General features: G+C 49.8%; 1 protein-coding gene across 1 annotated transcript; it reads left to right on the top strand.

Annotated features, from left to right (window-relative positions):
* Positions 1–82,327: 82,327 nt before the first annotated feature.
* On the top strand, positions 82,328–286,699 carry PLXNA2 (plexin A2). The gene is made up of 32 exons (XM_028125850.2): positions 82,328–82,363; positions 106,453–107,723; positions 113,238–113,420; positions 176,395–176,529; positions 213,362–213,462; positions 216,958–217,081; positions 218,829–218,982; positions 219,611–219,707; positions 222,674–222,788; positions 231,025–231,225; positions 232,973–233,069; positions 236,593–236,783; positions 252,347–252,498; positions 258,659–258,776; positions 260,568–260,704; positions 261,643–261,810; positions 261,955–262,048; positions 266,347–266,586; positions 267,250–267,393; positions 267,672–267,906; positions 270,418–270,560; positions 271,231–271,499; positions 273,413–273,479; positions 273,694–273,840; positions 274,465–274,624; positions 275,006–275,109; positions 279,105–279,204; positions 280,199–280,389; positions 281,754–281,923; positions 284,442–284,654; positions 285,377–285,527; positions 286,274–286,699. The coding sequence occupies exons 2-32, from the start codon at positions 106,488–106,490 to the stop codon at positions 286,367–286,369; spliced, it is 5,733 nt and encodes a 1,910-aa protein (XP_027981651.1). The 5' UTR covers positions 82,328–82,363; positions 106,453–106,487; the 3' UTR covers positions 286,370–286,699.
* The last annotated feature ends 635 nt before the right edge of the window (positions 286,700–287,334 follow it).

Below are 287,334 nucleotides of genomic sequence, written 5' to 3'. Positions count from 1 at the left end.
AGATAAATATATATATTTATATACATATATAAACATATATATATATATATGTTTGGCGACAAGAGTAGAAAAATCAGGGAGGGGTCTGGGGTGGGTTCTAAACCTCTAAACAGTCTTACCTGGGGGAGACTGCAGAGGTGATATTTAAATGACCCCTGTTAAACCCAGTGAAGTACCATATGTAGCACTAAGGGAAAAACATCCCAAACTAAGAGAGAAATAAGAAAGGAGGAAAGGGAGGGAGGGATGGAGGAAGGAAGGAAGGAAGGAAGGAAGGAAGGAAGGAAGGAAGGAAGGAAGGAGAAGGGAAGGGAAGAAGGAAAGAAGGAAGGAAAGAGAGGAAGGAAGGAAGAAAGAAAAAAAATAAAAAAAAAGAAAAGAGAGAAAGAAAGAGAAAGGAGAGAGAGTGGGAGGTAAGAAGGGGGAAGGAAGAAAGAAAGAGAGACAGTGGGAGGGAGAAAGAAAGGGAGGGAGGAAGGAAGAAGGAACGGAAAGAAAGAGGGAGGGAGGGAGGGAAGAAAATAGCTTACTTGTGAGCAATTAGCTTATATTGGCATAGGTCAGACATTTATCATCCAACATTTGCTAAGAATCTATTGATCAAATACCAGAGTTGAAAAGATGACTAAGCGACAGTCCTTGCCTCAAAAATTTAATTTCTTCTAGACAATCAGGCAAGCAAAGAGAAAACAAAAAAACAGGGAGATACTGCTATGTCAGAAGCAAGCGCAAGGATTTTAGGCACTCCAAGAACAAACACTTGATCTTAAACCTGATCCGTGGCAATCAACTATGAATGGCATCCAAATGAAGGGAATCTCTGAATTAATCCTAAAAGACAAGTAGAAGGCAGCCAAATAAGGGAAAGCAGTTTCAGGGAGAACATTCCAGGGAAGAGGGGGCACATTTGAAAAGATTCTCAGGTAAGGAATGTGTGCTACAAGTCGGTCGGTATGGGATTAGGATGAGGAGGATGGTAAGAGGTAAGATTGGAAAGAACAGTCCATAATGGGCTTTGGGGGGAGGGCGACTTGCAAAAGACTTTGTATTTTATCTTGAAACAAGTGAAGAGAATTTTAAGCAAGGAAACAACATGGTCAGATTCACATTTTAGAATAGTCACTGTATCTAAATTATGAAGAATGAACTGAAGACGTGTAAAACTGGAGGGAGGGGTGAGAAAGAGCCAGAGGGCTCTCACATTAATCCAAGCAAAAAATATTAAAAGCATAAACTGAATCTGTGGGGCTGAGGGAGAGGTGGGCATCAATAAATCCCAGCCCCAATCAGTTAGTTAGGGAAAGCAGGTCCTTGGGAAGGGAGGAAGATGGGACTTGGAGCTCTTTGGACCAGAGTAGAGATACCATCTTCCTTATTTTCTTCCTTGGCCCATGCTACTCAAACAGGTTCCCTAAGAATCATGATACTGAGAGAGTAAAGTCAATGAGTGATCATGTTCCCTGCACCCAGTCAACATCATTCTCTAGAAGTCCGTGGTGTGGTATTGAAGGGGTCAATCTGGATCACCCAAGGCAACAGGGATCAATAACTTGTGTAGTCAAAAGTATCCAAAAGAATCAGTGGGCTGTACACATAGCAGACTTTGACCGGAGAGGGTAGAGCTTTCAGAGGGCTCTTTCTCTCCATCCCCACAGAGCTTACAAATTGTTTCACAGAGCATGGCCATGGGTCTTTGTGTTCATAGAAAATAATGTGCAAATAGAGTTATGGCACTATTTCACAAATCTTAGCCTACACATAATGATACTTGCTGTCTTAAACACTATATTAAAATGATGGCAGTGCTCAACACTGCATTCTTTCTAATTAATGATCCAAAGCAATATCAAGGAGGAGGAGCTCACACCTCCAAGCCCTGGTCCCTGTAAGGGCTGCCCAAGTCCCACTAGGAGCAAGATGGCTACGTCTGTTCTCTTCTTCCTGGAATGGAAAGGGGACTCCCACTGGTTTGAGGTTACAAATCTACCCAAACCCACTGAACTTATTGTAACAGGCAGGAGGAGAAAGGAAGGCAGCTGCACTACTGGAAAGTGGGAGAATGGGGGACATTCAAGGAAAGTACATTCAGCCCTTGTTTTCAACTCACTGTCTTTGTCTTGTGTTTTTATTTGCAGAAGACAACACTGAAGGGTGGTATATAAGACAGGTGGTCACTTCTAATAAAATGTAGTTCTCAACATCCTTTTCTCCACTTTCCCAATCTACACTTATATTTCGGAAAGAGGTCTACACTGCTTTAGGAAGAGTCCCTCCACCCTGTGAATAGTTCACAGAGCCTTCTCAAGCTTCCAGTGACTGGCTACTAGCTCAGGGGCTCAATGGAGAGTGTAGAACTCTGAGAGTAGATCAATAATGAGTTTCCAGCAACACCTAAGTTCTTGCCAGTCGGCCAAGCTGCCCTGTGACGCCCACCCTATCCCCGCCCTGCTCTATCCCTGCGCGGTGTTGCTTTGAAATCCTCTATGGTCAGGCAGGACTTCTTTGCCACACCATTTTCTTTCCTTTGGAAGAAGGTGGGCAAACATGGGGCAAGAATGGCAACTGTGAGCCATCTGAGCCCTTCTTTCACTCAGAACAAGCCTTTCATCTCATCTTCTGTTTTAGGGGAAGCAGCTAAAGTTCATGGAGTCTTGTTTTGTGTGGATGTTAAACATTCTACTCTGCACGATCCCAATGTTGCACTGTTGCCCTGGGCCTGGGCTTGGCATGTTACCAAAGAAAGGAGCCCCTCGGGATGGGGAACAAGGGCAAGGATTGCCCAACTGGACACTTCGAGCTGGTCTCCTGGGCAGGAGGATTTGAGTTCCTTACCTGGAGTAATTTGGAGTCCTTCCCTAGAGTCCCCTTTGCTTCCGGCTCTAGTCCAAAAGTACCTCCCCAGTACATTCTCAGTGATGTCGGAATTTGCGCTGTAACAGTCGCATTCTTTGAATAATAATACTGCTTTCCAATAGTCTGCTATTAAAATGTGAACCAACCTGATAAAGATTTTGGCTTCAGGCTGTAACCGGCCATCAACCTCTCAGGTTTTTACCTAGCAAAGCTGAGACGTATGGAACAAGACAAAAAGGGTAGGGTTACTTAGGTACCAGCTACCTACGTGAGGAGAGGGGATAGGACAGGTCTCATTTTACAATGAGAAAGGAGCATTAATAGAAAAGGTAGGTAGACAAATAAACCACAACAGCTCCTATATGTCTCGCTTAGCCATTTGTTCAAGGCCAGTTTTGGGCTCAGTCTCCACTGGGTTTTAGGCGCTAGAGAAATTTTGAGAGAAATTCAGAGCAAACGTTCATTCTCAAGTACAACAGAATCATATTTCTTTTTAACAAAGTGGAATGTAAAGTGGTGTTTTTATATCAATGTATCAATGTAGAAACATCTCTGTTTTTTACAAGGACCATATCAGCAATTCTGTCAGAATTTCGGTAAACATTAGTTTGCAGGTGCTTTAATTTTATCTTCTCTGCCGGCACATCCACCTACCCCAAACTGGGGGGGGGGGGGAAAGGTTTTCTGTCTAGTCATTAAAGATGTATACACAGTCACCTAAGAGAACTAGAGGAATCATTCTTCAAGGAAGCATGTTTTTTTATTCTTTGTAAAACAAATAATTGCCCCCAAGTGTATATGCCATTTAAAGTATTTTCTACGTTGGGCCTTCCAATACCCTTCTTAGAGAAACAAGATCTCAGGAGAATGTCACACTTTTACTGAATTTAAGGGAGTGTGTTTCATTGGGGGTGGGGAAGAAGAACCTCTTGGAAAAGAAGACTGCTAAACTTTGGAATATGTTACCAAGAACAATTTTGGGAACTCCTTCTGCAGAGACCCGCTGAAATGGGTTGGGCAAGGTTGCAGCCCTGCATGCCGAGAGGGGGCGGTGCCACACATGATCCCAGATGCTCTCTTCCAAGGCTCAAGTGTCACCATCTTAAATCCCGCTCTTCAGGATCCCTTGACAAAGCAAGAAAGCAGAACATCTTGTCCATCCTGTCCTGCCGGTGTGCTGAGAAATCTAATGAGATAAAAGCCCAGGTTTGCATAAGAAGTAAATCAGAGGACACCCATCTCCACGAATTCTGAACAGAGCCAATCTTGATAAAGTGTGACATCCATAACAAACAAAGCAAAAAGCAGATAAAGGATGAGGACCCTCAGCATTAATGCTGGAAAACCTTTGGCGATAAATAAGTAATATTATAATAAAAGATATTATAATGCATTGTCATTTGTAGGGAGAAATGTAATATAGTCTGAGGAGGAAGATAGATGGCTCAAGTTGTTTCTCTGACAGTGGAAGTAATAGCTATTGAATGTTATGTTTAGCATATCAGAAAATCAGTGTTAGCAGGCAAGACAGCCCTCAAGCCTTCCTGAAGTCCACATTCAGCCTTTTGACATCAGCCAGAAAAAGGCCTGGAATGCAGCTCACCCAGGATGGATGGCCTCAATTCAATACAAATCAGAAGAGACAGAGCTTCTCTTTGGCCCTCAGCCTGAAGTGGAAATGAACTTGGGGGTGACTGGGGAATATCTTTCTTCAACCCCCTCTTTACTTGCTATCCCCAAGGGGCTCCTGCCAGTTGTAGGAGCCAAGTTATAGAACTTGAATTCATGGAGTACTGGAAACTTTTTTGAGGATGATCGTGGCCAGTTCTCTTCACATTGAGCAGCCAAAGACAAATTCAGGTTTCCTTTAGAGGTGCCGAAAATCCTTCATCTTCTCACTCCACCAAAAATCATCATCATCATCATCATCATCATCTACATATGCCTCTACCACACTATGTGAAACATCCCCATTATTTCTTGTGTAAGTTATATCCCATCCACCCAAAGGAGAAGAGCAAGCCATGTGGATCTGTGAGAAATTGGAGGCTCACCTCCCCATATCCACTAACTGGAGCTGTGCAGCCTTGCTTGTTGTAGGGACAGAAAAGCCAGTAGGCAGAAATAATTCAACCAAGTGCTCACACAGGAGGGGTCTTCACTTGTGCCAAATGCATGCAAAAAGAACACTATTTTATTTATTTTCTTTTTAGTGTATTATTTGTCAGGAGAGCCCACTGACAAAATATCCTGGGGAAAAAATGTCATTTTTAAAGATACAAAAAAAATTAATACTGAACTAAAAACTAAGGGAATTTTACCCACATCCAAATGGATTATTTTTCATTCTGAAACAGACTGTGAGAAGGATCTGAGAAAGTATTAGGATAGGCTTTAGCCTCTGCTTCCTAGGGACTGTAACAGCACTACTAGAATCCAAGCTCTGCTACCTCTGACTCTGAAACCTGAAAGAATAGGGACCTGGGACTCTCATGCAACGGGACTTAGAAGAATAAAAGAGGATGACTGGAGGGAAAGCTATTATTTCCTGAAAAGACTCTACTTACCACAAAATTTTCTCCCTTTCTGTCTTACCCTCAAGATGGAAATGCCATCAGAAACCTCTGCCTCTCTCCCTCTACCACCACCATCAATCTCAGAGATGGACAGAAGTCCTTCACTCCAAGAGGATACTAGGAACCATCCCCTGTCCCTGTTGTATATAGATAAAGAAAAAATGTCCTCCAAGAAGAGCCCTGGGTAGAGCAGCTGAGCAGGAGGTAAAGGCAGTATGTGAGTGGGTGCTTGGGGAAGGATATACCAACCAGTGGTGGTAGGTTGACCAGTCCTTTCCTTCCTTGGGTCCTGGTCCATTAAACTTGTAGAGAATGGAGGCAGACATTGAGGATCTTCTATGCAGAAGGTTCTGCGTTAGGTGTTCTGTGGACTACAAAGGCAACTCATTTCCTGCTTTCAAGGAAGTGAAGAGCTAGCCACACACTCTTGAAAATAAGAACATGAGCAGGCAGTACAGCCTTTGTTTCCTCACAAGATCATAGAACTTAGCTCTGATGCCCATGGCCAACTTTCATTCAGTGTAATGAGGATGCACAGGAAAGGCAGCTTGGAATAGTGGTTAAGAATGTGAGCTTTGAAATCTTAGGTACTAGACTCTTCATTCTACTTTGACTACATACTAGTTCTGTGATGCTTGGCAAGTTCTCGTAAGCTCTCTGAACAGTGGATTCAATATATAAAAAATAGACAATCGTTGTTGCTACTTCCTGGAACAATTTAATGAGTTAATGGATATAAAACATTTAGCATAGCATATAGTAAATGCTCAACAAATGTTGGCTTAAAGGAAGTTGAAGGTATGTCAGACACTGGGCTTGAAGCTGGCTACCCAGATGGTTAATGTGTTGCTCTCCAGGAAGTTAGAGTCTAATAACTTACAGTCAAATAACTGTAGCAAGATAGCAAAAACACATACTGAGCAGCCTGTTTTCGTTAAAATGCTAGAAATGAAATAACTGCCTTTTTTCAGATTGTTACTTTTAAGTGGATTTTTGAGACTGGGAGATTTCCTCTTTCAAATGGGCACAAATGAGGTAATTTGGTTTAATGATAGGCCCCCAGACAGAATGGAGTCTATAATTCTAAACCATCCCATCCCAGTTGCACCTAAGGCTAAATGTGTGACCTGTGGAAGTTAATGATTTAATTGGTAAAAATATTTATTAAGTACCTATGAGTTAGGCACTATGGCAGTTGCTGGAAATATAGCAGTTATGGCTTAAGTTGTTATGGTCACCAATATCCATGTTTTCCTTTGCTTCCTAGGAATGAAATTAGACTACATTTCCCAGCCTCCCTTGCAGCTAGTGAGGTCATATGACTTGAGTTCTGGCCAAAGGAATGTGAGCAGAAGTGAGGTGCTCCACTTTCAGGTCTGACTCATAGAAACCTCCCACCAATGATCACTTTCTCATTCCACATCCACCAGCCAAATTGGAAGCTCTTCAGGGACCCAGAGGAAGATGCAGCCACATATGGAGACATACATCCTTGAGCCCTGGGCCCATGTTGGACTGTGATATGAATAAAAAATAGACTTTTATGCTAAGTCACTATGATTTGGAGGTTTATTTGTTAGAGTAATTAGCATTATTTCCCATATTTAATACAGCAATGAACAAGATTAACTTGTCCCTGGCCTTGTGGAGCTGACAGACGCATAAAAATGAAAAATTAAATAAGTAATTATAATGTAGGGTAATGAATGTTAGGGCAGTGAAAAGACAGAGAAATGGGATCACAGAGAAGGATGACTTACGCTAATGCAGGAGGTAGGGAAATCCTGTCATAAAAGGTGCTATTTATGGTGAGGCTTGAAAGATGGCATATTCATCAGCTAGGGCTACTATAAAAATGTACCACTCATTGGGTAGCTTAAACAACATAAATTTATTTATTCACAGTCTGGACCTGGAAGTTCCAGATCAAGGTGTCACTAGGGTTGGTTTAGTTCTGAGGCCTCTCTCCTGGGCTTGCAGATGGCTGCCTCCTTGCTGCATCCTCAGATGGTCTTTCTTCCACGTGTACATACGTCTACATCCTAATCTCCTCTTCTTATAAGGACACCAGTCATATTGGATTAGGACCCACTTGTATGATTTCATTTCACCAGAATTATCTCTTTAAAGACCCTATCTCCAAATATGGCCACATTCTGAGATTCTGGGGATGAGGGTTTCAACATATGAATTTTGGCAGGGAAACACCATGCAGCCCATAACAGATGGGTAAGGGTTGGCCGGTTGAAGGATTGGGGTGAGTTCATGTTCTGTATCTGGTCCAATGATGAGAGCTGGCACAGGTAAGGCAGAATGAGAAAGAAGCTCAAATTTCTGAAGAATAAGGTGCTAAAAGCTATTCAGGGAAGGATTCAGATCACAGCCCAACAGTAGTGCTTTGAGTACAGATTTGGAACTTAAGATAGTAAAAATCAAATTAGGGAGGGTAGGAAGCAGCAGCATACCTTGGCTGTCTGGAGATGGGAGAAGATTGACTGCAGCTGTGGTTAGTGGTCCTGGAACCTTCATGGGGCTACTCTGCTTTCTAACAAATCCCAGGAGGGTCTTTTAGAGTAAAGATTGGCCCCGGAAGTCAGATCACAAGAACCCTGGTCATGTGCAAAGACTGAAGATCAATGGGTGAAAGATCAATCTGAATAAATGATCTATTAATACATACAACAGGTTCTCAGCAATTAATCTCCAAGAGGATGACAGCCCGCCAGTTACAGTGAACTGCCAATGGTGATTGACATAATGGGATCATCTGCAGCTGCCAGGTTGCTGAGTTAGTGATATTCACATTTATTTTCCTGCTTGGATAAAGGAGCTTCTGGGACAGCTCTGGAGTTTGGGGCTGAAAACATACTGCTCAGGGGATCAAAATTTCATCTTCCAGAGAAGGTGTACATGAGCATATCCAGGACCAATGTCTGGTCTACTAGAAGAAAAGAGAGGAGCCTTTCTTCTCTCGCAAGTGATTAGCCAGACATTCATAATATGGAATTTGGTAGAGGGATTTGGAGACACCTGCTCAGAAACCACGGAAAATTACCGCATGTTTGAGGGCTACCATTGTGAAGGGGAAGAACTGCATATCCATGAGAAATATGTGCATTAGAGTATTATTTGTTCCTTTAGTTCAGTCAGAAGAATACTACAAGCCAACCTTGTGCTTCCAAAATACATGCCTCCACACTTTTGGTCTTCTCAATTTAGAATGTTGAATATCTGTCCAGTAAATCCCAATTTATTCTTCAAATCCCATCTCATCACCTTATAACCTCCACTAAAAGATCTTTTCCAGATACTTTCCATGCTACTCCCAAACCTATCCCAAATCCATTCACCTTTCTCCATCTCCACATCCACCATCTTAGTCCAAGTCACCATTATCACCACCCGCACTACTTCAAAATCTTCCTACCTGCCTTCCCTGTTTACAGCCTTGCCTTCCACAGTCTAGTCTCCATACAACAGCCAGAAGTATTTGAAGTATATATCCATGCATATTACTACAATTGCACTCAGAGTAAAATTCAGTCACACTTACCATGGCCCACATGGCCCTACATGAGCTGGCTCCTCACAGTTCTATGCCTTCATCTCTTGCCAAGCTCTCCCGAGCTCCTGCCGTACTGGGAAGAGGTCAGATCTGTCCATTCCATGGAGCCTCCCATTTGCTGTCCTTCCTCCCTAGAACCCTCTTATCCCAACCCCCACAGGTCAGATCTTCCCATAATTGGTTCCTCATCATTTGGATTTCCGCTCCTCAGAGAGGCCTATTTAGACCAACCCAAAAGTAGTTCCCACTCTCCCACCCCAGCCACGATCATATCATCCTATTTATACCCTTCACAGCACTCATCACAATCTGGAATTACATATATACATGTTCATATATACACACACACATATATATGCATACATACATATGTATGCATATATACATATGTAATATACATATATATACATATATAATATATTTTTCAGTTGTTCATTGCATGTATTTCCTCACCAGAAGGTAAGCTCCTTGAAGATAGAAAGCTGAATGAGGTGGTCAGGGGAGAAAGCAAGGTAAGACACAACGGATACTGCTCTGTCCTTAAAGGGAAAAAGCCACGCTTGGTTCTAGTATTATTTGCACTTCCTAGCTGGCAGGAGAGAACAAGACGTGCAGCAAGTGTTTAAGTATTGTTAGAATAAATGAATGAATGGCATAATCAATCGTTCATTCCTTTGAATTTCCATAGTATCCTCTTCCCATCTCTATAAAGACATTCACCACATTGTAGAGCAGGGATTTGTCAGACTCTCTTTCTCTCATCCTTGATTACGAGCTCCTTAAAGAGAGGATTGTGTCTCATGAAATAATGTGTGCTAAAGCAGAGAATGCAGCATTATCTGTGTAGTCAGTACTTCTCTAACTTTAATGGGTGCACGAGTCACCTAGGGGATCTTGTTAAAATGCAGTTTCTGATTCATATCAGAATCAGAGGGGGAGGACTCAAGAGTCTGCATTTCTAGCAGGCTTCTAAATGAAGTCAATGCTGCTGGTACTTGGCATATTTTGAGTGGAAAGGCATATATTGAGTGGATGCTTTAAAGCGTTGTGGTTTTTTCTCCCCTTTGTATTTGCTACAGAGACTTTTACAGCACGTGGATATAAAATACATGTTAAATTAGTATATGTTAAGTGAATGAATAAATGAACGAGTAAGTCCAATGGGCTCAAATTGAAAGAAATGCAACAGAGTCCTAAAGAGTCAAGTAATCTGCTCACTTAAGTCCTCACAAGTGGCCAGGTCTGGTCTAGAACCCTTGCCTCTAGTGCTTTCTACTTTCTACGGGGCTCAAGTTTCTCCTTCCAGCTCTCTCCTAAGATTGAAGTTTAGATGTTCAAGGACATTAAGGATGAGCTACTGAGTGCGGAATAGCTCCCTATCCAATAACAAATGTCAAAGAAAGCTGGAGGAGCCCCGAAGGGGAAGGGGGCCACTGCTTGGTAATTGCCCGGTGCATTCATACCCCTGCAGGCTGTCAGGGTTCTCATGGAACTGCCTGTGTTGGAGGAGCATCATTTAAGAAATGCTTCTATGCCAGGAAAGTAGACAGGAATTTCTTCTTGGCAGAATCTGTCACACTTAAGGACACATAAGCCAGATGCTGAGAGGGGTCTGACCAAGTGGTCTGACGGAGACCTGGAAGAGAAGATATGTAGTTTTTTCTTGTGTGGAGGGGAAGAAAAATGTCCATGACCTGGGATTGTGGGGGTGAGGAGCAGAACGTGGGAAGGCAAGGCTGCCTTCCTTCCAAGAAGCTTGCAAAGCAGGCACTGCACTTCTGGTTCAGCCCTTGCTCCAGATGAGGTCAGAAATCATCCCTCTTCCCCCAGGCAGATGGTTCCTTAATTCACAGCCCATCTGATGGCACTGGAGCTGGTTGGGACTCCTCACACAGAAGCACACAGTATGCACTTGGACGGACGATGGGATCCGCTCGAGGAGAATCCACGTCTGACAAGCAGGCAGCTGAACACAAAGAACAGCCCGGGAGACAGATGTGCACTGTTTCCCCAGCAGCAACATGGGAGAGAGTATGGAACACACAGAAGGAGCACATGTTGCCAAAACCTGACCCAACTTGGAAACTTTTTCCAAACTCTTTCCTTTCATCATTATTTACACCCAGGTTGGTCCTGAAAACCAGGGGGTTTTCCCTGGTCCTTCCAAACAGTCATTTAGAGCAGCATGGGGCCAAGCTTGCAGGGAAAGCTCGGGAACCAACAAGTTCGCCAGACTCTCAAGAATTGTATAGTCCCCTCCTTCCCAGATGACTCTAAGCACTTAGGGAATTTGAAAGATTTAAAGCATTGGCATGAAGAGAGGGTTCATCAGCTGTTTTGCATCTTGGGCTGGGAGCAGAAGTGAAAGACAAGTGCAAGCTGTCCATGGTGCATTTCGGTCAGAGAGGCAGACATACTTCCTGACTGTGCATAAGGTGAGATCTTGAGATGCAAGCTCCTTTTCTGCAGGACTGACTGACAACTTACTTTTCCATATGTGGTCCAGAAACAGCAGCAGCACCTGAGAGAGTGTTGAAAATACAGGATCCCAGGCCCCCTTCCCAGACTGAGATGTGCCTCTGACTGGGGTAATATCTCCAATCCCCGTCAAGGGCAAGGAAGATGGACTAATGAGGAATCACCTACCCTGGGATTTTCTCACCAAAACCCTTTCTCCCGCTGTCCTGGTTAGGGGTCCCTGATGACTGTACAAGAGCAGAACCTGCTTTATCCCAAGGACAGAGTAGTATTGAATCCTTAGGCACAGCAAGCAGCCAAGTGAGATAAGCTCAGATTTTCTCCATGAATCAAAGACAGACTCAAGAGCGGCTTCTTTCCTTTTAGGAAAGAGCAGGATCCATTGTGTCTTACCTTGCTTTCTCCCAACCACCTCCTGCAGCTCTATGTTCCCCAGACCATCCTTCTTCTTCCTCCCACTTCCTTGATTCAGGAAAGTTGCTGGCAGAGAAACCTGGCTCATCAGGGCAACAGGTCTCTGCGCGTCTGAAGGTTTGGTCAAGTGGCTTAGACCAGGAAGCCGTCCTCCCTGTCTTCATCTCTCCAGATGGCTTTTAGATTCCGGTCCACCCTTGCCATGTACTGCCCCACACTGCCCTCCTTCCTGACGCTTCTCCACAGCTCCCAGCTGCAGTGAGCGCATTCTTCTGTTCCTGTGAGAGCTCACCCTCCCTACCACTGTCTAGCTTTAAACCCTCTCTTGCCTGGCTGAACACCAGGCCTTCTCTCCTCAGGGAACCAGAAATGGCAGATGGCAGCTGGGTGTTTGAGACATCTTCACAGGTGAGTGAATATGCTCCAACTTGGAAACAGTCCCATTGGCTGCCCCTTTGTGGACTGAAAATATACACCCCTAGAGGCTATGTGGTGTAATAAGAACCTATCTGGCTGGAGAACCTGGCTGGAGTTCAAATCCCAGCACTGCTATTTAAAATTTGTGTGACCTTGAGCAATCGTCAGATGTACTTTTTTCTGTTGGATTCCTCAGCTGGCAACTGAGGATAATAATCCCCACTTCCTAGCATGGAACCTGGTGCATAACCCATCAGTTTTCCGAGGCTTCCTCTCCTTCCACAAAACCTCTCTTGGTTGACCGGGTGCTGGGTACCACATTATTTGCCTGTCCCTGGTTTTGGGTGTACAGACTACCTGTCACACCGTTCACCCTTCACTCCTTCGTTCCAAAGACAAATGATCAGGACATCGGGGGGCTCCTAGAACAGGCCTGTCCCAGTCTGTATAAAATCATTCAGGAAATGTTAACCCTTCACAGATGAAAGAATTCACTATGGCCACTGTCAGAAGCTTTGGGACAGCAAGGACTCCCAGGAGCACAGGGCATGCATCCACTTGTCCATGCCCAAGTGGTTCACTCAGGTGGCCTTATCCTGTGTTCAGTTTTTAGCCACTATCCAATGTCTTCATTGCTGTAAAACAAAACAAAACAAAACAAAAAACAAAAACCACACACACACACAAAACAAAAAAACATTTTTGAACAGATCAATTAAAATTTAATTATATTCTACAATTAATACAAAACAGTCATTGTGGCCCTTTAATTAAAGATTGGTTTTGGAAAAAATGAAAATTGTAAGAATAGTTACATAACAGTGTCTTTCCTCAGGGAAGCTTTGACTTGATGTTCTTAGGAGATACGAACCCCACATAACAGTTTTATTAGCTCTTACTAAAGCTTTGATACATGTACTTCAAAGGACTGGCCATCTTCCTTTTCATGTGAAGTGTAGGAATCTTCTCTGGCATCTGGGCTGCTTGGAACCACCGCTGCTTTCTGTAGGTCTCAGAACTGAGACCCTAGAAGAAACGGAAGTTTCTGACAACCGAAGTCTTCCTTAAGCCTATTTTCCTTTTCTTGATCTGCTCCCACAGAGTTACAGGAGGGAGAAAGGGGACAATGTGACCAGGGGCCCCCATAATCGGGGCCCTACACCATTTAGGGATTAGTAAAGGTGGCATGGCCCAGAGACCAGATCGTAATCCTGGAGTTGGAAGCAATCACGACCGTTCCCTGGCCCAGCCACCGATTCTGTAGTAGAATCTTCTCAAGCATCCTGGTCCTCATGGTCACCTAACCTCTGCTTTTAAGCCTCTCAGTATCAGGAGCTGGCTGATTCAGAAGTCTGCCTTACCTGCATATAGATACCACTATTTTTTTTTTTAAATCTTCTTTACACTGAGGCACTGTCCACTTCCTATCACCATTCATAGGCCCCAGTGCTGGCCTCTGGAACACCGCAGAATAATCCAATCCATCTTCTCCATGAGACTCTCTCACATGTCTAAACCCAGTTGTTATTATTTCCCAAAGTGTTCCCTTCCTAAATGCATCACCAACTTGCTCAATCAATCTTCTGTCGACAATGTCCAGACACTGTTCAGAGTGTTCTGGTTTCCATTGTTCTCTTTGTTAGTGTCCCTCCCAAGCACAGAGCCCAGACCTGACCACAGTGCTCTAAGGGACCTCTAACTAGGGGAAGAAAGGAGGACAGTTTGCTCTGTAGATAGAACCTCTCACTATTTATATATATATAAATGACAAGGTAGATAAAACTTATATATGTCTTTCTATTTTATATAGTGTATATTTATATAAATATACACTATACATATAAAGCCTGGTAAAGTATATGGTCAGCTGAAGCCCTCCCAGATATTTCTTAGATGAGCTACACTCAGACCCATTCCTCCTCATTCTCTATTTGTGAAATTAAGCTTTCTTTCAAACCTAAAACCCAGACTCCACTTTTATCTTTGTCAAATTTATCTTGTTAGTTTCAACCCATCTTTCCAGATATCAAGATCTTTTGAAACTTGCTTATATCATTTGTCATATTAGTTGACCTCTGCTTCATGTCATCACAAATTCGATAAGCACACGCTCAATATTTCATCTGAGTCATTGATAAATACTTGGAACATGACAGGGGTAGGCAAAGCCCTTTAAGTTGCTGCCTGGAGACCTCCTTCCCTATGGCTATCATTCTAGAGATCAACTCTCTTTTGAATGGTGTTGATCTCTCAGCTGCAAATGCACACACAGCCTGGATTTTCTAGGTCATCCTGGATGATAGCAGAAGGAACTCTGTCGCCGGCCTTAGTATATTCTTATTCTCTGTGTCTACATTACCTACCCTACCATCACCACCCCTGTCTGCCAGTCTAATAAAGATGTCAAAAAAGGAATAAGGTTATTTGGCATGACTTACTTTTAGGAAATCATAGCTGTTTCCAGGGATCACCTCTTTATTTCTTCTGTGATCACAGACCATCTGCTTAATAATATGCTCTAGCATTTTTCCAACAGTGAGCCATAGATCACTTGCCTATAGTTTTTATAATTCACATTTTCCCCTTTGTGAAACTGAGGATGGCATTTTCCTATTAATCCAATTCCTCAGATGATAGTGTCAAGATTGCCTAAGAGTATATAACTCTACATTAAATTCAGGGTCCAAAGAATTGGAAGATCTGCATTTTCAAAACATATTACTAAGCCAGACTGAAAGGCAGAGCCCAAGCCTCAAAGAATTCTCCTGAACACCTTAAGGATTTGCCATCAAGGCCCAAATAGCTGTTAGAAGATGGAGGAGAAGAGCAGGTCTTAGTCATGTATCATATGACCTCACGGATATGAGGAATTCTTAATCTCAGTGAACAAACCGAGGTTTGCTGGAGTGGTCGGGGGGGAGGGATGGGGTGACTGGGTGATGGACATTGGGGAGGGTATGTGCTATGGTGAGCACTGTGAATTGTGCAAGACTGTTGAATCACAGATCTGTACCTCTGAAACAAATAATACAATACATGTTAAAAAAAAGAAGAAGAAGAAGAAGATAGCAGGAGGGGAAGAATGAAGGGGGGGGAATCAGAGGGGGAGATGAACCATAAGAGACTATGGACTCTGAAAAACGAACTGAGGGTTCTAGAGGGGAGGGGGGTCGGGGGATGGGTTAGCCTGGTGTTGGGTATTAAGGAGGGCACGTTCTGCATGGAGCACTGGGTGTTATACACGAACAATGAATCATGGAACACTACATCAAAAACAAATGATGTAATGTATAGTGATTAACATAACAATAAAAATTATTTTTAAAAAGTAGGTCTTAGTTTCCTCATCTGTAAAATGATGGGATCTATTCTAGTTCTAAGTTTTAGTGATTTAAGAGGTTAGCTGCCAAGGGTAACCAGACAGATGACTGGATTTACCTACAAGGATCTGATTTCCCTCCCCCTCCTCTTTTGGAGGGTTTCAATAACTATGAAATATTTATGTGTCTTCTGGACACAAGCATGCACAGACAAATACACACACACACACATGCATACATACACACACACCAGCATCCACAATAATTAGGTGTTTTTCTTTCTGGTATGTGCATTTGATGAGAATAAAATCTGCTGTTTTAACATTATTTCTATGTTATAATGAATCTGCTTTAGGAACAGCTTGTTATAGGGTCATCTGTCAAGAATGTATTACTAATGCCATTTAAGACATTCTTTGTAATATGTTACTAGAGAACAACACTGGGTCTAGATAACATTTATCAAATATTAGAAACATTGTCAAATAACTTCTCACACAAGTAAGGTTTGAGGGGTTTGTGTGTATTAACATCCATGTATATTTCTAAGGAGAATAATGAAATCCAATGTGAACAGAAATATTTGTGATATTCTGTCAAATCCAACATACCCAATTTATGTTCCCTGAGACATTCCAGGAAATATCTATTTATCCAAACAGAACTGCAGTAAGCAAAACAGAGGGAGGCCAGAAAGACACACACACACACACACACACACACACACACACACACACAATCAGCAGCACCAAAAGGCTGCTACCAAAGAGGAAATTAAGAAAAGGGCTGTAAAATTTAGCCCAAAGGGCAAGGAAGAACCTTCCTAGAAATTACAAAGCAGATTATTGGGATATCTATTTTACCTCCACCTCCTTAGATCTAGGTGGAAAGATCTCAACATGTTTCTCAATCCTCAAGGCTGATAAGAATCACCTACGGGACATTTCTAACCTACACATGCCTAAGCCAAACCTTAGACCTACCTTCCTGGGAGGACTTAATTCCTAAGCATGTTAATTTTGGAAAATCTCTAATACAAAACTCCAGTAGATTGATAGGAATCCTGACTCCCTTTGCCATAGCTGCTGCTGCCTTTGATAAATACCCAAGGAATATTTAATGCACAAAAATACTTCATTGCACTGAAAGTCAGTATGATGGAGTGGTTGAGTATATAAGCCCTAAAGCCAAACTCTTTGGGTTCAGAAATGTCAACTACCTTCAAGGTAGTATATCTGTATATCTGTTTCCTCTGCTATGAAACAAGGCTGCTAATCGCACCTCCGTGGAGAGCAAATGAGTTAATACACATAAAGGACCGGTGTTTCGTTCTTGGTGAGCATTCAAAAGTGAAAATTATCTTAGGCAAATGTACTCTTAATTTCCAGGTTCTTGGTTTGCACAGGTAGCTGTGTTTTCTGCTGAAACTCTGGCCAGCTTGACCGTGCACTGCCTTGCATCTGATTTTTGTCCTGCCCCGTCCTGGTTCCTTTTTGCTTCCATCTCACTTCACTCAGATTGCCTACACATCTACACACAATACAGCATTTGCCATAAATTTTGCCTCAAGCTCCATTTTCCAGGGAACTACACAAAGACTCTAGGATTACCAAGGCAATAACCAGATAAACTGGCAAAGAATGTTTTTATGCTTTTGCACTGAAAACATAAATACCCATAGCCGGAATCAGAACAATTATCAAAGGTGAGGAGCTGCCTTGGACTTGAGGGTTAAAGTAGGTGCCGAATCAGGGAAATCCAAATCAAAACCTCAATGAGATACCACCTCACACCAGTCAGAATGGCTAAAATTAACAAGTCAGGAAACGACAGATGTTGGCGGGGATGTGGAGAAAGGGGAACCCTCCTACACTGCTGGTGGGAATGCAAGCTGGTGCAACCCCTCTGGAAAACAGTATGGAGGTTCCTCAAACAGTTGAAAATAGAGCTACCATACGATCCAGCAATTGCACTACTGAGTATTTACCCCAAAGATACAAATGTAGGGATCCGAAGGGGTACGTGCACCCCGATATTTATAGCAGCAATGTCCACAATAGCCAAACTGTGGAAAGAGCCAAGATGTCCATCGACAGATGAATGGATAAAGAAGAGTGGTATATATACACAATGGAATATTATGCAGCCATCAAAAGGAATGAGATCTTGCCATTTGCAACGACATGGATGGAACTGGAGGGTGTTATGTTGAGTGAAATAAGTCAATCAGAGAAAGACATGTATCATATGACCTCACTGATATGAGGAATTCTTAATCTCAGGAAACAAACTGAGGGTTTCTGGAGTCGGGGTGGGGTGGGAGGGATGGGGTGGCTGGGTGATAGACATTGGGGAGGGTATGTGCTATGGTGAGCGCTGTGAATTGTGCAAGACTGTTGAATCACAGATCTGTACCTCTGAAACAAATAATGCAATATATGTTAAGGAAAAAAAAAGAAGACAGCAGGAGGGGAAGGATGAAGGGGGGTAAATCGGGGGGGGAGACGAACCATGAGAGACGATGGACTCTGAAAAACAAACTGAGGGTTCTAGAGGGGAGGGGGTGAGGGGATGGGTTAGCCTGGTGATGGGTATTAAAGAGGGCACATTCTGCGTGGAGCACTGGGTGTTATGCACAAACAATGAATCATGGAACACTACATCCAAAACTAATGATGTAATGTACAGTGATTAACATAACAATAAAAAATTTAAAGAAAAAATAAAGTAGGTGCCGATCTAGAGAATAGTCCCCACCCCCATGCTCCTTCCCCCACATCCCCAGTGAAAACTGCCAGAGGAAAAGTTCCATTCAGGTTCAAAAAGACTTTTTCTCTGATGACAGCCCTGAGACGACGACCAGTGGGAATGGGGCTGGATTCAGGCAAGCCCCAGAGACCGTAGAGGGTCTATTGTCTACTTGGGAAGAGCTTGAGAAGCTCCATAATTTGAAGGCTGACCTCAATCCCCAGGTACCTCTAAGGTCATATGATCCAAGGTCTGTTTAGGAGAAAGAGAGAGCCCATGGAAAACTAGGACTCTGCGTAACTGAACCTCTTGATCCCCAAGGTCTCACTAAATGGATTCTCTCTACTGCCAACTCATTGCAGAGCAAGGTCTATTTGCACAGGTCCTGCTGGCATTCCTGAAACTGGCTCAGGAACTGGAGGGGCCTAAAGTCAAAAGTAGCGCTCTTCATGAGATGAACCTTGCTCCCTGAGGAAGGGAGCGATAGGAATAGGGGCTGACTTCTAGATAAAGTTTGTCCTGTGAAATCACTGGACCCTATAGAGAATGATTCTGTAACCCAAATCTTTTTCTAAGCATATTCATGATTAAACTTGTTAAGTATGTGGGGTTCCAAATAGAAATTGCGAGGAAAGGGCATGGTTCACAGAGTTAGTTGTCTCAGGTTAAAGCCCTCAGCCCTCTGGGTGGTAGCAGGAGAATGCAAAGCTCAGTAGCAAGAATCAGTTGTCTTTCAGCCTCCCCAGTCTGCCCCAGGCTGTGGTTTTCACCGCCTCTTCCTGCATGGCCTAGACCAGCTTACTCTGTTCTTGCCCACTCAGCAAGGATATGAGGGACCCGGTATCAAGGCCAAGAATTGCCCCAGCATCCAAAGTCCTTATTACTGACACCATGCACCCATGACCCTGCCTTTCCTTCATGGTTCCATCTCTGAGCTTTAACATACCCACTGCTTTCTAACATTTTGCCTGGGATTTGAAATTTTCTCTTTCCTGTACCTTTTGTATCTTCTCCATAGGATTGGATTTGGCCCTTAGCTTACCTTGCTGCTGTCTTCTGTCGGGTATAACCTGACTTTGGCTGACCTACCTGACCTGACAGCCTTCTCCTGACAGGTATCAGCACCTGAATTTCAGCTCCAACCCTATGCTCCCCAAACTCTCCACAGACACACACACACACACACACACACTCTCTCTCTCTCTCACACACACACACTCCAGAATGATAAATGACCCATTTTGTGACAGAGTTTTAAAAGAGACAAAAACCATCTAATTCTGTTCAGGAGTTTCCAAGCTCGATCAATGATCCCCATCATAGCATAGAGTCCAAATGAATCACAGAGACAGCCCAGCTATACTCAGTGCAGCTCAGCACATAAGTCCTTTGGTGAAAGAAGACCTAAGCAATGCTCCATGACCCTGCTGGTGTCAAGCTGATTTATCCTCAGCTCCTTCTACTCTGTTACCCAAACCTCAGGAGCCCGGAAGCCTCATTTGGCCATTGACAATAAAGAGAAAGAGAAGTGATGCTGGGAAGTGGATGAACTCAGAAAGGGGAAAACAAATCGAAGCTGTCTGCAGGTCTCCATCTGTGCTAGACCCACTCCCTACCCGTGCCTCAGCCCAACCACTGCTGTGGGTGGATTCTCACTGAGGAGGCAAAAAGTTGTTACCAGAGCCACCAAATTCACATTACTTAAGTGAGATTGAACTGTTTAAAATTTCAGTGTTGTCCGCCAAAAAAATAATAGGAAGTTGTATAGAGCAGAATGTGCTGACAGCAGTAATGTTTTGGTAATAATTCATGTGTAGTAGATGATGCTCTGGAAGTCAGCCCAGCAGGCTAATGTAGATTGGGGGATGCTCTCCTACTGATGGCCAAACAATTGATTAGCATTTCTGCTCCATCATGAAATCGGCTCACAAATGAAGTGGAGGTGGTTCCAAAGAGAGGGAAACTGAAGAGGAACAAGGGAATGAAGGAGGACGGAGGACGAACAGGCAAGTTTGGGTAGAGAGACCAAAGTAACACTTTCAAACTCAGTCTCCAATCTAAGCCAACCCCCTGATTTTCTGCTATAATTTCAAAAGAAAAAAGCAAATCATCTCATAAGGATGACACTTCCCTATTCATTCTGTCTTCCACTTGGAACCAGATCTCCCTCCTAAAGAAATTAGCCTCTCCTTTCCAGTTGTTCTGCTAATAAGATCCATACAACCAATTAATTCTTCTCTTGGTGCACATAGAACTGAGTGGCTATTATCTGCCTCGGTCCTCATTGGTAAATGCGCCATCAACTCTTGATGTCAATGAGTGGGCAACATGTCTCTCTGTTTCCCCAGGCTCCATTCACCCTGCCATCCAGGTGCCTTTAGGGTCTCCTATGTCCACGGGTCAGAAAGGAAAATTCACTTCTGAATTATGATCTATGGAACATAATTAGGCAAGAAAATATGCTGCCTACTGACTGTATAATGCATAACAAAGCAAAATGGGAATAAAATTTTAAATTGCATACATTAAGTTTCCAGGATTTAATGTGGATTATTAAAAGACTTCCAAGTAAATATCCTCAGTGTTTTGTGATTGAAGGATAGGAACCACAGAGAATTTCCTTAGGGCCTACCTGGTGCCAAGCAATTGAAATGGGAGTAGACCATTCTGTTGTGTGTTATAAGTGCACAAACATATGCTGGATTTGAAAAGTAAGTATAAAAAAATGAATGTAAAATATCTTTTGGTAATTTTTACATTGATTACTCATTGAAATGATATGTTAGAAATATTGGGTCAATAAAATATATAATTAAAATTATTTTTACCCTTTCTTTTGATTTTTTTTTTTTTAATGTGGCCTAAGTTCAAGCCTCTCCTTCCTCTAAGAACCTAAAGCTCCTGGTCTGCTGGCCTTCCTCTGAGAGGCAGTGTGGCAGGAAGACCCAGAGAACCAGGTCAACCTGGGTTTAAGCCCAGCTCTATTATTTATGAGCTATTTCTTCTTAAGTTACTTAATTGCTTTAGTCCTTAGTTTTTTCATCTATAAAAAGGCTTAATAATAATAATAATTTGCAAGATTGCTATGAGGATTAAATAAAAGGATATATGTAAAGCAGTTATTACCATGCCTGGGATATAGTAGATATTCAGTAAATTGGGATTGTTATTGCTATCTGTCAAAAGAAGTGGTTAAACAGATGATGGCTAATGGCTCCGTAAAGCTGTTATTGAATAATTTCATGCCACTTACCATGGGACGGTCATTCCAAATCAAATTATGGATACAGAGGAAGCTTTTTAACAATTGCTGGCTACACTGTTGATGTATTTTCTGCGTGGGCTTAAAATATTCTCTGGGATTGTTTTAGATCTTTTTTGAATAGAGATGTGAGAACATCCCATGATGTATTTTTGTGTGTGGATTTAAAATATTCTCTGGGATCATTTTAGATCTTTTTGAATAGAGATATGAGAACATTCTCAGATCAGGTTCCTTCTGCTCCCTCTTCCATGTCTTTACACTGCGACTTGTCCTAGGGGACCATCCACATCCAATCCTGAAAATAAGAATCTCCCACCAGCTGATCCATTGACCACATCACTCGTGGAGCCCAGGGCTTGGATTGTGTTAGGGAATCAGTGGTAAAGACCTCCATCCTCCCCTCCCTATAAGGACCTAGCTAGCTGAACCTTTGGGGGCAACACTCAAAAGATTGATGGCAGTAAATCTAGCCATGTAAATAAAGCTAAACAGAGGGCATCTTCTTTACCTGTTGACTTTTCATTAGCTTCCTTAGCTTCGGCTTCAGGACTTGATATGGTCTGCTCCACGCCTGCCTCACCAACTGTATTGTCATACATCATCCTCCCTCCTTCACATTCTGCTCCAGGCAAGTTGGTCTCCACTCAGCCCTCCAATACACCCAGGTGTTCCTTGCCTCAGAGCCTTTGTATGTGATGTCTCCTCTTCCCCCAGATTTTGCCCAACTAACTCCTCCTCATCCTTCGGCTCTCTGCTTTCATGTCACTTCTGCAGGGATATTTTTTCTTCTATTTTATTCTAACATCACCCCAATTTTTCCTTCTTGCCCCTTATGGTCCTGACCACACTTTTGTTCTTTCTTTCACTCTTGGGATCATAGCTCTCTTGTTTTTTTGCTGCATTCCCAGCACCTCATGCATAATATGTACACAACCATATTTGTTGAGTCAATGCACAAATAGATAAACAGACATTGGCTGTCCAAAGTGTAATTTATTACTTTTCTACCTTTCTACCACCTGTGTATTCTGATTCCTTTCCTTTCCCACGCCAGAGGCTCCTGTAGAGAACTTCCTCTCTTTGGTGATTCTTCAACAAGCCCTATACTCAACCCGCAGATTGAAATCAATGAATTATTCTATGGCCTGATGATGTAGCCAAGGGAAGAGTTCCACAGGATTCACTGATGCCCAAGAACACTGCAAATAACAATAACAATAGCTAATAGTTTTAACACTTGTAAAGTGCCCGCCAATGTATGATGAGTGTGACATATAATATCTCGTGTGTCTTACACAAGAGTTCTACAGGATAGGGACTCTAATTGTCCTCATTTTACAGACGAGCAAACTGAGACTAGATTAGGGAATTTGCCTGAGGCCATACAGCAGTTCATTGCCAAGAGGAGATTGGAAACAAGCAATGTGATTCCAACCCTCATGCACCTCATCTCTGAAGCTCACTATCTTAGCTTCAGAGACCAGCTTGGCCAGTTACCTCTTTTCTGACCTAAACTCCACTCTGCTTCCTGCCCAGTCCATCTAAACTCCCTTAAGGAGTAACATCTCGATGGCAATTTCCAAAAACAGCTCCAAATTCAGGCAGAAGTTATTTTTTTTCCTCAATGCTCTGTTCTGGTACAAGGATTGACCAGTCTCTCTCTGGTCTTCACGTCTAGCATTTTCTTAACCAGATTTTTATAACTCTTAAAAACAAACAAACAACAACAAAAAAAAACACCAGTCTCTCTTTGGTTTTCACATCTAGCATTTTATTAACTAGATTTCTATAACTCTTAAAAAAAAAACAAAAACAAAAAACACCCACCACCACCACCAACAAAAAAAGCCAAGATCACTGTGACTCTTGAACTTAATGGGGAAGGTGGGGGAGGAGGGAGAGGAAAAAAAAAATTATTTTGTCCCTTCTGTGTGTCAGCCACTCTTCAGTTGCACATGTCATCTCATCCAATTGCCTAATAGCCCATTCAGTGGTTATTAGTATCCTCCTAATATACAAGATCTTTATCTACAAGATAACATAGAGCCTCAGAGAAATTAAATAATTTGCACAAGGTCACACAGCTCCTGCATAGTAGACTGAAAATGTCATACCTATTTTTCTTTGATTCCAAAGTCATGCCTTTCCTTTTTTACATGTCATGTCCATAACCCCGAATCTTTCTGGTTTGTCTAATAAGGCTCCTCACATCCTATTTCTCAGTCTGGTTTCTTGTCCCTGTTCAGATGGAGGCTTTCCCCTCAGACATCTCCCTCTGGGCACTGGATTCTAGTTTCATCTCCCACCCCTCACAAAAGTCCATTTCTTCATTTCCCCCCTTTCTTTTCTAGGCAATGGTTTGCCCAGTGTAAATTGACGTTTATATGTATGTTTATTCGATTTACATTTGCAAAGCAACTATATTTGCATGTCTCTTTTCCACAGCCACATTTCACAGAACGTTAACCAAGGCAAAGTCCTGAGCACGGGCTAAGGGAGCATTTTATTTGGGAGCTGGTCTTGTTCGAATGCAAATACATTGTCACATACCATCACATGAGCAGAAAGTAGACCCTAAGGGCCTGGGACACAGGACAGCCCAGCTTTGATAGGATAAGGGAAAACCTTACACAAGGCCCTGATGGATGAGGGAGCACCACAGCTACTGGAGGTGGAAATGGAATGGAAACCCAAAGAGCTCTGGGGGCCCCAGGACACTGCAAGAGAGATGGCAGCCAAGTGAGGTAGGGAGCACATTGTTCAGAAAAATGAATAGTACTCTTCCATTTTTATTCAGTCTGGTCCTGAAAATACCATTACCATTAACTTATCTCTGGAAAACAAACAAAAGACCACTGGAGAAAGATATAACTGGAATGGGATCCTTCTAGGAGAGGCCACTGGTCACAGAAGATCTGGGCCACTCACTGACTCTCTTGGGCTGCACACAGGAGGACATCTGTGAAACATCAAGCATCCAGCACAGCAGACATAGTTTCTTGGGTTTCTCACATCACCTAGGCCTGGCACCTACCCTGGTCAGGCAAACACAAAAGAGGGATCTGCTCCTATTGGTGAGGGTTCTAGGGAGGATCTACTTTGTGGGATTTGCACCCTCCAAGCAGATACTACCTTTTAAGATTCTTCCTGGGAGTCACTGGACCCTCCCTGCCATAAGTAAAGCCTGCAGGCTTTAAGTTATAAACAAGACAATCAAACTGACTTATAAATGCTGCCATTTCAGTTTAGGTGCAAGTGCCATGTTTGAATGACAACTGCAAGAGATTTTTAGAGATAAATTTGAAAATATCGACGGGTTATATGTGCATATATGACCCAGGCATGAAGGCCTGGCTGTTCTTGATAAGAGCCATAACTATATCCAGTTTATAGTGCCAGCAAAAGGACCCTTTGGCCCTCTTCCTGGGGCTGCCTGATGTGAAAAGACACCCTCTGAGCCATCGCGGTTCAAACTGCTACCACCGCCAGAGAATGGATGTTATCTGTGTCCGCCCTTCACCTGTGCCTGCAGCCATTCCTCCCTCTGTGCCTTGGCTGGCTTCTACCCCCTTCTCTGCAGCTCTGCCTCTGGTTAAGCAGGAGCATGGCTAACTCTGAGACTATTCTCTTCCACCACCTGCAGAGCTACAAAACCCCAGGCCTTGCCTCCGGTGGGTCATGGTCTGTATGTGATTTGTGCTTCAAAGATTCCCTGAGGGATCAGAGCTGAAGTGAGTGTCCGGAAAAGAACATACTCTTGCTTCGCCTTTCCCCCAGCTCCATCCCACTTACCACTCCCCTTCCCCCATGAACATGCCTCCCAAGCTGTGGGAGATATCTATCTATATCCGTACCTATCTACCACACACAATGGAATACTATTCAGCCACGAGAAAGAGGGAATTCTGCCATTTACAACATGGATGGACCTTGAAAGCATTATGCTAAAGTGAAATAAGCTACACAGAGAAAGACAAATACTGTATGTTCTTACTTACATGTGAAATCTTAAAAAGTTGAACTCATAGGGGCGCCTGGGTGGCTCAGTCAGTTAAGCATCTGCCTTCGGCTCAGGTCATGATCCCAGGGTCCTGGGATTGAGTCCTGCATCAGGTTCCTGGCTCAACAGGGAGCCTGCTTCTCCCTCTCCTTCTGCTGCTCCCCCTGCTTGTGCTCGCTCTCTCCCTCTCTCTCTCTCCCTCTCTCTCTCTCTCCTGTCAAATAAATAAATAAAATCTTTAAAAAAAAGTTGAACTCATGGAAACTGAGAGTAAAATGGCAGTTACCAAGGCAATGCGTGGGGGGGGGGGCGTGAGAGAAAGGGGAAGATGTTGGTGAAAAGATACAAACTTCCACTTAGAAGATGAATGAGTTCTGGGGTTGGAATTTACAGCACTGTGATTATAGGTAAAAATATGGTACTATATACTTGAAAGTTGCTAAGAGAGTAGATCTTAAATGTTCTTACCACAGAAAAGAAATGGTAATTATGTGATGTGATGGAGGTGTTAGCTAACACTATGGTGGTAATGACATTGCAATATATAAGTGTATAAAATCAACACTTTGTACACTGTGAACTTCCACAATGTTTTATGTCAATTACAGCTCAATAAATCTGGAGAAAAATCATTTGATCAAGGATCCCCATCTCAGGCTCTGCTTCTAGGGAACACCCCTACTGGTATTGGCTCTCCTGCCCGGGACTGAGCAAAATTGTTCTGGAGCCCTAGCTTGGGCAACACCCAATTCCTCTCCAACTCCTACTCAGTCCTGCCTCCCTCCATCAGCGGCACACCCTGTGTGCAGGGTGGTGGGAGCTGTCCTCTCCTGGGCAGGGACACAACTGAGGACTCAGGAAGAGGCTGGCTTTCCTTTTACTGGGTCAGATCTGGGTCCTCTGCCAGATGAAGAGTCTTCTCCTGAGTTCACCTACGGAATTAGAAAACGAGGGGCGCCTGGGTGGCTCAGTCATTAAGAGTCTGCCTTCGGCTCGGGTCATGATCCCAGGGTCCTGGGATCGAGCCCCGCATCGGGCTCCCTGCTCAGCAGGGAGCCCGCTTCTCCCTCTCCCACTCCCCCTGCTTGTGTTCCCTCTCTCACTGTGTCTCTCTGTCAAATAAATAAATAAAATCTAAAAAATAAAATTAGAAAACGAGTTTTTGACCTGGCTAGACCAAGGCCGCTCCTCCTACCCTTGGAGACAGGGAGGGTCTGAGGGTGGGGAGCAGGTGGGGGTAACCAGAGTTCTCAAGTCTGCAAGAGAAAGGCCAAGCCTCTCATTTGTACCCAACCCCCAACATCTGTCCTGACATCTCTTTTATTTTATTTTATGTATTTGTGTATTTATTTAAAGAGAGAAAGAGAGAGAGCACGTGAGCGGGAGGGTGGGTGGTGCAGGAGAGGAGAGAGAGAGAATCTCAAGCAGGTTCCCTGCTCAGTGTGGAGCCCCACATGGGGCTCGATCCCACAACCCGGGGATCAAGACCTGAGCCAAAATCAAGATGCAAACCCTCAACCAACTGCGCCACCCAGGCACCCCAAGTCCTGACATCCCTTTTAATGATCCCTCCTTGCTGGCGGCTGGAACGAGGGTGGCCATTCTCCCGTGAGCCCGTGACGATTAACAGACTCTGGCAGGAAGTGGGGAAACCAGAGGCACATTTATTGAGGTACTAGGTGTTCAGGAAGTGACACCCCTTGCTTCCCCTCTCCAGTTTAGAATGAAAAAGACTCCAGAAACAGCTAGAGATCAAAATATCACCTCCACCTTTGATAAGCCGCGTGGGAAACAAGACCGCCGGGACGCGGTTTGCTAACCCTCCACACTTGAAGTCTGCGACTTCCCGCCCCAACAAGAGGCTGAGTTCGGTCTCTTCACCCAAATTCACTGAAGCAAGACACCACTGCGCTCCCCCAGGGAGGAGACAGGGAGGGGCGGGGGGGGGGGCCCTGCGCCACTCCGCGGGTGGTCTGCGTCCTGTCCATCCGGACTCAATGTCCCTGGGGAGTGGGGGATGCTCAGCCTGCTGTGATGTGAGGGACACTGCCACGGGACGGAGAACAGTCCCACCCCAAATGCCAGTAGCACCCCCGCTCCCCAGCGGGGGAGCCACAAGGCCGGCTGGGTGGAGACCCAAGGCAGCGAGCAGGAGGCTGCGTCCCCCCTCACCCACACCCACCCGGTCACCTGTAGACCCCAAGGCACAGGACAAGAAGCGGAACCCATCAGGGAGAGGCAAGGGCAGCTGGGCAGCCTGGGAGAATCCAGGAGCCACAGACCCCCGCGGAGGAAGGCACTGTTCCGCGCACCCCATCGAGCTCTGACTCCAGTATCCCAGCAGACGTCAGGCGGCCTGTGGCCTTTCCTGAGAGAGGGACGCGGCCGACGTGGCCATTTGTGCCGAGGGTGGCAGTCAGCTCCGGGGGAGTTCTCACCTCCCTTTCTTCCTTCCCTGCCTCTTTCCCTTTTCTTGACGACGCCGGTGGTTCTTCTCTGTGAGGCTAATTGCTAGCCTGTCATTGTGCCCAGTACTCCCCCAGCCCCACCCCGCACCCCTGTCAGCAACCTCCACTTAAGGACCAAAGGTGTCAGAGAGAGAATTTCTACTAATGCTACCCTCGCACACCCAACCCCTGCTCCTTTCCCGCTTCCAAAAAAAGGCTACTGTTCCCTTGGCCTTTAGGAGCCAGGGCCCCAAGCAAGTATTCCCAGAACCATTGCTCACTCATCGGATTCTGTACACAGTACTATGTCTGGCCGCATTAACGGGGTTATAAATATGTCTGGTAGGAGTCTGAAGTTTAGAATTGACTACTCAAATAAACATGCTTATTACTGAAGCCCTGAGAGGGATGCAATGACACGCAGAGAGCTCATGCACATCATTTTCACCTTCATTTCCTAATCTTATCTACTTTTATTTCATGCCACATGAAAAATGGATGGGGAGCTACTTGCTATTTTTGATGAGTTTTCTCTTTAAGTATTCTTCCCCCACCTGCTGCTTCAGTGAGAATCACACCAGTGTTCTCAGAGCCCCCCACGTCAGGCCAGGCCGGCCACAAAGATGAAACCAACACCAGTGGCCCAGGAGAAATGCGGGCTCCAGCCCTCCGTGGAAATAAGGAATGAGCGCTCAAGAGGGCAGCCACTGAGCCTAGGAAAGCTCTGTATGCTCAGCCGTCCCTGGCGTCTCAGTGATTGAATGAGACACTGGCAAATGAATGTTTGTAGATAAAAAGAATTATGAGAGCCAATTGGTTTTATATTTATTTACATGACTAGTTTAGAGAATCCTTCTGAAATGGTCCTCTACGCCTGGCCCTATTATGTGTTGTAATATGCACATTTCACGATATCAGACCCTCAGTTTTGTCCTGGAAATTTTAGTCAAACATTTTAAGATTATTTGCAACTCAAGACAAGATTGTGTAAATATTTCATAAAAGGGCCTAATAATAATCACAGTGACAGCTAACAACTATTGACCATTTAAAATGTGCCTGGCAGTATTCTGAGCTCTTTAGAGAAATTGATTCATTGAACGGTCACAGGAGTATGTCCATTATGCAGATGAGGAAATTGAGGCAGCAGATCAGAATAGTAATGTGCTAGTAAGTGACAGGCAAGGATTCAAACCCAGGCAGACTGGCTCTGGAGCCCTAACACTTAGCCAGGGCACTATGCCACTTCTTATGTTCAAGGTCATCAAGATTCTATTATAAACAGGCTTATTATATCAATAGAACCAAATAATGTGAGGGCCCTTTTAAAGTAAGTGGTCCAATTGTCTTTACCTCAAAGGTCTGTATTAATGGGTAAGTAACATCTATGCGTAAATCCAGCAAGGTGTAGGGAAGCCAATGAATTGTGGAGTGTGAGAGCAGCCTAAATTGTTTTTGTAAAACCCTTTGCTTTAAAAAAAAAAAAAGAAAGAAAGAAAGAAAAGAAAAGAAAAAAGAAATGTCCCTAGGCTGAATTCTGCCAGCTGCCTGCCAATATGGGAGCCCTGGTTTTAGTCCAAAATTTTGCAGACAGTAAAACTGTAGCCCAGAGAGGGAAAACGGTTTGCACAAGGTCACACACAGTGACAGAAGCAAGGCTAGATGGCAAGGCTCAGGGTCTTAACACCTTCCAGCCTATATGATGCCAAAATCCTTCTCCACCCCTACTTCCCTATCCCCTTCCCTCCGCCCGAGTACCCATCTCTCTTATGCACAAGCAGTAAGGCTTTTATTCTATTTGCAAAGTAAATAGAACTGAGATACAGATTACTCTCAAGCATCGAAGCTTTTATCCAATATAAACAGAATCAGGGTAACTTGTTCGTGCTCACTCCTCTCTTGCACATACCGCAGGCTCCGCGCCAGCCCTCGCCCAATTAGCAGAAGGCAAACAGAACTCAGGCATCCTGGCCAAGCTGGGGAACACTGCATACATCCAGTGCAAGCAGGGAAATGCCCTTAGAATGTCCTCCTTCCTTCTCTTTTCCCACTCACCCTCCAGGGGCATTCAAGCCTGGACGGTTACATCACAGAGAGGTCATCTGTGGACTGGAGGTCAGCAGGGAGACCTGGGTTCTCCCACTGCCTCCTTGAGTCTTGGTTAATTTATCTGCCGTGAGGTGACGATTAAATGGGTTAATAAAAAACAACGATCTGAAATATGGTACATTATTAAAGTCCCTAGTTGCTGCTTCTGAGAGTTCCCAAACTAGTACACACGCACACACACACAACTTCCTATATTCATACCTATGAAAAATCATGCACATGGTGGGGAAGTTACGTTTTTCCTAACCACAGAGCTGCCATTATTCAAAAGACTATTTTTTAGAACTAACTCATCCAAAGAATGATATCCGGGACTCTAGTAAATCCAGTGTGATTTTAACAGTAGCAAATCTTCATTTTCTGAGGGGGAATTGATTTGACCTTTGGTAACAGCCAAAAGTCTTTCTGAGCTCTGCAGGATAAAGTTGGAACACAAGCCTGAGACACGAGTCTTTGGCATGGGAAGTGGGGCGGGGCAATGAAAAGGACTCAAAATTTTGTGTCAGAAGATCTGGATTTAGGGATGCCTGGGCGGCACAGTTGGGTAAGCCTCCAACTCCTGATTTCCGCTCAGGTTGTGATATCAGGGTCCTGGGTTCAAGCCTCGCATGAGGCTCCGCAATCAGCAGGGAGTCTACTTGAGGATTCTGTCTCTCTCTGCCCCTCCCCCCACTTGTGCTTGCTTTCTCTCTCTCTCTTTCTATCTCAAAAAAATAAATAAATCTGAAAAAAATAAAGAAGATCTGGATTTATTCTCCACTCAGATACTTACTTATAAGCCCTGTGCCTGAGGTAGGTCCATAGCCTTTCTCAGCCTTGGTTTCCTATCTGTGAAATGGAAATGTTAGCTATTCCTTCATAAGATATTTATGAACATCGAAAGATAATATATGTGAGAGTATTCTCTAAGCCATAAAGTCAAACTGTCAATTTTAAGCAGTTTTTATTGTTGTAAAAGGTGTGGAGTGACAAATTAAATCTGAAGGCAGGGTTTTAAAGTCCTTGTAATGGGAGCAAGAATAATAGCATCACCGTAGAGTTCTCAAAGAGATACCTTAAGTGGCTAGTCTCATGTCCATATATTTCATTCACCCAGTCAGCCAACAAATGTCCTCTGAGTACCCAGAAGTGCCCACATCAGGGAAACCAAGTCAAATGCACGTAGCTCCTTTTCCTCTGAAAGTTTACCATAGAACGTGTCTGGAGATCTCACATTTACTTTTCATTTATTTCATTACCTTATAGTTAGATCCAGTAGAAAAAAAAATCATAGCGCAAATCAACTTTAGAAGCTTCCTGAGGCTCCCAAGTGTCTACAAAATGCTTTGAAAAGGAAAAGGTGTTCCCACAATGTGTGCCAAAGGAGTGAATGAACAAAGGAGCATGTGAACGAGGAGCACAGAGATGGTAGGATTAAGGGTGCAAGGGGAAAGTTTCAGGAAGGAAGCACAGGCGGAACCAGGTTAGGAGTGCCCCCCCACAGCTCCAGAGTAACCCCCTTAGCAAAAAGCACCCGCCTTCTTTCCTCCACATGTCCTCTAGTGCCGTAACCTCCCTGGTACAGAGTGGCCACCATAGCAGGTAGAAGAGCTAGAAGAGCCACCAGCATTTTCAATTTTCAATTTCTCCTTTTGACTCAGTCTATTTCTATTTTAGATTTTTCTGTATCATGGACAGCAATTTGCTGCAGCTTGGAGGAAGAGCATGCAGCAGGTCTGTATGACCTCAGTCTTGTCAATGTCCCCCTCCCACTCCATTTCCTCATGTATAAAATAAAGGACCAGAGCCAAGTGGCCACCAAGGTCCCCTTCTGCTCCAAAATTCATATAGGATGGCAGCCCAGTGACCTCAAAGAGTTAATTCATCTTGAAGAATATTTCAAAACTTGCATCAGCCTAGGTGAGGCAGAATATAAGGAGAATCACTCTTACTTCTTCCCAAGAAGACAAAGCTGCCCATCATTTGCCTTTAATCTGTTTTCGTAATTTTCTCCCTAAGAAAGTCACAGCTCCAATCAGCCCTCTAATCAATGGCTGCACCACTCCTGCACAAATGAGCTAGATTTATTAAAGGAGTCCTCTCTTCAATGGAAATGGGCTCCCTGCTGGGGCTGCAAATACAGGCTAAGATTGACTGCTCCCAGAATAGGTGAAAAGTAAAGACAATGAGAGCGGGCAAGTGATGGGCAAGAAGGCACCCAAGGCCTCTGTATGACCACCCCACCACCGTGACCATGAACCGATGGCCACCATGGCAGCCTGGACCTCTGCCTCTCATTTAGGCTGAATCTGGGCACAGAAACCAATAGTGACTCCCGAGCAAGCATCCTCTGTCACTTCCCTACACACCCTAGGTAAAGAAGCACACCCAAAAACAGAATAAAGGACTCTTCCAAATGGAAAACCTCACAGAAACGAGGAATTTCTAGGCTCTCAAAGCCAGAAAGATCTTTTGAGGATGATACACAGCCATGCACTGAAGGGGTATTCCGTTGAAGAACCTAAATATTTCTGAATCATGGATGGCCAGAGGCAGAGGAAATTAATATTTCAACCATGTAAGAAATTATTCATATTAGATAAAAATTAGATATTTACATATTCATATTTGGGGTCTGAGAGTTCTTTGTCGTTAGGAAGTGGACACCTTATGAAACTTTTGGTTATATACACAGAAGAAGCCGATGGAGACACTTGGGACAAGGAAAATTTCATCTGTTCTACAAAAGTCAAGCTCTGCCTTCATTCTAGATAGATTTTGATTTCTGGAAATTAGTACTATGTTTCAGGGGGCCAGTGATGGAGAAATCAATTTCTTATTTGTTTCCCCCTTGAAACCTCAGAGAAGTCTAAAAAGCCTGGGCCCCAGTAGAGGATATGAACAGACACTCATGTGGGGGGCAAGTACTTGACCCCAGTAACATGGAAGACAGAGAGGAGAGAGAGAGAGAGAGAGAGAGAGAGACCCCACACCCGCCTGAGCGCCAGGGTAAGAGTCCTGTGCTAGAAGCAATAGGTGCCAAGTTGCTTAGTATCCTGTTTTAAAATTTTCTATTTTTTGTTGTAATTTCCTTCTGCTACGCTCAAATCTCAGTTTTGCTCTACATGTCAGTCTGAGAGAGAGCAGTTTGGGGAAAGAAACCAGTTACAAGATGCTAAGGAGAATCGACACAGCCAAGACCCAGAGCCAGATAGATGTGTTGATGATGCGGCCCAACCAGGACAGGTCTGTGGACTTTGTAAACATTCTTCAGATAAGCCTCCCTTAAAAAATGTGGAGAGGACAACCTGGTAGGGGGCTTGACATTCTGCAGCTAGGCAGAAAAGGGGGACTGGTGCTGATTTTCAATAATAAAGAGAAGGCTGGCAAAGCTCTGAAGCTGGGAAACTCGGAGTCTTCTGGCCTGCAGAAGGAACAAAGGCCAGAGGGCCTCATTCAATGACTTGTCCAGAGTCACAAAGCGAATCAGTGACAGAAACATATTCAGAGAGAGACTTTGTGGTTCTTAATCCTGAGTTCTCTGTAACCCTAGAATCACCACACCTTTCCTGACCTACGAAGTGCAGCCAAGATTTACTTCCCATCCAGAGAAAGAGGGGGAATGGGGAGGGAGAGGGCAGAAGCGAGAGGGAAGGGGAGGGGATCCATTCCATATTTAGGAGAAATATGCTTTCTAGAGTAACACTGGTTGCTCACTTTTTTCTTGACCTGGTTCTGCTTTTTGAGACTTGCATCCTGTGGCAGTTGGGGAAGACCGTTGATGTCCTCATTTTTAAGAGGTGGGAAAAACTGCTCAGACAGGAGTGACTTGCCCCAAATTACTGGCAACTAACAGCCCAGGTGTGTTTGGAAGCAGAGAAAAAAACAGCAAAGACAAAATGTGGAGGGAAAATACAGGAGAAGAAGAGCCCCACTAAGCCCATAGCTCCACCCCAGGGAGTGGTTTGAAGATTAACCTGTGTACTTCTTCCCATCCTCTCTTCTCCACACAGCTTCCCTAACTCTGCCAGCTATCTTACTCTTTACCACCTTGAACCTCTAAAATAATTAGAGTGAGAAACTATAGCATCTTCCTGGTTTCCATTCCATTCTGTCTTATGCTGTCCTAACTTTGCTGCTGTAAATCTTGTCTCCCCAGCACTCCCAGCCTTCGGGGCAGGACCTGGGTCCCAGGGAAAGCACCACAGCACAGGCTTCTCTCTTACAAATCGCCTCGTGGAATTTGAAATAAGCAAATGGTGCTCATTAAATACTTGCTTGATTACTCTTAGAGAAAACTTGCAAAACGTCTCACGGTGCAGATTCTTAAATTATAGAAGGAAACATATAAAGTGGGGAAATGAAACTCAGTTTTCTAACCTGAAAGATGGAGAGGGAGAGTCAATGACGTTTGCCTTTCCTTCTTATCTGAGAGGTGTCATTTTGTGAACCAAATGTCGCTACTATATTGGCAGACCACAATTTGCATTGGACCTTCTCATCCCAAAGCTTTCTCTTTTTCGCTGACATATTCTCTGTCATCTCACATACCACCCTCACCACGTGGAGGGCTCCAGCCTGGACCAAGGCCTTGAAGGACTCCAGCAGTGACATGGGCAGGAATTGGCCTGGGCCTGGGAAAGGTGGCAGCTTTGTGCTGCCTTGATGTTTGCTTTATTTCAACTGAAACGCTGAGTCTGAAAGTGAGGAACGGGGGACCTGAGCACATTTGTGGTTGTGGATGTTGCCAGAACACAGAGTTCACTTTGCCTCTCGGGATGGGGCACAGTCAGAGCCTGGGCTAGGTGTGCGTGATAGATGCAGCTGGAAAACATGTCTCAGGCAGGTGAGGATGTGGAGGAACGTGTCAGTGGTTCACTCTCTCCAATAGCTTCTTTCCCAAATCTACCAGCTAGTTTCCCCTCTTTGTGTTAGTGTATCATTAAAATGTAACCCACAATATAAAGCGCCATCTCGGAGTCCTAAGGTGACTATGGGAGTCATAAAACCACTTTTGGAGAACTTGGATTTTAAGTTGTCTCCTCTCCTCTCCTCATTGCAAAACATTCTAGGGGGCGGGGAGGAAGAGGCAGGGACCCACTCAGACGGTCTTTATCAGCAGGGGACACGATGACCAAAGATTGGAGAGGAACAAGCATCTCCTGCCTAAAATACTCAAGACAAAGTCTTTTGTCTGCCATTAGGTAGCACTTAACCTTTTCCACTTGAAAAGCAGAGTCCAGACTTATTTTTTGTCAAGCCAGGTCACACAGCTCTAGAGCCCTACCAGAGAGGCACCGCGTGCAGCATCCATCCTTTCCATTCTGGCATATCTAATGCAGAGCTAAAGACAGACCCTACTCTGTTCCCTATCCTCTGACCTTCACTTCTGAAAGCCACTTGCTTTCAAGGTGAGCAAGTCTTGTCTTGGAACCAATTAAATATACATACCATAGTGACTGGAGTGTTCTTGAAAGGATGCACAAGGGGAGTACCAAGAAAGAGGAAGCATTTCAGAATGAATTATTGATCAAGATTTCTCTCATACACAAACCCACGAACAAGGTCTGGCATTCCCAGCCAGGGGCAGATTGCATCTGGTGCTGTCTTCACGGGGTTAAGAAAGATAACCTCTTTGCTCTAAACTCTATTTATTTGGCAGATGGGAAATGCATTTACATCTCTGTGTATCTCCTTTTGTTTGGTTTTCCAAGAAAGCCTGAATCAGCAGATTTCAGAAGAAAGCTAATACATCTGACAGGCTTAGAGAAATGATGTGTGCCATGTGAAAAAATTAATTGAAAAAAAAAAAACACTTTTCACTTATATAGCAGTTTTTATCCCAGTCTTTAAACAGGTTATGGGTATTAATTAAATGTTGTCATGCATCACTTGTCACCTTGGTTCTATTAACGCAAGTAGAAACATCACGTTTGATTGCTGTTAGGGGTGGAAACTGAGGCATTGTTGAACGATAGACAAAATAGTCCCTGAGGAAGTGAAGGGAACCTCTATACGGACCACTGCAATCTCACTCATCTCCTGAGAATGATGGAGACGAAAACCAGGTACAGGCCACACTCTTCCCGTCACCCTTGTTCCTCCTGGTTGCCATTTTCTACCAACCCAACCAACTGAGCTGTCTTCTTACAAGTCAACTTAGCGGTCATGACCAAGAGTATTCCTTATCTAGGGCTGTGGAACTAATTACCACGAATGTATAAGCTGAAACAACACACGTTACTGTCTCACAGTTTCTGTGAGTCGGGAATCCAAGCATGACTCAGCTGGGTCCTTGATTTAAGGTCTCGCATGGCAACAGTCACAGTGTTGGCCAGAGCTGGGTTCTCACCCGGAAGTCAGCTGAGGAAGAATCTGTTTCCCTGCTCACGTGTTTCTGGCAGGCTTCCATTCTGTGCTAGTTTGTGCTGGCGTTCCTAATGGCCACCCACAAGGCCTCTTCACATGGCCTTCCTCAACACGGCCCACTTATTCATTGTCAGCAAGGAGAACATCTAGAGTCCATATCAAGATGGAGTCTCATATAATGTAACATCATCACGTTATGTGCTTGGCCATTACACAGGGGGCAGCCCATCACTTTTGCTGTATTCTGCTGGTTCGTGGGAAATCACAGGTCCCACCCACACTCGAACTGAGGTAATTACACAAGGCTATGAGTCCGTCTGCCACACCCAGGAATCTGAAGTAGAAGCTCCTTCATACCTGTAAGCTTTGAGATGGGCTTTTGAGGGGGAAAAAAAAAAGTAAGGAGCTGGTCAGATTATTTGGTATTATTATCTATCTGGCAGGAAACAGGAGAACTCAGCAGAACATTGAACCCATACAAAAATGGGTATTTAATAAAGATCTCAGGGAAGCCCCAGTAGTTTAGCTCATTAATCGAGATATACAGGATTAATACACCTAACCAAAAGCCAGAATACTAAAATGACTGCCTTCAGATACCATTTTTTAGTTCAGGGCAAAAAAAAAAAAAAAAACAAGGATAAACAAGAGAAATTCAGTTCAATGCAATAAAGATTTAATTGAATGCCTACTCTTTGCTCACACTCTCCTAAAAGCTGGAGACGAGACCCAGAATGCTTTTGAGACTGGGGCAACATTTCTCAAAGTGTAGTCCTCATCTGGATCAAAGGCATGTGCCGGATGTGTGATGAAAGGCAAATTTCTGGGTGCCATCTCAGACCTTACTGAGTTAACGCTCTGGTTGTAGAACCCAGCAATCTGCATTTTAACAAGAACCCTGGGGAATCTCCTTCACATTGAGGTTTGAGAAAGGTGGATGCACTTTGGAAACTTTAACACACATACAACGACTCAACCGAGGTCTTGTTAGAATGCAGGTTCCAATTCAGTGGATCTGGAGTGGGGCCCAAGATTCTGCAATTCTAGCAAGCTCCCAGATGATGTCATTGTTGCTGGTCCTCTGAGCACACTTGGAATAGCAAGAGTGGAAGATAAGAAAGACTGGAAGATCCAAATAGCAAAATTTCTCCCCCTCTCCAAAGTGGCTGTGAATTACAGGATTTTAAGCAATTAAATATTTTAAGTGAAAATCTCTAAAAACTTCCCAAAGCCAGATGGGGATTGCCTTTTTCTGTGCACTAGGCATATTGTGAATTTGGGAGGAAAGTGGCATTTAGGCTTGTGGGGGTGGGAAGGGCTTAGGTCAGGAGAGCGAGTGATGCCCAGGGCGATATTGTGACATCAGTGGGTGGACATTTAGAGAGATAAGGGCATGGGGAGGAGACAGCAAGGGTTCGGGAGAGTGGCTGGGAAGCCTAGAGTCTGGTCAGAGCTAGCAAGAATAGCCCAGACAGAGCAGCACCCCTCTCTGGCAGGACCCAAAGGAGAGATGAAGCACAGAGCACAGGCTGCTACGGAATCAGCCAGGGGAAGGTAAAAATAAAAGACAAGAAGGAGAAGAAAGAGCTTTAACAATTATGGATCAGAATTAACCAAGCGTGCTGACCAAATGCACAAAAAATAATGGAGAGTGAATAAGATTTCCTGGAAGAAGCCAAAAGGTAGTAGGCAGCTGGTAAGGTAGATGGCCACCAATGTATTCTACGACCAGAAGCTGACAATGGTGTATCTCAAAGGCAAAGGTTTGATTTTGAGCCACACAACAGTTGCAGGGAAAATGCCTGGGAGGTCCAGGGTGGCTAATTAATATTTTAAACCTGAGTTAAGCTAACTCGACCACGGGAGTAGCACCATTTTGGAAGACCTGAAGCTGTGTGATCTGGAGGAAAGACCACAGAACTGGCAGTCAGGAGACTTGCCTTCTCCTGGTTCATTGACTCATTTATTACAAATTTATTAAGAGCCAACCAGATTGTAAGCCCTGTGCTAAGTTCTCGAAAACCTAAAACAACTATTAAAGTAATAAAAAAAAATCTCACAATAATAATGTTACTACTACTAATAATATTTAGTGATTAATTTGTGTTGAGTACCATCCTGAGTAGTTCATATTTATTGGATGTCTTAAATATGAGAACAATCTATTGAGGTGGTTAAGGCTTTTATATCCACTTTTCAGATGTGGGAACTGAGGTGAAGAAATAACAAGACAGACTATCTCTGCTCTCAGGGACCTTATAGTCTAACAAGTCATCCTCCCACTAATGAATTGACTTTTGGGGACTTTTCCTTCTGTTTCCTCTTCCATTGCCATGGCAATAATAGCTAAAAATGTTAAGAGCTTTCTCTGATCCATATTATCTCATTTAATCTTAGTGATCACTTTATGAGGTAATTATTATCATCATTCCCATTTTACAGAGGAAAAAACTAAGTTTCAGAGAAATATGTAATTTTCCCAAGAGGCCACATCTAGGATTCAAATGCAGTCAGCCTACCTCCAGCCTAAAACATGAGTACAAATAGCAGATGGGACTCCACCTCTGAGCTCACATTTCACTGGAACGTCCTCTGGCATACCTATGAGTTCCCCGAATTTTATATAGTTTATGACCCAGATATTTAGAATCTGAACCTGCTATGTGTGCTAACAAACTCTAAGGGACAGCCTGAAGAAAAAGTCACAACCTAAGGACAAGTTGTGACAGGGGAAAAAAATCTATTTGATGTCCATGGCAATGCGAATGAAGAGCAAATTCAAGGTCTCCTCCCCCTATGGGGACTCAGACCCAACACTGCATGGGGATGCTCTATTCAGCTTGCAGACCTCAAGGCGCAAGAAATAATTGACTCTTTGTGAGTGCAGGGATTTGTTTCAGCACAGATCCAGAATGCAACCTTTCCTGATCGAGTTGAACAGGAAAAGATTTAAATTGAGGTCCTGAACTCAAAGGAGAACACATTAATCATGCTCATTGCTGGAGTCAGAAACAAATTCATTTTTCCTGTAAGGAGTGTTATCAAGCAGGAAATCAAGTCCACAGATGAGGGAGGTGGTGAGGTGCCTGGGGGCAATGACAGAAGTGCTGGGCAGATCCTGGAGTAAGCACATCTCCAGACTCTGTAGAACTTCACACACACACACACACACACACACACACACACACACACACACACTAGTCTCCACGTGCAGAAGACTATGTGCAACCTTTTGGCTTGTATAATGGCTGACCCAGAGTGTAAAAGATGCTCCAAAATTTGAGACCTTCAACTTGTCCACAATCAAAATCATTCATTCATTCATTCAACAAAGCTCCAAGCCTAAGTGGTTTAGAAGGGAAACAAATCAACATTGGCCCTTCCTTTTTTTGCTTGTTGCTAGATATAGAAAATAATCAAAGGACCTGATAATGATACATAAGCTAATAGCTAAATAAGACAATTCTAGATGGGCACACATGTTATGAAGGGCACACACAGGATGGTCTGATTGGTAGAGGTCCAAGATGGGACTACCTTAGACCTGGTTGTCAGGGAAGATTTCTATTGTGAGGTGACGTTGGATCTGAAACCTAAAGGATGAACAGGAATCCATGTAACAGGCAGGGGGATGGCAGTGCTAGGAAGAAGGAAGAGAAAGCACAAAGGCCTCTGAAACAGAAAGAAGCAAGCTTGGCCTATGCAAGGACCCAACAGGAGGCCACCATGGTTGGTGTGTAATGGGAGGAGCGCACAGGATGAGATATGTGTGAGAAGCCGAGGTAGGACCAGATCCCACAGGGTTTGATGTACCACACTAAGGAGGTAGGTTTTATTTAAGAGCAAGTGAAGTTTTTGAGGCAGAAGAGTGATCTGATTTGCTTTACGAGAAAGATTGCTTGGCGACAGGGTAGAGAATGAATCGTAAGGGTTCCAGATGGTAGCAGGAAGACCAGCTAGAAGACTACGGCAGTTGTCCAAGCTGGAAATGATGGTGATTTGGATGAAGGTGGGGCCAGGGGGACTGGAAAAAGGCAGGTGGATTTAAGAGCTATTCTGGAGGTAGAACTGATAGGACCCACTAATGGGCTGGGTGTGGGGATGAGTAATGCCCTAAGGTTTCAATTTTTCTGTACTTGAAGTTTGTTTTTGTGAATTGGGTTCAGCTTCATATAACAGAGATGTTCCCGTGTGTGAAGCACAGTTAACCAGTCTAGAGTTTCTCCTGCTCTTCTCTCGTGCTGAGGACCCTGGGCAGAGACAGACCACAGGAGGGAGGAGAGAGAGCCAGGAACCTGCAGGATCTCTCACCTGGAGGAGCCCTCACCTGGACCCGAGGCCTCCTGGCACAATCAGCTTCTAGATAGCTTTGACAAGAGAGTAGCCCTTGGAGGAAGACAATGACACAAAGTGCTGGGCACAGAACGTTGGAAGATGGCCTTGCCAGCAATTGCAGATTGACCTTATCCCATCAATGAGGAATGAGCCATAGATCAGGATAAGCACACAAACCATGTGGTGTGTGTGTGTGTGTAAGTGTGTGTGTGAAGGAAAGCTGGGTTAAATTGGGAAAGACATGGAGAGCAGAGGCAGGCTTGCTATTGTCTTTAGAGAGAAAGGATGTTCCTTACCTGCCTTGAATTAACAAAGGAGAAAAAATAACCACATCTAGATCCTAGATGTTTAAACTTATCTCTGATTTGCCGCAAAAATAGAAGGGTGGGTGGTAAAAACGTGACTGAAACAGTCTTCAGGAACTCAGATTCCCTCAGAGCCCAGCACCTCCGCCCTTTGTCCACACAGGCCCTCATGGGGGATCCTGGTATGAGGAGGCCAGACTGTTGCCTCATGGGGGCCAGGTCATGGGGCAGAGGGGATCCTTGGAAATGTCCCCCTTCAGGCCCCTGTCAAAGCCAATTAGCCATAAAGAGAGGGGTAGGTAAGTCTCCAAAAACTTTGCTTTAAAACAAATATAGACACAGAGCTGGGCCTGAGTGATCTGCCTGGGAGAATCAGGGGAAATGAAGCTGACTCCTGGGGGCGGGGGGGAAGCAGCATTGCTGAAGGGGGAATGCGAGAGCATGTTTTGCTTGGCATGTGATGAAAGGAAAAGAACCAGCAAGGACTGGCGCTCCCCTGACCCTTTAAGGGGGAACTCCCTTCCCTCCAAGCGTTTAATATCTCCGTGTTTTGACAAGTTCTTTAACCCCTTGGGCCTTCATTGCTTTGTATGTAGAAAACATATAATAAAACCTCAATTGCCTAGAGACAGGGGCTGGAGCAAGTGATCTCTGGAGGTCATTTCAAAATCTTGGGCCCGTGGTTCTACACAGGAGACAGGTTCATGAAATGGTGAAGAATACAGTATGGGAAGGAAGCTTACACCCAACTCCTCCAGGTCCTGGCTGAGGAGCCTGGGACAAGTCATTTATCTCCTCTTTGCACAGTGCAGGTTATAATAGGGTTGTTATAAGGATTGAATGAGTTAATAGATGTAAATTGCTCAGAACAGCGCCTGGCACATGGTTATGACTCCATAAATATTAGATGTGTCTTCTCTGCAAACCAGCCTTCTGTACCGATCACCCTATTATTTGGGCTCCAAAGAATTCAACGCAAGGATCCTTAGACTGCCAGGATGATCCCAAGTTAACTTGTCTATTCTCTTGCTTCTATGGAAACTTGGTCTAAAGTACTCCAGAGAGGGGAGTTGGTGCCACATGATATCATTTGGGGAAGCACCCATGGTGTCTGGTTTCCATGGTTACCATTACAGCTGGTGGGCTTGCATGTGACCAGGGAGTCCCCTTTGACCAGGAGAACTTGTGGATACCACAGCCACTGTAAATGAGGCCAACCTCAAAAAATGAGGCATTTGGGCCTAAGGTCACAGGGAAGGGCTGTTTTCAAACATTAGAAAGCGACCCAAAGAGCCAATTCAAGCTCTCATCCCCTGATCAATGTTCCAGGGAGTCACAAAGCAGAATAACCTCTTCCCAAACTTGTTTTATTAGTAAGGTCAAAGATTCAGTAATTAACCATTAGTCTCACTGAAAAGAAGAGAGGCGACTTCACAAAGCACCGGGGACCCACGGTTCTCAGAGCCAGCCGTGGAGGCTGTCAGGAGAGGCTGGAAGAGAAATTGGTGACCCAGCTTGGGGAACAAGAGCATACCCAGAAGTCCTCCCTTCCCTAGGGCAACATTGAATGTTTCTCCAAAATAGGAATAATAAATGGCATGTGGTGGGTGGTTCCATTTTCTAACAAACTCAGACACCTTCAGGAGCAACTGCCCTCTTATTCTTTCCAGAAGAAAGAAGCATTGCAAATGTCTTTCCTTATATAATGGAAGAGAAATCTGTAGTCCAGAGAAGAACTTGTCAAGATAGAAAAGCAGTAGGAAGACTTGAAATAGATCTTCACTATTCTACTCCCAGCGACTCAGGCAGCCTTGTACCTGATATTTTAAGCAAGGACTAGAAGATGGCTTCCATAGGATCTTTTGGTTAGTCCCCTGGCCTGACCCAAAGGAGCGACAATGTTTTGGAAAGAATGGGGAAACCATTTCCTAATGGGCTTGCTGCCTCTCGTCCCTTCCCCTAAAATTCAATACTGTTGCCAGGGTGATGTTTCTAAAACTTTAATCTGCTTATGTCATTCCCCCGGTTAAATCCTTAAATGACTCCCCATTGACTTTAGGATAAAATCCAAAGGGCTTGGTAAGGCTCCTGCCTTCTTTCCTGGCTTCATCGCTTCCCTCCCCCAACACACACACGCTCCGGTCCATCCATCAGGATAGCCATACTCTCTCTTTTCTCTTTTCCTCCATGTGCTGAATGTATTGTTCATTGCCTGTGCATCCTTTTCATTCTCTTTTTAAAAAAGATTTATTTACTTATTTAATGGGGGGAATGGGAGAGAGGGGGAGGGAGAGAGAGAATCTCAAGCAGACACTTTGCTGAGCGCAGAGCCCAAGGCAGTGCTCCATCCCAGCACCCTGAGATCATGACCTGAGCTGAAATCGAGTCAGCTGCTTCATTGGCAGAGCCTCCGAGGGGGCCCCTGCCTGTCCATCCTTTTCAATTTCCCAACTTCAGATCCTTCATAGGCAGGTATCACCTCCTCCGGGATGCCTTCCCTCATCTTCAGGCTGGACAAGGCTCCTTTGTCAGTGCTTTTGCCGCAGGACACCAAAGAGACCCCTTAGCCAGGATGGTTCACCACCTTTGGAGCAATCCTATTGCCAGCCTGCCTGCAAGCTCCCCCTCGGGCAGAGGCTGGGTCGTATTCATGCCTTACCTCCAGCCTCAGGTACAATGCCTGGCACATGGTAGGTGCCTAATAGATAGTAAACCAATGTCTCTCTCTGGCCTAAAGTAGTCACCTTTCCTTTAGTAATATTGTATATAACTATTTACATGTCTATTTAATTACAGCCTAGAAAAAAACAGGGGAGGAGAATCAATTGTTGCTCAGAAAGTGATAATCACCTGCTTTGTTAGAGAAATAGAGTGGCATCAATAACCCAAAACAACAGAAGGTCCAGAAGCCATGTCTAGCTGGGTTAGGGGTGCATGACATTGTGGCGCGCGTGTGTGTGTGTGTGTGCGTGTGTGTGTAGAGAAGGGGCATGAGCAATTATGTGTGGAATTTCCTTTTATAATTTGACCTTTGTTTTTGTTGATTGTGTATATGTGCCTGTTTCCTGGGAACATACTTACTAAAGTGAATGAAAGGGGAGGAAATGGCAAGAAGTTGGAAGAGATGGGTCTGGTATTGCCAATTGCTCCAAGATACACCCTCCTCCAAACGCAAAACCCATAGCGAGACCCCAGGAATGCAGCAAGGATCTATCAGCGTTAGGGATCTCTTTATCATAAGAACCCCTTACCTTTATGTTGCACGCTAGAGTTTACAAAGCACTTTTACATTAAAGTACTCATGTGTTTCTGACACCATTCTCAAAGGTATGACGAATATTTTATCTTGCCTTGTTTTATCTTTAAATAATGTAATGAGCAACCACATGCCCACAGACAACACAAAAAATTAGAACCTTCACGAAAACTCGTACCTATCGTTGTTGTAGTCTCCTCTGGCTCCATGCGCTCCCCATCCCACACCCAGAGCCCCATGCTAAAGGAAACCATCTGCTTTCTTTTATGTGTATTTCTAAAAAGCATATTTTTGTTTAAGTCTTTACATAAAATGGGCATCACACTACAGAAATTATGTGTGCCTTACCTTTTAAAAACTTAGTATGATGGTTCTAAGTTTCATCCATATTATTGCCCAGAACTGTGGTTTATTCCTCTTGCCTGCCAGGTATTATTCTCTATATGACCGACTTTACCACAGGTCACTCCCTCACTTCTCAGTCAGTGGGTTTTTGAGTTATTTACACTTTTGCTCCTGAATAGTGTTGCTATGAGTATTCTCATACATATATCTTGATATCCATATACAGAAGTAACTCTTGGGTATTTATGCAGCATCACAGTTGCAAAGTGATAGAGAAAGTGAATGTTTAATTACAGAGTAATGTCAAGCTTTCTTATAAGGCGTTGTCATACCAAATTGTGTGCCAGCCAGTGGCGTGTAGGAATAGCAATCACTCTGTATCCCCTCCAACAGCAGGGTTAACCTAAATGATGAAGAGTGATTACGTATGAGTCTCACAGTTGCATCCTTTGAGCCAAATCAGGCTGCTTGTCTTACAGAATATTTTTCTAGTTGTTCTTTTTTTTTTTATTTTAATTTGAAAGTCTTTAGATGGAGACTACTGCATACTACAGATCCCACTATGCCTAGTGTCTGATACATGGGCCAGTTCACACATCTATGTTATCTCCTGGCCTCTGTAGGCATTTGAGTTAAGATCCCTGTGATTTATAAAGTCTATGAATTTAGACTTATGGAATAATAGTGAGCCCAAGCAAATGTGCTTTCTAAAAGAGTATCAGAAGAACTCACTTCTGCAGATTTTGACCAAGTACCCCCAAACCCAAAACTGGATAGTCTGTACAGAACAGAATGAGTTATAATCTAAGGAGTTAGTGGAATCAAGGTCAAGAGACAGGCATAAATGGGATGGTACTTGAAATAAAAACCGTGGAGAGCATGTGCTGCCTCAGCTCACCCACACACCCATTCTTAGACGTACATATCATTATCCCCATTTTATAGCCAGAGAAAATGAAGCATAGGGAAAGTCATTGGCTTCCATAGCTAATAAGTAGAGGAGAGCGGGGATCCAAATTTATGGCTGCAAATTGAATCCAGACCCATGTACAGTATACCGTAGCACACCACTTCCTAAGTAATGCAGGGTCTCTTCTCTGTTGGAGCACTAACCAGGTTTATGGGAAGCACCTAAATTTTTTAAAGATGTTTAAATTTTTTTTTTTATTTATTCGAGAGAGAGAGTGCACGTGTTGGGGGAGGGGGAGCAGAGGGAGAGAGAAAAGCAGACTCTGTGCTAACCATGGAGCTGAACACCGGGCTCAATCTCAGGACCCTGGGATCATGACCTGAGCTGAAACCAAGAGTCGGCTGCTTAACCAGCTGAGCCACGCAGGTGCCCCTGGGAAGCACGTAAATTTAATGCCCATTAGTGCTGGAAGGTGGTTATAGCACTTGCTCTTGCAGTTTTTATAGATAAGGAAATTGAGGCCTAGAGAAGTTAAGGGGCTTGCCCAAGATCGCCTGGGGAGTCTGGGAAGGCACTAAGATAGGAGGATGGTCTCCTCACACAAACACCAACTTCTTATTCCATACTGACTGAGCTTTGAGTTCCTGTCAAAGGCCCAAAGACAAGTCATTGCAAACTGATATAATTTACTCTTTCTGGATTGAACCGCATGTCTCCTTGCAACCAGACACAGAAGCTGATAGTCCTGGAAGGAGCAAGTGTAGGGAAGGAGAGAATGATTTTACCTATACTGATCTAGAAACTGAATACCTTCACAGATGTTGATGTTGGGCTGCACTTCGAATATAATTATCTTTTTTGGAAAGCTACTAAAACAAGAGACACATGCCAGAACTTAGAGATTCACTAATCCTTCTGGAAAGGAGAAACACATTAGGAAAGCAGTCTTTCAAAGAATAGTAACATCCTTTCTAGAAACAGTGACAGAGAATGGGAACCCCCTCCATCAAGTTTTAATGTGAGGCGTTTCTTCTCAAAGTAGGTTTGGAAGGTTGCAAGAATAAACTGATCCCTTTTAAGAATAAATTCAACTTTGAATTTTTCTAGTCCAGGTCTGCTTCCCTCAATGCTGGATCCTGGTGAAGGCTATCTTCTAGAGACCAGGAGAACCCTCCAACTTCAGGATAATGCCCCAGAGAAACTTCACTGGATCATTGACCAACAACGATTTTGATTCCATATCTGTTGAGAGAGACAGCATGTTCCCAAACGATGCAGATGTCATTAGCAGGAGTTGCTCTAAGCTTTGATGGAAGTCCAGGGACTTCTCTGCCCTGGACTACCCTCCACCACCACCCTGGGGAAGGTTTGGTATGAGATCACTTGCTTTCCTTCAGGCACAGAGCTAGGCACAGAAGATACAATGATGAATAGGATAGACATTGCCTTCAAAGATCTCACAGTCTAGTAGGGAAGTCATATATAGAAGCAAGCACAAATCAGAGTACCCTGTACAATGGTAGGACTATGCAACTAGACCAGAAGAAGAGGGGAGAGTGATTAGTACTCCCAGTGGTGGAGAAAAACACTCAGGAAAGGAGATGTAAGAGCTGAGTTTTAAGGATAGGTGTGATGCTCAGTTCCAGCCATTGGATCTCAAGCATGTTCCTGGAACTCTTTATCTTGGGTTATCTCTTAACCAGAAAGGCAGAGTAGTTATCTCCTGTGTGGCAGAAAATTAATACTTTCATTTGCAGAGCTGAGATTCAATGGTCCTAAAACTATTGAGTAAATGTATCCCCTTGAAATGCATCCCTGCTAAGCACAGTCCTTTTCCTACCGTACATGAAGGAGAGAGATCTCCACCCAAGTGTTCTCCGGCTCTCTGGATTTGTTTCATACCTGTGGAGACAGAGGATGACCTGATGACCCCCAGCAGTAGCATCCTGCCTCTTATCTTTCTCTCTATTATCCAGCAATAACAGCAACCTCTTATATTGTCTCAGAATCCACAAGTTCAAACCGGCATCTCTATCTCCTATGACCACCAGATGGCCAGATGTGACTACCTCTGCTTTCCTCTCCAGAGAAACTAGAGGTTACTTTGGTTCCAACACAGTGGAGGAGAAAGGATTATCATCTCCCACTCCCAGGCAATTTTAGCATCCCTAGTCCTCCTGCCCCCCTCCCTCCCATCGAAATCAAACAAAGCCAACCATTCCATCCTGATCTGTCCCTTTCCCCTGCACTATATCAAGCTAGCCACAGATGGTATACACGGATTGATGCTCCAAAACTCCCCAGTGCCCACTCTCTTCCATCAAGCTGGTTCCTAAATCTGTGGAGGCAGCAGACTTCAGAAGAGGAAGCAGTGTGATCACGCAGCATGAGCCTTGGCACAATGGAGTCTGGGCTGTGCCAGGGCCATGATGCCCGAGTGTCACCCACTCTGATGTAGCACTCAGAATGGCATCTGGTTGCCTCACTGTCCACGTAATGGGATCCTTGTGCTAAAAGCCAAGTTTCTCTCTTTAGTGTTCTCTGGGTAGTAGGTAAAGAAATTCACGATAAAGTAGGGAGAAAGGAAAAATGGAAATGATCAGGGAGAAGTAGTTGAAGGACTTGGAGGCAACACAAACTTGAATACCACCTTCTCTATCATTCATTTTCCCTGCATACAGCTTCCAGAGGGGGGTCTTGGGGAGGGCCAGCCAAGGAAGTAAAATGAAGGTTTTGGGGGATGGGGCGTCTTTTCTGCCTTGGGAGCTTTTGTGGTGCTCCCAGTAATCCTGCCCCAATTCTCCTAGATTCCATCCCAAAGCACTTAACCATAATACTCATCTGTTGATATTTATTATGTTTCAAGCACTGTGTTTTATGTTTTATTCTCATTTCTTCATTTCATCTTCCGGCAAAACTGAAGGCTAGTATTATTTTACCCCCATTTTTCAGAAAAGAAAACAGAGCTGTTAAAGAAGTTGCCAAGATCACACAGCTCTTAAATGGTGGAGCCACAATTCTAATTCAGGTCTGTAGGATTTCAAAGACTTCTTCCCTGAAAGATCTCATCAGCCCAAACTAGCTGTCATAACAGAGTAAAAAGGCATTACCTGAAGCTTTCTATCTGGGAGATATTTACATTTTAATAGCCTGTCTCTTAATGAGGCTTCAATGAGCAAAGAAATGAATTGCTTGTAATGCTATTTGGGGCCCTGTAATAGGTCACAGAGGAAATACATGAGGTCAGGGGTGTCTTGAATAATAGTGTGTAGACTGTTGTCTATCTCGACTCCATATAATGAAGCCAGGCCCATCTGAAAAAAGGTTGAAGCTACTGCTCTCCATTTATTCCATTAGAAACTGTGCTTACTAGGAGTTACAAGCAAGAGAAGCTTTGTTTGGATATAGTAAAGTCTTCTCAGTGAGGAAGCCTATGGAAGTTTGGTATACGTCTATTATATATACATGCATTTCCATGTACTTGAGCACACGCGCGCGCGCGCACACACACACACACACACACACACACACACACACACACGCCTCTCACCTCCCAGCCTGGGAGGGATTTAGTCATATCTAATCACAGAGAGATGAACAAGGTAATTTCCCAGGACAACTGGCCTCAACTTGGAACCATTAAGTTTGACTTGGAGTATTCCATTTCATTTCCCAGAATTTCCTAAAGACACACATGTAGTTGGCATTTTTTGTCCTTAAAACAACATTAGATAAGCAAGGCAAGAGACTTCCAACACATTCTTTGAAAAGAAAAACATTTTTCCCAGACTTGAATCAAGAATGAGTTGTCCAGCCAATAACACTGGGGGATTCAATTGCCCCCCTCCTCCAGACTTTCTGATCTTTCAACCCAAGTTTGATTTTCTGTCCTCCAGGACCAACCCTCCTAGGAAATTATCTTCCGACAGGCTACCAAACACAACCCCTTGAGAGCAAACAGCCAGTCCAAAGGTCTTTATTTGTCTTTGTCTCTTCCCTCTGGCTGTGGCAGAGATCATCTCCGGGAGAGGAAGACACAGGTGGTGCTGACCTGCTCCGCTCCTGGGACAGGCAGAGGCTGATTGCCAGTCCCCTCCTCTGGTGCTTGCACTCTCTTACCCCTTCCCTCCCAGAGTGCTCCTGTGGCTCCCTATCCGAAGTGGAGAGGAGAGAAGGACAGTGGCAAGAGGACAACGCCAGAAACGTTCCATCGACAGGGACCCTGCCCTACACCCATCAATAATGAAAGGAAATCTAAACAGGGCTTCAACACTTTCATTCCAGAGATATGAATGCAAGTAAGCTAGATGCATATGGGGTTAGCAATCCCAGGGTTACCTTTCCATTACTTTGCATCATTTTAGCACAGGGAGGAAGCCGTGAAAGTTCCAGTTCCATCCTATCAAAAGATGCACATTCCTTGACAAATGCTTTTGTAATTAGCAGTTAGTCACCCAAGGTACACATTGTCCTAGGGACATTTGTACCTAAGAAAGGATGCTCAAACTGGTCAATGCTTGACCTCAACGTAAAAGCCAACATCCCTATTATGGTTTCCTATAAGCCCTGTAGCACTTTGCCCTCTTCCCCAGCCTCTCTAACCTCATTTCTTATTGATTTGCCTTCTGGATTTCCCACTCACTCCTGTCCAGCCCAAATGGTCTGCTTACCAGATATCCTATTTTAGTCTTAGTCCTGGCTGTTCTTTCTGACCTGACCAATATTTCCCCCAGAAATTTCCCTGGCTCACTCCCTTACTACATCAAGTCATTGCTCAAATACCACCTTTCAACGAGCCTGCCCCCAGTTCCCTAATGCAAATTTTATCTGCCCCCCATCCAGTCCCCACCCCTGTACTCTCCCCAAACCCTCTCTACCCTGCACTCTCCTTTCTTCTCCCACAGCACTGGTCCTTTTATAACATACTCTCATTGTTTATTATGCTTATTGTTTATTTTCCTTTGTCTTCATGCCCTGCTGGAATGTTAACTTATGACCGTAGTGTCTTTTGAGTTCATTCATCACTGATGTATCCCGAATGTCCTGGAGGATGCCTTCTGCATAATAGATGCTCAAGAAATGTTGGTTGAGGGCACCTGGGTGGCTCAGTTGGTTAAGCCACTGCTTTCGGCTCAGGTCATGATCCTGGAGTCCCGGGATCGAGTCCCACATCGGGCTCCCTGCTCAGCAGGGAGTCTGCTTCTCCCTCTGACCCTCTTCCCTCTTGTGCTCTCTGTCTCTCATTCTCTCTCTCTCAAATAAATAAATAAAATCTTTAAAAAAAAAAAAGAAATGTTGGTTGAATTAATGCTGAGTGGAAGGATGTACTTCTCATGGAGAGATTTCAAATACTCTCTAGAACTAGACCCACCTCCACCCATATTCCAAGCAGCCAGGTCCGCCCCTGCAGGTGCATGGCTCCAGAGGAGAGCAAGCCCCCCATGCTTCCTGTGTTCCTCACAGCCTGAATCCCTAGTCCCCGCCCATCTATTTTCCTTTGCACATTTCACACTCTGCACCCAAACTTGAAATGCATCTTCCCACCTTTTAACCTCCTGATGCAGTTCCCATTGTAGGTTTCAGGTACAATAACCCTCAGTTTGCTTCTCTACTTGCCTGCAATTCAGACTTTTTTCCACACTCTAGGGCTCTAGCCTCCTGGGGCTGTGTGCCCCCTGGTTCTGCTTAGAGGTTAGGTTCCTCTGCCTGGCAACAGCCCACACACACACCCTGCTTGGCTCAGAGAGGAAACTTGGACCCTAATCAAGTAATGCTCTGGGATGTATCTTCATTCACTATTATCAGGAATGCCTGGACACATTTAAATTGGTAGCACCGAGCTCTTTTTTTTTTTTTAAGATTTTATTTATTTATTTGAGAGAGAATGAGAAATAGAGAGCGCGAGAGGGAAGAGAGTCAGAGGGAGAAGCAGACTCCCTGCTGAGCAGGGAACCCGATGTGGGACTCGATCCCGGGACTCCAGGATCATGACCCAAGCCGAAGGCAGTCGCTTAACCAACTGAGCCACCCAGGCACCCGGTAGCACCGAGCTCTTAGCGTTATCAAGAAACAAGTCTAGTAAAGAGTCCGATGCACAATTATGCCTCTTTGTGTTCTGAGTGTCAGAATTAACGTTGAATTTGTACATCAGTCTGACAGGCACAAAACATGTAAACCCCGAAGCCACAGTGATCACAAACCATCCCCAAAAACTGCACGTGTTTTACAGAAAATTTCTCCTGGTCTAACTCTATCTGACAGCAAAAATCAAATTGTACTTTAGTTTTCAACAGCTACTCAATCTCAAAGTGGGGCAGCCACTCTTAAGCTGTCAACAGCCATACTGCCAACTCTGTAGCATGGAAACTCTGAGCACGCCAGACTGCAGCGAGGCTGATGCGTTTATGTGGTGTACTCCGCAGACCCACTGCATCTGTGAAACTTCAGCATCCACATTAATCACAAACTCCTCCCAGTGGAACCTGCCACTCCCCATGCTGCAGGACCCACCTGCTTCAAACTTTACAGTTTCCCACAATATAAAACATAAAGTGATATATAATCAATATATAAATGATACCTACCATGCATATATCACTTTGCAGATTGCAGAGGACATTTACATCCATACCTGAATTTTACTCCCACATCAACACTGAAGAGTAGGTATTATTGTCCACATGTTAGTGAAGCAGGAACTGAAGTTCTGAAAGTGTAGCGATGTTGTGCAAGGCACACAGCTGGGACATGGTGAGTTAAGTTCGACCACAGGCCCTCAAGTGCACGGGCAAGGGCTCAGACTTCCCACCTCTGCTGCCTGACTTGGTCACTCAGTACTCAGTGCTCCTCACCGCCCCCCCCATGACTACTTCTGCAGATGAACTCTCTCCATGCTACCAACATACTTCTCTTCTTCCTAACTGCATAGCAGTGCTGCCCCATTTTTGGACACGCAATGCATTTATTGTAGTTCTGACACCAAACATTCTGTGTTCCACTGCCCTTCCTCCTCTGTGTTCTTGATCCACACCTTGACTATTGCACTCATTATATTGTTCCACAATTATTTGTGTGTGCATCTGTCTCCTCCCAAGGGCTCCTCCAGGATGGGGGGTGGTGGTGTCTTGGCTCTGTTACCCCAGATTTTAGCACAGTGCCTGATATGAAGGTTTTCAATAAAGATGTAAAATCTTTGAGATGTTGAATAAATGACAATTTTGCCCAAGAGACGCGGGAGGATCCCTCAGAGCCCACGTTCATTTCCCCTCTCCGCCCTGGCACATGTGCCCTATCACAGCCACACAGCCCCCTCCGGATTGCCCAGGAAGAAGCATCCTGTGCAGCCACAGACCACGTCGGCATCAAAAGTCCCAGCAATCCTCAGTACTGTTGCTCCAAGAGTCTTGGGGGAAACTCGACTCAGTGACGAGTTGATAGGGACAGAGACCCAGAAATGGAGGAGAGAAGATCTGCCAAGAGAACAGAGGGGAAGGGGGCTGCCAGGAGGAGCTTCAGCTATGTCTCCAGTCTTTACCTTGACGTGGCAGGTCCAGAAGACTCTGAGGCCCCTAGGAGGGAAGCAACAACTGAGTCAAGAAAAAGCTTATGCCTCAATCTGGAATTGTTTTTCTATAGCAGAACCTTGGGGTCCCTGAAAAGTGGCCCACTTATAGTTGGTTTTATCTCCATAAAGCTTTGTTGCAAATTCCTCTTCCAGCTGGGGCCTCTGTCCTGTATGTACACGCACACCATCTCCTGGGACAGAGCTCAAAGATCTATCACAATGACATGACCTGGAACCTTCGCAGCTCTCTGTACAAGTCAGTTAAACTCAACAAATTCAACTAACGTGTTAGGGTCTCCTCTGTGTCCAGCAACGTTCAGGACATACAAACCTGAAGAGACACGGCTCCTGCCTGATGGAGCTCTCATTGAGTAGATCAAGTAGAAGCCATATAAAAATTAGAGAAGCTATCACAAATAATAAACACATTGTGGGATTAAGGGAAGGGAGAAATGAATTCCTCTCGAGAACGAAAACCCCCGGTGGAGTTGGTGTGAATTAAGCTGGGCCTGGAAGGATGGCACTGGGGCTGGTTACTTCAGTGTCTATGCAGATCATGATCTCCATCGCAGGGAGGAGCTCAAACAGGACTTCCAGGCTCTCCCAAGAACAGTAAACATCAACCAGAAAGCCAAAAAGCAAAGACAACGGGTTCAGGGTCATCCCCATTTTGGAAGTGGGGAAGATGCTAGTCTGCTAAAGCATGCTAATTCACTCAGGAATGGTGTGGACTCGAGATATTAAATGAAAGCCTGAACATGAAGTGCTTAGCACAGAACCTAGAAGAAATCACTCCATAGCATCCTTCCTCGCCCTGCTTCCCGGCACCATCTTACACTCTTTCATATTCACTTTCCAACTTGCTCCCCATGCCAGGCCTGCTCCCAGTCTTGGTATCAAATCTAAACACAGGAACTTGAATAGGAAATTGTGGAAGGAGGCAACATTCCATGGGCAGAGGAGCACTCAGGAAATGTCAGGGGATGGGGAATACTTCCACACAGCTCCCAGGGAGCAAGTGAGAGAGGATAGTGGGAGGCAGATGTGGGGGTCAGAGCATTCAGGGCCATCAATGCCAAGCCGAGGAGTTTCAAGGGGATGGTGCCTGCAGGGTGGACCACTGAAGTCTTCTGAGGAGCGACGTGATCTAATCATGTCTCTGCTGGCTTTCCCAAGACCCATGTCTTTTGTTACCTCAGGAAGTAACCACTTGCCTGTACAGACGACGGTGTTCATCCTGTCCTTAAAAGATGGAGAAGATCTTTGCTGCCTCTGCGGTCTACGCTCTACATGGATGGCTGGAACTTGGTCTTTGTACAGCTATTTCTGAGGGCCTTCAATGCCAAGGACTCCACCAGACATGAAACACTGACAGGTGAGCCCCAGGTGAGCACTGATGTGACTGTGTCAGCTCTTGGTGAGGGACCAACAGGCCTGTCTGTGCCGACCCTTCTGCCAACAGTATTCAGGTCCCCACATGGCTCAGGCCAAGCAAATATGATACATCTCCTCTCATTCGTGGCACATGTTCTCCATCTTTACTGAAAGCCCCCCGCAAAAGAATGTGTTGCTTCTTCAGTAAGAGGCAGTGATTTTCATCACAAATTTATGGTATTAACCAAACCATGGGGAAGAGTTTCCACTGAGCCCTGCATATTCCTTTGTGTAGCCCAAACAGTAACATGTGTTCACTAGTGGGGAGCCATGAATAACCCATCCTTGGCAGGGAAGGGCATTCCAGTAAAAGCAAGTAAACTCTAATCATTCGAGGCAAGAGTGAATAGTGGTGTGGTCAGTCTTGCTCTTTGAAGAAAAAGGAAGTGCAACTGATATTACCTAGCAAGTACATTGAAATTCTCCAGCCTGAAATCTTGGGATTGGTAGGCCTGGGTGGAGCTGGGGCAGAATCTGTGAAGTAAAAGAAGTAAAGGCCTTTTTATTTTTTCTTCTGGTTTCTGGGTTATCAGGGACTAGAGAGTGTTACCATGGAAAAATAAATAATCTGATAGTTACAGAGAACATATTTTTTAAAACATAAAAATGGGACATATGGTTTGACAAGTATGAGTGTACTTTGGAAAAATATAAGAAAAAAAAAGCATATGAAATTGGAGCTGTTCCTGAAAAATCTTTAGCATGTGGTCACCTTCACACAGTGCCCATACTGAAGAGGAATGTAGTACGTACAATCCAGGATAAGCCAATTAACACAAATCACTAATTGCAACTATGGCTAACCTATGGTCTTCGTGTAAGAAGAATTCATTAGCACTGCTCAGCTGAGCTTCTTCTTGACTCTGAGCAGCTAAGCTAGTCACTCAGAGGTCTCGGTCTCCTGCAAGCAAGCAAAAGAGCCTTCATTTCTGCACGTCGGGAAGTAACACAACTCTGGCCAGTGTCGCCTTTGGTGAGCAGACTCGGAGGCTAATCAAGTTAAAGGGAAATTACACACTGTCCTCCAAGAGAGCTTACCCTGAGGGATTTATCCATCTCTTTTTTCGAACAGTTTAGACCAGGAGAAAGTAACGGCTTTCCTTACTACCTAAGAATTGCTTTATTCTCATCTGCAAGATGCATAGATGGTCTTGCTCATCCCAGTATACACACACACACACCTTCATCTCACAATTCCCTCTCCCCACCCCACCTCTCTCTCTCTCTCTCTCTCTCTCTCACACACACACACACACACACACACACACACACACACACACAGGATGTAAGAGCAGGCTCCATTTGGTTGTAGCTCCTGGGAGGGATGCAAAATGGAGCCAAATTTGCATAGTATGCCAGACAAGCCCTCCGGCCCCTGAAACTTCACACCTGTCTCCTGCCAGTACCCAAAGCGCCATCTGCTTCTCTGGAAAAGCCAGACACAAGGCCCCCTCTTTATGCCTTTGGTAGATGATGAGAAAATCTGGCATGGGGAGCCTTAATTGCTCAAAAATAACTCCATGGTACGTAACATACAGTTACATGAAGATCCGAAGAAAAAGCCTTGGCAGTCTTTTTACAAACATTCAGGATAATGGTTGGGGCATGCAAAAGGGAAACTATTTAAGGACTCAACCTAGTCCCAAATTATTTCCACTGCCAAGAGCTCTACAAGTGAGGAGTAGAAAGTCCCACGAGAAAAGCCATAGGAGGCATCGAGGCAGGATCCTATTTTTTCATCTACTCCATTCTGTGTTTGAGCTGCTCACCTAAAGATCTTTCTGCCACCTCACATAAACTAAAGTAAAGTTGACTCATTAACGCGCCTTTTAAAGTGCAGGTCTATCTCCAGTTGCAAAAGCAGAGCCGAGGGAAATTCCGTCTCCCGGACTTGTACAGCAGTGCCGGAGCAGACACCAGCCGCGTCCAACGGGGAGATCTGAGAGAAGCAGGGGCGTTTCAGCCTGGTTTAAGAGCAGGATGGGTGCGAGGCAGGAGGATACAGGTTTGCCAACAGTGGCGCTACTGACATTTGGGGCTGGAAAAATTCTTTGCAGAGGGTGTTGTTCTGTGCCTTATGGGCTGCTGTTGGACAGCACCCCTGACCTCTATCCACCGCATGCCAATAGCACCCCTCTCTCCCAGTGTGACAACCGGGCAACAAAACTCCTCCTTTTAAGAACTACGAAATGAGAGGATCTCTTGAGGTCTCCTCAAAGCCCACTCTTGGGGTGTGTGGCTGGCAGAGAGGGCTCAGAGAGCATCGCATCTATCACAAAGGATGATATTTGCTTGATGATGAGTCTGTCTCCCATTTGATTGTAGTTTTGCGAGGACAGGAACCATTTCCTTCTGAGCCCATGGCCCGAAGTGTTGAAGTGTTATGTGAAAGGACTGAATCAGGGACTGAATGAATGGTGGGCTAGATCCCAGGCTCCTTTCCCCATCCCGCATTCCCTATGCCAAGTGCTGAGTCCTTGTGTTGGTGGTGGGGACATGGTGGGGTGGGGGGATATCTTCAGAAAACTAATAAAATAAATGACTAAATAAATGGAACTTCTTGTCTAAAGAACACAGAGATAAGATAAATCATTTTGAGTCCTGGGAAAATTATCTCCACCATCCTGCCCTGGTTTCTCCGTTCAGCCAGAAAACACTTTAATTTATCTTGTGAAATTTTTCATCTGCTAGACGAACATTAAGTATTTCTTTCCTCTTTTTTTTTTTTTTTTAATATTCTTCTCTCTACAAAGGTGGGTTGGCTCTCAACTCATTGGAATAAAAGCTCCATTAGCCTCAGTGCACGAAAGGCTTGTGAAGTTGGCCTGGAATCAGGGCCGGCAGGAGGATAAAGAAACCTGACACTCATTCTTCACGTAATTAGAGTTGGTAAAATAAACTGTGTGCATTTCATTAAAGGAATGGATCCATCAGACCCTGGACAGGGCAGGAATCCTATGCTCACAGCATCAGTCTTTTGTCTCAAATTAAGCCTTAGCTGATAGAAAAAAAAAAAAAGGCTCCCGTGGAGTCATTGGGGAGCATTCCTGTATCCCGCTCCCTATCACTTCGTATCCTTTAGTCTCGGAGCCCACATAATTTCTCAGCTGGCTCAAACCCGGCCAACACTGCAGCTGTCCTCTTACACATGACACAGGTTCTCCGTCTCCCCCCAGAGTCCCTGATAGGATGCTTCCCTCCCTCAGTCGCATGATGTCATTGGCACATGTGTATCCAGGAACCCACCCTCACACTCCGTGCTTGGCAGTAGCCAGGATGAGGTTGCCCCGAGAAACCTGCATTTTTTACCAGTCCTATGACATGTAGCAACATGAGTGAGACCACTGATTGGAAATCAATAGAATAACCTGTGATCATGAAATAAATTCTCTTTGAAAAGTAAACAGCCCCTTCCTAAATTCAAGTTATTTAGTTACTAGGACCAAGTTCTGGTCCTTAGTTATATTAGCACCCTCTTCTAAAAAATCTAATCCCACCAAACCCAACCCAACTTTCAAAAAGCCAAGAAGTTCTTTGCAACTCCCGTCTGTATTCTTGGATTACCAGAAGCCACAGTCATAGCTAGGGATGGTCTTCCTCTAGGTCATAGCTCTCTCTCCTGCCCTCACTTCGGCTAACTTAAAATCAGGAGCCATCTCCTCAGATGGTCCTCTGCACCCTCCTTACCCAGCAAATGCTCCTTTTTCTCATATTTGATCTATAAAACAGAGAGGAAGGTAGGTGGCGAAATAAGGCAGGCTTACGTAACAGACAAGCAAGCTCTCCACTAACAGAGAAAGAACATCTCAAGCAAGAGGCAAGAAGAAGAGCCATAGGAACAGCACAGGGCTGCCAGAAAGTAAAGACAGTCTCTGGAGTAGACAGGCTGAGGAAGAGGTGACGGAAGTAGGAGTCGTTCTGTCTGGAGATACCAGCAAGCACCATGGCAGTTTCCCTTATGGAGTCCTGGCAGGGCGCTGGGTTACTGGTGCTGCGCGGTTGTGCCCAATCATGGCAGATGAGGAAGACAGCCAACGCTCCAGTATCAGCCAATGAGAGAGCTTCTCTGATGACGCGAGCTGTGAAACATGGGAGTCACCATTTCTGGGGGTCTTTAGGATGAGGAGAGGCAGGGGCGCCCGGGTGGCTCAGTCAGTTAAGCGTCTGCCTTCAGCTCAGGTCATGATCTCAGGGTCCTGGGATCGAGCCCCACCTTGGGCTCCCTGCTCCGCGAGAAGCCCGCTTCTCCCTCTCCCACTCCCCCTGCTTGTGTTCCCCCTCTCGCTGTCTCTCTCTGCCAAATAAATAAATAAAATCTTTAAACAAAAATTAAAAAAATAAAAGATTGGGAGAGGCAGTCATCTATCCAGGAAAATAATACTGTGCTGGCCTGGATGAATTCTTAGCAGTGTCCCTAATTCTAGAAAACTAAGGAACTCTAGGAATTATATTCAGGGCAGAATGCAGCTCCAGAGCAGGTTTGGGGTGGGGGACGGTGGTGCTAGCAGGAACCCGGCTCTGCCCAGGGGCTTAGCAGTTCAATCCAGCCTGGGTCCCCTCTGGTTTAAACATGTTCTGAGCAGCTGGCATATTTCCCCATAGTTCTGGTGGGTCTATTTTGTGGTGTTTTCTCCTTCATTATCCCACTGAGGGGGGAGTGTGTGTGTATGTGTACATGTGCATTTCCTTGGCCATTTGTGTCATGGGAAGTTTTCCAGAGACATTTCCATGAGTGTAGAAGCTTCAGCAGAATCAGGGAGCAGACAGAGAGGGGTTTGGGGGTGGGGAGGGGGTCTGCTTGTGCCTGTGCCTTCTCTTCTCCATGAACTCAGCTATTTGGCATCCATGACGTCTCTCCCATTAAGCTCACTGGAGGGTTTGGGGGCAGCTTCTCTTCCCTGCTGTTCTTTGTACACCCTCCGCCCTCTCTCCCTCCTCACCCCCTTCTATTTTCTGCTCTCCTTTTCCCCTCTGGTTTCTTCAATTTCAATGAGTTTATTGGCATGACGAATGTTGCCAAAGCCAATAGCACTGAGTCTCAGCGTCTGGGGATGGATTTCACAGTGGGAAGGGGGTGACCGGGGCCTCGGACCACATCCCCACTGTGGGTTTCTGCTTCAGTCTGAGGTGGTGGCAAGCTGCCAGCGCCTTGTTCACTTGGGTTTCCAGTCTCAGCTGAACTCACCAGCCTTGTCTCCAGACGGGGAGAAAGTTCTTATTATGGCAGAGGTCATGTCTGGAGCCTCAGTTCTGGGAGGGGTGGGGGCTTCAAGCTTATGTTTTCAAGAAGCAGTTTAATAAACAAGTCCCACACTGTCCCCTACAAACAGTGCTGTTAAAACTCCAGCCTCCCACTGACACTGCAAATCCACAGGCTGGGGCCAGGGTGACAAAGACCAGCAGGGCTCAGGCCAGATGCTCGAAGATTAGAAAGGGTCTTTTACAGTCTTCTAAATAAGTGAGAGTCTTACCTTTAGTCCTAACCACCCCCAGGCCCCAAACATACACACAAGAACAATTCTGGAATGAGAGATAGACAGGAGAACATGGATATTGTTACAACTAGAGCCTCAAACATCCATTTCAAGTGAGTTTCAGCTAAGGCTAATGAATGAGCCTTATGAGGCTTATCAAGCTCCTATTTTGCGCCCCCCACCATCCCCGTACCTCAGCTGATGGAAATATCTATCTGCAATGAAAATCAACTTTGGAAAACGTCACAGCAAGGGACTTTTTTTCCTGGCTGCCCCAAGATTAATCTGGTCCATAGGATGCCCCAGATCATTGCATTCGGTAATTTCATTCTGCTTATGATCTATTTCTTATACGATCAATATGATAAATGCAATGGAGAGCAAAGTGGGTTACGCCGACGCTGGTGAAGTGAAGAGGAGAGGGGAGTGCTGGGCTGGCGCGCCGTGTGTCTCATGAAGCAGAAAAGCAATTCAGTCAGACTAAAGGCTACAGACAAGGCGGTATATTCTCCCTGATAAATGCAAATGATGTGACTGCACCACCACCCGCCCCCCCCCCGGCCCAAATGGGGCGGGGGTGGGGGTGGGGGAGGGGTGAAGAGCCCTGCTGTCTGGGAGCCCAGCAGTCCCTTAGGAACCCACAGGCAGTCTGCAAGCTGCAAGCATAGTGGGTGGGGGGAGAGTCCGGGTGCTGGAAAGAAGAATTAGAGTTTGCTTAAACAATCAGGGCTAATGGCAAGCCCCCTCTTCCGGACCCAGCCATGCCTCTGAGCACTGCCAGTTTTAAAACACAGTACAACCAAACCAGGTATCTGGCAAGCAGAGAACCACAGGGAAATAGCGGAGAGCGCACTGAGCCATGAGAGATCCCCATCATCTTCTCTGAGCTTCCGAGTTCCCTTGGCTGCAGGTCTTGTTAGGTAATAGGCAGTTTCGTCATCTGCGTTGTTATTTTGCGCCAGGGTCTCTGTTCTCCTGCGTGAGCTGACATCTCTAGATGTCCTCATACAAACCATCGAAAATCTCCGCATCCCAGTTTCGTCTTGTGTTCCAGGGAAACAATTACAGCTCCGCTATTGCTGGAGACTGTCTTTATGAACATGGAATGAAATAAGGTAGTATGTCATGTGCCCAAAGTGTGAGGTATTGGCTGCAGAGCCACTGCGAAGCCTCTAAAATGAGAAAGAGGGGTTACTGCCCTCAGAAAGTTTAGAGATGAATACGGAAGTGGGTCAAATGCATGATAAAAAGAAGCAAGACAATGGGCGCCTGGGTGGCTCAGTTGGTTAAGCGACTGCCTTTGGCTCAGGTCATGATCCTGGAGTCCTGAGATCGAGCCGCACATCGGGCTCCCTGCTTGGCGGGGAGTCTGCTTCTCCCTCTGACCCTCTTCCCTCTCGTGCTCCCTATCTCTCATTCTCTCTCTCTCGAATAAATAAATAAAATCTTTAAAAAAAAAGAAGAAGCAAGACAAGTACACAGGGAAGAAAGAGTCCTCACCCAGGAGGGGCAAACTCTGGCTTATAACCAGGGCTCTACTGCTCTCATTTCATGATCCCACAAGCTCCTTCCCCACTCCCGGCCTCAGTTTCCCCAAAGGAACATGAGACAGTTGGGTAATCTCTAAGGCAACTCGACTCTGACTTTTTATGATGCTGTGGCAAACTGAGCCCTAAGGTGGGTGCAGATGTTCAAGACTGATGAGAGCTCCAGAAAGAAACATGACAGAGCTAGGTTTTAGAACAGGGAAGGGCAAGCTTTGGCAGAATGGAATGACAGGGACATTCCAAATGTGGAAAATCAACTTTACTAAGTCCTCAATATGGGGCGAGGATGTCTTGATCAAGCGGAAAGTTTGAGTACTGGAACCTAGAGAAGAATAAGGGGAAATATAAAGTTGCGGAAGGTGCCCTTGGCCTCTGAGCCCTTGTCTGTGGGGAGGAAGGAGTGGACCGTGTCGCCGGGCTGGGTGGGCTCTTCACACTAGAGTTGAGAAGAACCTGACCTGTTGCCCTCTCCCCCTCCCATCTGTGCCAAAAGGACCCCAGCCTTAAGGATCTTTCTCAGGAGGAGTGCTCTGTCACAACAACGCGGCTGTTCCTTCTGTTCCTTCAGGAAATTAAATTGGAAGTTGCTCAGCCCTGCTCGTGTTTGATCCCTCACAGACACTTTGTTCTCCTACTGCAGAAAGCCTGAGACGGGCTGGGGAAGGTAAGTGAGGGAGTGTTGTGGATGGGGCTGTCATGGTAAGATGGATTCCAGGAACTTGTTGGTGATTCTCTGCCTTCCCATACCTCCCTCTACATGGAAGTCTGGTCTCTGGAGAGGGGCAGGCAGAAGGCCCCTTCCATTTTCTCATCTAGATGGCAGAAGCTGTGAGGAGATCTTCACTGGAAATGTTGATAAGTGGTCACCACTCTGAGGGCAGAGCTGGGAACGGTGATCCAACTGATAACCAAGCCATTCACGGCCTGTGTGAAAGTGGTCAGGACAACTCACCTGAACGTTTCCATTTGCAAAAGGACCAGGACAACTGTTTTCTAATATGTACTGCATCTATCAAAGGTAGATCTTAGAAGTTTATGAAGATGCCAGGAGCCTGGGCGGGAAGAGGTGGCCATCCACAGGCAGATGTTGAGCCACATGCAGCAGTTTGCAAATTAAGAAAAGAAATAAAACTTTCAGAAGGGGAAATGACTTATTTTAGTCAAAGCTTCCTCATTTCATCTCCATCCAAATACCTCAGCAAATATCACGTTCCGAAAAGAGTGCAGAGTGGTGTCAAGCATCAAAAGGCAAGGCCTCCCCTCTCTGACCTGCATGAAATGAGTTGTCTAGAATGACAACATCAGCTGCCTTATCAGTGGCTGAGGATCATCAGCCAAACCAAAAAAAAAAAAAAAAAAAGTATGGGCTTGCCATCCAAAAAGAGAGATCTCTTATTCTTCCCTACCCTTCCCCCTTCTGAGTTCATTTTCTATTGACTTTACTCAAGCTTCTTTGGGTTCTCGGCCTTGAAGAGATGTGTGACTTGCTCTGCCAACAGCCCAAGCTGTTCTTCTTTTGTTGGTTATGAGTTCAATTCACGTGAGAAGCCAGAGCTTGCTTCTGAAGCATGCAGGCAAGTCCCAGGCGACACGTCTGCAAGGGCCACGTGTCTGAGAGTTCCTCTCAAGCCCTCGGATGACTCAGACCTCACCTTCTCCAGAACTCTCCAGACTCCTGAGGCTCCAGAATAAGTCCAGCACCAAAAATCAAAGGGAATTTTCGAATGGGAAGACTTCCAAAATCACCAAAGACTTGAATTACATTTCCATAATTGGGAAAGTCCACCAAATAGCAGAGAAATGATCCCTCTCTTTTTCCTCTGGCTTGCTAATCAAAGTACTGTCTGCTCCCAATCCAAGGAATGTCATGAGGCCTATTCCCAACGAGCTCAACCCCAGTAATTGGAAGCAGCCCTGCCTCGCCTTTGGTCTTGGGTATTTTCATCACTGGACTGTTTGAGCCAAGACATAACGTTTTGCCAAGGAAAACTTTCCTTTGAAACCTCCATCTTATCCAAACAGAGAGTTGGAATTGACTCTTGGCAGCTCCAAAGACAGTTCTGAGTTATGAAAAATAGGACATATGTGTCAGCCAATCCATGAGATTGTCCCCAATCTGGAAAAAAGAAAGCCTTGGGTATGAACCCATCCTTCCTTCCTGTAAACTGATAAAGCCAATGCACCTGTAACAAGCTCAGAGACCTGCTATGTGGCCCACATGTCCAGTTCCTTTGACTGTGACCTCCAAATCCTTCTACTCAAAGAGGTTTGTGAGGCAAAAGAGCAACGGGTGCTCAGTGAAAGGGAAGAGCTGGGGTATAGAAGAAATTTGGTTGCATTCTTCAAGGGGAGACATTTGAATTTCAGCTCTCAGCAAGACTGCAGTTTAGGGAAGGTTGGGTCCAACTTGGAGGACTTGCAATAATGGAAATCATACTACTTGCAGGCATTATTTCCTTGGGGAGTGGAGCAGGTATTCATAAAGGGAACCATGTTTATACCCAGACGCTGATGAAAACATTTTGCAAATATTTAAACCAATGAGCTCACCTGGAAAACAGAGGTCACGTGACTGGCACACTGCCTTCCATAGAGGAGGGGCCAAGTAAGAGAGAGATGGGCCCTTACTGAGGAATTCCAGGTTCGGTGAGTTCCCTCCCCCACTGCTGCCTCATCTTGGGTTCCTGGTTTCTCTTCTAGTTGCTTTCATAGCTCTGAGAGGTGAAGTATTGCCAGATCACACTCAGGACAGTCACACACAGAAAATTACTTAGAACCATAGAATCTTGAGGCACCTGGGTGGTTGGTTAAGTGTTTGCCTTCAGCTCAGATCATGATCTCAAGGTCCTAGGATCGAGCCCCCCGTTGGTCTCCCTGCTCAGTGGGGAGTCGGCTTCTCCTGCCCCTCTCCTCGCTCATGCTCTCTCTCTCTCTCTCTCTCAAATAAATAAAATCTTAAAAAAAAAAAAGAACCATAGAATCTCATAATGAGACACAACCTTAAAGCCCATTTGAATCAGATGGCCGGTCTCATGCTAGAGTGCCCACACAGCACAATACACACCAACAACAGGACATCGCTGCCAAGAGCACAGCTAGACCTGCAGGACAGCACAGGGCCACATCTACCCAAGTGCTAATGCCATACCAAGGCACATAAACACTTTGTCAGTTTAGGTGGTTAAGATCACGGGCTCAGAATGCTTGGAGTTTGACTCCCTGAGTCCAAACCCTGGCTCCACTGCTTAACTCCTAGGTCACCTTGGGCGACTTACTTGACCCGCCTTATGTCAGTTCCTCATCTGTAAAATAGGGATAAAGATCATACCTACCTCTTTTGGTATTTGTGAAATTAAAGTGAACTAATATAAGTAAAGCACCTAGATCCCACTATCCCACTGAATCAGCCAACAGAGATTCCCTTCATTTAAAAAAAAACCTTTTTATTATAAATAATCCTATGTATATACAAAAGCATAAATATCAGGATAATGAGCCCTCTTGTAGCAAGAACAGTATAACGAATGCCTCACCTAGCTTCGACAATGATCAACACGTAGTCATTCTTGCTCTATCTACACTCCACCCACCTCACCCCCACCACAAGTATTTTGAAACAAATCATATTTCATCTTAAATTATTTCAGTATGTATATCTGAAAAGGGGGACTTTCTGAAAAATTAATAACCATAATGCCATGATCATACTCCCCCCAAAATATAAAAATAAGGCTATAATACCAAAGTCGATCTTTGTCTTATCTACGTCTCTCTGTCTCTGTCTTTCTCTCTCTCTGTTGCAAATGATATGAAAAAAGGTCCACACATTGCAATCGGTGGGTATGTCTCTTAAGTCTCTTTTAATTTATAGATTCCCCTTCAATTCTTTCTTTTGACTATTTTCTCCGTGTTACTTTTTAGTCTTGAGATTAGATCGTTTGCTATATAATATTTCTGACAGTCTGGATTTTGCTGATTGCATATCATTTAACATGTTCCTCTGTCCCTCTGTATTTCCTGTAAATTGATAGTTGGATCTGCAGGCTTGATTGATTCAGGTTCAATAATTTGACAAAAGTACTTCATGGGCCGTGGTATGTATTTCTGTGAGGAGGTTCACAGTGTCTGGCTGGTCCTTTTGTTGTGATGATAGCAATATCAATGATCATTGTCCAGATTTATGAACTCGTTGTCAGGTTGCCAAATAAAATACAGGATGTCCAGTTACATTTGAATTTCAGATAAACAACAAATGATTGTTTAGCATAAGTATATCCCAAATATATACATACACACACACACACACACACACACACATATATATATACTAAGCAATTATTTGTTGTTCATCTGACATTTATATTTAACTGGGAGTCCTACATGTTCATTTGCTAAATCTGGCAACCCTAACTAGGGGCTGCAAAACGGTGACATTCTAATTCTACGTGTCCTTCTTTGTTGGCTGCAATGATTTGTACAGAGAAACTTCCCCTCATCTAGTTGACAGACCTGAAATACCGACCATATATGAGAAACAGGATAAATGCTTGATGTTTTCCTTTTATTTATCAACTTAAAAATAATGAGATAGTTCCTCCAATGACCAAGAGAGGTATCATTATAAACTCGTGAATATGAATATGTTTGTTGTGAATTTCAATCCTTTATGGTTATTATACATCCTGGGGTGTCTAAGATATCCCATCTCTGGTCGGTGAGAACTAGATTACTAGTAGGATCCTGAGTCCTTCTGATATGACACCAGTCGTGTTTAATAGTTAGCTTGCTTTCTGGTATGACAAGATTTTTCGGGCTCATCTTGTATATTTCCTGTGCTGGATCTGCATCAGGCATTTCTTTAAGAAATCTTGTTTCCTTTTAAGAGAAAATGGTATTTAGAAAACATAATCTGGGAGCTAGGGCTGTTCTGTGCTACTGAATTGTTCATTTCTTTTAAGTCTTTTCCATACAGAGAGCCACTAAACATGTACTTTTGAAAAGATAATATATACTGTGATTTCATAATAATATTTCCAAGACAGAACCACGGGCATTTCTTCTCCTCAACGATCTCACATCGGTATGTCCTTTCTCTCATAATAAAAATCCCTGTTCTCAGTAATATTCATATAATTGCTTATATGCCAACAAATACACATAAAACAATGGTATAGGTTCACAAAACCTGCAACCTCAGAATAACAATAGAACACCACCAACAATATGGCTGCAAAAAATAGCTCCAGGTTTTGTTTCATTTCATAGTTCTTTTTGTACTTAGGGCATGTCCCACTAGGGATATAAAAAAATATACACTTGTTTTACGTTACTTGAAATACTTTCTTGGTGTGGTTATGCTCCAACTGGATATACATTTAAATTCTTTTTCCCCCCTTTCATTTTACTTTCTAAATTTTTAGGGATTGCTTTTTTTGTATTTTGTTTTAAGATTATGTAAAAATATTTACATAATTCCAAAGACAAATCTATAAAACATGGTTTATTCAAAGAATTCTAGTGCCTCTCCTGGCTTCCTCTATTCCCTCCCTCCTTCTAAAGGTACACATGTTATTTTTACAATCTATTCTTTATTGGTTTAGCCTTCCATAATTACTTTAATCTAAACAGATACAAAGATATATTTGTATCCTCCTCATTTTTCAAGATTCCACTCCAATATTATTCCTCAGAGGCCATACCACTGGGAATAGAGTACTCATTAAATTGATTACAGCCAAAAATATATCCTGCCTGGCAAAATACTGGTCTGGTCACACTGACTGTTTACAGACAGCCTCCATTCTGACTGTTCACATCTCTATTCTAATTGGTTGGTGCCCAAGTTTTACCTAATTACAGCTCGTAGCATTCATGTCTGCCTCCTTTGGTAGCAAAAGTTGCTAGGATTTCCTAGAAAGCCAGGGCCAGACCAGACCTTATGCATTTTTTTTTTTAATATCCCATACAGCCACAGCCATAATGAAAATTTGTTGAACTGAATGCATCAGTCAGTGCTTATTAGCCCTGGATAAGCATCCAAATTACCTATCCCACTTTTTCAGTACAATTTTGAAAAGTACAGGTTGCCAAGTTCTACCCAAGACCCACTGCATCAGAATCTCCAAAAGTGATCACCAAGAGTGTGGATTAAATAATAAACCATGATTCTGTTTACAGCCAGCTTGAGGGCCATTGACCAACTGCCGCTCTGCATAAATGCCCCAGTGGAGCACATACAAGCACTTTGTAGGGGATGTTTCTCAATAGATTCTTCCCTCTGCTGTTGGAGATGGTGAGATTCTGTATTAGTAAAGCCAAAAAGAAAACTTAGCCAGTCATTCCATTTACCTTGATGATTTTCTTCAGAGAAAACTTAAGGAAGGATGGAGGGTGGATTTACGCCTCTCAAAGAGGATCAGTTGCATCGAAAGGTTAATTACTTTTGAAGGTCACACAGTTTGTCAACACCTAGGATGAAACCGGCTTCCTGATCTTCTGGCCTGGAGCTCTGTCACTATTAGCAAAACAGCTGTTTCCTTTTACCAATCCTAGGATTATCCGAGGGCAGAGATGACACAAAGCTTCTCATCCCTTCCTGGGCTCGTCCATCCCCAAGCAGGACTTGAGAGCCAGGGGATATCTTAGGGATCGAGTCCAATCCCTAAGGTGACTCGATAGTGACCTGCATCAGAAGGGCAGTTAATGGCAACGCTAGGACTAGAATCCAACTTCCCTGTCTTCCTGGCTGATCAGGCTTTTTCCCTCCCCGGCTGCATGTACACTCTCATCCGTTCTTGGGTCATCCCCGCTAACAGTCCAAGCTCAGACGATGCCTTCTGGTATGAACACAGTTGCGTTAGAGTCGCGGACATCTAGTTCAGCCACGCGGCCTAATATCGCATGGCTGCGACTATGGAGAAGGCAAGAATCAGACCCTATTCCACTTGTCTGGGCTTCAGTGACAAAAGCCATGGCCAAGCGGGGGTCTAGCGAGTGACAACCAGTATAAGCTGAGAGGAAGAGGCGAGTGGGCTGAGAAAAATCCCCTTCTCCTACCGTAAGTTTAAATGAGCTCTCCTGCTTGATTTTTCTTGCTCATCCTAGCAGTGAAAAGAGGCAGTGGGTGGGTAGGATGGCGGGGGGCAGGGGCCTCCCAGAAGTCTCAGCACACTTGCTTCCTCCACGTCCGCCTTTTCGCTTTTATCCCCCGGGCTCTCCAGGCCAGAGATAGTCTAATTGGTGTCCTGGTGGAAGGAGATGGCGGCTGAGCTTTAGAGAAACAAGGCTGAGGGATTTCTTCCATTGTGCCCGTCTCCATAATCCTCACCACTCCCTGTCCCCAGCCCGCAGTCTGAACCAAGGGCAAAAACTGGAGGGGGTCCACTTGGTACATCTGGCTATTTTGGAAAGCTCCAGGGAGGGAGTCATCATGGTAATCAAATGCATCAATTAAACCTAACAGATTCTTTTCAATCACAGGCAGTATATGTGCGTGCGCACGCACACACACACACGCACACACAGCGCACACACACTCACGCACACACACACATACTGTGGCCTGTCTCAATGTGTATCCAGGGCTCACTCTGGCCTCTCCGGCTTCTACAGTGTGAGGCAAGGCAACGAATGTATTCAGTCCACAAGAATGAGGTTATGGGGGATGAAGGAAACCAGAGGGGGTGGACAAGCATGCTGGTGAACTTGAATGTGTGCCAGAGAAGGGGGCAGAAGGGCTTTGAAGGCAAGAGTCCTATAGGGATGCTAATCGTGAGTATTTTATTGTGATTATTCTGGTCTCTTTTTCTCCCTGGGATGCACACAAAATGGTGACGTGGGATGGGAGCCTCCCGGCTGCTCGCATATTGCCTTTGGAAAAGAGGTCAGTGGTAGAGAAAAGCTTTCTGCCCAAAGCTTTTGGAGAAATCGTTGCTTGCACTGGATTAAGGTTCAGAAGGAAAATTTAGGCTAGAATTTAAGACTCTTTCAGGCTAAAAGTACTGTAAAACTGTACCAGGTGCCAAGAGTATTAGTAATATATTCTAAGCCTCTTAAAATTTATAAGATGGTAAATGCCTTATCATTAGATGCACTCAAAGAATGACCACCTACTTGGTCAAGACTTTATTTGGAAATAAGTTCTTTGCAGATGAAATCAAGTTAAAATGAGGTCATCCTGGACTAGGGTGGGGGCCCAAATCCAATGAGTGGCGTCCTTCTATGGAGGCCATGTGAACACACATGGGCACACTCACACACACAGGCACATGGAGGAAGAGAAGACAATATGTGAAGACAGAGGCAGACATTGGCATGATGCAGCTACAAACTGAGGACTGCCAAAGATTGTGGACATCAGCCAGGAGCTGGAAGAAGCAAGGGAGCAGGGCCCTGCTGACGCGTGGACTTCCCACTTTAGACCTCTGGCACTGGGAGAGAAGAAATTGTTTTTAAGTCACCCAGCTCATGGTCCCTGGTTCTGGCAACTTGAGGAAACTAACACAGGGTCAGACCGAATGGCCTGGAGGGTCTCTTTCCACTGCAACAGCTGTAGTCTTAAATTTATGATGGTTTATTTGTTGAGAGTTGATATGGCAACATCTTTCGACTGATTTCCACACAATCCTATCGCAAGAGAGAAGGAAGCATGGCTGTGAAAGAGAAGTAGGGAACTGTGAAAGTCATTGTGGTCCTGTAGAGAGAGCACGAACTGGACTCTCCTTCCCTCTAGGAAGGGTCCGGTTTTGTCTACTCTGAAATTCTCTCGCATATGGGCTCCCTTGCTCCTCCTCTTCCTCTGTGGAAGTGAAAAACAACTGCATACTCTGTGCTTGCTCTAGGGGACAGGAACCAGACCCCAGTCCCCAGGGCTGTCAAGTGGGATTCCTGACTCAGGAGTGCCATTCATTCCCAAACAATTAAGATAATCCAATCAATGCTGAAGACAGCACACATTAATGCCATTAGAGGCAAAATCTCCCAGGGCAGTGGTGGGAGGGGGAGAAGGGGCAACAAAGCAGAGTGGGCCCAGTCTCAAGATCCCTGTGTTCTCCTAGACTGAGTTACCTGAGCCAGATGGCTCAGAGGCAACGCCAGTGCCCTTCTCTAGGGAAACCATGGCCAAAAGTAAAGATGGCATATGCTAAAAGGAAATAGAATCATCCAGAGACATGAAGGACAGCCCGTGCATCTCCATGAACAGTGAATGCATGGGGAGAGGCTCAGGAGACCTTGTTTTGATCCTGGCTTCTCCATTTATCAGCTGCATCCCCTTGGGCAAAGTACTTAATCTCCTAAACCTCAGTGTTTCATTTGAAAACAGGGAGGATTACCCAACTTCCTGTCTTTCTTTGCTGTTCTGAAGACCAAAGCGCATCAGGATGCAATGCTTCTTGCTTTGCAGAGGAGGAAAATGAGGCTACCTGACCCCTCCCTCCCCCCTCCCCCGCCAAGGCCACCCCCAGTGAGTGACAGATGGGGGCTGGCACAGAACAACTGCCCTATAAATAACACTTTTTCTTGCACCAAACACTGCGGTTTACAAGACTCTCCGTTGACTCTCATCACAGCACTTTGATGTCCACCTTCTTTTCCTGTTTTACCACTTGGGAGGCTGAAGTTAGCAAGAAGTTAAGTAATTCTGCTGAGACCAAGAGGCACCAGTCCCAGAGCCAGGAATCAAGCCCACTCTGAAATCTCTGCTCTTAGCAACTACAGTTGGGCCCGTCAATCTTTGTAGGATACAGCCACCTGCTTCTCATGTACATGAAAATTTGCTATATACATATTATTACATTAATTTTTAATATTAACTGTTCAATGGTATTGCAGTAAGAGAAGTGGGCCTTAGTTTGAGTTTGAAGCTCATCAAAAGCACAGAGGTGATTCTCAGGTCCTGGGATGAGGTGGATATAGAAATTGCAGAACAGTTTGGCATACTCTTCCATCAGAGGATCTTTTCTGAGCTCATCAGTCAACAGGGAGGAGAGGTACTGTGTATAAATAAGGCTCAAGGTGTTGGTGGCTGTCCCCAGTGGTAGAACTGGTAGCAGTAAAACCAAAGGCATCGCTAATGCCTCAAAGGAAGAGACCTTTGACCTCCTGACATTTCCTGTGTCATCACGCTCCATGTATGAAAGAGAGCCAGGTGTGTGGAGCAGAGCTGGATGGCTTCTGCGGTCAGCCTTAGAGAGGAACATATATCATGGGTGTTCGCCAGTCCAGGTCCACAGGAAACCCCAACATCAGAATGAAGACCTGCCATTGGTTTCTGGCAGACTGAAGACAAGTTGGAGTGAAGTGGTTACAGATGATAAAGAACTTACACTCCCAGCGGAAGATACCAGAGAAACCTAAGGCATGGTCCTTGCCCATAAGGAATTTGCAATCTGATGAGAGGAGAGAAATGCTGAAGTTAAGCACACTGATTCATAACAGGAGAGGTCAGAGGGGACTATAGCATGAATGCAGTGCAGCAGAACAGAGGGGACCCAGGACTTGGAATTAAAACGTCTGAGTTCAAGTATCTTCTCTGCCACTTCCCGGAGATGTGATCTACATATTACTTAACTTCTCCAAGAGAAGGTAACCTTTAACATCTCAGAAGTGGGTAAAAGATGGCAGATACCATTAGGGAAGGAATTCAGCAAGCATTTATTAAGCGGCTTTTCTATATCAAGCTCGCAGTGAGTAGGAACAAGTTACAGACTCTTACACACTGCATGAGCATAAAGTGCCCTTGGCCAAGATATTGGAAAAGAGAGGGGTCTGGAGAAGGTCCTGGAGATTGCTGAGGCATCGGATGGCTAGGGACAGAGGTGAAGGGGGATGACTCATTCTAGAAGACAAGAATCACATGGGCAGAAGTTCAGGGGATAAAATGAACTTAGCAATTTCAAGGGGCAGACTGGGAACCAGTATGCCTGGGGCGGGTGGGTAGGGGTTGTTAGAAATAGACTATGCACAAAGGGTAGGGCAGGATTCTGAAAAACCTTGATAGATGGCCTCTAAATCCTGTGGTATTATAGTTATGGGTGTTATTTTTGTTCAAGGGAAGAAAAAAGAAAAGAAATGCACGCTGCTCACCCAAACATTAGGACATTCTGTTCCTCTGTGATTGTGCTTCGTGAAAATGCTCTCCAGCAAAAAAGAAAAAGAATGATTAAGGGAAAAATATAACTACAGCCACATTCATTTCAACTCCACTGAAAACACAGCAGGAGGAAGTCGCTGTGTTTGCCAAACTCCAGAAAGAGACACAATTGATCGGGGGCCGGGGGGAGGGAAGCAGGAGATGGGGGATGAGGAGGAGGGGTCCACTGTTGTTTTATTCTCCCAAGAAGATGTTGTAAATAATGGCAAGGTATAGTGCGTGGAAGGGGACATTACTGTGACAGGGCCCTTTTAGGAAGGAAAATGGAACTAAATACACGTTCTGTTATTCCTGATCTTTCATTCAACCCCCCATTTACATGGGGGTTCCCTGGAGCTGATGTTTCCCTTTTGCTGTCACAAGTAGTCATTGACTGGAGCCCATCATTTCAAAATAACGGGCTGCAATTCTTCCACTGTCGTGATTAATACAGCGTAATAATTATTAGCCACACTGAAAACTGCAGAGAAGTATGGCTGCCAGGCTGGCCAGCTTTATGGAAGCCAGGAAAGTTCCCCGTCATTCCACCAGGGGGGGGTGATGTCCCTGAGAGACCAGGGAAGGCTTTCTGCTCTTTTAGCTTCTCCAGGAGGCCAGGCCCTGGGGCTCCCTCCCTCCTGGGGCAGAAGCCTGGGCTGGGATTCACCCTATAGCCAGGACCTTGCAGAACCTCGCAAAATAGGAATTCCACAAGAAAGACAGGAGCCTGGGGCTCCAGGGCGGGTGGGGGAAGAAGAGAGAAGGTGAATGAATATACGTACCCAACCATCCATACTCTCAAGTCTTTGAAACATCAGGAAATATTGTCAGCTGAATGGAGGGAAGGGGCTGGAGCCACCCCCATGACTCAGGAAGATTCATAACACTAGAGCCCTGAGCAGAAGAGTTTATCAAAGGCAGGCAGAGAGAGAAATCATCCCACTTGAGACAATTCAAAGACAAAACCATATTTCTCAGCTCTGTCCCTGTATTGCACGCGCCCCCCCCCCCTTCGATTTTTAGGCCCTGGGCTTTCTTCGCCATTACAAGGAGGCTTTCTTATGTCCGCCAGCCTTCCTCCATCCTCCGAGGAGAGAGGTGGAGTAATAGTAGTAGTGAGCAGGGCTAGGAGAGAGGAGAGCATGGAGCCTAATTCTTGCTTCTTCCAGATGGAGGGACCAGGGCCAATGAGGGAGGGGACTCGTGCAAGGCCAGGGAAGAGCAGAAACAGGATCAGAACCCAGCTTCTCCTCGCTCCCAAGGAGGGGGGCTCTAACCTCTGGTTTTTGGTGGAAAATCACAGTCTTTTCATTCAGACCATGGTTCTGAGTAAACAGAAGCCATTTCAGAAAACAAAAACAAATAAAAATGGTGCTGTGACCCCAGAGGGAAAAAGGAGGAAGGTCAGAAGAGAAAGATGGACACAGAGAATTGTTCCTGTGGTCCTCTCCTTCCTGTGTCATGCTCTACCTGGGACGTCGGCAAGAGGCTATTTCACAAGAGGAATAATAATGGACTCGATGTCAAACTGACGCTGAAGGAAAAGCATGGGTCTTTCTTTCTAGGAATTCAAAACTCAGAAGACAGAAGCAATGCTAAAGTGTTTTATTCCCGTGCCTATTAACTGTTTCATGATGCCAATGATGATGATGCCGTGGTTTCCTGCTGACCAAGGGCTTGTGCCATTTCTGGATTATTTCTTTTCAGACCTCAGTAGTTCACACCCTGCCCTAAATTTACAGCACTGAAGCAGGAACTGGGGTCTGCACCTGGATGGCAGGGTATGTGATTTACTTAAGCAGTGTGTTGCTTTATTTTTCCATGGGGCAATGGACTTGACCCTCTGCGAGCCTCCTCTCTGGGTGAGGTCCCACCTACCCCCACCCCTGCAGGGCCCTGGACCAGCCCGCACCTGTCTGGCTTGAGGCCTCCCAGACTCCCCTTGGCTGCTGGTCTGCACTGCCTTACAGCAGACCAGAGACAGGTCCCTGGTGCCACGTCTAGCTTTTCAACCTGACCCTCCTCATCCTTCCCACCATATACCAGCTCCAGTCCCTGGGAGGGCCTGGGCACTGTGTTAGGTACCCCACGTATCAGTCGGAAAGAGAAGTCGGAGGCTGGGAGCAGACAGAGAGAGAGAGTGTAATGTTCTGTCCCAGAAGAGCTTGCAGTTAGAGGCAAGAAGAAATTCTTCTGCTATCATTCTTGTCTTTCTTTCTCCCCTAATTAGGAGGAGATGTAAGTTCAATTCTGTTGGGGTTTGTAGGGCACAGATGCAATCAAGGCAAAGCCAGACACCGGTGTTTGGCTCACCCTGCTCCCTGTAGGTTCCCACAAAGACAGACTGGCAGGCTTTCTCTAAGGGGTGGGGGTGACATGTGTTGCACCCAATTATCCCATTATTTTGAAAGGCAGGCACGGCCACCTATGTGGTGTGGTGCAGGGCAGAGGTGACATAAGCTAGTGGAGAGGTGCCTGGGCTGGCAACTTCTTTCCTCTGGGCCACCTCTCACTGTTAAACACACACCCTGCAAAATGGGAAAGAATTGAGCTCATTAGTATGATTGTTTATAATAATCATGATAACAACCACAACATGCTCTCTTTTGTAAGAGAAGATGACACTCCTGACCCTCAGTAGGGCTGAAGCTTTCCCTAACTCAGGATGAATCTGCAGGAGCCCCCTGCTGCAGGGGCTTAGGGTCACTGGCTGGTGGGGAGCTAAGAGGGATGAAGCCTGGCACCTCCCATTTCCTGGCATCTGAAGTATGGACTCCCACAGTCTCATCAGTTTTGCCTCCTCTCTGGAGAAAGTGGAATGTCAGATGAACCTAGGTTCCGATTCTGACCACACCACGTGCTACCTGGGTGGCCTTGGGACCAATGGCTTGACTTACTGGTCATCAGCTTCTGCATCCGTAAAATGGGGTGATGGTGCTTACCCCGTAAGATGAGATTTGTGAGGATTATGTATCATATGGGTATTCTGCTGAGCGCTGTGATGGAGATAGGGTGGACGCCCAGCACATGTTGGCCCTAATCGTTCTCCGTGGATAATTTTAAGCAACTGAAGGGGAGGTATCTTTTTGCCTAAAGAAAGAAACCTGGACAGAATGATCACTTCCTATTCGTTCCGAGAGTTTCTGATCTCAAAGGAAGGAGCTGTGCTGGCTCCGTCCAGTCTTACCCCCACAGCCCTGGGTGTGCCTGCCATCAGAATGAATCCTCAGAAAGCCCGGTGGCCCAGTTCCAGCAGAAGCTCAGAGAGCAAGTGTCACCCGAACCAACCTGGGCCATGGAAGCCAGAGAGGTCAGTGTAAGGCTTCTTGGGCAGCGAGGGCTCCCGAGCAGGGAAGGACCTCACAAAGGCATCTTCATAATATATCTCAGGCCATGAGGATCCGTGCCGTTCTCATTCTGAGACAATTGAGGAGTGTTCACTGAGGCGCCTTGGCCACTCTGCCTGCCTGGCATGTGTGGGTGGTTGTGCGCTGCCCACTCCAATGTGGAGGTGCTCTGTGATTCCATAGGGGAAGGTAAGAGGCAGAATCTCTTTTGCTCTGTAGCATTTTCCAGTGGAGGTGTGGGAGGGAAAGAGACCCAAAATGATAGGGAGACAATGCAGCCACCCATAAGCAGAAGGTTTTTTTTTAAGATTTTATTTATTTATTTATTTATTTGAGAGAGAGAGACAGAGCATGAGTGGAGGGAGGGGCAGAGGGAGAGGGAGAATCCCAAGCAGACTCCACACTGAGCGCGGAGCCTGACACAGGGCTCGATCTCACGACCCTGAGATCATGACCTGAGCCGACACCAGGAGTCAGACGCCTAACTGACTGAGCCACCCAGGCGCCCCATAAGCAGAAGGATATTTCTAATGAGCCCAACTATTTTCCCTGGTAAAACCGAACAAGAGAATGAACTGTAGTTAACAGCGGTGGAGAAGTAAGTTTGGTTCTGGAAGGAACTTCATGATTTTAAGACAACCACCCCATATGCTTGCATAACTCTCTCCAATTCACAGCCAGTGTCATTTGATTCTTGTGAAGCAGAACATGCAAGGCAAGGGATATTGTTTCCACTTCATAAAGGCGGAAACTGAGGCACAGAGAGGCTTAGCTGGGAATTACAGGACCAAATAGTGTCTCCTTTTAGGGGGGAATCTCTCAGAAAAAAATAAAAGAGGAAGGCTCTTTCACAGACTCGCAGTGCCAGGCAAGAGCAGTAGTCAAGATCGTGAGCAGAGGACTTCATCTAGCCCTCACCTCCCCCACCCGAAGCCCCGCCGTCCAAACTCCCTTCCTGACCCCTTCCCTTGCATGTGCAGGATTCTTGTGGGTTGTTCCAGGGAATTGTTTAAGTAGCTTTAGGCTGCAATTGGTTGGGTCTCACTGAGAATATTCTCCTTCCAGAGCAGCATACCAGATGGATGGAGGGAGGAGGGGGCTTTGGGAAAGAGGGCGAGGTATACAGGACATAAGCTCCGCTTGTGGGAGGTTTAGCAAGAAAGGAGTGAAATCCTGCCTTGTTTGATCTGGAGCCTTAACAGGCTCGCTACTGTTTAAAGTACACAGGAAAGCGGGATTTGTGAAGAGATGAGAGGGGAGGCAAGAGGGGGGTGACATCTTTATGAATGGTACTGAGAATCCCAGAGCAGGTGCCCCGCGGCTATGTCCCGGGCCCGTGTCCCCACGGCCCAGCCTGAGGCTCACCGCTCTGGGATCCCAGCAGCCTTCCATTCATGGGGACTTGGCGCACGCACTCCAGTTTGGCCCGTCAGACCCATCTCTTTGTTCCTAACAATGTGGGGGGTAGAGGAGCCTGCCATTTCTGCCGTGTGCCTGCCTGACCAGGGTCCGCTGGGCGAAGGTGAGGTACGACATGGGAGACAGAAGGGCCCACCCACGAGGGGAACATGTCCCTGCCTTGAAATGGGAAGACTCGGGGTGAGGGCACCTGAGAGATGATATGCATTTGGAGTAGAGATAGCTCGAGTTGGTGGTGGCAGCAGTGGCCCCAGCTTTGGGAGCTAGATGCAAGCCTGGTTATAGACCACACACCACCCAAATGTCCCCCGTTGACACTGGCAAGCGTGAGCCCCTGACCTCTGACCCCAGCGGTCAGGGCACACTGCCTCCCAGGCCCAGCCCCCATCCCACTCCAGGCACCCTAAATATATGCGCACACACACTCACAGGCAACGTTCCCATGCAAAACGCGGATGGCTTGCCACCCACCCCCCTCCACCTCTGAAAGGGAGCAGACTTAATGCTGAAAGACTGCCAAAGTATGGCTGGCTTCCAGCACCAAAAACACCTCCAGGGATCTGAGGGGCTACTGCGCTGGCGTCTATTTTCGGGGCTGGAGCTGGTGCAGTGGCCGAGAACTCCCTCTGGGGATCTGCTGGCTGCCCATTTGGGCCTCTTCTCCCCAAAGTCTAAGTCTCGCTTTCCAGAGCCTGAGGAGGGCTGCTCAACCAGACTTGCCCTCCACAGGAGAAATACTTAAGCATTTCTCCCAGAAAAAAACTCAGCTCTGTTTCTAGAATGCTGTTGCCTTGTCCTCTCCACTTGTCTGATCTTCTTCCCCAAGTCACCCATCTAATGACAAGCAAAGAACAGGTAGGGGTGGGGGGCCCAGGATAACAGAGTGAAGCAGCCACAGATGATTTTGCAGGGGTGAGGCTTCAGGAGCACCACCACTGGCCCAGGTGGGCGGGCTGGGGTGGAGGAGAACCCTGTTGAACTTAATGGGATTTTCCAAAGATGAGAATTTGGCATAAGACAAACAGATGCCCATCCAACCATCCATCCATCCATCCATCCATCCATCCATCCATCCATTCATGTGATAAGTATTTATTAAATAAATCTCCGTGCTCAGAACTGTGCTGGGCTGTGACCGTCTGTCCTCATGGAAATGAGGATGAACTGCAAGGCATTGGCAGAGGCTCCCTGAGTCCCCAGGAGTGATGGGTTTGACACCAGCTGGACAGGATGAAGAAGAAGACATCAAAGGCCACATAGATACCAGAAAACTCGAGTTCCACGAAGACATAGACAGGTCTGAGGGTATGGAGCCTATTAGCATGATTATTAGCATGATTTCCTTAAAAAGCATATGAAGAGATAATCATGTACTGTATACAATTCCTTTAAAAAAAGAAATCTCATAAATGTACTGTTAATAAATAATATTTATGGAATGAATGAATGAATGAATGAATACCCAGTGATCAAAGGGATGCGCTTAGTGGAGCACCTTTAAAGACTGAAAGCTCCTGTATATTGTCATTGCCACATGGGATGTTATATTTAAATACAAACCATGAACTTGAGTTGTTCTTTTTTTATTCCTAAGATATATCGTTATAATTATGTGCTTAACTAATAAGATCCATATTTATTCTAGCTTATTGGGACTAAAAATATGAAAAAATCTTTCCATTTTAATGATGCTGTTAATTCTTCCAATGGTTTTACATAGATCCATTTTAGTTCCACCAGCTATGTGAAGATTGAAGGTAGAAATTCCCATCTTATAGATGGACATACTGAGGCCCAGAAATGTTAAGTGTGCTTCATCCAGGCTACAGCCCAGTGGACTGGATTAGTGTTCTTCTGGGGGTTATGCTGACCATAGGTACTCCCATAACCTCACAGGACTCAGGTCTTAGACCGCGTTCAGTGACAATGTGGAAACTTGGCGATATTGTGTTATGCTGCCTACAGTGTGTTCTTCCACCTGTCTTTTCTCTCTCTTCCTTGCTCTCTTCCCCTCCCTGCACTTGGGAAGCACGGGGGAGGCTGAGGATGAAGGATGGGGTGAGTGGAGGGGTCTGTTTCATTTTATCCTGTCTTGCTCCTCATTTAGGATTTATTTCTGGACCATGGGTGGGGGAGGTGGTATGAGACAATTATTTAAATTGTATTATAATCTTCCTAAGATGTGATTAAATTGAGGCATGGGGAAGAGATGTGACCCCCTTCCAGGGTCACACATTTGATTTAGAACCAGAAGGTCCTAATTTTCAGCCTCAAGCTTTATCAATTGGATATTTTCAACGCTACCACTGGCTGTCTTGGGTGTAGCTGGACAGACTGATGTTCCATGTACCAATCAAATGGGAGAAATGTTGTTCTAAAATCTTCTAGCATCTTCTTCAAATCATATTCTTTAATAAATTGTGGTTTATATTCAGTCTACTCAGAGATGAGAGGGTAGACAAGACTGTCTGGATGGGGAGACAAGACCTACTTATAAAGAGAAATAAATAATAATATGGGGTAACTTATGATAATTGCCTGGAGGGGTGCCAACAATAAATGCTAAAGTAGTTCAAAGAGAAAAGCAGGTATGGATCAGGGAAAACATCTTGGACGGATTCTATGTGGCTCCACAGGACACCACCAGGAATAACCAGTGAAAGTCACAGGGAGACAAATTTCACCTAATTACAATGATGAAAAAACTTCTGAAGAATTAGCTAATTTCTGTGGATGAAGTAAAGCCTAGATTTTCCTACACGCACATCCTACACTGTGTTGAATGGACGGTTGTGCAAGACCACCGGTGAGTCTAAATTTCTAACCACCACCGCCCCTTTTCTTAAGCTGCTGCTCAGAGAATTTCACGGACTGCCTCCAGGGCTCCCAGGAGTGATTTTTTTTTTTTTTCCTGTTTATACCACTGACGACTGTGGCCACCAGAGGGCAGTATATGGAGTTTATCAGAATACTTGAACACGTTGAGTAAACTCGCGTGTGCTCTAATCCCGAGCAGAGACTAAGCAGATCCTGCGAACTCACTGGGGTCTAGCTTGCAGGCCTCTTTCGGAAAGCCGCGTCCAGGCACTGCGAACATACTGAGACTCTATGGCACGGAATCACTGGTCGTAAAACCACCGAGGCATTGCCATCTGGAATCCAGAAACCTCTCACCTTAGGTTATTAAAATAAGTTATCTTACCCCCACCTCTGATTGCCCTGCCAGGCAAGCTCCCTGGGCCTGGGCCTGAATATGGAAAGTGCCCCTCTGGTTCCCCCACACTTGCCAGGTGCCCGGGATCCCTAATAGAGCTGGAAGCTTGAGCTTCAGAGCAAAGCTCACCTTTGCATTATAAAAATAATAATAACAACTTCAAACCTCATTTGACAGCTTGTTGGCTTTTTGAAATTCACTACCAGAGAAAATTTGCTCCCACGGATTCTGAGGTCCCCTTCTCAACCTCATCAGCCAAGGCCCGTTCCTCCCCACTCACCCCTCACTCAAAGATGAAGAGGGAGGTGTGCAGGATGGGCTCGGTGACAGGTGATGCTAAGGCGGTGGCGGGGGGCACATCCCCACTGCCCTCACCCACTCTGCTGGCGTCCTGAGCTCCTCGCAAGGGGGCTACGCCAGCTGAGCTCACAAGGCCTCCACCCGAATCCCCAGGCCCTGGCAGATTTTAGTTGCCCCCTTGGCCACTTAAGGTGGCCGGTAGGTCCGGGCTGAGCTGGGCTCAGGGCGGGCAGCCCGGCGGCCTCCCGATGCCAAACCTGATTCTCCTTTGTTGACAGCTCGCCGAGGAGGCAGTCCGGGCGGGCGGGGGCGGGGGCAGGGGGCTGACGGGCGCGGCGGTGCCAGCGGCGGGCGCGGGCGCGGCCCCGGGCCAGCGGGCACGACCGGCAGGGAGGGGGTTAACGCGCGCGGCCTCTATGATAATGAGCTGCATGGTAATATAGGGAGGCCGGCGCTGTGGGCTCAGCCGCCGCCGCCGCCGCCGCTGCCGCCGCCGCCGCCGCCGCCGCCGCCACCGCCACCGCCGCCACCACCACCACCACCGCCACTACCGCCACTGCCACCGCCACCGCCACCGCCACCACCGCGGAAGCCGGAGCTGCCGGGCGCAGCGGCGTCCGCGCCAGACTGGAGCGGGAGGGTGGCCGAGCGCAGTTGCTGGGAATTTGTCAGCCCGGAGGGCGAGCGATCGGGAGAGAGACCCCACGAGCTGGGGAGCGGTGGAGAGCGCGGGCGCCGGAGCGAGCCGAGCCAGCCCCGAAATAGATCTAGAAAGCCAGGTTCCCGGAGGAAATGGGACTGTGACCGAACCGGGGAGCAAGAAGGGAAGGAAGCGCCGGGCTTGCTGATGTCAGAGGAGCCCGGAAAGTCGCGCTGGAAAAATCCTAAGACAGCCGGGGCTTTGCTGCTTCCCCAGGAGAGACACGGCCAGCCACCCCCACACGCCCCCTCGGCGCCTCCGGGTTCCCCCCCGCGAGCCGGCGACAGCGCGCGGCGGGGCTGCTGCGGGGCGACGGGGGACTGAGGGGCGCGCGGACCGGAGACCGAGGGGCCACTTCAGGAATACAGATAAGTGGCTGGCGGCTGGACGTGGATTTTAATGAATTTGGACTCCATGTGGATTTGGTCGTCCCCGTGATTGCGAGCTGCGGGCAGCGAGAGGGGCAGCGCGCCGCCCTCGGCAGCCGGCGGCCGAGGCGGACCGGCCGGGAGCGGAAGGACAGACCGACGTCGGCGAGCTGGGTAAGCGGCGCCTGGGGCCCGGCGCTCCGAGTCGCCGGCGCCCTCCGCCCTCTCCCCGAGCGCGCGCCCGGCCGCCTGGTCGGGGTCCCGGCCCCGGGCCCGGGGGCTCGGCTGCGGCGCGCGAGTCCCCGCGCGGGCTCGGCCACTTTCGCGGGCCAGAACGCGGCGTGCGCGCCGGTGCGGGCGGACTCAGAGCCGCCGCCTCCCGCCCGGGGCTTCCCGGCCGGCCGCCGGCTCCTGGCGGGGAGGGCGCTCCGCGGCGCGTCTCCGCCGCGCACCTGCTGGCACTCTGCGGCTTTGGGGAGCACGGAGGCGGCGGGGCTGTCCCGAGAGCTGGCGCCCAAAGCGGGCCTCGCTGGCACGAGCAAGGGAGCCCGGGGCCACTGTGGTCAGCGCTGGATTTGGGGGCGTTCACTCTAGTGCCGGAGTCCTTGGCGGCCGCTGGTCGTTCCTTTGGATCAGGGGACTTGGGAATGGAAAGGGAATGCATCATCTGCGCGGGGTCCGTGAGGCTCAGGGAGCGAGTCCAAGGCACTGAGTGGGGCTAAGTGCTCCATGACCCTCTCTGTGCTCCCTCGTGGTCAAGCACCCATCAACACCATCCCCTGGTTTGAGCAGCACGAGAGGGCTGGGGGCTGAAGTAGGAGATGGCCCAGGGTCCGAAAAGCTCCTTATAAGCCATTCGAAAATATTTCCCTCCATGCATTCCTTCTTGCCCCACCCCACAAGTGATGGAGGGATCTTAGAACATTCTAGCTCTTTTTATCCATCCCACAGGTAGTCTCTGTAAATATTAATCCTGGTCAGGATGAGCAAAGAGAGAGTCACCAGAAACTGCCATTCCAGGTCCGTGACAAATGTCCACCTGTTCGGCATGACCCTTGCCCTAGGAGGAGCTGCTTGCTCAAACTCAGCTCTGAGTGAGAGATGATGGGGGGTGAGGTGGGTAAAAGACTTGGAGTGCTAGGTCCGTTAAGAGTCTAGGAATGAGAGCCCCATGAAATGGGCAGTGAATCTGATCAGGTCTCCTGTAGGAATGTAAGATCCTAGGGTGACAGTCGCATACCAGAAGTGTCTATGAAAGGGACATAGGGACCCGACCAGTTTGGGGGGGGGGTACCAGCTGTAGCTTGTGGCAGTGGTCTGGGGCTCTAGCAGCTCAGAGGAACCCACACAGATGTGGGGATCCATTCATTCCCGTCCTGCTATTCACAAGCACAGTGGACAAGGTTTGTGAGCAGTTAAGATGGGTATCTGGGCTGGGCTGGTCGTTTTAAGATGAGTCAAGTTCAGCCCTCGCCTCCCCAACACAGAAGCAGGCTCCTGTCTTGCTGGGCTTCTTTCCCAGACCTTGAAACTTCATTCTTCCTTCTGGGCAGGCTTTGGATTCTGGGGCCTTCAACAGAGTGACAGAGCCCCAGAAGAGATGGCTCTGGCCGGAGGAATTCTGCTATTCCTAATTGAAATGCACAAGTTTTGTGCAGTCACCCCAGAAAGCTCCTGGAGTTGCTAGCAGCCCTCTCTCCTCTGACCTCCCTGCAAGAGAGGAGAATTCATTAACTTCCCCCTCACCTCACACAGCACTATTTGAAATAATTACCTGTGAGCTGTCCTCCTTGGCCTAGGGGGTGGTGATGGGGGGCCGGTGTAGAGTGATGGGAGAGGGTAGGGAACCTAGGAAGCTGAGAAAGATCTGTCAAGATATCCTAGTGAGGTTGTTTTTCTTTTCCATTCTTCCACCTGGCATTTCTGCCTTTTGCCCGACACTTCCACATCCCAGAACTTGCCCTCCCTGCGTTACCTGAAAGAGCCTTTCCCTCTTCAGGGACCTGCTGATAAAGGGAGAGCAGTGCAGACTGCCCTCTCTGCTCCTTCACTGTCCTCAGCAAATTGCATTAGAATGGGGCAAATTGGCTTGCAAAGCAGTTAAATGGAAATGACATTTGGAGCGATGTGCAGTGGGGATGCTGCTAAGGATCAGCAGGATCCAAAGGGGTAAAGTAAGGTACCAGAAGGTCTCCTCTGCAGAGGGGTCATGAGTCTGGCAGGAGAATCCCCCCCACCACTGGCCCTTCTCTTTAACAGAACAGGAGGATTGGGGTACCCCACAGTCTGGGCAACCCACAGCAGGGCAGAGGGGCTGGTTGGTCTTTCAATCCAAGTCCAAATGAAGAGGAAACGGTGGTGTTGCACATCCATCCCCCAAAAGAAACCATGTCGTTATAAGGTCAGTGACTCCCCTTTCAGAGCTGGCCTGAGTACCCATCCCTGTCCCCAAAGAGCTGGGGAGCATCCACCCACCCCAACATGCTTGACCATCAAAAGTTGCAGGTGTAGTAAATGTGTAAATTCCCCATCTGGTATGCTGGAGTCTGTGCTTAAAATGAGATGAACAAGAAAACCCTCCAAGAACAGCTACTTCTCCACTAGGCCCCTTTCCCATTTGCGAATAGTTTCGTTAATCTTTATTTCATGGGTAAGATACCGGAAAGCACAGGTGCAGGAGGGGCAAGGAGGGCCGCTGTTAAATATACAAGGCACCAGCCGGCAGCAGTGGAAGCGCACCTGTTCAGGTGCTATGGAATATTTACAGTGCTGAGTTCTCACTGTTTGGGGGTTTATAGTCTCTATCCTGCCTCCTTTCCTGCAGCTGCCACCCCAAGATACGAGGTTTGTTGTGGGGGGAGGCGGTTCCTGTCCCCAGCAGTAACAGCCCCCCCCAACCCCCCAGCTGTCTCTCCGCATTGCCACACAGCTGTCTTCACACACACAGACTGGGGCCCCATATACTTCTGTCCATCGTGGCAAATGGAGAGGTAAGGAGCTCCAAGCCCAGCCAAAGCCCCTACCCCCACCCCACCCCCTTCTTGATCGTAAAGAGCCCGGAGCATTGTGTTACAGTCTGTTAACTACAAATAATTCAGGACTGTCCACAGAGAAACTGGTGGAAACAGGCTTCGAGGTGCTGTCGTTTTACCGCTCATCTGCACCCCCAGCCCCATCGCCACCACCCTCACCCAGGGGCAGTCTGTTGTCAATTCACTATATGTGAATATAATATCTCTTCCTCCCCTCCACATATGCTCAGCTCCAACAATGATGAATGGAACGGATTCCCTTATGGGAAACAGTTTTTTCACTTAGTTACAAAGATTTCATGCCTGATTAGAGTAAATGAAGGCTGGGTGTGCGTCCACTTCTTTTTTGGTCATTTCTAAAGGTGAGCCCTGCAGAGACAGAGAAAGGCAGTTCTTCGCAGGGTCAAACGACTGGTCCCAAGGTGCCCTGGGAGGGACGGATGGTAAGAACGGGGCACCCCTTTTCTCCTCGGCTTAGCCCTCGGGCTCTCCGGGGCCCCACTCCCTGGCACTGGGGCATATGGAACCTCTTTATCTAGCTCCACACTGTTCCATCTGGAATTCCGAGGGCAGAAATGGAGGCGAGAAAGTTCTTTGTCAGGGAGCAGGGTCCCTACCAGGGGAGGGTGTAAAAGAAGAGGAGGAGGGGAGGGTGAGAGCTGAAAGAGAAAGCTTAGGCCTGAGCTGTGCAGAAGTTCCCGGCTCCTACAGTTGGTTAAGCATTAACCCCCTGCCCTGCCTTGGCCAGGTCTCCCGCTTGGGGGAAAAGATCGGTCTCAGAAACCCAGAAGCCCCGCAGGTGTTCCCTGCAGCCCCCTCTGGCTCAGCAGATCATGTGCGCTGTCTCCCCTCCTTGGTCCAGCCAGATGCTCAGTCCTGGCCCCCACCCACCCTCCCTCCCCTTCCCTGGCAGGGGCACCCTTTTCCCACCCCCTGTCCCTTCACCCAGGCATTGCCTACTGTTTCATGGCAGCATGCCTCTCAGCGACCAGGAAGTAGGGGGGCTGGTGGGGAGAAGTGATAGAAGGAAGCAGGCTGGTTCCACTCAAGACCCCAAAGCCAGAGCGCCAAGCTCAGGTTCAACAATGTTCCAAACATATGTATCAACCCACAGGGCCCAGGTTTGCTTGGGGCACGGAGTAGGGGAGAGTTTCTGTGCAAGTTTCCTTCTCCTCCAGGAACACTGGATTGTCCTGGTGCTTCTGTGATCTATCTGGCTGGCAGGTCCCTGTTCGGGCTCTCTGAGAGTGGGTCATTTGATCCAAGGCCATGTCAGAGCATTTCCAGTTCATCAGACCTGGCGCCTTGAACTTCAGAAGAAGAAAAAAAAAAAAAAAAAAAAAGCCAGCCGATGAACCAAGCATGCAGACCGACAAGATGCATGGCAAAGACACACGTGGAAAGCCCGAGTCCAGATGTAGGAACAGTCGCAGACACACAGAGAAGCAGGGTGACAGGGAAGGAAGATAAGGCCAGAGAGACTGACAGTGTGAACGGGGCACAAAGAGCTGAGAGCAAACACAGAAAACAAGTGGAAAAGAACAGTCTAGGCAGAAGGGAGCTCTGCTCCGTCTTCCCAGGCAAGGGGAGGCTCCATCTGGGCTGCAGTGGGAAGCTGAAGTAGCAGGTTATCTCCACTAGAGGGGGCTCTTGAAAACCAGGCTTGGCCCTAAACAGTGGTTTTTGTGCCTTTTGTGTGTGTGTGTGTGTGAGAGAAGAAAAAAAAATAGATATATTAGAAACTCCCAGCTGTCACTACCCAGAGACTACAACTGGTAAGGTCCTATTGCCAGTGGGACCTCTGGGCCGCCGTCTGGGAAAGGCGTCTGCCGCATTAAGTGGAGGTGCCCCAGCCGGGTGTGCAGCTAGGGAGAGGCCTGCCCGGACAGGATGCGTCTGGGGGTGGGCCCCGGGGAGGGGGGTGCCGTCTCGAGTCAGCAATCTGCTGGCCTGCCCGCCAAGAGGCTCTTGCCTTTCTTTATCAGCAGCAGAAGTTCTTGGCCCAAGCCCAGGACTTCACATGCCTGCCCCCCCACACCCCCTTCCAGCTCCTTAAATGTGGATTTTTGAGATCCTCCCGGGTGGTGGCAAAACTGCTCCTGAGGAGACTTTTTTAGAAAGACTTTTCAGGAACTGAACGCATGTCAACGTTGTATCGCTGATTTAATCTTTGTCTTCATATTCTCTGTGGGAGCCTTTCTCTGAATCATAATTCCCCCCTTTCATTTCAGCAGAGGACAGTATGGAGAGGGAATGGAGTCCAGAGGCTTTTCTCATCTGAGGAGATAATAACTGTCTAACAGGGTCTGGAAAAAGATTGAAGTTTGGGGACAGGCAGGGGGCCAGAGAGTCGCATCTTTTCAGATCTGATACCAGCCTCTGATGCCTCATCTTCACTTCCCTTTGGCTCCTGTTTACCTGAGGTCAAGCGGAGGGAGGGAAGGGAGGAGCAAGAAAAGAAAAGAGAAAAACAAGATAAATGTATCATGTATGAAAGTTTAATCCTGCTTTTCCTTGGCTAAAATTACTTTCGGTGTGAGAGATAAAAGGCAGTGGAGTTGCCCTCGGAAAGTTCAACTTGTCTTTGAGAAGGAAGAGGGGAGGGATCCTGGGTCTCAGCGTGAACAGCCCATGAATGAGCCTCTTTCCTCCGTGCCCCCCACAACAAGTTCTCTCTGAAGCTGAGAGGGAGAGGGAGAGGGAGAGGGAGGACGGGGGCGCCTCCAGGGCTTGTCTGCACTGTCAGGGAGCTCACGCCAGGCTTTCTCTTCCTGTCTTTACGCACCCTCCCTTCCCACCTTAGTTGCTTGTTTGGGTTTGCCGGGGACAGAAGAGGGGATGAGGGAGAACCCCAGGACACCCCTCCAACTTTACCCTTGGTATATGGATTGGTACACCACCCATCTTGCCCTTGCGCTGAACCAAATAGGAAGACACCAAAAGCAGACATTGGGATCCATTTACATTTAAACAAACAGAAGTGGATCACTTCCTTGCGCAGTGCTAGCAATGTAGTAGCTCCAAAACAAAGATGGAAAAGCAAGAGATCATCCCTCCGAGGAACAGCAGGCTGCAGGGAAGCAGGAATTACCTAAGCCAAGGATCCTCCAAGGAAACTTTAGTATAAGGCAGGATGGAGTTACCGGTCTACTGGAGGGGCCAGGGACGTGAAGGCACAGAAGCTCCTGGAAGCTTTGGCTCTGGTCCGTGGAAGGTGTAGATTTCCAGGAGAGAGACTCATATGCCTGACAATTTTGGTTGACTGTCAAGAATGACTGTCTAACATTGTCCCATTCCTCAGCTTCTCAGAACTACCCCTGATTCTTCTCATTCTCTGGGATTTTCAATGGACAGCCACGTTGTTGTTTTCTGTTTCTGTTAGTCAACATCCGAGAGCAAGCTCTCCATGGCCCACACTCCTGAGGGCTTTCCACACCGCATTCTATGCAAATTGCATCCCTTTCCGGTCCTCTTGAGCTGGCGGCAGAATGCCCACGTGGTTCATCAGGAAATGTTATTACTCATTGGTGTTCACATTTCAGTGTCCAGAATCCTGCTGTTAACTCACCCACTCTTACCTGAATGAACTCATTAAATGGATCAGACCCAAGAGGGAAAAAAAATTCGGATTTTACCCTACACCCTGGCTGGGCAGGCAAGCCAAGTCCACCAGCCACCTCTGCCCTGTTTCCTACCTTGGAGAAGGAACCAATCTCTTTTTAAGGTTTCTGTCCAGAAAGAAGGCAGGGAGAGTGAATGGAAGGTGGCTCAAAGGAGGAAGATTTCAACTCAATGGAAAAACTTTATCCAATCCAGTAGTGGATGGCCATACTCTCCTTGCATCTTAAAATGGTCACATAAGATCTGGGGTGGGCAGACCCTGCATTGGGATGGGGTGGGGGCGTGGGGGGCATGCTTGGGGCTTCAAGAGGCCTTTGATCTATGCGTATATATGTAAATATATGTATATTTGTGTGTGTATATGATATATACGTGTGTGTGTGTGTGTGTGTGTGTGTGTGTGTGTGTGTGTGTGTGAAGAGAAAAGTTTATGATACCCCCCCAATGTACGGAACCACTAGACTCCAGTGTCTGGGGCCTCTGCCTGTCCTCCTTTTCTGCCTTCAGCTCTGGTTGTGGAACTAACCCAGTGCCTTCCCCATGTCCCAAAGTCATAGGCCACTCACTCTCAGGGTAAACGAGAAATCCAGGGACAAGACAGCCTCAGCAGGTCAGGGAAGCCCCAGGCTTTGTCACTGCTCTGCGACTCTGGACAAACTGTGGAACTTCTCTGAGCAGAGGCTCCTCCCATGAAGGGCGAGAGGGAAGATTCAGGAAGGGAGGAAAAGGAGGTAAAAAGTCCCTGCCTGCCCTGTAAAGGCAGGGGGACCAGAGAGCAGACAGAAGTGGCAAGAGGGGATGTTTCTGCTTTGAAGTGGTTTCCTGCTTCATAAAAGCGAAAGGCCTCGGCTGGGCTGGGTAAATATTACGTTGGCCTCTGACCTCCCACCTCCCTTGACTGCTCCCCTGGCTTCCCCCCCCCTTTTTTTTTCTCCTGAGCAACAGAGATACCTGAGAGAGAAGAGCCTACTTTCTCAACTTCAGGGTCCTCAGCAGGAGCCTTGGTCAAAGCCAGATGGGAAGACCAGGCTCCTTCCCTGTCCCCAGACATGATGGCCTTCTTCTGAGTCAGCAAGCTCTACCTGCTCTCCGCATGGGCCATGTTGGCTGGTGGTGGTGGTGCATTCCCAGAGAAAGGGGGGTCAGGACCTCACAGTCGCCTGACAAGACTGGCCTGCCCACCCTCACCCCAGCCACCTAGACCTTCCTGCCAAGTCCTTTGACATTCTGTGGAATGAAAACCCACACCAAATGAACACATTTCAAGTCCACCACCCGATTCTGAGGGATCCCCCAGGGTGTGGAGCCCTTCAGCTTTCTGGACCAGAGGACCCAGCTGTGAGACACTTGCGGGGAATGATGTGAATTGCATGTGACACTGGGAAGCCACACCTGGCACCCTTGTGTAGGAGGCTTGGACCTCTCCCCCTCCCCGCCCCCCGCCCCGCCGAGAAGGGTGTCAGAACAGATGGCCAGGAAGGGTCTGGTGTCAGAATAAGGTCCTAATGCACAGGAACAAAGGACCTTCCCTCACACTTATCACTCTTCCTTCTTCCTAAAAGATTCCTCACCTGCCCACTGGGGGTCATTCAACATTTGCTCTCTGATCACAGGAGGGAGGCAAGAGGGAGCCATGAGACCCTCCAGGAGAGTCAGCCCCTGCCCCTAATCTTGTACCTCAGTTTCTCCATCTCTACAGCAGGAACGAATGCTTTTCATGACTACCCAAGCACCCTCACTTCCCTTTGTTTCTGGAGCCAGGCATAGGGAGATAGTTAGGGAATTTGGAAAAATGACAATTGTTGCAAATGTGCAAAACTATTCTAAAATTTGGAGCAGGAATAAAGCCAAGCTAGGGACATTTTTCTCCTCCTCTCTCTCTCCCCCTCTCTCTGAATTTGTTTGGAACTTTCTGAGAAAATAAGATTTTATTTAAAAGAAATCTATATGCTAAAGGTTCTTACATATAAAAATACATAAAAGTCTCAGTGGAGACTGGAAACTGAGAGGAAAGGAAGTAGTGACCCTGGCATTGGGGCCACATGCATGGCTCATGGGTAACACTTAACCAGTGGGGCTGGATTTTGAATTTGAATGTTCAGTGGGGCTGGATTTTGAATTTGAATGTTCAGTGGGGCTGAACATTCTGAATGTGCTACCCTTAGGGTTTCGGTGGCTTTGGCTGTAAGAGTTGAGATGAACGATACTGTCGTAGAACTGGTAAGTTGGCATATTTCTGGGAGTCAGCCTCCCATGGCAGGAGAAGGGGCAGATCTCATAGGCCTCTGGCTGCCTGCCTGCAATAAGGCTTGCATGTCTTCCTGCAGTGAGAGCTCCTCAGAGCGTGAGTATTAATGGGGCAGACTCAGCATGAAGGGCATTGGCAGGAGCTGGGTCCCAGAGCCCACGCTGGACCTTGGGCCTTAGGGATTGGATCCTTGGCCAGCGCTGATCATTGGACAGAACGGGAGGATGGCTGGTGAGTTGCATCAGCTGCTGTCTCTTAGCCCAAGCAGCAGCCCCCCCTCCCCCGCCCCGTCCAGCTGAGGCACAAGGAGCCTTATCCCCTGTTGGAAGTGCAGAGCACGGGAAGGCCCTGGAAGGAGAGAATCCTATGCATTGACAGCATTGTCCAAGAACCAGCTGTGGAAAATCAGTGTGACAAGGTGCCTTGATTTTTTTTTTTTTTTTGTAAATCACTTTTGAAAAAACAACTTGAATTACAAAAGAAATGGGTGTTATATGTAGAATACCTGGAAATTGTCTCTGAGTATTTGATAGCAGCTTTTACTCAGGCTCATATCATAGATGTGAAACCCGTGTCCAAACCAGGTGAGTAGATGGCCCTGAGTAGTCACACAGCAAGTGGCCCTTCACGGCCCTCCATGAGCAAGGAGGTGTGTTTGCCCCAGCCTAACCCAGCACTCTTGAGCCCTTAGCCACATTCTCTTCCAGTCTCTCAGTTCCCAGCTCTGCCCAGCGACCTCCCCCATCTCTCTCTCTCTCTCTCTCTCTCTCTCAAGATTTTATTTATTTGTTGAGAGAGAGTGAGCACACAGAGGGAGAGGGAGAAGCAAGCTCCCCACTGAGCAGGGAGCCTGATGCAGGACCCAATCCCAGGACCCTGAGATCATGACCTGAGCCAAAGGCAGACACTTAACTGACTGAGCCACCCAAGCGCCTCTCTCTCCCCACCCCCCCACCTCAGGCTTGAGCAGGCAGGCAGCTCACAGTGAAGCAGTAGTCCCTGAGAACCAGTGTCTCCCCCTCTCTGCCAGTCTGCGGGCGCTAGGACACCCAGACTGCCTCTCCTTGGAGCTGCACAGTGTGGTGGAGAAAGGCCCCCCTCTTTTCAATTGCTCCAACCAGCTTTCCTCCATCCCCCGCAAGCCTTGCTATTTGCACAGTCAATGGTTCTGGCAAGGCCAGGCCGCCCCTCCCTCCCCGAGAGGCACTGTGGGCACTGTTTGTGTCTCGGTCTCTATAGACTCAGCATTCACCACTTGAAGAGGGTGAGACAACAATGGCCAGAGCAGCTGCCTGCCGACGGGGCTGCCGGGGAGGCTGCCGGGGAGGCTGCCGGGGAGCGGCAGGCCAGCCAGAGTTTGTGCACCATGCACCTGTGAGCTTTCTCAGGCAGCCAGGGCCAACGCAGAGGGAATGAGCAGGGCAACCAGGATCCAGAGGACCTGGTCCAGGCCACCTGATTGGCTCCCTCCACATGCCTGCAGCTTTCTTGGCCGAGTCTTCCACCAGCTGTGCAGTCCCTCAGGGCCTGGGGGAAAAAGCAGGGTCCCCGGCCCCTGGGAGGCCGCCATTTTTACCCTTAGGACAGGAAGAGGCAGGACACTTGCTCAGGTAGAAAAAGACAGGGACGCTCCGCCAGGAGCCCGCCCCCAGGTAGAAGAAAGGTACATTACTTGCAGAGATTGAAGTGGGTGCAATATGATTTCATTTGATTGAACATGCAATTATTAAATATGTGCTGTGTGCCAAGTGTTCTGGGAGGAAGGCATGTCCCTGTCCAGGCTCGTGACAGGCTTGCAACATGGCAAGGGAGGCAGGGGATGCACAGAAATGATGCCCGTACAAGTTCAGTGTAAGTACTGTAGGGGGGCACGAGAGAGGGATTAACCAGAGCCATCTGACCAGAAGGGACCCTCCAGGGAGGGAATGAGCCCTACTGCATTTGGGGAATTTAAACAGAGGTTGGAAGATGACAGCCGGGTCTCAAGAAGGGATTCCTCTGTGGAGCAGAAAGGGACAATGGGTGATGGCTGAGATCCCCACCCACTTCCAGGCCTTGTAACCTGGAGTCCCTGTTTGCTGCTCGGTAAATACAACAGAGGAAAAAGGCTCCGTTGGAAGTGAAGTGGAGTGTTGGCCCAGGGCTTGTGAGAATGACCCGCAGCTGCTGGCCTTAATTTCACAGCAAACAGAGCGGGTTCTCACCCCTCCACCCCCACGACTTTCCTCCAAGCTTGGTGCCAGCAAGGCTAGGCTGGGCTAAGCCCTGGTCTCCCCCAGAGCCAAAATTCTCGTAATCACATGAAAGTGAGCACTCCGTCCACAAGCAGGGGCAGACCCGCGGAACGGAGTCTTGGTCAGCTCTCTGCTTATGCAGCTCTAACTTCTAATCATTGTCATAAACAGGACGGAAGCAGCTGCTCACTCCAGTCTATTATCAGCTTGGTTGGAGACAGAGAAATTTAAATGACAGTACGATGCTTAGCAAAGAAACGAAAGTCAGTGTTAAAAATAAAGAAAACAAGACAGCTTGTTTCATCGAAATGGAAGGGTTATTAAACAGCCCCGAATTAATCAGTGATCTGCCAGGGCTGGGAATTGAAGAGCAGCGGGGCCAGGGGAGAGAGCTGGGAGAAGGTGGGTGGAGAGACGTCCTGGGGCAGGTAGGGACTGCCTGTTCTCTCCTCTAGGGCTGCCTGCCGGGACTGGGGGAAATGGGTAGGTCTTCAGAGGGGCAGGGGCAGCTAATTCTCTGCCCCACAGATAAGAGTGGGTAGGAGGCCCTGCAGACTTTGGTATCCCAGCCTCTCTCCTTACAAAGTCCTGCTTCTGGAATCTTTCCATCAGCCACCACCCGCACCAGCCCTGGGGGCTGTCTCCAGCCCTGCACCTTCCCACCAGCCAGGGCTGGGTGGCAGCCGAATGGCTTTCTGTGGTGGCCAGAAGCTCCCCACCAGGCCCTTCCCTCTCTCCCAAGGAGTCCTCAAGATCTCAACTCTGAGTTGAGCTCCTGATACCCTACCCCCATTCCAAAGGGCATCCCGAGTATGACCAGGCTCTCCCGCACAGGCTGTGGGAGGGGTACGCCAGTGACATAGCATATGGGGCATTCTTAGTGAGCTCTAATATCACTGCGCAAATGGCAGTTTCTATTACATGGGCGGGGGGTGGGTGTCCTGGGTCCTGAGAACGCAACCGCAGAAGAAAGGTTTTCCAGAGGGCACAGAATGGGTCTGGCAGAGAAGCAGACCTGCTCACACCTTGGCAGGGCCGTGGGAGGGGAGGCCGTGGCTGAGCACATCTGCATGCACGTGTGCACCCATCTGGCTGTGCAACATGTTGGATCTTGAATCAATCACTCCGAGAGCATTTTCTCTGCTCTTTGACCTCCACATTCTTTCTCTTCACCCCTCTCTCCCTCCTGCTTCCCTCCTGGCTGTTTACCCTTTTCCAGGCTCTTCTCTCACACCCCATTCATCATCCGGGACCAGATTCTCACTCAGGGAGTTCTTTTCATCTCCTGGCCCAGGTCCCCCCTCCCCCCCCCCCCGCCCCCCGGTGCTGCACCAGCCTGCATTCCCCCTGCTTTCCCTCCAGCACATTCTTCTCTACCCGTGTCAGCCTCTCTGATAACTGTGTCCTTCACTTTCCCCCCCAGAAGGGCTGGGGTCCTAGACATCGCGAGCTGATAGGATGACAAGGGTCTCAACCGAGGGGCTGATGCCGCTCCAGGGGGTAGGGGTCCTGCAGACCGCGTGCTTATGCATCTTGGCACCGACAAGCCCCCTCAGTGGATGGAACTCTTTCTGGATTGGCAGCCCCCTCCCGGTCCACATGTGTCCCTTTTATCCAGCTCCAGAGCACTCCTCCTGCTCCGTGTGCAGGGGTGTGAACGTGCCTGTTACTTAAGAGCGGCTGCCTGGCAGCTCGGGATCTTTTCGGCAGGAGCTCTGAGTCTCAGACAAAGAGAGGAGAAGAATAGAAACTGAAGGTGGGAAGGTACAGGGTGGGGACACAGCCTGCTTAAGAAGCTTCCTCTTAAAAGGAGTTACAACTTTTTATAGGAAGGCTGGCTGTCAGTTCAGAAGAGCACTGGAGGGGAGGATCAGACAGGGGGACTTCACCCCACATGCTGGCCAGACCCGGTATGGGACGAATCCGGAGAATGCGGAGCTCCAGCCCAGGGACCGTCCTCAGCATGGACTCCTTCTCCTCCTCCCAAGGGCTGACTTTCCTCTTTCCTCCTTCCCTCCCTCTCTCCTGCCAAGGGCACCTGGATGAATCACCAAGAGCAGCAGAAGTGGCCCTTAAATCACCCTTGAGTTCAGAGGAAGTGGGAGGTGAGTTGGAAAGCGTGGGACCCAGGGAACTGGGGAGAAAAGCGACAAGGGACCAGCGGCACCTAGGTCCTCCCAAGAGGCCAGAGCCTCGGGAGCTTCCCCGTCCTAAGAATCTCGGTCACCTGGCTGAAACAGAGCCTCCAGCCTTTGTCACCAGCACATACTGGGCAGCCAGTTGCTGCCAAGGAGGTGATGTCCTTGTGCAGTGTTTCTCCAAAAACAGAAACAAGAGTCACTGGTGTTTATCCAAAGCGATAGAGTTTGCGGAACACTTTCCACACCCATTGTCTCATGGATTCTCACCACAGCTCTGCGAGGTGTCCTTCCACAGCTGGGAAACTAGGGCCCCAAGAGGTTAAATAACAGGTTCAAGGTCACCGAATTAGGAAGTGATTAAGCGAGACCAGAGCCCAGGTCTGTTCCCAAAGCCCACAGTGTCTTCCCTCTGCCTGCTGCCTGGCCACACGCACCATTTGACCCCCTTACAGAAGAGCCCTGTTCCGGAGCCTTCTGAGGGGATTCTCACCCCACCCCACTCTGCGCTTGATCACTCTCGCTGTCAGTTGGCCATTTATTATACACATTTTGTGTGCTCTTTGAACTTGTTCAGTTTGTGTCTTTGAGCTCTCTTGCCTTTTCCTGCACGAGCTCTGTCTGTGTTGTGCGTCCTTCACCGACAGAGCTGGTGGCCCCTCCTATTCTTCTTCATCCTTCTGCCCACCTCATCCACCTCCCAGTGACATTTGCTATTTCCCCAGCGGGTTCAAGATGAACCTTCCCGAACGGTTCACCCCTTCTTCATTACCTCTGTCAGTTACGGCAAATCGTTGAGCCAAGGGCGTTAGTTCACGCCTCGTCTAAGGGCAGACTAGTCGCTGAGAAAAGCACATGAGCATCTCCATGTCCGCTCTCCCCTGCTCGGAGCACAGAACTGAGTGAGAGGCATCATGCTACCCCTGCATGGGATGCCGAAGAACACAAAGATTATTCCTGCACTCTTACCTGGGAGCCTCTAATTCCACGGAGAGATAGCACACAGTCATCTAACAAGAGAGCCAGCAACAACAATGCAGCATGTGCTAAAAACAACAGTTTCTGGTTGACTTTGGAGGAGAGAGAGGTGATTAGGGGTGGGGATATCCTAGAGGCTTCCTGCAGCTTTGAAGGACGCACAGAGCTTGGATAAGCCAAGAAGAAAGTTGAGACAGGTGCTCCAGGGAGAGCAGCTGTGGCCGTGAAATTCTGCAAGGTGTCCTGGGGACTCAGCACGTGAACCGGTTTGTTGGGAGTGGAGTCACTCTGGGAGAGGGGGAAAGGGAAGCTGTAGAAAGAAGAGCCAGCTTGGGAAGAACTTGAACTTGGGTACTTGGCAGTCCAGCCTTGAGTGTATCTGGGCAACAGAAGGAGTTGCCATAGGTGGATATCACACTTGGCCATGTGCCTGGCAAATAGACAAGGAGTTTGAAGCACAGGAAATGATGCAGTACGAGGCACACCGGGGAGGAGATTTGTGGGCAAATCTTTGCTGCCAGGGTCTGTGTCCGCGGATAGTCTCTGGGCCAGTCTTACATGTCTCAAGGAGACACCAGGCTTGCTGGTAAAGAGACCCACTCTTGAACTTTGGAAAGCCTGACTTTTGGAAAAGGGCTGGGTTTTAAAAATGCACCTTGATCTGGCCCCAGTGGCTCCCTTCTTTCCCTGCCATGAGGATGAAACAACAGTGGTAGGGGAGTGCTCCTTGTCCCTGGAGCATGTCAGTGGTCAGTGGCCAGCTCTGGGAGCCACCAGGGAGCAGAGAGGCAGGAGGGTCTGCTCGAGAAGGAGGAAGTGCCAGGGAATGGCCAGGGCCATTACAGTTTTCCTTCAAGAGAGGAAAGACGGGGCAGCTTGCAGGGGAAAGCAAGTGGTGTTTAGGGCCAGGCCATCGCCAGAGAGCCGAGGTGAACGCCTGGTGTTTTGTTTGGGTTGTTTCTTCCTCTCCCTTTCTCTCCCGCTGCTGTGAATTGGAGCTGTGTCATTATTCTTTGAAAACATTACAGTTAATGGCAGCATAATATGCCATTATGTGGAGTAACCGTAATTTATTTAACAATTTAGTCAGGCACTTTCTACCCTGTGTCCTGCTCTCCTGCCCCATTTCAACCTCAGAGCCCCGTGGCTCTCCCGTGTTCAGTAAGGTTGGGGTGAGAAGGCAGGAGATAACGTCTCCAGGCTCCTTGGAAAGATCATTTGGAATGTCTCTGGAAGGTGACTGCCAGCTAGCAGACCCCTTGCCACAAAACAGCCCCCAAATCCACCATGTAACAGATATCTCAACCCACACCTCCCCACACATCCCAGCCCTGCTTCATTACCAAAATAAAATGGGAGGCTCAGGTTTTGACCTTTAAAATAAAGTACTTGCCAGATCTTCCTTAACATTCTACTGGGTTTTCCCAGACCAGTGATAAGAGGGTTTGGTTGAAAAATAACATCTAAATAGGTAGGCAAAGCGGAATAGTGGGGAAAACATGGCCATCAGAAGGTCCTCCTTCCTAGCCGAATGACACCTCAGCCTCGCTGAGATTTGGGCTTTTCATCAGCGAAATGGGGAGAAGACTACCCATCTCTCAAGATAATCACAAAACTCCAGTGCGTATGCAAAGGATCTAGCGCAGTGTGCCACACAGCAAGGGGTTAATAAATAACATAATAACAGTAGCTCTTCTTTATTGTTTTGTGTTATAGGAAGCAAATAGCAGTGGCTATTTTATGCTACCCATGGCCCCTGGGGTACGAAGGCTCCTAGCATGAATCTGACTCGGCTTAGCAAAGCCATATCCCCCACGTTGATGCCTAGCCTGCCTTTGGAAGGAGACTGAGAATTTCTTTTTCTGTCCGTTCATCCCAGAATGCCTACCAGAACAGTAACCCCACTTCTAGGATGGTTGAAGCAGGGGCCAGCTCAGAGTCAGGGGAGAAGCGGAGCGACCTTTCAAGGCCCCACGCAGTGCAGAGGGCAGGCTTGCTCCCAGGGCTGGATGTTCAAGAGTCCCGCTAACTTGCCGAAATTCTTTCTGCCCCAGGGGTGGGGTGGCCATGGCCAGTCATGCTCCTCCCTGGCCATCCCCCAGAGGGGGTTGAAGAGGGCAGAGCCCATGGAAGCGGGGGAGGGGTGGCGGGGCAGGCAGCTGCTTGAAATTGATTGCTCTTGTAGTTTAGTTTAGACCATGGGCTCTCTCAGCGCTGCCCGGGTGGCGACCTTTAGATAATAAAGGGAATTCTGGGAGATTTCTGACAGGCCCATGACATATGGGGCAGGTCTGCAGGGTCAGGCGGTGTATCTCCCTGCTTCTGGCCCCAGGGTAATGAATCTTGTTTTGACTTTGCAAAGCCAGCCCCGGCACTGCCCCAGAAAGGAGCCGAGCCCCCTCCCCTCCACCGGCCCTCAAGTGTGTATGTGTCTTTGGAACCCTTCATAATTCAGGGAGACACCTCCAAGCTTTTACAGCCTGTGGGGGGAGAGGACAAACACTGCATGCTTTGCTAAGGCCCTGGGAGAGCTGGTGTGGTTTCCAGGGCCCCATCAGAGCCCACGGGGAGAGCTGGGAACAAAAACAACAGAAACCCCTCGCCTGGTGTAAAAACAAGCAATGGTCCGGTAACAGGGCTGGGAGAGGAGCTGGGGTGGGTTGGAAGGAGTCACAGAATATCCCATAGGGTTCTAAGGGTCTGCAGGTGACACCCCCACTCCTCTGGGCAGGTGCAGCAGAGAGAATGGGAACCAGTCTGCAGGAAAAGCCCCACAAGCGAGAGACGGCAAATACCATCTCTGATCCCACTGGGGACGAAGTGGTGAAAGGCCACGCGGTTGAGGTCTCTGGGCCTCTGTTTGGTGCTGGGTGAAAGAGGAGGTGTGTTTGCTGCCATCAGTTCCCACGGAGACGTGGAGATTGACATCTCTAATACTTCGCCCGCGATGGCAGATGCAAACGCGCGTGCTTGCACGGGCCTGTCTACACAACCCTCCCCCCAACGCCCAGCCAAGATGGTAGAGAACGTTGTTCCCCCCCACTCCACCCCACCCCACCCCACCCCCGCTCTGTTAGTTCTCTAGGGCTGCTCTATCGAAGTGCCACCAACAGGGGGACTGCAACAACTAAAATGTGTTGTCTCGGTTCTGGAGGCTACAGGTCGTGTCTGTGAGGCTGGCGGCTCCTTGCAAGGGCCACGAGGGGAGGGTCCGCGCCAGCCTTTTCTCCTAGGCCTGTCGAGGGCCGTCTTCTTTCTCTTTGTGTCTCTCCACCTGATCTTCTTCCCTCTGTGCCTATGCCTCTGTGTCCAAATTTCCCCCTTTCTGTAAGGACACCAGTCATTTGGATCAGGGCCCAACCTAATGACCTCATTTTAATTACCTCTATAAAGTCACTGTTCTCCAAATAACAGTCATATTCTGAGGCACTGGGAGTTAGGACCTCAACACACGAATTCGGGGGGTTCATGACTGAACTCCGAGCGCCTGCCTTCCTACCTTTCTTGCCGGGACCCAGCCTCTGCACTTTTGCCCTGTCACCCTGCCTCTGCCCACTGTGCCTTCTGAGAGGTCGAGTCCCTTGCTGTCACGTCATCACATGGGATCTGGAGCAGAGAAGCGCACACAGCTCTGGTCACCCAGACCCTCACTGCCTCACCGCCTGGAATATGGGGTCCTCTCTCACTGCTGGTCGGGACTCTTAGGGCCACCCCACATTGCCTTCTCTTACTCCTTGATGCTTGGCCACTGGCTCTGGCCCACCCACGTGTGACAGGAATCCCAGGGACAGACTGCTGGGGCATCTCCCTGCTCACAGTGAGAGCCGGTGGCTGGGTAGAAACTGTCACCAGAAGCTGTCCCGACGACACACACCGGAGCACCACCCTATCATCCAGTATCATGGATCCCACCTCCTCAGGGTCAGATGCCAAGAGGCCAGGTAGGCAGAGGCCCGTTTGCCCCCTCTGGCTCCCCTCACCTTCTTCCTCTCGCTCCGGGGCGAGATGTAGTCACTTAACTTCACATAACAGCACAGAGTCTGGGGAAAAAAATGACATTCGATTAATGAAGCAAACCCAGCTGGTATAGCAGTGACATCTAAATTGTTCCTTTGGTCGCTTTATTTTCTGTAGGAAATTCTCCCTCTCCCCACAACCCCCCCCCTTTTCCCTTTAAATCGCGTGCATAAAATACGCTAATAACAATCTTCGGTGTCTGTGCATGAGTGACAGCTGAAATAAGAAAAAGACTAATCGTACCTCCTGCAGCCCTGTCACATGGAGATTAAATGAGCCTCCCTCCCGTCCCTCAGTGCTCACTGCCCCCTCCCCCACTCTCTCCTCTTGCTCCTGGTCTCTCTCCTCAATGAGAATCATGGGCATTTGAATAATAATATTATAGACGCCATCAGGGTGACAGTGGGGAAAAAATCAGCTCAAACCCATGATTATTCCTTCAATCTAATAATTATTTAAATACCAGATAACTCCTTTCACTCTAATTGAGGCCTTTCAGCTGTCGGCATTACCCGGGGCCTTTGCGTTCGCCCTCTCGCTCACCTTGTGCTGCCCAACGTGCCTGGACTACCTCCGAGGTCCGTGTTAGACAGAGTGACGCTCGGCATGTTTGCATGTACGACTGCACAGATGACATTATGACAGGTCCTTCAGGATCATGCCGCCCACAGGGGACAAGCCAGGGCCCCAGGATCGCACATGTAGATGTTTTATCCTCGTAGACTTTAATTCATAGAAATCTTAAACCCAAAGGAGCCTTCTGAGGTCATTGGGACCAATCCCTTGCCTCTGGGTAAACGTCTTCCTAGACAGCCGTTGGGAAAATTCACTGTTAGAAAAGCCCATAGTCTCCTTGGCACAAAGCCCAGGAATCCTCTCTAGACAGGATGTCCCTCTTCATATCTAACTTTAGTCTCTCCTGCTGCAGTTCTAACTCTTTGGGAAGAAGAGGCTTCCTGCTGCTTAGACTACATCTGGCCTATCTGTGAGGTTGTCTGCAGCCCAGAGGGAAGTGGCATGGACAGCAGAGCCCCCAAGTCACAATGTGGGTGCCATTCCAGCACATCACAGCGGCTGCAGCTTTGAGTAGGTCAGAAGAGGTTGTTCTCCCGACAGAGAAAGGAGCCATTGACCGTGGCTCTTTCATCCCCCTCAGCCCCTAGTCCCTTGCCTCCTTGAGTCTGCCCTGCGTACTCACTCCCTGCCCAGGCCTGGCGGCAGGCTCACTTCTGCCCATCGGGGGACTGCCACCATCAAAGGCACCTTCTTTCCCTCAAACGGGGCAGTCTCGAGGTGGAACATAACTGACTCCCAGGACCCTTTCACCTACAGCAGAGGAAGCACAAGGCTTTTTGTCACAAGGTCTAGCCTGTCCGTGACTCATTTGGGGTCACGTTGGAAAATTTTTTCTTTCCATGATCTGTGGCTTCTTTATGGAAGGAAGGAAGGAAGGAAGGAAAGGAAGGAAGGAAGGAAGGGAAGGAAGGAAGGAAAGGAAGGAAGGAAGGAAGGAAGGAAGGAAGGAAGGAAGGAAGGAAGGAAGGAAGGAAGGAATCCCGACTCTAACTCCTCTTCCTATTGGCTCCTTTTGCTACAACGGAGACCAAGTGAAAGCATAGAGGCACATCACCCAGACCTCCTGGGAAGAGACACCAGAGCAGGTAGGTGGGGAGGAGAGAGTCCTGCCCTGAGCTGAACTGGAAGTGCCTGATTGTCATTTCCTCCCTGCTTTACCTCCGACACCTATAGCAGCTGATCTGGAAGGTATTAGATGCTTCCACTGGCTGTCCCCAACACCTGCCTCCTGAATCTTGATCAGGGAGACGGTGTCATCAAGCCCTCCAAATAAAATATTCAGTGATACTTGCTTCCCAAAGAGGCAAGTGTGGCCTCTCCTTGGCATGCAGCGTGCTCTGAGTAACACGTCTCCAGAGGCTTGGCTGATAGGGCGAGTGTCCTGGAGCAGCATGTCCTGAATTGGGACTGGAGGTGGGGAGAAGAGAGGATAGGCAGGTTTTGGCTCTTGAGAATGCATCTGACAAACTGACTTCACAAACAGCCACAGAGAGAGAAGTGATGGAAAGAAGGAGGCATCATTAAGGGAAAACTCCCCAGGTTGACATTAGACAGCTGGTATTAGGAAGAAATACTGGGTATACAAAGTCATAGGCACATGTTTGCTGGCTTCTACCAAACCGAGGCTGGAGAATTCATTTTAAGACAGGTCATGGAATGGCGGAGTTCATGAAGAGCTGGAAATATTGACAAATAAATTATTAATAATAAAGGCTAATGTCTCTGGAACGTTTCAAATGGACATCATTCTGAGCGCGTTCTATGTATTAACTGACTTCATCGTCATAATCCTATGAGATAGATACCACTGCTAATCCCATTTTAGATAGATAAGGACAGAGCATCACAGAGTGGCTACGTACCTTGACCAAGTTCACACAGCTGTTGGCTCTGTTTGAATCCAAGCAGCTAAGTTCAGAGCTCATGCATTTAACCATTAGAGCACACTGTCTCTCACCAGAGGAACAAACGTTCTGCTTTCCTCTGAACTCAGATAGGAGGCCTGATCCTTGCCAGCTGGCCCTGCCAATGGCTACTTGGTAATATCAGCCTTGGCATGGAGAGATGGAGGCTCCCAATTTGGCTGTTAAGTCCGTTGTCCTTGGGAAAGCCACATTCCCAAAGTGGACCGTGAGCCTCCCTTGCCAGCCCTGCACTGCAGACCATGCCTTCTCTTGACTCCTGTGCAACAGTACCTGCTGCTTCAAGATCAGAAGGTCCCAGGAGCTTTCGGTCCCAGAATAGATGTTGATAAAGGAATGGATGGTATCCCGAGGATAGACCTTGTGACAAAAAGGAATGAGAGGGAAACAGCCCACTATAGTGGTCTGTTGAGAACTCCTGGCCCAACCAGCCTTACCAGGTAGTGTGGAAGGACCTCAGTCTCAATGACAAACTCTAGAAGATAAAGGAAACAAGCCTCAAGGTTATCACTTCATCTGAAAGAAGAAGTCTTACAAACTGGTTAATTCAAGCACTCTTTATTTTAAGATCAAAGAAATAGGCTCAGGAAGATGCTAGACCAGTTTAAAGCCGTAGTACTCATGGGGGGACACAGGCAGGATTTGAATCCTGTGTTCCCGAGTCCCCCCCCCCCCGCCGCACTCTTCCTCCTGCCCTAAGACTTCATAGCTATCACGCCATTTTTCCATTCATAGTTTACCTCCCAGCATTCTGTACTTCTACCAGCCTCTCTGCCGGCTGCTGAGAGGCTTTGTTGGGACTTGTGCAGTAGTATGATAGAGAAGATCACCTTGGATCTATTCCCTTTCCCCTAACACAGGCTTCCGAGATTGAACGCCTTCACTGGGTCAGGGAGAGCTGGGCCTCAAGGTCTACCCACAGTGTTTATTCCCATGGAAAGGAAGACTATGAGCAAAAAGGGAGCTCAGGTGCTCCGGCAGGATTCCTGAAGTGCAGTCTCCTGGGGAGGCTTCAGTGATGATAACAGTTGGCACAAGTTGAGCACTGACTGTGTGCCAGGCGCCATGCTAAGAGGTTCCCCACGTCATCTCATTCGCTCTCGTGACAACCTTGAGAGGTACCTTCTGTCATTGCCCTCATTCTGCCAGAAAGGGGGATGAGACTTGGCTTGCCCCAGAGCCCAACTTGTCCCCAAATTGTGCCTAACAAAAGCCACTCACTATTCAAACTGTGCCTCAGGAGGAGAGTGAGCCGGGGAGCCGGGGTGGGGGGGGCGTGGGGTGACATGGTTGATCTTAACCTCACACCGTGTGCTTTGGTGTTATCTCTGCTACCGGAACCTACTTCCTCCAGACACGGGCTAAACATGTATGCTGCATGCATGTTGTGGAGAAGGCAGGAATGTAACATTCACCAGCTCAGTGCCAGGGTATCTGAGAGCACACTTTCTCAATGGCCAAACCCCACGTGTGGGGTGGTGACACTTCCACGGCCTCCCTCACAGCTCCTCATGGGACACCCTGCCCTCTGCCGGGCCAAAGGAGCTTTCCTACCCAGAGACAGGGGCATGCCCAGAATGGTCTCTGGTCGTTCCCAATCCAGCTGCAGAATGGGAGGATTCTGTTATTTCCTTTTCACAACTCCTCTTGAGGAATTCACGTCCTGCTACCGGCCCCAGGACGTCACTAAAAATAACCTCTGGTTTCCAAACCGAAAGCCCTGTCTGTCGGGAGGCTTTGCTGGTGCGCGCGTGGGGCCGGAAGGGCTGTGTCGGAGCCGCTGAGGTCAGCCTGGGCCTCATGCCGCTGGTGCCTTCCTCTTTCCAAGGAAGCCTGGGGCCTCATGAGTCACCCCAGAACACCCCAGTGGAGCCTGGTTGGAGGAGGGTGGTCAGGTGGGGCCTCGCTCTGGCACCATGGTGGCTGTCAGGCCTTGAAGAGGAGCGTTTCTAAAGACACAGAGCAAAAACTGCGGATTTCCAAGGTGGCGCCTGTTCTAATTCTAACCCATTCCAGCCAGATTTGGGGGGGGGGGGGCGCGGGGGGGGGCGAGGAGTTGAAGGAGACACGTCTCTCCTAAGCCGTCTTGGAGCAAATTCTCCATCCTTGGTTTGGTTGTTTCCATTCCTGCCCAGAGTTCTGTCTGGACTTGTCTGAGAAGGTTGCCGGACAGTCTGTCCAGCTGGAGAGATTTCTCTGCCAGACAGCTCGCTGCCTTGCCCCTGTCCCTGTCCCTGACAGTCAGGGGCAGTGCTCTTAGAGATGGGACAAGCTCTACTCTCCCATCCACTCTGCCCAGGAGTCTGGAAGCTGTTCACAGGAGCCCCACCTTGCCCTCCTGGGCAGCTTCCTTAGAATACAGAAAAGCCTTAGGGTCTGGGGGTCGGAGGGGAAGGAGGAGCAGAGTCGGAACAGGAGAGTGACTGGACTTCAGGCAGGACAGGCTGAGGCCTGGCATGGACTTCATGCCTCCTTCAACAGTCACGGGGCCCCAGCAGGGGCTGGAATGAGACTGACCATCGACTCACCTCCCTTTGCTCCTCCCCCCGTTCTCGAAACCCAGAACTCTTGCCCAGGTGGCTGAAGCCGGACTCAGGTAGCCAGTCCCCCTCAGCAAGGAGGCCGGCTCCTCCCGGGCTTCACCTGTAGAGAGGCCAAAGTGGGAGCACCTTCGGCTCACCAGAAAGGTGGTGGCTGCCATCCCCCTGTCCCAAAGCAGTGTGTGGGGGGGTGTCCACACTGCTCCCTGGGGCTGTTTAGGCCCCTGAATGGCACACGTGAGAACCCCGGTCCTATCAGTCTCCCCGTATTTCACTTTTCTAACAAGTTTCAACAGCTAACACTCAGGGCCTCTCCTTTCTGGAGACGATGGATGAAGCTGAGGAGCAGTGGGGGGCACTGTTTTTCAGGATGAACAGCTCTTCTCCTTCCCTGTGGAGGGCAGAGCACGAGAAAGCGCTGAAATGCAGCAGTGTGAGGGGCTGGGTGGTCTGGAATAAGAAGGAATTTTAGTGGTGACATCAGGCTCTGGGAGTAGTTGACCTAGAGAGCCTGGAAGAGGGCCTTCTAAACAAGCTTTTCAAAACAGGAGAGATTTCCACTCGACCGAGAGAGGACAGACATGACACCCGGGTAGGGAAGACCGGCTTTAGCGCTGACGCTCGGATCGACTGGCTGGGTGAACTTAAACAGTCTTTTAACCTCTCCAAGAGATAAAAACGTTGTCTTAAGAAGACAGAAATAGAGATGCTTTGTAAAGTAAAAAAAAAAAAAAAAAAAAAAAAGTATTTTACAGCGTAGAGGCTGGAGACCAAAATAGATAACAGGATTCCCTGAACATCCCAAAGAGGGGGAGAGTATATTAAAAATAGAAAAACCAAAACACAGAAGGAAGAGACTCAGAGCTAGCCAGGATTGGGACCCTGGGTCAAGCCATCCTACCCCCTCCTCCCAGGATTTGTTTTTTCCGTCTGACCAGTCTGCCTTGTGTCTTCCAGAACCATGTGAGGGCCAGCCCAGGAAGGTGGAGTAGATGAGAGCTCCGAGGATCTGTGTCCTCCTTCCCTCGGCCCCACTCAGAATGGAACAGAGGCGGCCCTGGCCACGGGCTGCAGAGGCCGACAGCTGGGCTGTGGTCCTGCTCTCCATGGTCTGGGTGCTGCTGGCCCCCGGGGTCGCCGGCATGCCTCAGTTCAGCACCTTCCACTCGGAGAACCGGGACTGGACCTTCAACCACCTGACCGTGCACCGAGGCACGGGGGCAGTATACGTGGGGGCCATCAACCGGGTGTACAAGCTGACGGGCAACCTGACCATCCAGGTGGCTCACAAGACGGGGCCTGAAGAGGACAACAAGTCCTGTTACCCACCGCTCATCGTGCAGCCCTGCGGCGAGGTGCTGACCCTCACCAACAACGTCAACAAGCTGCTCATCATCGACTACTCGGAGAACCGCCTGCTGGCCTGCGGGAGCCTCTACCAAGGGGTGTGCAAGCTGCTGCGGCTGGACGACCTGTTCATCCTGGTGGAGCCGTCGCACAAGAAGGAGCACTACCTGTCCAGCGTCAACAAGACCGGCACGATGTACGGCGTGATTGTGCGCTCGGACGGCGAGGACGGCAAGCTGTTCATCGGCACCGCCGTGGACGGCAAGCAGGATTACTTCCCAACCCTGTCCAGCCGGAAGCTGCCCCGCGACCCCGAGTCGTCCGCCATGCTCGACTACGAGCTGCACAGCGACTTCGTCTCCTCCCTCATCAAGATCCCCTCCGACACCCTGGCCCTGGTCGCCCACTTCGACATCTTCTACATCTACGGCTTCGCCAGCGGGGGCTTCGTCTACTTCCTGACGGTGCAGCCCGAGACCCCTGAGGGCGTGGCCATCAACTCGGCGGGGGACCTGTTCTACACGTCCCGCATCGTTCGCCTCTGCAAGGACGATCCCAAGTTCCACTCCTACGTGTCCCTGCCCTTCGGCTGCACTCGGGCCGGCGTGGAGTACCGCCTCCTGCAGGCCGCTTACCTCGCCAAACCCGGGGACTCCCTGGCCCAGGCCTTCAATATCAGTGGCCAGGATGATGTGCTCTTTGCTATCTTCTCCAAAGGGCAGAAGCAGTACCACCACCCGCCAGACGACTCTGCCCTCTGTGCCTTCCCCATTCGGGCCATCAACCTGCAGATCAAGGAGCGCCTGCAGTCCTGCTACCAGGGGGAGGGCAACCTGGAGCTCAACTGGCTCCTGGGGAAGGACGTCCAGTGCACCAAGGCGGTAAGGAGGCGCTCCCCTCCCTCTCCCCCTGCTCCCACCCTCCCGGCGTCCATTCTCTGGTGGGTGACCCGGTGCTCACCCTGTTCAACTGGGCCACCCACGGCCTCAAAAGACAGGGGTTTTCAGGTTCACGTTATCTGGTTAGAACCAGGAACACAGAGCCTGACCTAGACCCGACACTTGGAGTGTGTGTGTTGATCCACCGAGTCGTTCCAAAAATGCACAGCGAGTGCCTGCACCACACCAGGCACCGGTGTAGGCCGGGCCGGCTTCTGAAGCCACCGAGGCAGCGAAGTGCCCTGCCTTCGTGGAGCTTTCATGAGTGAGGGGTGACAAATAAATACCTGAGATGTGTAGTCTGTCAGATGACGATAATTACTGTAGAGAAAAATGAAGCAGGGAAGAGGGAGGGGCAGTACCCAGGAAGATTGATTCATTGAAAAAGTGGCATTTGAGCAAAGACTGAGGAAGGTAAGGAAGTGAGTCATGTTGCTATCTGGGGAAAACATTCCGGAGAGGGAGCAGCAAGTGCAAAGAATTCAGGGCATTCCTGGTGTGTGTGAAGAGGTAGGGAGGCCGCTGCAGCTGGATCGGGGCGTGTGGGAGAAACAGTGGTAGGGGATGAAGCTGGGCAGCAATGACAGGGACCAGATCGTGCACATGGAGGGCTTTGTAGGCCACTGGGAAGCCAAGTGCAGGAGTCGAGTAGTCAGAGGGATATGTAAGTCGGAGGAGAGGGAAAGGAGTCAAGCTTGACTGGTAGATTGAAAACTAGGGAAGAAGAATCCAGCGTCTGGGCAAAGGGAAAAGAGGAGAGGAAGGGAAGCTCGGGATCCAGACCTGAGGACAGCAGATACAAGAACATCAGTGGCGAGCACTGTCCTGACAGAGGGTCAAGATGCTGCCATCTAAGTGGTCACCGCAATCTATACATCCACCCATCTGTCCGTCCATCATCCATCCATCCATCCATCCTTCCATTCATCCCTCCCTCTATCCATCCATCACCCATCCATTCATCCACCCATCCATCCATTTAACAAGAGACTATTGAAGATGTTCTGAGTGCCTAGGACTGTCCCGGGCACTGGGGATGCACACATAAAAAAGATGTGATAACTACTCTCACATGTCTCATAATCTAGTGGGAAAGAGAGAGAAAGGGAGAGGGAAAGAGAGGGAGATACTTGCAATGTAATACAGTGGCTAGGAGTTTGGGCCTCAGAGACAAAGATCACAGTCCAGATACTATCTGTGCCGCTTCCTGGCTTCAAAGGTAATTTAATGTCTCTACATTATCATCTGTGAAATGGGGATCATCATGCTACCTCGTGGGATGATCAGATAAGATAATACATGGCACAGATTAGCACTGTGTTAGGTTTACCCATTATTAGTTAACTATCTGGATGTGTGACAAGTGCTAAGACAGATTTCTGTGCAAAGTGTCGTGGCCTCTGGATTTGCAGCCTGGGGAAAAATCTGAGACCAAGGGTCCCGTATGGCCTTTTGTGTACCCTAAATTGAGGGTGCCTGCTATCGGAAGCAAAAACCACATCTTAAAGCAAGAAAACATGTCATGCCTCATCTGTGCTTCTGTTCCCACCATCATTTGCTTGGTATGATAGGATAGTGGCTAAGACAATAGACTTTGAAGTCCAGTGGATTTGTACTTAAAAATCAGTTCTGCCACTTAAAACTGTATGACTCTGGGCAAGCTATGTATTTGGTCTGAATTGTAATTTTTCATCTTTAAAATAGAGATAAGACTGCCCTCTTTTTATGACTGTTATGGAGATCAAATAGAAAATGTATATGAAGTGCTTAGCACCATACTTGACACATAATAAGTATTCAGTAAATGGAAGCTATAATTGTTAATATTAATCACAATGACAGAACCGGTTATTTGCTCTTGTTTCACTTTTATTTTTTTTTAAAGATTTATTTATTTATTTTAGAGAGACAGAGAGAGAGAGAGAGAGCACATGGGCCAGAGGGGCAGAGGGAGGAGGAGAGAGAATCTCAAGCAGACTCCCACCTGAGCGTGGAGCCTGATAAGGGGCTCGATCTCACAACCCTGAGATCAGGGCCCTGAGATCACAACCTGAGCCAAAACCAAGAGTCAGATGCTTAACCGACTGTACCACCTAGGCACCCATATTATTTCACTTTTATTAAATGAGGAGGTTGAACTAGATAATCTCCAAAGTTCTTTACAGCACTGATATTCTGTACCTTATGGTCCCCAACCAGTCAGGAGAGGTGGAGAGGAAATGCAAGGGTTAACCCCCTTCCAGAGTCCTGCCTGGTTCCCATTGCCCAGAGGGGGCCTTGTCAGGAGGAAACTGCTGATTCCTGCCTGCTTCTGAGCCAGAGGGAAGAGGAAGCCTACACCCTTCTCTGGCTCCAGTGGCTTGCAGAGAGACAAGCCTGGGCTAGTGACCAAAGAGCAACAAAGGCACTGGGAGAGAGGTGACAGTAGGTGGGACCAGGACCTCAGAGAACAGCCCCTTCTCAGCCCCCTGTCCCACCCCTGAGAGTCACACTCATCTGGTGCAACCTTTACAGCAGGGTGGGCAGGGAAGCTGGAATAGGAGTTGCTGCTTAAAATCTTTATAATCTAAGGAGTCCCACACGTGGGGATCCAGAAATATTTGGTGGCCCTGGAGAGAGTTAGGGATGGGTGAGCGAAGCTGTGGTCCCAGGGCTTAATTTTAACATAATCTCTGGACTGGCATGGAGCTCTCAGATGAAGGACTTGAGCTTTGCACCCAGAAAAGGGATGAGGAGGAGGACTATCACTCACTGAATGGAAGCTCTGTACTGAAGACTGAGCTGGGCAATTTAAGTGGTATCTTATGCGAGCCTCGGTATAACCCTATGGAGCAAAGAGGATCATCCCCATTTGGCAGATGGAAAAACAAAAGCTTACAAAGCTGAAGTAAATTACTTAAATCTACACAACTCTAATGACAAAGCAGGCATCTGAGATCAGCTCAGCCCATATGACTTCTGAGTCCAAGCTCTTTCTGTTTAGCCTTGCTGCTGCTAAGGAAAACCATACATCAATCTCTCACCATTTGAGTAGAAATAAAGGGGCATCAACTATTTGGAAACACCTGACAATTTAGAGAAGTGAGAAAGAAATGCCAGTCAACTCCAGGGGCTGAGGTTCTAGAAAAAAAAAAAAAATTCCCTTATAGTTCTGGAGATTTTAGAATCAGGAGGAATGTAGAGAAATCCATAGTCACTGGCAAGTTTTCTTGCTTTTGTCATCATTTCTCAGAATTTGGCTTGGACTATGCCTATGCCCAGACTTTTCAGCCTTACCAGCCCCTGGAGAAAGTGGGAAAGAAACTGAAGCCCTGAATCAAGGACTTTCAGAGCTAAAGAAAGCTTGACCATCACCTCGTCCAATCCCTTCACTTTACAGAGGCTCAGAGAGGGTCTGTGATATACCAAGGTCACATGGTTGGATAGTGGTAGCGACAGCACTACAGTTTAGATTTCTTGAGTCTTACCAGGGTACCTGCTGCATACAGTGTAGCGATAAGAAAGAGAAGTAGAAAATTTAAAACGTGGTAACTGATTCCTCTGAGCTGCCTTTCTTGGGAGCTAAAAATTTCCATCACTGGGTCTAGTGATGTGCTAGTAAATATTACACAGTTGGTTATGTGCAGAGAGTGGGGGTGGAATGGGGACACCTGATTTGAAGCACTTGCCAATTTCCAAGGTGTAAATACTCCTACCGTGGCCAAGTTCAAGCCACCAGTGTGATGCCACTGAATGCAGACAGGTGTACAGTCATCCCTCATGAGCTGTCCAGCATGCCACCACTTCACTCCCTTCTTGAGGAGCTTATCTCTTCTGCTGTGTCTCCCTATTATCTAGTTGTTCAAGGTCATCCTTAACCTGAATGTTAGTCCCTTTGCTAAAGAATGCATACATTCACACACACACACACACACACACAGGCACACCATACACTCACACACACACAAGGGCAGCTCCACCTTTCCCACCAGTATCAGAGGCAGCGAAACACCAAGGACTCACAAGGTCCGAGTCTCTCTTCCCTTTGGATCGGAGAAGGAAACAGAAGGGAAGTCCCTGGGTTAGCCATCACATGCCCTAGCTCATAAACCAATTCTTCCAAGGAAATCAGCTGTCAGTGAATGATGCACCAGCTTGTTCTTCCCCGGTGAGGGTGAGAGGAGGAAGCGGAAGGGAACAGTTTGCAGGTTTCTCCCTCATGCTTTCTATGTTTCCCACAATAGTCATTTCCTTCCTTCTCTGGGCTGCCTACTCAGACCCAGGAGGAACAGCCAACACAGGACTCTGGGTTCCTTCTGGCCTGGAGTCTGCAGCCTCTGCCCACAGGATTCCTGGTTGTACAGTCAGCTGGGGTGTCTCAGGGGACCCATCATGACCCAGCCCCAGGCTAGGCTCTGTGCAGGCAAAACAAACCCCTTGGCAGCCCCCGTCCTCAGGAAGCATGCAGTCTTCTTCTTGTTCTTGTTCTTCTTCTTGTTCTTCTTGTTCTTGTTCTTCTTCTTCTTTTAACTAAGTGAGATCTTAGAAATAATCCATTTACTATCCCATTTAACAAGCCCAAGAGAGGATATTACTGTTCTAGGTTTACACAGCCCCTTAGCAGTTGAGCAGAGGCCAGAATTCAGGTCTTCCTACTTTGGGGTAAGCGAATTTTTCATTGGCTCAGGGTGGTCTTCTTTCCAAGGTGCCCCAGTGTCTCCCCTTCAAAAGCCCAGTAACAGGAAGGCTCTCACCTCCAGCATTCTCTTGTGTTTCTATCTCTGTGAGCCTGGCTGAAGACCTATAGTATACAATAGTAGAAACCGTTGTACGACTTAACAAAGCTCTGAGGAATGGATTCTTCCATTTGCTCTTCAATAATTTTCCCAGAAAAGTGGTCAAGCAGTATGACAAATGAAGAAACTGAAATTTATGCAGGTGAAGTAAGTTTTCCAAAGTATGAGGGCCTGCCCAATGTTATGATGATCAATTTCAATCTATCCCTGGTATAGGATCTGGTGAATAATGGGATGCCCGAAGGAAGACCAGAAACCCTCTCCAGCAGATGGAAATCCTGTGATTTCCATCACACTTCCAGACAGAATCTCCCCTGTCTAAATAGAAGCATGCCTACAGAAGGGTCTGGTCCCCAGGGACATTAAAATGACCAGAAAATGAGTGCAAGCAATCAGCTTTCCAGATGACCCCTGATCCCTTGGCAGAAGAGTGGATGAGTGGCTGTGGGTTAGGGTGAGGAAGGCTGCAGACCCCTTTCTCTGCTTTCACAGGAGCCAGAGTGGGATTTGTGAGTCCCTTGGTGAGATGTTTTGTTTGAGGCATGTGTTAGGTTCCTGAACCCCACGCGTGTACCTCTGTGAGGCCTGGTGCCCTCGGGTTGACGGTTGGGTGGGGGCTCGTGTAAGGAGACTCTGCCCGACTTCTGCTGTCATTTACCCCAATCCCGTCCCTTCCCTCCAGCCGGTCCCCATCGACGACAACTTCTGTGGACTGGACATCAACCAGCCGCTGGGAGGCTCGACTGCAGTGGAGGGCCTGACCCTGTATACCACCAGCCGGGACCGCATGACCTCCGTGGCCTCCTACGTTTACAATGGCTACAGCGTGGTTTTTGTGGGGACGAAGAGCGGCAAGCTGAAAAAGGTAAGAGTCCATGAGCCCAGACACCCCAGTGCTGTCCAGCTGTTGGCAGAGATATAATACAGGCAACTCTTCCTTGTCTTGAAGGGGGTTAGAATCGGGGAGTAGGTAGGGGTTCATTTTGTGACTTATCTTCTAGCTGCTTCCTCCAGTCGTTAGTCGGCGAGTGTCTAGGGAAGGCAAGCATATTTCAGTATTGCCCAAACTTCACGGAATTAGAAAGGCATCTCACTCTGAGGGTAGGAAAAAAAAAAATCACCCTTTATCCCCAAACCAAGTAGAACTGATGCTTTGACTATCTGCGTTATGAATCACCCACGTCACAAATCCCTCGCCACGGTTCATAGAATTGATGGCACTGGTCAGAAGTCTTTGTTGCATCCAAAGCAGCTGGTCAGAGCAGGTGACTGGGCCCAATTCGAAGAATCCAAGCGTATGGTGCCCGAGTGAGAAACTGCCCTCCTGCCTTGCCTCGTCCTGCAATCACAGACTCTTTCCTGCCCTTCCGCTCCCCGCTCAAGACTTGAGCTGCCAGGAGGAAGTCAGTATCTCATCTCATGCCTGCCATGGGCACCTCGGGAGGGCACTGGCTGGCTGGGGCCGGCAGCACAGAGGGCCTCTGGTGTGGCGGGCTGAAGCCAGCAGCTTGTACCTGCTTGTCTAGAGCTCAGGGTGCAGAGACGAGCGCAGTCCGGTTCGTTATGTGGGATTACAGCAGCCTCATTCTTTCCGGTCCCAGCTAATCCCCTTTTCCCAAGCTTACCCTTCTGCCACCTTTCCCCAGTCCCGCCACCTGTGGATCAAGGCCCATGCAAGACCTCAGCGCATCTCACCCTTTGATGTTGACAGCCCCCCAGGCAGCTCTTTCCCCCAAATCCATTTAGAGCCCAGGGAGAGATGTCTTTCGGGAATGTGGAAGGAGGGGTGGCAGGGAGGGAGCCTGAGGAAGAATTTGCGAGTTCTGCTTGTTCTGAGTTGCGGCCAAGGTGAGAAACACTGGTCTAGGTTTATGTGGAGGTGCTGAACTGTCCGGACTGCTTCTGGTTCTCTTGATGCCAAGGCCCTTTAACCCTTTTCTCGCTCTGTGGAGAGGTTGCTACTTGTTGCCATCCTGTGCCCCTATTCTGCCTGGGACCGGGGACCTTGGCTTGGCCTTTAGGTCCATGGAAGAGAGTATGGATGTGGTTCCTGCGTTTGCCTTTCCAGAACTGGGGGGAGGGGGAGTTGCCTTGGGAGATTCTACCAAGATTTAAAAGTGGCATATTCCACTGGGCCAGTGTGGAATTCAGCGTGGACCCCTGCGGCTGGCTATTTCCCTGCAGGGTTATCTACTTGTACAGGCAGGTAGACTGAACCTTGCATAGGAGCGTTGGGACAAGGAGCCTACAGGAATTGAATTCAAACCTGAACTCTCTCTGTCAAGCCAGGTACCCTAAGGGTCTTAACATCCATCCAGAGGGGCTCCCCTTACTAAGTCATCTGCCCACAGAGACCGCCTTTTTCTCTAATGCACAAAGGCTTTTGAAGGGCCAGCAGTACCCACAGTGAGGTTGGTGCTCAGCACCTTCCCTAGTTCTTCCAGGGCCTTCACGCACTGTTCTGGATCATTTGTGTGACTGTTTGTCTCCTTTATTCCCTTGAAAGTTCTATTAAAGGCAGGGGTCATGCTCCATTCATATTTATTTACCTCCTTCTGCCTAATTCTTTCACCAAGTGTTCACACATGGGATAGGCCCCCAAGCTGCTTTTGAGAAATAGAACCATTCTAGGAAATCGTCGAGATCATCTGGCCCAATACGCTCATTGCTCGGCAGGGAAACTGAGGTCCAGAGAAAACAAGTGACTTGTCCAAGCATAGAGACTAGGACAGGTCACTGCTTGCCCTGACACTCAATTTGGCACCCTTTTTACTTAAAGAGGCAGCCACGGAGCACAGGGATGGAGGCCGAGAACTATCTTCAGGTCTAGGCTTGCTAAGGAGTTCAGCCAGGGACTCGTGCCTCCATTCTCATCAGTGCTGTGTCGGAGTTAAGGAATGAACAGTTGCTGACTGGGTGGGTGAGGAGAGAATAAAGGAAGAGAGATCCAGACAGATGCAAAGGAACCCTTGTGCTGACCTTCCCGTGTCTCTGTCCATCTTGTGCAGCACACACAGGGGGCTGCTTGGGGCATCTTTCCAAGCCACACACCCAAGTTAGCCAAGCTCTCCTGGCCTTGTTGGAATCCTGGTGGACAAGTCGCTATGGAGGCAAGTCAGCGGGTTCAAGGGCAAGGCTAGGGGCGTGGCTGCCCACGGCTTGTTCCAACCTGCACAGTGGCCACTCCTTCTCAGTCTTCACTTGGCCTTTCTTCGGCTGTTTCTATGAGCTCATAATATCGCTCCTTCTACTGTGCAGCCCGCCCTTCCTTTCCACCCACGCTCCTTTGAGGCACCTGATACTTACACCATGGCTCCCACTAGCCTCCTATTTACCCACCCGCTTGCCCCCGCCCTCTCCAGAGCATCAGTCCATGAGGAATTTGTGGAATGTCCCCAGGAAACTCTACCATGGTCCAGGCCCCATAGCTCTTTCAACACAGGAAGGAAAATAAAGAAAAAAAACAGCTAAAAGTTTGGAAAGGGGGGGGAAGCAGGGTGCGTCAGAACTGTTCACTTCTTCCCTGCCTGACCAGGCGTCTGTCAGACAGTCCAGCCCTCATCCACTGCAGCCATTGGAACAGGATGTCCCTCTGTGGGGAAGCATAGAGGACGCAGAGACCATGGCATGACCGTGAGGGGCTCTTACGTGCTGTGTCACATACTTGCTCGTACCCTGTTCTCTGCTAGACGCTGGGGGAGCATCGCAGACGAGGCCTTCTGAGCCCCAAGCCTGCGGAAGGAGCAGGCAGAATAAGGATAGGACCTCAAAGCCGAGGTGGGTCATACCTGTATTGGCTAAGGGTCAGTGCACTACAGGTGGTAAGAAGACAGGCATACGGCCCACCACAGGGATGGAACAATGGCAGAGAAACCAACCACTATGGTGTGATTGACCTTGAAGGCTTTACTGAGGAGGAAGGGTTGAGAAACTGATGACTTGACAAATGGCGGGGAGAGAGGAGGGCCTTCTAGACCTTGGGTGCCACACTGAGAAGGTGCAGAGCCTGTGCCCAGAAGGTCTAGAGTGCACAGGGGGTTTGGAGGATTGGTGAGGGGAAGGTCAAGCTGGAGCACTGTGAGGGTCCAGGCCTGGGAGGACCAAGTGAAAAGGATCTTGGGATCTTTGCTGACCACAAGATCAACAGGAACCAACTGGGTGATGCCGATTTCCCAAAATCAATTAGTCTTCACTGCACTAATAGGAGAATAATTTCCCGGTCGTGAGACCTGGTGGAGTTACGCTATGTGAAGAATATTTTAAAAAGGGTAGTAACTCAAGGAAAGAAGAGGAAAGGAGGAAACAAAATATCTTTCCTCAGATAATACAACTTACTGAGCACTTATTATATGTCAGGTGTTATTCTAAGAGCTTTATATCTGTTAACTCATTTAATATTGATATAATTCTGTGAGGGAGGTGCTATTATCACCTCCATTTTACAGATGAAGAAATAGAGGCCAAGAAAGGTAAAGATGTTCATCTGAGGCCACAGAGCTAGTAAATGGCAGAGCCAGAATTTGAACCTTCATCGTCTGGTTTCGCAGTTCACATACTTAGCCATCAAACTGTGGAAGACGAACTAGACTTACCTGGTGTGGCTCCAGAGGGCAGAATAGAACCTGTGAGCAGGAGTGACAGTAAAGCACATTTCCACTTACTATAAGGAGGAAGTTTCTGGTAGCCAAACTGTCCCAACATGGAAAGACTTGACTCAAGAGGGAATGAGCTCCCAGTCAGTGGAAATATCTAGGTCACCGACCAGGGATGCTGTGGAGGAGCTCCTACGCCTGCCACATGATCCTTATGCCACCACTGTTCCCCTGACTCCTTCAGTAGGAGTGGGCGTTAAGGGAGGGTAGGCTGCGGCAGAGAGGGAGAGCAGAGAGAGGGAAGCCGAGGCACCCTGCTTGTGGGCTTTGGAGTCACGGACTGGGTTCAGCTTGCTCTCAGAGTGTAGCAGAAAGCCCTCAGGGTCAAGGAAGAGGTGAGGGTACAGAAAGGGCAAGGCATGGCCAAGATGTTGAGAACAGGCAGGCCTGGGGGTGGATGTAAGGGAGGGGAAAGTGGGGTATTCTGGGTAGGGGCACAGTGGTGTGGTGGCTAAGGACAGGCTGAGAATCCAGAGAAGAGAGGCAGGGAGCTCATGATGAAGCAGATGGAGGAAGCACAGTGGCATCAGGAACTGCACACTCATGGACTAAGACTTCCCAGCTTGAAAGGAGGAGCCCGGGAGGCAGTTGGAGCACAAGTCATGGGGCAAAGGAAGGAAAAAGGTGGGCTGAGAAGCTGCAAGGACGTGGGAGGGAGGACTGTCTCCAGGTTCGGGGCAGAGTCCTTCTCATTCCTTCTCTCTCTTAATGACTGCCGAAGCTTCTGCCTCAGTCCTAGCTTTACGTCCCTGCAGGCTTCCCCTAACCCCTCGGTCCCGGGGCCTTCCCCAGCAGCAGGGGTTGTTGGCTTTCTGTTCTCTGTCCCCACTGGAAAACTTACCTGCTGCTCAGGGACTGGTGACACGTCCTTTACCCTGTCCCTCCGAGCATTTTTGAGTAGCCCCCTCCTCAGAGCCCTCACAGCATGCAAGTTTGCTCTGATGGCATCCAACACGGGAGCAGCTACTAATGTGTCCACTTGAGATTCACAGATTCTGAAGGGCAGGGACCCTCTCATGTTATGTCACCCTTCCCCATGGCCAGATCCAACATTGCTCACATGTTAGGTGCTCATTAAACTTATCTCCAGTATATTGGGTGCCGCCTTCCTATGCCAGACGCCTATTTGCAGTGATCGGAAGAGACCCAGATGCCAAGAGTGACCACTGTTGACGTGGCTGGTTTGTGAGGGAAGGAAGTTATGCTGTGGTAGATATGTCAAGGGGAGGGGAGTGGCGGCGGGATGAGGTGTCAAGAAAACGGGAGAGCTTGGTGGGTAACAGGAAAAGTTTATGAACAACATTTGGAAGAGGGTGGGCAGGACTCTCAGACATGGTGACCGGAGTGGAAGAAGGCAATCATGTTTACACTGTTGCCTGGAGATCCCCAGAATAGCGTGGCCAGCCATCTGCCTCCCTTGGATCAGACGCAGGCTGGCTGACCGCAGGGAGCAGGTGCAAATGCCCAGGTAGCCACCGCCCTGCCCCCATCCTGCCAAGCCCTCCCTTTATAGGACTCTTGGACAGTTTTAGAAATCCACAGAGACTTTGCCCTTTTCACGTTCTGGGGAGAGGCCTGGCCTCTTTTGGCACCACCTCCTTTCCCGTTAGCTAACCGGCATGGCCACGGAAATGCCTGTGAAATTCTTGAGGAAAATTCTGTCTTTCCCTAAGGGACATACCAACCAATCCAAGGTCTCCCATCTGCAGCCCACAGGAAGCCCCGACGCCCCAAGCCCATTCTTCTTTTTTCTAATTTCACAAACGGTTTACTGACCAAAGCCAGGAAAATGGAGCTCCTTGCAGAAGCAGCTTAGGCACTGGAAAAAATCCATCAAGAGCACCAAAGTCATCACTCTCCTAAGCCCCAGGGTTATTGCTCAGCTGTTTGATAACACTGATTATTTACAAGATACCTTCCTACGGTCCTTTTCATCTTCTGAGACTACTTCAAGGAAATATGGTGATTGCCCCCTGCATCTCCGCCCCATTTTGCAGATGTGGAAAAGGGAGCCATGGAGACACAAAGTATCCTCCCTAAGGTTTCACGGCCCCTCTATTGGTACTATTGACATTGGCCTTCATACTTCCTCCCCAAACACCCAGAAGTTCCTAACCTGTTACTTGACTTCCTCATTGGGTGGAGTTGTCTTGGCGGACTGGAGGCCAAATTGGATGAAAAGCTGAGAAACATGCTTTTCTGTCTGTGCCAACCCCACCAAACAATAGCCACTCATTCTTCTGAGTGGAAATGATTCACTCATTTCTCAGTGGGAACCCTGGATTGAGTAAACAACCAGGGCCATGGGTCCAAGTCTAGGCGACCTCGCGGCTCTCCTGGCCCTCGTGATGGCTGACCTGAAGCCCTGGCCCCCTAGGGCATCTCAGCAGTGCCGGGGGGCTGGGGTCGTGGGGAGCAGACACCCTCTCCCACTTTCCCCAGAGCCTGTGGAGAAGAGCCGGGGTGGTGATTCCGAGCGCACCACCACATCCCCAGTAATGAGTTTGGCTCCCTGCCCAGGCTCCTGCCGCCAAAAGCGCTGTTTGTTTTGTTGTTTTATAGGCCTCTTGGGTCCCAAGAACTGGTCTTCTGAAAGCTGGGAACCACAACACTTGGTTGGCACCCGGAAGGAGGCATATTTTTACAGAATCCCCCCACACCCCTCACCCCTGGCCACCACATCCCTCTGCTTGACCACGACAGGTGCAGAGAGGGGGTGTGGGTTTCTATCCAGAACCCCAGCTGCCCCCCAGGGAGGAGGCCCTGATCTCCCAGAGCCATTCTGAAAGGGGAGACGCTAAAGATTCACTTATTTTTTTGCACCTTTGTGCAGCTCCATAGAGGCTTCCATCCTGGACGGTCCCTGTAGGAGGCATCAGGCTGTGTGCTCAGCAGGCCGCTTTGCCTTCCAAGAGGGAGCCCCTGGGGCTTGAGGCTTTATCTCAGGACAGGTGAAACACAGGGAACTGGGTTTCAGGGACGGGGTGGAGGAGGGATAAAGTTTCAAGCTCACAGAATCCAGGTGACCCACATAAGGCCGCACAGAATTTTTCAGGGACCAAGGTGCTAATATTTACAGAGCTCTCATCTTTAGGAAAATACAAAGCACATCCTTTTAGGCCATTGAGCCTTGCCTGCCCGTGGATACAGGACAGGCACATGTATGTCGGGGTTGGAGGGGACCTCCAAAGGCTACCTGGTCTGTTCCTCTGCCTTCAGGTAGAAACCGATTTGCATAAGGAAGAGTATAGGGGCTTACAGGGTGTAGTCCTGGCCTCCACGTCAGTTTCTTCATCTGTAACATGTGAGTAATGACAGTATTTGCCTCATGAGCTTCTGCTGAGGATTCAACTAAATGATACATCATTGGACTAAAAATGATTGAGTACCTACTATGTGCCATTTTCTGGCTAAACAGTTGTCAAAACGCCTGCCCTCGTGAAGATTATATCTTACTTTTGAAAGACAGACTGAAAAAAAAATAAGTCAGCACAATTTATAGTATGTTTGGAAGAAAATAAGTGCTAGTAGGGAGAGTAGAGTGTGGTGAATAATTCCTGTACAGCGTGGTGCGGGCTTTGAGCATATTTGCTCTTAAATATCACTTCTATTGTGACTTAACATGTGAGCCTCGATTTTTTCCTTCTGTGGAGTGGGGTGGTAATAAATACTTTGCATAGTTGTTGGAAGGACCAAATGAAATCGTGTACGAAAAGTACTTACTATTAAGCGTTTGGCAAAAAAGTGCTTTGCAATCGTTATTACTAATACCTGTGAGGCTTTCCCCAAATCCCACTTCTTGTCTGGCTCCCTGGGAGAAGGGGGCTGTCAGATCAGCCTCCTGTTTTAGTGACATGTTCGCAAGGTCAGATAGAGGAAGAGAATCCTGCCCCCTTCCCCCCACCCCCAGCCTGAGTCATGGGAAAAAAATACTTAGAGGACTAGACCAGCTGAGCCGAACTAATCTAATCCTGCTGGACATTGGCATCCAGATGCATTAGTCACCAGTGAGAGCTTTCTGAGAGTTCCACCAAACAATATGAAGGGACCCCTCCCCTGGGCAGGGCTGGGGGAAGTGGCCGGTGGCTCTTGCAGCTTTGCAGAATTAACAACAGAGCCTTTCCCTGTCCCATGCATGCTCCCAAGCCGACCGCAATATCCTCGTGCTGTTCGCTCTGCCTTGGATTCACTATGGAGCTTGGGGGGTGGGATGGGGGCACTCAGTTTCCTCCACGGGCCCACTAATGCTGCCTCACAGGACTGTCCTGCGTGGCAGACACGGCGGATATAAAGTACCTAATACAGAGCCCGATGCATAGTAGGTGCTCAATAAATGGCAGCCATTGCTACAGATGTGACTCTCACACATCTTACTGCTGTTACCACTTCCGTGCTATTACCAGGCTCTTCTTCCAGGGCCCAGATCCCCTGGGTTTTTATTAGCTCATTAATTCCATAACATTTTCTGATGACTAGGAAGGGTTGGGATATTTCTCTGCTCTGTTGCAGATGATGGTACAGAAATTCAGAGAGGTTAAGGACTTGCTCAGGGTCACAGGGTCAATCAAGGGAAGACGTGGGACTTGGAACCAGAGCTACAAATATTTCAGGTGGAGACAGGCCCAGCAGATACCTAGGTTGCTTCTATGGTTCAAGATGATGAAGCTGGAAGCTTGCGGCTACTTGAACTTCTGTTCTTCTTGTCATGTGCCCTTCCATCACATGTTCAGGGAAGCAGGAACTCCATGGAGACGCAAGGTGGTGCAGGTCAACCTGAGTTTCTGTCCTTTGGAGCCCTTCCTAGGAGTCTGTCCCTCTGCTACAACCTCCAGAAAGGTTTCTAGGCTCTAAGGTGGGGCAGACGTTCAAGAGCCAGTGCCTCTGTGGTTGTCCCAGTCCGGCACTACTCCTCTACCATGTTCTGGGTTTTTAAATCAAAAGCTACTGCCACCAGCCAGGTATCCCCCACCTAACCCGGAAGGAACAATGACACTAATAGGCTTTAGTAACAAATCAGGGTTTCTCACCTTGACAGCTCAGGGTGGGTGAGAACGCAGCCTAGGATGGGGAGGGGCTGTGGAGTTGGGGCCCCCAGGGAGAAGGTGGACTCCCTCATGCAAGGTCAGAATCTCACCCTGATTTTATACCTAGAAAGGATCTCAGAAAACTGGTCCAGCCTACAGACTTCGGGCAGGTGAGATATTTATTGTTACATTTTATAGCTAAGATAGCTGATGCCTAGAAATGTGACATGATCCATTCACAATCACTCAGGTTCTTAGCATCAGAGGCAAGATTCAAATTCGGTGCTTCAATTCCAATTTTTGGTCCCTTCTCTTTATATCATATGAAGAATATTCTCTCTGCACAAAACATCCACCTCTTCCGGGCATACAAGCATTCCCTAAGCAGAATCTATGGGATCATTCTCCCGGGGACAAAAGTCTTCCTGAGCTTCCCGTCACAGGCCTGTCCACACAGCCTTGTTCTGGGATGACCAGCATCCCCAAGCCCTCTCCACATGCCTTGGGGATCTTAGCAGAGGCTGGCCAGCAAGGAGGACTACTTGACCACAGAATGCTTGCCTTGGAACTAAGATGTTCTGACCTATCAGAAGAAAGCTGAATTAGGAATCTCAAGACTTACATGTTAGTCCTCTCTAGACATGCCACTTTTTTTTGGGGGGGGGGTTCTCTTATTAATTAAACACTTACTATGTGCTAAGCACTGAGCTAAGTGTTTTTTCAGTTAAGTCTCTTAATACCTTGTAAGATAAAGATTCATATTCTGTTTTCCGTATGAGCAAACTGAGGCTCAACAAAGTGAAGTAACTTGACAGAGTCACATGGCTCCTCAGTGGAGAGCTGGAATCTGAGTCCAGACCTGTGCCTTGGTAAGCACTGGCTTTGAGCACTCTGTTGGCCTTCTCCCATTGGTCCCTCTGCAACCTACTACCTGCCCTTCAGAGAGAGGCCAGGAGAGGCACGAGAGAAGCGTGGAAGGGCTAATGCTTTGCACTCTTTCGAGCGACAATGCCCTGGGAACCCAGGGCATGGCAGCTGTCACCTCGGCACACGCTGCCTTGTGTCACCCCCTCGGGCCTCCTCTTCCCCCTCCCCACCCATCTCAGCCCAGGCCACAATGGATGGGGTGGCAGCCCTTTGTGCCACACACAGTCCCCAGCTGACTCTCCTTTCTCCAGGCATCATTGTTTGCCGTGAGCTTTCTGAAGGGAAGACAAAGGAGTGTTGCTGACAAGGCCAAGAGCGGCTGTGTAAAGCGTAGGGGCCTCGGCCCATCACCCGTGCATCCCTTGGAGCCCCCAGGCTCTTCTTCAAAGATGCTGTCTGGGTTCTTTTGTGTGCCAGTCATACCCATTCAGAGATGGCAGGGCAAAGGTTCCAGGGGGGCGGTAGGGGGATACTGAAAAATGGAGTCATTTTGATCTGGCAAAATTGGAAGAGACATTAATGCAATAGTTAGCAGCAAACCTCCGCTAGGGGGATGTGCCCGAATGCTTGTTCTCTGTTTATGGGGCTTATGCAGTTCCATCAATATTGATGCCTGATGCCTTTGATTCTGACACTAATCATTGCTATGAATTAAATTTGCAGCCATATAATTAGGATTGCTATTAATAGGGCCCTGAGCTAAGCACTATGATGCCGCGTGTCTTTTTCTTGATAGAGAATGGCATCCTTGGAACTCTGCTAATGGGGCACACCTGGGATTTGCCAAGAATGATGTGAAAATTATACATTCTATATTTGTATTGGGCCTTTACTGAAATACCAGCAAGCCAACGTGAGGCTGGAGGAAAGGTTCCCTCCTGCCCACTGCTGTGGGCAGCAACAAGGTGTGTCTCCAACTCTTTAAAGTCGGTAGGAATGGCTATTTCAGAGCCAATGGTGGTTGCTCATGGTCAAGCCTCTGACAGGAGCTCATGGTCAAGCTCATAGTCCGGAAGGTCTTCCTTAAGTCTAACCTAATACGAGTTAGCTTAGGCTAAGAGACTGGATACTATGGTATCTTCTTTTTCAGACTTCAATGTGGCTATGAGTCAACTAAGGGAAGAGGAATGTTTCTTTATGCTCTAAGCTTGGTTGAAAGGGGCTGAGCCAAGCCCCTATTGAGAGGCCCCGTGGGGCCTCATTTCTAGGCAGGTGATTGGGCAAGACCCACACTCACAACTGATCTTAAGGCCCCTCACCCAGAGAGCTCCCTGGACCACAGAGCACCAGTTAACCTCACACCTAAAAGAACCTGCTTCTACACGTGGTGGGAAGAATGAGCTGTCTCTCACGACGAGATGCTTTTCTGGATAAATTTGTAGCATATTTATTTACTGGTGAACCTTGTCTGTGATTATGATCAGGCCCTCAGTTCAGCAGTGCCCCATTGCCCCATTCACCCTCAGTCTCAGTAATTCATCACGCACCCAAGACTTCTCTAACCTCTGCTAACAATAGAATGTGTGGTGACACCCCCCACACCTTATCACTTAGAATAATAATATGCACCCGTTGACATAAGGGATGCATTAATCCCTGCTCTTACGACCTTCATCTGAAAATAATTTTTCCTCCAAATCATCATTTATTGATTTTTTTCCTTTCATATTTTTAAATCGTTGTGAGAAGACAATGGTTTGAGTTCAAGTCCTAATCCTACTATTTATAAAGCATATGACCCTGGCTAAGTTACTTAACCTCCTGGAAACTTGGAGTTGAAGGTGATGATAGTAATGTCTAAATCATAAAGATGTTAATAAAGTTCAGGAAGTAGCTAAATTGCTTATCACAGGTCTTCTGCACCTAAGAACAGTCCCCATTCCCCTCTTCTCTGTCTCCTGGCATGTAGACCCAGGTACAGAAGACAAAGGGGTAGCTCTCGGTACCCAGGGCCTCAGAAGAACACCACTTTCTCTGCCACCCATGCTCAGGGACAGCGCATGGAAAAATAATTCCTCCAGAACAGATGGTGTACTGGGACATGAGTTCCAGATGCCCTCAGTCTTCCCAACTCACCCTGAAAGACTAAACAGGGGCTTCTTTTTTGCCCCACTATAGGCACCAGAGCTTCTGCTGTTTCTCCTACTCTCCAGTGGTCCAGGCTCTTGGGTGGACTGAATCTATCCTCGAGATCAGGGCCCCACAGCTCCAGCACTACTCACAAGCACGAGTACTTCCAGGCTGTGGAGAAAGGGGTGAGACCTTCTTACCCTCGTCTAGAATAGAGGCTCTTCTTACACAGGATTTGTATGCATTTCCTCCTTCTCCCCCCACACATACACTGTACCTTTGACCATTCTATGCAAGTGCATACTTAAAGGCACATGTGTGGATAGACAGCAGTTGGCCAGTGGGCGCCATTAACCAGAGCTGGAGGTACTTTGCCACATAAAACTCTAGAGGATGTGTGGTTGAATCCTCAAGTACCTGAGTTTTTCATTAATTAGCAGACAAGAGTCGTACTCTTCCTATCTGAAGTTGAGAGGGGATAGAGGTTCTTGTTTGTTGTTGTCAGGCATGCTGCTACTTTTGTTCTCACTAAGTAGAAAACATTAATCAGAGAATATTAGTCCTTTAATATTGGAAATTAACCTGACATTGGGCACCTACATGTTTACTCATAAACGCGTTCAAGCACACATTCAACATAATTATGCTCACTCCATTCGGTTCTCTTGTCACTTGCAAGATCTTGGATGATACAAACAAAGCCCAAACCTGACTCACTGTCTGAGGCAATGGCACGCACCCACAGAGCCTCCTGTACCCCCAGTCTTTCCAGGAGTCTAACTGCTCTGGAAGCCATAAAACATTGAGTAGCTTCAGTCTCAGACAGACTGGTGGTTTTCCCAGAGGAATGGCCACAGAGAAACAGAGGGAAAAATATGCCCAACCTCCCCCTACCATCAAATCAAAGAAATAAAAAATCTGTCTCCTTGGTGCCTCCCCAATATTTATGTCTGAGCTCAGCAGACACCCCTGGGCTGTGGCCAGTCGGTGTATTAGCATTAGTCCATTACGCTTTTTATGATGCATGTTACCCACCCTCCACCCCCCTGTACAGCATTTTATGACTGTCCTTTTCATTTCTGGAAAGAGCTTCACAGAATGGCAGATGCCTGCATTTCCCCACTCTTTGGGGAGCTGTTTGTAGGCAGCCTGTCCCAGGCCATAAACAACAGGAGATGAACCACAGCCACTGGCAGTAAATGCATCCAAGGCCAAGGAGGTGCAAAGAGTAGGGGGGCCGGGGTAAGCTTGGTGCTGTCTGTACAAGGCCAGTGGCCAATGGGTCGGGGCTAGATGTTACCCACAGAAGGAGAGTCATGGGGTTGGTGTGGAAATGGATGCCTTCCAGATTTCCAAGAAAGCTCAAGGGCCACCCTCCCACTCTCCCTCATGCCTGTCTCCTCCGCCGAGGCCACTTGTCCCTTAACTGCGATCAGAACCAGGAAACTTTCCAGTAAGAAGAGAATGCTTCCCCTTGGCATCAGTCTTCTCCTGCCTGTTCATGTTGCTACGTAGATTACTATGTACCACCCATCTCCCATCGAGGCTTCTAGGTCTTGGAGCAACTCCCTGCGAGCTTCTCTGCCTTCTGCCGTCCTCTCTCCCTGTGACACTCACCCCAACCTCCTCCTCCTCCTCCTCCTCCTCCAATACTCTTGCCCAAGACCAGCTCTTATCAATCAGTCACCACTACTTCTGGCTCATTACAACTTCAGCTGGGACTCTGGTAGCCATGGCAGTGATATTTATTTATTTCTGCTTTTAAGCTGCACCCACAAGCAAGTCACTCGTGACGCAGCAGGAGACAGCACCTGGAGCCAGCTTTGCGCTCCATAAAAAAGGCACCCCTGGGAGAAGAAAACCAAATTCTGAATGAATAATTGGCTTAGTAGAGATTTCAGATGCTTCCTACACACACAAACAGCAACTGAAAGCAAAGAATAGAGCAAAGATAACAGGGGCCAGTGGGATGTGGAAAAGAAAAGCCAGCAAAGCCCAGAATTATGAGTGCATCGACTAGTCTTCTCTCTCATCAGCCCCATCGCAGGGGCAGGACGTAGACAGGGTGGAGGTGACGTTCTTTTTCTCCTCCTTATTTGGTTTTGGACTCCACATCAAATGGAAACATGTAGATGAAAGTGATGTGCATTTAAAATGTATGTACACATCAGACTGCTGGAGATAGTAGCTATTATACTGCGTGTATGTTTTTTTGCAGTAAGCTGCTAAATTATTTATTGGGCACTGGGCTTTAATCTCATAAACCTGCTTGCAGGCCCCAGGCACCAGCCGCCTGAGCACTGCATAAAACACAGACGTCGGTCGGGCTGCACAGAGCACTCTGGTGACTCTGCGAAGTGATTGTTCATTTTCGCTGGGCTTTTTCCCCCAGATCAGCTCATTAACAGCAGGCAGATCCAATGAAGAACCTTTTCATTTCCCCATCACTGAGAACTTGGAAGTTGATTTGTACCTCGTAGTAGCCTGAGCACAAAGGACCAGGGAGGCCGTAGCAAGAAGCTGCTCCAGAGTCTGTCCTTAGTTGAGCGATGAGAGTCACAGATGAGGGAGCAGATGATTCCAGGGCCACCGGACGTTGCTAGGATTGTCCCGAGCTAAGTGCCCTAAGCTATGAGTTCCCCCACACACACCCCCCAGGGCTCATCGATGGATGACCGGACAAATCATTGTATATCTGGGGCCTGAATTTGTCCCTCTTAAGTAAAAGTGATCTCCATTATCCTCTCTGGTCCCCAGTCCATACCTCTTGGTATGACTCTCCCCATCGTCTGTGCATGCCAAGATAATAGGAACACCCTTAAACCTGTCCAGTGGTTTGAGGAATATAAAGAGCTTTCATGTATATTTTACCCATGCCAAGTTCATGTAGTCACCCCAGCAAGCCCATGGGCTGTTCATCTTAGGGATGAGGAAACTGGCCCAGAGGGGTCAAGTGATTTGCCCAGCATCACCCAGCTATGACACTTACATTGGCACCTGGATGCCCATCCATTGCCTGTTCTAATCATAGCCTAGGTATGTGAGCTCACTAGCATGAGTGTAGTGTGGAAACTGAGGCAGAGATCATTTCTGACACCCAGGCCCCCTAGGGCTGTGTGGGGTCAGCGTTAACACCCCTGTCATAGAAGGATGCGCTCAAACCCGGGGCCTCTGCTCTTTTGAGCAAATGAAGCAAAGCCGGGGCTGTCTGGTTTCACCATCCACAGTACTGTAATCACCCACCCCCATCTTAGAATGCTCCTTTGCAAGGCACAGAGGCAGGGAGACCCGATAGTAGGTAGGACAGAAGTTGAGTGCATGGCATTCTAAACCTGTGTTCTAGGATTCAGAGGGACCATGATCTGCCAAAATACAAAATCCGAAAAAACAAAAAAACTGTTCTGTAAACATTTGCATGTCTATAATTTTTATATAGACAGCCCATTGCTTTCATCATATTGATTCTTAAAGCTGTCTTTGATCCTAAAAGGTGAAGGCTCCTTGTCTAATGGCTTTTGAACGGTGTGCCTTTGAGCCCAAGAGTGACCACTCCACTCCCCCAATTCCACCCTTTTTAAATCAAAGCATCTTGCTCTCATCTATGTTTACACATGTCAGGGTTAAGGGTATGATTTTTTATTGTTGTTTAAAAAAAAACAGGTTCAAATGACAGATGATAAAACGTTGGGCTTGCCTGCCCATCACATGGTATGTACCCCATGTGGCAGTCATGCACACACCATTCTCACCACCTGCCCACACACACACACACACACACACACACACACACACACACACACACACACACACACACACACACACACGTGGTGTCAGTGGCAACAGAACAAGGCAAGGCTGCAAGAACCTGGATCGGGGCAAAGAGGTGAGCCAGAAGGCCCAGGCAGGGAGAGCAGATGAGGCTCAGAGGTGGGGGAAGACGACACCAGCAGGAGACAGAGCAGAGGTCCCAGGCTTGGTTGCGAAGCCCAATCAGACAGCACAGGCTGGGAGAGGAGGCCAAACAGGTGGCTCCCGGGGGGTGTACCCAGGACCAGGCCAGGCCAGAAGGTGGGAGTCCTGTCTGCTGGCCAGGCCCTCACCCAGCCATGAGGCTGCGGGAGGGGAGTCCACCCTGGGAGGGGAAGAACTGCCCCGCGGAACCCTGGCGTGTCTCTCTGCTCCTTCTCACGTGCATCATTCTTTCAGACTAGGGCCACCTCTCCCTTCCCCTCGCCCAGCTAACACCTTCTCTCATCTTCAAGATGCCATGGCATCACTGCCTCCAGGAAGCCTCCCTTTTGTGTGCGTCGTAGGCCCCCATCACGTGGCTGGCAGCAGAAGGGCACGGTAGTTAAGAAGAGTCCAGGTCCAAGAGCCAGGGTGTCCTGGGTCCACTCGCGATCGTGCCCTTTTGTGTATGGTGATACAGTAAGAGTCCCTTCCCTGTTCTGGGCCTACTTCCCTATCGGCAGCCTGGAGAAGGTCGTGCTTTTTGCCTCGCAGGCTTGTTGCGAGGGGACATGTAAATGAGCGTCCACATGTAAAGCACGCAGAGCAGTGTCCACGAGAGAATAAGTGCTCAGGAGATGTTACCTATGATGATTGCATGTATTGTCGTGGCCCTTTTTCCCTTTCCCTGCCCCTCAGCAATTTTAAAACAGGGCCTGCATTTGTCGTCTCTGTCTAGAGTGCCAGGTAATGTAGCAGACACTCAGTATATGTTTAAAAAGGAAGAAAGGAGAGCAGGGGCGGGGGGAGTGGAGAGAGGAAAGGAAGGAAGGAATCCTAGGATCTGAACCATCTCCCTGCTCCAGTGTGAAGGCATCTTTTTGGAGTGAATCAAAGGGGCTCGCAGGTGTGCGCTATGCCTCTAAATACGGTAGGACTTAGGGGTTCCTGCCGGTGTCTGTGGCTGGCCATGGCAAACGATGAGGTTCTTCGGAAAGTGCAGATGATTCCAGCAGCCACCCAGAAATTCTAGCCATTATTGCTGCAGGCAAATCCCATGGGGACTGGCCTTTCCCAGAGGGGACAATGCCATCAGCCTCACTCAGCTCACAGCCTCCCTCCTTTCAGTGCTCCATCTGCAAAGCCCAGCAGGTGCCAGGTCCGCACCAAAAGACAGTTAGTAGCAGAGACACCAAGGGGGTGGGGTGGGGGGGCTGCTAGGTGCCCTCCCAGACCCCTCTGTGATTCCATCAAGCTTCGAGAGTACAGAACTTAGTAGACAGTACTCCTCCTACCAAGGGTTTGAAAATGCAGAACAATACCCATTATTAGGTAGTGTGCTCGTTCATACATTCACTCACCCATTCACAAAAGTGACTATTCTTATCAGTGTCTACTATGTGCCTTCAAATATATTACCTGGTGGTAATATCACCATTAATTACATGTGGCCGGTACTTCTCAACTGGGGTGATTCTGTGGACATTTGGCAATGACCAGGAGACATTTTGGATTGTTATGCATGGGGCAGGAGGTGCTCCTGGCATCTAGTGGATAGAGGCCAGGGACACGGCCATCCATCCTACATGGGTGCAGAACAGCGTACACAACCGAGTGTTATCCTGTCCAAAAGGTCAGCAGGATTGAGGTTGAGAAACTCTGATCAGGGCGCCAAACATTTATTATCAATTATGTGCCCATCACTGTGCTAAGAGCGTCACATCATTCACTCCTCCTAAGCGCCCTGCAACACAGGAATGGTGATGGTGTGTGTATCTTTACAGATGAGAAAACTAAGACCTGGGGAGGCTAAATTATTTCCCCATTAGTTCACATAGTATGTATTTATTGGACAACTCAGTAGGTGGGAGATTTGGAGACCAAACCCAGAGGGGCTGGCCCCAAAGTCTGTGCTCATTCAAAACCATGCCAGCTCTCTGCACAAGGTCAGGAAGGAGAAAACATGAAATAAGTGAGTGAACGAGAAGCCTAAGTTTGGGGAGGAGAGCATAGTTGATAAATGCCACTGGGTATGGAAAAAGGTATTACTTTCCCTTTCCCGCCTCCTTCTTTCCTTCTCCCCCACATATACTCACATGGGCGCACAGAAGCAATTGAACAAAATCCTTGAGGCCCCAGTTCGCCTTCAGGTTTATTTTGGTGTGGGTGGTGATCGGAGGTTGAGATTGCACCCTCCTTCCCCTCCCCACAAAATGTTTCTCATCTCACAAACACAGCCAACCCTTTGGCTGGGAGGAGGGTGGAAGTATTTCTCCTACTCCCGAGGTGTCTTGATAAAGATCTGCTCTCTGCCATCCTCCAGCTTCTCTTGCTGATTCAGTGCGGACTGTAGGAGGTGTGGTATTTTATTGGTAGCTCCTGCCTGGTGAGCTGTTTGGACAGGGGCAGCGTATGTAATGGGAAGAGTGTGGACTCTGAAATCAGACCACCTCGTTTCAAATCCTATCTTTGCCATCTACTAGGGAGACGATCTTGGAGAAATTGGTTAGCCTTACCAAGCTTTGGTTTCTTCATCTGCAAAGTGAGAATGATGATACCTACCTTGCAGGGTGCTTTGACCATTAGATGAGGTCAGTTACGTCCATCTTTTCGCATGGTGCTTGGCAAAGAGGAAGTACTGGGGAATCGCTAGCCAATATGCACCTCCCCCTGCCTCAGCCCCAGGTTGGCTTTTTCCAGGGCTCAGACAGATGGGAAGGGTTAGTCAGCGCACTTTCCTGGTGGGCCTCCCTTTCTGCTCTGGGTCTCCTCAGGGGCCCTGTGTGTAGGTCAGCCCGGGCGCCTGAATCAAGCACAGGACTGACATCTTGCCCTGTCTCTGCGGTGAGTCAGCTGATGTAGACCATAGCCGCCACCACCTCCCCTGGTGTGATCATGTGAGTAAGAGTCATACGTATTTACCCATCAACTCAGCAGGGACCCAAAGAATGGAACTGAAGCATTAAGCAGTGGCAGCAGTTGGCCCTTTCAGAAGACATATCATTTTTTATGACTATAATTATTTTATTTTTTAATTTAAATTCAATTAATTAACATGTAATGTATTATTGGTTTCAGAGGTACAGGTCTGTGATTCATCAGTCTTATGTAATACCCAGTGCTCATTACATCATTACATCACGTACCCTCCTTAATGTCCATCATCCAGTTACCCCATCCCTCTACCCCTCTCCCCTCCAGCAACCCGCAGTTTGTTTCCTATGAGTAAGAGTCTTTTATGGTTTGTCTCCCTCTCTGGTTTCGTCTTGTTTTATTTTTTCCTCGCTTCCCCTATGATCCTCTGTTTTGTTTCTTAAATTCCACATATCAGTGAGACCATGATAATTGTCTTTCTCTAATTGACTTATTTCACTTCGCATAATACCCTAGTTCCATCCACGTCGTTGCAAATGGCAAGATTTCATTTTTTTGATGGCTGAGTAGTATTCCATTGTATATATATACCACATCTTCTTTATCCATTCATCTTTGATGGACATCTGGGCTCTTTCCATAATTTGGCTATTGTGGACATTGCTGCTATAAACATTGGGGTGCAGGTGTTCCTTTGGATCACTACATTTGTGTCTTTGGGGTAAATACCCAGTAGTGCAGTTGCTGGGTCGTAGGGTATCTCTAATTTCAACTTTTTGAGGAACCTCCGTACTGTTTTCCAGAGTGGCTGCACCAGCTTGCATTCCCACCAACAGTGTAGGAGGGTTCCCCTTTCTTCACATCCTCGCCAACATCTGTCATTTCCTGACTTGTTAATTTTAGCCATTCTGACTGGTGTGAGGTGATATCTCACTGAGGTTTTGATTTGGATTTCCCTGATGCCAAGCGATGTTGAGCATTTTTTCATGTGTCTGCTGGCCATTTGGATGTCTTCTTTGGAGAAATGTCTGTTCAGAAGACATACATTTTAAAGAGGAAATCATTTAAGACTCTGAGGCTCGGGCGCCTGGGTGGCTCAGTCATTTAAGCATCTGACTCTTGATTTCAGCTCAGGTCTTGATCTCAGGGTTATGATTTTGAGCCCCATGTTGGGTTCCATGCTGGGTGTGGAGCCTACCAAAAAAAAAAAAAAAGACCCCAAGGCTGGGAGGGATCCTCAGGATCCTCAGTTATTGTCTTCACCACTGTCCCTTTGCCCTTCTCCTAGTGCTTCTCACAATAGAGGATTTTATAGAATGGATACCCATTCATTGAAAGCCTACCATGCACCAGACCCTTAGCTCTCCCCGCCACTGTAGCCCACCCTCCCATTGTGGGCACATGACCCTCAACCCACCTGGGGCAGGGGGGCATGAGCAATGCTCCAAGGACCCTCAGAAGAGACCTTCCTTATCTCTCTGCTGTCTTACCTGGGACCCCCTGAACGTCAGGGTCAGGAAGATCCAACTGGATGCATCACAGTATGCAGTATACTTGTCCATTTGTCATCTCGGTCCATTCTGATAGCGGTTCTAGAGGTGGATATTCTTACCTCCACTTTGAAGATGCAGTAAACAAAATTCCCAATAGATTATTCAGTCAGTAAATCTTGGAGCCTTTGACATAAATCCTTGGTTTGTGGTTCAAAGTTCATAACTCCTCATGATGCCTTGGTTCCCTTGTGTCCTTCCTTATATCTTAACCCAAAGTAGCCATTCGAACCACACTTTTGGAAGACTGTGGGTTATGGACCACAGGGGATATAAAGGGCCATAGAACGAGGGCCGTTTCCTCAGGTACCTACCATCTATTTGAAGGCATGGGATGTGTTTGCCTCCTTCCCACTTCCCCTGAAGACGGGACATGGTGCATCCTTCTCTCGAGGTTCTGGCCATGAAGCAACATGAAGCTGGGGAGATTGAGTGGTCTGGGCTTTAGCCCTAACCACACAACCATGACCTCGGGGAAGTCACCCTGGTCCCTTATTTATAAAAGGGAGATGGTGATAATTCTGGTTCCTGCTTCACAGGATTAAAGGGCATATTTAGTGAGATAGTGTATGTGTGGAAGCATCTGAAAAACTGCACACTGCTGCACAGATATAAGGGGTCAGTGCTCTCCTCTCCCTCACCGCCCCCCCCATCTTACTAGGAGCCTCAGACCCTGAGGACACATTTCTGTTGCTCACCACCATTGTACCCTGACTGTCCTGGGACCAGGGCGATTACAGTTACCTGGTTTCCCTGCTGTCCCAAAGCCTAGCCCCTTCTCCCCATCAGTTTCATAGATAGCCTATGTGGCGGTAGGTTAAAATGCCACCCCCATTAAAAACAAAAACAGAAACCTAGCATGAGCAAGGCCCTAGAGAGAGAACCTGAAATCTGTAGGTTATTTACAAGAATATGTGGCCTGGTGATGCCCAGCAGGTGGAGGGGAAAAAAAAAACCCGTAAGGACCTTGCACAAAATGTTGGTCATTGTCCCAACAGGAAGGGTCGCCACGGTTCAGGGAGGGCAGAGTACCCTGGGACCTCTTTCCACCGTTCTGGCTGCCCAGGAAGGTTTTTGATGGGTGAGATTCTAGGTTTGCCTCCATGAGGTCAGTTGGAGGGAACAAAGCTGTAAGCACAGAGCAGAAAAGGACGTCAGACTTCGGGGGTCTCTGAGGAATGCATCCTGGTTGTTAGGCTCTGTGGCTACTACCCTGCCGCCTTCCAAATCCAGCCTCTCACACAGCGCGGAGCAGAGATCAGCGAGGTAACAAAACACATCTTCCTGTTGCTGCTCTTGGGCATGCCCCTGCCAGCCTGGGAGCCATTACCTTTTCCAGATGTGGAATAACTGCAGGGCTCATCACCCCTGGGATCCGTCTCCAAGGGACTCCAGGGCCTTTTACTTAATCCTCGTGATGGTCACTCACAATAAAGGAGAAAGTGGGAGATGCCGAGTAGAGGAGTGAAAATACCTGCCCAGAGACACAGTGAGCTGCCCTAATTCCAGCTCAAAGTTCTTAGGTCCGCCAGATGCTGAAATAGGCCTGTTGTCCCTCCCCCTTACTTCCTACAGGAAGAATTTTGTACGAAATCCCCTTGCCTTTCTCAGAGCAGCGCTCCATTCTTTAGCTACCTCTCTGCAGATGTGGGGGCCCTCCCATCCTCCCCCACCCCATTTTCTCCATCACCACCCCCTGCCTCCAAGCCTCCCTTCCTGAAAGACGTTCTTGACACAGTCATCAAACAGCTGCCTGCAACACCTGCTAGCATTTTCCCTTGCAAAGATAACAGCCCAACTTAAAAAAAAAAAAAAAAAATGCTAAGCAAGAAAGGCTACGGGAGGTGGAGTTGTGGGTTTGAAATTTGTTCGGTTCTTGCCAGATTACATTTTCTCTGCAATTCTCTGTTGATTCTCCTTTGCACTTTCCACGTTCTGCTTACGAATCCCCTCTTCCAACCCCCACTCTGAAAATCAAGAAAAGAAAACCTGTTTCGGGGCAAGCTATGGTATCAACCTGTGGCTAGGATCTTCGTGCCTCAAAGAAAAGTCTCCTGGGCCGTCTCCACCCACCCAAGCCTTCGACAGTGGAGGGGAAAAAAGAGAGAGAGATGGAAGAGCCGGTCTTTCCCTCCTCCTTTCCTGGGCCTCCTTCCAACAAATGCTGATGCAGGCTGATGAAGATAGGGTTCTCAGAACCTGTGCCTAATGACAACTCCCGTAGAAAGTCATTACCTGAGTGGCTTTTCCAGCCCTGTTCTTATACCCTGGAGTCTCTCCTGTTTATTCCAGAAGCCGTCATAGGGAGACCCGCCACATCTTTGCTCATCACCCCAGTGGTTGCTAAGCCTTGATGGATGCCTACTCAGCGGGCCCCATCATGCTGCCCGCAGAGGGCTAGCCTGCTTGGAAACAGCCAGCACCTCATCCTTACCCACACTGTCCCTCAGTGCCATGGGATCCTGCTGCCCAGCTAATTCCTCCTGCTGCCAGCTAGAGCTCAGATACTAAGCCTAATATTTTTTTAAGCTAAGTCGAAAGCAATGGATTTTTTTTTTTTTTTTTTTTTTTTTTTTTGCTTTCAGACAGAGGCCAACAAGGAATGAAGTGGCAGCTTCAGGAAACTGAGCTTTATTTTGTGGTTGCCAGGGTATGGGAGGCCAGTGAGGGCTGAAGGGGTTCAGTTACGGGAAGCCGAGTTCAAAGGAGCTTTGCGAAGGTCAACCCGAAGCTGTGTTTGTGGGAACCATCAAACCGATGACTCTGCTGGTTTTCTATTGTGTCATGGAAAAGGCTTCTAGGGAATTCTTGCCAAGTCTTTAGAAGAAAAGATATATATAGCTAAAGATGTGTATATTTATAGCAAGATGTATGGATATATTCATGCCAGTCATGCCCATTAGCTCTGCAGGAAGGAGGAGATGGCTCTAGAAGGAGAGTACAGCACCAGGATCTCCCTGCAGCTCTTCCAGGCCCTTGGGAGAAGGAAAAGAGAACATCACGGAAGGTGCAGGGAGCTTTGGCTTTCATCCCCAGGGGCCCCCTCCAGGACCGAGAGAAGCTCCCTAGTGGAGGCCAAGCCTCTGAGCCCCGAGTTTTCCTTTGAACTATTCAGGCAGGTCCCTGCGGTCTAGAGGACATCTTGGAAGGATATCTTTCTGGGGGTCTGTGATCCCTGAGTAACCTAATCTTCAGAGCGGAGTGTGGGAGGCAAGGAGTCCATATGGGATTTTGCACGGATGCCGCGGGGGAGGGGGTGAGGCCCAAGGGCTTGATGCCCAAAAGAAGGGAAGGAATGGCTCCCGAATTCATTTGCTTTCCACCTGTGGGAACAAAGCTTAATTGGACCGTTGGCCTTGGAGGGGCCCAGACCCTGATTTTAGAGGCACTGGGAGACTTGCCTGCTTAGCTGGGACCATCTGCTGGGCCTCCCCAACCCCCTCCATGCCCCCTCCCTGCCAGATCCTGGAGGAACAGCTGAGGCTTACTGAGAATGGGCCAAAGATCCTTTCCAGAATCTCCCGGGAACTCCGTGATGTGTGTGTATGTGTGTGTTTGTGCATTTATGTGTGTGTGTGGTGTGTGTGTGCATGCACCTGTGTGCGGGGTGTGTGTGTGTGTGTGTGTGTGTGTGTGTGCATGCACCTGTGTGTGTGTGTGTGTGTGTGTTGCATGTGTGCGTGTGAGGTATGTGTGCACATGCACGTGCGGGGGACTGTGTGTAGTGTGTATGTATGTGCGCATGTGCTCTTCCTGACTTCTCTCCACCAGGGGACCTCTTGACGTGGGGAAAGCAGCTGGGCCCCTGAGTGAGTTGGGCGGCGGGCTTAGCTGGGCGTGCCCAGTATCTGGCTCTGCATCTCTCATTCCATCTCTATCATGTCAACAACTTTCAAAGTTGACTGAAGCGTAACCGCTTGCCTCATCCCCAGTCCGTGTCCCCCGTCCCCCTCCCTGCCCACGCCCGCCCCAGTGGAGGCCCGGGGTGTGATGAGTAAGTCAGGCTAATGACACTACACCCACCTTATGTAGGATTGCCCTTGGTATACCTTGCTTGTTTCTGAAGCAGGAGGTGGGGATGGGAGGCAGGGGATCATTGCAAAACCCGTTTGGCTGTAGCTGCCACCCGAATCCCTCCCCCGCCTCAGGCAGCCGCCCCCTCCTCCCCACGCAAATTGACGAGCTTCCTACTAGCAAAGAGACCCAAGGTCTAAAGAAAGCATACAGGTTGGCAAAATGAACAGAAGAGTTGTGACATTCTGACGCCTCCCCTCCCTCCTCCCACCGCAGCCCCCGCCACCTGGCCTGGCTCCCCACGCGCAGCCTGGGACCGGGAGGCAGCGGGACGGGGTGGGGGGCGCACAGTGCGCCGTGATACTGCAGCTGCAGCCAGCTGCCCGCCCCTTGGTCTCCGCCACTCCATTTCTTTCCTGTGGGCAGCATCTCATGGCCGCTGATGGTCAGCAGAGTCAAAGAGGCCCTGCAGACCTCTCCTCCGGCTCCCTCTGCTCTCTATCCCCTGCTGCAGAAGTGGGGGGCGGGGAGAGGAAGAAGGAGACAGGAAGGCAAAGGGAGGGTGAAATGAAATGTTAGTGACATTCAAGAAAGTGATTTCAGAGGGCCCCACTGCCCCCTGCTCCGGGTTCAGGATGAACCTTGTCTGCTTTCTAAGCCATCGGTGACTTCTCCCCTGTCTGAGTCATCAGACCCTGGCGCCCCCACCCCCTTCCTTCCCAGGCACACAGGAACACATGTGCCTCTCTTGTCCAATGGCAGGTCCATCTGTGACCTTTATTCCTCTGACCTCACCCCTGGAGGGGAAGGGAGCCCCGGAGGAGCTTTCACTCCCTGTACCCGACTGAATAAATCCCACCCCCTTCCACCCTGGCTTCAGCCTTCCCAATTCCTCCAGGTTCATGGGAGGAAGAGAGGAGAGGCTCTTTTTCTGGGCCAGGAGGTTGGCAGCCCCGGCTGGATTCTACATGTGGAGAAAGCCTGGCGGGAGCAAAGTGTCCCTTCTTCTGATCCCAGCCCGTTGGCCTCGGCTGGCTCCCCCTGCCAGGGAGGTGACCGCCCTGTGAAGTTCTATTAATTCATTAGTCCGCCCAGCAGCAGATTCTCCCCAGAGCCCGGCTGAGCTGCCCCTCCCCGGGGCGCGGGCAGTAGGCAAGAACCCTGCCATGCTGGATGCAAACGCCCTCCGCAGCTCTGCTCAGTCTAAGACCGGTCTTCAAGCCCCTTTCCCTTCTCATAACTGCAGGGGACAGCAGAAGGGCTCTCGTTTTCACGACCAACCAGCAGAAGATGCCACTGCAAGGCCCTTCTAGAACTAACCTTCCGTAAACGGAACTTCCAAAACACTCCATTCGTGTGGGCCAAGCAAAGCACTTTTACTAGCTCTGGAACTGCAGTCAGTTAAGCATCTGACTCTTGATTTCAGTTCAGGTCTTGATCGTGTGGATTTTTGGTGGTCCCGATTTCTCAAGGAAGAGACCTGAGCTGGCTTCTGGTCTCCCCTGGAGGGGTCGAGCCGCTCACTGCGTTTGGAGCCAAGCTAAGCGCCGAGCTAGACTGAACAGGCTGGCCGTGGAAAGAAAGAGGACCGAGACTGGGTAGCTTAGCTTTTGTTCAGGTAGCAGCTGGAGCAGGGAGGAGATGAAGTGAGATCGTAGAAAGAACTTCCAACATCAGCCGGCTTCTCAGGGGAATATAGGCTTTCCTTTCCTAGCAAAGTTTCCAAATAAGAAACTTGGAGGCGTACATTTGCATCTCGAGTTATTTTTCCGGGCAGGATTAAAAAACACATGTTCCCCTCGGATCTGTACACCAGCCCTTCCCAACCCTAGCCCCAGCCCCGGTCCCTACCTTCCCAGCCCCGCAGGGGCCTGGTCAGCAGATGGTGGCAAGAGGTGGGCTCTAGGAGGAGGGGGGCTCATCAGAGAGCAGGGGTGACATTCCCCTCCCAGCCCCTCGCTGACTTCTGACCTCTGCACCTCTCTTGCTGGTGATCCCTAAATTACCGAGCTGTCTAACCCTCTCCGGGGAGGGGAGGAGCAAACAGGGCTGACTGGAGGTGGAGCAGAGAAAGTATGAGGTGGAGGTCGGGGGTCATTTCACAGTATGTTTTGGCAGAGGAGGCCTGTGGAGCAGCCAGGGGGATCAGACTTTCATCCTTCCAGAACTTCCCCAACAAGGAAAGCAATGGCTGTCGCTTGAGCGTGATGTGGAGCATGTGCTCTGGGGAGCAGGGACTCACCCCTCAGGGTCCGCCTACCTGGGAGGATGTGAAAACAGTCACCAGTCACCGCCTGACCCTGTGCTCCCCCCCCACCCCCACAACCCTTCTTCTCAGCCTGGGGAGGTCACCAAAGTGTCTGGGGAGGCCACGGGCTCTCCTTGAAGGGGCTGCTCTGGAGGAGAAAGGCTCCTCAGAGCCCCAGGCAGGACAGAGCTTCTGGGACGTGCCTCATGGCTGTCCACAGCGCCATGTTGCTGCCGAGAACCACACGTGCAAATCTGCGTCCTGTGCGGGTACATTAAGGTCTGAAAGGAAAGAACTGGTCACAGGCTCAGGCCTGGAGGCTGGTGTTTTCCTGCTGAGTGAGCGCTGGGGTTAGGGATGGGGATAGAAGGCTGGGAGTGTGGGGTTCCAGAGGAGCCAGCAGCCCCCATCATTCCTTCTCAAACCTGGGCAGAAGGGCGACACCAAATGCTTCACCTGACCAGGGCCAGAGCAGTTGGGATTCTTTCCCCTGCTGCCTCTGCTCTCCTGCCCGCCCCCAGCTGAGGTGTCTTCTGCCCCAGCGCCCCATGGCTGCTTTGAGGTGGGGGGCAGTGGCCACAAATACTCCTGAGGGGCAGCAACTCCATACAATGAATTGGTCCTAACTGGAGCAAAGTCTCCAAAGATGTGGGCCATGGTGTCATTGCGGCCTGTTCCCAGGCTCGGTCTGCCACTTGCTAACTGTGTAACTTTGGGCAAGGTACTTTACCACTGGGACTCAGTCTCCTCATCTGCAAAATGGGGATTCACTGGAAAAAAGGTGCAGAGTGCATATACAGTGCCTGACGTGTAGGAAGCGCACGGTCAGCGTTAGCTGGTTTTTTTCTGTTTTGTCTCCCAGCTCTTCTCTGTCTCTAACACAGGCAAAGTGACAACCCAGGCCCAGGCAGCCACGGCCAAGGCATGGACTGAGCGACGAACACTTTCCCCTCACCCTGCTCTCAGCAGGGTGCAGAGGTGCCCGCCCAAGCCCCCGACCCCAGCCCCTCTCCTACTCCCTGGCGCAGAGGCGTTTCCTCTGTTGACAGCCTGAAGACAGGTCATTTTTCTTCTCTTCCCATATAACGGCCTTTACTCCCCTACTCACCATCCCCTTTTCAAACCTTAATGACTTTAACATACACACAGTTCTTTAAAAAAAAAAAAAAAAAACCAGCCCCCAGTGAGCTGCCCCAAACCTCTTGTAGTGAAGGAGAAACAACCCAAGCACATGTTCACAAGTCACTGCTTGCGATGACAGGGGCCTTGTGCTGATTTCCTCCTCTGTTTGAAGCCCAGCGTGGGGGCGGGGCGGCAGGCGGCAAGAGGGAAGAGATGGAGGGCTTGGGTACTTGGTTGTTCCCTTTGATCCTCCTGGAAACCCTGTAGCATTGGGAGAAATATTTCATCCTGGGAATCTTGAAGAATAAGAGAGATGGGTTGCGCGGGTGGCAGGGGCTATAATGCGGAAGGAGAATGCTACCAGATGACCTTTTCTCTCCTTGAGATTCTGGATCTCCACTCTGCCTGGTTTCTCTGGGCAAGGGAGGGAGGAGATGATCTCTAAGGGGAGACTCCAGCTCAAAAGTATTTTTGGCTTTGCTGAGGCCTCCTACCCCAACGCTCAGGGTTTCTGTCTCTGGTTTCTCTTCGTGGCTTGCCCTAGGAGGTGTGAAGGCCGGCACGGCCCGGTACCCTCACCTTCTCCAAGGTGAGCCTCTCCCCGGCTGCCTGCCTACCTCTGGCCGTCTCCTGACCTCCTGGGCTGGCATCTTGTCTGCAAACTGAATACCCACCGGATGGTCTTTTGGGGGGTGGAAGATGGGTACTGCCTACCTCTTGGTTGCCTCCCCAACCCTTCACCTGCCCAGACTCAGGGCAGACTCCCCTTCCAGGAGGGGGGAGTTGACTGATGACAGGGAGGGTCTGGCAGCAGGGAGGGAGGGCCCAGGACTTGGAGCCCCTGGCTGCACACACACCTCCCCTCCTCCACCCCTCCTCGCAGGGAAGCGGAGCTGGCTGGAACCCAGGTTTTCTTCTAAGGCAGAAGCAAATGCACCAAAGCCACAAACTTCCCCCTTGACCGAAGACGGGAAAGTGCCTGTCTGACCTCATGTTATTGGTGCTATTATCATCATTATTGGTAATATCACCATCATCATCCTGCAATTTACCGGTTTCAATGGCGGGGAGGCTTAGGCCCCCTCTGGGCATTCATGTTAAGAGAAAATGAGTCATGGCAGTCTCCCCACCCCTCTCCTTCCCCCCTTACCACCCACGGGCCTCACCTCCTATGCTGTCACCACAGACTCTCTCTGGCCCCTGCCCAGCACACCTTCTCCCTTGCCGGGGGGCGGGGGCAGGCACTGTGTGGCAGGGTTAGATGCGGGGGTTGGCCCCTCTGTTATGGGATGGTACATGTCCTTCTTAGAAACAAGAAAAGGACTTCAACCCTTGCCCTAAACCAGTGGTTCTCAAACTTGGGCCTGTATCCACATTCCCTGGAGACCTTGGTATAGTACAGACTGCTGGGCCCTGCCCCCAGAGTTTCAGACTAAATGGATAAGGGACCAGCCTGAAAATGTGCCTCCCTCGGATGCTGATTCTGCAAGTTCCCGGATGCTGATGCTCTCATTCTGGGGACCACACCTTGCAAACCACTGTCCTAAATCATCCTAAATTGGGTATATTGAAGGGGTGAGCCACCTGAACTCCCCATCTCCTCCCATCTCACAATACAAGTGTTTGCACTGTGCCTCATTCAGTACCCTCCCAATTGCGTTCCCAGCCAGGGGGCGGAGGGCGCAGGTGCAGTGTGAGGTAAGGGAGTGCTGCTAGCTCTTGAGCATAAGGACCCCTTGGAGAGAAGGCAGAGGCAGGCAACACCCCCATCCCCACCCCCTGAAGATTTATTCCTTCATTTGGTATTTTAGCCTTCCTCAGGGGGAGGCTGAGGCCAGCCTGACTCACTGAGTAAACCTTTGTCAGGAATGCTGGGCCCCAGCCAAGCTCTCCTCCCTCATTCTTTCCCACCTGTTCCTCTAGCTGAGCTTCAGGTTCCGCAGAGAGTTAACAGTGTCCCTGTGCACACTGTCCCCATGCCCATGAAGGAACACGTGCCCAGGGCACACTGTGTGTGCACTGATCCTCAAAGCAAGGCTCCCACAATTCCGTGCTGTAGCTTTTGCCCTCCCCTCCACAACAAAGAGCTCAGGGATTCTCCAGAAGCAGTGCCCTGGGAGCAGAGATTTCCTCTTTCATCCCTCTGCTACCACTTCTCTGTAGGAAAAGGAGGAGAGAGGATATGAAGTGACACTTAACTTGAGCTCCTCCTACATTGGCAGAGCCCATGCTAGATTCGTGTACACAGTCCACTACCCGCACGAGTGTCTTCTCCCTGATGCTTGTTCTGTTCTGCCTAAAGCCCCAAACTTCTTTTAAGTAGCAGGTTCGAAAGCTCAGGGCACACACTACACCCAAATAATAAGAGATGGACGAGGTCTGGCCCGGCGGGCCTCAAACTTGAGGATGTATCTGAATCACTGAGAGCTTTGTTAAAATACACTCGCTGGGGCGGGGCCTGAGAATGCGCTTTTCTACTAAGTTCCAGGTGGGGCTGATGCAGCTGGTCTGGAGAGCACGCTTGGGGAACAATTGGTCTAGTTCTCCGGCCCACTGATGCGGCTTTTTGCTGGCTGTCAGTCCCTGTTTCACTCCATCAGAACACCTTCCTTTCACCCCTCCATCAAATGATATCCTTTCTGAGTTCTTCTGAGTTCACTAAGGAAAAATGTGACCAGTTTGCTAATTCCATGTTGTTTCTTCATTCATTCAAAAGATAATAATTATTATAGTAAACACTCATGTAGTGCTTACTAAATGCCAGTGTCCTGGAGCTTTGCATATATTAACTCTTTTAATCCTCATAATGACACTGTGCAGTGTCTGTAATTATTATCCCCATCTTACAAAAGAAGCAACTAAGGCACAGAGAAGCCAAAGCTACACGTTAGGCAGAGGTGGAGCAGGGATTCAAACCAGGCAGGATGGTCTAGAATCCAGACTCCAAACCAGTCCCTGACTAGCTGCAAGTCATTTATATGTCAAGCACCATGCCTAACTAGCGATAAGTCGGGACACTGGCTGGGTGAGGTGGGAAGAATACAAAGGTGCTGGTCACGTTTTGCTGTGTATTAACAAACGGAATATGCCATAGGAGAGCACCAAGACCCAAATATGTCCACGGGCCAGGGCCTGAAGCAGAAAGAACGAGTGACTTGGCCCGGAAACGTTGGAAAATGCATCAGAGAAGAGTAGGCATTCGAGCTCAACTTATAAGAATGAGTTCTCAGGTGAAGAAAAGGCTGAAGGCTGCTCCCTAGCAACAGCCGGAAGCATCCGGGCAGACCCTCCATGCACGACCGCAGCAAGCACAGGGCCTGTGAGCAGGTCGGGGCTCCAGGAGGAAGGGAGGAGGCACAGAGGGCCAGCCACTGTGGAAGTTCGCAAGGGCCAGTGGTAAGCGATCTGGAATGGCATGCTCAACCGTTGGACTTTGGTCACCAAGGGAGAGCTATTTAAGATCTTGGAGCAAGTCAGGGACATAATCGGATGTGTAATTGTGAGAGAGAACTCCAGCTCCAGGTTTGAGCATTTGATCAGCATGGGCTGTGTGCCAGACACACCAATAGTTGACCTCCCCCTGCTGTTTCAGTCACTTACTTCCCCTGAATAAAATCATTCTTTCCTTGGCACTTTCTGCCTATCAGGACAGTACCCCTTGACTGTCTAGTTCTCACCTGGGGGCTTTCTCCAGTTATATCTCCCATTGTTCTCAAGACTTCTACAACTGCTGTCGACCTCATTCTGACCTTCTCGCTCATTGTCTCTGGGTCTTATCCTCTATGACCTCAAGATATGTGGGTCTTATTTTCCATATCCCCAAGGCCTGTTGTTGTATAGCCTCAAAGCCCATGCTTGGGTTGACCAAGGCTTCTTCTCTGGCAAGTAAGGGTATGCTTGGATACATGGGAAATACAAGATGGATAGTGGTTGCAGCCTGGCCCAATACCCATGGCAATGGCTCGGGCCCAGAGTTCATTAGAGGCCGTTTGGACCTCCTCTGCAGTGCTCACCTCCACTGCATTTAGAAGGCTTTGCTGGGCCCATCTAACCTGATGCTTATCATCTGACTAGAAATGCTGGTAGGAACTAATGGCAGAAGCAACATCCTTCGAGCTTCTTTTCCTCAGCTGTGAAATGCCGGGAAGTCTTCACCCATTATTCAACAGATTTTTGTTGTGCATTAGATCCACCTGGCTTTGAAAGCATTTTGCAAACTGTAAAGCACCAGACAATATGAGGTGGAAGGAGGGTCCATCAGGCTGGTGGCTTCAGACAGAAACAGAATTGAGCCATCCATCAATTCACTTCAAACAAAACCCCAAGATACCACTCAACGAGGCCAACCCGTGGCCAACCCTAGAACCATCCCGATGAGTCCCTAGGTATCTTTTAACTATCTTTTGAACCGTAGGGTCTTCCGTCTTGGGCTGTCAGGTTTTCTTAGGCACTCTCTTGGGAAGACTGCCTTTCTTATATCCTTTCTCCAGCCTGACCCTTGCCCCTGGGGCCTCAGGTTGTAGCTCCCATCCCCCACTGGGGCTGTGGCTCACCTTTCCAGATTTCCAGCCCTTTCCCCGGGAGAGCAGTAACTACTGGTGCGGAGGCAGCGGGCCCCAGACCTCCCAGCAGAGGACAGAACCAAGCAGAATATAGAGCTCGCTAGGCGGCCTAGAATTTGAAGGGGTACAAAGTTAGGCCTTGTCCACCGCAATAGGACCTTTCCGAGGTCATTTTCCCTCTTAGTCCTCTGGCAGGCCATGTAGCCTCCATCCTTTCCTACTCGCATGCAGGAGCCTTTGTGCCTCCCATTCAGAGGACTCGGGGTGGCAGACATGCCAGCCCTGGGGGGGGGGGTGAAGGGGCAAAGAAGGAAGGACCTCCTCCCAGAAAGAAGGGCTCCACTGGTCCAGCAACTGGCTATATTCCATACTTGGATCCATGTTTTCCCGCCAGGTGCTGAGCTGGGATGAGTGGACCTGGGTGGAAGACCCCCACTCTTCCTGACCTGGCATATCCCTGTCCCGCACCCCGGACCTGTGCTCACCCCTTAGCCTTCTTTTGCATTCTCCCTCAGTCTAGCTTCCGAATCCTCTTCAGGTAAAAGGGTCTCCACGTGTTCACATCACTCCTCATACACCTCCTCCCGAAGATTTCTACCAGAGCAGCCGGTCTGCTCTCTGCTGGAGGGCTGGTCAGCGGGCCACTGAGTTCTGTTTCCTACAGGGTCTGGGAGCTCCCACGGAGTTGCCAGAGTGCAAGGTTCCAGCCGCAGCTGGCTCGAGGCGGACACAGGTCCCCCAAAAACAGCAATGGGCCGGGCCCGGCCAGAGAGTTCCTGGTCCCGGGAAGATGTCAGATCAGCCGGGACCAGATCCAATTTTCCTTGCATCCCAGGGACATTGAAGGAGACTGGGAAATACAGACTCATTTCCTCGGGGAGATTCTCCTGTGCCCACCCCTGCAGTCTGGGGAATATGGCTGGCTAATGCTGGTTCATCTGGTAACATTTTCATTGGCAAATCCCCTGCCCACCCTTGAGACGGGCTCAGCATACACACTGGGTCCAGAACTGGATCGGCCAGGAGCCAGAGCCTTGGCCCTGAAATCTTGGCCAGACGTGGCAGCTTCGTACCTTCGTACCAGAAAGGACTGGTCCTTTCTCCCCACTGCAGACGGATTAGAGCGGGAAGAGGACCGGGTGGGGCCATGTGTGGATCCTGGCTCTGCCGTGTGCTCGCTGTGTGACCTTGAGAACTTCCCTTGCCCTCTCTGAGCTGTGATGGTCTCATTTCCTAATGAGCATCATAGTGTCAGACCCGCAGGACTCATTGGAGGATTAAATACGGTAATACATTCACATGTAAAGCGCTTGGGGAAAGCTAGTTAAGTCGGAACCTAAACGGTGCTCAGAGTCAGGGAGATCGAAGCATAGACTTGGTGGAACCCTTGGAAGGGCTTGCTGACCCGACACGCTTGTTGGTAGTCGTGGGGGCAGCAGTCCTGGGAAGCACATCTAGCATTCCCGGTGCCACCTCAGCCTCTAAGTTGTGAGCATGTATTAATTCATAATCCTGCACCAGCCCATTTTACAAATGAGGAAATTCGACTCGTGGAGGTTAAGTCAAACGGCTCCTTAAGGCCACAGCCGGGAGTCCAGCTTAGGGAGAAGGGCTCTGGGCTTCACTCTCAACCACTGCCTTCCACTACCCTCCACTCCCATGTGCCACGGGGGCAGCTCCAGCCCCAAGAGAGCAGGGACTGACTCAGGGTCACCCAGCTCTTAATCTCCTCCCTCCTAGGCCTGGGCTTCTTTCCATGGCATCAGGCTGATCGGCCACATTCCTTAGGAGGGTCTGGAGGACTCATGCTCTGTAGCCAGTCGGCCCCAGGGCAACTCAGTTACCCCATCTTCTCTGCTGCTTGAGAAGGTGTCCCCTGAACACAGAGAGCAGCTTTGTTCAGGATCCTAAGGTGCCTGCCAGGTAAGGCCCGAGCCCAGCCAGCCCTCCCTTCGGTGCAGATAAGCAATGGACTCGGTACTTTCTGGGGGCACTAGGAGGTCAGCTTCCTCTGCCTCCAGAATCTTTTAGAAAGAGAAGACAGCTTCTTTGGGACAGTTACCACCCCAAAGCTCAGAGGCCTTGCTCTCCAGCAGCGAGATAAGTGTCAGGGCATGGCCTCTGCTCCACCTGCCCTTGCTGAGATCAGACCCTGGGGAGCCCTGGGTGTCACCTGCAGAAGCAGGCCATGCTGCGGGCATCTGGAGTGGGCAGAGGCTTCCACAATGGAAGCAGAGGGGGCAGCAGTAAGTTGCAGGTACTGAGGAGTTGTTTTTAGGGCAGTGGCAGGACAGAGAGCTAGGAATAGAGAGAACAATGCATACCCTTTCCCGAGGCCAAATGCAGGCATTCCAGGCTTTCCTGATGGGATCCCACCTACCTTTCCAATTATACTTCCCCCAGCGCAGAAATGTTCCTCTATGAGGTAACAGAGGCCCCAGAACAGAGGCTTTCACATAGGTGTGCAAGCCTGATGTGCATCTCTTTCCCAGAGCCACTTTTCATGATGCTCAGGCTAATATTTATTGAGCACCTACTATGTGCCAGGCACTGTGCTAAGTGCTTCCCATTCCGTTTCTTATTTAATCCTCACAACACCATCCTATCAGGAAGGAGCTATTGTTATTGTCACTTAATAGTTAAAGAAATTAACGTTTACAGGGTGGATTAGGTAATTTAAGCAAGTTTCTTAAACTCACGCTGTCTCAGTTTCTTCACCTCTAAAGTGGGGAATAACCTTCCTAATTGTGTTTTGAAGATTAAATGAGATGGTGCATAGAAAACATTTAGAATAGTATTTGGCCACAGTAAGCCTTCAGTAGAAGTTAGCTATGATTATGAGTCTGATTACCATTAAGTCTGAAAGCACCCCATTCTACTCCCCAAATCCTTAAATCTTAGTAGTGCTTTAGGCTCAAAGAGTGGCAATGCTATCATTCTTTGATACGGACAATTTGCCTCTTTCCACGTTTGTCAGGTGCCAAGCAGACTACCCATTTACCTTTAATCTGTGTTCCCTTGTCCCATCTTGCGGTCAGATTGCAATCCTTGATGAGACGGTACCCCCCATTACAGGACCACTGAGAGTGACACCCCCTCCAGGAAGTCTTCCCTCCGCAGTCCCACCTGATCCCCGAATTCCCAGCACCACTACCATCATCAAGCATTTGCTCACTGGCATTGCTCCCCGTTATTTTTCTCTCCCTGTCTTGCTCTCTTTATTAGATCCTGGGATTCTCGAGAAAAAGGACTGCATTTTATTTATCTTCTTAGTGTGAGGATATTTATTACGAGGAGGAGCTTAAAGCACCTGTTGGTTAGTGGATCTCCCAATCATGGTTAATTGATCATTAAAAACAATACAGATTAGAGGGTAGAAGGCATTTAGGTCCGTTCCGAAGGCCAGAATGATTTTGGGGTCACAGAATCCCATTGGGAAGGCTATTTGATTTTGCCCCCCAGACTCATCCCGTCTTCTTGTACTTGGCTGAACTAGCCCCTTTATGAGAACCCCACAGATCACTCTGGCCTGCTAGCCAGCCCCTTACCCCCCATCTGGCAGGCAACCCACCCCACAGGGCCCCCAGTTCCCCTGCCTCTGTGGGTGGCTGGGTCTCTCCTTCTGGCTGTAGTTCAGATCCCAGCCGCCCCCGCTTCCCCTCAGCCTGTCAATCACCAGTCTCTGGAGATGGTCCCCAAGGCCCATCCTATTCTCCCCAGCTTCCAGTCACAAATGACTGCTCCACGGCAGGCTGGTCTTTGTTTAAGTCCCTTTCATTTGACTTTGGGCTAAAGAGGAAGATAAATGACACTCTGTCTCTTTAAGGTAAAAAAGAGCCATTTAAAAAAAGACCTCTTTTTTTTTTGCCTTTTAAGAGGAAAAAAATCCTCCAAGTTATTAGGGGAAAGAAAATCATTTGACTTAGGCAGCCTCTGGCAGTCTGGTGATGCTGAGACAATATACCTGTCAGCATCCATCAGGTTTGGAAAACAAAGCCATCTGCATATGGGGAAATGAAGGGGGGCTGGGGAGTGAGAAGATGTGGGGAATATCTAATGAGGGATACACGGGGCACTCCACACCTAGCTGGAAAAGTCCTTGGAGATCCTGTTTCTGAGCTTGGCAGGGACCAGAAAAGTCCAGACATTTAGGAAGGGACTGATAAGTGTGGAATTTTGAAATTTTTTAAATAGTAAAGGTTTTTAGAGTTTATCCAACCTAAGCCCTTTGTTTTGGGGAGGGTGGGGGGTAAATAAAGTCAAGACCATAAAAGAGAAGTGACTTGCTCAAAGCCACACTTGATCTGAGCCAACACCAGGACTAGAGTTGGCTGTCCTCGGCATCGTCGGTTTTGTTCTCCTCTGCTGCCCGAGGTCCCCTTCCTCACCTGTTGAGCATGCTCTTTCTAGTCTTCCTCCACCCCCATCTCCCAAGCACTGCCCGGAATCTGTCTTCCATCCCCCTGGGCTTCTCCAGATTCTGCCCTTGTGAACCCCAATGTCATAGGTCTGAGTCTCTCTGACTCCCTAGTGCTCCCAGCCCCCACAAAGCTGGGGTCACTCCAGAGCATATAGAGAGGGGCACCACTCTAGGAGAGGGGCCCTGGCTTATTTCCAGATAGGGCCAGATGCACCCAAGATGTATTTATGGATGGAGCACCAATCTGGCCGAGGGCCGGGCCTCTGCAGCATCTAGTCCACTGTAGGAGACAGAGAAATATTCCTGATGAGCCAAAGTTCCAGCAGCACCCGAGCTGCTGGTCCACGCCTTTGCTGATCACGTGTCACCCATCTGAACTTGCCCTGTGTCTTGTCACCACTCCATTAATCTGCTCTTGTTTATCAGTTTTTTAGTATATGTCATGTCTGGGTCTGGAGTGTGTGGCCTGTCACTCCGTCTGCTATGACTCCCAAAGGTCAGCCTCTTCTATCCTCCAGCTCTCTGCAGTGTCTGGGGGCATGCAGTACAGGGAGGGGCCTGCCTTTACCCCAACCCGGCTGTCCCATGTCCAATAACTCGGTCTGGAAGCATTGGCAGGCCCGAGTGAGGACAGTCAGAACACTCTCTCGCAGGAGTTCACTCCGAAGAGTGCAAGATGGCTCATGGTCAGCTCTGCCTAATAGAAAACTGCCCAAGGGGCATAGTGTCTTTTGAAATGAGTATGGGGCGTGGAGTCTAGAGTCCTGGATCCTGGAGGAGTCCAGCCTCCTGCCTCACTGAGGTCCCACTTCTCGTGCCTGCTGAAAAGTCCTCTTTCGGTGGCCTCATGTCCTGGTTAAAACTGGGACTTAATGGGATGATATAACCTGGCCACAGCTGGCTAGTTAAGAACTGTGTTGGGGCCCATTAGCCTCTCAGGAGCACGACCTGTCATTCTTAAAAGCCACACCCACTTTATCTTCTTTCTGTCTTTATTTTCCCTTTTTCATAAAAGGAAAAACTCCGCAAGCATGTAGAACCTGCTGAAGACACTGGAAAGAGCCCTTGAGTCAGACACCTGAGTGGCTAATCTCAGGCTAGCCGTTGGGCTTTGGGTAAGGCATTCAGCCTCTCTGAGCCTATTTATTCTTCTGCAAAGTGTGGCAATATTCTCCACTGCATGGGATTAGTATGAAAATTAAATAAGAGAAATTATGTCCTTCAGCTATTTCCTGAGCATCTACTATATGGTTGTCACTCTTCTAGCGGTTAGGCATACATCAGTGAACAAAACAGGTAAGAACCTGTTGCATTCTAGTGACCTGTTTAAAATTCCAGTGAGTATGCTCTAAACTGAAATCTGAGTGGAAGGCATTGTTCCATCCCTAGGGTACATCCCCCTCCCCTGAACAGATGCCCCCACTCCCCATCCAGATGTAGGTGTCACTGTACCCACTTTCCATATAAGAAAACCAAGGGCCCAAAGGTTTAGGTGACCTGCCCAGGGTTGCACAGCCAGGAGGAAGTAACAACCCCGGGATTTGAGCCAGGCCTTCTGACTCTAAAGCCCTGCCCTTTCAGTTCCACCAAACTGCATCGTATAGCAAGTTCACCTTGTCACCCATTTCAGTATTAACGTGGGACCCCCAAAGCCAGAGAGTAATTCTCTGGATGGATTGAGGGGGGGAAGCGGAGGCAGGGGCAGCACACAGGTGCTGGTGTTTGTGTCTGCTTGAGTACCTTTGGGGGGGCGGGTTCAACAACAGGGAGCTCAATAGGGAATTGGTATTTGAACTGCTAAATAACCACAATTTGAAACATAGTCATTATGCACCCTGTGCGGGCTGTCGTGACCAACTCCATTAGAAGCCGGGAAGCCGATGGCGCCTTGGCCTGTGGTCTGGAGAGGGTTCCACCGGGGGTCCTGAGATGCCTTTCTAGGGGCGGGATGTGGGGAGCAGGTGGTGGGGAAGCAGGAAGAGAAGGGGACCTCTTAAAGACCTCATCTTCAGGTGACACGCACCTCACCCCTCCTGCCTCTCTGGGCCTCTCGTCAGTAAGGCCACTCCGGTTCTCATTAAGGCGAGCAAATACGCATCCCAGCACTGGGCAGGGGACACATGTGTTGATATTTAATTATATAGCGCACGCCGAGTATATTATGGCTCCTCCAGGGAATGGCGGCTGCAGACAATGAGGTGCAATGGAGTCCATTCAAAACTACTTAGTTAATTAATGCATTAGCCGTTCCTGTTGCTACGAGGGCTGTGGGAGAACAGAACACCAGATATTTTCCTGGTGTCTCCTCTCCCTTCCTGTAGTGCCTGGCTTCCTCGGAGCCCTTTCCTTCCAGACCCTCTATGAAATTCTCAGTGGTCAGGGCAGCCCCCGTTAAGGAGCTCTGGCCCAAGATTTCTTGGGCGAAAGGGGGTAATGACTTGGCACACTGACACAAGTCAGTGAAGCTTGGAAGTTAGGGGTGGATTTCCTTTGTCTGTGGGCGCCAGTCTCCAGCAACCTGAGAGACTATGGAAGTCAACTTGCTGACATCCCTGCATTAGCCCCTAGCCCTGCGCTCTATTTCGGGAACTCCCTCTCCCCGCTTGTAGCCCCAGGTGCAGAAACAGGTGCTAAGGTGCATTGAATCCTGTCTCCTGGGAATGAGACTGGCTTGGGGCCTGGGAGGAAGGAGCGGAGGTGGGGAGGTGGTGAGCGTGCCAGGTGGGGCGGGAGGGACTAAAGCCAGAGGTGAGGAATCCATCCGCTGAAAACTGCCAGGAGGGAGACCCTTCCTCCTCTGTTGCTGCCCACATGTGTGTCCCCCACCCTCCTGCAGCTCCAAGCCTGCTTCTGGCCTTTGGTCAATTATCATGTCAATGCATGACGCCCTCGTTTTCTGTTCTTTGCAAATCTCATTACTGTTCTACTTTGCACATTTGTTGATTTTCCTTTCTTCACCTCCTCCCCCCCCACCCCGCCCCGCCCTATGGACCTTATCTCTCATTCTTTTGAACTCTCCAGAACAATTTCCGCATCAGTCTACATGCATTTGTCATTAAGGCTCGAAGTTTTCTGCATTGCTTCCTCAGGGTGCAAGCTCCCGGGGCCAAGGCCCCGTCACAGCCAACTCCCCATCCCTAGCACCATGCTGGGCACAGCGGGCATTAGGCAGCATATGGAGTGATGCGTTCTGTCCTTCTCAGCTCTTCAGGAAGTCCCTGTGGTCAGTGATCGTGTCTTTTTGTGTTTTGGAATCCCTGCTCCCACATCAGTGGGCAGCGCCTGTTGAGGGTTCCGGCCACGCCGAATGGGTGGCTGTTTGACTTTAGCTTTTAGGTCAGCCTCCCACAGCTGAGACCTCACTGTGAGAAGGGGGGACTGGGAGTGAAACCAGGTGACCTTGGTGTCGCTGTGGGAGTCCCCAATCAGTTGAGATTTCTTTTTTTTCTCTTTTCCAAACTCTTGCTATTTTTGGTTGATTTCTTACCATACCGTTGCCCTACCATGATTTCTTGCAGACTATGAGAAATGTAATCTGCTCTTACCTGGGATGGTGGGATGGGTTCCCTTTCCAGAGTCCTCTGTCCTTGGGCCATTGGAGATGGGCCCTGCCTTCTTTGGGAAGTAACCCTCAGTTTAAATAGACCTCAGCTGTAGCAGGAAGTTAAACCTTAGGGGGAGCTTTCTGAAGAGGAAGGAAGACTATAGTAAGCACTGAATCAGTTTGCCAATGAAAGTTGTAGGACATTTGTTCTCTTTGGTCAAAAAATGAGGCCCAGATCCCCTGACCTACATAGAAGATGAAGTCCTGGAAGTTTGGGGCTGCTATTGATCCTGGGATGCGGTGACCCTGAGCCCAGGAAGGGAGGCCGCAGCTGCAAGCTTTCATTTGGGTCCTGAGGGAGTGAAGACAAATGGCCCCCAGGCCAGCCCAGTGCTAGACCAGCCCGGACCCAGTAGAGGCAGCTGGGCCTATGGGCTTTAAAGACAAACGAAATTGAGGCCTGGGCTGTTGGGGACAGCCCCATGGGTTTCACCCTCTTAGGAAAATGAAGGGAAGCAAAAAAGTTGAGAGAATAAAGGATGCAAGATGAGCCCTGGACACGAGATCAGGAAACCCTCATTCAAATGCACACTCTGCCACTTCCTAAATACGTGACCTTGGGCAAGTCTCATAAACACTCAGAGACTTCTTCCCCCATATATCAAATGAGGATAATAATTCTCACCTCACAGGCATGTTATAAGGCTGCAGTGAGGTACTGTATATGGAAACACTTCAGAAGCAATAAAAACATGCTATAAATGTAGAGTATTATTATTCCCATCCATCCAGGACTCGGTTCCTTTTCTTGGGTAAGAGAATGTACGCTATAAAATGAATCAGAGCCTGGGCATCCACCACCCCAGGCAGAGAGGGCCAGGCGACTACAAGTTGTCCCGCCCAAGTCATGGCTGGCGAGGCCTCATAAAACAGGTAAAATGAACCCCCCCCCCCGCCCCGTCTCCGCGCTCATATTCAAAATGGTGGCAAATTCAAGTTGGAGGCAAAAGAGAAGCCGAGGGTTCAGCACCTTTGGTTCCATTGCTGATTTCCTGTCCCAGAGGCTTCTCATTACTGTGATTCTCATGGCAGGGCCCCCACCTAAGCCTCTTTGCTAACAGGGTATTTTTAACCTGCCACCTTCTTCCGCTTTGCCCATCTGCAGACAAGGGTCCTGGCGAGATAACAGAATCCATTAGTGCCGCTAGCGACAGGCAGCGCCTGCTAAATACGTCCGGAGGAGCTCCCTCTCACCCGGACCCTCGGAGGGTGAGGCAGCCTGGCCCTGGGGCCCTGGCGAAGGAAGCTCCAGCTGGACCCAGAAAGGAGTTTGCTGCCCCCCTTCTCAGGAGTTTTCAAAGATGCTCCCTGCCCTCGCTTGGTGAGGAGCCAGCTTATCTCACTTCTGAGAGTGAGGATCCGATACTCTCCTCTTCCCTGGTTTCTCAAAATCCCACAGGGATTTGGGGGGGAAATGTCTGGAAGTGGCCCTCAAAGGAAGACACCACCAACAGGTAACTGGTGGTAAACTTGTTGAGGGGAGGGGACGAAAGACCCACCGGCACTCTCTTACTCTCTGAGCCGGGGGCAGAGGGAACCAGAACTCAGGTAGGGATGAGGCAGAAGAGTTTGGGGGAACACAGAAGCCGCAGAGGTGGACAAGCAGGAGAGGCCGACCAAGGAAGGAAAGCCCTAAAAAAAATCTCTTCAACTAGAGCACCGCAGGTCTGAAGGTGTCCCCTAGCCAACTGTTCTCTTTCACACACGCACACACAGCCCCCTCCTGCGAAGGCCAATTTCCATGCTAAACTGTTCATTATTGCCACCCGGCAACACTGCACAGAAGCGTCAGAACCCATCAGTGTGGTGAGAGTGGACAGGTGAACACATGAGTACCTGCCCGCCCCGCGGTCCACAGGGAGTCACCGACCCCGGGGGAAATGGTGATGAGAAGCCACGGTGCTGACGTCGCAGGGTGGGAGAAGGGCATCCAGCCGAGAGGCAGAGCTCCATTCCTGGAGCAGGGACTTCCTGAGCCTGGACGAGCCCTGTGCCGGGTCCGGCACCGGGGTGCAGGCTGCCCACAGCATGGGCTCGTGGAGAAAAGGACACCAGCGAGTCACAGTGCGAGTAACGGCTTGTTACAGTGGTGACCAGTTGGAAGCGACGTACAAGAGTCCCGTCAGCAGCGGAGACCCTGTAACTAGGGAGCCCCCGAGCTATTGGGGGTGGGGGAGGGGCCAGAAGAGGCTTCCCTGGGGAAGTGATATGCAAGGCAAGCCGAATCCTAAATGCTTCAGCAGCCCCCTGTTTCACCCCTGCTGTGCACAGTTTAGCCTCCCTCCCACCCACCCCACGTCCCTCACCAGTCATTCCAGGAGAGCTCCCATGGACTTTTCTCTACCCTCTCCCTCAGGGCCCATGTTTGGTTAGTTGTCCGTCTTTTAGAGGGGCCCCACCTGCCCTCCTTCCCACCAGCTCCAGCTGAGCTTTGATCAGCCGTTCTTCTGGAACTTGCGTCGGCTTCTGTTCCCTGTCCCCGGAGGTAGTGATCACGTTCTTTCTCTACCTAAGCGCCCCTTCCTCAGTCCATTGCCTGTGCCTTGGCTCAAGCTATTCCTGAGGCCCCATCCTCCCTTTCGGGGTCGACTCCAATCCCACCTCCTCAGTGAAGCCTCCTTGGATTTGTCCAGGCCGCTGAGTCGTGATCATTGGTTATAGCAATGTAACAGAGCCAGCTGTAAATGTGAACTACTTACATTCCTTTCCCCGAGGCGGTGTGCACAGCGGTGAGCGGTGTTTGGATTGGGACTCCCTGGGTTCAAAATGAGATCTGTCCGTTTGCTAGCAGTGTGACTTCAGACAAGTGACTGAATCTCTCTGGGCCTTACTTTTCTCATCAGCAATCCAGGGCTAGTAGTAGAACCTGTCTCAGAGAGCTGTTAGGGGCATTTAGATGTTCTTATGGGTAAAGTACATGGAATGGTGCCCACTCGCTATTATCTTTATGTTCTATGGTATTGTAATCTGTCTTCTCCTGATTGTGAATTCCTGGAGGTCAAGAAGCACACAGAATTTATCTTCATATTCCCCCAAAGAGACTCTGCTTCTCCCCATAATCTCTCATAACTTCTCCCAGAAAGAAACACGAAAGACCCAATCTAGAAAGGACCCCGGAGGTCATCTTGAGTCAATACTAGCTTTACAGATCAGTAAACTGAGGCCCAGAGGAGCTGGAGGAGTTGCTCAAATCACCCAGCCGGTCAACAATAGTGCTAGAAACCTGGCGGTCAGGAATACAATGTCTGGGTCTTACTCACATCTTTCTTGCTTGGTTACAAATGCTATTTCTATCTTCTCTGGAGAGAACAACAGATGGTCAGTATCATCTCCAGCCTTGCCTTGGCAGATCACTGAGCCACACTTTCAGATTGCCCCCTGCAGCCTTCCATCCACCCTGCAGTTGATCTCAGTTGCCCTAAGCCCTGTGGCCCTTCCTAATGAGGCAGGTTTTCCTACCTTCCTCTTGGGGTGCTACGTGTTCTTTAAATAGAAGGCTGTGAGTCGGATAGGGGCTTGGTCTTAACAGAGACTCCAGGTGTGGAGGGGAGGGGAGGGGAGCCCTAGTCAGGCAGACACAGGGGCTGGCCAGCCCCTGGCCCCCACCCCCTGCCAGAACCCACCCTGCCAGGCACCCAGGCGGCATTCAGATTCCTCCCTTCACTGTGGATTTGATACAATCTGGAAAACGCATTACACATTACACAGAGTAGTTGACGCGTAATTAATAAAGTACAGATTTTGGCTGGAAGCCTCAACTTAAAATAGCACCAGGACTGGGGAGAGGAAGGGCAGGCGAGGGAGGCTGGGAAGATGGTGTGTGATGAGAACTGAGACTGCTATCTCTGAGAAGAACAGGGCCACTTCTCTCTGAAATGAGGGAGGGAGGAGAAAGAGAACAGTTTTATTTTATTTATTAATTTTTAATTAATTAATTAATTAATTAATTTTTTAAATAAGAAAGGGTGAGCCTGGGACTCAGAGAGCCTAACTAACTGTCTTGCCCAAGGATACTTGCAGGTCCCAGGACAGAGCCAGGGTCCTGGGGGGGGGGGCAGCGCCTTTGACACCTGTCCGTCCCCACTCTCAGGTAGTGGAAGACCACCACTGGTGTTTCCCGGAACCGCTCTCTCGTGAAGCTGCACATTCCAACTGTTTTTAATGTGAGAGATGTTTTAATGGCATTTTGAGACAGCCTGTTCCCTCCCCGATTCTCCAGAGAGGCTGGAGGGAGCTTCGCATCTTCTTTGAAGAAGCAAAAAAAAAGGCCTTTCTTCTGCAAGCATGTTCAGAGAGCCCTTTGCTGCAGTTAACCAGCCTTCTGGTGTGAGGGGAGAGGTGAGGAAGGGGCTTGAGGAAGTGAAGGGAAAGGGGAGAAAAGGCTTCTGTGGTTAATTCAAATGCTTGGCCTCAGGGGCATTCTCTATTGAAGCTGGAGCCCTGCTGCTTTCTGCCAGCCAGATCCCAAACTGGTTTTCTGAAGCAAAATGCAAATTTAAGCCCCAACTAATCAACCCTGACAGGGCAGCATCACCTTCAGCCTGCCAGTCATTAACCAATGACCCAAGGCAGACCTGAGAGAAGAGGAGTGCCAGCCCTGCGAGGAGGAGGCTGAGATGGTAGGTTCTAGAAACTTCAAATTCAAATCACTGTCTAGCAGAACCTTGACACCAAAAGGGAAACTGAGGCACATTTCACCGGACAGGAAAGCCTGATGTAATCCCCTTATTCAAGTCACAATACTTCTTCTCTCTGCCAGGCAGAAATGAACTTGATCTTGTTTAAACCACAGTGAATGGGTGAGGATGTGTAAAAGTCTTACTATATTATGAGACCCCGAGGGCCCTCTATGAGAATAATTAATCTATTAATTATTTGACATAAGGAAAACAGCACTGACTTCTATGGCATGATCTACGTTATATTTGTTTCTGTATCCCCAAAGCATAAGCCCTATCCTTCAGAATGTTTCAAAATGTTTGTGGCCACCTTCAGGAAACCAAAAACAAATCTTTGCTCTCAACCTCCCCGTGCTTCCATATATTCATCTGTAGGATGGGGATAAAGAGAGCTTCCCTTTCCTCCAGCCTGTTGGGTTGAATGAGATGCTCTTGCTGTTCTGGAAGCCATGCCATGGCGCAGCGCTGGGGTGATATCAGATATCCGCTGCTTTGTTCTTAGTTTTCCTTTCTCCTCTCCCGTGTCTGGCTCACAGCCAATGAGGCACATCTGACATCCAAAGGGACACAGGAACTTGTGCCCTCTACCTCCCAGGCTCCCCATGCAGGCAGCTTGTTCTCAGAGATTCAGACCTTGAACCCAGAACTTCATATAGCTACTTCTTCTCAGGGGAAAATCGGTCAAAGATCCCAAACAGGGGGCCCAGCCATCAGCCAAATCCCCAGCTCTAGCCCTTTCTGCTTCTGGGGCGGGGGGTGTGTACTAAGGAAGGAGAGAAGGGACTGGGAAGAAATGTGCTGTCTCTGGGAAGAAATGCAGAGGGAGTGGGGGGCAGCCAGTGCGGGAGGCGGGTTGGGTTTCACTGGCATTCCATAGCAGGCTTCTGCCATGCAGCCGAATCAGAGCTGAGGGAGCTGCTGAGACCAGAGGAGCCTCAGAGTCGACTATGGGCAAACCTGATAGCCCATCTGGAATCCATCCATGGCCTGCCTCCCTCCCCCAGGCCCTGAGCTCATGGGAGGGGCCACAGTGGGGGAAGCAGGGCCAGGCGCCTCCATCAGCATGCTGGGCAAATCCCCCAGGTGCCAGCCCACAGGCCCCTGTTGCTCCCTTCCGGCTCTGAAAGCACAGGGCCCCCACACACAGGCCCCGGCTTCCATTCCTGCCCCGTCCTCTCAGAAGCTAATCTCAGGGTTCAGGGTAGTGCAGAAGAAAAGGGAAGGAGCCTTAGAGTTCTGGCCACACCTGGGTTATTCAGGCGGCCCAAGAATGCCAGCCCCGTTCTGCATCAGGAAAAAGTTTGAGTGTTGCGGTAGCTCTGGGCTTTCAGATTCTTCATGGAGGAGTTGGCCCTCACCTCCTTGACTGTCAGAGCCCTAAATCTCCCTGGATATTGGTGTCCCAAATCTTCCATCATCCCAACATCCTAAATGCCCAAACTCTCGATGGAAGGATCGCGCAGCTGGAAGACGTGGGACTGTGCAAAGAACAGGGACACCCAGCTGCCCGGAGCCCAGAGCCTTACCCTCAGCCACGCCACGACGGTTTGCTTTGTGATCTCGAGGGGGTTGTGTGCTTTCTCGGGGACTCGGTTTGTTTCTTCTCTAATAAGATCCTCACACCTGCAGGATGATCGTGAGGATCACAGAAGGAAAATTTAGGTGACAGATACAAAACATGAAGTGTCCTTAGCAGAGCACATTGTCTGCAGAGCAGATGATAATGCAGTGCTGTTTCTAAGGACAGGTGCCAGTCTCAGCCGGGCCAATCTGATCCTCAGGGTCCCCATCCCCTGCCGCTCTGACGAATCCTCCCCAAAACCTGGGAGAGAAGGATTTCTCCATTTTCCTGGCATCTCTCCTACTCCCTGGGTCAGTAGGAGGCATGGCAGTCTTAGCGCCTACCATCTTTTATTAACCTTTGACTACTACCCAGCCGGCATGTGGGGGTGGACACCTCTGGGGCTGTCCCTCCCTCCCCCATGCAGAGACACACACTGCCCTCCATGAGCAGAAGGAATCTCCTCCCTGGGAATCCCCTTGGTGTGTTGTGCTGGAGACGGGGCCTGCTCTAGGGAGGCAGGCTGAGGAGAGGTACCCATTTGTTGGAGAACTGACAGGGTCAGAGGCAGCTCAGCTCACCAGGCGGGAAACAGGCACCATACCCACCCCAAATCTCTTTCCACAACACACTCTGTGCCTGTCCCCCAGTGCAGGTTCCTGCGCAGTGTTTGCCTAATCTGTCTGTCCAAAATCCCTCTCCAAACACGAGGTTTCCTGCCTCGCACTGGCAATCAGAGAGCTAATTATCTGGGATTAGAGATGGAATTGGGGGGGTTCCCTTCTAATTACAGGAAAAAATTAGCCCAACCGATGTTGGCAAGGCCACTGGGATTAGAGTTGGAATCTAAGCTGGGACACAGGTCGTTTAGGGAGGTGGGAGTGTCCCATGCTCTGGGCTGGTGTCTTCTGCTCCTGACTGCTGGAGCCTGTGAGAAGGAGGGTGGAAGGAGGGCTGCGAGAGTTTCTTGCCCGGGGAGCTGGGAGAGAGATGTGTGTGTGCACATATGCCAAAGAGAGGGTGAGAGGCAGAGAGGCAGCACAGAGATGGACAAGGAGGTAATAGAGGAGCAGAAACAGGAATTGGCAGGAGAAACACAAGAAAGAGCAGGAGAAGGAGATGGGAGATTAGAGGTGAAAGGAGATTGCCAGGGAAGAAAGACAGACAGATATGTTTAGAGACTACCATCTCTCTCCCCACCATTGCTGTGGACCACTTTGTTATTTTCAGTGGGGGAAGCACAGAAAGGCAGCAGAAACAGGCCTCCCTCCTCCCTTCCTCCTTCCCTCTCTTCCCACTCCCCTTCTCCTGGTGTCCAGCACAGTGACCCAGTTTTGCCACCCACAGTGCAGGTGACAAATGCTCTCGACCTGGCCAGGGGACAAGGAGGGGGTGGGGAGCTTGGTCTCCACTGGGCTCCTAGTGATCTTGAGTTTCTTCTCTGGTCTGAAGATGGGGCTTTCCGCCAAACAGTCCTTGCCTTCTCTCCTATGAGAAGAATCTCTTGGCTTAGAAAAACATTCATTCACTAATTCATTTATTCATTCTCCCATTTTACATATAGTTAGAGAACATTACTACGGGCAAGACCCATCGCTGATCTGTGGATTCCAGTAGGCCAACAGAATGCAAATTGAAATCTGGTTCTTAGTTTTTAGTGGTATCTCCCTACTTCTTCCCTCTCTTTCAACATAATGGCACCTATATTTAAACCATCCTAGGAGTAGTCCAGGCCCTTGCTCGGAAACCTCCTGGCCGACTCCTACCCACAGCGAAAGGATATGAGCACACAGTGCAGAGACCTGAGAATTTATCACAGCAACGTACAACAGCGTGCAAATTCATGTGGTGCAAACAGAGCATGTGAGAGCATGAGCGTAATTATTTGTATGTATTCCCATTCCACTTCTTTCCAAATGAGGAAATAGATAACTTATAGTAAAAAATTTGGCAAACGTAGGTTATGAAAACTAGCATGGAACTAGAAAATTCCAGTCATGTGAGGGGAGTAGAAATAAGTATGCTAACAATAAAGAATATAAGCACCAGGAGCCAGCACCAGATTTGGCCTGAGTATCCTGGTAGCCAGATCAAAAAGGGAAATGGGATGAACTAGAAATCCTTATACTCAGATAGAAAGAAGTATACCTATTTTTTAGGAGATCCAGATATTTCATGCTAAACATGTTCTATCATGTAAGACCATGTACATAAACCAGAACAGAAGTTTGACATCAGAATCAGAGCAACTTTTATATGACAATTTCTGGTATTAACTCGTGCTAACGTGCCACGGCTGCAATATCCATGTAACAATCAACATCCAGTGAATTACTCTCATGGAGCAACAACAATGAAAAGCAAGTAGATAAGGCCATTAAGGAAAGCAAAGCTTGCTAGTTAAGCTTTTGTAGTCCAAGTTTGTGGCTTTCTGGTGCTGTAACTTGATTCAAGGATCGAATGCAATTTTTTAAGCACCCCATTGTGCTTGGCACTCTGCTAAAAGTTGAATAAAATGAACTATAACGATTCAGCGTCTACATCTGGGAATTTAAAATTTTTGTTGGCACTTCTACAGGGGCTCAGACAGCAGAAGAAGAGCATTAAAATGCTGGTAAGATGTTAGCATCATACACAAGACAAAGGTGAATGCCTTTTCAGGAAGCATGTGGCTTAATACAAGATCATATAATCAAACTGACCCAGGCTCAAATCTCTCTCTACCACCTATTGTGATCCAAGGCAAGCTACCTAACCTCTCTGAGCCTCTGTTTCTTCACCAGTGAAATGGGTTTTGGAGATTAAAGTAGATATTTTAGGTGAGGCTCCTGGTGCTGTTCAACACCAAGTATGTGCTCCAGAAGTGGTAACAATACTCCACTCTAGGATCTCTAAATAAGGCCACATTCCCAGTGGAGGAGAGGAGCCATGGGCAAGACAAGAAGACAAGGAGTTCTCTGATCCTCGCCAGGGTGCCGGGGGGGCCCACTGGCCTTGCTGAGAGACCCCCTCAAAACCATCAGCTCCCTTGTGGTTGGGACTGTCCAAAGCCAATTCTGCCGGTGTTCCAACCTAGGTTCTTTCCCAGGAGGCCCCAGAATTCTCTGTCTCTTGACTCTGCTTCTGGAAACCGTGACCCTCCTTTCTCTCATCGTTTCTTTTTCCCTCTTGGGGAATGCCCAGGGCTTGGGTCTGGCGGCCTTGCAAGGTCCCTGCTTAGGCTCCCGCTTCCTTGTCAAACCTCAGCCCTCGGGCGTCCCTCCTCTGCTGGTCATGGGGCGGCTCAGGTGTCCAGCAGGATGAGGATAATTAACTCCTGCCTCTCCTCCAGGCATCTCTTGTCCGGATTGGAGGTCAGCCAGCCCCCGGCAGCCTCTAGGTGACCGCAGACGGGGGTGAGGCTAGGAAGCCATGGGAAGCTCCCTGCTCGCCCCAGCACACCTGCCTGAGAGCTGGGGACCCAGCTGTCCCGGGAGCAACAGAGCGGGGCGGGAAGACCGAGGCAGGTGCCGGGCATCCAGGTGCCGGGCCAGGGGCCAGGGACACACCCGGTCGGTCCTTCGGACACACCCCTCTTGCCCACCGTCTCTCGCGCTGCTGCTTTGTGGTTTCTCTGTACGTTCCAGCTCACTGCCAAGTTGTCAGAAGCTGTGAGAGGCAAAGTGCTGTTCAGTTAATGATTCCAGTCCCTGGAGAGGTGGAGCGCTCTTTTAAGAGAAAAAAATAGGAGTGGGGGTGTGGGAGGGGCAGGAGAGGGGGATGCTTTAGTACTCTACACAAAAGCTAAGCTGTAGCTCCTTCCAGCTCTTTTTAAGGAGCGGATTAGGAGTGGGTAGGTTTGCCCCAGCAGCCTTCTCTCTGTAGGGGAAAGCCTGGAGCCTCCCCCTCACTTTTCTCCTTTTCACAAAGTAGAAAGGGTTTGAATCAGAAAGCTGCCATCCTTTGGGCCCCAGTGGCCTCGGCCCTCTGTCCCCAGCACAGGTCCTGTGGAGACCCCAGCACAACCATTCCTTCTCACCCAGAGGCTGCCTTCAAAAGCTGGCCGCAGACTCCCATAATGCAAAGGGCCCCTGCTCTTTGCTCCCTCTCTTTACTCCCCCCCCTCCCCCTTGCTCTCCTGCTCGCCTGTTCCCCCCTCCTCCCCCTCCTCCTCTCTTCTTCCCCTGCCCCTCCTCCTCTCCCTCTCACTTCCACCTCCCCCTCCTCCCCCTCCTCCTCCCTCCTCCCCCTCCTCCTCCCTCCTCCCTCCTCCCCCTCCTCCTCCCTCCTCCCCCTCCTCCTCCCTCTTCCCTCCTCCCCCTCCTCCTCCCTCTTCCCTCCTCCCCCCTCCTCCCTCTTCCCCTCCTCCCCCTCCTCCTCCCTCCTTCCCTCCTCCCCCTCCTCCCCCCTCCTCCCTCCTCCCTCCTCCCCTCCTCCCCCTCCTCCCCCTCCTCCCCTCCTCCCCCTCCTCCCCCCTCCTCCCCTCCTCCCCCTCCTCCGTCTTCCCTCTTCCCCTCCTCCCCCTCCTTCTCCTTCTTCCCCTCCTCCTCCTTCCCTTCCTCCTCCCTCTTCCCTCTTCCCCCTCCTCCCCCTCCTCCTCCCTCTTCCCTCCTCCCCCTCCTCCTCCCTCCTCCTCCCCTTCCCCTCCTCCCCCTCCTCCTCCCTCCTCCTCCCCTTCCCCTCCTCCCCCTCCTCCTCCCTCTTCCCTCCTCCTCCCTCTTCCCTCCTCCTCCCTCTTCCCTCTTCCCCTCCTCCCCCTCCTCCTCCCTCTTCCCTCCCCCTCCTCCTCCCTCCTCCCCTCCTCCCTCTTCCCTCCTCCCCCTCCTCCCTCTTCCCTCCTCCCCCTCCTCCTCCCTCCTCCCTCCTCTTCCCTCTTCCCTCCTCCCCCTCTTCCTCCCTCTTCCCTCCTCCCCCTCCTCCTCCCTCCTCCCCCCTCCTCCCTCCTCCCCCCTCCCTCCTCCCCTCCTCCCTCTTCCCTCCTCCCCCTCCTCCCCCTCCTCCTCCCTCTTCCCTCCTCCTCCCTCTTCCCTCCTCCTCCCCTCCTCCCTCTTCCCTTCTCCCCCTCCCCCTCCTCCTCCCTCTTCCCCTCCTCCCCCTCCTCCTCCCTCTTCCCCTCCCTCCACCTCTCCTCTTCTCCTTCCCCTCCTCTCCCTTCCCCTTCTACTTCTCCTCTTTCCCTCCTCCTCCCCCCTCTTCCCTTCCTCCTCCTCCACCTCCCTCCCCCATGCACCCTTCCCCCCCCACCCCCAGCCTACTCCCTTGGAAAGGACAGAAAGTGGGGGTGACTGATTGCCCCAGTGGGCCCCTGAAGAATTTCCTCCCTGCCCAGTTTTCCTCCTCAGCCTGGTCCCACCCAAGTCTGTGGATCAAAAGAAAATCCATCAAAAATTCCTCACCTCCCTGCAGCTTTTTCCCAGTGTCCCAGATGCCTTCCCATTCCTTATCTAATCTGTTCCCCCGTAGCCTCCTCAAGTAGGCAGGATTTTTTTTACCAGTTTTGCAGATGAGAAAAGTGAGAATTAACTCCCTTGGCTGAGTGCCCCGTGTGACCTCCGCCCCAGCGAGGGAAGACGTCAGCCCTGACTGGACAGTCAACACCTCTCCGCAGGGAAGATTGAAGTGTGGGGCTTGAAAGATAGAGAAGGGAAACCGAGAAGCCTAAGAGGCTGCTGGAGAGGAGACCTGTGTGCCCTTTAATTTCTGTCAGCTCCAAGTGTGATCTGGCTTTATGGGTTTTCTTTTTAAGGTTCTTTTGTTCCAAAGTGTCCCTAGACTCGTTCCCTCCCGTCAGTCTTGGTCCCAGTCCTCTGCTCATATCCTCATGCAAAGAATTCCGTGGGCTGCTGACATGTGGCCACTCCCTGGATGAGGTGATGTCGGCTCTCCAAACTCCAGGAGCACATAGCACCCTGGGACGTGGAAGCCTCTTGGGTCGGGAGGATGACGGGGGAGGCTGGACAAGAAGAACAGGGCTGCGCTTTGCTGACCAGGAGCCCACTGGGTATTCTGCTCGTGCTCGGAGGGAGGCAGTGCAAAGTTTGCTCCTCACGAGGCCGGGCGCTGCTTCCCTCCATCCCTCCCCAGTTCGATCCTGGACCCCGCTGTATTGTTGTAGCCAGCCACCAGCAGGGACTGCATCCTGGCGCTGTGCCCAGCAGCTGTGGGGTGTCCATGCCAGGAGGGGCTGGGCACCGAGGAGAAGCAGGTGTCCAGTTAGAACAAGGTCACCGGGAAGGGTCTAGAGGCAGCCACGCTAGAGAGTAAAGCTAGAGTCAGTGGCAGACCACGGAGATCAGACGGCCCTTGCTCAGCGGCCCCCACCCCACCCCACCTTGATTAGAATGATCTGGCCCCAGAAGAATAGCAATGAATTAATTAGGGGTCTGTTGTCACGAAGCAGCTCATTATTAAAGTCCTTCTTCTGGGAGGGGAGATGGGGAAAGGTGTGAAGACGACAGCTAGTCAAACAGAATCTTTTAAAAGAGCCAGGCCCTCCCCCCCCCCCCCCCCCCCCGCCGCTGTCTGTTCTGCCCTTGGGCTCTGCAGGGAAGTCAGACATACCAGAGCATGGGGGCCACCCCTGCGCTGGTGTCTCGGGATTTCAGGGGACAGAGGCCCTCTGGCCTCACTTCCCTTCCACCCTCCTCCTCGATGCTGTGTCTCAGACCCCAGCTCTGAGCCCATCTCTGCCACTTTAACCCTTGCTTTCCATCTGCCTTTAAGCCCGCCAAGCTCCAGCTTAGTAGCCCCGGAGTTCTTTCCAGAGCGGCACCTGGATACGTTAGAGTGCTTTCCTCCTAAGAGCTCCTAGCAGTCCAGTGCGGAGCAGAAAAGATCGCTTCAACAAAAGCAAATGTGTACAGCGTCTTTACGTGCCCGGTTCCAGGAGATGTGGTGGAGGGAGGGGAGGTTGTGCAAAGCAAGATTCTCTCTTTCTCCATTCATTATTTTCCAGAGATGGTGAAACAGAGGCCTAGACAAGTGAAGGCCTCACAGAGTTGAGATTCTAGCTCTTCTGCCCACCAGCTATGTGACCTTGAGGTTACCTCTCACCTCTGTGCCTCTGTTTCTTCATCTGTAACATGGGACTAATATGGTTGTGGTGAGCATTTAATGAGAGGGTGTGTGGAGAGCCCTTAGCACAATGTCTAACAAAAATAGAGGTTAAATAAATGTGAGCTATGGCTAATCCCTACCCAGTTTAAGTAACAGGGATTCATTCATTCCAACATCGGGTGTGCCTGAAGGCCTACTACGTGTACAGTCGTACTGAATGCAGTGAGGCATATGAAGCTCCACTAAACAGTGTCTGTTTTCTAGGAACTTACGATCTTAGGAGAGATAATCGCATGTGTTCATAGGTAACCATGCCAAGAGACTCGCTAGGGACTATGGGAGTTCAAAGGAGAGGTCAGGATGGGCTTCCTGGAGGAGGGGGCATTTGGGTCAGGCCTTGAAGGATGGTTAGGATCTAGGAAGGAGAATAAATTGTCAAGCCAAGACATGAAGAGCAAACACCAGGAGACATCATTGGAGAATGGTGAGAAGGCTATGCTAACTAGATCCATACGTGACAAGGAAGGGATGTGAACTTTTCTAAAATCTCAACGGGGGCAGTTAAAGGTGCTCTGTGTGTATGTGCCTGCCTGCATGCAATGATTTACTTTCTTTCATATTCCAAAAGTAGTGTATGTTCATCATAAAAAAAAAATTAGGAGTGAGTTAAGCAAGAGAAAGAAAATTACAAACACCTGAAATTTAAGGATTTTGCATACAGAAAAGGCAGGATCAAATAAGTGTTTTAAGAAGATTAATCTGGCCATGTTGGTAGAACCGATTAGAGCAGGAATATGCTGGAGGCAGGGAGATTTCTCAGGTTATTGCTGTAGCACAGATAAGAGGCAGTAAGACCCAGGCCTCACCCCGCAGCAGTGGGAAGAGAAATACGGCGGCAGTGTGGGTGTGCTCTCCGCATCCCTCGGTTACCGCGAATTTTCTGCACCATGGTATACGCAGGCCACATGCATCTTCCAAATGACTTTCCCTTTTAAAATCTCAGGGAGCCCCCCGCGTCCAGGCACAAGCCGTGTCAGATAGCTGTGCTCACAAGTCCAGACCTCCCTTCCCATCCTTACAGCTTTAAATGTCATCCTCGGTGTTAATGAAAGCCAGAGATTACTGTTCCAGATTATAAAATGCAGGGTAATTTTAGGCCATTGAAAAGAATGAGTTAATTAAAGAGGGTAATAACCCTCTTAAACGCCCCACCCTTTGCTCTTTTTCCAGACTGCAGGTGGCCTTCTTTGTCATAGTGGAGGAGACAGCTATATGATCTATTTTGTTCCCCAGGACTTATCTCCAGGGGCACTGAGCACTTTTTAGATGTAATTTTTAGTCCCAATGCAGGCATTGTCCTCTTGTTTGACTTAGGGAAAAGCGAGGCCCCAGAGGGAGCCTAATGAAAGAAACAGAGTACAGGCTTTGGAATCAGGCAGACTCAGCTTTGAGCTTGGCTCTGTCACTAACTTGCTCTCGACTCCTAACGTTTCTTATTCTGTGAAATGGGGAGGCCGACTTCACAGTGTTCAAGATCATTCATGTTTCTATCTCCAGCCTTTTGCACGTTGGTTGACATGCTCGATCGATGTTCAGTAAATATGTTGAACTACGCTGATAAAGGGAGATAAGCGATTCAGAAGCCCTGCGTGTCCAGTCCCAGGAAGTGCTACTTTGCTTTGCCTACTCGCCCGCCCCTCTGCCCCATTGGGGTGGGGCAGGGCATTTCCAAGGCAGTTAACCTGGGCGTCAGTCTGCCTGATTCTCACCACACCCTATTCCAGAGCTTGGTGAGGAAGGCTGCATCACCCTCCACGTGGGCCCTAAGAGGTGCTTCTAAATCATTCCCAGTCCAAAAAGCCTAAGAGGTTAGATGCTATCCTGAAACAGGCGGGGCATCCCCAGGCAAGGAACCTGTGTGTGGTACCTCAAATGGGGATTCTGAGAGCCCCACGTTGCTACAGCTTCGGGTACACAGAGATTTCGATTTGGCAGAGGTTGCTCATTATTCTTTATTAATTCCCCCACACACACACCCCTCAGTGCTCCCCCCTCCCCAACCCTGTGCCCTCCCTGTGAATTACTGCTTTGCTGCTGTGTGTTGTGATTTCGTCTGAGGCTGCCTTACGATTCAGCTGTCCCTCGCCAGTGTTTATCTTATTGTTTCCCAGAACAATCAAGTGCTTCCGCTGCCCCTGGCAACTTCATCTGGTTCCCGGATCCTCCTAACTGGCCAAAGTCTGAGCTGGAGCAGTGTTGAGAGGTGGGGCTAGTCCAAGGCCAGAGCCCTGTGTTCCCAAATGCCCGTCGTATTCACCTGGATAAGCTCTTGCCCGGTCCTGGGCCTGGGAACTCAAAACCCTCCCTGACAGAGGTAGAACCAAGAATTGGATTCTTTTGCTTCTAGATCTTGATGTCACTTTCAGCTGAGTCATAAAGGGAGAGGCCCCTGGGTTAGGGAAGTCGGTGCCCTTGTGAAATGCGGTGGGTCTTTAACCACGGGAAGGTCTCAAGCAGAGGCTGCTCCTCTCAGTTCTGTGGGCCGCGTGGATCAGTGGTCACTTAGCCGTCCACCCCTGGCTGATGAGGAGACACAAAGCCAAGATTTAAGAAAAGAGACTCACTCCAGCCAACCTCCTCAACCTTACCTCTGAACACTTTACTTCTAGTCATTGCTCAATAAATATTCACTATATCGCTTATCATAAACCAGGCTCTTAATTCTCACTGTTCCAAGATGCAGAGGTCCAGAGAACAAATGGTTTCTCGTGGGAGCCCCTCCCCACATTCCAGGAGAAAGGCTTCCATGGCTTAGCCTTCCATGAAGGAAGAGATCCAGGAGGCTCAAGAGCATGAACCCCTCTACTAGATCATCCATCCCCCCGCCCAGTTTAATATCTAGGGCAGATTCCTAACATGCACAGAAATAGAAGTAATTGTACATGGAAATGTCAGTCTCCAGTGTCAAAGCCCCAGTGATTGACCGACAATTCACAGTCCTAGAAGCATCTGCATATGTGTGGGAGGGTGTGTGTCTGTGCACAGGGCACATGCATGTGCGGGGGAGGGGGGCACAACACTCACAAAGTTTAGCATATCTTAGTGACCTCCTTCCTTTTCAGGGACAGGAGGGATCCTTGGCTTTGTCTCCCCTCCCCCTCTTCTCTCCTGGTTCATTGCAACCCACAGGCTGAGTTTCCCCGGCTCCTGTGTCCCTCTCCAGTTGTCCAAGCATTTAGGGCCGGGCTCCCTCCGGGGATCCTCGGCCTCCCGGGCTGTGACTCTCGATGGTTAGTTAACATTTACAGAGCTCTGGGGAAGGAGGAGACAGAGGCACCCTGGAAGGTGCTACTGTCTCTGTGTGCGTGTGTGCGCGGCATGCATGCGTGTACGCGTGTGCAGGATAGAGGGAGGAAGAATCTCAGAGACTGAATTTACCAAAGGCTTCAATCTATAAATAATTCGGGTCATGAAGCTCTACAAAAATAAACTTCGGCTTGAATCCTCTCACGCAGCACTAAATGCACAGCTGCACATACACTCGCTCATTAACTCACCCCCAAGTTCAGTCCGAGCAGCACCAGGCCTGCCCCACCTCTCCCCTCTTTAAACGTCTATGTGTGTGTGTGTGCGTGCACACACACACACACACACACACACACACACACACACCACACACACATTCATACAGTATGCAAGCCCTGAGTCCTGGGGCAGAGATAAAACCAAATAATAAAGGCCTCTTCCAAAGTGCCTTTTCGGACATAAAGTGACAAGGCCTGCAGAAATTGTTGTCGAGCCCTCAATAAGTGCACATCAAAAGTCTCATCCTCTCTAAACACTCAGGTCTGAGAGACTAAGTTTCCAAGAAATCTGAGCTCAGACATAACAATAACATGCTTATGCTGACATCACACTTGAAATTAGCCAAAGAACTCACATTTCCACTCCTGCTCATCCGTTCAGGCATCACCTTCCCCAGAAAGTCTCCGGCTCAGGGCCTCCCTCATGCCCCAGCCTCCCTGGGGTGTTGGCCTCCCTGCTCCCCACCCCTACCCCCCGGTGCCAACTCCTCTCACAAGGGGTAGCCCCTGTATTTGTGAAGACTGGTGGGCTTGTCCGTTCCCCAGCTCCTGGGGCTTCCGAAGGGGAGCTGGGGTAGTATCCCCAGCGCCAAGCGCAGGCCTGGCTCACGGCAGACGTATAATAAACGGATATTGGACAGTCCTGAAATTCATAGCCAATAACTCATTTCATTCTCCCAGCATCCTTTTTGTGCTCATAAGGACAGGAGTTCCCACCTTATTTGGCAGCTACAGAAACTATTACACAAACAAGGGAAGTGACTTGCCTGGAGTCACATAGCCAATTAATGAGAATGCTGGGATTAGATCCCAGGCCTAAGGACATGAACCGGTGCCTCCCTCGGCATGGTGATGCCTCTCAAGCCAATCTGTTTCCTACTGAGAGGCCCAAGAAGAAAAAGACTCCCAATTGCTTTTCAGCAGGTCTTGCCAAATAAATAAATAAATACTCGTACTACTAATAAAGTGATATTAGAGTGACAAATCCCAAGCAGGGGCTCCATAGTTTAGAGTTAACTATAGAAGAAAGTGAGGCACAAGAAAAAGGGTTTGGAGGAGCCTACAGGTAAGCTAGTTAATTGGAATTGGATATGCTGATTTGAATTGGATGTTCAAGTAAAGAGGCTGTCATTGATTTCTGCACAGGCCTAGCTGTGGTTTAAAGGGAAGCCCTAATAGGATTACTATTTCCTTCTCTGTTAGCAGAGACCCCTCCCACGCGGAGGGCCTGGCAGTCGCTCCCCCCTGGACTGCACCTCACATCCTCCTACCCCACAGACAGCCCTGATAAACTGAGTTTTTGCCCCCAGCCAAGGTCCCTCAAAATTAGGTTCTGAGTTTATTGTTGACTCCAGGAAATGGGTGATTGCCCCGCCTGGGCCTTGGGGTCCAAAAGAGGAAGGGTGGGGAAGAGAGAACTCGGACTTTCAGTCTTTTCGGTCTGTTCTGTCTGTTCTGTTCCTGGCGGCGATGAACAGCTCCATTTGCCCATTATTATCCTCTCCTAAGAGAGTCACAGAGCGCCTGAGAAATCGGGCTGTATGTGGGAACCCCAGCCCTGCTGCCCTTCAGCTGTGTGATCTTGGGAACGGCACCTAACTCTCCCAGGCCTCAAATTTCCTATCTGTAAAATGGGAATAATAAGAACATTTACGTCAGGGGTTCTTGTAAGGATAAGAGAGTTGATTTTTGTTAAGTACTTTCGACAGCACTTTGCACATTGTAAGAGCAATAGCTCAGTAGCTGTTATTAAGTTCTTGAGGCAAATGGGACCCTTCAAAATTTCACCAGGTCCGTGTTCCCGCCTTCAGGTAGGGCCACGCTGAGCCATGAAGCAAAAGAAGTTATCCTGTGTTCCAAGCCCTCCTGAGAAGGTTGCAGGGTCCTGCGGCCACTCATCCTGCAGTTCAGGGCTCTACGCAACAGGAATTCTCACTAGAACCAGCGTGAATCTCCTTGCGAGACAGTGTGGGCACCTTCTGTCTTTTGTGGGTTTCAGTAAAGACTGTCACCCTCCACTGCAGCAGACTGGCCCTCTTATTCTACCTTGTGAGCTTTGTCCAAGCAAAATGGCCTCCAGAGCTGTTGTGTGCCCACTGAGGCCAGGCCCTGTCAGGAGAGGAGGAGCCCAACCAGAAAGACATGTTCAGGTGACTCGCGTGTCCCTGTGTGTGTCACTTCCCTCCTCTGCCCCAGCTCCTCCCCTGCCCTGTGCAGCTTGGGCTGCTGACACCCTTCTCTTGGACAGGTTCGTGATCTACTTCAGTCCGTTGTTATCCTTGTGGTCACTGAAACCTGGCCCTGGGGCCACAAGCTTGAAAGCTGAAAACTGTGTCACAGCAGTTTGGTTATTCTGGGACAGCCCCGAATAGACTCAATTGGTCAGATTTTTGAAAATCCCACCTTTGCTCAAGACTCCCTGACTGTCATCACCACACCACTACCATCCTGTGTCTGGCAAGGACAGAAACAACTTTGAACCTCAAAACTTTCTCTCCGAGGCAGAGCAGTCTGGGAACCCGTGTGCTTGCCCTGCGGCAGGACCCTTGTCCCCGGCAGTGGTCACGGGGCGCTGTCTCCATCCGCCATGCACTCTCCTCTGAGCCCCGGTTCCACCACTGGCCAGCCACGAGCCTGGAATGCAAGAGCTTAGGTGAGGTGAGCTCCCAAGCCCTTACAGCTCTAGTACTTGCTACTGTGGTTCTCCTGTGGCCGGCACCGAGCAGATCGCCTTGGCCTGTTATCCAGAAGGGAAAACTGAGGCTCAGGGGAGGGATCTGAACGCAAACTGTACCATTAGGCAGAACTCAAGCCCAGGCACAGAGTCCGAACAGAAATCCAGGAACCCTGCGCCCCAGACCTACACTCTGCCCCCTGCGGTGCGAGCTCAGAGGGAGCACAAGGTGTCACGGAGGGGAAAGATCTCTGCTATCTGCTGCCCCTCTGGCCCCTCCTGCCACCTGCCTGCCAGCCCCCCCCCCCGCCCCGTGCCCTTTGAACCCCTGGCCTCCTGCCGCATCCTCCATCTTCTCTGCCCTCCCGCAGGTGTCTCTGAGGGTTACACAAGCTGGAGGCAGATAGTATGGGATGAGGAAGTAAGTGGGGGGGGGGGGCAATAGTGCTCTTCCCTCCAGGGATTTAGACTGAATGAAATAGGATCGCCTCGTTCAGGTTCAGTACCAAGAACAGTTTCTGTTCTGGTTTGGTTTTAGCTTTGACGTTTGAAAGGTAGGTAGGTTTGATTCTGGCTTCAATTGCTTTGTTAAAAGATTGGGGTTGCAGATGGGGAAAGAAAAAGAAAAAAACCTGCGTAGATCTCTGATTCAGGAAAAAGTTAATGGCTGGTATTGGTCCTAAGTGGGATGCAGCAGAGAGTGTGATGGTAAGTTGACTTTGATTCAATTCCAGCTCCAAGCCGGCCGTGGGTACCATCTCGTCCCAGGGACCACAGAGGGAAGGCCAGGCCTGTGGAGTTACTCCTTCTGACTTTGTGTCCAGGCCCTGCCAGGGAGGCAGGCAGGTGCCCAGGCTCATGGGGAGGAGGCCGCCCCAGCTGGTAGAAGGTTAACTAGCCTCTCGGGGCAGGGAGATCTTGGGTCGGGCCTGAGGGAGGGTACTGGTTCCACAGCTCCTGGGAGGAGCCAGTACCTTGAGGAGACTTAAATCTCCCTGAAGAGAAGCAGGCATTATAGGGAGGGTGATGAGAAGCCCTGGACCAGTTCCCCTTTAAAGGAAGAAATAGAGCCTGAACTCCCCCATATAAAGGAGACGGAAAACTGAGGTCAAGCCAGCCAGAAGCCAAGACTATCACATCTTCTCTTTACTTTCTGCAATAGCCCAAGAACTTTATTGACTAAAACTACTATATTTCTGGAAGGATCCCAAGGAAATTTCAGATCTGTCCATCTAAGAGAGAATGCTGCTTCAAATGTTAAGGGGAACCTTTTTAATTGTGAGTTATTTTCCCAGGTAGAAACCCTTCCCTCTGCTTGAATCCACAACCATATTTGCACTGGGGTAGAGGACAAGTAACCTCAGCCTCACGACATCATTGCTGACCCCAGAGTCTTCCTCCACTCTCTGAGAATGAATTAAATGAACCCCCAAGCCCCTCCCCTGGATGCAATAGCTTTGAATGCAGGAAGCCACTAGCTGGGCAGAAGAAGGGCAAAGGGGAATTTACTGTGGCATCAGGCACTGAGCGTGGCCCTGGGATGAATAAGGCATGGTCCTTGCCTTCAGGAGCTCCTGGTGTGGTGGGAGCAATGGGCAGAGGGAAAGACATGGTTAGAAGTACAAGAAAAAATGAAAGGGAATGTGAATGGGGAGGGGGCAACCTGAATCCTACAATCTTCCAGAGAAAATGCCTTTGAATCTCACTTTGATTTAGCGCTAGAGTTCATGAGACTTTATCAGCAGGTTCATAGTTCATGTCCTTTCAACAAGTATTTCTCAAGCATCCCGTTTTATCCATCACCAGCCAGGTTCCCGACCCCATTCGAGTCCTCAGGGGGTTATTAGAGAAATAGAAAACACATCCTTGCCTTCAGTGTTGACAGACTTACGCACATGTGAGGCAATTAGAGAACAATGTGAGTGGGTAGTCAATACGTGGTAGCTAGTACATACACAATGGACAGATCAATTGATTATAATCCTAAGACAAAATGTCTGATAGACAAAAAAAAAAAAGAGGCATCAGGGTGATGAGCAATTAGTGTGGTGGAGAGATTAGGGAAGGCTTCATGGAGGAAATAGGGCTCGAGCTAGAGGGGGTGTAGATGGGCAGAGGACAGAGAAAACAAGCCAGAGTGGGGATTATTGGTCACCTGTCGAAGGCAGGAGCATATTCAAACCCAAGACTCCCGGACACTAGCTTTTTGTATGACCTTAGGGACCATCTTCCCCTGAGTCTACACAGAGCTTAGACTAGCCCTCTCGAATCCACAGGCCAGAAGCCTCCACATCACCCGGGAATTTGTTAGAAGTGAGAATTCTCAAGCCTCATTTCCCCTGAATCAGAAACTCCAGGGGCAGGCTCAGCAATGTGTTTTCCCAAGCCCCCAGAGCTGATTCTCAAGGCATGCAGCCTTGAAAACCACTGGACTCCATAGCTGCTTCTAGACCCTGGCCACTCATCAGATTCACCTGGGGAGCTTTGAATCCCCAAGAAGATGCCCAGGCCACACCCACAGAGATTCTGATTAATGGATTCAGCCCTGGCATTTGTATCATTTAAAACTCCCTAGACGATTCTGATGTGCAGCCAGGGCTGAGGAGCAGTGAACTTGATGGTGTCTGAGTCCTTTCTTTCTGACTTATTATCCGGAGCTGGGCTCTAAGAGTCTGATCCAGGATTCCTGGCTCCCCAAAATCCCAGGGTGAATTTGCACACATATAGGGGATATGTTTTGGGGGCAGAAAGACCTTCCTGAGATTCTAAAATCTTGAATCTCTTGATGACCAGCTTTTTAATAGTTTATATGATTGTTTACCCATTCTTCCTCACCCTCCTGAGACAGAAACACTGTGAGCAGATGTTGACTCTCCTACCCCAAACGCCAGTAAGTGTGCACAAGCACACACTCACACACACACACACACCCTCCACACAGTGCTGTAAATATATGTAGACACACGCAACAATAACCACATTGGGATATTCAGAATTGCCCCTAAGGGCACATATGCACACACAAATGAACCCACCATCAGAAATCCCAGACTTGGCACACTCAGACCACTTGGGAAAGGACCTCTCTTCGTGGAAACAAACAGCCCACTGTTTGAACTGAAAAGCACTTCTACCTTCCCTGAAGCCTAGTTTGGTTCAGAGTAGTAACTGGGGGTAGGGTGGGGAGAATTATCTTCGGGAAATACAAGCACTTCAGGAAAGTGACCTGCTCTAGGCCAAAGCAGGGGACTGCTGAGTACAGATGCTGAGGGTGCCTTGTTTCTTTCTCAGATTCGAGCTGATGGTCCCCCCCATGGAGGGGTCCAGTACGAGATGGTCTCTGTGCTCAAAGATGGGAGCCCCATCCTCCGGGACATGGCCTTCTCCATTGATGAGCGTTACCTGTACATCATGTCTGAGAGACAGGTAAGTGCTGACACCCATCCCTTCTTTTCAAAGCCCAGGAGTAACTGATAACCTGTGACCTTTGTTCAGAAACTGTTCTTCGAACAAGAGAGACCTCTGGGCTTGTGGCCTAGGGGTTCAGGGAGAGGCAGAGTCCTTGGTGGCTTTTGCAGGGAGCCAGAGAGAAAAAACTGGGGCCAGCCACTTCCCGGAGCTTCTCTCCAGGCCACAGCCCCTGTCTCAGTGCGTGATGAACAGCCCCGCAAGAACAGGCCAGACTGCATGGAGCAGTTTGGTGTGATTAGGAGGTAGATTTACAGCTCCCAGGCCCACAGAGTCTGCTGCTCCAGGAGCCAGAGAAGTGTAAATAATCCAGGCCTCCTCGCTGGACCTGATCCTGGGAGAGACAGACCCAAGACAGGGCCCCAGAAGGAGATAAAAATCTTGGTCTGAGTCATAGACTGATGTCAGAAGAAGCTGGCCAGCTCCGGGAAGCCAAAGTTGGCCTGAGAAATAGACTTCTACCCTCTGCGGGGTAACCATTGAGCAGGTTCCCCACCTTCTCTGATGGAGCATTATTCCCCCCGGAGTGTATTTGCTCTGAATATATGTGAGCAAACAGAAGGTAGATGCAGGAGAGCCCTGGTGATGGGCAAGAGAAGCAGGGAAAACGGAGGATTCACAAATTAATGGGGATGCAAAAAGCAAAGCAAAGACCTTAAGAAAGGCTGGTTCCTTCCATTCGTTCAGTCAGTGAGTCTACTGTTGTTCACCAGGAGCATGGTCTTGGCATTGACCAAGACCTAGGCTAGACCCTAGGCTAGACAAGGATGCTGGGCTGGAAGACCAGTGAGCATTCACGAGGTGCCTCCCAGCTCTTGAGTGTTTGTCATTCCCAAAATACTCTGCAAAGATTCCTGGTGTACTTGAACACCACCTTGCCCAGAGTTCTCTTTCCCTCATTTTTTTTTTTGAATGTAAGAATTCTGAATCCAGGGATGAGGGAAGAATGGAGGGCGAAACAAAGAGACAAATGGGCACATGACAGCGTTCAGGGAAGCAGTGATGCAGCTCTAACTCAAAAATTACTTCTTGAGAACAGATGACACAAATAATATGCAGATTGCATGCAAATTATATCCAGACCCCCTTGAACCCACCTGTCTTTTTACCTTCTTTCATATGGCCCCTGCAGGTGAGGCATAAACAGGTGCAGATGGGAATTTGGCGGAGCTGGAGGAGGCTTAGCCTAACCTACGGTGGGCAAGACAGTTGGAAATAAACAGTGATGTCTCGTTCTAATAAAACAGTCCGTGGGCCCTAACAAAGCCCATTACTGGGAATATATTTTTCGGGAATAGTGTGCTGGGAAAACTTTAAAATGAATGGGACTTGGCCACTACCCTCAAGTTGCTTACAGTCTAACAAGGGAGGGAGACAAATAGCCAGTTACCTGTAACATCCCACTGAAGCCTATAAATATTCTGCCTTTTCTTCCTTTTCCTATTTATAGACATAAGGTTATTTCTTAAACAGAAATAGTAGATGCTCACCATGCAAATTCCAGCAATACACACAGAAAAGAAAATAGCAGTGAGTCCCCAGATGGGTCTGCCCAAAATGTAACACCATGTTAACATTTGGTGAACACCATTCTAGATGCTTCTGCAGGATAATAATCAGACAAGGCGATGGATGGATAGATGGCAGTCCAGATAGGTGGATAAAATGTTGGTCAGAGGGATCCAACAGACCCCCAATATATGTGATATTTTCAGAACACATTATGTATGGCTGAGGACCAGGCAGGTAACTGGGTAAAAACTCTTTCTTGGGTTCTCTGAGCCTGGTGTGGTGGAAAAGCACTGACAGCAAATAGAAGTGATCAGTGAGGCCTTAATGGAACTGAGAATATGCCAAGGCTCAGATTTTGGCTATTTCTCAAATGGGATGCTTTGTGAAATTACATTCGAAATGTGGCCAGAGGAGAGGGGCCTGAGTCAGAGCTTGAGACTATTGAGTGGCCTTCAGGGACTGGGCTGACCTCCTGAGATCATATCCGGTATCACCTGTGAGAGCATCAGTCCTGGGTCTACCAAGTGTCCACATAGCTTATTTCTAAATCTCCTGGCCTTTGTCCTCATCTTCTGCCACAGCTGTGTCATTCTTGTTACAATCTGCACCAAACAGAGGGCTTCAGTAGTAGCCAGTCCCACTGAGCAGACATGGCAAGAATTTGGGGTTAATGCCGTGGGGCTGTCTCCAGTCAGGTGAGATATCAGTCCAGAGAGCCCCCTATGCCAGGTGGAGCTGTGATCAGTGGGCAGAGTCTACGGGGGATTTGTGGCAGAGCTCTGAGACCTGTCACCCTGAGAGCTGTAAATCGTGTAGAAATAGGTAGTTAGGTGATTTCACCTGGGGCTGGGCCCAGGGATGAGGGCCAAGAACAGCTCAGTGGGCCCATCTGTCTGAGGCCGAGCAACTCTGAGTACAGAATATTCACAGACAGCTCGGACATCTTTCAAGAAACAGTTTAGTGGGTGGTGATGAAGATGGAGTTGGATGGCTTGGGTTCTAGTTCAGCTGTTGCTAGATCTGGAAGCATGACCCTCTCCCAGGTCATGAAATAGTTGCTTCAGATAATAGGATTGTCTCTGAAGTCCAAGGCTCTGCTTTGGATCTCGTCTCAACATTTCATAGCCACATGGCATTAGGCCAGTCATTTGGCCTCACTGTGCCTCACTCGGGTCGACGTGAGACTCCATTCAGCAGAGGGGAGGTTCTTTCCCACGGCCTCACATGCCACACAAACCCTTGATCATTGAGCTTCTGTATGGCCCCTTCCAGCTCTCAGGCCTCTATGATTCCAGCTCAGGAGGGTGGTAACCATGAGTGATGATTAAGGGGAAGTCAAGTGGCTGTGGGGCACATCCAGTAGGCCTTAGGCTGAGCCCGGGGGTCTGTGTTCTAGTCCCGACCCACCTCTAACGAGCTGGATGGCTTACACTCTTAAATTCTCAGAGATTCAGTTTCCTCCCTTTTAGAGATACAGTTAACAAATCTAACGCTACACTCCCTTTCATATTAAAGAGGCTTCTCTAAGGTGTTGGTATTGAGACTCTTCTCCATATCCAGAAGACAACACTAAAACTACAGTAGACAGGCCTGAGGTTAGACCAAATGAAGAACTTTTGGAACAAGAGTTGTATGAGGCCAGGGGTGCCCATGTGAACGTCTTCCCTGAACGATGACCACTGCAGAAAGAGGGAAAATGCTGGCTGGTTAAGGATAAGCGTATTCCTGTTTTGAGGCAGTGATTAAAGACTTCGGAGGTTCCTGAAAGACCTGAGACCTTACAAGACATCATGGGAATGGGGCTTCCCCTCACTTTCTAATAAATCTCTGAGCAGCCTGCTGTCATCCCAGCCCTCATCTCATCCCCACCTCTTGTCTTTCTGTCCCCCTGATGCTTCCCCAAAACATGGCACCTGTTGTATCTTTGGCACCATAGGAGTGTAGATCCAAGTCTCCAGCCTCAAGTTCTGCCTGGAGAGGTTTGCATCTCCTTACAGAGCTCCAACGATCCCGTATAGCTCATTCATTCTCACTCCCTCCCCCTCTCTCAGTTAATTACGCATAATTAAGAAATAGGACTAGTAAGAAGTGTTGGGTTGCTAGTGCCACTGCCTAACAAGCCAATGTTAATGGACTGTTAATAGATCCAGGGCCAGCCAGTCCCAGGGGAACATTTGGGAACTGATTTCCCAATCCTGCTAATTGCCCAGGTGCCCCACGGATAGGATGCCTGGTTCTTCCCTAGAAAGTCCGCCCCAGCTTCCTCAACAGCAGATCAGCAGATGCTGTGGGTGTGAATACAAGTTCTCCCGTATCCTCAGTGTCTAATGGAAGTCAGTCAGCAAGTCCAGGGAAAATCAGGCAATGAGCCAAGTGCAAAACGGAGCGAGAAGATGAAAAGAAACTTGATAGCCCCAGTTTCCACCCAACTTGTCAGGTTGGCCACTCCCAGATAAAGACTACAACTCTGTCTTCAGTGTGGATGGGAAAGAGTATGGGGATGGAAGCAATTATTCTATTTTATACTTTAATTAGTTTGAATTAGCAGAGGGAATAGAAGCATAAAATGATCCAGCGAAGGGTGAAATGGAAAAAGGGAGTCACAGTGGAGAATGGCTCCATGCAGGCTGGAAAGGGCCTTGGGAACAGCAGAAAGGCTGGCGATGGGGGCATGCACGCGCACGTGTGTGTGTGTGTGTGTGTGTGTGTGTGTGTGTGTGTGTGTGTGTGTGTATGTTAGGGTGGGTGGGGGCATGGGCTGCAGCTCTCTATTTCAGAGCCTGGGAAGGCAATATAGTGTAGTGGTTAAGACCTGGAGCCTGAGAATCAGACTGATCTCCATTTAACCCATAGCCACTTGCTAGACATTCAGCTTTGAGATCTCACACCACTAAACCTCAGTTTCTTCATCTTATAATGGGCCGAGTAATGGTAACCGTTGTGTCTGACACACAGTGCCTTCAGTGTGCGGTATGATTATTATCATCATTGCTGTTATCAGTCTTATTATTAGAAGATCTCTGGAATCCCAGAGAAGGCTAGAAGCCTCTCCACTTAAACTATGGCTGGGACAGAGTTCCCAAGTCAAACACCTCCAACCTTCCATTCCTGCTGCTCCCTCCTAAGGGACGGCTCAGAAGCCTGTGGCCTGGCCCAATGACAGCATCAGGCTAAGTCGCTCATAATCTGCTATTTATTTTACAAATCCAGGAATGTGCCCAGCAGACTAAACAGTCCCACTCCCCTTGATATAGGCAGAGGCAGCCCTGGGCCCAGATGTGAGGCCCAGGAGGCCAGTATTGCAGGCCTCTGCGGAGAGAAGGGAGGGGCACCCTGAGCATTGGTCAGGCCCCAAGCCCTCAGGGTCTTGTCTGGCTGCATGTGTGAACACATGGCCAGAAAGGGGCTACCCATGGGGCTTTTCATTTTTGGTCTCTATGGGTAAGGAAAGCAGGTCTCAAAAGATGGGGCTGCTATTCTCCAAGTAGTGGGCAGTCAGACCCCAGTTCCGAATGACCTTGTGTTTGTCTGTAGTTGGCTCACCATTCTGGTCACTTATGGCTACATAACAAACCACTACAGAATTCTGGGATATAAAACAAACTTTTTATTATGTTCCCAAACTATGGAAGTCAGGGACACAGACGTGGTACATTGAAGAGGGCTTGTCTCTTCTCTACTACACAAATGACTTGTGGTGCTCAGAATTCTAGGGACTAGAATCATCTGGAAGCTTCTCCTGTCTGGGAACTAGAAGGCTGGGCTCAGCTGGGACCGTTGACCAGAGTGCCTCAGAAAAGGCCTCTCCATGGGACATGAGCTTTCCTCACAGCATGGTGGCCCCGAGAGTCAGACTTCTTGAGCATGGCAGATCGTGGCAGCTCAGGACTCAGAGAGTGAGCCTTCCCACAAATAAGATAGAATTATTGCCTTTTTTATGACACAGCCTCAGAAGCCACATCGCTGTCTCTCCTCCTTGCCTCTTCACCTCTCCACAGCCAGTCACCTTAGGTGATTCTGATTCGGTGGCCCATGAGCACACTTTGCGAGACAAGGCTCAGGGAAGATACATACGTGGTTTCCGGACCCCCAGGGTCAGAGCTGCTAAGAATTTAGGGATCACCCATCCTGACCCCACATGAGAACAAGGAGGCCCAGCAGGCAACTGAACAGGTTAGCTGCCCCTTCAGTGTCAGGCCACGCCCAACACCCCAGTCCAGAGTCATCAGAACTGGCTTGATTTCCCAAAACTCACAGGGAAGTGCCAGGAGCTCTAGAGCCTACTGTTGATTTGCTAAAGGTTGCGTTAGGTCCTAAATGAAGCCCACATTAAATGTGGGCTCGGAAAGTGCTTCGTGCAAGCCTTTGAGGGAATCCAGCAGGAGCAGGATCACACTGCCAGGAAATTGCCCAGACACTGGCACACAATTTTAAAAGGTTCTCCCAGGCAGTGTCTCTGCAGCAATATTACATCAGCCCCCTCGGAAGGCAGGCCTCCGGGGTGCCCCACCTTGGCTCTGCAGGGCCGTGGTGACTTATCCTGTGGGTACGTACAGGAAACTGACTTTTTAACTATTCCTGCCTTAGTAGTTCAAGGGGGTTGGAGCAAGAAGAACTTTGGCCTGGAGTTAACAGAAACAAAAATCATTTGGGAAGACTGTGAAGCCATCCTTCTCTGAGGGGCTCATGGGCAGGAGAGACCCCTTCCCTGGTCCTCAGTTGAAGGGGCCTTGGTTGAAGGGGTGTGCTGGGTGGGGAGGACTGGCCATGCCCCTCCAGCATGCCATCCCGGAGTGTCCATTCGGCTAAGCAGAGAACTAATTTGGGTTTCCTTGGTTTGGGGGAGGGCCTACCTACTGCAAACCTGGACCTAGCACCAAATATAAGCATATTCAAAGGGGCTATTGTGACTCGGAAGTAGTCTGAGTAGCCTCGGACTAGTCCAAGTGGCCGGAGCCACTGAGCTGCCAGACCCCTAAGGCATCTAAAGGCTTGAGGAAGGGAAGGAAAAAATGTGGGGAGCCACACTTCCAGATGTTCCCAACTCATTTATTTTGACAACTCAGACTATTATTTTGATTGTGCACATTTGTTTAGTCCAGGCGATAAGGCTTCCCAGGGCGCAGGCAGAGCGTGCCAAGGTATATTTTTATAAGGCACTCAGGGTCTCAGTAACAGGAGCCCTCCCTCTGCCGGGGCGGGGGGGGGGGGTGGGGGGAGCAGGAGACCTGGGCTGAGCTGCGGAGGGAGGAGAGGATGTGAACAGGCTTGGACTGTAGCAGAGCCTGAGGGGCTTTGGGGAGAATTACAGAGTTTGCGGATTAGGAAAGTGAGGATAAGCGAATTTCGGCTGCACTTTTGTTTTCAAATGTGTCACTTGCAATCCAAGCCTTTGATGCACATGTGTTTCTGGTTAAGGACGGGGGACCCCAGTGTGGCCCAAGAGCTAAGCTGCTCCTTTCAGTGCCTTTCCCAAAGGAAGGGCAGAATCCTGCCTCTTGGGGGAGGGGGCCCGGGGAAAGGTGACCACCGCAAGCCTGGGTTTTGATTTTCCTTCTTTCTCCCCCTCCCCACCCCCCATTTCAAATGTCAAGGAACAAAGAAGCTGACACAGAGCTGATTCCCTGGCTATTAATATTCTCATTGGAACATTTTTCTAATAAATATTTTCACATGAGAGAAAGGAAATGCAAACCCACCCTATTAATCAGACGCTTGGCTTGTTGTATTTAAGAGAGAAAACTCCAGCCTCTTATTTTAAAATCCTTTGGTTTGGAAAGAAATGATTGAACACAATGCCCAGGCTGGGAGAACTAGTGCCAAAAAAACTCATTTCTCTAAATGGGCAGAGGGGCTGGAGACTTTCTCTAATCCTTGGCAAGGGATTTGATTTCTCTTTCTAGGCAGGTAGTGCTGAACACTGACATTCTGCCTGCCCAGGATGATGTTCCTGTGACTGAGAGATGGGAAATCATAGTGTCTTGATGCCAGCAGGAAACCCACTCCCTTGTTCTTAAAGGTGAGGCAACTGATGCCCAGAGAGGGGAGTCCCTTGCTGATGTCTTCCCCTGAAAGAGCAGGAGAAGCAGAATTAATCCTAATTAACCTGGTCCAGCCCAGCATTCTTTTCCCAACTTGACAACAGCTTCCCTCAGCACAGGCAAGAAAGAAAACTGGTTGTCTTTAAAGACTTTCAATTAAAAAAAATTAAAAAACAACCTGGGCCCAAGAGAGTCACTGAAGATGTTCCCGAGGGTCAAATTAAAATAGGGAAAGATTTGCATATCATTTGCATACCTAGACTCATTCACTCAACAGACCGTTAAGTGTCTACCATGTATAATGCATAGAGCTGTCCACTGACAAGTCATTTGCATATGCAGATCTAGGTAGGGCAGTCGTTCTAAGTAATATTCCAGCAAAATGTTATAAACAGGGCTGTCTGGAGATAGGTACCTTCTTGATTTCTTTCTGCTCTTTTCAGTGCAACGGTAGCACTGTTAAGTGTGCTTTTGTGTCGCAGTAAATAAAATAGAATCCCTGCCCTCAGGGAGGTCTCATTCTGGTGGGGAAGAACCACGTGTAGGTAAATTACAATACAAAGTGAGCAGTGCTGTAGCGGAGAGACGTACGGTGTGCTTGCCAACCAGGGAGAGAGGCCCGTCCTTGTCTTTCTCTTCTCGGGGTCACTCCGACAGAGGACTCACTCTCTCTCTGACACAGCAATTCAGAGCTGGTTAGACCTCAGGGATTATCGAGTGAAGAGCGGCCTTTTCTTTGAGGACAGGAGACCAGAGGGGGAAGTGACTCTTGAGAAGGGAAGGTCTCTCAAACCGGAACGTGAGGAAGCAGATGGTGGTGATGATGGGCAATTTCCTGACCCCATGAAGAGTGTGGGCTCTAGACTCTGCCTGCCTGTTGAGGTTCGAGTCCTGGCTCCAGTACTTATTGCTATGCGGTGACCTGGGGCAAGTTGCTTTACCTCTGTGTACTTCAGTTTCCTCATCTGTAAAATGGGCATAATTATGGCATCTGCCTGAGGATTAAATTAAATAAATTAATACATAAAAAGCACTCTGAAAAGTATCTGGCTTATATTACCTGCTTAATAAATGGTGGTAGCCATAATTATATTTTTATGATTGTGTCCCATGCATAATCACCAGGCCCAGCCCTGCAGATCATGCTCTGCATATAGCCACACCTAAAAAAGAAAATTAACCACCCTGCCTTGCCTCTCACCTCTACTTTATTTAAGATGTGTTGAAATCTAACTAACATTCAGGTTGTTTTTCTTATTTTAGTTTACAAACATGACCTCAGCTAATCCAACAATCCCATGGGAGAAGTAGTATTGTCCTTGCCTCTTTTAGAGATAGGAAAACTGAAATTCAAGTCTGGCTAAGTCATTTGCCCAGAGCCACCAAGCCGGCTAACCACAGAGCCAGGACTCCACCCCACCTTTCTGAAGCCAAATCCACACCTCCCGCTTCTTGAGACAGCGCCCCCTGGCTGCCGCGTGTGGGCACAAGGCACCTCCCCTTCTGCTCCCTCTCCACGGGGTTCCCAATTAAAGGAAAGGTTTAGCATGGGCTTTAAAGGCTTCAGGGGACCAGCGCGGACTCAAAAGTCCTCGTTTGACACCCCCAAGGAGACCGGAGTAGTGCGCTGTTTTGTCTTCAAAACCAACAAAGGAAAGCGAGCGCAGCCCGGGGCCTTACATGGACCATCCCGGGAGATGGCTCTGGTGGGCAGGGTGGATGGAGAGAAAGTGCCCTGCCCGAGGAGGGTACAGCTGCAGTTTGGCCTGTGCGGCAGGCCACGGGCTTCACAAGCATTATCTGGACTCCTTACAACAAGCCTGAAAGGCAGGCATTATCACCCCCACTTGACACACAAGCAAGGCTCTTCAAAGTTAAGGGAACTGAGCAAGGCCCTTCATACCACTCCTAGGAGGCAGGGCTGGGGTGGAGGTGCAGGTTGGTGTGGTTGCAGAGCTCCTGCCCTGCTTGCCCTCACCCCACCACCAGGGAGGCCCCAGTGGGTGACACCATGACTCCCTGTACTCTCTCTACCCCCATCCACAGCCGGCCCTCTTTGCAAGGAGAGCAGGCCTAGAACACATGAGGCCCCGATTCAGCCTATCCCGTGCAGCTCTAGTGTGAACCAGGCGAACGGGTATCCATGCCTTCACTGCCCTAAACGGGGGTTCTTGGGCTCTTGGGTTCTGTGCTTGTCATCTTGAGACTCATCCAGCCCCTCAGTGACGCCCCAGAAGTCCGCAGCCTGCTTTTTAGCTCCTGCCCGGAGCTCGCTCTCATGCTCCCCGTGTTGGGTTTCTGTAATTGAATGTGTTTTATTTAGACCATAACATTTAGTGCCACTTTGGATTTCCAATTAGGCTTCAATCAAACGCTGCAAGTCTGATTCATTTTGTTGTTTTGATCAACACAAAAGATGGCAACACCAGAGGAGCCGTCGTGAGGAGTTATTTCCATCCACTGATGAGCAGGACAGTTGCTGTGATGTGAAGATACAGCGTCGGAGGTGCCAAGAGATGCACCAAGCATCAGTGAAGGGGGAGGGTGGGGAGGGGAAGTCAGTGAACCCTTACGAGGAGCAGGATCTGACATTCTGAGGTGCACACCCATTCTCCACATTCCCCCCCCCCGCCGGAGAGGGCGGGAGGTGGGTGCTGCCTTTAGGCCCACTCGTTGAGGCTCCTTCCTCTGTGGCCCGGGGTCCTGGGTGCCCGTGAAGGATGGGGGAGGAGCTGGGCCCTACTCCCGCTGGCTGCTCGTACCCAGGGCTCGGGCCCTTTACCCAGGTGAGGTCCCATGAGCATAGGGTTCCCGTGAGATGGGAAGCTGACCACGGGTCGCTTTCTCCACACAATGGCCTCTGCGCTCCTCAGCCAGGCTTACCGAAACACAGGGGGCTCTTCCTCAGGGCCCATGAGTTCTGGCCAGCCACCTACACATGCTACCCGTCAGACAACGGGTCTCTCGGGGGCTGGTCCTAGGGACCTTTAGAACCCAACTGGGAGCTGCCAGGGAGGTGTGTGGGGAGGGTGGTGGAGGGGTGGTGGGGGGTGACAGGAGAGTGACAGGGGAGTGGTAAGTTAGAATTCTTAATCCCTGGAGTTTCCCCCGTGTGTCTGAGCACAGGCCAACTGGAGCCTCAGTTTCCCTATCGAGAAAATGTCTCTGAATGTCTCCCGTGGCCATGACATTTAGCGCCTCCTTTCTGGCCACGAGCCTGTACGGGACAGAGGCTGACCTGGGTCTGGGAGTGTGTGTGCTTATGAGAACAGCGTATGTGACATGTGTCAGATGAGAGCAGGCATTCCCGTGTGTTCTGGGAGTGCAGAAGTATATCCACACTACACGGCTCCTTCAGACCACAGGTCAGGGCTGTGCTCACTAGGGGGAGAGAAGGTCTGTGCTCCTTCTCCTCAGGCTTGCTTGGTTTTCGGAGCCCCACTTGGCTGCACTTTCCAAGCTGGCCCTTTGATCTTTCTGTAGCCTGCCCAGCTCTGGGACCCCACATCAGGCACCATCCCCAGTTCATGGTTTGCGTGCCCCACAGTTAAATTCCTGGAGCCTTTGCCACTCTTCACAGAGCAACCTTCCTCACTCCCCCTCTTGGTTATTCCCACCCCTCTCTTCTGCAGACAGGTTGGGGTTTGAAATTTGCACCAGGTGGAGGGAGAACTGGCTGTGTCATCTGCTGTTGGTGGCTTAGCAAATAGTCTGGGTTCAGCCTCTGTCCCTCAAGTCATGTTTAATGAGGAGAGGGAAATGGGCAGAGATGAGAGTCAGGCAGGAGGAAGATTGGAAAGAGAAAAATGAACAGAGCTGAGAACAATGTCTTAGTTAACCACTCAGCTTCCAAGTAATTTATCAAACCTTTGAGGACCTATTGTGAGCATAGAGCTCGTTCTGACAAAAATCACACATACGGCAGGGAAACAGTATTGTGATACAGTGTGCAGAGCGCTGGGAATGCAGGAGAGGGTGCTACCCAACATTCTGTGAGTCAAGGAAGGCTTCCTGGAGGAGGTGTTGCTCTAGGTGACTCATGAAAGGGGAGGAGCTCACCAAGTGGAGCAGAAGGCAAAGGAGTATTTCTCAAGTGAAGGAAAGCACAGAGGCATGAAAAAGTTCAGCATATTCAGGGAATAGTCCCCCAGATTTGATATTGTTGGAGTTGAAGGCAAGGGTTAGGAGGTATCAGTCCACGAAGACTATCTATAGCTCACAGGCGGCAAGAGGACTTCAGGTAGACTTAATCCACCTGCCCTTATCTCCACCCAAGAGAAGGTGCTTCAGGTTCCCTCAGCCCCTGCTACTGCCCCACAGAACTCAGGAGAAAAGGATCATGCCCCAAGCTCCCAGCGTTTCCTCTTCGCTGACAGCAGCACCCCCCCCCCGCCACCATCGCCCCGCGCGCCAGGGATCTGAGAGGCACCATCAAGAGAAAGGACGCCAGGGCGGGTCACAGCCCACCACTGAAGCCCTTTGTGATCATGCCAATCCGCACCGCCACTCAGGACGGCCGCTTCTCTATACGGGGCGGGCGGGGGGGGGATCCTCTGCTCATCTCAGGTTCAGGGAAAGATGAAGAGAGAGACGGTGCCGCTTCATTCATTCATTAGGTCTTTCCAACAACATGTCTTGGTAGCAGAGACCTTGCCTCTCTGGGCCCCTTCTGTCTCCCCAAGAGATACTGCAGTGTTTGGCCCTTACTAGGGGCTTAATAAACACTTGTTGAAAGTTAGGAAGAGAGGGCGGGGAAGACAGGAGACAAGAAAAGAGAGAGCGCGTGGAAAGGAGACACTGTAGGATAGTGTAAGGAGCTCCTCTTTGGGGGCAGATCGGCCTGTGTTCAAATCTTGGCTCTACCATTCTTCGGCAGGGCCTGGCTTATCCTCTCTAAGCCTTTGTTTTCTCTTCTGTAAAGTGGGGAAAACCATAATACCTGCCTTCTAGGGTTGCTGAGCTTAAATGACGGAGCCCTGCAAAGTGACTGGGACAGAGCAGGAGCCAAACCCTGGAAACAGCTCCTTCTCTCAGGTTCACTCCCGAGCTCCCTGGTTCACTGCCACTGAGCCCCCCATAACTAACATGTTGCTCATTTTTCATCCTTAAGTCATCTGCCAGTTGCATCCATTTCTAGCCTCTGTCTTATGAGACGAGAATAAGGCAGGGAAACGGATAACTGCAGAGGCTCATTTGCCAATTGTCAGCTCCTGTCGTCCGCACAGCTCTCTGCCGGCTTCTCCCTGGGTGCCTGGAAAAATCACCGTGACCTTTTATTTACTGGTTGATGTAGTCAGCCCAGGTCTCTCTGCCTCCCCGCCCCCTGCCTCCAGCCCACCCTCCACACTCGCACCCCTCCACCAGCCCAGCGCCAGCTTCTTGCCTCCCGTGCCCCCCATCCCACCGCGGGGCAAGCACGCTCTGCCGGTCCCTTGGAGCCTCCCTGTCTTCATGATCAGATTCCTAAAAGCCTGCGGACACAGACAAGAGGAAGAAGCAGAATCTTCCTGGTGCTGGCACTAGGGAGGATTTTTGCCTTTGATCCTCTTCTGTAGGGCCTTCTCTTTGGTCCCATTTTACCAAGGAGCCAAAAGGAGGTCGGTTTAGGTGAGCCAGTGACCTGCCCAGATGAGACTCAGTGAGTCACAGCATTGCCTGGAAGAGTGGATGTTTCTCCCAGGCCCCAACCCAGATTTTACCCTGTGAGCTTTACCGTGCATCTCCTCTTCCATCCCCTTCTGGCCCCCAGCCTGCTCTAACCAGAGGCTCTTTCTGCTTTTCTTCCTCTTCCTCCCTTGGCCCAGCCATGCCATCACCCCGTGACCCCCTGAGCCAATTGGGCTGAGGTGTGCAGCCCCGGGGTTATGGGGGTGGACTTTAAGGGTGGTGACAAGGAGACCAACGTGACTAACAAGTGGGTGCTGACAAAAAGACATTCCACAGAGGCCCCGGGAGGCCAGGAATGAGCCAGGCAGACCCAAAGTGCCCATGCTTTGCTTAGCTGCAGGAGTTAACTATGTATACAGTATGTATACAGTGTGTGTATGTGTCTGTGCGTGTGTGTGTGTGTGCATTGCACACGCACATGTCTGTATATCAAAAACACCCAAATTGGCTTCCCAAAAAAATTACCCTAGGTAGAGTACGGCTTTCTTGCTCCATTGCCCTCAGGCCATCTGCCTTGGACGTCCCAGAGGCTTCCTGGCCCATCTCGGGGCCTGGCCAGCCGCACAGCTCCCTCAAATTTCAGGGAAAGGAATTTTAAAAGCCTCTTGTGCAAGTCAGCTCCCTGCTTTCCAAGCTTTCTTCTTGGCCCCCGCTGTCAGCATCAATTTTCTGCAGGGAATGATTTAACCTTCATTTATTCATTAATTCTTTTTTTCCCCTTAACTTCATTAGGTAAGATTTATAAAGGTGCTGAATTGGAAAGGTCACCTGTCCCTGGGCCCAGGACACAGTGTGCCTGCATCCCTTGTCATGAGCTTTCTTCCAGGAGCACTCTGGAGGCAGGGGAGGGGAGTAGCAGAGGAGGAAGTCAGAGCAGGGCTTGTGGCTTCCCAGGAAGGCAGCGCAGGCAAGGGGATTCCAGGCCCTCTGAACCCATTCTGTGTTGCCTGCTTGCTGCTGGGGGGCCCAGCGGCAGGGGTGCAAGGGCAGGTTCTGTGCAGCACCTCTGGAATCCTGGCCCCACCTCTTACTAAATTGACCTTTGCCAAATTACTGAATGTAAGCCCTCAGTTTCCTCTCAGATCAATTGTCAGTAATGATAGAGTCTCCTTTATCGAGTTGTTGCAGGGATTAAACTGGTGAAGCCAGAACACTGAGCGTAGGACGTGGCGCATAGCAAACACTGAAGAAACAGTAGCTTGTTAAAAAGATCTTGCATCATCCTGGCCCCACCCTGGCAGCACTGGGCGGCTGTTAGCTCACTAGCCGCTAGAGACCGGCTCGCAGGGAGTCGGGTTGCTCTAAGAAAGGCGGGCCACGTAGACCATGACTGATCCTATCTCCAGAACCACAGGAAAAGCCTAAGCTCCTAGAGGAGCCAGAAAAAAACCAAGCCACCGCTCGATTCAAGATTGCTTCCCGAGGCCCAGCAGATTTCTGCAGGAAGCCAGGCTAAGCTGGCATCTGGCTCTCTGCCGTGGCCTGGCCGCACTCACCGCCTGGCCTATCCCACAGTTGTCTGTAGTCCCGGGCCTTTCCCAAGCCTCTGAGGCCTGCTGGGCTCAGCCTCCAGCCGTCTCATCTCAAGGAGCTGTCTCTCTCACTAACAGCCTCCCTAGATGAAGGAAAAACAGACTCGAGGCTCGAGAACCATGCCGGTATTTTGAACTTGTAGAGTGTCCGCTTGCTGCCACGTCCCCGTGTCCTTGCTCGTATGCCCCCAGCAGAACTCCGAGCCATCCCAGTTCACTGCAGTCAGAATGAATTCAGCTCTCTGAGCTTCTTTAACTTCGTGGTAAAAACGACAGGAAATACCCGGCGCCTCTCACATCAGGCTCTAAGCTTCTAGGAGACTGGACGCAGGTCAGAGGTACCCTCGCCCCTCCCGGCACCGACCGTACACTCAATCAGTGTTTGAGAAAATGCTTTTAATAGGAAAGCATGGAGGAAAGCGGGCAGGCAGACCTATTCTGTGGGCCAAGCTGAGAATTATTGGGCTTGACTCTGATCACAGAGGATGACAAGAATTTATTTTATTTTAGCTAATGTTCTTAGAGTTAGGGCCTCTGGAATGCAACATGCAAATTTATGCTCAGAGTGCAAATTGGAGCATGCCCAGATTAATGGAGAAAATTCTAGCCACCTCGCTTTTTCCAGAATCCCCTTTCCCTCACCTGGATCCCCTGTGTTTTGGCCATGCACCGAGAAGTAATTTGCAATAGAGGAAGGAACACGGGCTGGGAAAATCTGCCCAGTGCCCCCTCTGTGCTAGGCGGAATGAAGAGCAACGCTGAGCGGTAGACAGCAATTCCCCCAACACCACCCCGAGAAGCTCGGGGACTTCTGAGCAGTAGCCACGGGAGACTTAAACTGCCAGTCTGGTCCCAGGGCGGTCCTTCTCGGTATGCAGATCACTTCACATGTATGATATTCGTTTGTTCTGTCCTCACGCTCCTGGATTTAATGAGATTCTTTGGGCATTGTTAGTAAACAATGCTTGACCTTGTTAGAGTGGCAACATTGTGTCGTTTTATTTCATGAAATAGGGTCCTACACAACAGGCCATTTGGTATCGATATTGTTCCATTTTCAAATGGATTTAGTTCTAAAAATGAGTTCTGTGAGTCTCACAGTACCCATTGAGATCACTGGAGATACTGATCACTGAATAGCCCCGATAGGAAGTGACCAGTAGTCATACCTGAACTTCAAGGGCATTCCTCGTTAGCGGAGTCCTTCCCCGGTTCTCCAGCTGTGGCTGCTAGCACGGCCACCGTGCGTGGCATCTAAGGACACTAGCTTGTAGCACTGTCTTGGCCAGCCTGTGGACAACCTCCTCTCCCTGTGATTCAAGCTAAATCAGTACTGGGATTTGTAGGGAAGAAAGACGGCCTCACATCACCTTCTTTCGTTGGGCTTCCCTGAAGCATAAGTAGTCAGTCAGTGATAGGTCTGGTTCCATTTTGCTCGAAGTCCAGTTGCTTTACCAGTGGCCCTAGACTAACATCCAGTGGCCATAGGGTAATGGTGGTAGGCGCCAATACGGGGCGTGAAGCAGCACACACAATTTAGTTTTTAAGTATTCTCTATCTCTAGGGTCATCTGGACTGAATAGATACTGCCCTGTCATTCCTGAAACTCTCAGCATAGCTGCCCTAAGGGACACATCTTGCTTCAGTGACAGAACAAAGGTGACTGACATTTCCTGAGGCCAGTGACCAGCCTCCTCCTTCTCAAACCAGATTACAAGCCCCTCCTACCTCAGGGACTGCCTGTGGCCCAGGGGTGTGGCTTTCCTGCATCCTAAGGCTACAGTCTTAACGTATAAAATTACTTTAAACATAAACAATGACAGATAACCACTAGAGGAGAGTCATCCTTTTACAGTATAAAAATAGAGTTGGGAATTGTCACTTTTAAGAGGTAAGAGAGAGACATATGGGCAGAATACCAAGGGACTCTCATTTGCCTCTTAACATTAAATCTAAATCATAAAACCATAGACAAGAGACTCTTACATTTGGATCTTATTTTGTTTTCCTTTGTTCGTGAGAAGCAAATGGAGGGGCGCAAAACGCACACACTCGAAACACGTATCCTTTCCCTGCGCTTTGGTTTCCTCAATGGTAAAAATGAATGAAGACTCAAACCGGCTGGCCTCTGAGTCTGTACCTTTGGGACTGACCTGGGTTCAGTGAGCTTTCTTAGGGTGAACTATTGGACAGTCACCGCATTGACACTTGCTTAGGTGTGGGTATATGCAGCTCTCTTCCTTCACCTTTTTGGCTTTGAGTTAAGAAATTTAAGAAGTCACTAATATATGCTACAACACAGATGAACCTTGCAAACATGATGCTTAGTGAAAGAAGCCAGCCACAAAAGACCACATTCCCTATGCTTCTATTCATATGAAATGTCCGGAATAGGCAAATGCATATGGACAGAAAGTTGGCGGTTGCCTAGAGCTGGAACAGAGGCAGCTGTCCCGGGCTGGAAGAGGGGGCGGGGGGTGACTACCAATGGGTACAGGGTTTCTTCTGGGGGGTGATGAAATTGTTCTGAAATTGATGGTGGTGATGGTTGTAGGATTCTGTGAATCTACTAAAAACCACTGAAGGGTACACTTCAAGTGGGTGAATTTTATGAAATTATGAATTATAATTTTGTGAATTATATCACAATAAACCTGTTATTTAAAAAAAAAGTGGTAGGAAGGTGGGACCATAATCGTGTGGCCACCCACAACCTCACCTTCCCCTGGTAACCACCACCAGACGGGCAGGCACGGGCAGCCCACCCCAGACGATGCCAGGGTGTAGTATCCAAGAGGCCTGTCATCTTCCTTCTCCTTTTCTTGTCCTTTTCTTGTCTTCTGTCTGCTCTGCTCCTGCCTCAGTTTCCTACTCTTCCTATTCCTCCCGTCTCCCTTCTCCTTTATCCTTCTCTCTCTGCTGCTCCTACCAGCCGATTGGCTCTCCTTGACCCCAGGAGGCTGAAAAGGGGAGGGGACAGGAGATAACAGTGAAAATTAATCATAACTGTAATAATAAATTATTTATATTATTATAAGTTATTATAAGAGCTGTCTAGGACTTAATTTAATCTCCACGACATCCCCATTAGGGGGATAATTATCTGTGTTTTATAGATGAAGAAACTGCGATCAAACAAGCAGAGTAACATGCCCAAGCTTGTCAGGAGCGAAACCAGAATTCAAGCCCAGGTCTGTCTGGCCTCAGAGTCTATTCTCTGCAGCATGATGAGACCTCAGATATGAAGTTAGGCCTGGTTATTTATTGATGAATTACAATAGAAGTAATTTGATGGGGTTCAGAACTGCAGTATCTAAGATCTCATCTGTTGGTCTGATATTTATGGCCATTAATGGATGATATCTGTGTGGTTCTTCCATTCATTATGGTTTTCATTAAGACTCTAATCCTGTTTAGAAGTCTGTTTGTCATTTTTAACTCCTCTGTTTAATCTTGGGCAGCCCTAATCCTTCTTCACGACAAACCCGAAGGAGACAGCTCCTGATGGCTCTTCCTGCCCACAGTTCTGTGCGGGCAGGGGTGGAGGGGGGCAGTGAGCGTGGTAGGAACGTCTGTGTGTTACAAGTGTGTGTGACAGGAATGTGTGTGTGGAATGTCGGCATTAGCGTGTGTGCAGCATGTGTGAGGGGTCAGGGTGTTGCTGTGGAAGGTGAGTGTGTGGTATGCCGTGTGTTTGTGTTCCCTTGTGTGTTTGCGTGAGAACACGAGTTTGTGGTGTGTGTGTGTGTGTGTGTGTCATAGTATTCTTGTTTCAGAAGCACAAGAATCCTTGAGTTGAGGTCCGGCCGTTTGCTCCCAAGCACAGGGACCACCTGCCCCTTCCCTTTCAGTGTGTAGAAATCCTGCCGAGGGGAAGGTTTGTTAGGAATCCTGGAAGGGAGAAGGGGCCTGCCCATGAGGCAGTCTTGGAAGCCAGAGGGACTCCTGTCCCTCATCTGGACCTTGAGCCTCTCCTTAGAGCTCCCCCCCAGTGGGAGGGGAGCTCTCCCACCCGGCCTTGTTGGTTTATAGGAAACTTCTTCCATTGGCCTATGGTTCCTTGACGGAGGCCTGGAGGGATGTTATTTAAAATGTATACTCCCTCTGGAACTAGTAAGAAAAGAAATCTGAAAGGGGACGTCCTTCTCGTGTCCCCGAAGCTCATTCTCTCTGCTTTGGCTTGTGATGTTTTCCTGCCCAGGACTTTTCACCCTGCCTTCAAGCCCCACCCTTTCCGTGGAGACTTCCCTGCTCCTCAGCCCACATTGGACTCCAGCTTTCTCTGTGCCTCCCACGGACCGCCCCCCCACAGGGCTTATGAGAGGTACAGTGTTTAGCCCTTAAACATATTCTATCTTTGGCTCAGCTAGGCTTGGACTCCAGTAGACCCACACCACACATTTCGACTCTCTATTCCCCTAGAGACTTTGGGCGTCAGGGCCGCCAGATATGATGGTTCAGGTTGTGTATTGCACAAAAGCGTCTGGCTGAGGACGCAAGTGGGGACGGAAACAGAGCCCTCAATCATCTCACCAACCATGCACCTAGAGGGGTCACCTTTTTCCAATTGCACACAAGTGCTGTACTGGTTAGAGGTGGCCCAGAACGGGAGCTTCTGAGAGAGTTCAATCCTATTGTCTCAAGACCTCCAGTAGCAGCCAGAAAAATGCTTAATGAGGGCACAGAGAGGGCCGCCTCCCCTTCCTGGCCCCATGTCCTCTTCCGGAAGGCCTTTACCCCCTCTCTGATTAATCCCATCATGTTCTGATCACCACTCAACTCCGCTTGCCCTTGTCCCACTCCAGCTTAATTTTCCCTTCTCAGTGTCTGCCTTTTAAGTATCCTAAATCTTGTTTTCACATCTTTGTTATATCCTTCCAATGAGTTAGCAAGCTCTAGGAGGGCAGAGAGCGTGTTTCCATTCCCTTTGCTCTTGGGCATCCCCGTGACATCTATCCGAGCACTCCACCCCCAGTGGGGGCCAAATCAATGTTGATACAACTGAGCCACCCACTGAAGGAGAAACCAGGGCTCTGTGCTCAGAGCCAGGGCATTGACCCCGCTCCCCAAAAACCAGCTCAGCCAAGTGTCTCAGGAGACAACGGACACATCCAGTCAGCCTCCCTCCAGGCTGTGGTGGACCTAGTTAACCCTGAAAGGTCTATAAGGATTGGAAAGTTCTAGAAAAGCTCAGCCCATCTGATGGTCTCTCTCTAGGGTGACCCGAAGTGCTGGACAGGGAACTTAAGAAGTGGTCCCAGCCCTTCACCAGATTAGCCTTTGGTTATCACTCAGTGAGTGATAGGTTAGATTTCTGATGACAGTGGCTTTGCAGGGGACTAAAGCTGCACCGTCTGGACCTGTGTTTGGTTTGGATGACCGGCAGGCCCCCCGTGAAGGTGGAGCATCCCAGGAAATGACCCTTAGCTGGGTCTGTGACATTATGGCTTGATTGTTTCCCTGGCAGAACGATGGATAAGGCATGCCCAGCAGCAGGAGAAGTATCTCCTGCCTTGCCTTCCTGAAGACCTCCAACCCCGAGCCCTTGGCTGGCCCCCTTCACTTCCATCCCCACCTTTCAGCATCAGTGCCCCCCGAGCCTCCTCAACACACTCTCACACTCCAAAATAAAGCATTCAGGCCATCACTAAATAGCAGTATTGATGCTCCATCCCCACATGCCCTGAAATGATAATGCATCACCCATGGTGCGCATCCAGACAGAGCCAGATTACACTCAGGTGGTTAAAAGTCCAGGTCTAATTAGAGTTCCAGGGAATCAAGCCATTGTATTATTAATGATTCTCCAGCAATGTTCTGATTAAAACAGTAATTTTAATAAGCACAGCTCGATGCTAAGTGTTCACTGAGCACCTAATTACATCAGTTATAACTCCAAAATTATTTAAAATTCCCCTTTTTTTTCTAGCAGACCCAGCATGCACCAAATAAAATAGAGACTCAGACAACTTGGTGATTATTTGCTCTAATTAATTTCCTACGCACCTGTTAAAAAAAAAAAAGGAAAAGAATCTTTTGTTTCTCTTCCATTTCCCTAAGTTCCCCTCCACCCCTTTCTATCCCGGAGCGGGTCCATGACAATGGTTCCATCTGAGGCAGCCATTGAAGGAGGTGAGGAGTCGAAAGCAGTGAGGAAAGTGAAGATTCGAACATTCCCCGCCACTGCCCTCCAGGCAGGGAGTGTGGCAGAGCTGTAATCCCCACTGATGGCTCAGGCAGGGCTGGCCCTGCGTTGGCGGGGGGCGGGGGGGGGGGGCAGGAGCCCCCAGAGGGCTTCTCACCAGGAACCAGCTCCTAACAACACCCTTGTCTTCATTAGACCAGCTTGGGGTGTCACATTTAATGGTTGTGCTCGCATCTCCTGAGGCTCCCACTGGGGCAGTTCTCAAATTCTTTTGACCCATGAACCTCTTGAGTTGAAAAAGAGACTGCTGCCCCTCCTGTCCTGAAAGGACACCAGGGTTTCAGAGAGAACACTCAGTGGAACCATCTGAGAGACAACACCCAGGGTTTTCTTTTTATTTAAGGTCGTGTTATCAGGAGGTTATCACTTTGTCCCCAGAAGTAACACCAGTAATTGCCCCGGATGTGTGCAATCAGCCTGATCCTGAGCCATGCAGGGTCGTGGCTCTCCCTTCGTGTGCCCATCACGAAGACATGCAGTTAGGAACGGCGGTCCTTAGCATTCCCATGCCCGCCCATACGTTGGCGGACAGCACCAAAACACTGCCCTATTTTGTCTCCCCCGGGCCCGTTGCCTCTGTCTCCGGCACTTGCATAGCTCCTCAGCTCACTCTTGGATAGTAATACGAAGGCCTTCGAGTCTCAAACACAGTCTCCGTTCAGAGTTACAATGTCCAGTTCACCAAACCAGAAGTAAAATTCTGACCTTGACCGAAGCTCAGATCTCACCTGTCCCTCAGCCCGGGCCTTCTGCACGCCCCACACTTGGAGCCACGAGGATTGTTTCTGCTCTTTTTCTCACTTACCTCCCCTCACCTGAGTATTGCTATTGAAACCTTCGAGGAAGCAGAGAGAAAGGGTCATAGAGACCCTTTTGCACTTGAAGTGGACTTGTCACAAGATAGCCTCCTGCTGTCTGAGCTGGCTAGCACTTCTGCCTCTTTGGGGGCTGGGTCCTTCGTGGGCCCGTGGACACCCCTCTGCTGAGCTGCCGTGGCTCCAGCTCCCATCTGACAGCTCCCTGCTCTCAGCCCTGATTTTCCAGCTCTTCTGTCCACATAGAACCCAACTCCAGGGTTTTGTCTTAGACGGGTCACAAGATGCTCCCAGGCCAGCTCTCCTTCCTGAGGTGTCCACATCTGGATCTGGTGCAGGAAAGCACTTGCACATCCTCAGTCTGCCACCGTCACCGGGGTGGGGGCGCTCGGTGACTGCCCAAGGCTCTGCCTTCCCTCTGCCTCCTCCGAGCTCTCCAGCTGAGTCTCTGAATTTCCCACCTTCTGGGTTTTCCAGTCCACTGTGTCCCTTACATTCCAGGGCATGCATCGCAAGCTTTTCAAGTGGTCCCGTTAAAGGGTGGCTGGCTAGGTTACAGCATTCCAAGGGCTTCCTCCAAACATCTCACAAAATCTCCTCCTTTTCATTCCTTGACCCCTGTATTTCTTTGATCTGGGACCAGGACCCAAGATGAAGGGCAGAAGAATTTTGAGAATCTTCTCTGAAAAACTGTGTGATCGTCGGCCATCTTAGTGAGCTTGCTGTGTTCATTATAACTCGGTGCTTTGCTGAATGCTTTAATTTTGATATCTGATAGTATTTACAAAAGTAGAAACTGAGGCTCAGAAAGGTTAAGTGGTTCACTCAGCACAGCTTAGTACAGGGTGATGCTGAGCCAAGTTCTTCTAACTCAAACAGTCATGTCCTTTCCATGACACCATGCACCTCTGCTGGGTAATAAACAGTAAGTCTATTTAAAAGGAAAAAGAAAAAACAAAAACAAAAACCCTTCACATCACCTAATGGATCCCAGCAGAATGCCAGGGGCGTCAGCCACACCCAGAGAACCTTCGCATAGTTCTTAGTACATTTACTTAAGAAGCTTAAAATAAAACCTGGATCACTGGGCAAGTGTGATTAGCTTCTCAGCAGGTATTTATAGACCTATTTTGTGTAAGAAAGTAAAGTTGGAGCATACAGGGATATCTCATATGAAGAAGTAAAAAGCAGAGCCCTATGAGTAACCTAAAAGGATAGAGTCCTAAGAAGACTTTTTTTACAAAGTGCATTAGAGTCCTGCCAGCTGCGCAGGTGGTCAGATTCTAAATTCAGAGACATCATAGAGATTGATCAAGGAAGGCTGCATGGAAGAGGGGAAGCCCAGGGATGAGCAGGAGAGGAGAGGACCTTCTGATGAGCACGAATGTGTGAGCAAAGTTAAGGAGGCAGGGCTGTGCAGAGCACAAGAGGCCACTGTGCCAGGAGTGGGGCGTTGACACTGACAGAGGGAGTCTAGAGTGGAAATGTCAGCCTGGTGGGGAGCAGAAAATAAAAGGCTCAAATATTGGGGTTGGGGGGCATTTGGACTATAAACTTCATCCAAGAGGCAGTTTTTCTTGTTTTTGAAAAAAATTTTTTTACATTATTTAGGTTTTTATAGCTGAGGGCATCATTATAAAACACTGCCTCCTGGAAGCCTTCCATGATTTTCCCTTTACTCTGGTAGCTATACTACATCTCAGTCATTCTGCGCCAATATTTCATTATCATTGGGGGAGAGGCTTATCTGCCTTCTGGGGGCTTATCTGTTCTACACTCTGAGTACCCAAAGATTAGAGCCATGTCTGTTCATCCTTTGAACTTCATGCCTATGCAGCATACATAGCATGTGCTCAGTATGTACCTGTTCATAATAACTGACCTCTATATCCTAGACACCAGCCTAATGGTTTCCTAACCTGTGCCACCCTTCATGCCTCAGAGACAATTTAGTGTAGAAGCTTGGAGCGCGAACTCTGCAGCCAAGGCTCGAATCCCAGCTCTACAACTTCCTGGCTCTATGGCCGTAAATGAATTCACTAAGACGCTCTGAGCCTCCATTTGTTCCTCATCTGCAGATAGTGAGTCTTTTATAAATATGTGCTATTATCCCCATTTCACGAATCAACAACTGAGGCTTAGCTGAGGAAGGTGCCTAAGGTCACACAGCTAATCGGCGAAGGGGCTAGGACTCGGACTCGGGTGGTCTGACTCTAGGACCCATGCCCTCAACCTTTCTGGAAGAAAAGAGAAATGAGGGTATGCAGGACACATCCGGTGTACAGAGAACAGAATGGAGATCCATGGGGCCGACAGCCGCCATCCTGCTCCGAGGAGGCGGGCCTGCGGGGGGGGGGGGGGCGGGGGGAGGCGGAGGGGCACCGGGGATGCTCTGACAGGGACAGGTGGGGGACACGTGGTGAAAGAAAAAATGCAGAACTTCCCCTTTTCCTCCTTTCTGCTCTGTTTCCACCACCCTGGCCTTCCGCGATTGTCCCCTCAGTTCACCTTTCCTACTAGTTCCCTGCTCCAGCAGTGCTCATTCCTGGAAGCCTCTCTGTACCTCCTCATGCTTGGTCTCTGCTCATGCCCTTCTCTCTATTCCTGCCTCTCTAAATATCACCAAGTTCCCAGGCCGCAAAGAGTGGCACTTTCCTGGCCCCTAGAGATGATTAACCTCTCTAATGACACTTGGACTTTCTAGCTTACCCCCCAGAGGGTATGCTTCTCGAGGGCAGCATAAGACCATGACTAACTTGTCTTTGTAACGCCACCGTATGAGACTTGATACCTGGTCTGGTGGATATATGAAGACACGAGTGAATGAAGGATTCATACCAGGATGGACTAACGAATAAGTGAATGAGTCAATGAGCCCATGAACAAATATAAGCACCAATTATAAAGATCAAATTATAAGCACCAAATTATAAACAACCGTATGCAGGTCCACTCATGAATGGAGCTTCCCAAGGTCAGCCAAGCCCGGGTACGGGGCACTGTGGCCTTGTCGTTGTTGCTGCCCCAGGGGAATGGTCTTTATCCAACTGACCGGTCTATGCAGATGCCCGGAGCAGCACAGCGGCTCAGGATCCAGCAAAGCTTGGAGCCTTCCTGCCTCACACATCACCACCTTGCCAGGATTGCATGAATGAACACGTGAGCTCTATACGGAAAGGAAATTTTTAAAATTTAATGTAAGTGTCGGAGACTCTTTTTTTCCCTCAGTCAGAGCTTTGACATGTACTGTTATCCACCATCTCTATCCCTCTGTCTCTTTTTTTCTCTCCACACACGCACACACTCATCCACTCACCTACTAACTTGCCCTAGGAAGCTGTGAGTGACCAGACACTGTTCTGTCCTTCCCAAGGGAACCAGACACTTGGCATATGATGAAAAGTCAGAGAGAACATTTTCAGACCCCATGTGTCAGGGAAGTCAAGATGGCCAAGTCTCAGACGTTTAGAATAGAGAGATGGCTGAGAAGATGCCCTCCATGAGGTCCACTGGAAGCCCAAATTCTGTTTTACAACGTGAGGCTCCGATGGCTTCTTGTGTGCTCAGATCTATACAACACCTTAGGTGGAGAGGTGGAGGCCCATCTCAGATCTAGTGCCTGTGGATGGAGCGAAGCTGGCTCTGATCTTTCTTATGTGCATAGCTGTTGATGAGGGTGTCCTGGAGGAGGGCTTGTGCAGTTGGGCTTGGCCAAACCTTATACTCTTCAGTAAGATTGCTCTCCTTAGGTCAAGGTGACCTGGGAACTTCAACATGGGGACCCTTCATAACCCCAGGAGCAGTTGCCAGGGAAGATATCAAGAGTGGGAAATTCGTACACAATTCGTACAGCCCCTGAGAACCTACAAGCTTGTGTCAGTAACCATGAGTGCCAACACCAGAGCCAGAAGTGCAGTTGGGCACCAGGAGGCAGAAACTGGAGCTTGGTTGGAAGGCAGTGCCAGGGCCTCTGCCAGAAGGAGCTCGTTCTTAGGGTCCCCTTCAGGAGCAGGGATGTCCTAGAGGCCCACCTTCCCCTTTTATACAAGGATTCCCTGTGTCCTCATCCCAAACCACGCTAAAGGTAGGCCCCACCTTCTACTCAGACAATGCCGAAGGTGTTCTTATTCCAGATCCTGACCAGCCTCTTCTTGGGCCCTGCTGATTCCCACCACAAAGCTCACCTTCCCAAGCTTATGCACCATAGATGCTTCAAAGAGAATTTGGGATTAACTGATGCTCCACTCCCTCTCGTCTTGCTCTGCTGGTAACTGGAAGCAAGGGGAGCAGAAGTTAAGGGGATGGAGCCCAGAAACCAGGGCCTATAAGGCAGAGCCCCAGCTCTTTTTTTTTTTTTTTAAGATTTTATTTATTTATTTGACAGAGAGAGAGAGAGAGCGAGAGAGGGAACACAAGCAGGGGGAGTGGGAGAGGGAGAAGCAGGCTTCCCACGGAGCAGGGAGCCCGATGTGGGGCTCGATCCCAGGACCCCGGGATCATGACCCGAGCCGAAAGCAGACGCTCAACGACTGAGCCACCCAGGCGCCCCAGAGGCCCAGCTCTTAAATAAAATCAGTCTCCACGTGGTAAGGTTATACTCAGGCCCCGGGCATCTAGGGGCCTCAGCGGGACCACCCGAACAAGTAGAAGTTTGGAATGAATGAACGGGAATGGGCGGGTAAAGAGTCCCCCCTTCCATGTTACCCCATCCCCTTGCCCTCATCACTTTTCCCCTCCTCAGGTAGATGAGTTGATGTTGACCCTATAGGGAACTTTAGGGGACCTGGCTGGTCCTAGACATCTGGATCCCGGAGGGGAGATCTGTTTCAGTTATTTCTTAGGCCCCATTTCTCATCCCTGATTTCCTATCCCACCTGCTTTCCTTAACTGAGTAAACCCACAGTTGTCATGGAGACAACATAGTATCTGCATCTCTGCTGCTTTATAGATCCTTCCAAAAAACAAAACCAGAAAGGGCCCTATGTCTACCTCCCTTGTATTTCTGGCCCAGAACTCCTGTCTAAGAAAATACGTTATGGTGTTTGGAATATCTGCTTTGCCCATTCGGTTTCCTACCCTCTTTGTGCCTTTTCTTTGCCCAAGTTTCACCTGAATCCTTAGGAGACGAAGCTTGATTTGACTTCTTTCAGCAGAGGATCTTGAGTTTTAGTGCGCTTCGGCCTCAAAGAGGGTTTATGTCATCGCTAAGGACAATAGTTGGAGGGGCTGTACCCCTCTTCATGCAAAGGGCAGACAAAATTCTCCTCATATGACAGATCAGCAGTCTCAGCCCAAAGAGGCTAGGTGGCTTGCCCAAGGTCACTCAGCACGGGAGTGCAGAGCCTGGGTGAGGGCCCTTTGCAGCTTTCCCGTGCAAACACTGCCACCTTCAGTGGGGTCTGCAGATAAAGACTGAGCACGGTAAGAACTACCACTATTGAGCACCAACTGTGTGCATGGCTCTTGGTGTGCGGGTGTCAGTGAAGCCCCCAAACAACCTTGTGAAGTTGACATCATTATCGTCACCATCTTACAGAGAAGGAAATTGAGGTAGGGAGAGCTGACAACTTAATGTCATACAGCTTATCAGCTGTCCCCTTCAGTGTTCACCTTCAGTACAAACTATGGCCTCTCGCTGAAAAAAAGGGGTCCAGGAGAGGCCATTGCTCTAGTGCTCATCAAAAGGATAAATTTCACTGGTCGGGGCCAGAAATTTCTCTTCCCACCGCCCTCTCCTCTTTGACTCCTGCATAACCCTCAGCTGGGTTTTATGAATGAGGAGGAAAAACTGTCATTGAAAAGTTCAACCAACTTTGGATTCTACTCTCTGAGTGATAGATAGCTTTAATTACTCCGAATTACTCAGCCACTCCACTCTTCTCCCCCAAGTCATTAAAAATAGATTTTCTCTTTGAACTCCACTCCGCTCTGGGTCCCCAGATAGTCAGGAGTTCTTAGGAGTCAGCCCCAGGGTCAGCTTCTGGTCAGAAGGTTGCATGTTGCTTTAGTTGCAATCACAGACTCCAGAACCTCCAGCTGGTTTTCTGGGGGTCGGTGCCTCCTTTTTCTTAATGATATTGATCATGTGACTTTTCACAGCTCCAAGGACAGGCAGGAGGCTGGGCCGGTGTTTACTTTATGAGGATTTAAGGAGGTCTCACACATGGCTATTGATTTTTGAAGAACTGAATCTAACGCTGGGAACAAGCCATAGTGAATTCTTCACGTTAATTACTGGGAGGTTGATTCGTAGGAATGACCGAAGCAGAAAATGTGAGCTCAGGGATGCTCTGCTCCCTGATGAGCAGGTACTGTTGTGTCCATGAGAAAGGTAAGAAACTGGAGGCTTAAGAGGCGAACTGGGTTGCCCTAAGCCACACAGCTAACTCCTGGCCAGACCAGGACAGAAAGCACCTTCCGCCTCTGCGCTGAGGGCTCTGTGACATTCCTGGGAGGCTCGGGATGGGAACTCTTCAACCTGCTCAGAGCCTCTCCCGTTATTGGTCTGGGTCCTGGCCAGCTTGAAAAAGAACCAAGCAGGGGCTCTTCCACCTTCACCAGCCTCTCTCCCTCTCGGCACTCTGACATCACCCCTTTTGTTGCGTCTAGCTCTGGATTCACCATCTGAATCGTTGCTAGCGAACAGGAGAGTAAAATGAGCTAAGAGGCATGCAGTGGTCAGGTGGGTGATAGTACGGATCTTCCTGGACTTAGGATGGGGTGACATCCCCGTAAACCCATCATAAGTTGGAATGCATTTCATACACCTGGTCTACCGAACATCATAGTTGAGCCTAGCCTACCTTAAACATGCTCAAAACACTTAACGTCAGCCTACGGTTGGGCCAGAATCATCGAACACAAAGCCTATTCGATAATAAAGTGCTGCCTGGCTCATGTAATGGATTGAATACTGTACCGAAAGTGAAAAACAGCATGGTTGTGTGGGCACAGAATGGTGTTAAGTCTGCGGGTGGTTTACCCCTGGGATCACATGGCTGACCAGGCGCTGTGGTCACTGCCACCACCACCCAGTGCCATGTACTGCTAGCCTGGGAAAGGATCCAAATTCAGAATTCAAAGTACGGTTTCTGCTGCATGCGTATCGCTTTCCTGCCATCTTAAAGCCGAAAAATCTGAAGTCGAACCATCCTAGGTCTGTGATTGCAGCGTCCAAGAGCATGCCTAGGCACTGCAGCCAATGCCTGATTTCCAGGAGAAAGAAAGGTGGCCCCGACAGCCAGCCCTTGGGGCAGCCTCAGGAGAGGGGGCTTTCCGTCTCCAGGGCGGCCTGTCTCCACCTTACCCCCTCAGCCCGGGAGTCAAACAAACCTGGACTCCAGGTCTGTGCCTGCCACCTGCGAGGCATGTGACCTTGGGTGGGTTATGCCACCTGCGACTGTTTTCTAACAAGTAAAGCGAGCCTAAGAATACCTTGCCTGCGAAGTTGGCACAGGATTAAATGAGATAATATACACCATGTGCCTGGCATGCGGTAGATAGAAAACTATCATTATTATTATTCCTGCTGCCTCATGCTGTTCCACAAGCTCAGCCAACTGCTCAGCCCAGAGCCGGGTGGAGCCGGCCAGGAGCCTGCCAGCCATCAGCAGGAGACCTCAGGCCCTATCGCCTCCTCAACCCTCTGTCCTTGGGGAGCAGATCCAAGGAGGGAATCTCACTGCTGCCCCATACCTCTGCCCCTTCCCACTCCCAGCAGGGAGGTTTAGATGAAGATGCGGCTTCAGGCTTCCAGTAGACAGTTAGCTCTTTGCCCGAAAGGACATGAGGGAGAAGCTGGCTTTTCCCATGGAAACTTGCTGGACCATAGGCGATGTAGCACGAAGCATGTCAGGAGCTGGTGCAGCCTGTCCTGTCCCTGGAGGGTCCACTGGGGCTTGGCCTGGGCACTGGGCTAGGCCTCTCCAATCAGCTGCCTGCGTCCCTTTCCTGGTGAGGACTCTGAACCCTGGCCGCATCAGGTGTGAAGGGAAGGTACAGAGCCCCAAGCACTCGGGCCTCTCGAGGCTGATTGCACCCGTTGCCACGGGGCTGACGGGATTTGGGGAAAGCCTGTGAAGAGAGACTCCACCCGCCTATCCATTGCCCCATGAACAACTACTGGGTGCCAGCAAGCTACGCAGAACTGTGGGGACAGAGAAGAAAAAGGCTTACCTGCCCTCGGGGTCCTTCCTGCCTCCTGAACCTGGCTCTGGGCTCACCTCAAACCTTGTCCTACTGAAACTGTCCTCTGAAACTCCTGTCCCTCCGCATCCTCAGAAAGCTCCCTTACAATATGTCACCAGCATGGGCCATGGAGGAGACACTTTGCCACTCACTCTGAGATGGAGCTGGGGCTAAGCCAGCCCCTTGGGGGCCTCTCTTTCCTTGTGGATCAAATGGAAATCATAATCCCTAACAATGGCCGCCCTGTCTTCCTCCCTGGGGAGTTGTACAGGTCAAAGGAGATAAAGTGTGTGAAAGCGCTCAGAAAAGCTGAAACCCTCCCCTGGTACGTGGTGTCAATGCCACGATGGCAGTCCACGTGCCAGGCCTGGCCACCGCTCTCTTCAGCCTGCCCTCTGCCGTGGATGAACAAGAGCGTCAGCACTTGGGTGGAAAACAGGCTTGAATTGGAGCAAAAGGAGAAAGTGGGTCTGAGACCTTCCTAACTGGAAGGGGAGAGGGGGCCAGCTGGTGGGACCACCTAAAGAAGGTACAAAGGGAAGGAGCAAGGCTTGGGGAGACAGTTGGCTTCAGCTGCTGTGTGCTTTGCCCCAGGCCCCGGGGGCCAGGAGGCTGTTGATCGGACCAACTGCTTGCCCCCAGCCAGGCTGTGTGTGCCACCTGGCTCCTGGCCACTGAGAAGGCCTCTGTTTCTTTCCTTGTGTCAAGAGGCCGGGGACACGTGTGGGGACAGGTGTACCATCTGGCAGGGGTGCGGCAGATTCCAGGGAAGCAGGGCATTAAATGCTCATTCTCTGAGGGGCCCTGGCAGCCTGGAGAGCAGCTTTCCCTAATTGCTTCCTGTTCTCTGTGTCTCTGTCTTGCACGATGGCAGAGGAATCCTGCAGAGCCTCGGGAACACTGAGCACCATGCTCCCCCGAGGTAAACCTCTGCTCTGTGTCCTTTGGGCCATGACGGTCTCTTGATTCTGCCTCTTTTGTGACATCTATCCCATTGTGTTGAGATTATCTGTTTCCTTGGTTTTGTCCTCAAACAAACCAAGAACTCCAGGAAGGCAAAGAACATAGCCCCAGAGTGTAGCACAACATAAATGCTCAGTAAATGTTTAAGGACTGTGGGGGACCCAGGCACAGTCCATTGTCAGAAGCCTATGTGTTGTGCTGCCTCACCTTAGATATTTCCCCAGTAGACCCATCTGGGTTCTCAGAAGCATGTAGCTCCTTTCAGGTGTCCACACAGGGCGGCAGAGACATGGCATTGATTCTCTGTGCCCAAGCTCACTTGGCAAAGGGCTCTGGGTCCTCTGCCTACCATTGGACGACTCTGAAGAGTGGTGATGTGTTTGTACCTGAGGTACTCACTGTCCAGGGCCTCAGGGGCCTTCCTGGCCTCACCCCGGGTGGTCCAAACCCCAGCAGTCTGCCACGTTCTTCAAGATTTGGAGGAACGAGGCTGGCCCCAGCCATTCCCTCAGTGACTTGCCGCCATAGCCGATAATAATCTGATGTCATGTCCCTGGCTGTGCAGAACCTCCCACCCTGTGGGCTATGTGTTGTGCTAAGAAGAGGGAGCGTGAGGGGGAACCACCCTAAACTCTGCATAGCCCCACTGATCCCTTCCCACATAGAGCTCCAATCCTGCTGAATCAGGCCAAGGAAGCCACTAGAGATGCAGGGCCCCAAGGCCAGAGGAGCCAAGAACACAGTGTGAGTCACCTTTAATTAAGAGCATTTCTTAAGTAAATGACTTAATAGGACAGTTATATTCATTAGAGGTATAATTACAAGACCTAAGATCAAGCAGAAAAGAATGCAGAGCGTGAGGGTGGAATCTGTCCGGAGCAGCTCCGTGGTCCCGGGGAGAAGGCGGTGGAGGGGTCAGCAGAAGGGCGTCCTCCGACTGGTAGGCTTCTCATTGCTACACTCATTTCCCAGCCTAGCTACCCTTGGATCCCAGCACTCAGCCAAGGGGGTGGGGGAGCCTCAGGCATAATTAAAATGCAATCATAATAAACAAACACTAATTAAAGCGTCACAGAGTGTCCCATTAAACTCTGAGTCAGCCCTGACAAAGTGCCGCCTTGACTCAGTGGATGCTCTGCTGGAGAAAGCTCGAGCTGCTTCTCGAGCTTCTTGAGACCACTCCCAACCCCACCCCATCCTGCCCCACTCCACCCAGTCCCAGAGCATGTGCCCGCCAGTCACCGGGGATGCCGGGTGAAGCCTCCAGATTCCTGAGATTCGAACTTGGTCCTTTAGGGCCTCCATAGACTCAGAGTTATCAGGGCCAATTTCTCCCTGGGCAAAGAGCAGTCCCCAGAATGCCCCCTTCTCCTGCTCCCCTAAAGCAATCTCGTTCCTTCCATAGCCCCAAAGCCAAGTTCTATTTCCACTTCTTCCTGTCCTGGGGACCTGACGTTTAAAAAGACTCTCCCAAGGAGTGAGGTTATCTGCATCCATGGTTCCCAATTTTTCGGTCCTAAGAATAGCTGGAGCGCTTGTTAGAACTATTGCTCAGGCCCCATCCCAGAGTTTCTGACTCAGTGGGCTCTGGGTTTTCTTGTCCCAGAAGCTCACAGGTCATGCCAACAGGGCTGGGTCCAGACCATGCATGGAGAGCCATTGCTCCTTGAGAGTCCCTGGGCCGCCTCTTTCTGGAGGACATTCTTCTGGCCATGCAGTGGCAGTCTGGAGAGCTCAGCCACTTCATACGTCCCCAGTCCCATGGTCTTCCCTGTCCTTCCCAGCTTAAGCCAAACCTGCCTCTCCAAGTTTAGACCCACCGCTCCCTCACTCTCATGCAAGGTTTGCTGAAGAAACTCTGCTCTCCACTTCGTGCCGTGACTCTTTCCACCCGGAGCGCTCTCCATCTGTGTCAATATGATTCACCCTTCAAGACCCAGGCCCCTGCCTTGTTTTCTCACAGAAGCTGCTTGGGACTCCCATCTAGAGCAGCACTGGCCCAGAGAAACAAAGCGCAAGCCGCAAATGCAAGCTCCATGTTTACTTGTAACTTTTCTAACAGCTAGATTTCTAGAAGTCGGAGGGATGAAGTAGAATTAATAATAGGTTTTATTTAACCCAGTATCTGAAAAAAATTCATTTTTAACATGTGTCAATAAAAAAAGTATTAATGTGATCGTTTACATTTTTTTGTTTCCATACAAAATCTTCAAGACCCAGGGCATCTTGTGTCCTTAGAGCGCATCTCAGTTTGAACCCGCCACATTTCAGGTGCTTATAAGCACACAAGCTAGCGGCTGTCGCTTTGGACGCGGCAGACAGAAAAGTATTTTCTCTTTGCTCCGAATCCCCTCAGCTCTCTTGCAATGCCTTAGAGCACACATCACTCTCTTGTCTTTTTCTTGCGGGTCTGTTTGCAACCTGAAGTTGATGGCTGTGTTTTAATGTGCAATTGCTTTCATTCCCCTGAAGTGCCTAGCACTGGCCCCTCTCTATATGTAGGATGTGATCAATGAATATGGGCTGATGAATGAATATGGAAACACAGGAATATAGAAAAGACAGAGAACCCACAGAAACATCTGACGTGGAGGGTCTCTTCCCAGTCCCAGTGACATTTCTTGCCTCTGGTTTGTGCCTGGCTAGTAGATCTCAGAGGAGAGAATCATTCAAGTTTTAGAACCACCCCCACCCCAGAAGTTTCCTGTTTCACTTTGCTCTTCAACTCGGTGCCTTAAAAAAAGAGAGAGAGAGAGAGAAATTCCCACCAGGAGGGCCCAGGAAACAGGAAAAATAGTTGTGCTATTGGTTTCATGTTTGGAGAAGAACAGGGTTCTCTCTATCTCCGTGGCACTTGGCGTGAAAGTGGGCTTTGTTGCTGGAGACACTGCTCCCATTCAGGGCCGCCTTCCCCAGCTGCTGAGAGCCGGGCTGTGTTTTGACAGACAGGCCGAATGCAATGCAGACAGTTGTTTTAATTTCCAGCCAGATGCAGACATCACTCACACGGAGCTCGGAACCCAAGAAAAGAAGGCTGGGCCCTGGGCTGCAGTGGCACTCAGGGCTCAGAGGGCGGGTTGGAGGGGGCCGGCGGAAGCTCCCCGGGCCATGGGGTCACAGAGATCCTGGAGGGCTGAGAGTTCCAGGCCCCGGAGAGGCAGGCTTTCAGAAAGGTGCTGCTTGGAGGGATCACAGGCCATGAGTCAGAGGTCAAGGGTTACTTCTTAAGGCGATGTGATGATGCCCGTGGCCCATGGCAATGGCTGGGTGGTCGCTTTTATTTATTTTTTAGTTAGTTAGTTAGTTATTTTAAAGATTTATTTATTTATTTATTTGAGAGAGAGGGAGAGTGTGTGTGCGCGCGCGCGCAGTGGGAGAGGGGCAGAGGGAGAGGGAGGGAGAGAATCTCGAGCAGGCTCCATGCCCAGCGCAGAGCCCGACGCACGGCTCGATCTCGGGACCCCAAGATCATGACCTGAGCCAGAATCAAGAGTCGGACGCCTCACCGACTGAGCCACCCCAGTGCCCCTGGATGGTCTCTTTTAATTGTACCAAATTGTTCGGGGCAGAAATCGTGAACAGTCTCAAGGAGGAGCTAGGTAAACTGTGGGAAATAGACTCCCAAAGGTCAGAATGTGAAGGACAAATGCAGCCTCCCTCTGAGGGCAGACATCCCTCTCACAGTCTTCCAGACACCTGTCACGTTGACTCTGCTTTCGCATCCCAGTGATGGGAGTTCCTTGCAGAAGCGAGGGCTGGATGTTATTGGACAACTTTGACCTTCCTAGTTTGGGCTTTCCTGAAATTTTTCACCCATGAGTCCTGTTGTGGTTACATTGCTGCCCTTTAAACATTGGAAAACCACCTCAAGCCTCATCTTTTTGGATCTAAATAAACATCTCAGGTCCATCAGCTGCACCTCAGATGCTGCATCTGGATCCCACCCCGTCCTGACCACTCTTCTGGGAAGGACCTCTGGTTGAATAACACCGCTCTTGGAGCTGAGACCTGAGCTGGGCACTCCCCACTGTGGGGTGTCCTCTCTCCACCCTGACACGTTGTCTGTTTATGCAGCCCAGGAGCAAATTAGCCCCTTGAGCTATTATATCAACTGGTCAGGTCACACAGGACTCACACCCTCGGTCTAGCATATAGGAGGTATTTCAGACCAGCCTCCACTCACAGTACCAATTTCTTCAACTGAATTGCAAGATTTGACTATTATCCTTCCTGCATTTCCTATTTTTGTTATTCAAAGGAGGTTAGGGCTGTTTAAAGCTGATCATGTCCACCCACTTATAGGAAAGCCTTGCGATACGAATATTAGTTGTTAGGATGCGCTAAGAACGAGGAGCACCCAACGAAGAAAAGGAGCCTCCTGGAGCTGGGCACGAGACCTTTCATTGTCTGGCCCGGGAGTACATGCCCTGACATCTCGCCCCACCCCAGCCGGCCTACACCCTTGAGTTCTGCTGAACTTGTCCATGATCACTTTGGCTTGTGATAATCACTGAGCGTGCCGTGCCCTTCCATGTCTCTGCAGCATCTGTCTCCTACCCTGACTCACGCTTTCTCCAGCGTCCAGCGGCTGCTTCCCCAACAGCTTGTCCTGGGTGCCCCTCCTCCAAGGTCACGCCTGTCCCAGGCGAGGAGCTCCAGCTTTGCAGTTACCAAGTCCCCCTGGACTCAGCTCTGCGGGGCAGGCTCTGTGTCCTGATGGCTGGTATTTCCCTCTCACATAGCACCGGAGCCTCACTGTGGTGACATATGATAAAGATTTGCTAGATAAGCATGTTAAACTCCAAAGCCTCTCAGGAGGATGCTGTGAAAGTGTCTCGGGCAGATCCTTTGTCGCTCTGCCCGGAGGCAGAACACCATACGGCTGGACCCTGGGTTGTGGGTTTGCACTTGTGATCACACATCCGGTGGGTGGGGGACATCTCTGCCCTGACAAAGGAGAGCCCAGCCCCAGCCCAGCAAATGGTTTTGCAGCCCAGCAGCCTCCGGCCCCAACCTGCAGCAGTACCTAGTATCGCAAATGGAAGACTTCAATCTTCTGACCCCCTTACCTGGCCTGAATGTCACACGCTGGACAGGTGGTGGTGTCGGGTCCAAACAGGCCCATCTCAAGGGCCTGCAGGGCTCCACGGGGCAACTGGCAGGAGTTCGCTGGGGCTGCATCCTTGGGGTGGGGGACAGGGACTTGATCTGTAAATTCCCACTTTCCCTAGCAAGACGGACTCAGACAGGCAGCTCATCTCTGTGGATGTTCCCATTTAGCCAGACTTTTCAAAGGATGTTAGATTTACTAGAAAAAATTGAATGCAAACATCAGAGAATGGGATAATTGGATCCAGGTGGTATGTTTGGTTGGATGTAAAGAGACTGTGGCATACGATGAATATTATTGGATAGGAAAAGTTTCTCCTTCTCTCCCTTTTTAAATGTTTTCTGTGTGGGCAGGATGTCTCAGCCCAAGCCCAGCTGAAAGCCCTTCAGAGACAAGTTGGTGGCACTCAATAGGCTTTCAACAGAGTTAACCATTTTCACGAACATGGCCAGCTCTCAAAAGGACTTGAGTGGCGGGCAGATAGAGACAGGAAGATTTGCTTCTGCCCCTGGTGAAGGCAAGAAGCAGCCTTGGGCCGGCCACCCCCAGAAACACATTCCCCTTAGCTGTACCCCCATTGCACCAGGCAAACAAATGAGAGAGGCCATTGACTCCCACCCCCCCCCCCCCGCCGTCCAGTGTTACCTCTTTTAGGGGCGGTGACAGAGTAACTGTGGGTAGGTGTAGGTGAGTCTGAACACACATCAGCCAGTCATCACTCCCTGGTCTAACTGTGCTCTCTTTCATCTCTCTGCCAGATCACCAGGGTCCCCGTAGAATCCTGTGAGCAGTACACGACCTGTGGGGAATGTCTGAGCTCGGGGGACCCTCACTGTGGCTGGTGTGCCCTGCACAATATGTAAGTTGGGGATCGTTCGGAAAACAGGCCTGGAATGCAGATGACCAGGTGCTTTCCTGGGACTGTTAATGAGGATGTGACCATGGTTTCCAGGGCAAGGGGAATTTCCAATAATTCTCATCTGGGTTGGAGAGCAGGAAGAGAGGCCATGGGTAGGCAGGGGTCCTTCTTCCCAGCGTCATGCCTTTGCCTCTCATTTCACTTCTAAATTCTGCCCTCCCGGCTGCTCCCGCGTCTGCACCTTGTCAACGCTGGCAAGGGTAGTGGTACCAGAAGAACTCACCAGGGAAACTATAGAATTCTCTAGGTTTCCTCAGAACCTCCTCAGTGCATCCTGCCACCAGCGTGCAGATGGTAGCGCACTGTTGGGGGCCGGGGTGGAGGGTGTGCATCTGGACTCCAGTGAGCTGCTGTGTGACCCTGGATGGTCCACTGACAACTCTGGGCCTCCACTTCCCCAGCGCTGAATAGGGCTAATGCCTACCTCGCAGGTACACTGTGAGGATTAAATGAAATAATAAATGCTTTGGAAATAAGGAAGCCCAGAATAGGCTATACAAATCAAAATAATTATTATGATCTCTGAACCTTTGGGAGGACACTTCTGGCCTCATTAATTCATGATTTTAAGAAGTCTGCATCTCATTCTAACTAGCCTCACACCCCTATTCAGATACATCCTGGCCATTGAATACCAGTTCAATAGAAATGCAAAATCACACTTAAACTTCCTAATTTGAAGGGCTGTGGAGGGAGAGAAGAGGGTGAAAACCCAAAGGCAGGACCTGGCTGGGAATTCTGTTCCCCAATGGAGTTGGAAGCTCCGTGGCTCAGTGCCAGCCAGCAGCGCATCTCCGTGAAATGTGCCGGGTTTGGGGTGGAGGCGGAGGGGGCAGGGGGCCAGAGTTCAGGGTCCTGCACAATAGCTCTTGGCTTCCGGCCTCTCCAGCAGGTGTTGCAAGGGCTAGGGAGGGAGGGAGGGAAGCAGGCGCCTCACAGATACAAAATCTGGACTGGATTTGAGCCCACAACTACTGGGTTCCCTGCTTGGGTTTGGAGGTAAGAGATTCTCCTCAAGAAGTTTTGCCGAAAATGTTCCTGCCAGAACTGAGGCAATGAGTCGCCATTTCGGTCAGACAAGATGTGGATGCCCCAGGAATGGCAGAGGTGGCTAGCCATGTGTTTTCCCTCAGTGTGGCTGACGGGCCAGCCAGCTGAATCTCTCATCAGGAGGATTTCTTCCTCCCAGGACCCTGACTGCTGCCCCCACTCCATGCAAAGTGTCCCAGGCTACCTGCCCTCTCCCTGTGCAGTGCACATGCCCAGCCACACCACCCACTCCCTTGCTCCCTGCCCTGCCCTCCCAGCCTCTGAGCCAGTGGCTCTTCTCACAGGTGGAACACACCCCTTACAGATGGGGGATTGTCATTAATTCAACACCAAGGACAACCGTGTTCCCCAGCTTGTGCTTGAGCCTATCAATCTATCACGGTGCTCGGGTCTCCCGGTGGCCCCACACCACCCCTGTCATCCTCCTGTCTGGGTGGGCTGTGGCTTCTAGAATGACTGAGCCACATCAGGATAGTCTCCGATTTCCTCCGTCCTCTGAACTCCCTACCTGTGGCAGGGAATCCCTCCCACCTCTGGGGCACACCTCTCCTTCCAGCCACTCTGCCTGCCAAGAGCACTTGGGAATGAACTTTTTCCTCTTTCCACCCAGAGCTTTCTCCTCTTAGGTCCTTCTCGTGGTCAGCAGCCCTCCTGCCATGCCCTCGCACCTGCCACCAGGGGCCTGCCTCGGTAACAGGAAGGAGTTGACGCGCCCACTTGCTGTTCCCAGGCCCACACGCTGGACTGGAGGCAGGGGCCCAGGGAGATTGCTGAAGAGGCTCTGGGTCTGGGTGGATTTGAAACCTTCCTGTCTCTTCTGTTTGCCTCGTTCTTGCAAGTGTGTTAGTGTCTCCAAGGCTATTTATCTCTGTTAGGGCTGTTGCCATAAATAGTATGATAAAAAAGAGCCATTTCAGCGAGTCAATGAGATAAAGGCTCCAGTCAAGAGCTCACTTTAGAGCTATCTTAAGGATTCACTTAAACCTCAATAATTCTTTTCTTTGACAGCATTCATATTTAGATCCATTATGTGCCTGGAAAGGAAGAGGGGAGGGGCGGGGGGACTTTGGGTGGGAATCACTGCCTGATTGTGGCATCATTTGGTATGTCAGGGGCTCGTTGGTCTGGAGAAGCACCAGCCCTGGAGTGTGTTCCCATGTGACATAGGTGGTGACCAGATGCTCTTGCCCGCAGGCGTCACCATGCCCACCTGCCGCCCTGGGCAGAGATGAAGCTGTCGGGAGAGACGGCCACTCGGCTTTCCGATGGAGGCAGGCCTGGCTGCCCCTCCTGGGCTGCCTCTCTGTCTCCAGGCATTATTTCACACCACAAATATTTATTTAAAATATAGCATGTGACAGGGAGAATATCTCAATGAATAAAACATGGCCCCTGCCTTCAGAGAGCCATTAGTCCAGCCATGAGATCACATGCATGCTGTCCCACCCGGTGAAGACCTGTCCCGCGTTTGACATCTTTTTGGAGTAGAGTAATAACATTAGTAGTCATCATCGTTAATATTATTATTATAAGGGCTAAAAAGCCATTTTCTTTTTTTTTAAAAGAGTTAATTATTTGAGAGAGAGCGTGAGAGTGAGGGAGTGGGGCGGGGGGGGGGGCAAAGGGAGAAAGAGAGAATCTCAAGCAGACTCCCCGCTGAGCACGGAGCCCCACCCAGGGCTCCATCCCAGGACCTTAAGATCATGACCTGAGCCAAAATCAAGAGTCGGAGGTTCTTTTTTTTTTTTTTTAAAGATTTTATTTATTTATTCATGAGAGACAGAGGGGGAAAGAGAGAGAGAGAGAGAGGCAGAGGGAGAAGCAGGCTCCCAAGGAGCAGGGAGCCCGATGTGGGACTCGATCCTAGGACCCCGGGATCATGACCTGAGCGGAAGGCAGACGCTTAACCATCTGAGCCACCCAGGCGCCCCCCTTTTTTTTAAGATTTTATTTATTTATTTGAAAGAGAGAGACAGAGATAGCGACAGAGAGCGAGAGCAAGGAGGAGAGGGAGAAGCAGGCTCCCGGCTGAGCCCGGAGCCCCATGCGGGGCTCGATCCCAGGACCCTGCGATCATGACCTGAGCCGAAGGCAGACGCTTAACCGACTGAGCCATCCAGGCACCCCCAGGAGCTATTCTTTATGTCTAAACTGTACCTCTCGTATTGGGGGTTAATCCAACTTCCTCTTAGTCTGTGTTTACCTGTGATCAGGACCATCTGGGAGTCACCCAGGCCCTCTGGGGTAAGTGAAAAGTGTAATGAGAAGACAAGCCAAGAGCCCCAGAGCAGCAAACCCCTCTTAACCCCCCACCTTCAGGGGACAGTGGAGCCAAACAGATGGGTGTCAGAGGCCTGACCTCTTGTGCATCTCTGTCTGTGGCAGGTGCTCCCGCAGGGACAAGTGCCAGAGGGCCTGGGAACCTAACCGATTTGCGGCCAGCATCAGCCAGTGCATGAGCCTCGAGGTGCATCCCAGCAGCATCTCAGTGTCTGAACACAGCCGGCGGGTAAGAAACGTATCCCAGGGGCTGGTGGGGGAGCACAGAGCACACACACGTGGTGTGCATGTGTTCCTTCAACACTTGCTCGTGTATCTGTCACTGGATCACACTTTAAATGCTCCAAGGAAACTGTGTTTATATAAAACCTATGGTAGCTCCTATTGTAAAGGGCACAGTCATTCTCTGTATTCCCTGCAAACTCATTACCCATTGATCTGTTTTGTAAATCTAGATTCTGCATTTAGTAACAAGCATCTACAACATAGTGCAATCCGATACTAAATTAACACATTGTTTGTTATATGCTCTATTTACATTCCTCCATTCATGTGGTTTTTCACAGAGACCTTAGAGTTGCCTTTGTGTGTGTGTGTGTGTGTGTGTGTGTGTGTGTGTGTGTGTGAGAGAGAGAGAGAGAGAGAGAGAAAGAGAGAGGAGAGACAGACAGAGACAAAGAGACTGAGGCTTAAGTCACAGTTGGTATGTACTTAAAGAGAATATTAAAGAGAATAAAACAGCCCTTAACCACCTGTCGAGGTACAACCCCAAATATTTCATGTCCTTAGGCCCTGCACGATTATTTCATTCTGAAGGTTTTATGAGTGTTTATGGATGTTAATTAGTTAATGAACCTTCCAAGATTTCTGTTCATTCATCCCCACCAGGAGGTTTTGGCTCCCATGGAGCCGAGGGAACAAATAGGGGAGTTTGTACCTAAGTCTCTTGGCCCCATGGAAACGAAACTGGGGCAGGGATTCAGCAGCAAGCAAATGTTTGGAGAGGCTAGGTGACACTCATTGTGAGTGAGAAACCTCTGCAAATAAATACAGCCAGGTGTTGGTAGGAAGACAATGGGAGACCTACCTACACTGTGGCTCCCAACTTGAAGGCTCTGGGGAGGGGCAGGTATTGTTGCCATGAACCCTTATGGTCACCCCCTGTTGCTAGAGGAAGCCAGGGGCATTTTTTACCTATTGTGTCAAATATCGCTTAGATGTTCTATTGTGGTCATTGCGAACAAACTCATTTCTGGCCGTCAGTGGTATTTTTACCATTCAAAGGACGGTATGCAAACTTGAAAAAGCCAGAAAGTGCTGGCCTAGATCATTGGAATCCATAGGCAGCAGCAGATATCATCCGGGCCGTTGGTGTCCACGTTCTTTGCTTTCTCTGGTCCCCACAGCTCCTTGTGAAGCCACTGCCCTACTGGAGGGGGGCTGTCAGCAAGCAGGGCACCTGGGGTTGGGAGGACAGAGGGGCAGAAACCCTAGGACACTTGCCATCCTGATAAGCAGCGCCTGAATCATAGCCAGGCTGAGGAGCTAGCTGTCTCCCACCAACCTGGTAAACCTCGAGATTGGTAAGTCAGTGTTAAGGCTTGTTTGCAAAGGGCTCAGCTCGTGATTTGCTTTCCAGGGTCATGGTTTCATGTCAAAATGATGAGGTCTGAGGTGGATTTTGGTACCTTTCCCTCTAGGTCCCCTCACCCAGTCCTTTCTGATGCTGGCCAAGACTGAAAAATAAATGCACAGTGATATTAATAAAGACCCACTGACTCTGCACTCTTATAATTGTTCTGTGTCAAAGCCAGAGGATCACTAGACCAATGTCCTTCCTTAGAGATGAGCTCAGGGGACATTAGTCCACAAGCAGGCCACAGCAGGGCCAGGCCTGGAGCTCTGGTCTCCGGAGCCCTTAGGATTCTTCCTATGGCATCGTTTTTTGCTCCTGAGCCTCTTTGCTCCTCCCACAGCTCAACCTGGTTGTGAGTGATGCTCCTGACCTGTCTGTGGGCATCTCCTGTGCCTTTGGGAACCTGACTGAGGTAGAGGGACAGGTGTCTGGGAGCCAGGTCATCTGCATCTCACCAGGGCCCAAGGATGTCCCTGTCATCCCTCTTGATCAAGGTAAGAAGTGAGCGCCATGAAAGTCACATGCCAGGGGCTGCCCTACCAGAATGGTCAACAGTAGAGTACACAGTGGAAGGGGTAGCAAGTGGAGGGCGCGGGGGATGTGGTGGCGAGTACCAGCGCCAAAGTTGCCTGCCTGAGCCTTCATATCGCAGATGCTAAACATGGGCTTATATAACTTGTTTGAGTTTGAAAGCTCATTGTCATAAAGAAGGAAATCCCTTGCTCCAACTTGGGTTAAGTCTTCACCATGTGCAGAGAGTTTTTCCAGACTTCCCTTCCCTTCAAGGAATGTCAGTGGCTCCAGCCAGTGATTTTCAGCGGTCTCTCCATGGAACTGGGGGTTTGAGGGGTTCTGGCCTGGTATTTCTGAAAGTCTTTCAGTAGCTGAACATGCCTGACCAAAGCAGGGGTTTCTGTGGGATGTGATTCATGCAGTTTCCCCTAAGAGGGGGTGTGCGGGTGGCTGGGTCCCAGTGACGGGTGTCTCAACGGGACCAAAGGGACCCTCAGGCAGTTTTCATCTACCGTCTGTGCCCCAAGAGAGCCCTGGAGTGGCTTCATGGATTACCCTCAGATTCTCCACTGGGCCCCCAGGTTGTTACCCTCTCCTTTTTTCCCCCAGACTGGTTTGGGCTAGAGCTGCAGCTGAGATCCAAGGAGACTGGGAAGATATTTGTCAGCACCGAGTTCAAGTTCTACAACTGTAGTGCCCACCAACTGTAAGCATTCTGGGGCCTGGATACGGGTGTGGGGGGTTCTCTAAGCTCCAGTCATGTTGGTTTCACCTCTCAGTCTCCCCAAGGGACCTGGCACACTGTCTGGGACAGCGTGAGCTCTCCATAAATGTTCCTTTTCAGTTCTGTTCAGTTTATTCAGTTGTATTAAACAGAATGGCATTCACTGTCCACAGCCTCTGATCTCATCCAGACTCCCTTGCCTGACCCCTCTACAACCCTACCCCCAGTTCTCAAGCTAAGATGGTAAAAAGAAAGTTTGACATGAAGATGAAGGTCGTGGTCCAAGGACAATAAGAAAAGTTCTCCATTTTAGACCAGTTGGTGGTGGCTTTGAACGTAGAGATTGACAGTGAATAGAGTTTAGACACATCCTCCATGACCAAGTGGAGAGGGACACAGAGGTAAAGGCAGCTGTGCACACAGCAGCCCCCAGGGGAGGACATGATCTAAGGGCCCCGGGCTGGGAGGGGGAGAGGGGACTTTCACGCCACTGTGACCCAGACCCAGCCTTTGGCTTTTTAAAAGAGGAGGGGGAAACCAGCAGCCTCTAGAGGGGCCTGAGTAGAGCCCAGCTGACCTCACCAGCCATCTCCAGCAGTGGGACACTTACCACTGGTGCCCACAAGCTAAGAACTTCTACAGCTGGGCAGGAAGAGAGACCCGTATTTAGTTTTTATCTTCACTGGAAGAGAAACTGAGACTCCTTCCATACAAACTGAGAACTCTATACCGCCTGGTTTAGAAAGAGGGAACTAGGTCTCTATAATAGGGCCACATAAAGGCCACTGGCCCAGTGCCCATGAACATTCCCCAAGGAGAGAGATCAAGCAACAACTCCACACCAGAGGGAGCAATCTCTGGGGATAGTCTATGGACCCATCCTTCCCATTTCCTAAGACAGGAATACTCTGAGGTCTACATGACTCCAAGGCATCATGTCTGTAGGGTCCAGGCTATGGACAAGAGGGGCTCAGCAATCCACATGGGGAGAGGTCTGTTTGCAGCTATCCCTGAAAGGAATCTTTAGCCATTAAAAGAGACACGTGAGTCAGTCCTTCCGAGCCTCACCTCCTCTGATCTTGATTTTTATGACAGGAATCAGCTGCTGGGACTCTAGGATCTCCAAAGTAGTTAAGAAAGGAGACACAGTTGAGCCCCATTGGGATAAGTCAATAGATGTGCTGAGAAAGACAGGACAAATAGTAAAAATGGCCTGGGGTGGGGGCAGGGCAGTAAGTGCAGAAGCTGAAATAAAATTGCCCACTAACCATGGCTTCCCACTCCCAGCTAACCCTGTTGGGGAAAATGCAAGCATCTTGGAGAAAGAAACTCCCAACCTCCTTCTAAACTCCAACACAGTGGTGATGGAATTCATTGTTTGTGAGAGCATCCTCATCTCCATGGCAGTTCGGTGTGATGTCACCACTTTGCATTGCTATGGCAACAGAAATGCAGTCACAGGCAGCAAGTTTTAACCAAAAAAAAAAGGCAGGTCTGCTTGACAGCAAAGATTCCATTTTATTGCTAAACACTGTCTTACCCTTACTCCACTCCTGGCATCCATAGCAAAAAGTCACAGAATCAAGTTCAGTCCGCTGCTTTTAATATGGTAAACTGAGGCCCACAAGGGTTAAGTGCTGCAGTGAAGGTCACAAAATTAGCCAGTGGAAAAGCCAGGCTTAGAACCCCATCTCATCATTCTTGGTCCATTTTCATTAGTTACTTGCTGAATCATAAGATATTAGCAAGAACCAGTCAGTCTGGCCTAAGCTCAGAAATACAATCACTTTGGGCATATCCGGAAGGGGATAAGATTGATCAGCATGGGGAAGATGAGGTGTAGATGTGCTAATGCACCCAAAACAGGGTGGCAAATTAGCCAGTCACCCCCGAATGGAGACCCATCCACCTAAATGTAAAGGGAATGCCCACCAGATGGCGCCAGATCGCAGAGCCGGATGTGTCCCTTCCAGGTTGGTCTAGTTGTCAAAGGCTAGATTAGGGGAGCCTGGCAAGGAGCAGGAAGACCAACCCCACCTACAAAACCCAACTCCATTTTAATGGTCTGGTCACACACAGCCCCCAGGTAAAACTAGAGGGAGAGAAGCGCTTACCCTGGCAAGAAATGCGCGAGCCACACACATACTACTGCCTATGCCTGGCTACTTGGAGAGTGAGACAAAATTGCCATTTAATATTGTTAACTCCCCCAAAGCCCAGAGACACAGGTGATTGAACTAGTCGTTGAGGCTCAAATGTGACATTCACATTTAACATTGTACCTTTCAAAACCATTTCCTACACATTATCTTGTTTGATGCTCAACAGCCCTGTGGAGCAGACGGGAAAGTTTTACTACAGACAGATGAAGAACTTCCAATGCAGAAAGTGAAGTGACTTACTCAAGGTGACCCAAGTGGCAGTGGCAAGCCTGGAATCCTATCTGCCCAATTTCTATCCCCATGCTTTTCTGTCTTATGTCTTCCAAGCTATTCTCTTATAAGTGGTGGAATGCTGGTAAATATTTAACTACCAGCAATCAAGAAAAAAAACCTAGTATGTAGCATTTGCCAATTTCTATGGTGTCAATACTCTGTCCATGGCTGATTTCAAGCTATAAACACGATGCCAACCACTTGGAAAATTCCTGGAAAGGTAAATAATCAGCTCTTCTGAGCTGATGCAGGCCAGCTCTAGAACACCACTGCTCTATGTTACATTATTTCTACTTTGGACTCTTTTTTTTTTTTTTTTTCAATTTTCTGGTCCTAAGAACATCTTTTAAAGGAGAATCCACAGTTCTCATGCTGGGGGATGCCCCACGAATCAGCCCTCCTGAGAGAGAGACTAGGGTAACCTACTTCCATCATGACATATGGGCTACCTGGCACCCTTACCTTCCTTGTTTGCTCCCTTCTCTTTGCCTCTTACTATCTCCATCCCTGCAGGTGCCTGTCTTGTGTCAACAGCGCCTTCCGCTGCCATTGGTGCAAATACCGGAACCTCTGCACTCACGACCCCACCACTTGCTCCTTCCAAGAGGGCCGGATCAATATTTCAGAGGTAAGCAAGGCTCACCTTGGCATGGTGGTGTTTCCCAGTGAGTCTGAGTGGCCCTCCCTTCTCAGATGGGCAGTCCAGTGGCTTGGCCATCTCCTTGCCCTGACCCATCTTGGTCTTCTTCCCGGAGATTCTATATGTTAGTAAGCCCCATTATTATAAAACGCAAAAAAAAAAGTGGCAGAAAATACCCCAGAGGCAGAGAAATGTGCTGTCTCTTCTAGACTCTTAAGACTCTCTACATTCAAAGGCTTGAGGGGAACTGAGGGTTGAGACTAAAAGCTGAGGACATAGCCAATCAACCAGACTCCATTGTCTGGAAGAGGGCAGTGAATGACATTGATTCTTTGAGTCTAAGCCCTTTGCTTGGCTGCAGACACAGTCTGATTCAACAGAACATTCACTCTCAACCATTCTTTCATGACAACCTCTCTTCCAACTCCAAGTTTCAATGATTCTTTGACTCTGATGTATGACTGGGTGGGTGGCCTTCCAGAAAGAGAAGGAAATTCAGCTGGTGAAAAGAACCAGGCCTTGCTAAAAGCCCCAGCTTATTATACAGTCAGTGTTCCATCCCCAAGGCCTAACCCACCTTTGTTATCAACACCGTGAAATATCAAATTGCTTGTCTTTCCAAGGAATATCACATCCAATGATTATCTACTGATGTTGACTTTCGTACACATTCACAGCATGCCTTAGGAAAATGAAGCCTGCTTGGTCAATTTCCCTTTCTCGTGTTTAATGTTTTTCACACTGCAGCATGGCCAGTAGGTTGGGTTTGAACGACTGTAGAGGCCTATGTAGTCATACAAGTTGCACATGTGTGTATACACACGTTCCCCTCTTCTTCCACCTTTTAGAAAATCGGCAAATGTAAATAAGCGACAGCATAGCATGTGCATATTTTACTATACTCTTTCCATACACCTGTTGCCATTGCAGTAGGCTAGAAGCTTCTTGAAGGCAAGGGCTACATCTTATCTTTAAATCCTCAGTGTCTTCTTCAGTGACTGTTTGCAGAATGCATGCATGAAAGAAGGAAGGAATGGCCACTTTACCCAAATGCCATTGATAGGAAGGGTTCCTTGGATACATTTGTCCATGATTTCAAGAAATAGAGTCTTATGGGAAGAAAAGAAGAAATAGAGTCTTCTGTGTCTCCTAATCTTGATAGAAATGCTAGTTGTTTCCATGAATAAACATAAGAAAGTAGACCTTGATATACATATTTCAAATCATCATGATGCATACTTTAAATACCTTACAATTTCATTTGTCAATTATACCTCAAAAGGTAAAAAAAAAAAAAAATTAAATAAGAATATAGTAGGCCTTGAACTGTTTCTCAAACACACACCCGTGGCCTTGAATTATTCTGAGTTTCTGAAATAATACATGTTACATTCAGCCAGAAAAATGTAAAAATGGGCCCGTCTTGAAAGAGAGAAACATAGTTGGTACCCACGGGTGGTATTTAAGACAGGCCGTCTGCAGGTGCCCCAGCGTGATGGACACAGTTATCTAGTGCCCTGAAAACCTTTCAGAAAAAGATTTCCCTCCAGCCAGTTGGTGTGCTTTGATGTAGCTGGCCTGAAAGATCTACCCTGGTCTTAGTGGACACTGCAAATTAATCCCAGCTCTGGGATTGTGCAAGAGTATGGAACTGCTTTCAGGCCAGTCTTCTTACTCAGAGGATAGGACCCAAGGGCTGCGGGTATGGAGTGGAGGGTGGTTAACCCAGCTGGGGAGTTGACGGAAGAATGGCGAAGGGAGGCAAGGCGGACCAGGAACAGCAGAAGCCACAGACGGGGCTGCTCAGAGGCAAAGGCCTGGCCGTGAAAAGATGGTGATAAAGGGTCTCAGAAACTGACCTTCACATGGGCCACTTCTAAACTTCTAAGTTCCTTAATAAAATAAAGCGAGGCTGACCACAAAATGCAGAGAGAGAGAGAGAGAGAGAAGTGCAGATCTAGACGAGAACGTTTTCTCCCAGGGGCTCCCCCTTGAGCAGAGAGAAACCCAAAGCCAAGCCTGAAAGGGGCCTGCAGCTGGAGCGAGGGCAGGAGGAGTGGAGCACAGAGCAAGACAAATAAACTCTGCCGGGTGTGGAGGCCAGAAGGCTAATTGGAAACATTCCGGCCTCCCTTCGTGCCCTTTAGAAGTCACTAGAACACGGTTCCCTCTCAGCCACGGGGGAGAGACCGAAATGTTCCAGAGAGCTGGGCCTAAGAGAAGCTGTTGCCACCCGGCCACTCGGATTGAGTGAATACCGCAGGAGGCCTGGGGGGGGAACCCCAAAGGCTTCTCACCCCCTATTAGTTTCACTTTCTTTCCTGAATGTCTGTTGCTTGGGACGGAGAGTTACCCTTCGTCCCCGCTCACGTTCCTGCTTCTCCTGAGCGGGACTGGGCCGGACTGCCATTCTCCTACTGCTGATAATATCAGCACAGGCCCCTGACGCGGGCCTGGGGCTTGGCTCTCTGGAGGTCGGGGGTGGAAGTCCGGTCTGTGTCTGGCTCCTGACTTCGCCCAGGAAAGAAAATCGATTCAGGTTCCCAGCAAGCTTGTGAGGGCCACTTCCTCAGCTGCCTTAAATACTGCCAGGGCTCTTGGCCACAGCCATTCGCTCATCCCTTCCCAGCAAATAGCTCCCAGGCCCTGCTCTTTTCCATCCAAAGCTCTGCTTCTGGGGAGCCCATTCCTGAAAATGTGGGCAACAGCAGAAGCACACATGTCCACCTTGGGTGAGGTGTTCTTTACTGTATTAGGAGTCTGATCTGATGTCTTTAGGTTTTTCTGGGGTTTGGAAATCCCTTAGGTACCTCTTTGGGGGTCCTAGAATATCTCTTTCATACATCCAGTAAGGGCCCCCTAACTCTGAATCAAAATTTTATGTCCATTTCCTTGAAACAATACATAACTGATTAGCTCCATTGATGTATACGGAACATGACTGTAGCACACGTTTGTAATTCTCTCAAATGTGCCAAGAGTTCTCAAAGCATGTATGTCAGGGTAGGGGGACCAGTAACATCAGCATCACCTGGGTACTTGTTAAAAATTCAAAGTCTTGGAGTACGTGGGTGGCTCAGTCAGTTAAGTGGCTGCCTTCAGCTCAGGTCATCATCCCAGGGTCCTGGGATCGAGCCCCCCCATCGGGCTCTCTGCTCAGCGGGGAGTCTGCTTCTCCCCCTCCCTCTGCCTCTGTGATCTCTCTCTCTCGCAAATACATAAAATCTTTAAAAAATTTTTCAAATTCTTGGGCCCCATCGCAAATGAGTCTAAAGATTCAGAGTCACGGACATGTGGCATCTCAACTGATTCTCGAAACAGACCTGCAGTTCCACATAATTCATATTTGACACATGTAGTAACCAAGATGCTAAAAATTTAGGTTTTTTGCCCAAGGCTACAGAGAACTCCGGCATCCAAAAGAGCTGAGTACAGTATGCTTTCTGCAGAAAATCAGAGCCAGTTAGCTTGCTTGTCTCCATGGCCACAGCCACACTTGCCGGCCGGATTCCAATTTGGCTTTATGCTCTTTGGTTGTGAGGGTTTGGGGTATGCAGGGACTGGTACAAATCCATCTCCCCAGATGGGGAGGCTCCCATGGAATCTGGGTCAGGAGTCCCCACGTACAGATACACGGCCAGCCAGCACATGAGGTAAATCTGCCTACTTCTTTCCAGAGGTCTGATGGACCAAGTCCACACTTAAGCTTGACAAGAAAGTACCTAATTCAAAATAAAAATATTGGTAGTGAACATTTCTTGAGTGCTTATTGTATATGCAACATTTTCTATAGACATAAAATCTCTATAAAATGGGTTCTATTACAGATGAGTAAACAGAGGTTTAGGTAAGTTAAGCAATTTTCCTAAGACCATCAGATACATGCAGAAAGCATGACTCAGAGTAAAACGTTCCCCAGGCTGACTATGAGGAAGTCGACATCCTCTGATCCTGCGTCGTCGTGCCCCCCCACGGACACACCCACATGCACACACAAGAAATACAGTCATATTCATGTTGTTAATCCAGTCTATTGCCACTTACAACATACTTTCATAGGCCTCTTTTAAGCCATCTAGGCCTGTCAGGTATTTCTGGCCCCATTTTATAGATGAGGAAACTGAACTTCAACTGAACCATCTCTTGAGCTCTTTTAGGGTTATGAGCCAAACCTTTCCACCGTGCAGAGCACAGCCGATCTCTGATGGGGCCCCCCAAATCTCTGCCTCCCTGGGCCAGATCAAGCTGTGACATGGTGTTAGCAAGCAGACGTGCACGGGAGTATGTATGGCTTTCAGCTCTAAAAGCTCATCTCCTTCCATGGCTAAAGCAGGCCTAGTGAGATGTAGATACATAAATATCTTCTTTACGTCCTGTCCCAGGGGAAAGATAGAACCAAATAAATCCGATTAACTTCCCAGGATACTGGCTGCTTTCTCTCTTTGAAGTCCAGCGGGTGAAGAGAATGCCATTTCCACACGGGAGAAGTCGTTTCCGAGGGCCAAAGGGTCCCCCGAGCTGAGAAGCACAGCCAAGCAGAGTGGGTGATGTGGCCGCGAGCCACGCGGGGCTCCCACGCCAGAGTCCTGCCCTCCCCGGAGCCGTGGCTCTTCCTCCCCAGACTACCCCCGTCCTCAGGATATTCTGAAATAGGACATCTGTTCATCTTGACAGAAACTCAGATTGCTGCCAAGGAGGTGATCCTGCTGCCAAGTTGGCCTAGAGACAGAGAGAGGAGTAAGATGACCTAAAGACAGTGGAGACCAGCAATAGCGATGGGCATTTTAACACTGACAACCGTCTTAACATTCTGCAGGAAAAGCATAGCGTGATCATTTGTGTTCTTATTCTTAGGACAACAACTGTGTGTGTGTGTGTGTGTGTGTGTGTGCGCGCGCGCGCGCGCGTGCGCTCAAAGAAACAATTGGATTGTAAGTGGCCTCATTGTATCTGATGAAACCCAACGCCTTCCTCAAGGCCCCGAGGCATTGAAGTTCCCACAACTTGGCAGTTTTCTGGGCTTCTGGCTTTCCTGCATCTGCCCTCAGCCTTCACTACTGCCATTGCTACCCAGGATTCGCTGCTCCCTCATCAACATATTCACCTGAGCCATTCACAACTCAAGCGTTCTGTATCTTCCCCTGCTTCCCAAGAAGACAGGACACCTGACCCCCAACCCCTTCTTTCCTCTACCCTAGAGAATAAAAGAAAGAATCCTACTCCGTGTAGCCTGAAATAGCAAAAAACAAAACAAAACCAAAAAAAAAAAAAAGGAAGAAAAACAAAAACAAAGGATAAGACATCTGTTTCTACTGAGGCAATCTTAGAACCTGTTTCGGCATTTGGGAAGCTCCTAATCATTGTCTTTAAATTTAGTCCCAGAAAGTCCGAAACAGCAGATCATGAACCCTTTTCTAAAATTTTAGAATCCCTTCAAAAAAGAAAAAAAATAAAACTCCTAAGGAGTACTCATAAAGTGTCTTCTTACGATTCTCTAACCTCCAGGTTGGATCAGACTTAACCCAGACAAAAAGATGAGGATGTGCACACATGTGTGTATTATATGTAAATAAACATGCGATACAGTAAGTACGTATATAAATATATTTGTTATATATGTAAATTTGTCAAAGTTAAAAGGATCCTACAATCTTGTTTACTAACGCAAGACATCATACTTCCAGAAACACATCTTTAAGACTGTGCTGCTAAAATTTGAATTTGTTCTCTGAGCTCATTAGAGATGAAAAACAACAAGTCATCACTTACAATGTATCAACTAGTTCTGTGTCTGAAAATTTATTCTCTCTGTCTCAGACACACACACACACACACGCACACACACACACACACCCTCCTTATAATTCAGCTTTATTTCTAGTCTAAATTAAAATTTTAATTTATTAGACACTAGGGGGATTTTTTAGCTGCCAACAGGAAGTAGTATCTCCTTTTCCAGAGGATACCTGGGTTTCCCTAAAGTGGTGTTCATTTTTTTTCTTGGCTATAAATATATGAAAGACTGTCAAGCGTGCCCTCAGGGCATGAAAGGAAAAGTGCAGTAAAGAGCGCGTTTATGAGTTGGCAGCTTGAGTGACTAGCTTCTAAACAGGGACCCATCTGCTCCGGGGTTGCCTTATGATCCTGTCTCTTTTAGAGACCTTGTCTGCTAGGCGTCCTCACATGCAGTCGCCCTACAGGTGACAGAGGGCACCAGTGACCCCAGGAAGTTCATCCAGGTCCTGCTCGATAAGATTCTGTGGAAAATTTCCCCAGCGTTTCATAAATTCTCAGGATTCCTTACTAGATTTGGACAGGCCTACTTAGTAATCATGTGACTCCAGAAGCAGTGACCATTTCCAACCCCAGCTTTGGAATCAAACTGCTTCTCAAGTCTCTTGGTGTCCAGAAGGCAGGGCTCTCCCCTCAACTCTGAAGAATGTAGGAAGCCGGAGGTGGAGAGAAAGTTTGCAATCTTTTCATCTGTCGCTTCATTTTCTCATTTTCTGTTTACCCTCCCACGAGCAATGGCCAAGTGTCCAAGACATGTCAGGAACTGGGATAAAGACAGGATACTGAGGTGGATGAGATGCAGCCTGATCCTCCAGGCTCACACACCAGTGAGGACAATGAGTCAACAGGCAATTGCAATTCTGAGGGCTAAACGCGATCATGGGAGAACATCCATAACCCATCCTGAAGGCCAGGGCAGGGAAAGGGTCAGTGACGGCTTTCCAGAAAAGGAGCTGCAGAGCTGAATTTGAAGGCTAATTACGAGGCATTCAGCTACGGAGGGGCTAAGGCAGGGGCTAGGAGGTCGAAGGGGGCAGGGCTTGGCAGTGAGTGTTTCTGGTAGAGAGAAAAGCATCTTTAAAGGACCAGAGGCCCATGAGTCAGGAACAACCCCCGCCCCCCCCGCCCCAGAATTCACCTGAAGTCCCAGATGGCTGGAGCAGGATGCATGAGAGCCTCGGGGGAAGAAGGATGCATGAGCGCCCCCGGAGAAGAAGGAGGCGGAGGCCAGGTGGTGAGGGCTTGTAGCTGAGGCCCAGAGGAGAGAAGAGACTTCCTCAGCCTTCCACTGGGGTCCCCTAGGTCTCCTCCCAATTCTGAGGCTGTCCATTGCTCGACACTACCTGTGTCATGAGCGGCTTCTTAGCAGGGAGCATCTTTAGCCCTGGGATGGGGACAGTTTTCCTTGTTCAAGACTGTCCCACAGCTCACAGGCAGTTCAGCAGCTCCGGCCCCAATGCCAGTAGCACCCCTCAGCAGGATAGCTACATCAAGCCCCAAATGCTCCCAAATGCTCCCTCTGAGAACCACTGCAGAGGGGAAGGGGATGCCGAGCCAGGCGCCTCCCTCAAGAATTTCCGCAGTGGGTCCCTGGGAGACAGGAAATGATCACACGCAGAGATGGCTGGCCCTTACCATCCTCACTGACAGAGGCTGCTGGGCTCTGTCTTTCCCACGAGGGAGAGAGCGGGCCAGGGATCAGAGCTTCAGGAAGGTGGCAACCTGACCTTCGGGAGAGAAGCAACATCTAGGAAGAGAACTCGGGAAGATCAGTCTGGCTCTCTCACTTCCTTGGGCTCTCATGGCCCTTCCCACAGCCCTTCCCCACCAAGACTTTCTTTTTTTCAGTTTTGTGTTCCGAAGCAACTTGGCATTCATGCAGGGCCTGGTAATGAAATGAGATAAAAAGCCAAAGCAAGTGTTTAGAGCGTTGCCGGGAGGGCTGATCCCCCTTCTGGAAAGGCCAACTCAGCCGGAGAGGAGAAGCTGAAGCTGTCGATAACAGAGTGCCTCCGGCCGGACCATGCAAGGAAGACAGGAGCTGGGGAGGGGATGAAACTGAGAGGTGGGCGTTCCAGGCTAGGGAGAGGGACACACAGGGGCCTCTTTTATCTATGTGGCAGGAGATAAAATCCACAGCCTGACACACCGGCGCTTTGAAATTAATTCCTAAGTTGTAACATGCACACCAGATCGGGGACAACGTGTGGGCTGGGGATGACAATATCAAAGCCCCAGGAGCTAAGAGATAGATTTCATTTCCCCTGCCGACTCCCCCGTGCCCCTTAAACAAGGTACATCCTTCTCGTGGGCAGCCCACCCGGGTGCAAGAGGGTCTGGCCGGGCCCCCGGGTCCGGCCCCCTGCCCCGGTTGAGATGCAGAGGAAGGTGTGAGTCGGGACAGATGGCATCTCTCTGCTTGCTCCCGCAGGACTGTCCCCAGCTGGTGCCCACAGAGGAAATTCTGATACCAGTCGGAGAGGTTAAGCCAATCACTCTGAAGGCTCGGAACCTGCCCCAGCCCCAGTCGGGCCAGCGAGGCTATGAGTGCGTCCTCAGCATCCAGGGGGCAGTCCACCGCGTGCCCGCCCTGCGCTTCAACAGCTCCAGCGTCCAGTGCCAGAACAGCTCGGTAAGAGGGCTCACACTCGAGCCCTGCCCACAGCAGGGTTATCTCTCACACCTGTGCCCAGGTCTAAGCCTCATCTGCCCCAGTTCCCAGAACCCTCCGGTCCACAGGCTGACCCCACATCCCCGGGGACAGAGGAGGGTGCCGGCACCCAGCAGCCCTCAACCAGAGCAGAGGAGGTTGGTGGTGACAGAGGAAGCCGAGTGACACGAGGAACCCCTGGCATCAGTTGAGAGCTTTGTGCTCTTCCTGAGTTCAGAGAGACCTCTTGGCCTTTGGTGAAATTGCAGCCAAAGCCAGTGGATTCCCCTGCAAACCGCCGTCGCCATTTAGGCATAAAGCAGAGGATGGCGGGCCAGGAGCTCAGCAGCAGAATGGCGTGAGGGGAGGTGGTGGGGGGAAGGAGGGAGCAGTGAGTTTCAAGAGTGGCAAGGGTTAAACCAGCCCCGCACGCCAGACAGAAAGCACAAGGTGTTTAATTATAATACTAGCCCAGAGAAGATCTTTTTTATCTGCTAACGCCTGTCTCTGACTATGGGGGGTCAGCTGGAGATGGGGGGTGATGTGACAAAGGTGTTGAGGGAAGCTAATTCGCCTGGGAGAGATAAAGAGAATCTGGGCTTCTTATCAGGGGGCTGTCAGATTCCCAGGTCACAGGCGCTTGATAGAATTTGTAATCAGTGGAAGGCCGCCAAGCACAAGGCGAAGGTGGGATGAGGAAGAAATGCACCAGGACAAAGGGAGGAAGCGGGAGGAAGGGCCGGGGGCAGGAGGGCGGACAGGAACGTGGCCTGCCCTGAGAGCTCAGTGGCCAGGGCGGGCCAGGTCTCTGGGGAGGGGATTCCCAGAGGCCTTCTTCACCGAGGGGCAGGGCAGGGGCCGGGCCACCAGACAGCCTATTTCTGAAGACCAGCATGGGAGAGTGGACTCCTGGCCACAGCTTGAGGCCTTTCATGGTCGGCCTGGTCAGATCTGTGCCCAGAAGCTCTGAGCTCTTTCCCTAATGGACTCTTGGCCAAAGTAAAGCTCACATGCAGCCAGAGGACCCCTGCGGTGCCCAGCCCACCTACTGCTGCAGCCCTGTTTGTTGTGCATATGTTCTGCTCAAGGCTCTGGTGGGGTTTGCACAGCAGGACGTGGACTTGCTAGAGAGACTGGACTTGTACGGAAAAGATGCAGAGCGGCTCTCAGGAAGCGAGGGACAGAAACTGGCAATGCCGAGGGACAGGGAGCTTGGGGCTTGGGGAAGGGATGTCAGAGAAGACGCGCTGGGGAAGGTGAGTCTGAGCTGGACCAGAAGAACACAGGCTGCTTGAAGGGTGGAGGCCCTAGGGAGAGAGAGGCGTTCCTTTGGAGATGTGAGCTGAATGGAGACAGAGAGGCACTGGGGCGGGTGCGTCTGGAGACAGGTGGATTCAGAGCTTTCTATAGGAGGGCAGTGGAAGAGAAGGTTAGAGAAGTGAGTTTGGATTTGGATTACGGGAGGCACTGAGCACCACACTAAGGGGTTTGGGTGGGATCCGCTTGGCATTAGTGACTGGGAGTCAGGGGGAGGGTGCCATAGACATCACTCCAGCAGCAAATGGGGTTCCCCAGATTCTCCCTCTGCTCCTTTCTCAGCCCAGAGATAGCCAGAGCCCCTGGTTTCTCTCCTGCTGTAGTCCTGGTCCCCCTAGATGCCCGCAGCATCCCTGACCCCCTCTGATAGGGAGCCTCGCGAGCCATGCACCCCCTGCCCCTCTCCCCGCAGTACCAGTATGATGGGATGGACATCAGCAACCTGGCCGTGGACTTCGCTGTGGTGTGGAATGGCAATTTCATCATCGACAACCCGCAGGACCTGAAAGGTGAGCAGCTACTTCCGGGTAGAGTTTTGATCTTTTCCTGACCCCGGGAAAGACTGGGGCGAGGGATCAGAGCCGGCCAGCCGCTGTGCCATGAATAATACACTCCCTCTGTCAGCGGAACTCTTCAGAGGATCCTAAAGCAACATTTGGAGCCATCAAAGGAGTCCTGTTGGGAACCCTGTTTTATTACAACCAGAGCATCCGCCAGGCGGCTGCCGGCTCATCACGTTTTCCTTTGGCTTCCGAAGACTTTGAAGTATCTGTAGAACCTGACCTAGGAAAGCAGCAAGCAGGAACGTCCTACCAGTTTCCAGGGAAATAGAGATCTGTCTCCAGTTAGGGTCTGATTCCCCTGTCCTTGGTCCCATCGCTGCACAAAGGTTTGTGAGGCTGTGCCCCTGGTTCTAGGGTGGGGAGGGGGACGGGCAGGAGGATGCAAGCCCACAACTGTTACAGGTAAGCTCAGCAAGGAGCTGGGCTGACCCGGGAGGGAAACTCCATGAGGGCCACCCTCGTTCATCGTCCTCCAAATTCACGAGCAACTCCCCCCACGTGCCAGGTAGGCATTACCCTCCGCGCAGCAAGAGGGACAAAAGCAACTGCAATGTGACAGGTACTCGCCGTGGGTAGGCCCTCCCTCGGTGATTTTCTGAGATTGTTTTCTTTAATCCTTATAAGAACCCCGAGAGGTGTGTACTAGTATTATTCCCATTTTATGGATAAGGAAACCGAGACCCAAAGAGTTTAAGAAATGGACCAGGAGTGCTCACTTCTCCAGCACATATACTGAAATCAGGACGGTGCACAGATTAACATTGGCCCCGGCACAGGATGACTTGCAAATTCACGAGGTGCTCCAGCCTTTAAAGACAAGTATGTGGAATCTTAAAAAAAAAAAAAAAAAAAGTCAAACTCATACAAACTGAGACTAGAAAAGTCGTTGCTAGGGGTTGGTTGTTAAAAGGGTGCAAACTTTTAGCTATAAGATGGATAAAGTCTGAGGATCTAGTGCAAAGCACGGTGGCTATAGTTGATAACACTGCATTGTATAATTGAAATTTGCTAAAAGAGTACAACCTAAATATATATTTCTAATCACTATATATATAGTGATTAGAAACTATATATATATATATAATGATGGATATGTTAATTAGCTAAATGGGAAGAACCCTAGCATGATGTATATGTATATCCAATCATCACAGTATATACTTTAAATACCTATGATTTCTTTTTGTCAATTATACCTCAATAAAGCTGAAAAAGGAAAGGGGGAAATAAAACAGGCTGAATCAGAAAGTAAGAGCCAGGATCTGAACCAAGGATGTCCAGGCTCAGAGCTCACAGGCTGGACCACACCACTGTCCTTCCAGCAGCTCGGGACACTGTGGGACGTCAAGCCTTCTGCCCTCCAGACGCCTCTCCTCACACCATGAGCCACATCTCACTACACTTGAAGTAGCTAGGGCTGCCCCAGCTTCTCCCTCGGCCTGAGGGTCACCCATGGACGTAGACAGAGGACCAGAGCCACCAGAGGCCCCCACCTACATGCTGGCATGGAAATCAACACCACTTAGGCTGGGAGAAAGAAACTGAACCAGGGAGATTTCTACTCTCTGTCTCCTTATACCCTGGCCCAATTTCCCCACGGCTGAGAGATAGACATCCTCCCTTCTGAGGATCTGGGCTTGGTTCCCAGAGGTGGCCTTTGCACCTAGAGCACAGAGGAAAACAGCCACATCCAGCCTGTCACGTGAGAGCCCTCCCTGGTGGCTCAACATCTTGGAGTGCCCGGGTAGCACCATCTCCATGTTCGTGCCTCTGAGAGCCCAGGTGTTTCTGGAGGCTGTGCACCGTGGTGGGTGGAGACAGCCACGGTACTTATGGACTTGGGTTCTAGAAACCAAGAAACCAGGGATCAAATCCTGGCGCTTTCACTTATAGACGGGGGAACTCAGACTACATACTGCCCCTGCCTTCATTCCAGTTTCCTTCCCTGTGAAATGCGGGAAGGGATGCTCTCCTCTTGGGGTCAGCATGAAGACCAGATGAGGTGCACACCATTTGTGCATGTTAATAAATGCTCACTCTGTAATTGTTCATCTTAAGGTTCCCATCTCCTGCCCTCTACCAGCCCTGGGTATGAGGACGTTTAAATGCAGTCCCTGCAGCTGGGACTGAGGGACACTTGACAGAGCAGAGGAACAGGATGAGTACCTATAGAGGAATAAAAATATGCCCCTCCCCTGAGGCCTGTACCTGATCTCCAGCACAGGCACGCCCCCAGCCCCACCCCCCGGGCCTGAAAGCTTATGTCTGCTTGACCAGAAAAGTTGAAAATGACTCTCTGAGTATTCTACCTCTGGAGAATTCTACTCAGGATTCTGAATTCAAAACATCAGTAGGCACCAATGAAGTCCCAGGCTCCCAAAACACAGTTCTGCAGCCTGGCGTGCCCCGGGCTTCTAAGTCAGTAAGAGACAAAAGCAAAGGCCAAGGGTCTACAGACTCCACAAGTGACCTGTTAAGTAGCTAGGTTGTCCTCTGTGGGAATGTCACCCCCCACTGAAGGGGCTATGAACAGGAATATGTTGACTCTCTCTCCTTCTCAGATCTGCCCACACTTTGCCAGCCACCTGGCCTTTCTTGAAGCCAAGCTAACCTCTCTCCCAGACCACCCGGTCCCCAGTGTATGGGCGGCATGCCTCTCTCTTCTCAGGATCTACAGTCTAGCAGCACAGTGAGCTGCCACGGCACCATCCTAGCTCGGGGCACTAACCTTAGCAAGCTTCAAGCGTCATTATATATTGAGATGTCTTGGTGGCTCAGTCAGCTAAGAGTCTGATTTTAGCTCAGGTCATGATCTTGGGGTCCTGGGATTGAGCCCGCTTAGTGGGGAGTCTGCTGGTCTCTCTCCCTTGGCCCTCTCCCCCTCTTGTGCTCTCTCTGTCTCTCTCAAATAAATAAAAATCTTTTAAAAAATCATTATATACCTCTTTGAGCTTCATTTTTACCTGAAATGGGGAAATCAGTCCTTACCTGTTGTGATGAGGGCCCCAAGTAGGAAAGACAGTGCAGAAGAATGTCATGTGACCTCCAAGAAAAGAGAATAAGCCTGTGGGGCCCATCAGGTATGCTACGGGCACTGTGCTAAGCACTTAAGACACAGCACCTCACTCAAACCTCCCACAAAACAACGATCATCCTCATGTCATAGATTAAGTAAACGAGGTTCAGGGAGGTGACATTCTGTCACATCGCTAAGGAAGTAGCGAGGCCACCATCAAAGCCCTGATATGATTTGCTTTAGAGCCAGAACTCTTAAATAACATTTTCTGTAGTACCTTTCAGCAATGAAGAGGCTCAATTTAGTGTTTGTCCTCCATCAGTTATTCTTGCAAGGATGATGGCGATCATTGGTGTTACCCATGCCGGGGACGGTTTCCGCCATGCCTCCAAGAAGAGGCGCGGTCGGGAGGAGCCCTCGCCAATCCCGCTGTGTCGCCCCCTCTCTTTGCAGTCCATCTCTACAAGTGTGCGGCCCAGCGGGAGAGCTGCGGCCTCTGCCTGAAGGCTGACCGGAAGTTCGAGTGTGGCTGGTGCAGCGGCGAGCGCAGGTGCACCCTCCAGCAGCACTGCACCAGCCCCTCCAGCCCCTGGCTTGACTGGTCCAGCCACAACGTTAAGTGCTCCAACCCTCAAATCACCGAGGTGAGTCCCAAAAGTTCCCAGAGCGGGGCAGCGTGGCCAGGAGCCGGCCCGGGGTGGGTGGGCAGCGGGAGAGGAGTTCACATGGAAGAATTCTTCTAAGTGTAGTGCACATTTAATGTGGGGTGTGGGAAGACTCTCTCGGCCGTTTCGATGGCCCGCGTCTGGGTGTAAGTGACAAGCGTATGGATGTGTGTCCTCAGGCCAGTGTGTGAATGCACCTGCACGTCGGCGTGGGCGCGTGCACACAAGGGAGGTAGAGCCAGCCCACCCTCCCTGCCAGGCCGGCAGAGCCAGGTGGGGACAAGGAAATTGGCTGCGTGGTGGGTAAACATTTCAGAGAGCAGGTTTAGCTTTTCTCAGCAGAAATGTGATTTCAGGAGCCGCAATTAGCTCCGAGTTGCAAAGTTGAACGCAGAAGAAGAAAGTAAAGGCAGGCACTACATTGGCCACCATGCCATTTCCCAAGAATTTACTCTCTGTCCCAATTTGTTTGTGCATTTTAATGGAAAGAAATAGGTAATTAATTATCCTGGAAAAATAAATGATGTTTCCTGAATAGCAAATTGCAAAGGCAGATGAATAGATGATGAATGAAAAAGCAGCTGCTCGGGTTTTGAATGGCCTGGGAGAGGAACAGTTGTATTTAACTTTGGTTGCATTATGTGTTCATCACTCTTCACGGCTCCCTATTCACCGGATGTCACTTATGCTTTGAAACTAATTGCACGTTCCTTATGGTGACTGGGAATAAAGGTGCGGGCAGGTAGCACTGTGGTCTGCTCATTTAAGAAAGCAGTGAGGGGCTGCTCCTTTTCTGCCTCTTCCCCGAGTGGATGCACTGCCCCTCTTCCTGGCTCATTTTCCTTACTAGCCAAAGAAAGCACCTTTGGCTCTCACCTATGTCACAGAGTATTGAGAAGCTTCTCAAACATCCCTGTGATCATTTTGAAGCTTCAGATCCGTAGAAAGAAAACCCTCAAGATCAAATGAGTGTTGTTAACCTACAGATGGGTTATTTGAAGAGGGAGCTGATGTTTATTCAGTGTGCTTGGCACCGTCTCATTTAATCCCACATCCACCGTGGGAGGTAAATATTCTCACCTCCATTTTACAGGTGAAGAAAATGAGGCTCAGAGAGGCGTGGTTGCCCCAGTTCACACAGCTGATAAGTGGCAGACCTGGTATTTAAGCTCAGATCTATGGAATTAGAGAACTACTTATAAAGTCTCTGATTGCTCAAGTAACACAGCACAAGAAGCAGGACTCCCCCTTCCTCGATGTCCAGCCTTCCTAGCTAAGGTAGACCAGGAAGATGCCATCCGTCCACATGGCAGGGCATCCCCGGGGAAGCACAGTGCAGTGGGAGAGTGTCTCCTGCTAGCTAGGTTCTCATCCATCCTGGTGGGAAGATACGGTGAGCGTGGAGACACTGCCCCTCAAAGATCAGACTTCTTCAATTTCATTTTACTCTTGGACGTGGCCCGTGACAGCATCTACTGACTCCATCCCGTGTCTTTATCTCGCCGCGAAAGTGCTTGCAGGGACTGCTGGTGGGGCCCCCACCCCTGCCCTCACACAGCCAGCTCCCTGAGCTGCTCAGGACTCCATGCCTTCTCCCTGATGCCAGTGATTTCCGGCAACTGCTGGAACCTGCTCTGCCCTGTATGTCTTGCAGCTGTACTTGTCGGTCTCTATGTCTCTGCACCTGTGGCGTAGGGTAACTTAAATCAGGCAGGGACTCGCTTCCATCAGCTCCTCTCACCTCCCCCTGCCTCAGCTGCTGCCTCGGCCCCGTCTACTCCCCGCCTTCCCAGCCCTAAGGCAGGCTTGTCCCTGGGAAATCTCTGCCTCCGTGTCACCCCTGCTCACTGACCGTAGACTGACGGGCTGCTCCATTCACAGAGGACACCCAAGCGACATGATGCTAATTAACCCCTGGAGGTAATTAGGCTGTAATTGATTTTCCCAGTGAACACAGCAACAGGCGTTGGAGGCCCTAAGCAAGTGGGGTCTCCTGTTGGCGTTCTTCAAGTAGAGGCTGTGGAGAAATGAAAGAGCCTCTCCAGGGAAGAGAGACAAACCCATGCTGTCTCTCAAGCCATGAAGGGCCATCATTCGGGACAGGACATGCAGGAGGGAGGACCCAGGCCTGGAATATTTCACCCACTATGATCAGGAATAGTTCCTTTCATGTTTGCGGCTCCTACCCTCAACCTCCCTTCCTTCCCTTGTAAAAGTCATCTTCAGTTTTTTTTAACTTTTCATTTTTGAAATAATTTTAGACTTATAAAAGGGTACAAAAATAGTACAAAGAACTTTCATATACCCTTCACCCAGATTCTCCCAAATTAACATCTTATATAACCACAGGACAATTATCAAAATCAGGAAATTAACGTTTGTACAAGAGCGCCATGTAATATACATGCCTGATTCACATTGTGCCGATTATCCCGTCGATTGTCCCCCTTTTCCTGATCCAGGATCCAACCCGGGGTCACATGTGAGGTTCTGTTAGTGTGTTTCTTGAGTGCCCTGGTCCTCAGTCTTTCTTTGTCTTTTGTGACCTTAGTGCTGTTGAAGAGTGCAGGACAATTATTTTGTACAATATCCCTCGATTTGAAGATGGCTGTCTCCTCACAATTTAATTTACGTGATATTCTCATGGCAAGGTGTACTAACAAAAATGTGGAGTACATGTCAAAAGTGCACAGGAGTCAACTTGATTTGGCGCCAGTAGCCAAATCTGGGACAATCTGAGTAAGAAAATAAGTGATACTAATTGACTATAAACAATAGAATAAAATAAGAATCTATGCTCCTTCTTGATACAAATAAATAATTCATGGGAGAGGGAGGAAGCTCTTCTACTAGAATTCTAACTCAAAAATGTTAAAGAACCTAGGGAAATAGAAAATCACCATTTGGCAAGATTCACAGTAATAATTATTTCAGGAAGAAAGGCCGATGGATACTAAAATTAGTAAGTGAACGTATGATGAAAAATAGGATATTTATATAGTCTCAAGCCATCTCCCCACAAGATATGTACTAATCTCAACAAGAAAAACAGAAACTTTACAGAGGATAAACCTGGTAGACACTGCTTTTTACCAAGTGATGGAAGTTAGTATCACCAGTAATGGGAAGAATGGACCTCATGTGCCTCTCTGACATTTGTTACCAAAAATGTATCATTTGTTAAAAGTAACTTTTAAGAAGAGTTAGCTCGTTTTTTTTACCTTGGCTTAATTCCTTGACATTGGCATAGATCTTTTTCTTAATAATCAGAATTCAATGGGATCCGTGCCCTTGTATACGTACCTCCCCCTTGTCTCTGGCCCTTGCCTTCAAAATGTGTACCCAGTCCGTGCAAGCCCATCTCAAGAGCCATTTACTATGAAGATCCTTCTTCGGGGATGAAAGGGGAAGGGTTCTCTGGTGGCCGGTGCTGGCTGTAGGAGGCAGCAGAATTTCCAATGCTGGAAACAAATGGGGTCCGGAACTGCCCGGGGCGGGGAGATCAATGCGTGACCTCGAATGAGTTCTGCATTAGGGAAAGGAGTGGGCTCAAGCTTAGTTGAATGAACAGCTGTGTTCATCCTTAACCCCTTCTCACCCAACTGTCTCCATGGCAACCAAGCCCACCCCTAGAGACCCACCTCCTGTGGCAGCTTCATGGAGGACAAGTCTTACAGCCGATGTAAGAATTGCTCAGTTTGCATAAACTTCAGGTTCGAGCCCCCCTCAGGACCCAGCATCCGCTCCTTCTCAGCCAGCCCGTGGTGTGATAATGATGCTGTCCTGCGTGGGAGGCATCCCAGGCTGCTCCCATTCTAGTTGTCAGCCGGTGTCTGTGCATGTGTCACCTGTTCAACCCCGGGGACAAGAGACGTGCAGAGCTTTGGAGAGGCCGTGAGATGCCTGGCCCACCTGGAAGCTGTGCTTCCAGAACTGCTAGGGCCTCAGAGAGGAAGACGTTACAAGCCACCCGCTAGAAAGGAAGGCCCAGAAGCAACATTTTCTGTTGAGCTGGGAAGGGGCAGCATTGGCAGAAAGGGAAAAAGACACCGAATATGTGGTTGGGGAGAAAAATATAGGAAGGGTCGAGGGGCTCTAGGGCTCACATGACAGAGGTTTCCACTCAAAGTGACTGTGTTGGTCCACGGGGCTTAGACAACAGAAATGTATTGTCTCACAGTGCTGGAGGCTGGAAGTCCCAGATCCAGGCGTCCGCAGGGTTGGGCCCTTCTGAGGGCTGTGAGGAGAATCTGTTCCATGTCTCTCCCCTCACTTCTGGTGCTTTGGGAAAGCAGCAGTCTTGGCATTCCTTGGCTTGTAGACGCATTGCCTTCATCTCTGCATGACATTCCTTCACGTGTCTGTCTCTGATTTGTTTGTTTGTTTAAATAAGGATCCCAGTCATATTGGATAAGTGCCCACACTAATGACCTCATTTTAACTTGATTACCTCTGGGAAAGGTACCTGTCTCCCAATAGGTCACATCCTGAGGTAATGGGAATTAGGGCTTTCACATATGAATTTGAGGAGGATAAAGTTCAACCCATAACAGAGCATTGCAATAAATAAGTATTCATTTAATGAGTGACTGCTGCATGCGATGCACTGTGCTAGGCTTGGAAGCTATCACATGGATAAGTTAGTTCTGTGAGGGGAGGCAGGGGGTGCAGTCCTTCACTGCAAAGCCCCAGCCTATCCCTGAACATGGGGCACCTGGAGGAGGCTGGAATCTGCTTGCCCTGCAGGCCACTCTGCTTCCTCCAAAGGACCTAGGACAGAAATTTCTCATCTACACCCTTTGCTATTGTCTCTGTTTAGAAGGAGAACTACAGCAGGGACCCAGGTCTTGACACCTAACGAGGACACTTACCTCAGGCCAGGGACGTGAACAGACATGATCCACATCCTAGTTCTGGGAGTATTAATAATAGCCAGACTCTACTGTGCACCAGGACCTTTGCATACCTACTCATGCTAACAATCCTGCAAGATGCCCAGAATTATCTTCATTTAAGAGTTGAGGAAACAGTGCTTAGGGAAGTAAATCATTTGCCCAGAGTCACCCATTTGGTTAGTGGCAGAACGAATTCAAAACCAGGGCCTTCTGACTCCAGAATGCAGACTCTCCCCACCATACCATGCCAGCCATCTTGGTCAGAGGGATGGGGAGGGGTTTCCCTGGCTATACACTTTTCCACCTCACTCCACTGCAAGTGTACCAAAAATATCTGTGCCCAGGATCAGAATTCTTTTGGAAGGTCCCAGGGGAGGCCAGAAAAACAGGGAGCATTGGCTACCCTTTGTATTGAGCCTTAAGGTAACCTTCACCTGTCTTCCTAGACATAATTAGGTCTACGCTTATTCCTATGAGTGGTGGGGGAGCAGGAGGAGCATTTGGGGTGTGTTTAAACTTAGGGTGACCCCCTTCTTGCCTGTACAGGATAGAGGTTACTTTAATTTTGTATGTTTATTAGAGTTATCAGACTTGATCCGATTGGTTTCTGGTTGTGTCTATCAGTGGGGTGATGGGGTTGAGGTGAAAGTTGGAATTTATGGAGGCTGGTGGTTGGTTCTTTTCAAGCTAATGGGAGCCCAGAGGATGGGGCCTACGTAGCTCACACCTACAGGTGATGATAGAGGTCAGGGGGGAAGAATAAGCAAAGCAGACTTGAAATGCAAGGGGCAAATCTTCAGTGTTGGCATTCTCAGGGACTGGCCAGGAACCTATCACCATTTGGTACCAAAGAATATTCCTATGTGTTTCTGAACTCACCTGCCACATTGCCCAGTAAGGCCAGCCTGATGCCAGGCCGTAGAGGGGCTGGTTTTACACTCATCTGTCCATTGACCATGTTGTAGATTTTACTTTGTGAATTTTTCAATGTCACTAACTTGCCCAATCCCTCACTAGTTTATGCTCAGGGAACATAAATTCTCTTTAATACTGTCTTAGGTATGTGTAACTGGGAAAGAAAACCAAATGTAGAAAACCATGTGCATTGCTTTTTAAAACCAAGCAAAAATAACAGTTGATACAATATTTGTTGGAGATGATCCATTGCTCTTGCATTCCTTCTGCTCTCCATTTGCCCAAATAATTGAAAGTGGATTTTTTTCTTTCCTGGATTCTCTCAGTTGTGAACGCATTCGTGAAATTGGGGAGTTGAACATTTACAAGTATTTATCTGTAAGGCTGCACAAAATCTCTGCAGGAAAGGCCAAAAGCCACCTGCCCAGGGCCAGAAAGACTCGCTTGCAAAGTTCCCAACAAATAAATAAATATGTCACCCAGCTTTCCTGAGAAACAAGTCAGCACTCTGATCTCCTGTTCATTTATTTGCAGGCCTCATTAATATAACATCACTGCAACAAACAGCTAATGGGGGATGGTGTCAGGATGAATAATGGAGTTACTCTGCTGAGATAACAGTTAGGTTTTGAATGTACTATCAGCTAGGACAGAGCCAGCAAAGGGTTCATGCCGGGTACGAGAGCTGGCGCTACCAAGGCCAGAGATCCCTGCAGAGCACGTCAGCTGGGCTCTGGCCCACCCTGAAGAGTGCGCACACTCGTATGCACACACGTGCTCACACACATACACACCCAAGGTGGAAAGGAATGTGACCATTGGCCATCTTGAATCCAGCATCCAAGGTGTCTCTGGCTAAGCACCAGGATGGCCTCAAAATGTGCAGGCACAGAGTCGGCCCCACTGCCCTCTAAAGTCAGGAGAACTCTAAGCAACAGGGAAGGACTAAGTAGATGAGTCAGAAGAAGATTAGCTGCCTCTATATGGGCAACTTGTCCTCAGTGGCTTGTCCTGATTCGGGGGCCACTCAGGGCGGAACCCTCTTGATCCCAGTCTCAGACACAGGAGCTTTTACTAACAAAGCATGTCCATCAGCTGGGGGGTGTCCGTCCCGGAGCACCTTCTCTGGGACCCCCTCCCTTGGCTGCTCTGGGAGGTTCTGATGGCAGTCTCTCCCCTGTACACTTAAGAACCCAGGCTAGGGTGCTGACAGCCTGCTGGAGCCACGGAAAGAGCCGGACAGGCCCATCAGAGAGGCAGCCATGCTGGACCATCTCCACACCAGCCACTTCTCCTCTGGATTTCAGCTAGCCTGGCTTCTGCCCAGACCTCTTCATCATAAACTCATAATAAAAATAACAGCTACCTTTCCCTGAATGCTCACCGGGCACCCAGAACTGTACTCAGCACCCATATCATCTCACGCAGACCTTATAACGACTTGTATGAGGTCAGAGCTACAAGGATCATTAGCCCCATTTCACAGATGAGGAAACCAAGGCATTATGAGGGGTGACAACGTTATCAAAGGCACCCTGCTAGTAAGTTTTAGCACCAGGAGTGAAGCTGCAGCTGCGTGACTCCAGAGCCCCTGCGTGTGACTGTACACCATCCTTCATCTCTTTCCTGGGTTCGTTTAGGAAACCAGAATTCTCAGTCCACAGGGCTGGAGTGGGGAAGGGTGCTGGCACGGAGCGCTCGTCCAGCCTGCTGCCAAGAAGGAGAAAAAGCCAGCCGTCCGTGCTCCAGGCATCAGACTGGACAGGCACAGACAGAGAGGGGGGGCGAGGCCGCGGGGGGTGGGGCGTGTGCACAGCCACAGGGGGAGCGGAAACAGAGAGCGGGGAGGGGGAAGTTGACAAGTTCAGAGACATGGCAGGGACCAGCAGAGCCAACTGCAGAGATTCTTGGAAAGTCGTACATTCTGGCCTCAGCCCGGGGAGAGGGGCTGGGGGACCCGAGCAGTAGGATAGGGCATGAGTTCTCCTGGCTGATGACAGAGGGGTCTCTTCCGGGGCAAGAGGATGGTCAGCTCAGGCAGTGTCGTGTGGAGGCTGGAAGCACGGGTGAGCTGGACCTGGTGGGCTCTGCCACTCACTATGTAAACTTGAGCAAATTACTTAACCTCTCTGGGTGCGCTTCCCCATCTGTAAAAAGGAAATTATAATAGGACCTCCCTCGCAGCTTGTTTTGAGCTCTAAGTGGGATAAAATATGTAAAGCCTTTGGCACAATTCCTGGTTCATTATAAGTACGATATAAGAATATGCTATTATAAAGGAAATGAAATAAATGATGGTTGGCAGCATTATCAGAATCTTCAATAACCAGGAACCAGTGTTCAGTGTCCATCTTCACTCCCGCCGTGTCTATCAGGCAAGAGATGCAACCCGAGGAAGCCAGGGGCGCGAGGATGGAAGCCGGGCCTTGTGAGGCTCCCGCCAAGGAGTGGTCTTCCTCTGACCCCTGGAACCCGTGCCCTGCAGGAGCCCCCCCCATGCCACCCTCCAAGGCTCCGCTTCCCGGTGCAGCCCTTTGGAGCGAGCGCCCCAGCTGTAATTAGTTGGCCGCATCAGCTCCCGCCCTTGGGCGGCTTTGTGGCACAGTTCCCTCCGAACTGTTCAGTTAGTGGCTGCAAGAATCAGGGCGAGTGTAGCATCACGGCGGCTGCTTTCCAGGTCACAGCACCCACGGTGGAAAACAAACATGACACAGTCTGGCAGGAACACAGATTTGGCTGGGGTGTCCCGGAGCTCGGCGGCACTCAGTGGGGCTGCGCGGCCGGCAGGTGGGGTCTGGGTAGATGGAGAAGTGGTTCCCAACACGAGGCTCTGGGAGGCTTTGAGAGGGCCCAGCAGGAGACTAGTTGGTCCCCTACCATCAACACAGGCCAACCTCATCCCACATCCTACTGCCTACTCATCCGGGCACAGGATGAGCTGATGAAAAGCCCTCGGCCAGACGTGAATTAGCCACCTATATACCTGTGCACGATCAGTGACTGCTTCTGGAGCAGGGCGTAGGGCTGTTGGACTGAGGCCTCTGCCCTAACACATTCCCCACGCTCTCCTTCTGAATGCCGTATATAGACAGATGTTTTATTCTACAATCAGTTAAAAAGCCAATACTCTTCAGGCAAGGTCATATCATAGATTCCCATTACGATGCAAATAAAGGTTTCTTTCAGGAGAAGAGACTAGCAGGGTGAGAGGTACCTAAAATAGGGGAAGGGACCCCCAGGGAGGAAAAAAAATAAAAGAACCTGGGAAAGAGATCTAGGGGTTAGCCTCCCTCTGGGACTTGCCCATGGCTGGCCTGGTTAATGGTGTGTGTGACAAGCGGAGGGTAGTCATCTGCATGGGCATTCCTCACTCACCTCAGGCAGGCCTCTGCACTAGCCACAAGCCTACTTTGGGTCATTACACTCTCAGAGGATGCCTGGAAGTCCAAAGGTCCAGAGAAGAGCATCTGAAATGATCAAAGGGTTTAGAAAACAAGAGCTTCCGACAAAAGGCTAACAGAATTGCAGAAGTGCAGGCCAGGGGTGGCTTCATTACTGGAGATGTCTGACAAGGGGACAGCTGTTCACTCATCCATTCAATGAGGAATGCACAAGAAACTGGCTTAAATGAAACTAAGAGAGATTGCAGGAGGAACTTCTTGGGATTCAGATGTTAAAATACTACATCACTCCTGTGCCGCACATAGAGAGCTCCCTTCTTCCAGCCGTCCTTATGGAACACAGTTTGCTCTACGGTCTGGTTGAAGCCAGCGTTTCCCAGTAACGGAGAACTGGGGATACTTATGGAAGGCTGCTGTGTTCCAGGCAGTGTGCTAAGTATCAGGTTGCTAAGCAAAAGTGAGATCGTCTCTGTCCCAAGATAGTTATTATCTTATTGAGAAAAGAAGCAGTTTACAACCCAGCCTGCCCATTACTTTCTCTGGGGCATTCACAAAGGACAGTGGGAGTGTAGGAGAAGATGCTACGGAATCAGCCTCAGGGGGTCGGAGAAAGCCTCACGGGGGAGGCATTTTTTAGCAGAGGCTTGCAGAAGTAGGCCTTTGTCAGTGGACATGCTTGGCCAGTGCGGGGAGCAGCGTGTCAAATGCACATCGCCTTTAGACCCTATAGCCCTGGGGACCCTTAGCTCTCCCCAGGAGCACGTGTAGTACAGGAGAGAGCTAAACCGGAGCTCTGGGGAGGTGCGCCGGGAGTGCGCAGCGGGAGTCAGCATAGAACATAGGAGGGCCATAGCCCTTTTCACCCCCCTCTCAGCAACAGCAGCTGCTTCTGGGCGCTTCTCTGCCTCATCCCCTACTTCTGAGGTCCACAGAGGAGAAGTTAGATAGATTTCTGGTCCACAGAAGAATACGTGTTGAGCGGCATGGGGGCTGAAATGATCAATATCTAAAGATCTCAGCTGATTTCACGTTTCCAGCTCCCCTCCCCCTCTCTCCACACCCTCACTACACCCTCACTACACACACACACACGCACACACACACACACACACTCGTACACATCCCACACTGTCAAGCCATTTGTTTGTGTGGGTGTCTCATTCAGAATTACTTTCCTGGAAGCATTCATTGAGTTCATTGTGCGATGCTTTGCCTACCCCAGAATGGCTAATCGCCAAGGGAAAAAGAAACAGCTCGAAGGGAGGGAGGAAAGAATGAAGACCATTTTAGACAGGGCCAATGTCCTCCCAAATTTATTCTGGGTGAAAGGGTGATGTCTGGCTCAGAGTCTGCTTCCGCACAGGGCCCAGAATCCCCCAAAGCCAAGGCCCTGTCCTCGGCAGCATGGACAGGCTCAGGCTGTAGGACACCTCTCAGGCTTTCTCCAGTCAGCCCGTGGGCAGCTCTCTCTGCCGCTCCGTCACGCCAGCATCTAAGTTCCCCAGTCCCTGTGTCCTCCTTACAGAAAGACAGAAAGATTTCCAGCCTCTGTAAACTCCCCACCAACGCCACCATCCCACATTGTCATGATCTGGGAAGGCGCAGGTGCAGGGGGAACTCGGGAGAGGAAATTGCCAATTGTCAAGACCTGCTCTCTAAACCACCGTCCTATTAGGGACTTTACAGATGTTGTCTTCCTTAACCTTCAAAACATCCCTGGGAGGGAAGTAGTGTTATCTGTTTTCTGATAAGGACACTGAGATTGAAGGTCACATTGTTCATACGTGTCAGGGCTACCATTCAGATTCAAGTCTGACTTATTCTCTTCCTGCCGCAGGTGCTCCCGGAGTATCAGGTAGGCTGTCTTCCCTCTCCCAGAATAGCCAGCAGCAAGGGCCTTCTGAAACTGGAAGCCAGGATATGTGGATCTGACCACCATCCCAGCCCTGTCTTGGTTCCCCTCTGTCTTTGGGGGTGGGAGGCATCTATATAACTCCCATCCTGCTTTTTCACCAGCACCTCTGTAGGAGGCTAGCTCTCCCCTGCCCTGGAGCCCCACAACTTCTTCCTGATCTGAAAGCCCTCTTTGTAGTTCCGTAAGGAGGGGACTCCACCAACTTGCCTCATTATAGACCTATGTCCTTCTCCCAAGAGAACCAAGCTTTGCAGATGCTATACTGAGCACCCTACAATCTAATGCTGCTTTTAAGATTGTTTGTGGGCAATCTCTAGGGTGGACGAGGGACCCCACAGCTGCCTGGTCTGAAGCGGTATCCGAAAAGATCCTGTTCACTTACTTTCTGGAGAGTAAGTCCTTTTTCATCAAGCCTGCCCTCTGTAGCTTCTCCCCAGTACTTGGTCCTGGGAGACACAAGGAAAGCAGGAGGCCTGGGTTTTTACCACCCCACGCCACCACCTAGACGTCAAGGCCCTTCTACTCATTCTCCGAGTCCCCTGGAAGCCCTCAGGTATTAGGGGATGTGTCTGACAGGATACCTTTTTCTGTTCCCTCCCACCCGAGCCCAGACCTCCACCTTGACTCACTCTGATTTTAAGCTGGGGAGAGCACAGGACATAGTATAAGACAGCAGATGTGGCTGAAGAAGTAACAAAGATCAGAACTTGAAGGACGAGGGGCGCCTGGGTGGCTCAGTCGGTTAAGTGTCTGCCTTCTACCCGGGTCTTGATCTCGGGGTCTGGGATCAAGTCCTGCATCGGGGTTTCTGCTCAGTGGGGCGTCTGCTTCTCCCTCTCATCCTTCCTCTGTGCTCTCCCTCTCTCAAATAGATAAATAAAATCTTAAAAAAAAAAAAAAAAAGAAGAAGAACTTGAAGGACGAGTGCCAGGCCAGGAATTAGGGACTTTGCCTTGACAGTGGTCAGAGCCTTTAAAGGTTTTCTGAGCAAGCAACTAGTCACCTGGCCAGGTATGTGTTCATGAAGGTCACCCGGTGGCAAGAGGAAGTTAGCTCTAACGTTAGACCATGGAGGCAGTTAGTACGAATGAGAGGTGGTGGGGCTCTGCTCATCGCCGCCCCTGGAACACAGAGCGGGGCACAGATTCAGAAGATGCTGGGGAATAAGATCTGAGAATGCTTGGTGACTGTTATTTATTATACGTGGTAGGTAGGTGAAGGAAAGGAGACAGGTGAAGGTGCTTGCAAGGATCCTGGCTGGGTGCACAGTGATCCCATTAACCTTGAAAGAGAATCTGTGAGGATAGTCAGGTTGGGGGTAGAAGGAGGAAAAATTAAGAGTTCATTTTTAGACACGGTGAAATTTGGGGGGCCTGAGGGACATACATGTGGAAGTAGAGATGTCCAGGAGCAATTGGATATATGGATATGGAGCTCAGGAGAGAGGTCTGAGCCGACGATATAGATTTGGAAGTCATCAGTAATGGAGACCGGGGGAATGCTTGCGCAAATCAAATGCTCACCACCTCAGCTGTGTTTGGGAAATCCTGACTTTTACACATCGGTTTTGTTTCAAGCAAGGAAGATGTAAGCTGTGTCCCTCGTAAGCCCTAGGGCATGCTGATTGCTTAATGCCTTGACCCCAAACCCCTTTGCCACCTACCCTAGGTGCTGTATGGGGAATAAGACCCCCAGGGCCCCAGCAGCCCCCAGGCATTTTCCAACAACCCTTGAGGACTCTCATTCTCCAGGTTTGGATTCCAGCAACTGTTAGCTAGCTTACAAGTGATCAGGCTGGTGTCTCCACACCCCCCAAACTAGCTATCTCTTTGACACGTGTCTTCATGCCAAGACTACAACACTTGCTAACAATTAAAAAAAAAAAAAAAAAAGTCTTTCTTCTGTAAACAGTATGATGGTTTATGCAACATGCACTTGCTTCTGAGCAAGTCTGTTCTGGCAGATGGACCTGCAGCCCCTCCCACGGCCCACGGTCATATCTCGGACCCCAACCCTTGAATGTCAGAAGGGGACCCTTTGATGATTTACCAGCTGGAGGAGGCTGCCTCACGGGTCCTGCCAAAGCTGCTGAACATCCACAATACAATCCCCACATGCTACCTGCAAGATGGAAATATTTTTAGGCATTCCAGAAGGATTTCGTTTCACAGTTTTTCTGAAAGGTTGTAATTAACTGCAGCGAGCAAAAGAATGTATTTTTAAAAATAAAAGTAGGGGAAGGAGAGCAAAGCAATCACCACAGTTTCGTCAGTTCTTTTTGGTAGGTGGGTTCTTGTCATCCAGGTGGCTGGGGGAGGGGGGGCCGCGGAGCTCATTCGTGGATCAGAGGAGAAACGGGCACTTGAATTTGCTCAGAGCAAATTCTTTCTGACTGATGTCTCCTGCAGGGGCACGGAGGCATCCCCTTCCCTGTTCCTCATTAACAAGGGTCCATCTCGCAGAGCCCGGGAGGCCCAGGTTCCAGGGGAGAGTGCGACAGCCAAGATCCCGTATGGGTTATTTTTAGATCCCCCTGGGGCAGGAAAGCTGTGGGGCTACTGCTTCCTCAGGCCAGCTCCTTTGTCTCCATAGTGTTCTGCTTCTCTGACTCACGCCCAACACACAGAGATGCCTCGGAACCACCTCCACGATCCTTCCCTTGATTCTTTTCATGAATCTTGTTTATTTTTATTCAGAAGGTGGGATATTTTATTCCCAGAGAAGGAAGCCAGAGCCTCAGACAAGGTGACCTGGGTGAAATGAGCCCCCAGATGAGAGAGTTCATGGCCTAGCCCGTCAAGGAGGGAGGGCAACCATGCCATGTAAGACTTGCAGAAGAAGATGGGGGCAGGAGGTCTGAGTTCAAGTCCTAGCTTTGCAGCCAGCTTGCTGAGAGCCCAGGAGTCAGCCAGGCGGGGAGGGAGGCCTGTTCCGGTCTTCTTCCCCACCATCATCTCTTCTCTGCCCACCATCACCTGGGCATTCATGGCCAAGTTGGTTGCACAGCTAATGGTGCTCACATCACAGGAGAGCTCAGTGCCCTTTTGGGGGGCAGGGAGGAGGGAAGAGTTTCCAGAACCTTCTACAGCATTTCACCTGTGCCTTCGATCATCTCTGCCCTGGGGCACACTTGACCCCACTGCCCACTGGATGCTCCACCAGTATTTACAGGGTTAAATGGAGGCTCCCGGTGGGACCCAAGCTCCATTTGGGAGATTTCTGGTGGACTCTTGGCCTTGACCAACCTACCCTTCCCTCTCTCCATCCTTCCCTCCCACCCCGTCTTGCCTTTCTTATGGTGTAGTGAAAAGCGCCTCAGACTTTTTTACAACTGTACGTACAGGTTGCACAAGAATCTTAGTGTAAGATACTCTGAGCCTGCTTCCAGTGATTGAGTTCATGTCTAACTTCCTCCTACTTCAGATAAGTATGGACCACAAAGGATAAACCTACTCCCTGGACTCTATCCGTTCCATCCCAAAGAGCTGCATTTTTCCAAGAGCCTGCTCTAATCCTGGACAGACGTTTCTACCTTGAGAGAGCTTGATTTCTTTTCCTGTTTGGGGTCAAAGCAAAATGAGACAGCATTTGGTGACTGAATTAGGAACTAACTGAATGATCCTTGCTCATGAGAAGCCAGCAAAATTTGGAAAATCCTAAAGTTTTTGTTTTTCATGGTTCTAGCAGGCATCCTGGGATTTTTTTGGAGCACAATGTCAAACACACTTCACATCTTTCATCACACCCCCGAAGCAGTACCTAATCTTGGACTCCTCTGGGCTCCCACAGCTTTCCTCCAAATCCATCTTATCACTGTGTGCCCCGCATCAGCATTATTTATGGCTTCCTTTATCGCTTTCTCCTTGACCAGAAGTTACTTGAGGGCAAATTTCCTGATTTCCTGCCTGTTCACCATTGTAACCCCCACAGTGTCTAGCAGACAGGAGTGGTATTAATAGCACATTACAACTAGAAAGCCCTTTTCGCTTTACAAAAAGCTCCCGGACATGCCCTGTTCGGTGCCCCGGAGCCAGATTGGTAGAGATGATTATCCCCGCCTTCACAACTAAGAGCTGGGGTCTCAGGAGATGATGTGACTTGATGACCATCAGGCAGCTAGTGAATTAGAGACACATCTCAAATAAGGTTTTTCTGCCTCGCGTCCAGGCCTTGCTGAAAATTTTTTTAAGTATACGAACGCATGAATGAATTAATGACCTCAGGAACTGAGGAAGTCCTATAAAACGAGATGATGTCAGGAGCCTAGAGAGGCTAAGAGGTGGAGGAAAACATGCTCCGTTCCCCCAGATTCCGGGTGTGCACGGGGTCCCCCAGCCTCTCCCCGGGGCAGGGCAAGGGCACCGCTGCCTCTTCTCTGTGGCCCCGCAGGTTTGTGATCCCATTTCCCTCCCGCAGATCTTGACGGTGTCTGGACCACCTGAAGGAGGGACTCGAGTGACCATCCATGGCGTGAACCTGGGCCTGGACTTCTCTGAGATCGCCCACCACGTGCAGGTGGCTGGGGTGCCCTGCACCCCCTTGCCGGGGGATTACATCATCGCTGAGCAGTGAGTCCAGCGCGCTCTGGCCCGCCCTTTTCCCAGGCAGCTTCAGGGTGGGGACTCTCCCTTGCCCTTCTCTGGGACTTCTCCAGGATTCCCTCTCCTCCCGTGGACCCTGCCTCCAGAAGTCTGCCCAGGGCCCTCTTCTACCCCACCTCCTCTCCCGAAGGCTCATATCCTATGCGATTCCCTGTCCCTGGTTCCTGTGGCACCAGAGCTCCCGGCGCAGCGCTGCCCCACATCCCGTCTTCGCCTGGCCAGTGGTGACTGAGCCACGTTCCCAACCAGCCCAGGCTCCTCCTGGGTCTCCCCGGCCCCTCCCCTGCCCGCCCCCATTGGAATGCAGCTGGCGAGGTGGGCTGCAGGCAACAATTTGTTTGGCTCGTGGGGCTCTGACAGCCCCTTAATCCGAGCAGGGCCTCCGCCGGAGCAAATTCATTTATTTCACTAAGGGAAATGTCAGCTGGAAATTAGAAAATAGGCGTGTAGCAGCGGACAAGCGAACGGGGCTCCAGGAGTGACATATGTTCCAATTTGGGGCGTTCATTTGGCAGTGGCGACCGCTGTGGAGACGGTAGGCAGGAGGTGGGCACAAAGCTGGGGGCGGGAGTGTGGCGGGAGGGATTCTTCCCCCCAACAAGAGACAGTGAGGGGGAGCAGCCAGATCGTTCTGCATGATTTGTCAGGTGAAGTGGGGTCAGGTCACCCTGGTTCCATTGAGAACATAGCTGGACCATGGGTGCTAGGAGTACACTCGGAGAGCACGGCTTGTGGGTGGGGCTTCTCTCCCTTAGCTCCACCCCCAGAGCCCCAGGCCCCTCCCGTTGACGTCCCCAGAGCCAGCCTCCTGTAACAGCCGGAAAAATGATATCACTTTATCTCTGTCAGTACTTGGACTTTCTCATCCATTATCTCACTTTAATTGGGAAGGACTCTGAGAGATACATGTTGCTATCGCCCTTTCCAAAGCAGGAGAAAACCAAAGGCGTGGAGAAGTGAAAGGACGTCCACAGTTCACTCCAGGCACAAGTGGCCTAGGCAGAGCTGGAACTTCTCCTCCAGGGCTCTCCATCTCGTAAGAGCGATGGGGCAAGCCTCCTGGACAAGAGTGCTCGGAAGATCCCATGATCCATCAGCGAGTGGCTCTGGGGCCAGGGCCCACGATTCTGACACGGCCCAGAGCAGGGTCAGGATCAGAGGAGTGAATCCCCAGACTCTAAGGACCACATGGTGTCTGCTCACCCCCGCAGTGGGGACAAGAAGGAGCCGTTCTGATCCTTTAGACCAGATCCTCCCCTGACAACCTTATCCCTTCAAGGACTGAATCTTGGAGGAAAGACTGGCTGGGTCTCCAGGAAAGAGATGAGGGACAGGGTAAAGAAGTTGGCAGAAGTTGTGCTTCACAGCCAGAAGAGGAAAGCCTCTGGGGTGGGAGGCAGGACAGCCTGCAGAGTTCTTCCCGGTCGGCGCCCTGCCAGGCTGGGCTAGACACTCGGTACCCCTCCCTGAATCCACCTTGGCCTCAAGGACCTGCCTTGAGCCTCTAGACACAGGCCAAGTTTCCAGCTTGGTGAGATGCCACAGAACTCCAAAGGAAAGGGTCTGGGGGGCAACAGGTAGGGCTTTGAGCTGAGAAGTACAGGCTTCTGAGCAGGTGGACATGGAGAGCTCATGAGATTTGGAGTTCAAAGGTGGTCTAAGTCCTGGCTGCTCTACTCACCAGCCCTGAGACCTTAGCAAATGTCCGCTCTCTCTGACCTTCATCAGCCTGATGGAAATCATGATTCCTACTGCACGGGCTTTGGGGGACATTCAGTAAGATGGAGAAAGGGAGACCACGCTGTGCCGTAGGAATGTGAGGAAATAGTCTATCCCTGAAATCAAAGGCACCACCCTCACCCAGGGCCACAGGGGAGAAAGTGCCGAGAGACACGGGAAGAAGGATGTGAGGGGAGCCCAGGAAGGCAACTGGTCACCAGGGGTCCCAGCTAAAACCGGTGGCCAGGTGCCCTGGAGAATCTCCATCGCCTTCTTCAGGGGCGTGGGGTGGGCAGGAAGAAGCAAGCACTCTCCGCACCTTGGCTGGTGCAGCCCTGCTTCCCAGCCGCGCCAGGCTCATTACCACTCTGGAGGCTTCGGAGTTTGTGAACATCATTAAAGCCTCCGTCCCAGGCAGTGAGCTGCAGGAGTAATCGTTACAGATGTCTGGGAGAGATGAATTTGGCTAAACGGGCCAGTGCAGTGTCCCGGGTGCGGGCAGGATTAGTGGGCCCAGTAACGGCTCACCATATGTTTGTGCCACGCCATCTATCATTCAGCAATTAGGTTAATGTTGGTTAAAGGGCCCCACTTAGTCCTGCAATCAGCACCCCACTGGTCTGTGGAGGGCGAGCTGATTCTATCACAGGACATTTTCTGGGTGATAAGATGCAAGTGGAGGCTGAAGCTCAGCCGTTTTGGGGGACAGGGACCCTGTGAGAGAGACTCAGCCCGGGTCCTCAGACCCCTGTCTCCCCCCACCCCCCACCTCCTCTGCTGCACCTGTGAACCAGTCATGGCTGGCTGGGTGTTAGGTGCATGTGCTCCCACCCCAGGAGTGTACACTCAGAGGGAAAAAGGCACCATCTCTGCTAGGCTGTGGGGGGTGATACAGTAGGGCAGGGAGGACACTGGACTGGGGGCCAGGAGCTCAGCTATTGGTGAGCTGGGTGACTTTGGGCAAATGACTTTGCTCCCAGATTCTTAAGTGTCTCATCTGGAGAGTGGAGACATAGATGATCTCTACAATTGCATCTATGGTCCTTAGGATGTCAGAGCAGTAAACTCTATGCCCTATGGAACTGCGGTTCCTACCATTAGAGAGACTGTGGGTGTCACGAATGTGTCTCCAGAAGCTCCCTCTCAACCAGGAAGGAGTTGAACATCCAAATGTTGAAGCTGGACGGTTATTAGTCAAGCTCCTCATTTTGCAAGGAAAAAATTTAGGCATCCCCAGCTATCATCTCTTTATGACATATAAGGAAGCCTCGAGCTACCAGAGACAACAGAAGGAGACCAAGAAGGCAGGAGGCCCCCAGAAACCAAACCACAGGAACCTCACCGACTTGTAAGGCTTGAAGGTGCACACACCGCAGCCTGGGGTCATCCGCACCCAGGAAGGTAGGGGGCACGGGTAGTCAGCTCTCAGAGTCTTAGGAACGCAACTGGCACTCCCCTCCCTTCGCCCCCGCATCTCCCCACACCCCCAGCAACCTCAAGTGCAGCCCCGCATTGCTGCCGTGTCTAAGATGCCCCCTCCCCAAAACACATGGAAGGCATTCCATTGATTCTAGAAGCAGTAGAACAGAACGGTCAAAGGCACAGCTTTGGAGCCAGGCTGGCCTGGATTTGAATCACGGGTCTGCCACTGTGTTGGTGGATGAGTCACTTAGCCTCTCTGAGCCTTAGTGTCATTGCCCAGAAAACGGAAATGATAAGACCCACCCTTAGATGAGGAGAACCTGAGATGCCACGGGATCCTGTCTTGTACAGTGCCTGCCCCAATCACCGCTCAGTAAATTGTCGCTCTTAGTATTATCAAGGTACCGAATCTGCCTTGGCCTGACCCTCATTCTTCCATATAAGCGTTTCTACTCCCTGCACCTGCCCTTGCTTCTTCCTTCACCTTCCTCTCTCCCTGAGCTCCGAGAACAAATGCCTACAACAGATGCACTCAAGGATGCCTCTCCATCCTTCAGCACAAGCGCCACGTCCCAGGAAGAAAAGGAAGAAGGGTTAGAGGCCATTGGGGTTCTTCCGCGTGCTGACTCCTTAGGGTTCTCATCCAGTTCTTCCCTACCACCCAGACCCCTTTCTACGGCCCACAGCTGCCCACCGCAGGATGAAGTTAAACCTCGGGGAGAGGAGGTGGGGAGAGGTGTCAGGTGCGGTGCCAAAGAAGGGAGCACACAGACCGTGGAGCTGCGGCCAAACCCCTGCTCCCCTGCGTCATGCCCTCCCAGGTGGGGCATTCCGAGCCAACAACGGACACTCAGCCCTGGACGCTTGGGTGGTGCTCATCTCCCATCCATCCCTCTTGTCCCAGGCCCTCGATATGGAAAGCTTATCTTTTGGGACGTGAGCCCTGAGTAAGTAAATGTTCTAGAAAAGACGTGCACCAAAAGGCTCCAGGCCATCGTTAACTCCCTACAGAAACGGCTGAACAGGCCCGTTCTAGCCTTGTCCTCTCCCAGACGGACCCCTGGGCCCAAGGAAGAAAAACTATGCCCCCGACTTTCACATGTTCTCCTGTTTCCTCTCTCCAGGACGTCAAGCCTGCCATGATTTCCTCCTTTCTTCTGTAGGATGACTCTGGCACAGAGTGGGGGGAGGGGAGGGTGGGTAGTGAGGGGCAAGAGGGCCCGGATTAGAAGAGAGGGAGAGAGATTTATCTGCTCCCCCCTCTTATTTGTCCTCCTCTTGTCGTGCAGTAGATGACGGTCTCCTCTGAAGCCCCTTGGGAGCACAGGGCTCAGGTTGTCGGCTGGCAGGGACCCCACACCGGGGCAGGGGCTAGGGCCCGGGAAACAGGATGAGAGATTTGTTACTCCAAGCGGGTAGCAGCATGAAAATAACCACACGCAGTACCTTAAATTAAGCTTCTCAAATGCTCTGCTAATACATGTAAAATACTAATTGATCATCACTATAGTCTTTACTCTGGGTTCGCAATTAATTTATTTATTCACAGAGAAAGGGAAAGGAGAGTATCCTTCCGTGTGCATTCAGTACTTTCTTGTTGAATCTAATATGCTAAACGTAATAAGACAGTTATTGCATGTTAAGTCAATATTCACCAGGAGTTAAAGTACTTATTTGGGATTAACTGTTACGAAGGAGGTGGAAACCTGCGTGGCATGCCGTGTGTGCGAGTATGCGGTGTATTTGTTTAATGCAAGTTTTATTAAATCGAAATGAAATCTGTTTAGTTACCTTCCTAGAGAAGCAGGGGAGATAAGCAGCGCCCGGTTAAACACCGGCCTTCCCCACGGTGCCAGGGTAATGCTTGGGATTAGTGTACCCGGCTCTGTCCTCCTGACTTCCCACTAAGCAGACTTGCCAGGGGCACTGAACTGCTCTGAACTCTCACATGGTGTTTGGGAGGAAAAGCAGAGTCCTTTCTTCTGTCCCTAGCTTCCTTTTTAGCCGAGCCTGGTGGGGCCCTTTCCCACCTGCCCTGTGCCTTCTAATTCCAGGCAAGAAGAACCCCCAAGAACCTGATTTCTTCAGTCTCTCCCATATCTTCCAGCTGCCCACCCTTTCTAGAAGGCTGCTGTGGCCAAGGCAACCAATGTCTAAATGTCCTTGTTGTAACTGATCTCAGGCACCAGGGAAGTCATCACGGGGGGTATTGATCTGCACTGCATGAGAGAGAACGCTGCATCCCCTCTTCCCTCCAGCTACCCAGCCTCTTAATGTGAGACGTGACTTCCAACCCCATGGCTGGTTCACTGCCTCGCCCACGAGCACAGTGCACTCAGACCTTGATTAAGTGGGAGTCCAGTGTCAACTGCTGTCCTAATGAACTCCTCCGCCACCCACCCCCTCGCCTACTGACGCAGGACTCCACTCCTCCCTTTGGTTGGGAGCTCCTGTTTGGGGCGCTCACTATCTCACAGATTATCTATTCCCTTTTTAAAACTCACTGTCCGAAACAAACCACAATTGAATCAGCTTGGTAAATAGGCCCTCCCTCCCTCCTTTCGGGAGAGTTCCAATTTTGGCTTATCACACAGGAAAGAATGCTAACTAAATGACCGCCCCTAGGTCTCTCTGTTGGACATTGGGTTTTGTTCGACGAAGATTGGGACCTACCCAGCGCTAGGTCCTGCACTCGGCACTGGAAACACGGGTTTATTCAGAGAATTAGGCAACATAGCGTCTGGAGGCACACCGGGCTTTGGAGGTGATCTCAGTCAGCCTCTCACTGTACAGATGAGAGGCTGAAGCCCAGAGAGGGAAAGCACTTTACCCAGGGTCACACAGCAAGATGGGTGAGCAAGCTGAGTCTTGGTATAGCACTAGTGCAAGGGTGTGAGGAGTCATCCAATGGGCTGGGGGTGAGCAGTGCGGGCACGGATGACGGCTCTGGCGAGGCCTCTCACGGGAAGCTTTGCTTTCTCCTCAGGATCGTCTGTGAGATGGGTCATGCCCTCGTGGGAACCACCTCCGGGCCCGTGCGCCTGTGCATTGGCGAGTGTAAGCCAGAGTTCATGACCAAGTCCCATCAACAGTACACCTTTGTGGTGAGTGTTGGGTCCTGCACAGGACTATGAGCTCCCAGCAGGGGCACACTTCTGTTCCAAACTTCTCCCGGGAAGTCCCACACCCCCTCCCAAGCCAGGGGTGGGACGGATGTGTGACTAACAATGCTGTTAGAGTCCCAGAGAGCCACAGATCAGAGTGCTAAATAAGGCAAAATCGGGCCTTTCTTAGAAAGTGGATCCTACCCATAGGGTGGGGAGGGGCTGCCCCTTGTCCCGCCAATGTGACATCTTAGTCTCATCCAGCCTAATGAGGACACATCGCCTGGGGGACCTAATTAAAAAGGTCTATATTTATCCACATGCTTTGTTTTCTGCCAAGGATATTGTAAGTGGGAGTTTAGAAAAGTCACTTCAAATCCCACGGGGACGTGTGTCTGCAGCAGGGCCCACGGGAGCAGGGTGCACGCGTGAGTTGCTCTGTGTGTGGTGGGGTGGTTACGCACACACATGCACATTCTCACCATTCCTACACCTGAAAACATCTCTTCATGCACAGGCAGCAGGTAGGAGATTCACAAAGGCGTTCTTTAAGGCCGGCATGATCTTCCTACCGAATCGGTAGCGTGCTTCTGGGGATCTTCCCACCGAATCAGTAACTTGCCTCGGGGTCCCTCCTCTGACATGTACCTATATCACCACATTGAGCTGTTCATTAAAATGTGTTAACACCAGCTGATGGGATCAAACCAGCCTTGCTAAGAGTTTTGAAAAATCATTAGACCACAAAATTTTATTCTCTCTAAAGCATTTTACTGCTTGCCCTAGGTTTTCCAGGCTCTGCCTTCTTACCTTGGCATCTCTGCCCTTTTTAAACTACTGGTCTTTTTCTCAGATTGGAGAGTACTGCAGCCTACCCCGTCTCCTATGTAGGACAGGGTCTCGGGTGGAGACAGAACTGTAGAATGCTGAGCTGGGAGGGGCTTTAGAGATCATGGACCCCACCCTCCTCTCGACAGGGGAGCAAACAAAAGCTCAGAATGATCCAGAAACTTGCTTCAGGGCCCATGGACAGTGAATGGCTAATGAAGACTCGAATTCGTGCAGGTGTAGTTGCTCAGTTAAATGCACTTTCCACTCTACTCCCCTGTGCTCCAGGCAGGAACAGTTCCTTTCTGATTTGGGTCAGCTGCCTGATGCACTATAGACCAGATGACATTTCTTTCAAGCTTCAGATTTAATTTTACAGCTTAGTGAGTTTACTAGAAAGTCCTGGTCACTGACTTCATCATCCTCCTGATCAAGGTTGGGGAAACCATGTCAAGCATTCACTGACAGCTCTGAGCACCAGGCCCCCTGCGGTGCCCCTCATGTGCTTCAGAGGGGACACGACACGTGTGTGGGCCATTAATGGAAGACTTTAGCCCCTTGGTGGCCCAATCTAGACAAGGATGCTTTATTCAGCCTTATCGATTTTGTGCCAAAAAAAATCAGTACAGGCTCTAGATAGAGAAGCATTTTCAAATTGCTCTCAATTTGTAAACTAATTGATAGATTAGTCAGTGTTACCTCTGCCTTCCCATTAATGTTAGGAGCATGAGATTCCCCAGGGAGTTAATTAATTCTAAAACGTGGTCCTTCTGCCTTCCCTGGACATGCCAGAGCCTCTTCTTAGAAACAGTCTCAGCTCCAGGAGAAGAGATTAGAGAGGGCAGGAAAAGTACCTATACCCCGAGTGTAGACACAGTCCCTCCTTTGGTCCTTACGTCGAGCCTGGGTCTGTCACTTTGGGCAAAACCTGAGCTGTGACCATTTCTCTGCTTCTTTCCAAAGAACCCTTCCGTGCTGTCACTCAACCCCATCCGAGGGCCAGAATCGGGAGGCACCATGGTGACCATCACGGGCCATTACCTCGGGGCTGGGAGCAGCGTGGCTGTATACCTGGGCAACCAGACCTGCGAGTTCTATGGGTAAGATGGGCTCACAGGAGCTCTAGAAGGCTGGACACGTGCTGCTCCTGGGCATGTTCACACAGGTGCCCGCCCCATTGCTTCCATGGTGTGGACGTCCTGGGTCCAAACACCATTCCTGGCCCTGTGCAAAATATATACTACTACTCAGTTTATAGCAATATATACCACTAGTGAACCTAACAAGGGGCTGGATACTTCTAAAAATAATTAGGATGAGGGCCCTGAGAACTGCTGGTGAGGAAAGTCCCAGAAACTCCTTGGTCATCATTGGGACCGAGCACTGACGAGGTCCCCACTATGGGGACTTGAGAGACATGGAGGCTGGGTGGCCTCAGTCCTCAGCAAGCACACACGCTCATCCTCGGGGCATCTCTTGTGCATAAAATCCCGAACACCTGCTATTCGCCAGATACACCAGTGAAGCCCTGGGGATATGCAGACTCCTGAGAGCATCCTGACAGAACCCATGGGTGAAAACCCAACTTGCTCAGGATTATCCAATTATCTCCTCCTCAGATTAGAAACTCCCTAAGGGCAAGGAAGGAACTGTGTGTTCCCTTCACTGTGTAGTAGGTGCTCAGTGAATATTTATTAAATGACTGACCAGACTCTTAAACCCTGGCTAACTAGTCTATTCTAGAAAAATCCGGAAAAGAAAAGATCCCCAGGGCCCATGAAGCCCTGCCCCTGCCCCACATTCTCTAATCCCCCTCTCTAATTCGTTCCCTCCATATTCCGACCAGAGGTGGCTCTCCAGTAAAAAGAGGGACCGATACACACCGATAAGGGATCCGTTCCACTGTGTAGAGTAGGAAAGAAGAGAGCGCTTCTGGGCCATCCACACCCTCAGACCAAGGAAAATCCCCTCCCAAGCCAGAGAGCTCTCCTCCTTGCCCAGGCCTTTCTTCACCACCCTCCTGCTGTCGCCCCGTCAGGAGGTCAATGAATGAGATTGTGTGCGTCTCACCCCCGTCATCCAACGGACTGGGCCCAGTCCCAGTTTCCGTGAGTGTCGACCGAGCCCGCGTGGATAACAACCTGCAGTTTGAGTACATAGACGACCCCCGGGTGCAGCGCATTGAGCCGGAGTGGAGCATTGCCAGGTGAGGCAGAGGTGGGAGGGAGGCACCCAGCTGCCACCTGACATAACCCCTTGGGCCATGTGGGACTTGTGAGGGGACCCAGGGTGGCGGGGGTTCGCAGTTTGAGGGGGCCTTTAACCTGACCCAGCCTCTGCTTGTTCCCAGTGGCCACACACCCCTGACCATCACAGGCTTCAACCTGGATGTCATTCAGGAGCCAAGGGTCCGAGTCAAGTTTAATGGCAAGGAATCTGTCAATGTGAGTACTCCCTAGTCTGCCTGGCCCTCCGTAACCACAGTCATGTGTCTGCGTTTGTGACGTGCTGAGGTCCATGTTAGCCCGGGAGCATCCACCTACTGGAAAAGAAAGTTAGTTCAAGACCCCGAGCCCAGCATCAGGGCCGCAAACACCTGAACCTTACAGTGACTCTTACAACTGCTGTATAATCGTTTCTCGTCGGAAGGTGATACGACGAGTATATAAATGTACTGGCTTCTGAGCTTGCAAGACCAGCGCCAATGGGCTCCGGTTTCATACGCCATGTTCACTTTGAGGTCTGATAAGAAGCAGTGTGAAAGGGTGAAGGAATTCTGCCTCCAGATTCAGACCCTTCTGAATTGGAAGCGGGACACTGCCATTTATTAGCTCTCCAGCCGTGATCCAGTCATTTAACCTCTGTGATCCTCTATTCTCTGCCTGTAAATGCTAATGATAAGACTCTCCTCGCAGACCTGTAACACGCAGCCCTTGGCGGGCGCCGGGTGAGCAGCCAGCAAACCTTAGTCACTTGCACGCAGCTCCTTCCACCCCGGTGGCCAAGATGGTCGGTGCAACATTTGACTTTACTCCCCTATGCGGAGCTGTGTCATTTAATTTTTTTTTTTTTTGCTATGGATTTTTGTGATTTTTTGAAGGAGTTCTAGATCGTAAAAGCAGAATGTCTGAGATGGCATTATAAATTTTTTTTTGGTTCTAGTGGCTCCATCTCAGTCTTGTTAGCCAATATTTTCTGAAACACGATTGTGTTCATAATTATAGTCCAGGAGATGCTATTATGGCCATTATTTATTGTATAATTGCTATTATTACTGCTCTGACCTCAGGGGATTGAGTAGGTTGCGATGGAGATGGGAAAGATGGTACTGCATCTATCCTCTTATCCCTGACAGGCTTCCCAGCATGCTAGAAGCTTCCTTAGGAAATGCAGAAAAGGTACAAAATGCACAGTGTTTGAAGGCTAGATCTGAAAAGGTTACAGGGATCCTCCGGTCCACCCGCCCACCCCCCCCTTCATTGTCTAGCTGGGGAAATGAAGACCAGAGAGGAGTAAGGGCTTGCCCCCCAACCACAAAGGTAGCTGGTAGCAGGGCCAACTGGATCCCCCAAACCTGGACTCTTCATGACTAGACCAGGTGAGGTGCTGCTGATCTGGTGACGACATTCCCTCGTGGCAGACATGCGGGGATACCTGTATCACACCTTTAGTAGCAACCATGGTCACAGCTTTGTGGGTGAGGAGAGCACACGTCTCCTTATCCCAGATGGAGAGTCTGATCCATGAGTAAAAGAACCTATGTCTCCACTCCACTTCCAGACCGAGGCCAGTAGCTCCCAGTAGCTCCCAGACCACCTTGTCAAACTCCAGGGCCCAAGCGGAAGGAAGGAAGGTGAGGGGTGGCCATGGGAACAGTGCGCTCGCACTCAGGAAGGATAAAACCCCTACACAAATTAGGTACGTGTTTTAAAACATAGGTTCTGTTATGACTCAGGTGTGACAGGGCCAACAGAACAGGAGACAACTGCCATCGGAAAGACAGTCTGTTATACTCATAGAGCCGCAGGGGAGGGGGCCTGCCACGCCACGGGGGCGGGGGAGGGGCGCGTGGGAAGCGCCAGGGAGGCGTGTAGAAGCAGAGGGAGAAAAAGGCAATGGCAGGAAGTTCTGCAGGAAGGAACTGACAAGGCAAGGTAAGCAGGTTTAGGATTGCCTGGTCTGAACCACATTCCAGGGGTCTGGGGCACAGGGGCTGTCCCTAGCTGTCTGGTACTTGCCCTGGTGTGATTAGACACTGTGGATAGTTGCGTGTGAAAGGAGGTGGTGGGGGGTGTGGGCTCTGCACTGATCGGTTTACATTAGAACAGCATGCTCTGGCAGGCGGGTAAGTTGTTTGCTGTCTCTAGGCACTGGCTGGCCCTGGGAGGGGAGGTCCTCCAGGTCAGTAAGGCCCCAGATGTCACAGCATCAGAAATACAGAAAGTAAAAGACCCAGTTAACGTGGTACAGAGTAAGTATGTGACTTATGAGGTTAACCTCCAAAGCCTGCAGCCTTCGTCCCCAGGAAGCCATCGGAAGAGAACACGGGTCTGGGAAGGCCTTCCTTGTCCCTGACCTCCATCTGGAAAGACTAAAGTCCTGAGTGCCCTCTCCCCTCACCAGAGTACGCTTGCAGCCCCCCGGGGCAGGAATCTCCCAAGCATTTCCCCCACCCTACGCCCTCCCCCATGCCCTCCGTATTTCCAGGAGCTGCGGAGTAATCCCTCCCTGTGGAGAGCTGGGGGCCTCGGTCTCAGCCATGACCTGCCCGGGGTCTGCAGGCCAGCGTGCCTGGAGGAGAGGCCTGGCGTGCGGGTTTCATCAAGCCTGGCTCCGCACCTGGAAAACTCATAATCGCTGCCCCGCGCCTTCTCTGTCAGGAGTGGTGGGGGAGCAGGGCTCTGCCCCGCGGGGGCCCTGCCTGGGCCCCAGGTCATCCTCGGCGCCCTGGGGCTCCCTCTGCCTCTGGGGTTTGAAGCAGCCCCAGGGAGAAGTGAGAAGGGCCAACGCGAAGGCCACAAAACCCCAAGGAATGTTTGGCAAACAAAGTGCCAATGCAGCACCGGCCAGGCGGGAGGCAAACAGAGGCTGCTTGTTCAGGGATGATTTCCTTATTCAGAGAGGAGTCCAGTCCGGGGCGCCGGAATGAGCGCGGACGGAGATGGGGGAGCAGAGGGAAGAGGCGCTGCCCCACAGAGTCCAGGGTCCGAGACTCCCTGACTGCTCCCCACCCCCCCCCACCGTGTTCCTCGTGCCAGAGCGTCGGCAGCGGGACCACGAAGGGGCCGGCCGGCCGTCTCACGCGGGACCGCTGCGGTTTGCGTGGGAAGGGCGGGAATGGGCGGGAATGGGCCCTGCCCTCCAACAGGGCATGAGGCCCTCAGTGAGCGGTTCTGAGGAAACTCTTCAACTCCTTCTGGAACGTGGGGGTTAATCCTTAGACTCGGAGTTCTGACATCATCTCTGTGCAACTGTCAGCTTTTCTGCAATTTCACACGCAGTCTTGTTTTCAGAACATGAAGCCCGTGTGTGTGTCTGTTGGCCAGACTCACACATGGGTGGACCTGCCAGGACAGCGTGTAGTTGTGCGGCCGAGATCTCCCAGATGCCCTTGGCTGTGGCCGGGACACCCGAAGCCCGAACTGGGGCGCTCGGAGCACAAGCCAGGAGGAGAGGGGTGGGAGGCCAGGTTTTGTCCGCAAGCCCTGTGGGGGTCCAGTGGTGGCTCCTTGGGGCTGACCGCTGCCTTGGCAGCCCTGTAGCGAAACCGCCAGAGGAGGGAGCTGCACAGCCCCTGCTCAGTAGGGCCAGCGTAGTAGCTAGGATTCTCGTAGGGACACCAGGGTCTACCCAGAAAGAAAGGACATTATGATGAACTTAGTGTCAGTACTTGGGCTGTTCCCTTGTGCCAAGTGAGGCAGCAGAAGAGAGAGATCCTGAATAGAACGTTCAAAGAGTTGAAAGGTTCTTTTTATTCATCAATGTATTCAATAAACATTAACTGAACACCTACTGGGTCCTGGTGGAGGGCTCATCTCATGCTACTTCCTGCTTCCCGACACACACACATGCACACGCGCGCGCACACACGCGCGCATACGCACACACACACACACACACACACACCCCTTACACTGCCCCTGTCCTGCTGTGTCCTCAGACATCCCATGCTCCCTCTTCCCCTCTGCCTGGAACCTGTCCCCACACCCCACCCCTCTCCTTGTCTAGGTGAGTCCCACTCGTGTTTCAGATTACATTACACTCATTTCTTCCAAGGGACAGCGTCCCTGAGTCATCCTCAGGCCATGGCCATGCACGCTCCACACACAGGTCCTCCCACCCTACCTGGTCCTTGCCCACCCGAGCGTTTCTCACACCCGCTCATGCATTTACCAGGGAGGCCTCCAGCCTCTTCTGCACGCCAGGCCCCCCGCCAGGACTGTTATAAAGCATGTTGGGTCCTGTGTCTCCCCCTGCAGATGACGATGATGTCGCTAGAGGGCCCCGGCTCCTAGCACAGTGCCTGGCAGACTAGGCACTTGAACAATGGTGGCGAGTGAATGAATGAATGAATGAATGACGTTAAAATGCATGCCCCCCTCAAAAACTTCACAGCCCTTTTTCTCAAGGGGCTCACCATCTAATGAAGATCACCAAAGCAAACAGCGTGGGAGGCAGTAGCATGATACCCCCCCACCCTCGCTCAGTCTTCATTTCAGTGCTGCCACTCTGGGCCTCCTAGGTGTGCAAAGTCGTGAACACCACCACCCTGACCTGCCTGGCGCCCTCTCTGACCACGGACTACCGGCCCGGCCTGGACGCCGTGGAGCGGCCAGATGAGTTTGGCTTCGTCTTTAACAACGTCCAGTCCCTGCTCATTTACAACGACACTAAGTTCATCTACTACCCCAACCCAACCTTTGAACTGCTCAGCCCTACTGGAGTCTTGGATCAAAAGCCAGGATCCCCAATCATTCTGAAGGTAGGATGTGCAGAGTGTAGCCTGCCACGCACAGTGATGGCGACAGGCCCCCACACCCCTGGCCCTTCCCTTCACCTTTGTGTGCACGCGGACTCGCAGAGCTACTAGCTCCCTGCCAAGGGGGATTGTTTATAGATATGGACTCACCCAGCCGTAGATCTCGCACTTGGGATTCTCGAGAAACCCTTTACTGTATTTCTGTTTGTTCTTGTGAGCTTTGGGACCCCAGGGTTCTGCAGTGCATCGGAAGTAAACATTTCCTTTTATTGTCCCTCCCCCGGCCACCATAACCGGCACACACGTTTCAAGAGGTCACGGTTCCCTGGTACGATCTGTCCACCTGTTTTGTTACTTTTGTTTATATCCCACCTGCCCTCCTCCAGATTTTCACTTGTGTACTGGCTTCTGAGCTTGCAAGACGTGTGGTCTCCCCTTCCTGTCTTCTTCCCCATCTCTTCCTGCCTTTCTTTCTCTCCTCCCATTTTCCCTTTGGCTCTCTAAATTGTGGCTGTTTGAAGTTTTCTCCCAAAAACTTCCCAGGAAGCCATCTATTGGCTTTTGCTTGGCTGCCCTTCTCCCACCTCTTTAATCTCTTTGGTAATAGGCAATTAACTTCTGCGCGCATGTGTCAATTATTTCTATTACGATTACTGTTATCTACAGGGCAAAAACCTCTGCCCTCCCGCTTCTGGAGGTGCCAAACTCAACTACACAGTGCTGATCGGAGAGACCCCATGTGCTGTCACCGTGTCCGAGACACAGCTCCTCTGCGAGCCTCCCAACCTCACGGGGCAGCACAAAGTCATGGTGAGTGAACCCCCTTCCTTTCCTGACTTCCTCCTCTCCTCGCTGTGCATGCCTGATCTGTCATAAAGTAAGGCTCCTTCATAGCTCCTTGTCACCATGTTCTGCACTGAAATGGGTAAAAGTGGAGAACGCGAGAAAAGGCAGGCAGATAATAAGCAGGAAGTTGTTTCATATCCAAGTCTGTTTTGTATGGTTGTGGTCTTTCATGCTCTTTCTGAAACCTAAGGATGCGATGGCATGCCAGCGCTCTACAGTGGCTGTGTGTGTGCAATGCACAGGTTCACGTGGGCGGGATAGTGTTCTCTCCTGGCTCGGTGAGTGTCGTCTCAGACAGCTTGCTGACCCTGCCAGCCATTGTCAGCATCGCGGCGGGCGGCAGCCTCCTCCTCATCATCGTCATCATCGTCCTCATTGCCTACAAGCGGAAGTCTCGAGAAAACGACCTCACTCTCAAGAGGCTCCAGATGCAGATGGACAACCTGGAGTCCCGCGTGGCCCTGGAGTGTAAGGAAGGTAAGTGGAAGCCCCTCCTTGCTTTCTGGCCCCATCTTTCTTCACCAGCCTTATGAATGCCTCCCTCCAGACAACTCATCTCTATTGCCATCCCTCCCACCCTAAGCCTCTGTTTGCCCAGAAACTCCCTTTGCCTTTAGAGCCAGAGAAGTCCTATTAAGAATGCCCCTGGGGGTGGGGGTGGCGAGGCACGTGGGTGGCTCAGTCGGTTAAGTGTCCCACTCTTGATTTCAGGTCTGGTCGTGATCTCAGGGTGGTGGGATCGAGCCCCACGTCGGGCTCTGTGCTGGGCATGGAGCCTGCTTAAGGTTCTCTCTCTCTCCCTCTCCCTCTCCCTCCACCTCTCTCTCCCTCTCTCTCTAAAAACATAAATAAATAAATAAATAAAAAGAGAATGCCCAAGGTGAGGCCCCAGACCTGCTCACCTTGTTCGGGTCCTTCCTGTGCCCTGACTCACCCCCAAGCTGACCCCCTCTCTCTCCCTTTCAGGGCCTCTGTTTCCCCACAGAGCCAGGCGTGGCTCTCTCAGACCCTGTAGAGCCCCCCAGATAGGAGTCCAGCTCCCGTGTCCTCCGTAGCTGCCCTGGGAGCATGTGGAAGCCGCAGGAACAGCGGCAGGAAGGGCAGGCAGGGATCCCCCACCTGCCTGTGGCCTTAGCCTCCCCCAGGGCTAGTTTCCCACCAGCGCCACAGGCTGAGCGCTCTGAAAGCCGCCGCTTGCTGGTGTCCTTGGCTGTGGACGCACGAGGGAGTAGAGAATGTTCTCTTCCATCTCCCATGCAACCACAGCCTGGAGGTGACAGGTATCTCTGGCGTCCCCTCAGGCTGAGGACCCAGCAGGCTCTCTGAGTAAACATTTCAATAAGGAATCAAAACATTTCTCCTCTTGCTGCAAATGTCAGGATCAGGAACAAGGCCTCTGCTGGAATAAAGGGAAGCGCTGGGCTGGGGCAAGAAGGGGAAGGCTTCTCCTGGTGGCAGGGCAGGGGAGCATCTGGGAGACATGCCTGCCACCAGAGGGATACGCCCCAAGGCTGGGCTTGGTGTTCTTAGTGTCCCCTGCATGCGTGCGCACGTGTGTATGCATGTGTGCGTGTGTTAAGATATACATAACATAAAATTTACCTTTTAAATTGGTTAACCTCACTGTCTCTACACCCCAGGGCTCTTCCTTCCTCCAATTCAGTAGCATTAAGTGCGTTCACATTGTTGTGCAACCGTCCCCACCATCCATCTCCAGAACTTTCTCATCCTCCGCAGCTGAAACTCTGTACTCATTAAACACAAACCCCCACAGCCCCTCCCCCACAGCGGCTGGCAACCACCATTCTACTCTCTGTCTCTATGAAGCTGACTACTCTAGAAGCTGCCTGTAGGTGGAATCATGCAGTGCGTGTTCTTTTGTGTCTGGTTTACTTCACTCGGCATCTTAAAGCTTCGTGCGTCAGAATCTCCTTCCTTTTTAAGGCTGAGTAATACTCCGTTGAATGTACGTACATGTCGTTTATCCATTTATCTGTCCATGGACAGATTTGGGTTGTTTCCACCTTTCAGTAGCGTGAATAATGTTGCTACGAACATGAGTATACAAATATCTAAGTCCCTGCTTTCACGTCTCTTGCGTTGATACCTGGGAGTGGAGTTGCTGGGTCCTATGGTAACTCTGTGTTTATTTTTGAGGAACCACCAAATATGGTTTCCAGAGCAGCTGTACCAGTTTATACCCCCGCCAGCAATGCACAAAATTTCCCATGTTTCCACACCCTCTCCAGTACTTGTTGTCCATTTTTTCTTTTAAAAAAATGTTATTTATTTATTTATTTTAGAGAGCGTGTGTGCACATGAGCGGGAGGAGGGGTGGGGCAGAGGGAAAGGGAGAGAGAATCTCAGGCAGGCTCCCCGCTGAGCACAGAGCTCAACTCGGAGCTCAGTCTCAGGACCCTGAGATCATAATCCGGGCCGAAACCAAGAATCCGGTGCCTTGTCAACTGAGCCACCAAGGCGCCCCTCCATTTTTCTATAATAGCCATCCTAATGGGTGTGAAGTGGTATCTCGTGGTAGTTTTCATGTTCATTTTTGCCCAGGGTTTTTGCATCTTGATTGATACTCTTGCTTGGGAAAAAAAGGGGAGCAAAGCTGCCTGTTCTTGTCTTCACTTCATCCCCTTGGCCACTGCCTCTCAGCTGTTTCCGGAACCTGCAGGCTCATGCATGACCCAAATCATAGTGTTCTTCCCTTTTCTTTGTTTTAACTACAATTACAATACATAGAAAGACACGTCAAAATTATGCATCAGCATAGAAGAGGAAATAACATAGAAATCACCCACATGCCCACCACCTATGAAAGGAGGCCTGGAGAGATCGCACCCCTCTGGAGACGCGTCCCTACAACGCTCCCTGTCTCTACACCCCAGGCCCACCCCTCCTTCACAAACGTCTTCTCCTGCCTTCCCCCTCCCCTGCGCGGGGTGCCCTCCTGAGCCTCCTTGTCTCCCTGCACTTGCATAGCTTTTGCTGAGCTCCAGACAGACATCAATGAGCTGACCAGTGACCTGGACCGCTCGGGAATCCCCTATCTGGATTACCGCACCTATGCTATGCGAGTTCTGTTCCCTGGCATTGAGGACCATCCCGTGCTGCGGGAGCTGGAGGTAATGCCTGCCACCTTCCCCGAGTCAGCCAGCCGGAGCGCGGGGCCTGGGTGTCCGGGGAAATGCAGATGGGGCCCAACAGCTCAGAGGAGGGTCAGGAGGGATGAGGAGAAACAGCTGGGAACAGCATCACCACAACGGGCAGATCACGGCCAAGGGGGGCATGCCGTCTCTTTGGGATGATTCCAGGGGAAGGCTCATTGTCATTTTTTAATTAATGACTAAATTAATTGACTAAGATCCTGCCATATTCTCAAATGGATTTAAGGTGGCTTACAGAAAGGACATATGATTCTGGGAGGCTTGTTTATTCACGTGTTGGTTTTACTGAAGATAATAAATCAGGGCAGATAGGATTAAATGGAGACTAGTAAACCAAGCAAGTCTGATGGAGTATCTCCTACTGACTCCCTGGAAGAATCAGATGGACGGCGTCCCCTCAGAGGGCTCTGCCTGGAGCCAGGCCCCCCAACCCAGTGGATGGGCGGAGCAGACCAGAGACTTCAGAGACCAGCCATTCCTGGGCGGGGGGGTGGGGGGGGGTGGGGGGGGTGGTTGTAGCCAGGCGGTTGGAGAGTCCTGTTGCTCTCGCCAGAAGACCCTCAGTGCCAGCCCGGACGGGGAGGCGGGAGGCTGTCCTCTGAGGGCGCGCCCCTCCCGCCCACCCCAGGTACAGGGGAACGGGCAGCAGCACGTGGAGAAGGCCCTGAAGCTCTTCGCCCAGCTCATCAACAACAAGGTGTTCCTGCTGACCTTCATCCGCACCCTAGAGCTCCAGCGCAGCTTCTCCATGCGCGACCGTGGCAACGTGGCCTCGCTCATCATGACGGGCCTGCAGGGCCGCCTGGAGTATGCCACCGATGTCCTCAAGCAGCTGCTCTCGGATCTCATCGAGAAGAACCTGGAGAACAAGAACCACCCAAAGCTGCTGCTGCGGAGGTCGGCCCCGCGGCCGGGGGCGGGGAGGGCGGCGGGTGTCCCGGGCTGGCCGGCAGGGCCTAGCTGGAGCAGCACGACAGGCTCCCCACCCCCAGATGAGACCCCACGCACCATGTCCTGAGCCCGCGCGCCGCCCCTCACAGCACGGAGCCTGAGCTCCCCAGGGCCCCTGGCGGCCGTGTCCGCCGCTGCTCAGCCTGATGGAGGAGACCGGGCTTCCGCTCGAGCCCCAGCTCGGCCACCTGCTAGCGGTGCGCTCCCGGGCCCGTGACGTGGCCTCTCTGCTCTTTAGCTTCCCCACCGATGAAATGGCAGCAGGAACACCGTCTCCCGGTCTCCCTCCCTCCCTCCCTCCCGGGGCCTATAGCGCCGCGCTGCCCAACACGGTAGCCACCTGTGGCTATGAACTGAAATGACATAAAATGTAACGTTCAGTTCTTGGTCGTGCCAGCCGCGTGCCGAGGGCTCAGTCACCACGCGCTGGCCACCATATTGGACAGCGCACTTAGAGAACATTTCCTTCTCGGCGGGCTGGAGATTTGGTGTGGCCTATCCCTTCTGCGCCCAGTTTCCAGGATCTGAATCACCAGCAGCCAGCACATGCCTCCTCCCCAGGTGCCATTTTTCCTGGCAGGAGAGAAGGCTGGAGACCTTGGCATCCATTCCCTGAGCCCACCCTCCCTGGAGGCCCCAGGGAGCTGAGCAGAGCTCTGGACCTCCTCTGGTAGCAGGGGTTGGAATGTGCCTCCTCCATTTCTCCACCCCCCTCTTTAGCCTGCTCCTAGCTGAGGTCTCAGGCTTCCAGACCCACGTGGGGTGAAGAGGGAGGAAGAATGTCTTTGTTTCATGAGCACTGAGCCCCCATCCTGCCAATCTGAGCATTAGAAACTCTCATTAAGAACTGTTGTATTTAAATTAGAGCTAATCTCAGGCACAATGCAGAAGAGGGTGCTGGGAGGGGCCAGGGGACAAAGCTACAATTTCTTCTGCCATTGTCACTCCCCCCCAGGCCCAGACTGCTGAGCAGCCCTGGCAAATGCCTGGGATTTACTGCAACCAGAGGGTATAATTTGCACCATGTGTGGGGTGTTAAAATACCCCTCGGCATCCCCATTACTGAGGGTCTGTCACAGCGGCTTTGTTCCTGAGTCCCCAGATCTGCAGCCCAGGATAGGGGGTGGGGAGGGCTGGTGTTTGCAGAAGCAGATCCCCTGTCTGCTAAGCACTCATGTCCCCTGCTCTCCCCCTGAGCGGCTGGGGATCCATGACCCCACACGACAGCAAGAATGACAGCCAAGACTTACAGAATAGTGCTTACTGGGGGCCAGATGCTATTCTTAGCACTTTACATATATGTTAACTCATCCAATTCTAACAACAGCCCTGAGGGGTAGACACTATTATCATTGTCCCCATTTAGAGATGGGGAAAATGAACCCAGAGAGATGAAATGACTTGCCCAATGTCCCACAGCCAGTATGTGGCAGAGTCAGGATTGGAATTCAGGCAGTCTGATTCTGAGAGGTTGGAGGGGCACGTACCAGGGACCTCCTGGGTATGAAAATGGAGTATTCAGGCATGCAAGGAATCCCAAAGGGACAGAGAAACACTGTTTCTCATCCTGAGGCCAGCAGGAAGTAGGAAGAACTAGAAATTGATAGCCCTGTGGAAATGGGGTCCTTGGTGCCTTCATCTGCAGACCCGGAGCACCAGTTCATTTCCACAAGGAATTGAGGCCCAGGAAGAAAAAGCCTCTGGCCCAAGGTCACACTTTCAACTCTGGTGTTCTGGCTCCCAGCTCTGTGCCCTTTGATGCCCTGTTGCTCTCTTGGACCACAGTGCACACAAGCCAGACCCCCTCTCCGAGACCCCTCCATAAAGGACTGCCCCTCACATCCCTTCTCCCTCCCCAGGACAGAGTCTGTAGCTGAGAAGATGCTGACCAACTGGTTTGCCTTCCTCCTGCACAAGTTCCTGAAGGTGAGAGTGGGAGCGAGCAGGGGCCTAGAGTTGAGAGCAAGACGAGGGACTGCTGCCCCAAGCCTGGCCATCAGGCCTGCATGGGCACCCCTCGGGAATAGGAAGCTGCCCGGCTGGGGTGCTCCAAAGCAAGGCGGGCCAAGGAGCCTGGCCGGGAGAGGGGGAGGAGGAGACGGGTGCCAGCCCACCCCTTGTGCCCTGCCTGTGCCCACAGGAGTGCGCGGGGGAGCCCCTCTTCATGCTCTACTGCGCCATCAAGCAGCAGATGGAGAAGGGCCCCATCGACGCCATCACGGGTGAGGCCCGCTACTCTCTGAGTGAAGACAAGCTCATCCGGCAGCAGATCGAGTACAAGACCCTGGTGAGGAGGCAGGGAACTCAGGGGACTCGGCAGACCTCCTGCCTTTGCTTCATACACAAAGCTAATCCGAGTGGTCAACAAAGAGGCTGGGAAACAGCATGGGAGCGAGTCTAAAGGCTATGCTAAGTGTTCCAAGAGCGGGGCATACACGCCTGGGTTCCCCCTCCCCATCTCACTGGGTGGGCCCAAAGAGCTCTGTCTGCCTCAGTTTACCCTAGATGCTTGCTATGGCCAGGGGCAGAGCACCCTCCATTAGGTATGGGGAAATTAGCATTGTGGGGAAGAAGATGAATTTGCTAGTTCCTAATACAGAGGCTTTGGGAAGTGGGTGGTCAGCCCTTGATACACCTGGAGCCATCTCTAAACCCCTGGGACCCCTGGTCCCAGGATTCCAGTCGCCCCCAAGCCAACCAGGGGCTAGAAAGCGGAGTCTCAGTTCTTTGAGAAGCATAGGCATGACTCAGGTTGTCATTTGGCAGATGGCAGGAAAGCAAGAGATACTGAGGCACGGCCATTTCTCCTGTGAGGAGGATAAGCCTTGGAAAGAGATTCCAGGGCCTTGCTCCCTCTCCCTCAAGCAGCCCCTCAAACTCCCATCCCGCTCCCCCTCTATCATCCTTGTAGATCCTGAACTGCGTCAACCCCGACAACGAGAACAGTCCAGAGATCCCAGTGAAGGTGTTAAACTGTGACACCATCACACAGGTCAAGGAGAAGATCCTCGATGCTGTCTATAAGAACGTGCCCTACTCCCAGCGGCCAAGGGCCGTTGACATGGACTTGGGTAAGAGGCCTGGCCTTGGAGTATGGGGGGCATGGGGTTGAAAAGTGGCTTCCGGGAGGGCATTTGGGCGATGGGATGGGATGGGATGGGGTGAGAAAAATGGGAAGCCCCTTCCTGCCCAGGCCCCTCCTGGGGGCATGACTAGGTCCTGCCCAGGTGAGGGACCACAGGAAGTACTTCTCTTGGGACATTGCCTGCCCACACTTCTCCCCAGCTCTCTTGACCCCATGGAGCCCTGGACGTCTCTAAGCACTATGGGTGGCACCAGCTTGGAGCTGGCGTTGCCAGGTCGCTAGAGGAGGCGGGACCGGGTGACCCTGACTCCCAGCCCCTCCCCCCCCGCCCACTCACACTACTACCTGCACCACCCCCTCCACCCAGAGTGGCGGCAAGGCCGGATCGCCCGGGTCGTGCTGCAAGACGAGGACATCACTACCAAGATTGAGGGCGACTGGAAGCGGCTGAACACGCTGATGCATTATCAGGTGAGGGCAGGGGCTTTGCACCACGACCTTTGACTCCCCAGATTGTTCCCTTCACTCCAGGGTTTGCTCTCAAGCCCTTGGAAGCCATCTCCCCTTGCCTCCTCCCTCTGAATCTAAATCGGAGATTCTCAGGCATGGTTACCCATTAGAATCACTAGGACACTTGTTAAAAACATGAGTGCCCATGGGGCGCCAGGGTGGCTCAGTCGTTAAGCGTTGCCTTCGGTTCAGGTCATGATCCCAGGGTCCTGAGGCTGCATCAGGGCTCTCTGCTCAGCAGGGAGCCTGCTTCTCCCTCTGCCTGCCGCTCCCCCTGCTTGTGCTCGCTCTCTCTCTCTCTCTCTCCAGCTTGCTCTCTTTCTCAAATAAATAAATAAAATCTTAAAAAAAAAAAAAAAAAACATGAACGCCCAGACTCTACCCCGAGAAACTGATTTAACTGGTCTGGGTAGGTCGAGGCACTTCTCTCCTGTGTACCTTCCATGTCCACAGAAAAATTGCATATTGTGAGGTCCTCCGTAAGGTCATTGACCATAGGGATCTGTGGCTTTCTGTCCTCAGCATCTTACCGACACACCTTCCGCTACTCACCTGCCATAGAGCTGGGGATTGGATAGATTTGTCTTCAGCTCTTGCATTCTGCCACTTACTAGCTGGTGTCCTTGGTGAAATTAAGTTCTCTCCCTTCTCATCTGTAAAATGGAGTTCAAAGTGATCCCCGCCCCATAAAGTCGTGTGGAATAGATTCAGGACAGGAGAGAAAGTGTTCAGCACATTGGCAGAGGCACTGAATGAATGACCAAAAAAAAAAAAAAAAAAAGAATTCCAGCAAAAGAACAAAAGATCTAGGAGGGATCTGTTCCCACCTCCCCCTCCCTCCCATGGTGACTACTCATGGCTGGGGGTCTCTGTAAGATTAAGCACAGGTAGGCTGGCTGGGATTCGGGGAAAATACTAAAATAGAAGCTGGAAATGAGAGACACTGAGGGAAATTAAACCAACCATAAGAAGCGCCTCAGGCTGCAAGACCCTACGGGATTGCCTGATTAGTAACATCCTCCTCTGTCCTGGCCTCACACGGGGAGGGGACGGGGGGCTTGGCAGGCTAGACTGGCGAGCATGGAGTTGCCATGGACCAGGCCACCGGGGGTCCAATAGGAGCTGGCTGGGAGGCTCTGAGGTACAGAGGAAGCTGGTGGGGGGCACTGGGGCAGCCTCAGAAACCTCCCTCTCCAGGCTCCATCCTCCTTGCCGCCCCCCAACCCTGACTGCACCCAGCCCCAGATGGACTGAGTGTGGTGTCTGAGAAGAGTTCAAGGCTTTGCCAGCCATATTTTAACCCCTGCTTCTCCACTCACTGGTGGGGTGACTTTAACCTCCTGCAAACTTGGGCTCCTCATCTGCAAGGTGACATCTGGCTTGTGAAGGTGGTGGGGAGAATTAGAAATAGCAGGTGAGGTACATAGGATGCAGACTTGCCCCCAGGGTAGTTAGAGCCCCCTGCCCGCCCCCCCCCCCCCCCCCGCCGTTGATTCCACCCCACCCGCTTCACACAGCGCTTAGTGCATCCTGGAGAACACTTGTAATGAACCAGTTTGAGCTGAAGAAGAAAGCACAAAAGAGAATAGCACTGTGCCTTCGAATCAGAAGTTTCTCAAGGGCAGGAGGGAGGCCTTTCTTTTCTGTCTGTGATGCCCTAACGCTTATTACTGGGCTGTCCATCCTAAGGCTCCCAATCAGAATGGAATATTCTGCTCTTCCAGTGCTCATCATACAAAGCACTTTCAATTCCCCAATGTCATTTCTCATTCATGTATTCATTCATTCCTCAAATATTTACTGAGCTTTCCCGAGTGCAAGGTACTTCCCACATGCTAGCCCTGAGTGACAGGGAACAACAGGGATTATTCTTCCCTTTGGGGGACAGTGATGACGGTGATGCTCATAATAACAACACTGATACCAGCACTCACTGAATGCCCACTGGGTGCCAGGCACTGCTGTCAGCCTTCCTGTGTCCTGACTCCTTTGAGCCTCACGACAAACCTAGATGCTCTTATTATCCCCATAAACAAATGAAATAACAGAGACGCAGAGAGGTTAACTGACTTCGCTGAGGTCCCGTAGCTAGTAAGTGGCAGAGCCGAAGTCTGACCCAGCCAGGCAGCCTGACCATGGATTTGCACCACCTGTCGGTCAAGAGAAAGAAGGGCTAGGACTGAAGACGAGAGATTTAGTGATTTAGTGACAAGACCCGGAATTGGGTTGAACTGTGGTCATTCGAGTCACCTTGTGAATCCTCCAGGTGACAACAAACCATACATGAAGAATGTAATCTGTTCTTCCTGGGAGTATCATCCCCTGCCTCTGTCAGGCTTTCAGAGAATTATTTCTAGGCTGTCAGTGGCAAGGAGAGTTCCTGAAAGACAGAAGTGGAGAGGCGCCCCCCTGCTCAGTTCCAGAGCTGGAGCGGATGGTGCGGACCACTGGCGGTCCAGGGAACTGCCCCGGCTGCGGAGTGATGCAGCCTGGGCCCCTTCCACGCGCCCACAAGAGCCCAGGGCCCTGTAGCTTTCTCCCACCAAGTCAAAGCACTGCCCCCTGGTGACCCTCCTTGGAGTCAAAAGTCCTGGAAGCCCCTACAGGAGAAAATCTGCATAATCTTAATTAACAAAGAGATGTTAAAAAACTTCCTGGGCTCCCTCAGATTTATAGGGAGGGTAAAATTAAACACCACTGCTAAAACCGGCTATCATGGAATCTCGTTAGCACTAATGTTCATTTATAGTTTGACTTCCCAACATTTAATTCTTTTTTGGTGGGAGAGAGGGACTGACAATTTAAGACCCAGAAAGATGGTTTTACGACTGGTGCAGCTATAAATCAAACTTATAAAGTTCATAAAAATTGTTAAAATAAAAAATGGTTTAATAGGAATGTTTTATGGCCCATAACATTATTATAGCTATTTTATTCCCTCTGCGTTAGGGGTTTAATTGGATCGCCACAATTCTGGGGATTCTCCATTTTTATTGGATGGAGGGTAATCTTAAAACAAAATGGCCCCAAATGTCTTCAGTATGGCTCCTCATTTATCAGCCCTTTCCCTCCAGGCTGGGTGCTGAGTCTGGGCGCCTCACAGAGGACAGGGCAACACGCCGTCTTTCCCTCTGACTCCCCAAGAGCAGCTGCTCTGTTGGGGAAACTCCTCAAGGTGGCCCGAGCGTTATAGGACCCAGGCCAGAAAGAAATCAGAGCCAAAAGGGAAAGTGGGCTTCAGACCAGTATGACTTGAAATAAAATCCCAAATTAGGATATAATGCGGAGAACATGTGCTCTGGAGCCGGGACAGACCGGGCTACAAATATTGGTTGTACCATGTAGTCTCTGTGTGACTTGGAAGACTGTGCTTTGCCCCTCTTGGCTTCAGTTTCCTCACCTGTAAAATGGGAGTAACTGTACAAATGCACAGGTTGAAGGGAGGCTGGGTCTAGCCCTGGCTGTCCAGTAGAAAGATAATGCAAACCACACGTGTAACTTAAAATGTTTTACTAGCCACATTTAAAAAGTAAAAACAACCCGATGAAATTCGTGTTAACAATGTATTTTATCTAACCTAGTTGATTCTAAAATAATTACCATTTCAACATGGAATCAACAGAAGAATTATTAATGAGATCATTTGTGTCATTCTATCCAGGCTAAGTCACTGAAACCCAGTTTGTATTACACGTTTACAGCATAATAGTTCATGTTACAGTTAGTGGGTTGTAGTTTAGACACTGACAACACAGACTGGCTGAATTTCAAGCGCGCCATCGGCACAGGTGGCCAGTAACTACCACATCGGACATCCTGGCGAGTAGCAACCATATTATTTTTAGTGTTCCTGAACTCCTTGTGCTCTACCCCATACCCATGTCATTACCTTCTAGAAGTACTTGACAGTTGCATTTCCTGGTTCACCCACACTGTACCTTTGGCACCCTTCTCAGGTGTCAGACAGATCGGTGGTGGCTCTGGTCCCCAAACAGACGTCCTCCTACAACATCCCAGCCTCTGCCAGCATCTCGCGGACACCCATCGGCAGATACGGTGAGGACCAGGAAGGTAGCCTGGGCAGCTTGGAGGCAGCTTCCGTGACCTCCCGGGGACCCCTCACAGTCCCCCGCGACAGCAAGCAGCCCTTGCAGCTGCCCTCCGCCAATCAAGGACTGTGGTGCATTTGCTTCCCCTCCTCCCGAGAGCAGTCATTCCCAGAGCGGCCGAGACCTCAGAGCTGCGGGAACGGATGCACTGTGCGCCCTTCCTTTGACAGCCCCCACCTGGTGAAGGAGTGCGAGGGGCCTGGAATTAGGGAGGCATGTGGATGGGGGTTCCTACTTGCCAGTCCCTGTTTTTTACCTGTTGTTCTGGCTGAGTTGTTAATGGTCCCCCTTTACTCTCAAAAGTGTCCCAATTGGGGCAGTAGATGGGCCATCCTAGCCTACCCACCCCGAGGGTGCGAGGGCCCCCAGTGCCCGCTGGGCAATGAGGTGACCATGCTTCACTCTCTCTTGCTCCAGTTCCTCTGCTTTCGTGTTTGCAATAAGGCTTTGGGCAGTCCAGCTAAAGGACACCTCAGGACTGGGCCCCGCCGCTCCAAAAGTGGCTTAGGCAAGTCCATACCCTAGGCCCCAAGTAAGAAGGACCCGTTAACTCCCAAGAGGGGGCATTATAGCTTATAGCTTCTCGGCACCCAGATTTTTCATCAAAGCCCCTATGAAAATATTCAGCTGCCATTTTACCTATTGATTATTCTCTGCTGTGGAAGCATCGGGGGGGGGGGGTCCCAAATTCTCAAGGCTCTCTCCAGCTCACAGAATTTCTAAATCTTCTTTTTAAAGAAAAGGCTTCAGGCTCCTCTGTCCTCATGCCAACCAAGGATCGAAAATAACCCACCGTATATGAGGTCCCAGGGGTCCTCTTCCAACTGAAACTAGTTTATTCTGAGTGAGTGCAGTAGGCGGGCAAAGATTCTAGAAGGATTCTACAAGCAAGGATGGTGAAATCAGTGTCTTATGAGCCTCCGCTGCCCCCTTCTCCTCAGACTCCTCCTTCAGGTACACAGGCAGCCCCGACAGCCTGCGGTCCCGAGCCCCAATGATCACCCCAGACCTGGAGAGCGGGGTTAAGGTGTGGCATCTGGTGAAGAACCATGACCATGGGGACCAGAAGGAGGGTGACCGGGGCAGCAAGATGGTGTCTGAGATCTACTTGACCCGACTACTGGCCACCAAGGTAACTCCTGCTCTGCCCAGCCTGGGGAGGGCTCCTTAGAGGGGTATGTCCTGCCCATCCTCCACCCCCACCCCCCAGCATAAGGATGTCATGGAGTCTGTCCTTTAAGGGGACCCATTCAGATGAGTAGGTCCAGGTCCCAGAGCAGGCTTTCCAGAGGATCAGGCCACTGTTGTTCTCTACCTTTTGGCAAAAATTGCAATAGTATCATTGCCCCTGGCCCACCCCTCAAGACCACCATTACTCTTCAGAGGAGCTGCTCTCATCTCTGGGTCCCTGTACCTTTTAGGAAAATGTTGGGGTTTTCTTACTGATGTTAGCTGGACAGATAGGCCAGCCTCCACCGTCGAGGGCTTTTCCACCCACTTTCTGGCCACAGTGAGAGAGAAAACACAAAGGCCAGGTCCTGCCAGTAATCGGAGAGAAGGCTCCCCCTTCCCTGCCCCATCCCATCGGCCCCCAAATGCTGATGGAGGTGAGGTAGTCACAGTGCTGGAAGCTAAGATCTAAAGCTGTCTTCCAGCTTCCCAAGCAGAGAACAACTGTGCCTGTAAGCATGGCAATCATATGGCCCATCTTTGCCAGCAGAGGTCAGATTTCAAATACTCTCCCCCACTGACCCCACAAAAATGCTGCTGAAATTCTCCCACAGTGGCATCCAGATTACAGCTCTGACTTGCTCCCCAAAGGGACATAGAAATACACCCTCAGACCATATGTCTTAAATTTTGCTTTTCCTAATATGCTAATAAGAGACCAACAGAGCCACCAGAAAAGGCTGGATGTGTTCTGAACCTTCAGAAGTGTGTCCCTTGAACCTGTAGCCTGGGGGACCCAGGGCCAGCCTTGTTCCTGCCCAGAGACCCTCCAGGGCCCTGTGGGTGGGGGCTGAGCCTGGGTATTCTTGGATCTGGACCCTTCACCAGCAGCACCCAGGCCACGAATATGGCAAACCTCTTCACCAGGAGGCTCAGGGTCCTCCAGCTTGTTCTTCAGACATGCTGTCATCCCAGCACGCGCCCACCAGTCCCCGTGGGCAGCCGGGGCTCAGAGCCCTCACTGTCTTCCTGCCCCACACCCTGAGCCCGGTCCCGCCTGGCACGGACACAGGCATAGATGGGGCACGTGGCTGCAGGTTGAAGGAGAGATTCTTCCCAGGAATCTGCAGCCTCTTCAGTCCCTCCCATCTCCCCGACACCCCCACGGCCCCCTCCCCACCCCCACCGCGCTGTCTGCACAGCCTGGCGCCGCCAACAAATTTCCAAGGCAGGATCAGTCCAAGGCACCATCTGGTCTGCCCGTCTGCTGCCTGCACCCCCACCTCCCCCTCACGCTGTCCCCCCCCCACCCCGTCCCTCCCCCAGGGCACCCTGCAGAAGTTCGTGGACGACTTGTTTGAGACCTTGTTCAGCACGGTGCACCGGGGCAGCGCTCTCCCCCTGGCCATCAAGTACATGTTTGACTTCCTGGATGAGCAGGCAGACAGACACAGCATCCACGACACAGATGTGCGGCACACCTGGAAAAGCAACTGGTAACCCCTTGGGGAGCCCAGGGGGCCTAGCTGCAGCCTGGAGAGGCCACAAGCTGTGGGAGGTGGGGCCGGCAGGGACCAGAGGGATGGGGGAGCCCTTTCGTCGCGGTGGCTGGGTAATCCGAGGCTCCTAGAACAAACAGCGCACATATGCTCTGCAGAGCCAACGTCGTCCCCGGGCTGTGGGCGCCAAGCGGGGCCTGCCTGGCTGAGGGCCCGGCACCAGGACACGGGCTTGAGCTCTGCCCTTTCCGGTTGAGAGGCTTTCCCAGGCAGCACTTCCTCCCTGACTCTGAGACCTCTGGTTCTCAAGAAGGGTTGCTGGAGGAACCCGAGGAGCCACACTGGAGACAGCTAGTTGCAGAGCTTCAAAGCCAGGTAGCGTCAGGCATTCTGGGCAAAGCAGAGCCGAAGACACCTCCTCCTGAGAAGGGGAAGCCCTGAACGGAACGTAGACCCCTGGGGAGAGAGCTTGCACTTGATGCAGACTTGAGCCCACCAACCAGGAGGATGTCATGGCAACCTTGATTCCTTAAGGCCAAGTTATGACCCCGGCGCCATGGGTTTCGGGAAGCAGCAGGAGGGATATGTCCTTTAGGCATGACTCTCGTCCCTAAGGTAACCCCCACGGCCACACACAGCAGTGGGAGAAAGGGCTCCTACAGGCCCCCAGCAGATGACTTCTCTCCTGGGTTTGAGCTCTAGACCACAGACTGAGCTGAGGACTGGCTTTCAGGTCAGACAGGGCCTGGCCCAGAGCCGGAGTCAAAAACGTCCCTCCAGGCAAGAGCCCAGAGAGAGGAGGCATTTGGGTTGGGCAGGCAGCCCACACAGCTGTCTGGAGTCAGCGATCTCCTCAGAAAACAGAGCCGACACAGATGGGCCCCGGCTGTTATTTGGGAATCAAAAAATCCTAGCAACCAGCAAAACACTTTGGAAAAACCCAACCCCAAACCCATATAATCCTTTCTTCTCCGAGATGCTGTGGTTGCTAGCCCTGTGGAGTCTGCAGCTTTGATCACAGGGTAGTGAAATGGGGAAGATTCTGGTGGTCGCGGGTGAGGAGCCCACAGCGCGCTTCGCCGGGGCAGGCCTTGCGTCTGCATTCCCAGGGGCAGGGCTATGGCTGTCTCCTTTGCTTTGGAAGACTCCCCAGCCCAGTGTTGGAAGTGTGCAATCTCACGGAGATGAAGAGAAAGTTCTGGATCCTCCCCATCTCGCTGCCTTCTGTTGCTAGATAGGCCCAGGTCATAGAAATGCCCTACCCTGGAGTTGTGGCAGGAAGAGTCCCCTTATCCAAACCTCAAATAGCTAATGTCCACGGAAAGAATATTAGAAGCTCCTCAAAGCTACCGGAGGATGGGAGGGTGGAAGGGATGAGTCACTTCTCAGCCGGGGCAGCTCTGCAGGAAAGAGCGATCCTGTGGTCCTTAGAAAGACAAGCAGAAGTCATCCTGGAAGGACTTGGAGTGGGCAAAGTGGATCTTCCCAAGACTTGGCATGACTGAGACATTTGGGAAAGTTTGGGAACCTTGAGGTTCAAGAGAAGGTGAAGAAGGGGAGATGAGAGTTAGGCTGGATTTCTGGACCCCCATCTCAGACCAGAAGGACAAGCCAGGGAACAAAGGTCACTCGACAGAGGAGCCCAGGAGTTAGGGCCCTGAAGGCAGCCGGAGGAGAAGGCCAAGTCAGAAAAGGCACAGAAACAGTGGCTCTTCTGCCTCTGAAGGGGAGTCAGTGGGCTGATCCTCCTCATGGCCGCAGGAGCAGAGAAAACCCATCTCCTCTGTACACATTCCCAAGATGCAAGAAGGAACACTCCTAACAACTGCTCAGTTCCTCTTGGGGTGGGAAAAACTGTGAGCTACAGTGAGTTCATTCCCAGCAGGCCAACAATGGCCTCCTCTCCTCCCCCTGCCCCTGCCCAGAGAGGAGAGAGCCCTGGGGAGAGCCCTGAAAGAGCTGCCCCCAGGGGGGCCCACTCCTCAGCCCCACCAGGCCTGGCCGGCCCTGGGAAGTGGCACAAGGGGCCAGGCTGGGCGGGGAGCACAGGTGGCCCCCTTTGTGCGGGCTCCCAGGCAGCGCCTGGGCCTGCTGGCTGCATCCTTCAGCACAATGGCCATGGGCACTGCGAAGGGACTCTAGGAGTCTGGTGGCTTTGTCTGAAGCTCTGAGAAAATCGCGCAGTTCTCTGTCCTTGGGCTTCCCTGGGGGCATGGAGGCCTTTGGGAAAAGCTGCCGGGGACTGAACAGAACCCACCCACATCTACCCCTCGGTGGTTAAGGCTCAGGGTCAGCGCCCAGTTAGGGTACAATGGTGCCCCTCCTTTTCTTCCCAGGGTCAGGAACAGCTTAGGCTAAATTCACAGTCCTGGCTGGAGCAGCTCTCAGTGATTTTGTTCCCTTGCCCTGGGGGAGAGAAGTTTTATTTGTAGAGGGGGAAGAGGAATATTCGTGGACAACATTAAGGGTGCGGCAGAGGTTCGGCCCTCAAGGTCTGCTCTGCCTTTTTCTACAGCCTCCCTCTGCGCTTCTGGGTGAACGTGATCAAGAACCCCCAGTTTGTGTTTGACATCCACAAGGGCAGCATCACAGATGCCTGCCTGTCCGTGGTGGCCCAGACCTTCATGGACTCTTGCTCCACATCAGAGCACCGGCTGGGCAAGGACTCCCCCTCCAACAAGCTGCTCTACGCCAAGGACATCCCCAGCTACAAGAGCTGGGTGGAGAGGTCAGTAGCCCCTCCCCAGGACAGGCCCACACCCCCATCTGTCCGCTCCATCACAGGGCCTCACTGAGGACTCACAACCCACAACCGTGTTTGTGGTACCTTTGGATCTCATGCTCCCATCCTTCTCCCTTATCCAAACTTCCTGCTGGGGGGAGAAGGGGAAACTTTTGTGCCCTTGGAGGTCAGATCATTATCATTCTGATTACCTTTTACTGAGCACATGCTAAGCAACCAGTGCTGTGATAAAGATTTTTTTTATGTATCATCTCATTAAAACGGAGCTGCAAAGTAAATATTATCATCATCCCCATCTTACTGATGAGGAGACTGAGATACAGAGAGGCTAAGTAACTTGCCTAAGGTCACACAGCCAGCAAGTAGTTGAGCCGGGATTGGAAGACAAGGAGTCCAGTCAGAGTCTGGTCGGAGTCTGGGCTTTTAAGCATTCCGGCCCCCGGCCCCGCCCCCGGCCCCCGCCCCCGCCCCCGGCCCCGCCCCCGCAGTGGAAGCTCCCAGCTGGATGGAGTCTGGCGTAGTGAGCACCAGTCTCTAGGCCTCAACCTTTAGCTTGAGGCAAGGAGCCAGAGGAAGACACATCAGAAGGGAAAAAGGGAGGCAGGAGCAACTAGGGACATCCGGTGCTCTCAAGGGGCCTGAGGTCAGAGTCCTGTAGGTGAATGGGCGCCGGGTGCCCGCTAAGGAGCCTGTCCTCTCTACGGCAGATACTACGCGGACATCGCCAAGCTGCCTGCCATCAGTGACCAGGACATGAACGCCTACTTGGCTGAGCAGTCCCGTCTGCACGCTTCGGAGTTCAATATGCTGAGTGCCCTCAACGAGATCTACTCCTACGTCAGCAAGTACAGCGAAGAGGTAGGCAGGGTCCGGGAGGGGACGGAGAGCCACCCGCAGCCAGGATGGCACTTACCCGGAACACCTGGCTCAGCCCTCCAATAACAGCAACAGAGGGTAATTCAGACAACGTAGTCATGGAGTCAGAAACCCGTGAGCTCGAAACTCATTACCACTCCCTTAGACGGCAGCTTCTCCCTGATTCATCCAGAGCTTTCTTACACATTTCGTTGTCTTGTACTCATTGTTAACACAATAAACAACACTTTTCATAACATAATTGTTGTTCCTTTCAAAGTGTCGTACAATTAATTTCATCCTTTCTTAAACAATGAATCAGACTATTCCTTGTGCTGGGGCAGACGCTGTCAGTCACGTTTCAGGTACACAGGTGGGCCCTAACATGAGCAGAGGGCGCAGAGGACAGCTCCGGAGAATTCCCAAGGCATGCATTGGCATTGTCCTTGAACTTAGCATTAGTAGTAATAATAATGGTGATAATAGCTAATATTTACATAGCACTTTGTCAGATATGCCAAATATGGTCTTAAACACATTGTTTTAAGATATATACATGTAGACGTACATACACACACACACACGTGCATACATACCTATATTCAGTTAATCATTTATAGTATCTCAGGTTGTGTTCATTAGGGCAGAACGGAAAGGCAGGTAGAGGGATGAAGGATTCGGCCAATGGCTTCCTCTACCTAAATTCCTAAATTCCTTCCTCTACCTCCACCTTTGTTTTTGCTCCTCAGCTCATCGGGGCCCTGGAGCAGGACGAGCAGGCCCGGCGACAGCGGCTGGCGTACAAGGTAGAGCAGCTCCTAAATGCTATGTCCATCGAGAGCTGAGAGATGGAGCCTCACGTTCCCAGGAAGAGGGGCCTGGGAAAGCTGTCACACTTGGAGTCTCGGAAGGCAGGACAAGTGAAGGGGATCAGACCCCAGAGCTTGCTATCCCCTGAGACCCCACCCCGGGGAGAGAGGAGGGCCCCTCCCCGCCACGCCAGCCACGGCCCATGAGCGCCACTCCTGCAGGGACAGACAGCGGGCATCGTCCACCCACAGCGAACCACAGAGAGGCAGGGGGCGCCGAGAAGGTGGTTCTTCAAGCCAAGAGGCACGAACTGGGGAACAGTTCTGCCTCTGACTGCTGCTTTGCATGAAAACTCATTTGATGTATATTGGGGAAATAATGAGAACTTTATTTAATTTTTTTTAAGAAAAAGGAAAAAAAAAAAAACCCAGAAATAAAACAAAACAAAAAGCCTCCCTGTTCATCCCGTCCCACTTCTGTTTCAATCTGATTTCCGTCCCCATTTCTTCTCCCCGCCCTCCCCCTCTTCCTCGAATGACTCCCATTTCCAAATGCCAGAAAAGGCCTACAAAGAGAAGCTGAGAGGAATTGGGGGGGGGGGAAACGATCATTTGCTTTCCCTTGCGATTACAAGAACATGAGAAGGAGGAGAAGAATGAGCACAAGTTCACACCAAACACTTCACGAAAAGAGAGGCCAGTACAAGCTAGAATCATCCCGGCGGCCCAAGGACTGTGGCAAGTACCGAACTTGGCACCGACTGTGCAGCCACTGAGGGGCTCGACCTGGCTGACGGCCACCGGAGGTTGATGGACCACACACGTGTATGTTCTCATCTCTGGAGGGGAGATCTGTATCTGTAGGTACCAGTGCTTCTTGCTACTGGGTGTTTTGTTTGTTTTTCTTTTATTTAATCTCAAACCTCAAGAAATGAGGAGCTGATCTTTGGTACTTTTCCCTTTGGTTCCCCTAAAGTTACTGTCAGAAGTGGGGGAGAAGT

This window comes from Eumetopias jubatus, unplaced genomic scaffold, assembly GCF_037043125.1.
Source record: "Eumetopias jubatus isolate StellerSeaLion01/CBP00866 unplaced genomic scaffold, mEumJub1_p1.0 scaffold_12, whole genome shotgun sequence".
NCBI lineage: Eukaryota > Metazoa > Chordata > Mammalia > Carnivora > Otariidae > Eumetopias > Eumetopias jubatus.
The sequence above is the reverse complement of the archived record's forward strand: the minus strand, read 5'-3'. Positions and strand labels throughout refer to the sequence as shown.

Coding starts and splice junctions, on each gene's coding strand:
- PLXNA2 (XM_028125850.2), top strand. CDS start 106,488: ATGAGAGCTCCGAGGATCTGTGTCCTCCTTCCCTCGGCCCCACTCAGA. Junction 233,070..236,592: donor CAACCCGCAGGACCTGAAAG/GTGAGCAGCTAC, acceptor CTCTCTTTGCAG/TCCATCTCTACAAGTGTGCG. Junction 271,500..273,412: donor CCAAAGCTGCTGCTGCGGAG/GTCGGCCCCGCG, acceptor CTCCCTCCCCAG/GACAGAGTCTGTAGCTGAGA.